At 44.1% G+C, this 285,020-nt stretch overlaps 8 protein-coding genes and 3 long non-coding RNA genes across 29 annotated transcripts; 4 read left to right on the forward strand and 7 right to left on the reverse strand.

Annotated features, from left to right (window-relative positions):
• Positions 1 to 3,352: 3,352 nt before the first annotated feature.
• Positions 3,353 to 56,477, reverse strand: TRIP4 (thyroid hormone receptor interactor 4). The gene is made up of 13 exons (XM_084782377.1): positions 56,279 to 56,477; positions 54,371 to 54,540; positions 51,687 to 51,820; positions 50,515 to 50,727; positions 46,274 to 46,352; positions 43,494 to 43,623; positions 39,462 to 39,677; positions 32,746 to 32,863; positions 30,305 to 30,492; positions 26,146 to 26,270; positions 23,398 to 23,489; positions 9,600 to 9,702; positions 3,353 to 3,872 (listed from the first exon to the last, which is right to left on the reverse strand). The coding sequence occupies exons 1-13, from the start codon at positions 56,377 to 56,379 to the stop codon at positions 3,805 to 3,807; spliced, it is 1,737 nt and encodes a 578-aa protein (XP_084638503.1). The 5' UTR covers positions 56,380 to 56,477; the 3' UTR covers positions 3,353 to 3,804.
• A 3,873-nt stretch (positions 56,478 to 60,350) lies between these two features.
• On the forward strand, positions 60,351 to 72,105 carry PCLAF (PCNA clamp associated factor). 3 transcript variants are annotated; one of them, XM_084782412.1, is made up of 5 exons: positions 60,351 to 60,870; positions 61,115 to 61,195; positions 64,231 to 64,393; positions 66,954 to 67,025; positions 67,239 to 68,481. In XM_084782412.1, the coding sequence occupies exons 1-4, from the start codon at positions 60,825 to 60,827 to the stop codon at positions 67,000 to 67,002; spliced, it is 339 nt and encodes a 112-aa protein (XP_084638538.1). In that variant the 5' UTR covers positions 60,351 to 60,824; the 3' UTR covers positions 67,003 to 67,025; positions 67,239 to 68,481. The 3 variants fall into 3 exon arrangements, with proteins under 3 accessions (XP_084638538.1, XP_084638540.1, XP_084638539.1); XM_084782414.1 differs by lacking the exons at positions 66,954 to 67,025; positions 67,239 to 68,481 and adding an exon at positions 71,395 to 72,105 and having other exon boundaries at positions 60,353 to 60,870; XM_084782413.1 differs by lacking the exons at positions 66,954 to 67,025; positions 67,239 to 68,481 and adding an exon at positions 71,460 to 72,105 and having other exon boundaries at positions 60,362 to 60,870.
• Positions 64,193 to 78,605, reverse strand: LOC311597880. Its single transcript, XR_014779384.1, has 4 exons — positions 78,459 to 78,605; positions 77,770 to 77,991; positions 67,216 to 67,431; positions 64,193 to 64,329 (listed from the first exon to the last, which is right to left on the reverse strand). It is a non-coding gene; the product is annotated as an uncharacterized lncRNA (long non-coding RNA).
• A 113-nt stretch (positions 78,606 to 78,718) lies between these two features.
• Positions 78,719 to 195,213, forward strand: CSNK1G1 (casein kinase 1 gamma 1). Of its 15 annotated transcripts, none has more exons than XR_014779379.1 (15): positions 78,721 to 78,868; positions 110,456 to 110,504; positions 118,152 to 118,546; positions 128,988 to 129,028; positions 136,967 to 137,036; positions 152,132 to 152,283; positions 154,664 to 154,898; positions 158,754 to 158,839; positions 160,852 to 160,936; positions 161,197 to 161,345; positions 162,627 to 162,734; positions 170,024 to 170,134; positions 181,164 to 181,270; positions 189,814 to 191,222; positions 193,953 to 195,213. XR_014779379.1 is itself a non-coding variant. In XM_084782387.1 (14 exons), the coding sequence occupies exons 3-14, from the start codon at positions 118,366 to 118,368 to the stop codon at positions 179,764 to 179,766; spliced, it is 1,452 nt and encodes a 483-aa protein (XP_084638513.1). In that variant the 5' UTR covers positions 78,719 to 78,868; positions 110,456 to 110,504; positions 118,152 to 118,365; the 3' UTR covers positions 179,767 to 179,856. The 15 variants fall into 15 exon arrangements, 12 of the variants coding, with proteins under 12 accessions (XP_084638513.1, XP_084638524.1, XP_084638523.1 ...); XR_014779380.1 differs by having other exon boundaries at positions 189,814 to 190,334; XR_014779381.1 differs by lacking the exon at positions 193,953 to 195,213 and adding an exon at positions 172,965 to 173,052 and having other exon boundaries at positions 189,814 to 189,833.
• Positions 78,783 to 83,173, reverse strand: LOC311598462 (uncharacterized protein; the record flags this gene model as incomplete). Its single annotated transcript, XM_084783501.1, has 2 exons — positions 81,876 to 83,173; positions 78,783 to 79,415 (listed from the first exon to the last, which is right to left on the reverse strand). The coding sequence occupies exons 1-2, from the start codon at positions 81,894 to 81,896 to the stop codon at positions 78,783 to 78,785; spliced, it is 654 nt and encodes a 217-aa protein (XP_084639627.1). The 5' UTR covers positions 81,897 to 83,173.
• LOC311597882 lies at positions 110,503 to 114,907 on the reverse strand. Its single transcript, XR_014779386.1, has 3 exons — positions 114,670 to 114,907; positions 113,948 to 114,000; positions 110,503 to 110,631 (listed from the first exon to the last, which is right to left on the reverse strand). It is a non-coding gene; the product is annotated as an uncharacterized lncRNA (long non-coding RNA).
• Positions 195,214 to 197,023: 1,810 nt separating the features above from the next.
• PPIB (peptidylprolyl isomerase B) lies at positions 197,024 to 202,866 on the forward strand. 2 transcript variants are annotated; one of them, XM_084782405.1, is made up of 5 exons: positions 197,024 to 197,256; positions 198,396 to 198,509; positions 199,946 to 200,069; positions 201,664 to 201,848; positions 202,534 to 202,866. In XM_084782405.1, the coding sequence occupies exons 1-5, from the start codon at positions 197,122 to 197,124 to the stop codon at positions 202,654 to 202,656; spliced, it is 681 nt and encodes a 226-aa protein (XP_084638531.1). In that variant the 5' UTR covers positions 197,024 to 197,121; the 3' UTR covers positions 202,657 to 202,866. The 2 variants fall into 2 exon arrangements, with proteins under 2 accessions (XP_084638531.1, XP_084638532.1); XM_084782406.1 differs by having other exon boundaries at positions 197,033 to 197,256; positions 199,946 to 200,039.
• Positions 202,867 to 202,877: 11 nt separating this feature from the next.
• SNX22 (sorting nexin 22) lies at positions 202,878 to 206,104 on the reverse strand. 2 transcript variants are annotated; one of them, XM_084782410.1, is made up of 6 exons: positions 205,950 to 206,104; positions 205,514 to 205,597; positions 205,086 to 205,190; positions 204,453 to 204,547; positions 203,705 to 203,772; positions 202,878 to 203,427 (listed from the first exon to the last, which is right to left on the reverse strand). In XM_084782410.1, the coding sequence occupies exons 1-6, from the start codon at positions 206,022 to 206,024 to the stop codon at positions 203,309 to 203,311; spliced, it is 546 nt and encodes a 181-aa protein (XP_084638536.1). In that variant the 5' UTR covers positions 206,025 to 206,104; the 3' UTR covers positions 202,878 to 203,308. The 2 variants fall into 2 exon arrangements, with proteins under 2 accessions (XP_084638536.1, XP_084638537.1); XM_084782411.1 differs by having other exon boundaries at positions 203,705 to 203,799.
• A 14,188-nt stretch (positions 206,105 to 220,292) lies between these two features.
• On the reverse strand, positions 220,293 to 256,763 carry SNX1 (sorting nexin 1). The gene is made up of 15 exons (XM_084781699.1): positions 256,494 to 256,763; positions 243,196 to 243,307; positions 239,221 to 239,348; positions 238,663 to 238,729; positions 235,348 to 235,391; positions 232,209 to 232,350; positions 230,657 to 230,735; positions 229,840 to 229,915; positions 228,257 to 228,370; positions 227,998 to 228,091; positions 226,926 to 227,131; positions 222,617 to 222,760; positions 221,785 to 221,865; positions 221,370 to 221,441; positions 220,293 to 220,722 (listed from the first exon to the last, which is right to left on the reverse strand). Exons 1-15 carry the CDS (start codon positions 256,650 to 256,652, stop codon positions 220,672 to 220,674), a joined length of 1,569 nt encoding a protein of 522 aa, XP_084637825.1. The 5' UTR covers positions 256,653 to 256,763; the 3' UTR covers positions 220,293 to 220,671.
• Positions 256,764 to 258,544: 1,781 nt separating this feature from the next.
• On the forward strand, positions 258,545 to 272,841 carry CIAO2A (cytosolic iron-sulfur assembly component 2A). The gene is made up of 5 exons (XM_084781184.1): positions 258,545 to 258,871; positions 264,319 to 264,483; positions 266,525 to 266,574; positions 269,610 to 269,655; positions 272,222 to 272,841. Exons 1-5 carry the CDS (start codon positions 258,748 to 258,750, stop codon positions 272,317 to 272,319), a joined length of 483 nt encoding a protein of 160 aa, XP_084637310.1. The 5' UTR covers positions 258,545 to 258,747; the 3' UTR covers positions 272,320 to 272,841.
• On the reverse strand, positions 266,945 to 269,603 carry LOC311597106. Its single transcript, XR_014779093.1, has 2 exons — positions 269,252 to 269,603; positions 266,945 to 268,281 (listed from the first exon to the last, which is right to left on the reverse strand). It is a non-coding gene; the product is annotated as an uncharacterized lncRNA (long non-coding RNA).
• Positions 272,842 to 285,020: the final 12,179 nt, after the last annotated feature.

The raw sequence follows: 285,020 nt of genomic DNA on the forward strand, positions 1-285,020 counted from the left end.
TTCCCAACCAAAAAGTAAAAATAATTTTACTGGCTTTAGCCAAGCTCACTTAGTCACATTATCTAAGGGTGTGTTTGCAGTACAACAGCACAGCTGAATGGTTTATAAAACCAAGTCATTTGCTATCTGACCCTTTATGGAATGACTTTGCTAACCCCTGCCCCCTGCTGTTCAGTTCAGGAGTCACTAGCCACACACCCACACGTGGTCTTATTTGGGCACTTAAGGTACAGTGACTGAAGAACTGAGTCTTTACTTAAAATTTCATTCAAATTTAAACAGCATGTGGCCCATGGCGACATAGTAGACAACACATCTCAAGAGATCCACCTGCTTCTGCCTCCCAAATGCTGAGATTAAAGGCGTGCACCACCTTGCTTGACTAGAGGACTCTTAAGTCTTATGCATTGATGTACTTTTCTCCTCATGCCAAGATCTTTCCTGACACATCTGAGTTTAGGCAACCACTCCTACCCCCTTCCCTCTCTCGCTCTTTATTTTTCTGACTCCAATCTAGGATAGTTTTTACTGGGATTTCTTTCTGGGCTATCCCATCTTCACAAATGAAATTCAACATCTGACCAGCTTACATTCCATCTCCGGAAGGGAGCCATGTTTATTCATACACATAAATGGACATGTACACAAGTTCTCTGTGACAGAGGATGGCACTGTGGCTATGCTCTTCCTTCTCTGCAGAAGGAAAGTAGAAAAGCTCTCCCTTGGTGCTGTTGGAGGCTTCGATGTGATTCGCCTCCTCCCAGACACACTCACAGAAACTGAGAACAGCAGATGCGTGCTTGCTATCTGAATCTCAAGGAAAAAAATATCCTCTATCACTGGACTGTCTTCCCTCCTGCGGGCCTAACAAACTGAAGCTAGCTGATTTCTCCAGTTTAGGAGATGGGCTGGCCAAGTGAACGGCCTCATGCCTTCTAATCTGGGCAAGGCTCTCCCAGGCATTAAACAAATTTATTAACTAAATGACCACCACATGAATGGATTCTAGGACAGACAGTAATTAAAATGGAAAGAGATTAAGTGTCATAACTCATAGAAGCCCATAACTATAATTATTTGTAAAAGTAATCCTTGACGTGTCTTACATTTATGCTAGGGGCAAAAAATGGGTTGCCAATAAAATTTGTTTAAAAAAGTAAAGACAGGACACTCAGTTCTTTCTCTATATTAACTAAAGAAGCAGAAAATAAAAAACTCAAATTATTTTTCTTTTTTTCCCCTATGTGACAGGAGCTTACTATGAAACCCTGCCTGTCCTGAAACTCACAGAGATCCACCTGCCTCAGCCTCCTGAGTGCTGGGAGTAAAGGTGTACACCAGCACACCTGGCCAATATTATTTATTTATTTGTGGTTTTCTGAGACAGGGTTTCTCTGTGTAACAGCCCTGGCTGTCTTGAACTCACTTTGTAGACCAGGCCAGCCTCAAACTCACAGAGATCCGGGATTAAAGGCATGAGCCCTCAGATGGTAGCTCACACCTGGCTTCTGGTCAAATTCTTAATCTATTCTAAATTCCTCACTAAAGATAAGGGCTAATCAGCTCTGACCAAGTTCCCAGTTTTAGACATACCCTATTGTAAGCTCATGTAGAGGAAACTGAGTCCTGTCTGGAAAAACAGAAAGAAAAAAGTCAATTCCTTTACTCTGTGAATTAATGGCAATTGAACTCAATCATTCAACAGGGAACACAGAAGCCACAACAGAAAACCAACTCAGAAACTCAAGACTTCCTTAGGCCAAACTGCCCCAAAGTTACAGGGCCAGAGTGAAGTGTCATAGAGCAGCAACAGGCTATTCTTGACTAGTTTGCACTCAGGCTACTAAGAGTTTCCATCCGACTTTAAGTTACACTTCATCAGTGAGCAACTGAGGCCATCCACCCGCAAGCTTCTCCCACACTTCCTCCCTGCTCTATCAGCAAATAGAAGAGAGACCTTATAGTATCACTACCGTGCGAGACAAAGACAGACCTAACCAGCCTAACCATGAGAAGGAGAAGTTTCCAAATAGCTCTGTCATTTATTTATGTGGTTCCGGCTGCATATTTTAGAAGCTGAGGTGGCCTCTTGTAAACTTGCAGAGTCCGCGCTGATGACCTGATCTGTTGAAGCTCCTGAGTTTTTTTCTTTTAAGGTGTGCACACAAACTAGCCACACAGAAAAGCAACCTAGGACCTTCTGTATGAAGGCGGTCTGTAGGTAAAAAGAGCAGAGACGCCCCTCCCTCCCTTGTCTCTCCCAGCCTACCCTTAAGCTTCATTTTGATATTAAGAGAGCCAGACATCTTCAGGACAGAATTCAAGGTGCAACTGCTTGGCAAACTATTATAGGGGCCAAGAGACCAAAAAGGCACCTCCCACCTTAATAAACACCATTAACTGTCCTCTTCCACTTTTTACATAGAGGTCTAACAGACAAGAGAAAGCATCCTGCATGTGTCTATCACTGGAACATGAATCTGTCAGTTTCCCCTAGGAATCCAGAGTGATCAAGCTCCACGGACCCAATGCTATGCTACAAGAGGAGCTCACAGTTGAGTGAACATGAATGTGTAATGAGTGGAGGCATTTCAATGAATATGAAGGATAAAAGGGAGGGAAATTAATCTTTTTCATAACACAAGGTATGTTCCCCCCCCCCCCATATGTTCTTTCTTTTTTAAGTCAAGCACACAATCTGCTGGAGGAAGTCCAACACCCCTAGTGCGGTGGTGGTGGTTTACAAAAAGCAGAACGTACACATTTAAGACCATGAATTTCCTAGGATCCATCAACTGAGACTCCACAGCACCTCAGAAGAGCTTCAGAGCCACGAGCTTCCCGAGAAGGACTAAAGGGACCAGGGAAATCTCACTTAGACCAGCCCTTCCTTTTCCAGTTGTAGCTCTTTAGGATATTGATAAGTTTAAAAGGCGTACTTTCCACATCAAAGAGTTTCTGATCTATTTCCGGAGAGGACTGTCTTTTCTCGTTGCCCCGTCTATGTGCTACTTTTGCCACACCAACAACACAGACAGGGCAGCGCCAGGCTCCCTGGCAGCGGCCCCCTCACTTCTGAGGCTAATCCATTTTCCCACATAAACAACAAATGGAGGTATGCCTTCATGCTATCTTTTCCAATAGTAATAACAACAACAATAACAATCTGCTAATAATAGTAATCCTGGCTTTTTACTCTGAGAGATACTGGGTAGATGGGTTAGAAGCTGGGTGAGGTGGTCTAGGTTTGTGAACAGGCACTCGAGAGGCTTAGGCAGGAGGACTGTTGTAATTTCCAGGCAAGCCTGGGTCACAGTATGAGAACGGGCCACAAAATGTCAAAAGCAGAACATCTGGTAAGAACATTTTCACTTTATCACAGGCTTATATTAAACACAAATTCCTCAAATATCCTAACATTCTCTTTTCTATAATTTTGAGAAAAAATTGTAAAAAGTCTCATAAAATTGTTAATCTATATTAAGATTTTCCTAATTTCAAATACAAATCTCACAGAGGAAAATAATTTCCAGCTATTTTAGATTTGGTTCTGAGAAAAATGTCATAGACCTAGGATTTTTAAAATGAGTTTTTATAAATAATGTATTCAAAGATTTTTGATCCACTACATAAAGAATCCCACCCTTTAAGAAAAATATACAGATTCTGTAAGAGTTTAAATTCTCAGAGACTGAAGCCTGGTGCCAAGCCTTTAGCTTTCTGCTGCTTCAGTCCCAAAGGACCAGTGGATAGCGATTTAGTACACAAGACTCCACTATGCTGTATAGTTCCTTTTTTCCTGGGTCAGACAGCTTTATTCTGCTTCATTAACCCCTTCTTTGCTCCTTGATGGATCTTGGAATCCAGTTTCCCTGTAAGAGAAAAAAGAAATCTCACTCATTATTTATTTTTCTATTTGCATTGCAAATCTTTCCTGGCCTCCTAGGTCTTCTGGTTACTGTGTTCCTGGCACATTTGGTTATCTTGCTTCAGGATTCTGGACATTTCCAAACTTCAGAGTCTTATATTCTAAGAAAAAATCAGTGTAAATACTGTACACACACACACACACACACACACACACACACACAGAGAAATATTTATCTAAAAAATTTAAGTAGCTAGTATTTCTAATTTTGTAGTTTAGGGAGTTTGATACTAGGATAAGTCTTTCTAAAGAATACAGAGATGTAGCTAAACAGAGAAGCAAACAAGAGGAGAAAGAATGGGGGCACTGTTAAGACAGGCACGTCACACAGTAGGACCCTTCCACTGACCTGCTAACTAGCTGAGTACAAAGCATGGCCCTCCCTCACAGTGAGAGGAGCAGTCCAACTCACCCTTTTGCTGCCTCACGCTTAATAGGGGGAAGGAGGGAGTGACTGCAACAGTGGAGCAGAACCCATATAAATCCTTCCCTGACAAAAGGTCCCTATCACCAGCTAAAAGGGGTAAAGGTCATAGGTTATATGGCTCTTCTAAGTGTTAAACTTAGAAAACAAGCAGCCTCAGCTCACTGTCTGGCTTATGCTGTCAGCTGTACTGAGGCAGAGGCAGGAGGATCCTGTATTCTTTGAGAGCAGGTTCGTCTACATAGCAAGGTCTTAGCCAGTCAGACCTGTACATACTTTAAAAAACAAACGAAACAATGATGTGATCTTTAAACTGACTCCTTGAGCTACCACTATGCAGCTTAGTTCTGTCTAACAGCCTTTGAAAGCATCTATTTCATGAAGAAAATTTTTAGAATTCCTGTTTGTTTGGTCTGAGGAAAAAGCTCGCAAATTTCTCCTCTCCCACAAAAAGCCTCATTTAAGCCAACACTGCTGCTGCTGCTGCTAACTAAAAACAGAAAATACTTCACTTTAGTTTTAGCACAAAAAATATAAAAGTTCCTGGGTACAGGGCAGCCTGGTATACTGTGAGCACACACCCAGAAGCACTGCCACTCAGATGTTTTTCCTTTCACTTGTTGAGCAATCCCATGTGACAGAGAGAACACTCACTAGAAGCCAGTTAATACCTGTGTGAACTGGACAAGTCATTCGGCCTCTCTGGATTTCAACAGCCTCATTTGTCCAATTAAGATAAGAATGCACATTCTGCACTGTGCAAGGAGACTGGGAGGAAACAGCCTCAGCGCTCAGTTTCCTTTAGGCCTCTTTCTCTGGCTTCTCAGGGCTGCACCTGCTTCTCAAACAGCAGCATACCTCGTTCTGTGCTACGCAAATGCTGTCTATCATGGTCACAACACTGGTGATTTTAATCTGAGTTTTAGACTACGGGCATTCCCAGTGATTCAGGAGTTCTTCCATCCCATAGGCTGCCTAGCTCGGAATGTGAACGTGACAGCAAGCTGGCGGAGAGCCCGATCTCAAGACAAATTTTCTATTGTCTCCCTCACTGCACTGAAGCGACTCAATTGGTAGGTGGTCAATAAACACTTTCATCAAATAAATTAAACAGGAGGTGGAAACACACGGGCCAGTTCCAGGACGGACTCAGCTCTATGTGAATTAAAGGCCAACCTGGATTATATGAGACCTTGTTTCAAAAACAACACAAACAAGCACACACACAAAAAGCAAATAATACAAAATTTAAATCCTTAATGTTACAGAGACTACTAAGTGACACAAACCAGCAGATAAAAGGTGGTAGTACTGAGGTACGAGTAAGTATCAAGTCTTTGTCTAGCTTTTGGGATCTTCTGAAGGCTGCAGATACCCACTTCTCAGCATGGAGACTCCTGGCTTAGGCTTGGTCCTCAGACCTCCTCTAGCCGGAAACATGAGGATGGTACCTGTCGTTCCTTTCTTTTTGTTTGGTTTTTCTAGACAGGGTTTCTCTGTGTAGCCTTGGCTGTCCTGGACTATCTTTGTGACCAAGCTGGCCTCGAACTCACAGAGATCCTCCTGCCTCTGCCTCCCAAGGGCTGGGATTAAAGGCGTGTGCCAGCACCTAGTCATTTCTATCCTCACTTTTTTTTTCAACTAAAATAAGAAAATGGACTACACACTAATAAAGACCTTTTCAGTGCCATGATTTTGTGAGTTGAGTGTGGTGTCTCACACCCATAATCCTAACTGTCTGGAGTGAGGCAGAGGAGCAGTTCAAGGTCAGTCTAGGTTACACAAAAGCACCCTGAGGTCAGCCTAGACTGCACAGAAAGACGCCAGAGACCCTATCTCAAAAAGCACAAACCCAAAGAGCCATATCACCCTGAACTCGCTCAATCTAGTCTGATCTTGGAAGCTCTGCAGGGTCAGGCCTGGTTAGTACTTGGATGGGAGGCTGCCTGGGAATACCGGGTGCTATAGACTTAAAGCAAACAAATAAATAAATAAATAGATTTTGAAAATCTAAATCTTCACAATGTCCTTAACCCTAATTATGCAACTGCAAAATCAAAAGGAGGGAAATCTATTAACTCACAGAGCTGCTGCAATCATAGCTAACTGCTTTCTCTAGGCCAGGTACCAAGTCAAACATTTTATATGCACTTGGTCATTTAATCAATTGATTGAAACAAAGTATCTCTATTTGCAGCGGTTTAGCTCTAAGATCCTCACAAATATCAGACTCCATAGATGTTATGTGAGTCCCTTATATGAAATAGTATGAAGCTGGCAAACATTCTACATCCACCTGTGTAAAGTAAATTCTCTATAGATTGTAATACTTAATACAATGTAAATGCTTTATGAATTATCTTTGTTACTGTTTTTTAAAGATTACTTCTATTTTTGTAAGATTTGTTTATTTACTATGTACACAGTGTTCTGCCTGCATGTACATCTGCAGGCCAGAAGAGACTTCAGATCACATTACAGATGATTGTGAGCCACCATGTGGATGCTGGGAATTGAACTCAGGACCTCTGGAAGAGCAGTCAGTGCTCTTAACCTCTGAGCCATCTCTCCAGCCCAGATTACCTTTATTTTATGTGAATGCTTTTGCTGGTGTGTACATATGTGCACCACGTGTATGCCTAGTGACTACAGAGTCCAAAAAGGAAGTGTCAGATTGCCTGGAACTACAGTTAGAGACAGCTTTGAGATGGAGTGCTGGGGACAAAATCTCTGTCCTCTGTAAACGCTCTTAACTCAGCCGGGTGTGCTGTGACAAGCCTTTCTTCACAGCTCTTGGAGGGATTAAAGAAAGCCAGACTAGTGTCAGCAATCTGTGAACTCCTAACAATCTAGGACCTGAGCCAGGCATGGTGGTGCACACCTGTAATCCTAGCACTCTAGAGGCAGAGGCAAGTGGATCTCTCTGAGTCCAAGGACAGCATGGTCTACAAAGCCAGTCCAGGACAGCCGAGACTACACAGAGAAACCCTGTCTTTAAAAACCAAACCAAACAAAAACCACCACCACCACCACCAACAACAACAAAACCCAACAAAAGCTGGGTGTGGTGGTATATGCCTTTAACCCTAGCACCCTGGAGGCAGAGGCAGGCAAATCTTGTGAGTTTGAGGCCAGCCTGGTCTACAAAGTGAGTCCAGTACAGCCAAGGTTACACAGAACCCTGTCTTGAAAATCCAAAAATAAATAAATAAATAAAATAAAAACATCAACAAACAAGCAAAAACAAAAACCCAACAAAATAATCCAAGACCTTTTCATATCTGTGACATCTAGTCAAATGACTGTTAGGAGCAGCAACTCTTAAGCCAACAGGGTTGATAAAGCAAGAAACTTTTTCTTGAAGATACAGCCAATACAGCTACTTTAAGCCTTATCTTTTATTTTACATTGTATGTATGTATATATGATGTGTGCAGGCCCATGTAACACTATGCACAAGTAGTCATGTACATCTTACAAGCCTCAAGTCTTTCCTTCTACCAAATGTAGACTGACTGAACTTGTGGCTTTTTTTTTTTTTTTTTTTTTTTTTTTTGGTTTTTCGAGACAGGGTTTCTCTGTGGAGCCTTGGCCATCTTGGACTCACTTTGTAGACCAGGCTGGCCTCGAACTCATAGCGATCCGCCTGCCTCTCCTCCCGAGTGCTGGGATTAAAGGCGTGCGCCACCACACCCGGCCTGAATTTGTGGCTTTTAGGCTTGTGAGCCAGCACCCTTACCAGCTGAGCCACCTCTATGGCCTGGAGCCTACTCCTTTTGAGATGTGGATTCTAACCTGGGCATTATGGTATATGCCTATAATCTTAGCAGTTTGGAGGTAGAAGCAGGAGGGCTAAAGTTCAAGGTCATCCTGAGCTAAGTAGTGAGTTTAACACCATACTGGGCTACCTGAGTATCACAAAGATTTGGGGCTAATACAGTGAACATGTAATAATACATTCTTTCCACAGAGTAGTACTAATGTTTACTTCTCTGTGCTGCAATGATATTTTTTCTTTCTTTCTTTCTTTCTTTTTTTTTTTTTTTGTTTTTTTGTTTTCAAGACAGGGTTTCTCTGTAGAGCCTTGGCTGTCCTACACTCACTTTGTAGACCAACCTGGCCTCAAACTTACGGAGATCCACCTGGCTCTGCTTCCCTGCTGGGATTAAAGGTGTACGCCACCACACCTGGCCCTTCTCCGAATCCCCACCCACAGACAGGGTTTCTCTGTGTAGCCTTGGTTATCCTGGACTCCCTTTGTAGACCAGGCTGGCCTAGAACTCACAGAACTCCTCCTGCCTCTGCCTCCCGAGTGATGGGATTAAAGTTGTGTGTCACCACTGCCTGCTTGTGTTTTGGGTTTTTTGTTTGTTTGGTTGGTTGGTTTTGGTTTTTCAAGACAAGGTTTCTCTGTGTAACCTTGGCTGTCCTGGAATCACTTTGTAGACCAGGCTGGCCTAAAACTCACAGAGATCCATCCCAAGTGCTGGGATTAAAGGTATGTGCCACCACGCCTGGCTTGTGTTTTGTTTTTTTAAAGATTTATTTATTTATTACGTATATATTGTTCTGCCTGAATATACACCTGCATGACAGAACAGGGCACCAGATCTCATTATAGAGAGCTATGAGCCACCATGTGGTTGCTGGGAATTGAACTCAGGACCTTTAGAAGAACAGCTAGTCCTCTTGACCTCTGAGTCATCTCTATAGCCTGTAGTGGTTTGTTTTGAGATGGAGTTTCATTATATAGTACAGGCTATCTTCAAACTTATAATCTTCCTGTCTCTGTCTTCCATGAGATTTTTAGACTTGCAGCATCATGCCTAGTTGACTGACAAATTACATTTAATGTGATAAGAACCTGCATGGAGCCGGGCATGGTGGCGCACACCTTTAATCCCAGCACTCGGGAGGCAGAGGCAGGCGGATTGCTGTGAGTTCGAAGCCAGCCTGGTCTACAACGTGGGTCCAGGATGGCCAAGGCTCCACAGAGAAACCCTGTCTAGAAAAACCAAAAAAAAAAAAAAAAGAACCTGCATGGAAAGTTCAGAGCAATTTGCTGTCATGCCAAGGTACACTTTGGAAAAGTCAAACTATAATAAATATGAGATTAATATTATTGATAAACATAATTATCTTCCAACACTAAGGATGACCCTGAACACAGAAGAATGGTGGCTTTTTTGTTTTTCAAATTTAGACAAGTAAGATGCAAGAGAAACTGAGATTAAGATGGTGACTTACAGATTTTAGGATTCCCTTTAATAGGAAACTTGACAACCATTTCCTGGGGATTTTTGCAGATGAAAACAAATGGAGAATCAGACTCTTGACTGATATCCGGGAACTGAAAGATAAAAAATTCAGTATAGTTGGGACAAATCTGTCATTTTATTTTCATTCATTCATATTACATCTCAATAGTTATCCCATCCCTTGTATCCTCCCATTCCTCCCTCCCTTCTGCTTTCCCCCCTACTCCTCTTCCCTATGACTCTGACTGAGGGGGACTTCCTTCCCCTGTATATGCTCATAGGGTATCAAGTCTCTTCTTGGTAGCCTGCTATATCCTTCCTCTGAGTGCTCCCAGGTCTCCCCATCAAGAGGACGTGGTCAAATTTGGGGCACCAGAGTTCATGTGAAAGTCAGTCTCCACTCTCCACTCAACTGTGGAGAATGTCCTGTCCATTGGCTAGATCTGGGTAGGGGTTCAATGTTTACTACACATATAGTTCTTGGCTGGTGCCATAGTTTGAGCAGGACCGCTGGGCCCAGATCTGCCCATCATAATGTTCTTCTTATAGGTTTCTAGGCCCCTCTAGGTCCTTCTATTTCCCCGTTTTCCCATGCTTCTCTCACCTAAAGTCCCAATAGGAATGCAAACTAGTACAACCACTTTGGAAATCTATCTGGCACTATCTCAGAAAACTGGGAATAGGGTTTCCTCAAGACCCAGCCATTCCACTCCTTGGAATATACCCAGAAGAAGCTCCAGCACACAACAGGCATATATGCTCAACCATGTTCATAGTGGCCTTTTTCATAATAGCCAGATCATGGAAACAGCCTAAGTGTCCCTCAGTAGAATATTGGATAAAGAAACTGTAGTACATTTACACTATGAAATACTATGCAGCTATTAAAAACCAGTAATTTGTAGACAAATTGGTTGAACTAGAAATGATCATAGTTAACCCAGAAGCAGAAAGACTCAAATGGTATATACTCACTTCTACCCAGACACTAGCCCAAGGGGCATGTCCCATGAAAGTCTTTGCTTATTAGGAAATGTGTCATTTTAAAAAGATCAAGGAACAGCCCAGACTTTCCCTCAAGTCTGATGACAATGCTCTCCAGCTCAAAGGACTCAACAAGCAACAACAGAACTGCATGATTCTATGTAAATAAGGTACTTAGAATAGGCAAATTCACACAGATTGAAAGAACAGAAGACAGTTCCCTGGCTAAGAGGGTAAAGGCACTGACAAGCAAACTCACAAAGGCAGAGAAGCTGGGTGTGGCGGTGCAGGCCTTTATTCCCAGCACTTAGAGGCAGAGCCAGGTGAATCTTCAGGAGTTCTAGGCCTACTTAATTTACATAGAGAATTCTAGGATAAGGGCTGCCTAAAAACAAAGACAACAAAAAGTAGCAAAGATACTAGATGCTATCTGATCTCTAAAAGATACCTTCTAAAACTTCCACCCTTATACCATGACCTGCTTGCCTGTGCATGTGGGAGGACACAGAGAAAGGGAGGGAGGGGCAAGGAAGGGAGAGGAAAGGGGAAGCAAAGAGATGGGAAGCAAAGGGAAGGGGAGGCCAGGGGAGGGGAAGGGTAAAGAAAGGGAAGGGAACCGGGCGTGGTGGTGCACGCCATTAATCCCAGCACTCGTGAGGCAGAGGCAGGTGGATCGCTGTGAGTTCGAGGCCAGCCTGGTCTACAAAGTGAGTCCAGGACAGCCAAGGCTACACAGAGAGACCCTGTCTCAAAAAAAAAAGGGGGGGGGGGAAGGGAAGGGGGAAGGGAAGGGGAGGGGAAGGGAAGTGTAAGAAAAGGACAGGGGAGGCTGGGTAGTGATGGTGTACGCCTTTAATCCTGGAACTCGGGATGCAGAGGCAGGTGGATCTCTGTGAGTTCGAGGCCAGCCTGGTCTACAAAGTGAGTCCAGGACAGCCAAGGCTACACAGAGAAACCCTGTCTCAAAAAACCAAAAAAAAAAAAAAAAAAAAAGTCTTACCCCTTCGCATTAAAGGGAATCTTGATCAGAAATTTCCTGACTTGATTCATTATTTCTTGTGCCTCTGTATCCTACTTTCAATGCCCACTCCCTCTTTCATGTGAACCCTGATTCACTTTTTCCCGCGGGCTGGGACCCGAGACGGAGGCCTATTCACTAGGGAGAGATCACTGTACCTCATCCCATACTCTAAAGAGAAGTCCATTGGATGAGCCTTGTATCTCCCCTAGAATATAAGCCTTGCCCTTGCGATCTGGACACTAAGAACCACATTACACAGTAATGGGTCTAGTTGGCCCTGGTCATGCGGGCCTCTGATCCCACCTACTGGGAAGGTTGGAGCAGAAAAATCACAAGCCTGGGCAACTTACTGAGACTGTGTCAAAATAAAAAGAATAAACAGTTCTGGGGATACAGCTCAGAGGTGACTCCTTGGCATGCACAAGACCCTTGGTTCAATGCCCAGCACTGTAGAGGAAAAAAAAAGAGGGATTTGTATCTTTGGTCAGAGATTTACAAAGATAAAAAGGCAGCAGGCTCAGCAGGAATAAATTAACTAGGGAAATGAAGGACACAAATAAGCTGTGATGTCACATCCAGCTTAGTGAAGATGCTAAGGGTCACTGATAGAGCATAATAAATGGAAATATGAACTTTATAATCAAGGAACGATCCAAGTTTGGCCAAAGTCTCTGGCAGGCGCTTTGTTTCAGTCTATAGAGATTTCCATCGTGAGTTCAGCCTGAGGAGCCGTGGCGGTGGGCCTACCTCTCTTTCATGCCTCATAACGTTCATAGCTTCTAACATAACAGGTAATTAACTGCCAACAGCTATTTCTTCTCCTCTCAAGGGAAACTGTTCACCAGTCATTTAGAAAACAATTCTTTTGTCATTTTCATAACAGGGAGGAAAAAGGTTGGTACTTCTTGGCAACTACTACTGATTTAGAGCCAAATAAAAATTTCTGCCCAACTCTGAAAGCCCTCACTTAGTCCTGTAATAAAATGATCAAAACTTAACTATGTCACTCTTCCCAACAGATCCCCAGGTGAGTTATATATATACACATAGCAGTGTGTGTGTGTGTGTGTGTGTGTGTGTGTGTGTGTGTCCACGCCTGTGTGTATGTGTGTGTGAGTATGTGTGTCCACGCTTGTGTGTATGTGTGTGTGTGTGAGTGTGTGTGTGTGTGTCCACGCCTCTGTGTGTGTGTCCACGCCTGTGTGTGTGTGTGTGTGTGTGTGAGTGTGTGTGTGTGTCCACGCCTGTGTGTATGTGTGTGTGTGTGTGTGTGTGTGTGTGTGTGTCCACGCCTGTGTGTATGTGAGTGTGTGTGTCCACGCCTGTGTGTACGGTGTGGTGGTACCTGAAGAAAGGCACTGTGCATGTGGGCCAAGCACTATCACTGAACTATACAGCTCTAGCCCATGACTTATTAATATTTTCCTTTTTGGGATTTATTAATTTATTTATTAATTTATTATATATGAATGCCCTATCTGCATGTACACCTGCAGGCCAGAAGAGGGCATCAGAACTCTTTATAGATGGTCATGAGGCACCATGTGGTTGCTGGGAATCGAACTCAGGACCTCTGAAAGAGCAGTCAGTGCTTTTAACCTCTGAGCCATCTCTCCAGCCCCCAGACTTACAAATCTCTTACATGTCTCTTGAGGACAAACAGCAAAAGCAAACAGTTAAGAAACAATTCGCTAAGCCAGGCATGGTGGCGCACGCCTTTAATCCCAGCACTCGGGAGGCAGAGGCAGGTGGATCGCTGGGGGTTCGAGGCTAGCCTGGTCTACAGGGGGAGTCCAGGACAGCCAAGACTACACAGAGAAACCCTGTCTCAAAAAAACAAAAAAACAAAACAAAACAAAAAAAGAAACAATTCGCTGACAAGAACATATATTTGCTGCAGGTTTTCTGGGTTTAAACTTCACTAGGTGGGGCACAGACATGACTAGATAATACATGAAATCAGGCCCTGAAATCCTGTTAACTGAAAACTGACTCCAAGACTGAGGTGAGGATGTACAGAGAGATGAGTGTCTGATAAAGACGGCAGCCAAGCACAGGAGGTGTAAGAAAGATGGCATGCTGACAGCAGCTGTGCACTCTGATAAGTACCACAGGGTTAGGAGTAGCTACAATCAAGATCTTTTTTTTTTTTCCTGAGACAGCATTTCTCTGTGTAGACCTGGTTGTCCTGGAACTTGCTCTGTAGACCAGCATGGCCTCGAACTCAGAGATCCACCTCCCTCTGCCTCCTGAATGCTGGGATTAAAGGTATGGGCCACCACCACCTGGCAAGATGCATTTCATATGTGTATGAAAGTATTAAGAATAAATAAAAGATAGTTTTAAAAGTAGTTCTCAATTACATTTTCCTTCAAAGCAACTCAAGGAGCCAGGGATGGTAGCATGGGCACATAATCCCAAAACTCTAGAAGCTAACCCAGAGACAGCCTGAGCGACACAGCAAGGCCAGGCATGGAGGTAAATGCCTACAATCCCAACATTTGAAAGTGGAGGCGCGAGGATAAGAAACTGATGGTCCGCACTAAAGAGCAAGTGGTTACCATGCGTAAGGGGGAAAAATCCAACCAACCAACTAGTCTAACATCCTGAAGGAATAAAACATTATCTCTTTTTTTCAAGACAGAGTTTCTCTTTGTAACCTTGGCTGGCCTTGAACTCACAAGGATCCCCCTGCCTCTGCCTCCCAAGTGCTAAAACATTATCTTAAAACTGATCCTTAGCCTTCATCCCAGTGCCTGTCATATGATGATTAATACTTAATTCTTTTCTCTTTTTGCTTCATTAGTATTTATACACCATATGCTTACATAATATCCTCATAATAAAATATGAAAAAAAAATTGTCACTTGGATAACACAAAAGACTATATAGACAAACCAAGATGTCTTGAATAGATTGCAAGAAAGTGAGTGAGGCCACAAATCCCTCGAGGTCCAGCAGCTCATGGTCCCTGAGCCTTGGCTTGCTGCTGGTCTCTCAGGACAAGGTTTCTCTGTGTAGCCTTGGCTGTCCTGGAGCTCTCTCTGGAGCTCCATCCTCCCTTGTCCAATCTGCTGGTGTTATCATGAAACAAACCGTTATCCGTCCTTACCCTAGACTACAACGGTCTCCCCACCTTCAGAATCTCTCCAGTTCATCTTTCACATTGCGTTCGGTGAGTTTTGCTCAGGCAGGGTTCTTATCATCTATTGCTTCATAAAAACTTTGGAAACACCCCTGCACACTTCCCAGCTCGCCAGAGAAACAGGCCTTCAGTCTGCGTGCTCTCGTGCTGCACTACCTACCGTTTGACCATCACCTACTCCCACCCTTGTTTGCTGCTCTTCACTCACATGCTTTGCCCAATAGCTGTGGTTGCCACATGAGCCACACAGACCCCACCTTCCCACCGGGGCCTTTGATTCCTTTATCTCCTTATTTTGGAATATGCTTTTTGACCAACCAGGAAGATTTCAACAGCAAAATCTCAATTTTATCATCTTTTGTCCTACATTTTATGTTACTCTAAGTTTCAGGTTCCCTCATATTTGAAAGTAGGGTAATGATACTCTGGAATGTTTTGTTGTTTACTTTTATGCATATGGCTGTTTTGTCTGCATGTATGTCAGTGCACCACTGCATACAGAGGCTACCGAAGGAGGAGACATTAGACCCGCCTTGCCCAGGAGGCTCTGTGCACCACCATGTGATAGTGCTGGGAGCTAAACCCAAGTCCTCGGGAAGAGCCAGTGCTCTTCACCACTGAGCCACTGCTCCAGTATCTTGTCTTGTGTTTGACACAGGATCTCAATGTGTATAGCTGGATGGCATAGAGCTTGCTTTGCAAACCAGTATGGTCCATGGCCTTGAACCTATTTTTGCTTCGCAAATGCTGGGATTAAAAGTATGTGCACGCCTTTAATCCCAGCACTTGGGAGGCAGAGGTAGGCAGATCTCTGAGGGTAAGAGACTAGCCTGGTCTACAAAGCAAGTCTAAGTCAATTAGGGCTACACAGAGAATCCCTGTGTTAAAAAAAAAAAAAAGTATGTGCCAATGCCAGGTGTGCTAGTGCATGCCTTTAATCCCAGCACCTGGGAGGCAGAGGCAGGTGGGTCTCTGTGAGTTCAAGGCCATCCTGATCTACAAAGTGAGTCCAGGACAGCCAAGGCTACACAGAGAAATCCTGTCTTGAAAAACCTAAAAAAAACAAAACCAAACAAAACAAAAACCCCAAAAGTTATCTTGGGCAGAGGATGTGTTCAGTGGTACAGCACTTGTACAACATGCTTACACTTTGGGTTTAATCCTAGCATCACAGGATTAAAACAGAAAACACACCTATCTTCACTTTTTGATGGTTAACACACCTATCTACTGGCCTCTCAGATACCCAAGGGCAGAACCTAGGGCTGGTTTATCTTGTTTCCATTAGTCTCTACATTGGTGTCTGGCTTATACTAGACAACCAAATATTTACTGATGGGTGGACAACTACATAAGGAAATCTTTTTTCTTTTTCTTTCTTTCTTTCTTTTTTTTTTTAAATCCCATTCCCAGTACCCACATGGTGGCTCACAACCCTCTGTAACTCTAGTACCAGGGGACTTGATGGCCTCTTTTAGCCTTCACAGGTACCAAGCAGTGCATACATATGCAGAGAATTTATTACACAGAACATTTAAAAAAGTAGCTGGAGAGATAGCTCAGCAGTTAAGAGCACTCACCAGCTATTCTTCCAAAGGACTCTGGTTCCATTCCCAGCAGCCACAGAGTAACTCATAACCATCTGTAACTCCAGTTCCAATTGTGACACATTCACACAGACATAAAATGCACACAAAACACCAATGTACATAAAATAAAAATAAACACTTTACAAAAGTAGCACTGCTGGTTATGAGGTACATGTCTTTAATACCAGCACTTGGAAGTTAGTTAGAGGCAGGCAGATCTTTTGGGGTGCAAGGCCAACCTGGTTTACATAGTGAGTTCCAGGCCAGCTAGCGCTACATAGTGAGACCCTTTCTCAAAGAACAAAAACAACTTCCCCGAAAGAGGTATTGTTCCTTATTTCACTGCAGAACATTAAGTAGAATGTTTTCTCACTTTAAAGCATAAACAACACACACACACACACACACACACACACACACACACACACACACTTTAGACCATTTTCAAGTGGGTGCTTGATACACAAACGGCAAGTAGCACTAACAGTGCGTTCTGACCACTATAAACTCTGATGAATGTTCTAGTCTTCTTAAACATTTGGATTATACATTCTCTGTCTCATTCAAGTAAATTATGATTTTCAAGAAGTGCTAGGAGGTCAGCTGGTTGTTAAAATCACAGTTTCCTTTTTCTGTTGGGTCTTAGATAACAGCCTTCAAAGACTTAAGAATATTCTGAGAGTGGTGGCGCACGGCTCCTAGCACTTGGGGGAGTCCAGCCTGGTCTACAAAGTGACTCCAGGACAGCCAGGGCTACATAGAGAAACCCTGTCTCAAAATACAACCAACAAAATATTCTGACATAAACCAGGTGTGGTGGCGCACGCCTTTAATCCCAGCACTCAGGAGGCAGAGGCAGGTGGATCGCTGTGAGTTTGAGGCCAGCCTGGTCTACAAAGCGAGTCCAGGACAGCCAGGGCTACACAGAGAAACCCTGTCTCGAAAAACAAAACAACAACAACAACAACAAATCTGACATATATGTACAGGCAGATTTTGTCACTGGAACTACAGACTGACAGGACAGGCTGATTTCTTATTTTCCAAGGCTAAGATTCAAATCAAAGGCTTCACATGTACCAAACAAGTAGTCTGCCACTGAGTCATACCCTTATCCCCTCACACTTTATTACACACACACACACACACACACACACACACACACACACACACGTACGTTATTATGAGGCTATGTGGCCCACATTGACCTGAGCTCATTCTGTAGCTCAGGCAATTGTAACATTCAATGTTCTTCCTGCCCCAGACTCCTGAGCACTAGCAGGCAGCACCAGTCCCTGCTTCCCTCACAGACTTAAAAACAGAATTGAGGGACTTGACATCTTCAAGGCTAAGGCCCGGTTTGAATGTTGAGCATTATTTCCTTCATGTTCGAGTGCCTTCCCTTCAGATCCAGAAGACCCACCAGTGACAGAAGCTGAAACTTCCACACAAGTGACAGCTGCAGTCTTCCTGACATCTGTGCTGCTTAGATGGTCTTTTTGTTGTTGGGGCTTTTGTTTGGTTTGTTTGTTTGGTTGGTTGGTTGGTTGGTTTGGCTTTTCAGAACAGGGCTTCTCCTGGCTGTCCTGGAATTAGCTCTGTAGACCAGGCTGCCTTCTCTGAGTGCTGAGTGCTGGGATTAAAGGCGTGCGCCACCATGCCCAGCTTGCTCAGATACTCTTAAAGAAGAAGTCGTATTCTTCTCTCTAAGAGGGCTACACGTCTACTATTGGTGCCCATTGCTAGATGAAGGGACCCATCAGAACTGTTTCAGCATAAGGAAGATAGAATCTGGTCTGTTACAAAAGCCTTCACATCAACTAGACGGCCAGAAAGCTGGCACAAGAGGAATGGATTCCACCGGGAAAAAACAGAATAGTCAATAACCTTGGAGATTTCAGACAAATCTGAATTTCTTCTGAAGGCAGAGCTATAAATAGCACAAACAACAGAGACCTGTACAAACAAAGGCCACCAACTCAACTCCATGGCTGAAACCTTGTTAGGTCTGGAGAACTGCTCCCAACCACAGCTGCTAATGGTTATGGATTTGGCAATCAAAATGTCTTTGTTAAAAAAAAAAAAAGTTTTTAACTGCCTGACTATTGAGGCTACAAACCACAGCCTTGGTGCATTGTTGCAGTCAACATCCTCCCTGCTGTTTTCGAGAGCTTACATCTGCTGCTGGCAGATAAAGCGCTGGCAGACAGCAGAGGCTCCTTCCAGGGGAACAGAGGGGGTGCTCTGAGGAGATGGCTCTCATCTACCTTTCTCCCTGAGAGCCCGCAGCCCTTTCCATACATTCCTCCCTGTTTGGGTTCATCCCCTGCCATTACTGAGAGGAAGGTTGATTCTTTTTTTTTTCCAGGCACAAATTAGCCATGCTGGCTAAACTGGCTTTAAAAGATAAAAGGAAGACAAGTTCTTAAGCTTGTACAGCATATACTTTTTAAAAGGCCACTTAGAGTGTAGTGTACTTGATTTTAAAAGTACTATGAAGCAAATTATTTTTATTCTTACTCTTTTTAGAGAACTAAATGATCACACTATGCCAAAGACAGGCGAACAATGTGAGGTCAGACATAAATTACCAAGTTTCTTTGGGGAAGGAAAATGTTAGCAACAGAATGCTGAAGACTCTGTCCAAGTCACGTGGAAGTTAGTTTCAGCTGACATAAAGGTTATTAACTCCACAGTTTTTCAAGGAAAATGTGCCTCAGCTGGTTGATAGGAATATTGGTTGAAGCTGGGGGTGGGGGTGGTGCATGGCCTTTAATCCCAGCACTCAGGGAGGCAGAGCCAGGTGGATCTCCATGAGGTCCAGGCCAGACTGGTCTACAAAGCAAGTCCAGGACAGCCAGGGCCACACAGAGAAACCCTGTCTTGGAAAACAAAAAGAATACAGGTTGAGATGCTGAAGACACAGGGTAGAAGCTGTTTCCTGGATGGTTGTTGCTCCAGAAGCTGAACTTAGAAGGTAAAGGAAATCCTAACTCTTACACCTTAAATTGTGCATGCTAGGACTACAGCTCTGTAGTATGTACACAGCAAAAGCTGTGTATGTGGGGACAGGGAGGTAACTGAGTGGTGGAGCACTTGCCTTGTATGGCCAAGGCCCTGGGTTTGATTACTAACACTGCTCCAGTAGGAGCACTGTCTTCTATTGTCTGCCTCTTGGAGCCTTAACTCACACTTCACTTTAAAGGCTCTGAGAAGCTATCATAAACAAATTTGTCTATTCCAAACATGTTTCCCAGATGTGCACTAATTTCAGGAACATCTACATGAAGTACTTTGTGAAATCCTGGGAGAAGGCTACTTCCCAAAAATACCAACTCATTTATTATTTTTTTTCCAACTCATTTATATAGAAACAAAGATTAGGTTAAGAGTGGTAGAGCACTTGCCTAGAATGAGCAAGGCCCTGGGTTTAATCCACAGTGCCATGAATCTAACAAACACTGAGATGACTCAATGGTAAAGTGCTTGCTGCTAAAGCATGGGGACCTGAGTTTAAAGCCCCAGAATTCATGTGAAGCCAAACACAGATGCACCTGCCATCCCGGATCTTCTACTGGGGGCTGAGATGGGTGGGGGCAAAAGACAGGTACCATTATTTTTTTTTAATATTTATTCATTTATTATGTATATAGTGCTTGCCTGCATGTATACCTGCAGACCACAAGAGGGATCAGATCCCCTTACAGATGGTCATGAGCCAACATGTCATTGCTGGGAATTGAACTCAGGACCTTTGGAAGAACAGCCAGTGCTCTTAACCTCTGAGCCATCTCTCCAGCCCCAAGTACCATTTTTTAAAATGACAAGATCCACTGGAGTGGAGAGATGGCTCAGTGGTTAAAAGAGCTTCATGCTCTTCCAGAGGGCTTAAGTTTGACTCCTAGCTCGCAAGTTAGGTGGCTCACAACTGCCTATAACTTCAACTCCTGGGAACTCTAATACATCTGGCCGCATAACTCACATTTACATGCACCCATGCGTGCGCACACATATAATTTAAAAAACAAGTGCCAACCAAGGATAATGCATGCAGTAAACCTAGACCCCCTATTCAGATCTAGCCAATGGGTAGCGCATTCTCCACAGTTGTGTGGAGAATGGAGACTGACTCTGCCATGAACTCTGGTGCCCCCTATTCGACCACTTCCCCTTGGTGGGGAGGCCTGATGGCACTCAGAGGAAGGGGAAGCAGGCAATCCGAATAGACCTGGATAGGCTATGATCATATGGTGGGGGAGGAGGTTCCCTTCTGTCACAGGTATAAGGAAGGGGAATAGAGTGAAAGAGGGAGGGGAGAGTGGGAAGATACAAATGAGAGGATAACAATTGGGATATAATCTGAATAATAAAATTTAATAAATTAATAAATTTAAAATTTGTTTAAAAAACAAACAAACAAGGCAGGGAATGATGGTACAGCCAAGTCCTTGGGGAGAGTGGGGGAAGGCAGAGGAAACAGGCAGATTCTATCAGTTCAAGGCTACAGAGTATTCCAGGGCAGCCAGAGATACATAGTGAGGGCCTGTCTCAAATAAAAACATACAAGATTAGGTATCGACTCTGAACGTACTCATGTGATACTCTCAAACACACCCACACTCAAATAATGAAAAAAAGGCACACAAAAGCTGATGACCATGAGAAACGGGCATGAGATGTCACCAGTCCCTGGCATACTCAAGGGCAATGCACAAGGAGAGTTGCCAGGACCTCCATGACGGAACATGTGGGAGGATTCTGGTATTTCTACACACTGATCTTAGCAATCCTCAGCATATAACACACAGCAAAATCCAGCTCAAGGAGACCTAAAGGAAGAGCATCCTTGAGAAAACAAGAGTTGTTAATTAGCTAGCTTTCTTTCTTTCTTTCTTCCTGGTTTTTCGAGACAGGGTTTCTCTGTATAGCCTTGGCTGTATCCTGGACTCCCTTTGTAGACCAGGATGGCCTCGAACTCACAGCGATCCACCTGCCTCTGCCTCCTAAGTTTTCAATGTTATGGTTTGCATTTAAAATTGTCCCTTCTCCAGGCTCATGTGTTTGGTCACATGGTCCCCAGCTGCTCTCTAGGGAGGTTGTGGAGGCCTGGATGGCGAAGATGGGTCCCTGAAGGTGGGCCTCTGAGGGCTATGGGCCTAACTGTGGTTCTTCTCTCTCTGCTTCTTAATCGGCTGTGAGAAGCAGCAGGTGCAGGCTCCCACCACCAAGAACTAGACACTACCTGCCATGTCTTCCCACAGAGTCCTCTGAAAGTGTAAAGTTTCAACACCACCCTGGGCTATATGGTAATACCCTGTCTCAAATTCAAACCCAAAGACAAAACCAAACCAAAATAAAAACAAACTGACAAAAAAATTAAAAAAGAAAAAATAAATAAATCTAGGAGGTTAAGAACTGCCTAAACCGAGCGTGGTAGTGCACACCTTTAATCCCAGCACTCTGGGAGGCAAAGGCAGGTGGATAGCTGTGAGTTTGAGGCCAGCCTGGTCTACAAAGTAAGTCCAGGATAGCCAAGACTATACAGAGAAACCCTGAAAAACTTAAAAAAAAAAGTTGCAAGGGAAACATTGATGGGGTTAGGCAGCTAGAAACAGCAAATTAAAGCAAAAACCACTTGGGACCCAGGTGTAATGGCATATGGCTTTAATCCCAGCATTCAGAAGGCAGAGGTAGGTGGATCTCTGTGAGTTCAAGGCCAGCTGGGTCTACATAACAAGTTTCAGGATAGCCAGAGCTACACAGTAAGACCCTGTCTTGGAAAAAAGAAAGAGGAGGAGGAGGAGGAGGAAGAAGAAGAGAAGGAGAAGGAGAAGGCCTCAAGATGCTGGGATATAGCTCAGTGTTGGAGAATCTGACTAGTGCATGAAGCCCTGGATTCATCCAACTTAACAAGAAAAAAAAAGTCACATCTGGAAAAATGAATTGAGTGAGCAAAATTAAGTTGAGGTACATTTTCATGCACAGTAGTAGAAGCCCTATTGCTTAAATTAACTGCTCAAAGAACAGTAAAACAATACTGTCTGTGGGACTTTTTCTGCTTCAAGGATGAACTTAGCTATTTTGGAGTAATGTCAGTCCCAAACATAATCTACATTTGAGGCATTTGCTAATGAAGATAAAGCTCTTTGCCTCCCCCTACTGTTTAAAAGCATGCTTGGGTCATGTCAATTTAATGCTTAGAAATTTTTAAAAAATTTAATACATATATATGTTCACTTGTTGACACATAACCCCTAAGATGGCACAAATCAAACCAAACACACTTGCTTATCTTGAGTTTATAGTCTGGAAGTAATGCTTCAGAACAAGCCAAAACATGTTATGTACACCCACCATCCAATCAAAACAAAAAGCAGTTATTTTAGGGTTTCTTCACTTAAAAAAAAAAAAGCAAACATTTTTCTTCTGCTTTGTTTTTGTTTTTGAGATAGAGCCTTACCTCCTAGCCCTGATAGGTCAGAAACTTGCTACGTGAGACCAAGGTGGCCTACAGCTAACGAAGAGGTGTGCACCATCAAGCCCAACCTAAAAAGCCAGTTTGATGAAGACCTTACACTTCCTTCCCTGGACTTCAATGACAACTCCCCTGCCCCAGAAATGTACTGCTTCCCCATATACCAGAAGCCAAGCCATCTCCAACTGCTTCCATTTCTGACCTATTTCTATTCTTCCTCCAATGAACATTTATTAAAGTATTCTCCTGGAGCTGGAGGAAAGCGTTACACGCCTGTGACTTAGGCACGCAAGAGACAGAGGCCGGAGGACAATCAGAGGCTGGGACTTGGCTCAAAACACAACATAGGAGTACACAACACAAAAGACTCTCCTTGGAGGCAGAGGAGGCCGGACTGTGAGTTTGAAGCCAGGCTGAGTCCTTCTTTCTCGCATCTAATTTACTAGCACCTTACTGAGTCCTTTTTTCTCATGTCTAATTATTTACTAGCACCTTACTGCCTTTAGTGTGTTATGAGGCTCTAGAACCTATTACAACAGCCAGCAAGCGGCTGCTGGGATCTCAATACTCACCTGCTCCTGAAATTGTTTCTGGGACAAGCAATCAACTAGGTCCACACAGCCCAGAAGACAACCTGATGGATAGTCATTTGGAAACTCCACATCTGAAAAGAAAACAACAAAAAGACTGGATAAATGTCTTTGTGACCCTGGAACTGGGGAATCTGCTTTCAATTTTGAACACATAACATTTTCCATCATCTATTTGTAGAAGCAAAGGGAAACAGTGAAGTTTTTAATATGGCACAACTGCTTGTACTGTAGCAAAAACCCAGCCAGTGACTAGCTTAGTTTACTACCCACATACAAACATGGGAGATTTTACTGTGGAAAACCTTCCATTTACCATCAAGGTTCAAGGAATCTATAAGTTAATTCCAAACAAATTAATTCTAACGTACTCACAGCTGGGTCAGATTAGAGTTTGGTGGTGTAATGCTTTAACTCTGAGAACAACATACAATCACGCAGAAAAGTGTCAACGAGAGACGGTCAGCAGCAGCTTGGCCCGTGGAAATGTGTGCGGTGGTGGGCGGTGTCAGGATAAACTGACTAACGAGGAAGACCCAGCGCACGGCAGCAGCAGCAGTGTCCTCTAAGAGGAGTCCTGAATGTGTGAGGGTAGGGAAACTGAGGGGAGCCCGCTGAGCCCGGCTGCGGGTGTGAGGGGAGGACTTGCTTCAGGCTCCTGCCACAGCGACTCCTCTAAAATAATGGACTGAAACCTGGAATTTTGAGATAAAAGAAACCCTTTCTCTTCTAAGTTGGTTTGGGTTGGGAAACTTGATCACAGCCAGAGAAATAAAACTAGAACAAGAGGTACAGCATTTTAAGGGGAAGAAAGAAAAAAGGAAAAAATAAAAATAAAAAGGAAGAAAAGTAGCTACAGGTGTTAAGAAAAAGACAAAACATGATAAAACAAATAGAAGAATAAATGTTATGACACAACTTTAACTGAAGCCAGTCATATCAAACAAAAAGAAATAGAAACGTGGGGGTTTTGTTTTGTTTTTTGAGACATGGTGTCCCTGTGTAAGCCTGTCTGTCCTGGAGCTAGCTTTATAGACCACCCTGGCCCTAACTCAGAGGTCTGCCTGCCTCTGCCTCCCCAAGCCTTGGATTAAAGGTGTGCGTGACCCATGCCAACTCAGAAATGGCTCCTAGTGATTGCATCAGTTTGGTTTCTAAGATACTTTCTAAAATGGTTATATATCTTTCCCTTTGTCTTGACAATTGTATGGGCCAGACTAAGAAGAAACCAAGGGTTAATTTTTTAAAAATATATTTATTTTATGTATGAGTGCCCTAAATGCATTAGGGCTGCAGGCCTGAAGAGGGCATTAGAGCTCATTAGAGATGGTTGGGAGCCACCATGTGGTTGCTGGGACCTCTTAACCTCTGAGCCTTCTCTCCCTAAAAATTATTTTTATTACTTTTAATTATACGTATGTATGTATCTAGGTATGTGTCCATGACTGCTGGTGCCTATCTCAGCCAGAGGATTCAGATCCCACAAGAACTAGAGCTCCAGGCCCTTGTGAGCCGCCCAGCGCGCGGACTGAGGCTGGGTCCTCTCCAGGAACAAGCACTTGTAACCCCTGAGCCACAGCTCTAATAATCCCTACGTATGGGCATTTTTCTTACTTTTCCCCATTTAGAGATCCCAGAATTTAGGAGTCATTTACCGCCACAATAATTAGATGATGATTTTTTTCATGTTACCCAATTAAGATTAGTTGGTTGGCTGGATGTGGTGGCACAAGCCTTTAATCCCACTTGAAATGCAGAAGCAGGTGGGTCTATGTGTGTTCCAGGCCTGTACTACATATCAAGTTCCAGGCCAACACGGGTACACAGAAGACCCTGTCATAAATAAAATAATAAAATGACAATCTCCCCTTAAAGGCTGAAGAGATGGTACAGCAGTTAAGAGCACTGGTTGCTTTTACTAAGATCCTGATTTATTTCCTACCACCCACATGGTAGCTCACAACCATCTGTAATGCTTAGCTCCAGGGAATCCAACAGCCCTTTCTGGCTTCCACGGGTACTGCACACACACAGTGCCCACACAGCAAGCAGACGAAACTCATAATTTAAAAAAAAAAAAAAGATATATGTACACAGCATTCTGCCTGCAAGTACGGCTGCACACCAGAAGAGGGCACCAGATCTCATTACAGAAGGTTATGAACTACCATATGGCTTCTGGGAATTGAACTCACAACCTTTGAAAGAACAGATAGTGCTTTTAACCTCTGAGCTATCTCTTCAGACCCAAAACTCATAATTTTTGACACAGGGTCTCACTATGTAGTTCTGGCTAGCCTAGAACTCATTCTGAGGACCAGGAGAGCCTCAAACTTAGAGAAATCTACCTGCTTCTACATCCCAAGTGCTGGGATTAAAGGTAGGTCTCAACATACTCAATCTTGCATTTTTAGAGAAATTAATGCTTATTCAACACACTAATAAGCTGAGTGCAGAGGCTCATACCTCTTATCCTATCATTTGGGGCCAGGGCTGAGGAAAAAAAAAAATTGCCTTGAGTTTGAGGTTAGCCTCAACTCCATAATGAGTTCCAAGGCAGCTGGGCTATCCTGAGAGATCTTGTCTCAAAATCAAACTAATAAACAAATGTACAATTTTGAAGTCTTGTTAATACAAGAAAAAGCCAAAGGAAGAAGGAAATAGAAGATGAGCACTTAGGACTTCTCTCCACAAAAACGACTGAAAACCAAGGATGTATGCGCGTGTTACCTTTCCCACGAAGAAGCTGATAGGTAGCCTGGAGTTCTGAGACTTCTTGAGGGGAAGGTTTTTTGCCTGTGGCTGCTATCCAAAGTCTTCCTCTGTGAGGAGTATACCAGGATCTGCCCTCCACCCTTAAACAAATACAAATCCAACAGGAGAAATCTAAAATCTAGTTTCTTTGAAGATCTCACAATATACAACAAATCATCTAATTGGTCCAAGAAACCTACCTAAAAGAGATACCTCATCAAGAAGGATTTGCTGTTGCTGTTGTTAGCATTACTTCTCCCACAATGCCTTTCCCCTAAAGTTGACTTGAACCCTGGCTGCTAACCTTTCCTGTCATCACCATCATTAGTCATTTCTCTCAACACCTACTTGCCACCTGATCGCTGTAATGCAGACTTGGAACTGTCATTTGTTTTTGGACTTCTATAGCTCTTTGCTTATAACTAAGTTATTACATTTACTTATTTGCAGAGAGGGTACATATGAAGCATGGCATTTGTATGGAGGTTAGAGGGCAACTTGCAAGAGTTGGTTATGCTGTCAGGGGCCAGGTGTGGTGGCATAAACCTTTAACTCCAGCACCTGAGATGCAGAAGCAGGTGGATATCTGTGAGTTCAAGGCCAGCCTAGTCTACATAGTGAGTTCCAAGTTAGGCAGGGCTATTTGATGAGACCCTAGACACTATGCGTATGCCTGTATGCATATGCCACATATGTACTCAGGGCCCAAAAGAATGTGTCAGATCCAACAGACGGTTCTGAGCCATATGAACTTTGTTCTGGGATCCTATCTTGGGTCATCTAGAAGTACAGCAAGGGCTCTTAACCACTGACCCACATCTACAACCCTTTTTTTGTACACACATTTATTTATTTACTTAAGTACATATGTATATATGTACATGCAAATGGAGGTCAGAGAAAAGCTTTTGGGAGCTGGTTCTCTTCTTTTACCCAGTGGCTCTGGGGATCAAACTCAGTTTGTTAGGCTTGGTAACAGCGCCTTAGACCCAATCCCAATCTCTCTCTCTTCCTTCCTTCCTTCCGTTCTTTCTTTGAGACAGGGTTTCCCTGTGTAGCTCTGGCTGTCTTGAACTCACTCTGTAGACCACGCTGGCCTTGAACTCAGAGATCCACCTGTCTCTGCCTCCGAATGCTGGGATTAAAGATGTGCGCCACCAACACCTGGCTTCTAAACTCATTCTTTTGTTGTTGTTGTTGTTGTTGTTGTTGTTTTGCTTTTTGGGTTTTTGTTTTGTTTTGTTTTTTGAGACAGGGTTTCTCTGAGTAGCCTTGGCTGTCCTGCAGTCACTTTGTAGACCTGGCTGGCCTCGAACTCACAGCAATCCGCCTGCCTCTGCCTCCTGAGTGCTGGGATTAAAGGCGTGTGCCACCACGCCCACTTTCAAACTCATTCTTATAAGAAAAAATAGGGCTATGAATTTTTCATATTCTTACTTTTCTAATACAAATGAATTAAAAGAGCATTAGATACACTGTCAGTAATCATTATGGGGAATAAGTAAATATATGTTTTTCCCTCTGGCCAAATAACCTGAAGAGTTGCCTGGAAAATGGTCCCACAAGTGTGAGCAGCACTGCACCAACTGCTTCCTGAGGGCTAATGCTATGAGACAGATGCTGCTCATCCTGTTCTTCTCGGTGAGAAAAGATGAATAAATAACACTGAGGAGGAGGAGGAGTAAGGCTCCCCTAGAAGAGAAGGGGATCGTGTTTCTCTGCACTACCAGCACTGCACACGTGGACATGAAGCAGCAGAGCCAAGGCAAGAGAAAGCCCAGCCTTGAGTGGGTAATGCCTGGTGGGCCTCAGCAGATAAAGGAGGAAATGGCAGGTAACAGCAAGACCCGTGCAGTCAAATGGCCAGCTCTAAAGGTTGATATGTCCCCTTTCCACAAAGTAAAGAAATAACTGAAGCCTAAACAGTAGAGTACATGAACACTTTGCAAACCTCAAATCTCGTTTTGTAATTCAGCGCCATCTAGGTTACCTTTGCCTGCCATCTGTAAAGTATGAGCCTTGGGCTACACAGCTATTCCTTTAAAAACTAAAATTCTATTTTTAAAAAACTATATAATATGTATACATATATACATATCCGAAAGAATATATACACATCAGTTAAAATGTATGCATATTTGTTAGGACCTTGCCGGGCATATAAAATTCTAGAAGACAAGAGGACAGGGATAACGAGCATGTGCTGTAAAGATAAGTGAGACAAAAAACCCAAGCAAAAAAGTATAAAACAGCCTCACAGTTAATAATTCACACAGGAGAAGCAATAGAAACAAACATGTCAGGCCAGGCCTAGTGGTGCATATCTTTAACCCCAGACCTCAGGAGGCAGAGGCAGCTGGATTTCTGTCAATTGGAGTTTGAGGCCAGCCTGGTCTACAAAGTAAGGCCAGGACAGCCAGGGCTGTTACAGAGACACCCTGCCTGAAGGGGGAGGGGGAGGAGGAGGCATTGGGGGAGAAAAAAAATCACAAATAAATAAATAAATAAAAAAATACAAAAAATTCCACAACAACAAATGATACTGAGGCAAGACAACAGTGGAGATTTTCCTAGAGTGTATATGGCTCTGGGTTAGCCGAGCAAAGCTTCAAATTACAAATAAATCAAAATATGAAGATTGCTAAACAATATATTCAAAATAAACAAAACCAAGAGTCTTTGCAATAAACTTTCTTCCAAAGATGAAAACCCTGGTACCCTGGCTTCACTGTGAGCATGTCAGGTCCCCTTCTTCCCTTCTGCAGTACTACGGGTTAATCCAGGGCCTTCTGACATTAGGCAAGCATCCCATCACTAAGCTAAACTCTAGCCCTTGATCTTATTAATCATTCTGAGACAGATCTCACTGAGCTGTCCTCAGATTCACCAGCCTTTTGCCACAGACTCCCGAATACCTGAGATTATAGAGAGATGTGTCACTGTGTTTCCTTTTTTGCTTGTTTGTTAGTTTGTTTCTGTTTTTTGTTTTTGGAGACAGGCTTTCTGTGTGGAGCCTGGCTGTCCTAATACTCACAGAGATCTGCCTGCCTCTGCCTCCCCAAATGCTGGGATTGAATGAAGTTTTTAAAAAAAATTAGTACCATGTGTATTGGTGTGTCGCCTGCATGTGTTGTCTCTGTGAGGGTGTCAGATCCCCTGGAACCAGAGCTACAGACAGTTGCAAGCTGCCATGTGGGTGCTGGGCAGCCTGTGCTCTCAGCCACTGAGCCATCTATCCAGCCCCTGTTGACTGAACTTTTAAAATTTAATTAAAACAACAAAGCAAGTCTTTTTTGAGACAGGGTTTCTCTGTGTAGCCTTGGCTGTCCTGGACTCACTTTGTAGACCAGGCTGGCCTCGAACTCACAGCAATCCACCTGCCTCTGCCTCCCGAGTGCTGGGATTAAAGGCGTGCGCCACCACGCCTGGCTCAACAAAGCAAGTCTTAAAAACCAAAACTGAACAAAACCTAAAACAAAACAAACAAAACCAACCAACCAGCCAACAAAAAACATATCAGCAATTTTTTTAAAAATTTATTTTACTGACATGTGTGAGTGTGAGTGTTTGACTGTATTATATATGTGTGCTAATGTGCCTGGTGTCTGCAAAGCCACCGGAAGACATTGGATCCCTGATAACTGGAGTCATGGACAGCTGTGAGGTACCATGTGGGTGCTGGGACCAAACCTGAGTGCTACTCTAGAACTGCTGACTCATCTTGTTAGCCCCAAGTAGGTTTTTTTACACATTTAAATTGTATGTTCTTGTTGTAGGGTGTGTGTACCCGGGAGTGAGGGTGTGAAGATTAGCAGACAGCTCAGGGATTGGTTCGCTGTACTGAACACAGGCCATCATGCTTCCACAGCAAGGGCCTTTGCTAGCTGATCAACCCTTCCTGTTCTCTTCTTTGTTGACATGATTTTGCTAATATACGCTAGGCTGGACTGTACCCACAGTCCTCCTGCCTCTGTCTCGTAAGTGCTTTGATTACAGGTCTGCATCAGCATACTTGGCCCTATTTAAAGTTACATCCACTGAACAATAAGTCATCCGTAGACTGGTACGAATGGGCATCGATCACAATTCTAAATCAAATGTGTCACACTCTAAGACTTTGACTTCCAATTCTTACCTTTTAATCCCCCTGACAAGCAGTGAAGCCCAGGGCTGATGCATAGAGAGACACCAGCCACCATCAAAGCCTTCCTGGAACTCCTGATCCTGGATCCGTAGCTGGTGCTGATGCAGGCCGAGCTCTAGTCTTGCTCCTGCGGAGAGTGAAGCCTTCTTCTGCGGGGCTGAGCCAGTGTTGTCTACCCACTGCATAGGACAGAATACAACACAGCAGAGTTTTGCTGACATGGGAGGAACTTAGGGAGGGTGAACCGCAGCAACTAATGCTGGTAAATAGAAATCATACAAGCATTTTTTTTTGAGAAAAGATTTCACGTAACCCAGGCTTGCCTTGAACTTGATATGGCACAGAAAAAGATCTTGTATTTCTGATTCTCTTGCTGAAACCTCCCAAGTGCTGGGGTTACAGATCTGTGCCATGGCTCAGGCAACTTTTGTTTGTTTTTTTCAAGACAGTTTCTCTGTGTAGCCTTGAGTATGCTGGAACTCGCTCTATTGACCAGGCAGTCTTCAAACCTACCCTGCCGCCTCTGCCTCCCAGTGCGGGAAGTAAAGGCGTGCGCCATCACCATCCCACTTCTTTTCTTTTCTTTTCTTTTTTTTAAAGGTTATCCTTGGCTAGGTAAATTTTATTTTATTTTATTTTATTTTTTAAAGGTTTATTTATTTATTATGTATACAGATTTTGTTATAGATGGTTGTGAGCCAACATGTGGTTGCTGGGAATTGAACTCATGACCTTTGGAAGAGCAGTCAGTGCTCTTACCCTCTGAGCCATCTCTCCAGCCCCCCAATTCTTTTCAAAATTCGTCTCATCTTTGAAATGAGACCAAGAAATATTGAAATGTTATAAGTTCTTTAAAAAAAAAAAGATTTATTTATTATGTATACAGTGCTCTGCCTGCATGTAACACCTGCAGGACAGAAGAAGACACCAGATCTCATTGTAGATGGGTGTGGGCCACCACTTGGTAGTTGGGAATTGAACTCAGGACCTTTGGAAGAACAGACAGTGCTCTTAACTTCTAAACCCATCTCTCCAGCCCAAAAGAATATAAACTCTTAAAAGGCCCAAACATGGCAACAATATTGCATCATTTTTGTTTGCTTTTTTGTTTTTAGTTTGGTTTATTCAAGATAGGGTTTCTCTGGGTAGCCTTGACTGTACTATACTTGCTTTTGTAGACCAGGCTGACCTCAAACTCACAGAAATATGCCTACCTCTGCCTCCCTGAGAGCTGCAATTACAGGTGTACACCACTTTACCCAGCTTCATTTTGTTTGTTTTCTAAGATAGAATCTCACTATGTAACTCCAACTGACCTGGAAAATACTATGTAGTCTTTGAACTCAGAGATCTGCTAACCCAAGCCATAAGACTGAATGCAGAACCACCACATCCAGTTCGCTGTTTTTGTTTTGTTTTTTTCTTTTTTGGTTTTTTGAGACAGGGTTTCTCTGTGTAGCCCTGGCTGTCCTGGACTCACTTTGTAGACCAGGCTGGCCTCGAACTCATAGAGATCCACCTGCCCCTGCCTCTCGAGTGCTGGGACTAAAGGCGTGCGCCACCACTGCTTTGTTGTTGTTTTTTAATTCCATTTCATTCATGGGTTTTGTGACTGGAGTGGGACATGCATGCCACAGCACACATGCGGAAGTCACAGGACGGCCTATGGAAACAAGTAATCCTAGGTCATCAGGCTTGGAGTCATGCACCTTTATTTCCTGCACAAAAACACAATGCTGCCTTCTAGAAAAAGCATAATGACCAAAAGAGCTGCGATTAGTTCCCCCTTGTACTTCTTAATGATCTATGCTTGATTCTGGATAATTTTCCAAGATGGGTTCAGCATTTCAGTCCATAATTCCTCATGTGATACTTCAGAGACTCATATTAGTATCACAGAAAGCTAAACAGGCCAGGCAGTGGTGGCGCACGCCTTTAATCCCGGCACTTGGGAGACAGGCAGGTGGCAGGTAGATTCTTGAGTTCAAGGTCAGCCTGGTCTACAGAGTTCCAGGACAGCCAAACATACACAGAGAAACCTTGTCTCAAAAAAGACACACACACACACACACACACACAAACACACACACACACACACACACACACACACACACACACACACAAAGACAAACAAATGCTGTCAAAGTAGCAGGTCTGACTACTGATTGAACAAAATATCCTATTACTCTCTTTTTTTGGTTTTGTTTTTTCCAAGACTGGGTTTCTCTGTGTAGCCCTGGCTGTCCTGGAACTCTCTTTGTAGACCGGGCTGGCCTCCAACTCAGAGATCCCCCTGCCTCTGTGGGCAAGAATAATCAGTGACTGGTATATTGAGAGGACACTGGTATTTAAATCCTATGAAAGAGACATACTTGAAAGAAGACTATTTGGGGTCAAAACTGACTCATTAATTAGAGGAAACATTTACTAACCTGGGGAGGGGTCTGGTACAGGTTGGGGTTTACCAGAACCCCCAAAGGCTCTTCAGAAGATCTGTCCAGTGGCTGGTTCAGAGTTCCATTGGCAATGGCTTGTATCGTCTCATCTAGTCTGTAGTAACAAACCAAAAGCAGGCAATAGCTGGTAATTTTCTATTCTAGAGTGTTCAAATTTACCACATGCAACCTTTTACTTATATGGGACTAGAGAAACGGACTGCTCTTGCAGAGGGCCCAGGCTCCTTTTCCTGGTGTAAGCCACACGACTGCCTTTTACTCCAGTTCTCGAGGATCCGACACCCTCTTCTGACCTCCACAAGCACATGCTACACAGACACGCATGTTGGCACTATGCCCATGCACATAAAATAAAAATAGATAAAATACCAGTGAAGAAGAAAAGGAAGAAAGAAACCCATTATATGCTCTGCAGTTTACAAAGTGGGTTAGATTAGACTGGAGGGACGAGTGCTTGCTGCTCCTGAAGAGAGCAGTGTGGGTTCCATTCTAAGGAATCTGATGTCCTAGTCTGGCCTCTTCATCTACATACATACATATGTGTGCATGCACACACACACTTTTTAAAAAATTCATTCAGTATCCATCCATATATATTTCTTGTTTTGTTTTTTGAGGCAGTCTCTCTATGTGGTCCTGGCTGTCTTGGAACTTGTTACATAGAACAGGCTGACCTCTAACTCAGAGATGTGCCTGCCTCTGCCTCCTGACTACTGTGATTAAATGTGTGTGACACTGCACCTGGCCCAGACACAGTTTTCTAAGTGGAGAAGACAGAGCTCTTTCTGTTCAGAAGCTCTGAAGTTAGGCACGGTGTGAGTGTCTGTAACTGCATCACTTAGAAGACTAAAGCAGTATAATTATGACTTTGAGGTCAGCTTGAAATACACAGCAAAGCTGGCATGACAGTGGACACCTGTAATCCCAGCACTTGGGAGGCAGAGGCAGGTGGATCACTGTGAGTTCGAGGCCAGCCTGGTCTACAAAGTGAGTCCAGGATAACCAAGGCTACACAGAGAAACCCTCTCTTTGCTGAGCGTGGTGATACATGCTTATAATCCCCGTACTTGGTACGCAGAGTCACCTTGAATCAAAAAATTAAAATTAATAAAATAAAAATAAATAAATAGAAAATGCAGTCTTGAAAAACAAATGAAGCCGGGTGTGGTGGCGCACACCTTTAATCCCAGGCCTCGGGAGGCAGAGGCAGGTGGATCGCTGTGAGTTCGAGGCCAGCCTGGTCTACAAAGCAAGCCTAGGACAGCCAAGGCTACACAGAAAAACCTTGTCTCGAAAAACCAATAAATAAATAAATAAATAAAAGAAAACAAGTGAAAAACAAACAAAAAAGAAAGAAGGAAGGAAAGAAAGAAAGGAAGAAAGACATACTCAACAAGGCCCTGTCTCTACAAGCAAACTGAACAATACAGCAGATTTGAATCTAATTGGCAGGTGTAAGACCACTGTACCATACATATGCTGTACCATACACGAAAAGATCCCGTAGTTATTATGGGATAGATACAATCCACCTCACAGTTATTATTGAATCATTTCATGTGTTACACCATGTAGGTTCAAGGGAAAGATAAGTATTTGAAACATACAGATTTTCAAATAGAAAGGAAAATAAAAATAAAGGCAGAAGAAAAAAAAAAGGAAGAAAGAAAGAAACGCAGTTGCAAATGAGCTTGTGCATGTACAGGCCAGAGGTCAGTGTGAGGTGTGAGTGTACAGGCTAGAGGTCAGTGTGAGGTGTGCATGTACAAGCTAGAGGTCAGTGTGAGGTGTGTGTGTAGAGGCTAGAGGTCAGTGTGAGGTGTGTGTGTAGAGGCTAGAGGTCAGTGTGAGGTGTGTGTGTAGAGGCTAGAGGTCAGTGTGAGGTGTGTGTGTACAGGCTAGAGGTCAGTGTGAGGTGTGCATGTACAAGCTAGAGGTCAGTGTGAGGTGTGAGTGTACAGGCTAGAGGTCAGTGTGAGGTGTGCATGTACAAGCTAGAGGTCAGTGTGAGGTGTGCATGTACAAGCTAGAGGTCAGTGTGAGGTGTGTGTGTAGAGGCTAGAGGTCAGTGTGAGGTGTGTGTGTACAGGCTAGAGGTCAGTGTGAGGTATGTGTGTACAGGCTAGAGGTCAGTGTGAGGTGTGTGTGTAGAGGCTAGAGGTCAGTGTGAGGTGTGTGTGTAGAGGCTAGAGGTCAGTGTGAGGTGTGTGTGTAGAGGCTAGAGGTCAGTGTGAGGTGTGTGTAGAGGCTAGAGGTCAGTGTGAGGTGTGTGTGTACAGGCTAGAGGTCAGTGTGAGGTGTGCGTGTACAGGCTAGAGGTCAGTGTGAGGTGTGTGTGTAGAGGCTAGAGGTCAGTGTGAGGTGTGTGTAGAGGCTAGAGGTCAGTGTGAGGTGTGTGTGTAGAGGCCAGAGGTCAGTGTGAGGTGTGTGTAGAGGCTAGAGGTCAGTGTGAGGTGTGTGTGTACAGGCTAGAGGTCAGTGTGAGGTGTGCATGTACAAGCTAGAGGTCAGTGTGAGGTGTGTGTGTAGAGGCTAGAGGTCAGTGTGAGGTGTGCATGTACAAGCTAGAGGTCAGTGTGAGGTGTGCATGTACAGGCTAGAGGTCAGTGTGAGGTGTGTGTGTACAGGCTAGAGGTCAGTGTGAGGTGTGTGTAGAGGCTAGAGGTCAGTGTGAGGTGTGTGTGTACAGGCTAGAGGTCAGTGTGAGGTATGTGTGTACAGGCTAGAGGTCAGTGTGAGGTGTGTGTGTAGAGGCTAGAGGTCAGTGTGAGGTGTGTGTGTAGAGGCTAGAGGTCAGTGTGAGGTGTGTGTGTAGAGGCTAGAGGTCAGTGTGAGGTGTGTGTAGAGGCTAGAGGTCAGTGTGAGGTGTGTGTGTACAGGCTAGAGGTCAGTGTGAGGTGTGCGTGTACAGGCTAGAGGTCAGTGTGAGGTGTGTGTGTAGAGGCTAGAGGTCAGTGTGAGGTGTGTGTAGAGGCTAGAGGTCAGTGTGAGGTGTGTGTGTAGAGGCCAGAGGTCAGTGTGAGGTGTGTGTAGAGGCTAGAGGTCAGTGTGAGGTGTGTGTGTACAGGCTAGAGGTCAGTGTGAGGTGTGCATGTACAAGCTAGAGGTCAGTGTGAGGTGTGTGTGTAGAGGCTAGAGGTCAGTGTGAGGTGTGTGTGTAGAGGCTAGAGGTCAGTGTGAGGTGTGTGTGTACAGGCTAGAGGTCAGTGTGAGGTGTGTGTGTACAGGCTAGAGGTCAGTGTGAGGTGTGTGTGTACAGGCTAGAGGTCAGTGTGAGGTATGTGTGTACAGGCTAGAGGTCAGTGTGAGGTGTGTGTGTAGAGGCTAGAGGTCAGTGTGAGGTGTGTGTGTACAGGCTAGAGGTCAGTGTGAGGTGTGTGTGTAGAGGCTAGAGGTCAGTGTGAGGTGTGTGTGTACAGGCTAGAGGTCAGTGTGAGGTGTGTGTGTAGAGGCTAGAGGTCAGTGTGAAGTGTGTGTGTACAGGCTAGAGGTCAGTGTGAGGTGTGTGTGTACAGGCTAGAGGTCAGTGTGAGGTGTGTGTGTACAGGCTAGAGGTCAGTGTGAGGTGTGTGTGTACAGGCTAGAGGTCAGTGTGAGGTGTGCGTGTACAGGCTAGAGGTCAGTGTGAGGTGTGTGTGTACAGGCTAGAGGTCAGTGTGAGGTGTGCATGTACAAGCTAGAGGTCAGTGTGAGGTGTGTGTGTAGAGGCTAGAGGTCAGTGTGAGGTGTGTGTGTACAGGCTAGAGGTCAGTGTGAGGTGTGTGTGTAGAGGCTAGAGGTCAGTGTGAGGTGTGTGTGTACAGGCTAGAGGTCAGTGTGAGGTGTGTGTGTAGAGGCTAGAGGTCAGTGTGAGGTGTGTGTGTAGAGGCTAGAGGTCAGTGTGAGGTGTGTGTGTAGAGGCTAGAGGTCAGTGTGAGGTGTGTGTGTAGAGGCTAGAGGTCAGTGTGAGGTGTGTGTGTAGAGGCTAGAGGTCAGTGTGAGGTGTGTGTGTAGAGGCTAGAGGTCAGTGTGAGGTGTGTGTGTACAGGCTAGAGGTCAGTGTGAGGTGTGTGTGTAGAGGCTAGAGGTCAGTGTGAGGTGTGTGTGTACAGGCTAGAGGTCAGTGTGAGGTGTGTGTGTAGAGGCTAGAGGTCAGTGTGAGGTGTGTGTACAGGCTAGAGGTCAGTGTGAGGTGTGTGTGTAGAGGCTAGAGGTCAGTGTGAGGTGTGTGTGTACAGGCTAGAGGTCAGTGTGAGGTGTGTGTGTAGAGGCTAGAGGTCAGTGTGAGGTGTGTGTGTAGAGGCTAGAGGTCAGTGTGAGGTGTGTGTGTAGAGGCTAGAGGTCAGTGTGAGGTGTGTGTGTAGAGGCTAGAGGTCAGTGTGAGGTGTGTGTGTACAGGCTAGAGGTCAGTGTGAGGTGTGTGTGTAGAGGCTAGAGGTCAGTGTGAGGTGTGTGTGTACAGGCTAGAGGTCAGTGTGAGGTGTGTGTGTAGAGGCTAGAGGTCAGTGTGAGGTGTGTGTGTAGAGGCTAGAGGTCAGTGTGAGGTGTGTGTGTAGAGGCTAGAGGTCAGTGTGAGGTGTGTGTGTAGAGGCTAGAGGTCAGTGTGAGGTGTGTGTGTACAGGCTAGAGGTCAGTGTGAGGTGTGTGTGTAGAGGCTAGAGGTCAGTGTGAGGTGTGTGTGTACAGGCTAGAGGTCAGTGTGAGGTGTGTGTGTAGAGGCTAGAGGTCAGTGTGAGGTGTGCATGTACAAGCTAGAGGTCAGTGTGAGGTGTGTGTGTAGAGGCTAGAGGTCAGTGTGAGGTGTGTGTGTACAGGCTAGAGGTCAGTGTGAGGTGTGTGTGTAGAGGCTAGAGGTCAGTGTGAGGTGTGTGTGTACAGGCTAGAGGTCAGTGTGAGGTGTGTGTGTAGAGGCTAGAGGTCAGTGTGAGGTGTGTGTGTACAGGCTAGAGGTCGGTGTGTGGTGTTGTCCTCCATTACCTTCTACCTTACTTTTTGTTTTGGTTTTGAGACAGGGTTTCTCTGTGTAGCTCTGGCTGTCCTGGACTCACTTTGTAGACTGGGCTGGCCTCAAACTCACAGTGATCCGCCTGCCTCTGCCTCCTGAGTGCTGGGATTAAAGGTGTGCGCCACCACACCCAGCACTCTCCTCTTTACTTTTGGAGACAGGCTCCCCCACTGAACCTGGAACCTGCCCTTTTGACTAGACTGGCTAGCTAGGAAGCTCGAGTTGTCTCCTATTTCTTCCTGCATAGCTCTGGGATTACAGGACGGCCACCATGCCTAGGTTTTGTTTTTCTTGATTCAGGTTCTGGGAAATAAATTCAGATCCTTTTCTTTGCATATCAAGCACTTTACCACCTAAACTGTCATTTCTCGTGCCTCACTGACCTCCTCTACTAGCTAAACTGTACCCTTTTGGCGGGTGTAGTTGGTTTAGGCCTTTGTTTTATTAAAGAGAGTAACATTGGGCTGGAGAGATGGCTCAGTGGTTAAGAGTGCCACCTGCTCATCCAAAGGTCCTGAGTTCAATTCCCAGCAACCACATCTCGGTTCACGACAGTCTGTAAACATGTGATGTGATTCCCTCTTCTGGCCTGCGGGTGTGCAAGCATGCAGAACACTGTACACATAATAATAAATAAATCTTTAAAGAGAGTAACATAGTCCAGGGTAGCCTTAAACTTACTATTTCACCTTGAAAACTCTTGATCTTTTCTCATTGTCTCAAAATGCTAGGATTACACACGTGCAGCACTGTGCCTAGTTTCATGGTTCATTTTGAAAATCCTCAGCTACTCATATATTTTCTGTTCTAAATCAACAATTATTATTTTATATTTTGTTTATATTATTTGAGATGCTAGGGATCAAACCGAGCTGAAGGATACTAGGCAAGTGCCAAATCACTTTGCTATAATCCCAACCTTAAATATTTTTTTATTTGCTTTTTTTGTGGTGCTAGGAATTATTTTTGTTTTTACTTTTTCTTTTTTCCTGTGAAACAGGGTCTTGCTATATAACCTAGCACAGATTGACCTCAAATTCATTTTGCAGCCCAGGCTACCCTCATACTATGTATCCTGTGCCTTAAGTGTCTTAAGTGCCATGATTACAAGCATATACAGAACTCCATCATTATAAAATTATTTGTGTGTGTGTGAGGTATCTGAGGTGAGTCTGTGGCCTTGTACATGCTAGACAAATGCTCTACCACTGAGCTATACTTCTAGCCCTTCATTGTTATTAGCATTATTTTTTTAAATTTTGTGTGTGAGAATGTGCATGCATGCATGTGCCCCAACATGTGTGTTGAGATCAGAGGATAATTTATGGAGCTGGCACCCTTCCTCTACCATACAGAAGCCTCAAGTTGTCAGGCTTAGCAAGCAGACACCTTCACCTGCTGAGCCATCCATTGTCTTTAGCTTTGTATGTATGGTATGTATACATGTATGTGTGTGTGACAGTGAGAGCAGATAGTGTCACAGTAGTGTATGGAGTCAGAGTACAACCCCAGGTGTTGGTCTACCCTGACTGAAGCAAGTTCCCCTTGCTGTTTGCATTGCACACACCAGGCTGTGAACCCGGGGGCTGAGGTTTGCGCAGCAGGAGCTTCACACACTGGGCCGGCACTGTTCTTTGAACAGCCGCGCACCAGGCCCGTTGGAGGGGAGGCAGCTGCTGCTCCCAGGCCGCTCCAGCCCCCCACTGACCTGCTGTGATACTCTGCCAGGGGGTGTTCATCTTCTAGGACCTTCCGCCCTGCGAAGTCAATGGTGATTTTCTTAGAAAGCCGGGAGGCGTGTCGCAGTTCTCTCAGCTCCTCCTCTCGTTTCCGCAGGGCTTCCCGCTCGACTTTGGACAGCCACTGGTTAGACTCGCTGGCAAAGTAGTCTGACTCGTCGTCAATGACTTGGGTCCTTCGGATACTGAGCAGGAAAAATGAAAAAAGGAACACACAGCAACTAGGTCACTTGTTGACAAATATGGACTATACATTGCTTAACTTTTGCTGTTGTGGAGGTTCCTGTCACAACTATGAAAGGCAGAGAATATTCTAAGATCAGGCTGAACTCTTCCTGACTTAAAGCTGTGTCTTCTGTCTACTGCAAGGTTTAGTTCTGTTCCTAGAACCAACCTCAGCCTCAGGCAGTGCAAGACATAACACCATACTGCACTGTCCTCCTTTCCTGACACACACCTTCCACCCAGCCCGCTCGGCTGTGCGTCACAGCTTGCACCCGATACCTGGGATGTACCCTACTTTTGTCATATCCTGGCTGTTACTCTAGTGAACTTACTCAGTTCCCTACTCCTACAGGTCACTGGGGTCTGATTTGTTACTGAAAGGTTCATAGGGCCGTTGGTGTTTGCCTTGAAATCTCAGGCCTTTGGCTTAATTATTAATAGTTAGATGTTGTGGGTTTTTTTTCTTTCTCGGTTTTTGTTTTTTTCCAGACAGTGTTTCTCTGTGTACAGCCCTGGCTGTCCTGGAACTCACTCTGTATATCAGCCTGGTCTCGAACTCACTGAGACCTGCTTCTGCCTCCCAAGTGCTGGGATTAAAGGTGTGAACCATCACCACCCAGCTGGACTTTTTTAAAAAAAACCTTTTATTTACTCTCCGTGAATTTTACATCATGCACTACAATCCCACTCATTTCCCCATTTTTTCATACTTGCCCTCGGCCCTTGTAGCCTCCCTCCTAAAAGAATAATAAAAATAAAACCTAAAATAAATAAAAAATTAATTAATAAAAATGTTTTCACCATGGAAGCTGCGGTGTGTCACACGGTATTTTTCTCAGATTTACTTGCAGTGAGTCACTGCTTCTGTAGGACCAGCCCCTTCATATGCCCCAGCTATTCATAAATGGGGTACTTGCTGGGGTAGGACCAGCCCCTTCATATGCCCCAGCTATTCATAAATGGGGTACATGCTGGGGTAGGACAACTCAAAGCCTGGGCCTGGGTGGTAGCTGAGTTGTTCAACCCATCAGCTCTCCTATGCCAGTGCTTTGCCCAGGTGAGGCGCAGGGCCAGCTCTCCCACTCCACACCCTCAGGGCCAGCTCTCTAGTGCACATGCCACCAGGGCTGGCTCGACTGTGCTGCCCAGGTGAGGCGCAGGGCCAGCTCTCCCACTCCACACCCTCAGGGCCAGCTCTCTAGTGCACATGCCACCAGGGCTGGCTCAACTGTGCTGCCCAGGTGAGGTGCAGGACACTCTCCCGAGTGCCGCAGCCAGCAAGGACAGGGCCAGCTGATGTTTTATTAATCTACTACTGTAACAGTTTCTACATCCCTCCTCCTGGCTCTCCAGCTCTTCATTAATACATCCTGCCAAGATCATATGACAAAAAATTTGAAGGCTGGAATCCAGACAATTTCACCCAGTCATTCTACAGGGTTAAACCTGGGGCTTACAGAAACTGATTACACCAAAGCCATAAACTTAAGTTAAGACTGTGCTATTCCATAATTACAAATTGGTGATACCCATAAGCATAAGAAAAACAATTCATATTCAGGGTACAATGATTTTGTATTAGAAGATTTGACAGGGGCCTTGACATACACGGCCTGATATGTACCCACTTCCACTACCCCTCCCCCAATAATAAAGTGTGAGTAGCTCCTGTGCTCTCACAGAGGAAATCAGTGTCTCAGCAGCTCGCATAGAATGGAGTTGAGGCTCACAGTCTCAGGTCTTATCTCTTTGAGGCAAGCGCTCTGTCTGTCAGGTTTTTCTCTGAGCTGAAAATAAGTATTTCAATGAGTTTCAATAAATATTTGCTGAATTCATAAATATACCTTCAGGGCCAATTTTCTTCTTTTTCATTTGGGTTTTTCGGGACAAGATTTCTGTTGTTGCCCTGGCTGTCCTAAAGCTCCATACACCAGGCTGGTCTCAAACTCAGAGATCTACCTGCCTCTGCCTCCCCAAATGCTGGGATTAAAGACGTGTGCTACCAGCACCCAACCTTGAATGTTTCATGCCTTTCCTAGGATAGGATCTTGCTTCTCTGGGCACCCAACCTTGAGTGTTTCATGCCTTTCCTAAGACAGGACCTTGCTTCTCTGAGTGTGCAACAGTCAGCGCCTGGAGAGTTGTATTAGTAGCTCAAGAAACTGTCTTTATTCACAGACTTGCTTACTGCACTCAAGGGCTCTGAATTAAGTAAAGTATATGGCTCATGTCTGCAAGAAGATGGTATTCCTTATAAAATTAAGGCCCTGTTTAAAAAAAAAAATTTTTTTTTTGAGACAGTGTTTTTCTATGTAGCCCTTGCTGTGTTGGACTCACTTTGTAGACCAGGCTGGCCTTGAACTCAAATAAATCCACCTGTCTCTGCCTCCCCAAATGCTGGGATTAGAGGCATGTACCAGCATGCCCAGCTTTAACTAGAAATTTTAAAACACTATTGCCTAATGTTTTTGATTAATTTTTTTTCTCAAGACAGGATCTATTTAGCCCTGGATGTCCTAGAATTCACTATGTAGACCAGGCTGGCTGTGAACTCATAGAGATCCTTCTGCCTCCCAAGTGCTGTGATTAGAGCATGTGCCATTATGCCAGGCTTGGTTTTTGCTTAATTTAAATTTTCTTTCATTCTGTCTTTAACATAAAAATTTGTATATTGTCTGTGTAATATTTATACTGTTCGACAGTATAAAGCAGTTCACTTAACACAGCTGCTCTTCAATTTGAAAATATAATCTTGAAAATATTTACCCAACACCTAGATAATCCATTATTAAATAAAAAGTTCTTTGTACAGAATTTTTTTTTTAATAGATGGGTCAGGTGTGATGGTCCATGCTTTTAATCCCAGCACTCAGGAGGCAGAGACAGGCAGATCTTAACAAGTCTGATGCCAGGCTGGTCTACAAATTGAGTTCCAGCCCAGCCAAGACCACATAGTGAAACTCTGTCCAACAAAAACAAAACCAAGAGGCAAAATGCAATAAAAACACCCAACATGAGCCAGGCAGTGGTGGCGCACACCTTTAATCCCAGCAGTTGGAGGCAGAGGCAGAGGCAGGAGGATCTCTGTGAGTTCAAGTCCAGCCTGGTCTACAGAGTGAGTTCCAGGACAGTTAGAGCTGTTACACAGAGAAACCCTGTCTCGAAGAAAAAAAAATACACACACAAAAAAATCCCTAATATAGAGCATCCAGCTCTTCTTTGTCATAAGCCCTTTCACACTCCACCCTAGGAAGGTAGCAAATGTCAAATAATATTTATTTTATTATTATTTTTAATTGTATATGAGTGCTTATCTGCAGAAGAGGGCATCAGATCACATCATAGGTGCTTGTGAGCCACCATGTGGTTGCTGGGACTTGAACTCAGGACCTCTGGAAGAGCAGGTGGCGCTCTTAACCACTGAGCCATCTCTCCAGCCCCTTATTTTATTATTTTATGTGTGAGTGCTTTGCCTACACGTACATGTGTGCCCTCTGTGTGAGTGAGCAGCTCCAGTCCGCTGAGGTCAGAAAAGCGCACCCCTCTGGAACTGGAGCTGCAGATGGCTGTGAGCTGCCATGACGGCGCTGGGAATCAAACCTGGGTCTCTGCAAGAGGAACAAGTGCTCTTAATCTCTACACCAACTCTCTAATGTGTGCCCCCCTGCCCCCCCAACCACCACCACCCCCCACCCCCACCCCCCGCCGCAATAATTTTTTAATGCCCAGGATCTATGGATGAGTTTCTGTCTTAGCACATGTTAGTCTGACTATACCTAGTTCTGTCGAACTCTAACAGTTTTTCTTTATGCTTGATAGCCTTCTCCAAACCAGACTTCATTCGAGATTCTTGATGAGGAAGGAGGTCCTTCGTGGAGACATCCACCTTTCCAGGATTCTCTGCCCCTGAAATTCAATAAGGAAAGCAAACGATATAAACTCAAAGAACACATTTATTGTATTGCTGTGCAGCAATGAATAACACATTTGCAGACCTGGTTATAGCCTGATAGCCTGAAGCATTCACTTAAATGGAAACATTTGAGGTCAGGATCAACAACATCAAGTGGTGTTTGACACTAGCAGTCCCTCAAAAAGGGGCAGGTGGGCAGTGGTAGCACACACCTTTAATCCCAGCACTCTGGAGGTAGAGGCAGGCAGATTTATGAATTTGAAGCCAGCCTGGTCTATAGAGGGAGTTCCAAGACAGCCAGAGCTACACAAAGATACCCTGTCTCAAAAAAACAAAACAAAACAAAAGAAAAAAAGAAAAGAAAAGAAAGAAATCTAGACTACTAAGGATACAAAATGTATCTCAGATCTCTGAGTCTGAGGCCAGCTTGGTCTACAAAGAGGGTCCAGGAGAGCCAAGGTTATACAAAGATAGCCTGTCTAAAACAAATATCCAATAATTAGGAGGTAAACAAATTAGAATAAGCAGTCAATTGACTATTTCAAAAGACTTATTTACTTGTGTGAATATGTGTATATGTAGGTACATGTGCCTGAAGGCCAGAAGATGTTATGTGGGTGTCAGGATCTGAATTTCAGTTCTTGTGAAGGAGCAGCAAATGCTCTTCAGCACTGAGTCATCTCTCCAGCCCAATAGATTGTTTCTTGACCAAAACAAGTATGTGGAATAAAAAATCTGGGGATGGTGCTAATCATCTGTAATCCCAGCTAATGAGGCAAGATGGCGGCACAGCAATCAGTCTAGCAACTTGGTGAGACTCTGCTTCAAAATACAACTTTAAAAAAGCTGGAGGTATAGCTTAACGTGCTTCCCTAGTGTGTATACTCCTCTAGGTTCACTTAGCACTGAAAGGTAAAAAGCGTAGCACAGAAACCACTTATAGAAAATTAGTTTAAAAAAGCAGACTGGAGAGATGGCTCAGAGGTTAAGAGCACTGACTGCTCCTCTAGACATCCTGAGTTCAATTCCCAGCAACCACATGGTGGCTCACAGCCATCTATAATGTCATCTGGTGCCCTCTTCTGACCTGCAGGTGTACATGCAGAGCACTGTATACATAATAATAAGTAAATAAATCTTTTTTTTTTATATTTATTTCTTATGTATATAGTATGCATCAGGTCACATTATAGATGGTTGTGAGCCACCATGCGGTTGCTGGGAATTGAACTCAGGACCTCTGGAAGAGCAGTCAGTGCTCTTAACCTCTGAGCCATCTCTCCAGCCCAATAAATCTTTTTTAAAAAACTGGAAAAGCGTAGCATTTACTTTTTACAATTGCAAATTTTTGAGGTTTTTTGGTTTTTCGAGACAGAGTTTCTCTGTGTAGCCTTGACTATCCTGGACTCCTTTTGTAGACCAGGCTGTCCTCAAATTCACAGGGATCCATCTGCCTCTGCCTCCCAAGTGCTGGGATTAAAGGCGTGCCCCACCACTGCCCAGCTAACAACCTATACTTTTATATAAAATAAAAACTATAGCTGGGTGTGGTAGCGCATGCATTTAATCCCAGTACTTGGGAGGCAGAGGCAGGCGGATCATGAGTTCGAGGCCAGCCTGGACTACAGAATGAGTTCCAGGACAGCCAAGACTACATCAAGAAACAAAAACAAAACAAAACAAACAAAAAAACCTATAAACTAAGGTAGAAGCAAAATATTGTTTTGACAAAAGTTAACAAGCATGTTGTGCTACCTCTTAAAAATGGTTTTAGCCAGACATGGTGGTATATGCCTTTAATTCCAATACTTTGGAAATAAAGAAAGAGGATCCAAAGTTCAAAGTTTTCCTCATCTACAGAGGAAGTTTAAGAGTAGCCTGGGTTGGGCTGGAGAGATGGCTCAGAGGCTAAGAGCACTGTCTTCTCTCGGAGAGGTCCTGAGTTCAATTCCCAGCAACCACGTGGTGGCTCACAGCCATCTATAATGTGATCTGATGCCATGTTCTGGCCTTCAGACAAACACTGTATATGTAATAACTAAAAAAATAAAGAGTAGCCTGGGCTACATGAGATCTTATTCTAAAAAGAAAACAAGTGGGGAGGCTCTCAAAAAGGCAAAAACAGGCAGCAACGGTGGTGCACGCCTTTAATCCCAGCACGTGGGAGGCACAGGAAGGTGGATCTCTGTGAGTTCGAGGCCAGCCTGGTCTACAAAGTGAGTCTAGGACAGCCAGGGCTACACAGAGATACCCTGTCACGAAAATTTTAAAAGAACAACAACAAAAACATATACATACATACATACATATATATAGAGAGAGAGAGAAAGAGAGACACATACACACACAGAGACACACGGGGGAAGGAGGGGGTGGGAGGGAGGAGGTGGACCTGAGACATAGCTTAGGATGTGTGAGCACCCACATTCGATCAACAGCACCAAAAGAAAATGGTTGAATAAGTGAGACAAAATATATAGACAGATCTGCATCTTAGACAGGCAATAAATCACACCTTTAATCCTGGTATCTGGGAGGTAGTGGTAGGTTTAAGACAAGCCTGGCTTACATAGTGAGTTCCAGGCCATCCAAAACCCCATCTCAAAGAATGAAAAGAAAGCAAGAAAGAAATCTAGGTTTTACCTGACATGAGTTTCTTTAATAGTTTCTGGCTTTTGTTTGAGTCACGTTGTAAAATGTCCTGTTCTTCATTAGTACATACCTATAAGGTAAAAGAATGATTTGTCATTCAGAAATTGAACAGTATTGCTTGTTTGGCATGGTATAAAATGTAGTCTCAACTGGCAGAACTCTGAACTCAAGGTCAGCTTGACCTTCAGAGCGAGTTCCAAGACATCCAGAATTACACAGAGAAATCTTGTCTCAACCCCCCCCCCAAATAAAATAAAATGTTCCCTGTTGTAACTATTCCTGACTAACCATGTGATTTAACATATATATTTATATAAAATAACATACACATATACATGTAGATATGTATACCTACATTCAAATGATAAATACTTGCTTTTGTTAAGAATATTGAAAAACTCGGGCCCAGGGGTCCCGCTCAAACTAAGGCACCAGCCAAAGACAATACAGGTCGTAAAACTTTAAACCCCTACCCAGATCTAGCCAATGGTCAGAACATTCTCCACAGTAGAGTGGAGAGTGGGATATTACTTTCTCACATACTCTGGTGCCTCACCTTTGACCATGTCCCCTGGAGGGGGAGACCAGGTGGCACTCAGAGGAAGGACAGCAGGTTACCAAGAAGAGACTTGATACCCTATGAGCATATACAGGGGGAGGTAATCCCCCTCAGGAACAGTCATAGGGGAGGGGAATAAGGGGAAAATGGGAGGGAGGGAAGAATGGGAGGATACAAGGGATGGGATAACCATTGAGATGTAACAAGAATAAATTAATAAAAAAAGGAAAAAAAAAGAAAAAAAAGAATATTGAAAAACTCATGGCACTTTTCAAAAGCCTTTGGTTCTAACAATAAATTCTAACTCTGACAATAGAAATTATAAGGAAGCCAGGAGTTATGGCATATGCTTTAGTCCCAGCACTCAGGCGGCAGAGGAGGTGGATCCCTGTGAGTTCGAGGCCAGCCTGGTCAACAAAGTGAGTCCAAGACAGCCAAGGCCACACAGAGGCCCTGTCTCGAAAAACAAAAAACAAACACACCCTTACTTTTCTGCCTTGGCCTCCAGAGTGCTGGGCTTTCACTACAGATTGCAGGAAAGCTGCAGAGGATTTGAATGGCCATGGTTGTTAACTCAAATCAGTGTCTTAGCTAGGGCTTCTGCTGCTGTGATAAAGCACATGACTGAAGCTGCGTGGCAGGAGGAAAGGGTTTATTATGTATAAATCCTTACCTGGTTTTGTTTGTTTTGGGGTTTTTTGGACAGGGTTTCTCTATGTAACAGTTCTGGCTATCCTGGACGTGCTTTTGTAGACCAGGCTGGCCTTGAACTCACAGTGATCTGCCTCCCCAGTGCTGGGATTAAAGGAGTGTGCCACCAAGCCCAGTGTCCTTATTTGTTTTTACTGTATGACTATTTGAATGTTTTGCCTACATGTATATCTTTCTACCATGTGTATACTTGGTCTTGCAGAAGTCAGAAAGCATCAGATCTGCTCGTACTGGAGTTATAAACAGTTATGAGCCAACATGTGGCTGCTGAAAATCAAATCCAGGTTCTCTGCAAAAGCAGCCAGTACTCTTAACCTCCAAGCTGTCTCTTTAACCCCAAAAAGGATTTATCTCATCTTGTACTTCCAGGTTCATCACTGAGGGAAGTCAAGGCAAGAACTGAGAAGTGATGTAAGACATGTTACTTACTGACTTGCTTCTTGTCTTTTGTTTTGTTTTGTTTTTATTTTTGTAAGTAAAAAAATTTTATGTGCATTGGTGTTTTGCCTGCATACATGTTTGTGTGAGGATGTGGAGTCTGGAGTTAGGGACAGTTGTGGGCTTCCATGTGGGTGCTAGGATTTGAACCTGGGTCCTCTGGAAGAATAGCCAGTGTTCTTAACCACTGAGCTGATCTCTCCAGCCCTTACTTTTTGTTTTAATGACAAGGTCTTTCTTCAGCTCTGGGTGGTCAGGAACTCACTATATAAACTAGGCTGGGCTCTAGCTCACAGATCCTCCTACCTCTGCCCTTCAGGTGCTGGGATTATAGGTGTGTACTATCAGCCTAATCTTAGCCCATTTTCTTAGATATTCTAAGACACCTTCCCAGGGGTGGCACCATACACAATTGCACAGCCACCTTTCCAGGGGTGGCATCATACACAATTGCAGGGCCACCTTCCCAGGGGTGGCATCATACACAATTGCAGGGCCACCTTCCCAGGGGTGGCAACATACACAACTGCACGGCCACCTTCCCAGGGGTGGCACCATACACAATTGCAGGGCCACCTTCCCAGGGGTGGCACCATACACAACTGCACGGCCACCTTCCCAGGGGTGGCATCATACACAACTGCACGGCCACCTTCCCAGGGGTGGCATCATACACAATTGCAGGGCCACCTTCCCAGGGGTGGCATCATACACAATTGCAGGACCACCTTCCCAGGGGTGGCACCATACACAATTGCAGGGCCACCTTCCCAGGGGTGGCACCATACACAATTGCAGGGCCACCTTCCCAGGGGTGGCACCATACACAATTGCAGGGCCACCTTCCCAGGGGTGGCACCATACACAACTGCACGGCCACCTTCCCAGGGGTGGCACCATACACAACTGCAGGGCCACCTTCCCAGGGGTGGCACCATACACAACTGCACGGCCACCTTCCCAGGGGTGGCACCATACACAACTGCAGGGCCACCTTCCCAGGGGTGGCACCATACACAATTGCACAGCCACCTTCCCAGGGGTGGCACCATACACAATTGCAGGGCCACCTTCCCAGGGGTGGCACCATACACAACTGCAGGGCCACCTTCCCAGGGGTGGCACCATACACAACTGCAGGGCCACCTTCCCAGGGGTGGCACCATACACAACTGCAGGGCCACCTTCCCAGGGGTGGCACCATACACAATTGCAGGGCCACCTTCCCAGGGGTGGCACCATACACAATTGCACAGCCACCTTCCCAGGGGTGGCACCATACACAATTGCACAGCCACCTTCCCAGGGGTGGCACCATACACAATTGCAGGGCCACCTTCCCAGGGGTGGCACCATACACAATTGCACAGCCACCTTCCCAGGGGTGGCACCATACACAATTGCAGGGCCACCTTCCCAGGGGTGGCACCATACACAATTGCAGGGCCACCTTCCCAGGGGTGGCACCATACACAATTGCACGGCCACCTTCCCAGGGGTGGCACCATACACAATTGCACGGCCACCTTCCCAGGGGTGGCACCATACACAATTGCACGGCCACCTTCCCAGGGGTGGCACCATACACAATTGCAGGGCCACCTTCCCAGGGGTGGCACCATACACAATTGCAGGGCCACCTTCCCAGGGGTGGCACCATACACAATTGCACGGCCACCTTCCCAGGGGTGGCACCATACACAATTGCAGGGCCACCTTCCCAGGGGTGGCACCATACACAATTGCACGGCCACCTTCCCAGGGGTGGCATCATACACAACTGCAGGGCCACCTTCCCAGGGGTGGCATCATACACAACTGCAGGGCCACCTTCCCAGGGGTGGCACCATACACAACTGCACGGCCACCTTCCCAGGGGTGGCACCATACACAATTGCAGGGCCACCTTCCCAGGGGTGGCACCATACACAATTGCACAGCCACCTTCCCAGGGGTGGCACCATACACAATTGCAGGGCCACCTTCCCAGGGGTGGCACCATACACAATTGCACGGCCACCTTCCCAGGGGTGGCACCATACACAATTGCAGGGCCACCTTCCCAGGGGTGGCACCATACACAACTGCAGGGCCACCTTCCCAGGGGTGGCATCATACACAACTGCAGGGCCACCTTCCCAGGGGTGGCACCATACACAATTGCAGGGCCACCTTCCCAGGGGTGACACCATACACAATTGCAGGGCCACCTTCCCAGGGGTGGCACCATACACAACTGCAGGGCCACCTTCCCAGGGGTGGCACCATACACAATTGCAGGGCCACCTTTCCAGGGGTGGCACCATACACAATTGCAGGGCCACCTTCCCAGGGGTGGCACCATACACAATTGCAGGGCCTTCCCACATTAATCAAGAATTAAGAAAATATTCTGCAGAATTACCTACAGGCCAATCTTCTGGAACCATTTTCTCCACTGATGTTCACTCTTCTCTGATACTCAAGTTGGCAAAAAATTGAACAGGGCACATAGTGAAAACAAAGCATGAAAGAAGAACCTTACCAAAGAGCCACAGAACAAGCAGGGGCCGGAACCCTCCTGCTCACAGACGATCCGCCCACACACCAGGCAGTTGTTGATGAGCTTGTGCTTCTGGCCCAGGCAATCACACGGGTGACGCCCAGGAAGCAGGACTGCAAGTTTGTCCTGTCCCTCTCTTGTATATAAACTAACAAATTTTGTCTTCTTCTTTACTGAGCTGTTGCTTTCTTGTGCCTAATAATACAAAGACATCACAGGAACACAGATCAACAGAGAATCCTAAGCCAGCTTGGTTTAAAAAAAAATTTAAAAAAAGACTGAATATTGATAATGGTAGAAGAGAAGACTTTCAAAACAAGAATAGTATTCATCTAGCTTTTTATTGCTTTTTTTTCTTTCTTTCTTTTTTTTTTAGATAGAGTTTCACTATGTATTCCAGAGTGGCCTGAAACTCTCCATCTTCCTGCCTAGGTCCCTCGATTGCCTGGCAGTTTTGTTTTTTTGTTTGTATGGATGTGTAGGTTTTTTTTGGTGGGGGCGGGGTGTTTGTATGGATGTAGGGTAAAGTGTGAACACCATCTCCCACTGCTGCAAATTATGCAGTCAAGCTTCCCATAGCTGGGGAACGCATAGGCCAGCACATCCAAGTGCAATGGACAAGCCTCAGCCTGGAAAACCACAATCACAGTCATGGCATCTCCTCTGTCAGGTTAAGTATGCCTGGCAGCTTCAATTACAGTGAGAACTATTTAATCATTTAGGTTTTACTGCCCTCTCAAATGCTGAAGTTGAAAGTAGGGGGCTTCATTAACTACTTATTATCCACCCAGGACTAGGACTGTAGAGCAGGGCGGAGTGCCTGTCTCAGCTGCATGCACAGAGTCCTAAGTCTGAGTCTCAGCATGAAGTAAGTCCTAGAGAGAGTGGGGCGCACACTTGTAATCTCAGAGCGGCGACAGGCGGCCAGGAGTTCAAGGCCAGCCTGAGCGGCACGATGCCTTACCTCAGAAGGAAAGCAGGTCTACCGCACCACACAGAGAGAAGCATACCAGCATTATCAGCTTCTGCCCTAAAATTCATCCGTTTGTTAAGTCTGCCATTGTAGACCAACTTCTGCACATTGTCTCTGAGACATATTAGTCATTTCCTCTGCTCCACACAGTCCAGAAATGCTTAATTTTGTAAGCACTTACCTTGGCCAAATCTAAAGGTGTTTTGACCTCTACAGTTGTGTCAGGTTCAGGAAATGCAGGAACTTCCTGCTTGTTTCTTCCTTTCCTCCTATTACGCTTTAGGTGGTCCACTGATCTCTGTCCATCTAAAATTTCTTTAAGAAATACAATAAAATACAAACAGATATAAAAAAATGATAGCAAGATTTATTATTTAGTTTCTGTAGCTAAAACCTAAAGGTCGTTCTTTTTTTTTTTTTTTTTTTAAGGTTTATTTATTACATAAACACTGCTCTGCTTGCATGTACACCTACAGGCCAGAAGAGGGCACCAGATCACATTATAGATGGTTGTGAGCCACCATATGGTTGCTGGAAATTGAACTCAGGTCCTCTGGAAGGGCAGACGGTGCTCTTAACCACTGAGCCATCTCTCCAGCCCCCTGAAAGTCATTCTTAATATTTATAGTCAAGACAAGAAGTCAGGCAGAACGTCTCTCAATTCAAAATTAAACCACCGCCGGGTGGTGGTGGTGCGCACCTTTAATCCCAGCACTCGGGAGGCAGAGGCAGGTGGATTGCTGTGAGTTCGAGGCCAGCCTGGTCTACAAAGCGAGTCCAGGACAGCCAGGGCTACACAGAGAAACCCTGTCTCGAAAAAAAAAAAAAATTAAACTACCATCTCCATGACTGTGCTCCATGATAAATAATTCTAAACAGGGTTGGTGATAAGAGAGTGCTTGCCTGCAGCTGGTCTTTGCTACTTTGGGGGTTCTTCGTTTTCCCACTCGCTATTCCCAGGCTTCCCCCCATCACAAGATAAGAGAGAAAGAATGACAAAGGGGAGAGTGAGAGAGAGAGAGAGATCTGTGAATCTAAGTTCTTTCCTTTTGTGTCTTCTTTGAATACAACTACTAACAAACTGCATACAACCTCCCTGAAGGACAAACAACCACCTACCCTCTGAAAAGTTCCCAGAATTCCAAACATTACATAACTGCAGAAACCATTTCACAGCTGGCAAAACCATGCCTCTGCTAGAGCACGAGGCAATCATGGTGAAGAAGCCTGGGGTTAAAATGATAACACATTCTGATAATATTTTTGTAGGTTTTTAAAAATAGTTTATCTAATTTATGTGCATTAGTGTGAAGGTGTCAGATCCCTTGAAACTGGAGTTACAGAGAAGTGTGAGCTGCCATGTGGGTACTGGGAGTTGAACCCAGGTCCTTTGCAAAAGCAAGCAGTGCTCTTACTCACTGAGCCATCTCTCTAGCCCATATTTTTGTGTTTTTACAGAATCCAAAATTCCACCTTTTATCTCAGCACTTGGGAGGCAGAGGCAGGCGGATCTCTGAGTTTGACACCACTCTGGTCTACATGGCGAGTTCAGGACAGCCAGGGCTACATAGAGAAAACCTGTCTCGAAAACCACCCCCCCCAAAAAAAAAATCCAAAATTCTAAATTTGTCACTGTACTTGCCTAGCATGCAAGCAGCCCTGGCCTGAATCTCAGTGCTGGAGGAAGAAAATGAATACTGAGTGGAAGTTAATAGTGAAAATTCAAGTCTGATATTTTACACTGTATAATAATAGTGTATTATTTAGCTTGGTGTTCATCTTTTGTACTATATAAATGAATACCTCTAAATATTGTTAATACTAAAAGCAGCCAATACTTTCATTCAGGTCTTCCCATCATTAAAAATATTTATAAAAATAGGACTGGAGCTAACTTTAATCCCAACAGTTGGAAAAAAAGGTAGGCAGATCTCTGAGTTTGAGGCCAGCTTGGTTTACAAAGTGGGTTCCAAAACAGCTAGGGCTATACAAAAAAACCCTGCCTTGGAAAAAGAAAACAAACAAAACAAAACAAAAATAGGGCTGGAAAGATGGCTCAGCAGCTAAAAGCACTGGCTAGGCATGGTTCAATTCCCACTATACACACATGGCAGCTCACACCATCCAAAACTCCAGTTCCAGGACCCCAACTCCCTCAAGGGCTCCAGGCATGCACATGACAAAACACTCATAAACATTAAGTAAGTAATTTTAGAGAGAAAAAATATTTTAAATTATATTTGTAAAAATAACTTTTGATAGTGTTGGGGACTGAACACAGGCTCTCACACATGATAAGCAAGTGTGTTACCGCTGAGTTAGGACACAGCCCTTGAAAGGTATTTCTTTAATCCGTTTGTAACTTTTTGAAATTATTCTAAAGCCACAACTGTGCCTGAAAATTTTTGCAATTTTTGTAAATTTAAAAATTGTAGCTGGTCCCAGAATGGTGGAACATGCCTTCAGTCCTAATACTTCAGAGGCAGAGGCAGGCAGAAAAGCTTGACAGGTTAAAGATATAGTTCTCAACTTGTGGGTTGTGACCCTTTTGGGGGTGTCACATATCAAATATCCTGCACATCAGATATTTACATTATGATTCTTAACAGTAGCCAAATTACAGTTATGAAGTAATTTTATGGCTGGGGTCACCACAACATGAGGGACTGCATTAAAGGCTTGCAGCATTAGGAGGGTGGGGAACCACTGGGTTAGTGCAATATTCATACTAACTAATAGACCTAAGCTGAAAATATGCACACATAAGATTCGTTAAAGTTAGCTGTGAATAAGTAATACTTAGTGGCAGAAAACACCAAGCATTACCGGTAAAAGTTCAATTAGTACTTTAGCACACTAACTTACCATCTTTTTTCCAGCACTGCTGAAAAGAATCAGAAACCAACTCTTGATCATTCTTTTGCCATTTGGTTATCAGGTCTTCTATGAATTGACCTTTCTTGCCCTCATTTCCCTGGAGAAGGTCTGTCACGTATTCTCTTATCTCTTCAGCACTCTCAATTGACAAAACATACCTCAGGAGGTAAAGATATAGATTGTTGGAACAAGGACAGCTTACCATATGACTTTCAGAAATCCTAACAGGGACAAAGGTACTAAACAGTATTCGTCAGGGCTGAGGGTAGCTAAAGGAAACAGCACTTGCTAGCATGCATGAGATTCGGGGTTTGACGCTAGCACTATTTCAAAAAGGAAAAATCATCAGAGCGTGGTGGCGCATGACTTTAATCCCAGCACTCGGGAGGCAATGGCAGGCAGATCTCTGAGTTCGAGGCCAGCCTGGTCTACAAAGCGAGTCCAGGACATCCAGGTCTGTTACACAGAGAAACCCTGTCTTGAAAACAACCCCTTCCCGCCCCCCCCAAAAAAAAGAAAAGAAAAAAATCTATTTTCTTCCAAACTCAGAAAACTGACCTTAATTCTTATAATTCTAGAACAGCAATTTTGTTTTCAGCAACAAAGAAATAAATTAAGGAAAACTGTTTTGGGTTTTCTTTCTTTTTTTTTTTTTTGGTTTTTCGAGACAGGGTCTCTCTGTGTAGCGTTGGCCATCCTGGACTCACTTTGTAGACCAGGCTGGCCTCGAACACACAGTGATCCGCCTACCTCTGCCTCCCGAGTGCTGGGATTAAAGGCGTGCGCCACCACGCCCGGCCTGTTTTGGGTTTTCAATCCACTCTCTTTTTGTAATCTCCCTCTCCATTTGAATACTTTGACCCTGAGCTTTTGCCTAGCCTTCAGTTCTCAGGTGAAACCATCTTTTCCAGTAATCTTAAGAGTCTCAAGTCATAATGCATATCCTTTACTGAATATTTTATTCGATGCTGAAAAGTGTATTCTGTGCTCCCACGAGACCTTCAACTTCCTCCTGCCGCAGAACAGAACTTGTTTGCGCAGCATACTCTAAGTGTCTAGGTCTTCTTGGCTGCCCCAGAGACTGGCATACCGTAACAGTGTAACACATTAAGTTACTTACTCCAAACAAATGTTAAATAACCGTCATTGGGTTTGTAAGAATTTTAAAAGACAGGCTGGTGACGGCTCAGCGGTTAAGAGCACTTCCGGCTCTCCCAGGGGACCTGGGTTCAATTCCCAGCACATGTTAGCTCACAACTGTCTGTAACTCCAGTTTCAGGGGATCTGATCCCCTCACACAGACATGTATACAAGCAAAACACTAATGAGCTTGAAATAAAGATAAATGAATTTTAAAACACTAAAGGCAAGCTCTAGCAATGATTAATTTTCTAAATAAAGGGGAGAGTACAAAGGGGGAAATTAATTTGCCGAAGGCTCCAAAAAGCAACAGAAAACTGAAGCTTTGACTCTGGAAGCAGGCACTAGTTGTAATGAACCATGTCGCCCTCCTGTAAATTCTGGGTTTGCTCGACACAAATTACAACGTTCAGAGTAAGGAATTTCTAGAAAGCCAATCTGACTTGTTCATTCTCCACAATCTGTAAGCAAACCGATTCCCGGGACAACCTTACAAGTCTTAAATACTACGATTTCGCCACTTTCCTAGAAAAGTGCGTGGGATCTGGCATATTCATCTAGAGGCTAAACTGAAAAAGCGAAAGCCAAATTCAAACTCTAAAGACCACAAGCAGCCGTCCTTCCCCCACCCCCCGCCTTTTTTTTTTTTAACCATATTTCTTCACATCAACTTTTTAATCCTGCCGGCTTTCCTTTTCGCCCTACTGGGACATATCACAGAGCTGCTTCCGGCCTCGGACCCGGAACCCATCTTACTGAATGATCTCCTCGCTGACATCCAGGGCGAAAGTTTTCCGCAACTGCTGGGTGCACCAGTGTACCAGCGACTCCCGGGACGCCGCCCCAGCCACCGCCATCTTCCCTAACCGGAACCAGCTGGGCTGCAAAAGCCTCGCGTCCTGCGCCGGACTAGTTCCCTTCGCAACGTCAACCTCGTTGACTAGGGTTCCGCAACATGCACCGCCCCGCTCCGTCGCGCCTCCTTCCTGGTAGATCCGCCCACTGGAGCCGCCTCTGGCTTCTCTTAACTTCCGGGTCTGTGTGTGGGAGAAAAGTGCTCTAGCGATTCTTTGATAGCGAGGGAGAATTCCAGGAAGGCCGTTGGCAATTGCTAAAAAGACTATACACGCACCTACAAAAGAGCTGTAGTAGGAATAAAAGAAAGTAGGATCCCGAAAGATGGGTACAGCCTTCAAATGGTGTCTGGTTCTGATTATAGGACATTTAAAACACCTCTTGTCAGGAGGCTATCAAACCCAAGCCCTGCATGTGGTACGAAGTGAATTCAAATCCAGGCTTTTTAACTTAGTGAGGCTCTGTCTCAAAATAAGAAGGAGGTGGAGTGAAAGGAGATTAGGGCAGTACCCTGACTCCTGAGCGTATAAGAATCTCGAGGTCAACTCCCCATCAGGTTCGATTCCAAGGAAAACAAAGCCGCCAGCCCTTGCAAGCGTTTGTAGGGACTGTACTAGTTTTTGCTCCGGTGATAGTGGCGGTTATTTTTAGTGCTGTCTGTAACTGCAACTAGAGTCCTCCCGCTACACCACATGAAGGTGTTTGCAAAAACACCTGCTGCGTCAGTTCCAGGGACTCCTTACGCTCGCTCTCTTCTGTACTCCATAGGCACGGGTTGTGCATATGGTGCACATACATACATGCAGGCATTAACACATTTTAAATCTTGGGAAAATAAATCACATTCGCTGATCATGGTAGCACATGCTTTTAACCCCAGCACTCTAGGAGGCAAAGGTAGGTGACCCTTTGTTCAAAGCCAGCCTGGTTTATGTAGAAAGTTCCAGGCCAGCCAGGGTTACTAGTGAGACTCTGTCGTTAGAACATTGTTACAGTATCTGTGTGTTTGTGCATGTGTATGTGTGTGGGCTGCCACAGATGCACAGTGCATATGTGGACAATTTGTGGGAGTCCACCTTCCACCACGTGGGTCCTGGGAATCAGACTCAGGTGGTCAAGTTTGGCAGCAAGGGCTTTTACCTTTCACTGGCCCACCAGCTTTCTTTAAAAAGGAAAATAAAGTACTGTTCATGAATTGGCGTTCATTATCTTATCACAATAATATCTGATTATTAACTCTAGTGTATTAAAATAATCTAACCTTTTCTATATTTACTCATTCTCATGGCTTAGTAGCTCAGTGGTAGAGGCTGTACTAAAGATGTGCAAGGCTTTGAGTCACATCCCCAGTAGCGAGTTATAAATTTAGGCAGAAATTCCATTAATAAATGCATACGATTGTTCTTTAAGATATGAGTTTTGTATGCGGGTGGGTGGGTTTCAGTGCTATGGCATTGATGTAGGGTCAGAAAAGGACAACGTGCACAAGCCAGTTCTTCTCCCATGTGGCTTCTGGGAATGGAACTCAAGTGATCAGATTTGGTGGGAAAGTCCTCACCTGCTGAGTCATCTTGTTATCCCTACTACAGGTTTTCTTAATGTGTTAGGACTCGAGTCTTCAAGATTTTCATGTTTAATTCTCTGTGTTTTACTTAATTATAGAGAAGGACTTCTCTAAAGCAATCTTCCCATTTTGGTTTGGTTTGCCTTTTCACAACAGGGTCTTTCTGTAGTCCTGGCTGTCCTGGAACTCCATATGTAGACCAGGCTGGCCTGAACCCTCCTGCCTCTCTGCCTTGGTCACAATCTTCATCTTCCTTCTCCTCCTTTCTGTCTAGGCAGAGTTTATATATCCCAGGCTGGCCATGAACTCACCGTGCAGCTGAGGAGAGCACTGTCCTGGGTCTGCTTGCCAAGTGCTGCAGTGAGACTTATGCACCACCATGCCTAGCTTTACGTGGTGCTGAGAAGCAAACCAAGACTTTCATGCATATTAGGCAAGTGCTGTACCAAGTGTGTCACATTCCCAGCCCCCTGAGTAGCCATTTTAATTAAAAACTTTGGGTTAAGCCTGGTGTGGTGGCACAGCCCTGTAATCTCAGCACTCAGATCTCTGGTGAGTTCCAGGCCAGCCTGATCTACAATGTGAGTCCAGGACAGCTACACAGAGCAACTCTGTCTCGAAAAACAAAACAAAACAACAAAATAGTATCATCCTTTTCTGTGTGTTTTTCTCCAATTTGCATTCCTCATCAACATCAATGGTGTTAAAAGACAAAAAACAAACAAAAAACAGGAAATGCAGTGGTGCACACCTTTAACCCCAGCAGAGGCAGGCAGCTCTCTGAGTTTGGGGCTACACTGGTCTGCAGAACTAGTTCTAAGACAGCTAAGGGTACACAAACAAACCGTTTCAACACACACACACCCAAATCAAACAAAAACCAAAGACAACTACAATACGTAGATTTTCCCTGTGTAAAAAAAGTATATCTGAAACTTCTCTAACCATTTGCTTGAAATGCAAAAGAAAAGACATATTCTCCAGGTCCTTTCTTATTCTTTTTCCCCTGAGACAGGGTTTCTCTGTATAGCCTTGGCTGTTCTGGACTTGCTTTGTAGACCGGGCTGGCCTTGAATTCACATTCATCTGACTGCCTCTGCCTCCGGAGGGCTGGGATTAAAGGCACACACCACCTCCCCTGGCTACTGGGTCCTTTTCTTTGCAGGACTCTGGAATGTGAGTTCAGCTAGGCAATTCAGACCTGAGTAGAAGGCCTTTAACTAAAAAGGAAACAATATCATTTAAATACCAATGTGCATTTTATGAGGGTAAAAGATAACAAAGGGTGAATGTTTATTGGCTTATTTATTTTTCTGGTGGGAATCTGGCTGTAATTTAACACTCCAGGAAATTGCTAGCATTATAATGTTAATTTAATGATTGCCCACACTCATTATTTTCTGGTTTTTCTTTCCTTTTCTTTTCTTCTTTGTTTTGTTTTTCAAGTCAGGCTTTCTCTGTGCAGAAATTGTCATCTTGGAACCTTGTAGACCAGGCTGGTTTAGAGCTCATAGGCAGCCTCCCTCTGCCTCCTGAGTGCTGGAATTAAAGGTGTGCACCACTGCCCAGCTCCCCCCCTTAATGATTTATTTTTATTTCATGAGCATTGATTGGCATTTTCTTGCAAGTGTGTCTGTGTGAGGGCATCAGAACGCCTGGAACTGGAGTTACAATTGTGAGGTGCTAGGTGGGTGCTGGGAATTGAACCTGTGTATCCCAGGTTCCCTTAACTACTGAGGTATCTCTTCAGCTCCTATTTTTCGGGTCTTTCTTTCCCTGCCTCCCCACTGCCCCCACCCCCCTTTTAAAGTCTTGTGGTCTAGCCCAGACTAGCAAGCAACTCCTTGTCTACCAGTCTCTACCTCCTCAGGGCTGAGATTTCAAGGCACACTAGGCCTGGCTTCACAAACTTGAAACTGTGTAACACAATGAATTGTTGACGGAGGTCAGGCCCTGAGTTGACTTTGTTGCTGTTCCAGCATAATTTACTGGAGATAAATAGCTCTATAGTTACACTTTGAAGGATTTTCTTTCAAATAAGCATTAATGGAAAGGGAAAGCACCCTGCAGCAAGTACACACGGGGTCTTGTTCCATGGACGGCATTCAGAACAAACACAAATCCTCAGGCATATTGTAATTTGAAGCATGGGCCAAAAATATTTATGATCTCTTTATTGTAGTGTTATCCTCCTGTGGGTTGGAGCTGTGGCCTTTTTACATGTGGCAAGGTTTTAGCTCTTTGGCCATGTTTATTCTTATTTATTTTTATATATGTATGAACAGTTTTTTAGTCTTATGCGATCTAGAAAAAAACAAATCTTTTAAACACTGTAAACTAAGTTGCATTTCCCTTTCTCCCACCTCAGAAAGTTGTTTTAGAACACGGCAGAGTTCATCCTTAGTATATTAAACTTTAGTTTTGATTTGCATCGAAAAATCCACTTTAATCTTAATTTACACTTCCAGGGTTTAATCAACACGGATTTAACTCTGGTAACTTCTGAAGAAATATTGAAATTCCTATCTTTACTAGGCTTTAGTTTACAAGCCGACACACTTAGCTAGTTCACGGTCTACCTAGTCGCCCACACTTGGCGCACTCCTGGAGTGCACCGGTACCGCCCACTAGGAGGTGGTTACAAATCACCACCACTGGGGCTGATGGACTGGCCAGCAAAGCCTGAAGTCTTCCGCTGTCATTCGCTGGACGCTGTCAATTGGTTCAGGGTGAAGGCGCGGAACCAATAAGAGCCCCGATTCTAGAGCTTGGAGCGCGCGGGAAAGAGACCCATTTAAGCTTTGGCGGGACCGTCGTTTTTCGTGTCTTTGTCCAGTTGAGACATCTGGGGAGTCGGTGGGAGTTGTGTATTCCGGTGTGAGCATGGTGCGGACCAAAGCAAACTGCGTCCCGGGAGCCTACAGAAAAGGTGAAGGGATGCAGCGCGGTGGGGGTAGGGGCTTCCCCAGGCAGCTTGTCCCTGAGGAGGAGAAGCCCGTGGCTGCTCCCCACTGCGCTCAGCTAAGCGGCATCTTCCAGGCCCTGACTTCCAGGAAGCCGCAGAAACCCGGCAAGCTCGTTTTGGTGCTGGGCATCTCCCTACTCTGCTAGGCTGGGTCTACGCTAAAACTAACCTGCCTCTTCTCAATGTCCCCCTTTACCTCTCATTGCAGTGGTGGCATCTCGAGCCCCCAGGAAGGTGCTTGGCTCCTCCACCTTTGTCACCAATTCTTCCTCGTCTTCATCAAGGAAAGGTAGGAAGGGCCCTGGAAGCTTCTGAAGTAAGAGAAACACACCCCTGAAAGGCCTGGACAGCCGGCCTGACCCGTGAGGCCCTGACTCGCGGTGGACTGACTTTTATTTGGTTTCCTTCCTCTATTTGTTTTCCTTGGCGTCGTCACTCTTAAATTTCTTCCTTGATCTTTAAGGGGGCCTTGGTACTTCAGCGGGGTTGGATAGGGGCACCAGGGTCTCATGGAAAACTCTCAGGCCTTGAGGTGAGGGACAGTTTATTTTTAAACCTAATTTTCTGTGTTGAGTGGTGTTTGTTTTTTCTTATTATTAACAGTTACTATTTTCTTGAAGGCAATTCAAGTGCCTCATTAGATTTAGGGTGATAGTTGACAGCAAGCACTACCACAATTTTTGTAGGGTGTCTGTCTTTCTGTCGGCCCATGCATGCAGTCTTTGGGAACTGAACCCTGGGCCTTGCCCACGTTGGGCAAGTTCTCTACCACTGAGCTACATCTTCATCACGCTCTCCCAGCACACATACCTTTTTGTTTTTGTTTCTGCTTCTCCCTCCCTCCCCCTTGGTTCCCCCTTCCCTTCCCGACATTCCTCTCCCTCCTCTTTTTCCTCCTCCCTCCTTCCCTCTTCCGTCTTCCAAGATCTCATGAAGTCCAGGCTGGCCTCAGAATTTCTATGTACAGAGAATACCTTTGAAGTCCAGATCCTCTGCCTCTGCCTCCCCAGTGCTGGGATTACATGCATGTGCCATGGATGCCAGGTTCACGCTGTGCTGGGATCTAACGCAGGGCTTTGTGCAAGCTAGGCAACTAAGCCACACCCACAGCTTGCCCCACCATTTTCTCTTCTCCCTCTCTTGACTGCTGGGGTCACAAGTGTGCACTCCCACACCCCGCTTTACTTGAGATGGGATTCTTGCTATGTTGCCCTGCTATAAAGTTCTCCTCCTTTAGCCTTCTGAGTAGGAAGGGTCACAAGACTTAGCCACCACACCCACAACTTCAGTGGGTTTTATGGCAATCAACCCCCCCCCCACAGACTATTATTTATTTGTGACAGGATCTCTATGTGCACTTAGCCCCATTGGCTCTGATTCTCTCCTGCCTCAGTCTCTGGAGTGCAAAGATTACAGGCATGGACTACACCATACTCTGCTCTAAATTTTAACCAAATTTCATTTAAAAATACTTACTTTACTGTTTCTACCTCTTCAGATAAGAGGGTAGTAGGCAAAATTTTTCAAAGTAGACACATTTATTCAGAATGTCTTATTTTGAGCAACTAGACTAAATTCTATCACGACCACATCCCATTATCTGGCCTATTGCTGAATCACTAGAGATAAATGACTAGGTCCTTAATAGGTGTTAAACAGCCTTGCAAAAGAGATGCATGGCTCTAATCCCAAATGCTCTGGAGGCCGAGGCAGGAGGACTACTGTATATTCAAAGCCAACCTAAGCTACCAAATGAGTACCAGGCGTGCCGGGGGGGGGGGGGGGGGAGAGTGGGGGGAGGTCCTAGCAATATGCTGTCTCTCAAAAGCAATGTCTGTAGCCTCACACTTGAGAAGGGGCAGGAGAATCAGGAATTCAAGGCTACATAGTGAATGTGAAACCAGCCTGGACTATATGAAATACTGATTCCCCCCCCCCTCTGCCAATAAAATTTAAATATTCATAGATTTGTTTTGGTTTTTGGTTTTTCAAGACAAGGTTTCTCTGTGTAGCCCTGGCTCACCTGAAATTTACTCTGTAAACCCGGCTGGCCTTAACTCAGAGATCCGCCTTCCTCTGCTGGGAGTAAAGGCCACTACTCCTGACTTCTTAGCTCTATTTTTATTTGGGGGGCGGGGTTGGGGCTGGGATTTCAATAAGTTGCCTGGGTTGGCTTTGTGCTCACTTGGTAATGCATACAAGTTTTGAACTTTGTATCCTCTGCTTTGGACTCCAAAGTAGTTGAGATTACATGTCTCTGTCACTAGCCTGGCTCCCAGTGTATGTGCTCTTTAACTAAATAACCTACCTGCTAGGAATGAACCTCCGTGTGGTAGAGTACCTGCCTAGTACATGTGAGGCCCTGTGTTCAGTCTTTGGTACCATTATCAGCACACACAAATCCTCATAAACAAATAAAGACCCTTACTAAATAAAATTTGGGCAGTTTATCCTATATGACACTAATTTAGATTAAGGAAAACAACATTTAAAAATAGTACTGTTACTGTGGGGAAGATGTGTTACGGTACAAATATGAAGGTCAAAGGACAATTTTGGGAGCTGGTTTTCTACTTCTACCTTTATGTGGGACCTTGAGATTGAACTCAGGTTGTCAGGCTTCTGCATCAAGTGTTTTACCAACTCAGCCATCTCACTAGCCTGTTTTATTAACATATATATATAATATAAATTGTGTATAATTATACTATATATCTATTATACATACACTTAACATTATATATAACATAGTTATATATACCTGAACATGCAAAGTTACACAGAGAAACCCTGTCTTGAGGAAAAAGAAACAAATATTTATTTTAATGTGTATGAGTGTTTTGGTCACATGTATGTCCGTGCACATGCTGCCCTCAGAGGCCAGAAGCAGGCATTAGATCTCCTGTATTGGAGTCGTGACAGGGTTAGAGCCACCACGTGGCAATGGAACCTTGGCCAAGGTTCCAGGTGTTCTTGGCAGCTGAGCTCTTTCTCCAGCCCAAACTCTAGTTCTCTGAAAGAGCAACAAGTATTCTTTACCACCGAGCAGCTCTCCAGCCTTCATATTCTAATGTAAGATCAATATAATAGCACTTAATCCTTCTGGGCGTCTGATATTAGAGAACAGCAATGCCAGGCGGCGGTGGCACCTGCCTTTAATTCCAGCAGTTAGGAGGCAGGGGCACGCAGATCTCTGAGTTTGTGGTCAGGTTGGTCTGCAGAGCAAGTGCTACGACAGCCAGGGCTATACAGAAATCCTGTCTTGGGAAGAAAAAAAGAATAGCAATTACATTTGTTTTATTTAGTTCTGTTTCTATTTTACAGCTGAAAATAAGTATGCAGGAGGGAATCCAGTTTGTGTGCGCCCAACTCCCAAGTGGCAAAAAGGCATTGGCGAATTCTTCAGGCTGTCCCCTAAGGAGTCTGAAAAAGAGAACAAGGTTCCTGAAGAAGCAGGAAGCAGTGGCTTAGGAAAAGCAAAGAGAAAGTAAGTGTTTATGTTCTGGAAGAAAAAGAATATTCTCCTAAAAATAAAAGACAAATGGGATAGTAATTTTAAAGTTTCTCTTTAAGCCAGTAAGAAAATGAAGACTGTGCTTTAACTTCTAATATTTTCTTATGTCACTCTAAACTTTCAAATATCTTTTAGAAATTTTTACTTGCTCTAAAGAGATTTGATATCTATTAATTTATTAGTCCTCTAATTTTCTTATTTTTTTAAATTTTATTTATTTATGCATGAGCGTTCTGTGTGCATATATGGTGCAGACCAGAAGAGGGCATCAGATCACAACCATAGATGGTTGTGAGCCACCATGTGGTTGCTGGGAATTGAACTCAGAACTTCTGGAAAAACAGTGCTCTTAACCACTGAGCCATCTCTCCAGCCTATTCCTCTCATTTTCACAGGGGTGTGTGTGTGTGTGTGGAGACAGTCGCTGTATGTAACCCAGGGTTGTCCTGAACGTCTTGTAATCCGTCTGCCTTAGCCTGCTAAGTGCTGTGATGAGATTTGCCTGCTTTCCTTGTTCCCTCTCTCCCCTTCTTTTGCTTGCTTTCTTTTTCTCCTTTTTTTTTTTCTCAAAAAAATTTGTCAGTTCTTCTAGTTTGAATTTCATTAAGCCCCTTGTATGCCACAAAACTCCTAGTTAGGAGCTTAGGGTGCAGCTCAGTGTAAGTCCATTACTAAGCATGAACATGGTGCTACGTTTAGTCTCCAGCTCCAAACCAAGTACTAATACTATGTGTTGAACTTTCACAAGAAATATACAGTTAAAGCAGAGAAATTAAACAGGAATTATTCCCAATAGTAAGTATTCACAGTTATCCCCCCCTTTTTAAATTTTATTATTATTATTATTATTATTATTATTATTATTATTTTGGTTTTTTGAGACAGGGTTTCTCTGTGTAGCCTTGGCTGTCCTGGAACTCGCTCTGTAGTCCAGGCTGGCCTCGAATTTACAGAGATCCACCTGCCTCTGCCTCCTGAGTGCTGGGATTAAAGGCGTGCGCCACCACCACCTAGCCCGTATTTTTTTTTTTTAAATATCTTCTCTATAAATCCTTAAGAATTCTTCACACGGGGCTAGAGTTTCTATCATTATCATTATTATTAGATTCTTTTTTTTCGAGACAGGGTTTCTCTGAGTAGCCCTGGCTGTCCTGAGCTTATTATTTAAATTTTTGAGGCAGGGCCTCTATAATGTAGTTCTGGTCATCCTGGAATTCCCTATGTAGACAAGGCTGGCCTCAGAGATCCATCTGCCTTGCCAGTGCCGGGATTAAAGGTGCCATCATACATGCTTGTTTTTAAGCTTTTAATGAAATGAGAATGCTAGTTACAAATACTGAGCTACAGTTCTGAGTATAAAGTGTAATTGGGGCTAGAGAGACGACTTGGCACGTAAGCGCATGCACTGCTCTTGCAGAGGATTCAAGTTTGGTTCCCAGCACCCACATGGCAGCCCACAGATGTCTGCAATTCCAGTTCCAGCAGATCTGACCTACTTGGGTTACAGCAGATTGTGATGTACACAAATGCAGTTGGGCACAACCACACACGTACCCATGAAAATAAATATACATAAAAATCCTTTTTAAAAACTAAAAAGTAAGCTCAGCGTAGTGGCGCACGCCTTTAATCCCAGCACTTGGGAGGCAGAGGCAGGCGGATCGCTGTGAGTTCGAGGCCAGCCTGGTCTACAAAATGAGTCCAGGACAGCCAAGGCTACACAGAGAAACCCTGTCTCAAAAAACCAAAAAACAAAACAAAAAAACCCAAAAAACCTAAAAAGTATAATCTGTCTTGCAACACACACAATCTTAAAATATAACAAGTACCAATAACTATTTATCTGGGTAAAAACCTTATCTCATATTACATACTATCAACTTCTAACAATCAACATTTATTACTTCAGTAAAAATCACAGAAAACAAAAAAACAGGCATGGAGTGCAATGCCTCGGTAGACAGAAGCAGGTGAGTTCTAAGCCAGCCTGGTCTACAGAGCGAGTTCCAGGACAGCCAGGGCTCGGTGGAAGAGCATTTAGCATGTTTGAAGCCTTAGCTTCATTTCTCTACCCCTTAAAATAAAAAAGATAAGGAAGAAAACATCTGAATTCTTTTAGATATCTAAGTATCAAAGCAAAGGCACATGCTATAGAGGGTTTACGGAGGTCAGAGGGTAACTTTCAGGAGTCAGTTCTCTTTCCACCTCTGCGTGGCTTTCAGGGATGGAACTCAGGTGTTCGGATCCAAATGGCAAGCAAACACTTTTACCAGACGAGCTTCTTCACTGTTTCCCACATCGGAAGAGCAGCCGGTGCTCTTCACCTCTCTAGCCCACTATTCCCTTTTAAAAATGTTTTAATTCTAAAAGAAAGTATTTGTGAGATGGAGGCCAGCCTCAACTACCTGAGATCCTGCTTTAGAAACTAAAACAAAAAAAGTACTTGGGTGTAGAAAGAGAGGGTGTGGCACCATGACACTGTCATTGTGATGTCTTCATGAAAGTAAGTCCTGGTTTGTAATCTCTACTCCAGCCAAAAGCTTAGAGACCTGCCAGCTCGACGAGCAGCCAGCTGTACTTGACACTCAGTACCCGAGGCCAAGGGGTAAGAGGATGGTGGTCAGACTCTGTCTGGGGCTGCTGCTCCTTGCCCTGGTCCTCCCCATGCAAGTTGAGTCACATGTTCCTTTAACCAGCACAGCGGGTCCTACCTACTATGAAACCGATGCCCCAACCACCGTGAGTTCCAGCAGCTCCCTTAAAGCTATAACCAATCTCCTTGGGGTCTTGCTTACCTTTCTGTGTCTTATCCATTAAGAGACTCAGACAAGATCACATCTGTATTGGACTGAGCGGCACCTGTCAGTCCAGTGTTGCAAGGAAAACAAAGCCAAGTCTTCGCAGCTCTTCGTCCCCTGACTTAGTAACTCAGGAAATCTTAAGCTCAAACTGGACTGCACTGAAGATCATCTTAAGAGTTCATTAGATGGTGAATTTTAATCTTCAATCTCCTGCAATTTTACATACAACAACAAAGAGAAAACAGCGAACATTGGTTAATGATTTCATTAAACGTGGCTTATGAAATATAGATCATTAAAAGTCAATCTTGAAAGTAATTTCACTTTGATCTAGAGAAAAAGAGTGCAGTGTTCTAGCTGGGCAGTGGTGGCGCACGCCTTTAATCCCAGCACTCAGAAGGCAGAGGCAGGCGGATCACTGTGAGTTCGAGGCCAGCCTGGTCTACAAAGCGAGTCCAGGACAGCCAAGGCTACACAGAGAAACCCTGTCTCCAAAAACAAATAAACAAACAAAAAATCAAAAAGGAGAGAGGGGGTGGGGGGGAGAGATTTCATGTTCTTTATGGCTCATTAAGCCAAAAGCCCTTAAAGCAGTTGGGAGATATGGAGATTTCAGGTTTCCCATGTGCTTAGGAAGGACGTACAAGGTACTACTGTAAATTCTCTTCTCTGCCATTCTGTGCTAGGGATTGAACTCGGACTTGTAAGCATTAGGCAAGCTCTACCACTGTGCTAATCCTTTAACTCTGTTTCTTCCTTTTTCTGTTTCCTGGAACTTGCTCTGTAGACCAGGCTAGACTCGAACTCAGAAATCCTTCTGCCTCTGCCTCCCAAGTACTTGGACTAAAGACATGAGCCACCACTGCCTGGCCTGGGTTCAATATCTTAACACTGAAAAATGATAATGCATTTGATGAGCATTTTACACCATGCTAAACTGATTTATTTTTATCTATGCATATGTGTGTGTGCCTGCATGAGTTTATGTGTACTACACATGTGCAGGTACTTGCAGAGACCAGAGGGCACACAGCTCACGGAACGGGAATTACCTGCTGTAGGAACTAATAACTGACCTGTGTCTTCTTGGCCTCTAACCCATCTCTCCAGCCAATAACCTGTCCTTCTTACATATATACTGAAAAGCTACACAGATCGGTCTGGGCTACCTGAGACCCTGCCTACAAACAGACAAACAAACAAACAGATAGATAGATAGATTGATAGGTAGGTAGATAGATAGATAGATAGATAGATAGATAGATAGATAGAAAGAAACAAAAATGATGAGATTGGTCTGGGTTACCTGAGACCCTGTAGATAGATAGGTAGAAAGAAAACAAAAAAATGTTCCATCATATGGAGATCAATTACATAGCCCCATAAAGAATTTTAACCCATAGTATAATAAATCAATAATAGCCAGACATAGGGACATGTGCCTTTAATTACAGAGATTGAGAAAGGGAGCTCATGAATTCGAAGCCAGCCTGGAGTACACAGTGAGACCGTCTCAAGAAACCAAATCCAAGGAAAGGGGTGTAGCTCTGTGGTGGAGCACCTGTCTAGCTATGTCCCTGGGTCAGTTCCATAGGAAGAAAACTACACACCACAGAGCAACCAAACAAGAAAATTGAAAACAACAAAAACCAGATTCTAAAGGTTTACACAATTCTTAGGCCACTTTCTTAGATTTGCCATTATTTAGGAAAACTGTGTTATCCCTTTATTGAAATATGAACTTCTGAATTCATATTCTTTCATATTTATTCCTTAAAGTCTTATTTTGGCCCCAAAGAAGGACAAGCTCCTTTTGCAAGTAAAATTATTTGCATATAGCTGGCCGTGGTGTGCACGCCTTTAATCCCAGCATTTGGGAGACAAAGGCAGGTGATTTGCTGTGAGTTCGAGGCCAGCCTGGTCTACAAAGCAAGTCCAGGACAGCCAAGGCTACACAGAGAAACCCTGACTCGGAAAAAAAAAAAAAAAGTGAGTCCAAGACAGCCAGGAACACAAGAGAAACCCTGTTTTGAAAAACCAAAACCAACCAAACAAAAAGGAAATAGCAATTTTTCTTAAAGATTTTATTAAAATATAATTTTAGATATTAAAATTTTTAAATTTCTTTTTTTTAAAGATTTATTTATTTATGTATACAGTGTTATGCCTACATGCACACCTGCAGGCCAGAATAGGGCATCAGATCACATTATAGATGGTTGTGAGCCACCATGTGGTTGCTGAGAATTGAACTCAGGACCTTTGGAAGAGCAGCCGGTGCTCTTAACCTCTGAGCTATCTCTCCAGCCCAAATTTTTTTTAATTTCTTAATTTTTATTTATGTTTGTGCATGTGTGTGGGAATACTCCATGGGGCTACAGTTCCAGGTGGCTGAACTGTTCTGTGTGTGCTGAATATGAATGCCTGTCCTTTGTGAGAGCAGTAAGCTCTCTTAACCACAGGACCATCTCTCTGGCCTCTCAATGTTTTTTCATTCTTTTTTAAAGCTAAATAAAATTCCATTGTATATATGTGTCAACTTTTCTTCCTGTATCTATTGATGCAGCTGTAGGCTAGTTCATATCTTGGCTGTTGTGATCAGTACAGCAAGCATCTGCTTGAATTTGCGTGTGTGTGCTTGTGCACACAGATGTGCACATACACTCTGTATGTGTAGAAGCTAGGTATCTTCATTTTCTTTTTGTTTTTTGTTATTCCCAAGACAGGGTTTCTCTGTGTGGCTTTGGCTGTCCTGGAGTCACTAGGTACATAACACTGGCTTAGAACTCAGAGATCCACCTGCCTCTGTCGCCCGAGTGCTGGAATTAAAGGCGTGCACTACCATCACTGGCTATGCTTAAGTTTTTAATTTTTTTTTTTTACCATAAAAAAGATGGTAAGTACAGAATGGCTTTGTATTAATATAAATGTGCCTTTATTCAAATACTATGGTTATCATAGCCTACCAAATTATTTTGGGGTTATTTTTAAAGAATACATATGTGTAGTCCAAGGGCCATGGCAATTTGCTTACTTCTCTACTCAAATGGACTTTTACTTTGTACATCATGCAAGTTATATTCTACTTATCAATCCACTTAACATTAAAATTAATATTGTGGGAATGAGATATTTTTAACAAACTTTGACATTTTCATACGTATATTTGATGATATTTCTATTAGTACAGAGCTGCCTGCCTCTGCCTCCTTGAGCGCTGGGATCACAGGCATGTACCACCATGCCGGCTACTTTCCCTTCTTTCTTTTTGTTAATGACAAGTTTGTTGTTGTTGTTTTTTGTTTTGTTTTGTTTTGTTGTTTTTGTTTTGTTTTTAACCACTGCGCCATCTCTCTAGCTCTCATGTATGTATGTATGTATGTATGTATGTATGTATGTATGTATTTATGTGTGTATGTATTTGTAGAATCTTTCTATGTAGCCCAAGCTGTTCCAGAATTTAGCACGCAATCCATGTAAGACTTGGGGTTTACAGCGATCTTTGTGCGTCAGCCTCCCAGTTCTGGAGTTACAGGTTGAGATATGCATTTTCATCTTTGATTATTTTCTAATACTTATTTCATTTTCATTTGTGTGTGTGTGTACTGGAAACTGTGGAGGCTCAAAAAAGGTACTGAATCCTCTGGAGCTGGAGTTATAGTAAGTTGTGAGCTGCCTGATGTGTGTGCTGGGGACTAAACTGTTAAGAATGGATGCGCCACCCAGGCGGTGGTGTAAGTTCGAGGCCCGCCTGGTCTACAAAACAGGACAGCCAAGGCAACACAGAGAAACTCTGTCTCAAAAAACAAAACAAAACAAAGAACGGATGAGTCATCTCTCCAGTTTGTTTCTGGTTTTGTTGAGACAGGGTCTTATTACATAGTCCTTACAGGCCTGCTACTTGGTATGTAGACCAGAGTAGCCTCAAACTTACATTATTTATTTATTTGGCAATCCTATGGCCTCATCTTCCCTAGGTGCTGGGATTATAGGCATACACTGCCATGTCTGGCTGAGATACTTTTTAAAAATAAAACTCACAACATGCCTTAAATGAGAAATGATCATGACATGAAACAACAGGGAATAGTGTTAAGAGTTTTGTTGCACTAGTTCTTGGAATTTGTTTACACTTGGTCACTAGTGGAGTTTTAACGTTTCTCTCATTTCTAGTTACTTGAACAGATTTTACAGCAGCTGAGACCTGAGAGTGATTTCAAGTTCTCTTCTTTTCACAGAGCGCGTCCTTTGCAACCTGATACAGATGATGGAAACGAATAGAACTTACTCATCTGAATAATGTCTTCAGTTTACTTATATATTCTAGGATGTAAATTTGGGTAGATGTGTTTGTTTAATTGGCTTGTTGAATAGGCATTTAATTAAAGAATGAGGCTAAAAATCTAGCCATTCAAAAGCAACTGGGTATAAAAATGGACAATTTTTATAATTTGTAAATTCTAATTGTATACTTGCATCTATAATGTCATATTCTGCTTCTTTCACCAATTAAGCTTCTTGCAAAAATCAATATTACATGATGCTCTAATTACTAATTTACTGTCTTTGAGATTTGCTTAGATCTTTGTACTGATGCCATTTTATGGGCACTGATTATGGAAATAGTGCCATACTGTTATGGTTTGCTTAAAAATGTTGACTTAGTCCTTTTCACATTAAAAAAATTCAGTATTGATTAAATCTAGTATCTTGGGCTGGAGAGATGGCTCAGAGATTAGGAGCACTGGCTGCTCTTCCAAAGGTCCTGAGTTCAATTCCCAGCAACCACATGGTGGCTCACAGCCATCTATAATGAGATCTGGTACTCTCCTCTGGTGTGCAGGCAGAACACCGTATACAAAATAAATAAATCTTTAAATCTAATCTCTTGTCATTTATTAGAATGGGGGAGGCATAGATAAGATGCTGAAAAAGTTAGTTATGTATCTTTTTAAAGAAAAAGTTAGCTGAGAGTGGTGGTGCACATCTTTGGTCCTAGCACTCAGGAGGCAGAGGTGGGCAGATCCCCAGTCCCAGGCTACAGAGTGAGCTCCAGGACAGCCAGGGCTAGACAGAAAAGCCCTGTCTCTAAAAACAAATAACAACAAGAACAAAAAACCTAAGTAAAGAAAAACTAAGATCATTTTGTCTTAAGGATGTAAGTGGTTGATAACCAAAGAAATAAAACACTAACAGACTCAGGAAGAAAAAATCCACAGATACATTAGAACAGGATCTTTTTCTTAGATATACATTCAGTTCAGTATCATTCCTTTTTTGAATATATATTTTGTTTTTGTTTGTTTGGTTTGGTTTGGTTTGGTTTTGGGTTTTGGTTTTTTGCGACAGGGTCTCTCTGTGTTAGCCTTGGCTGTCCTGGACTCGCTTTGTAGACCAGGCTGGCCTTGAACTCACAGCGATCCACCCGCCTGCCTCTGCCTCCTGAGTGCTGGGATTAAAGGCGTGCGCCACCACGCCCAGCCCATATATTATGTTTTTTCTATTATTTTTTCCCCCATGAGACAGATTTTTTTGTGTGTGTATCCTTGAGCTCACTCTGTAGACCAGGCTGACTATGAACTCAGATCCGCCTGCCTCAGTCTCCTGAGTGCTGGATTTAAAGTGTGCTGCACCATCCCCGTTTTTGCCTATAATTTTAAAGTTGGGGAAAAAAATTAGACAAATCATGCTGTAAATCAGGTTTTGTCTTAAGTCCTTATAATTTTCCCTTCATTTCTCAAGGTGACTTGAGATCATTGAGGATATAGGTATAGTAGCAATTGTTTTGAGACAGAATCTCATTATGTAGCCTCTAAGTGGCCTGAACTCAATATATAGAGCAAGTCCGCCTTGACCTCATAGATATCTGTCTCTGCTTCCCAAGTGCTGGGATTAAAGGTGTGTGTCACTACGTCAATTGATACGCTTGGCTTTTTCTTTTTTTAAAAAATTATTTATTTATTTTTATTGTATGTGCATTGGTGTTTTGCCTGCATGTATGTCTGTGTGAGGGTGTCAGATCTTGGAGTTACAGACAGTTGTGAGCTGTCATGTGGGTGCTGGGAATTGAACCCGGGTCCTTTGGAAGAGCAGTCAGTGCTCTTAACTGCTGAGCCATCTCTCCAGCCCCCATGCTTGGCTTTTTCATCATGTTTTGTTTATTGATAGGCTACCAATTTTTCAAAATTAACCACGTTATAAACAGCCTGTTTTTGTAAAACTGTCTTAGTTTCACAATACAATCCATTTGTGTTTCCTACCACCTATACTATTTTATTTCCAAGTGCAAATAAGTATATTGCTTTGTTTTTTTTTAAATCAATTTGTCTATCACTTGAGGCCTGCTAATTTTTTATGTATGTATATATATTGTTTGTTTATCTTTTACACTTAGACATTAAGCAGCACTTCTTTTAAACTCAAGTACTTTGAAAATCATGGGGTTTTGTTTTTGTTTTTTGTTTTGTTTTGTTTCAAGACAGGGTTTCTCTGTGTATTCTTGGCTGTCTGGACTCGCTCTGTGGACGAGGCTGGCCTGGAACTCACAGCAATCTGCCTGCCTCTGCCCCCCGGAGTGCTGGTGTGCCACAGTGCCCACTGGACCTGGAGTTAGAGTGGTAAATTGTCATGTGGGTGCTGGTAACTGAGCCTGGGTCTTCTGCAGGAGCAATAGCTGGCTCTTAACCACTGACCATTCCTCCAGCCCCAAGCTTTGGCTTTCTTAGAGAGGGTCTCACCAAAGCTCAGGTTGAACAGTAGTCCAGGCTGTCCTTGACCTTAAGGTGATCACCCTGTCTCAGCCTTCCAAGTGCTGGGATTACTGGTATTTGCTAACACAAAGCAGTAGGTTTGTATTTAAAGAAGTATGTTAAACCAAATCTTGTAAAGTCAGATTTTAGTGGCTCTGAAATCTGATTTGGTATTTTTCACTAGCAGAGCTACTTTATGGTACTGAGCCTAATGAGTTCTAATTTTGATGTGTATAATAGTTTTTCAAATGTAAATTTTATTGTGTGTGTGTGTGTGTGTGTGTGTGTGTGTGTGTGTTGAGGAACATGTGTTGAGGAACATGTTTAAGGTCAGAAGACAACTTGAGAGTGTCAATGCTCCCTCATGATCAAAGTTTCAGACCCCCAGGCCTGGCAGGAAGTACCTTTACTTACTGAGCCATCTTTCTGTGCCACCTCCCCACTTTTGAGAGAGGGTCTCTATAAATTCTACTATATTCAGAATCTTTAAGATTAAGCCCCCTGTCCCCCTTTTTTTTTCTCTTGGTTTTTCAAGACAGGGTTTCAAAACTGTATAGCCTTGGCTGTCCTGGACTTGCTTTATAGACCAGGCTGGCCTTGAACTGACAAGAGATCCACCTGCCTCTGCCTCTGCCTCCCTGAGTGCTGGGATTACAGTCATGCACCACCATGCCCAGCTCTCTTTCTTTTAATCTTTAAGAATAACATAGAAATGGAAGAGACTGTAGATCAAATCCAATGTGGAGGATTATTAAAAACCATCTTGTTCAACTCAAGCCAACCAGTAACTTCAATAAATGGACTGTCCTGTTAACAACTATAATGGTGAAAAATGTAGAGTGTGAGTTGTTTTAACTTCGGTCTGTTTTTGGTTCCATTCATGAAACAATGAGCTACTCCAGATGTCAATGTCAACTTTCAGTTATTTAAAGATAAGTGTTATATCTTTAGCCCCCTCTTCAAATTTAACTTTGTTGTTCTTTGTTTTTAAAGACAGGATTCCTCTGTATAGCTCTGGATGTCCTGGGACTCTGTAGACCAGGCTGACCTTGAACTCACAGAGATTGACCTGCCTCTGCCTCTTGAGTGCTGGGATCAAAGGTGTGCGCCACCAGTGCAAGGCTGAGGTTTAACATTTTATTGCTTGCCACATATCCTGAGCTTTTCTGACTCACTTGTATAAAGGGGCTATTCGCTTCCCAATTGTTTATTAGTCACAAAAATGGTTAATTTGGCTACATTTCTTCTTAGAGGCTGGAGTACTCATCAATGAACTATTCATCTCTAGTGTTTTTTTCTGCTTAGAGAAAGCAGATGAACCTTAGTAGTATGTATTTCATTTTATTGTTTGTAACTCAAATTGGCCCTGAACGTGATCCCCTGATCTTCTGAATGCTGCTGAGATTGCAGATGTGTGCTGCCATACTCAACAATGTTTCAGTACTAATTACTCTAGAGTATTGAGTTTCCAAAAAAAGCATCAAACATGCTTTTTGTTGTCCAGGCTGAGTCAGAGTTCCTGTCAAGTCTCCTAACTCAGTTTCTGAAGTTCTGAATTACAAGCACAATGCGCAGCTTAATTTTTTAAAGTCATTAGAAAGAAAATAAATCTAGGGGCTGGAGAGATGGCTCAGAGGTTGAGAGCACTGACTGCTCCTCGAGAGATCCTGAGTTCAATTCCCAGCAACCACATGGTGGCTCACAACCATCTATAATGTGATCTGATGCCCTCTTCTGACATGTAGTGTACGTGCAGGCGGAGCACCGTATACATAATAATAATTAAACAATTCTTTAAAAAAAAGAAAAGAAAAGAAAACTAGAAAAGGAATTAAAGAAGACACTGTTAGGATCCTGGAAGTCCCATATTAATCATATATGACGAAGGCACTGTCTTAGCTTATGAAGACTATTTGAGATCTAGCCTATGTATATTGTACTATTTTACAGTTCCTAATAAGCATGTAGATTCCTGGGGCAGCAAAGTCACAAGGAAGAGCAACTGCTACCCATGCCACGCCTGACAACTTGAGCTCAGTGTATGGGATGAGCATGGTTGAAGGAGACACACCCTCTGACGTCCACATTATGCCGGCACCAACGCACTTACACACAAATAAATATGATAATAAAAACATACAGTCTGTAGTATTATTTACAAAATTCTAAAAATGTTAAGCTCACACATGTAGTTTTTTAGGACTTTTTTGTTTGTTTTTTGTTTTTACGAGATGGGGTTTCTCTGTGTCACACTGGCTGCCTTGACTCTCTTTGTAGGCCAGGCCTGCCTCTGCCTCCCTAGTGCTGGGATTAAAGGTGTGTGTACCACACCTGCCCCCCTCCTTTATTTTTTAGGACTTTTAAACTCATTTTTCTTTTCTTTTTTTTTATAGATTTATTATGTATACCATGTTCTGCCTGCATGTACACCTATAGGCCAGTAGAGGGCATTAGATCACTTTATAGATGGTTGTGAGCCACAATGTGGTTGCTGGGAATTGAACTCAGGACCTCTGGAAGAGCAGCCAGTGCTCTTAACCTCTGAGCCATCTCTCCAGCCCCTCAACTTATTTTTCTAAGTCTCCAAGCAACGAGTATGTTGAAAACGAGTTTCAAAAGCTCATGTGATCATTTAGTATTGAATCCAGTTTTTCATATACTAATAGGAACATGAATTTTAAAAAAGCTTTCTCTCTTTATTTTTATTTTTATTTTTTATTTTTTTGAGATGGGGTTTCTCTTGTCCTGGCTGTCCTGGATTCGCTTTGTAGACCAGGCTGGCCTCGAACTCACAGAGATCTGCCTGCCTTCGCCTCCCGAGTGCTGGGATTAAAGGCGTGCGCCACCACGACCGGCTGATGTTACAGTTCTTTAGATACAACATAAGCGGCTGCTCACTGGACTCATACTTGTATCTACTTTATAACTTAAGGGTTGGTATTTAGACGTGTTGGCAGTTGAAACACTAAACTATGATAACACATTAATTACTCGTCACTAAGCCAGGTGTGTGTGTATGTATTTCCATATATATACATGATGATGGCAGGATGGAAATATTTTAGACTTACTAAACCTACTGCTGGCTCATTTGAGCAGAAAATGGTTTCCTAAAAGTTTTGCTGAATTGACTACCTAGGATGAATCAATTTAATGCCATATGAGTTCAGGAAATGAATAGGCCTGGTGTGTCTTTTAAATTACCAAAATCAGTTTTCTGTCTTAGCTGAAGTGAACAACAGTCTGCAAATAATTTTGTGACCAATAAAAATGGAGCCTGCGGTTGCAAATGTTTTCACTGGTACAGTGGAGAAAAATTCCGGTTAGTTAAAGATAGGAAAGCCAGTCCATCTCAGTGGTGCAAGCTTTAAATCCCAGCACTCAGGAGGCAGAGGCAGGTAGATCTCCTGTTCAAGGCCAGCCTGGTCTACTTAGTTCCGTATCAGCCAGGGCTCCATAGTGAGATTCTGACTCAAAAAATAAAGCCGCATGATTTTTTTTTTGAGGGGGGAGGAGCTTATGTTTCTTTCAATATGTAATTACTGTAATTATAGGGGTTATTTTATAAAGAGGATTATTTTGTTGGCTTTGGTCTCCACCATAATTTTCCAGTTTTTTCAAACGTAAGATTGAATCTAGTGGCCAGCCTGGTCTACAGAGCGAGTATAGGACAGCCAGGGTTACATTGAGGAACCCTGTCTTGAAAAACAACAAAAATTGAACATAGTGTCTGGGGCATGTTAGGTAAAATGTTTTAAAACTGAGACTCACTATGTAGCCTAGGCCTATCCTTGCTTACCAAGTCTGGTTTACATGGGGTTGGCTTTTCAGGGCCCACTTCCTTTCTTCAGTGCATGCCAGGCAAGTGCTTTACCATAGAGATACATCCCCAACCTAAATGAGGCTTTTTATGGACGCTTTCTTCTTCATTGTGTGATGGTTTATTCTGGATGAGGGACTAGTTGTCTTCCGGCATTGAATACCGACATTCTTTGATCTTTTGTTTCGTTGTTTAAAGGAACTGAAAAAAAAATTACTTTGGTCAATTTACACGGACCCCACCCACCTCGATATAGCCAGGTTATTTCCAGGTCACACATTAACACGCTAAATCCTTTAAAAAATAATAATAATAAATAAAAGACAAGCTAGGACAAAACTTTTCTTACCCACTTAACTATTTGACTTCTGGAGCCGATTCAGATCGAAATGCATGCAAAAGTCTGGTTGTAACGACAGGAAATCCACCAGAGGGAGATGCTTGCTAGACAGCAAGAAACTCCCGCAGGGGACCGGAGAGAGGAGCTTTGGGAGGAGCCGCCGGGTTGGCCTAGGATTCGAGGAGGTGTGTGTAGTTTGGCGCTGGTGCCGGAGAATGGCTGAGGGAAGCGGCTACATGGGCCGGCAGCGAAGCGTTTACTTGGCCTAACACTATAAACTAAAGGTCTCAGGATATTTCCAAAGAAGAACGCGAAGCTTCCAACCTACCTTCCCAATAGTCCCCCCGAAGAAATGGGGGTGGGTATCTAAAGGCACTTCCGCCTAGCAACCCCACGCTGTTGCTAAGGAGGAGCCGCAGCATGGACGACCCGGAAGTGGTGATCAGAATTTCTCCGTGACTGATGGCGGTTTGTTCTATCCGGAGAGCCAGAATGCTCTGCAGCTCCAGTCGGTGGGTGGGGCCATCATTAGTACTTCCGGTTCGGCTCCGGCCGCCCCTCAACTCCTCTTCTTTACCGCCGCCCCCCTCCCCGCCCCATTCCCTCCGCCTCCTCGTCTCCCTCCCGCTCCTGGGAAATCGAAGCCACCGCTTTAAGGGGTGGCTGAGAGAAGCACTCGCCGTCTCGGGGAGGGGACCGCGCCCGCCCCCTGGAAATCCCGGAGCACGGCGGATACAGGTAGGTGCCCTGGCTTCGACTGGGTCTGGGAAGACTGGAGTCTGAGGAGATGCGTGTGTAAGTGTGTGTGCGTGTGTGAGAAAGGAGAAAGAGGGGCTTTGGGGTGGGGTAGGGGGGGAGCCCTTCGCTGGGGCGGGGCAGTGGACGCCGGGATCCCGGGTAGGGCGCGGGCCTGTGTGCGGAGGGCTGCGGGGGCGGGACGGGGGCGGCAGGGTCCCTGCGAACCAGGAGTTGCGGGTGGCGGCGGCGGCGGCGGCGGCTCAGACCCGGGCGTAGGAGGCGCCCTTTCTGAGGCACAGACTTCGGCCAATGCAGACCGGGAGTTTCCCACCTGGAGTGCCCGCTCTGAAAACGGGGGGTGGTGGGGTGGGGCGGAGAGCATCATCCAGCGCCGAAATAAGGGTATGGATTTGGCGAGATGGCTGTAGTCCTCCTGCGCGTCCCACTGTCCGTGTGTCAGACCCTCTCCGCTGGGACGGAGCCGGGCTTCGCGAGCTTGTAGGGGGCTTCGTGTCTGCTGGGCATCGTGGAGCCGCCCTTGGCAGAGCTAGGGCAGAAGAGTGGGTAATGAGACCTCCCTCCACCCAACTTCCGTGCGCGTCCCCCGCTTCTTCCTTTATTGCTGCTCAGCCCTCGCCGGGGCGCCCTAGAGGAGCGGCGTCCCCCAAGTGGGCACGCGTCACATCGTAAAAGAAGAGTGTGGAACTGGGTTTGTTGCCCCTGGATAGTATTCCGGATATTTGCAAAGTGCCAGAATGGAATATTCTAACAGTCTTCCAGACCGATTTGTATCTGGTATAAATTTTCTTAGAAAAGTGAAATACTGGAAAGCATCTGACTATATTCAAACGTTGCCTTATAAATGTACATGCCTTAAAAAAAAAACACTAGGAAATCCATATATAGAGGTCTAGATGAGACATGTTGAGGCAAGCCTTTTTTTAACCTCTCTCACCTGCTATTAAACCTGCTGTGCTCTAAACGAATATTCATTTTATGTTTGTGACAGAATTGTCGGTAGTATAGTGATGTATCTCAGCATAACTAGTGAACATTTGGAGAGATAAGAGACTCTTCCGTTGTTGACCTGTCTCTTAATCTTTTAAGGAGATAATTGTGCTCAAGTGAAAGTATTGGCTTTCAGAAAGATAATTCTGGGAGTGAACCTAGCCTATGCCCCTTGGCTAGTTGTTGACCTTGGTCAAGTCATAGACTATAACAGTTTCAGTCTCTTCACAAGTAGGAATTAAATTCTAATCTGTGTCATAAGAGAGGTGATCATTTATATAACTCCTTAAAGCAAGCACCTTTGAATTTAAAGATTGCCATTAATCATACATAGTTGGAGGGCCCAAGTTACTGGAAGGGGATTTTTGAAAAGGAAACTGTTTATAGTATACAACAGGAACTCGAGGGGTTTCTATACATTTTATTATTATTATTATTATTGTTATTATTATTATTATTATTATTATTATTATTATTATTATTATTATTACTACTACTACTACTACTACTACTACTACTATTACTATTATTTTGACGCAGGTTTCTCTGTGTAGCGTTATTTGTCCTGAAACTCATTCGGTAGACCAGGCTAGCCTTGAAATCATAGAGAGCCACCTGCCTCTGCCTCCCACGTGCTGGGATTTAAGGCGTGCACCACCCCTTCCCAGCTAGCTTTCTTTCATTCTTCCTTTGCATTATTTTTTATTATTATTATTATTATTATTATTATTATTATTATTATTATTATTTTTGAGACAAGCCCCCACTGAGTACCTCTGGCTGGCCTGGAACTCACACTGTGTAGATCAGGCTTGCCTTGAAATCACAGAGATATACCTGCTACTGCCTCCCCAGAGTTGAGATTAAAGGCGTGCATCACCATGTCCATATTTATTATTACTTCTTTTGTAGTGCTGGGCATTCAACCCAGAATGGTCACATACATACTATGATTCTCAACTATTGAGCTACAACTTTAGCCTGTAGAAATTGATCTTAAGTAGCACAAAATATAGTTATCAAGTTTCTTTAAAATTTTTAAAAATAATTTTATATTTTAATCTGCATTGGTGTTTTGCTTGCATGTCTGTGTGGGGGTGTTAGATCCTCTGGAACTGGATTTACAGTTTGTGAGCTGCCGTGTGGGTGCTGGGAATTGAACCTGGGTCCTCTGGAAGAGCAGCAAGTGTTCTTTACCTCGAAGCCACCTATCCAGCTCTATTGATAGCTTTTTTTTCTCTCTCTCTCCCTTGGTTTTTTGAGACAGGGTTTCTCTGTGTAGCTTTGGCTGTCTTGGAACTCACTATGTACATAGATCAGGCTGGTCTCAAACTAAGAGATCCGCCTGCCCCTGCCTCCCAAGTGCTGGGATTAAAGACATACATTCCCCCGCCACCACCCGGCCTATCAATGTTTAAGTACAATATGTTTGCTTCTTGAAATGATCAAAGTACATTTTATAGATTTTTTTCTCAGATAAACTACTCTGTTATATATAGCATGGATTGAAATAAACATTTATAAGTAACTTATTTAAATGTTAACATCACGTGTCTTCTTAGAGGTAATTAGACTTGACTTAAGATTAAGGTCAGCATCACTTGCGTGAGTCATCTTAGTTAGATTTAGAGTATAATATTAGCAAATTTTAATTTTGTTTTGTTTTGAGACAATCTCAGCATGTAACTCAGGCTGGCATTGGTCTTGACATACTCTCTCCCCTGAGTGCCTGCCTCTGCCTCCCAAATGCTGTCGAAATTCTTACATATAAACTGTAAAATAAATGAAAATACGATTAATTTCTCCTTTTAAATCATTAGTCATCAGACTGTAGAAATTATTTTAGAAAACAAAATCTTGATATATACTTATTTTCTCTGTGGACTTAAAATAATAGTTCTATGTAGCCTGTTATGGTGGGCTTTTCTTTTCTTTTTGAGAAAGGGTCTCACTGTGTAGCTCTGGCTGGTTTGGAGCTTGGTTTATAGACCAGGCTTACCTGGAACTCACAAAGATCCATCTGCCTCTGCCCCCTGAGTGCTGGGACTAAAAGCAGGCACCATCACACCCAGCTTATGTTGGATTTTCAACTAACAGGTTTTCTTTGTGGTTAGTAATTTAAAACATTTCAAATGTACTTTATACTCAAAAGAGGCTGAATATAAATAACTCCTTTTAATATTTTTTGCATGAAAAACAAATTTTGCAGTTCAGTGTGACCTTTCAGAGAGGTTTACACATTTTTTTTTAAATTGAGAGAAATTTCAGTATCTCTGTTTTAAGCCGAGTTGAAACTGTGTTTTGCAAAAGTTGAGGATTTTTAGTATAGTGATTCAAATTTCTAAATGGTTCTTCTAAGGGCACAGTCTTAAATATGTATCTAGGGTTTTTGCTATGTTTCTGTGTGTAGCCTTGGCTGTCCTGGGCTCCCTTTGTAGACCAAGCTGGCCTCGAACTCATGGAGATCCACCTGCCTCTACCGATTAAAGGCATGTGCCACCACGCCGAGCCGTTTGCTATATTTCTTGAATTGTTATTTTTTATCCCTTTTGGAGTTAAAGTTGATGTCACATTGTCTTTGTCAGCTCTCAGCACTGCCTATTTTTTTTACCTGTCTTTTTGCAAAATGTTAATAATCCATTCGTTTTCATGTAAGGAATAGGTAATAGCTGTTATCGTGAAAAATTCTGCCTAAATTATATGCCATAAATACAAAACTGCTGGAGATACTTTCCCTGGTGATCTCTTCCATAACAAGCATGCGACCAATTTGAAGATCTTTGCAGTTGTCAGCTGTGGAATTTGCTTGTGAGGGAATCTAGAAACCACTGACTCTTCCTTGAGCAACTCTTTGGTGATCTTTAAAGTTTAGACATAATAGAGAAATTGTGTGTACTGAAACATACACATGTACATTTGTACATACCCACAATAAAGTAGAATCGTAGAATTAGTTAATTATGTTGTGGTGCTGTTAAATCAGGAATAAAAGAGTTACTGTTGGAAATGTTAAGAAGTAAAAAAAAAAGAAAAAAAAGAAACAAGCTCAGGAGAGAAAAGTCACTTGGTTTGAGTAAAATCAAAAGATCAAAAGTACTTCCTGGAGGTTTTTTTGTTGTTGTTGTTGTTTTTTCCCCTAGACAGGGTTTCTCTGTGTAGCCTTGGCTGTCCTGGACTCATTTTGGAGACCAGGCTGGCCTCGAACTCACAGAGATCCACCTTCCTCTGCCTCCCGAGTGCTGGGATTACAGGCGTGTACCACCACGCCCGGCCCTTGTTTCTGTCTTACAGCATATTTTACAGAGATAATTATTTAGCTTCTAATCAAGTTAAATAATCTTTTTTTTTTTTTTTTTTTTTTTTTTTTGGTTTTTCGAGACAGGGTTTCTCTATGTAGCCTTGGCCATCCTGGACTCACTTTGTAGACCAGGCTGGCCTCGAACTCACAGCGATCCGCCTGCCTCTGCCTCCCGAGTGCTGGGATTAAAGGCATGCGCCACCACGCCCGGCAAGTTAAATAATCTTTATTTTAAGAAAAACATAAAGGGCTGGAGAGATGGCTCGGCGGTTAAGAGCACTGACTGCTCTTCCAGAGGTTCTGAGTTCAATTCCCAGCAACCACATGGTGGCTCACAACCATCTGTAATGTGATCTGATGTGCATGGTATATATAAAAAAAATTTTAAAAAACCAAAAAACAATGAGGCTGGAGAGATGGCTCAGCAGATAAAGGCTAGGCTCACAACCAAAAATATGAGTTTGGTTCCTAGCACCCACAGTTGTCTCTTCAGCCACCTAAAAACAAATAATAAAAATTTAAAAAATGAAAAAAAGATATAGCTAGATTTTAGTACTGCCAATTTTGATAGTAACTGCACAGTAACATGCGTAGTAAACTTTCCTGGAAGAGCTTTGAATTTGTAGAATGATTTTTTTTTTTTTAACAGTAACTCTATCCATTGGTGTTTACTATAGGGTCTCTGAAAAGCTGGGAAGAGGAAAAGAGTGAATTTACTTGAGAACTGCCATTTTAGGTTTTATGGATTACTTATTTAGAAAGCTAAATTGGATTTTGACATTATTGGGATTGTGTTCAAGATGGACTAAGGGAAAAAAATTAGATGCCATCTGTTTCACATTTCTTCTCTCCTCATCCCTCCCATATTTTGTGGCTTTGAATTCATCAGATTATTTTCAAATATACAAACCTTCAGTAGATTTAGATTATATAATATCAACTATCAGTGAATGTAGCTAAATAACTTGGATTGTTAATGTTGAATTACATAGGATGATAACAGGCATTGCTTAAAGGTAATTGTTTAATTAACATTCCCTGGGAATGAGTTAGCTTCTTGCATCTTATTATCCTTTTGGTAAATGTTTCTTTTCTTTTTCCTTTTGGTTTTGGTGTTTTGAGACAGGGTCTTATATAGCCCAACCTGGCTTCAAACTTACTCTAAGGGCAAGGCTGGCCTTAGGCTTTTGATTGTGCTCCTTATCTCACAGGTGCTAAGATACAGGCCTGTGCCACCAGACCCAGTGTTGATGGTCATTTTGACATTTCTGCTTAATTACAGCTTAATTACTGAAGAAAGCTGTGGGTTGTTTCTTTTTTTGAGTATTAGAATAAATGATGGTATTAGAATAAATCTTTATTCATTTGATAGAACAACCAGAAAAAAAAAATCTGAGATTTTAAATTTTAATAATAAATCCTCTTCAATTTATCCTTGTAGCAATAGTTTTTCCTTACCTATGTACCTATGGCTTAGTTTTCATCTAAAGTGTGTGCCCAGTTCAATTTGGATCAATTTGGCACGCAGGCACCGGGCACATTTGAATCTAAATAAAGCTCAGGAAGGGGCTATTGGATTTCCAGAGCTGAGAAAAAGTATACCTTGCTGAGGTTGTGGTAGTTCATACTTAGCATGGCCTGAGGGACGCAGGCATCTTGGATAGGCTGTAAAGGAGAAGTCATGTGGTATCTCAGAAATGGCCTGAAGAGAGAGCCATCTGGACGGAAGAGACGCGCGCTTTGTCTCCAGCAGGAGTGTGGTGGTGAGGTAGGAAGACAGATGGACTACCCTGCACCGCTGTTGTCTGTCCCTCTCTTAAGCTTCAAGTGGGCAGCATAGTTATGTGGGGGCTGGGATGCCAGGGATAGGAATTGTTCTTTATTTGCCTGTCACAATGGAGGTATGGACATTCTGGGAAAGGATTTTTTTTTTCTCTTGGCTTTTATTTACAGCATGGCCAGAGAAGGTGGGTGGACAAAATAGCTATTGCCCTTTTCACCAAAGAGGTTTGAGCAGTGCTCAGTGCTTAGTGCTGCCACAGCACATCAAAATGCTGCATAACTTTTCTAGGAGATACAGAATTGGATCTATGTTCATTTCTGTCACACACAACTCCTTAGTTTAGTAAGAGGACTTCTGGGCCTCTGAATGAAAGTATCATAGATGTACATCCTTCTTAATAAAGTTTGAAATACTTATGATTGCCATTGAGGAAGGGATGTGTGCACGCACGCAGTGTACACTTGAATGTCTATGATAATCAGATTTCAGATTCCTAAATCACTAGCCTTTAGTTTCTTCCAGCTTCCCCCAATTTTTTTTTCTTCCCCAAATTTTTGTCTATTTCCTAGACATCATTCCAATGTAGATGCCAGTGAACAGAGGCAGGGAAATGGAGGGAGAATTAAAAATTTCTTTTTACTGTTTTAGAATTTCTTTAGTCTACAGTGATACCATGCACCCTGTATGGCTGTGTATGCCTTACTGTGTTTTTCATGTTTTTTTGGTTTGTTTGTTTGGTTTGGTTTTTTGAGACCGGGTCTCTCTCTATGTATCCTTGGCTTTCCAGGACTCGCTTTATAGACCAGGCTGGCCTCGAACTCACAGCGATCCACCTGCCTCTGCTTCTGTAGTGCTGGGATTAAAGGCGTGCACCACCATGCCCGGCCCTACTGTGCTTTTCTTATATGTTGCCAGCTTCTGTTTTTTAAAAATAATTTTTAATAGTTTAGGCTTACAGAATAGTTAAGCAGATAGTAAGAGTTCCATATATATCTCCTTTTAAAATAGTTTTACCTATTATTTCACCTTGTATTTTACGTAAATGCTATGTGTTTGTTACAATTAATGACATGTGGGTGCATTGTTAGTTACAGTTCATAATTATCTTTAGGATATGTTTTTGCCTTGTTTGGTTTTGAAGGCTTGTAGAAATACCTACCATTTTATGTAGAAGGATTTTAATTCAGAATTGACTGTTTTGGCAAAAGATCACATCCAAAGACCTTCTAGGTCTGTGTGATCTAGCTGGAATACAGACACGCCTTTAATCCAGGAGACAGAGGCAAACAGATCTGAGTTCGAGGCCAGTATAGAGCAAGTATCTGGTAAAGAAAAGTGTAGATCCTGGCGTGGTGGTGCATTCCTTCGATCCCAAACAATGAGGGTAAAGTTAGTGTGTAGAAGGAAGCGTTCATGTTTCAAAGTGATGTCGAATTGAGTGGTAGAGAAAGTGACAAATCGGAATAGGATATACTCAACTCTCAGGAGAACAGAGAGGAAAGGGAAGCTACTTAAGGGGGCAACACAGAGATAAGAGGGAGAGGAGACAGTTTTACCAGGACAGTAGAAGAGCGGGGCTGCAAAGAGAGAACGAGCTAGGTTTAGGTGAAGACCAAACGAATGAGCCGGGAGATTAGAACAGATTGCTGGAGTTAGTTTGAGGCCAACCAGAGTAATTTAGATGCTGAAAGAAAAGCCAGATTGAGGCCATGCAGAGCAATTTTGGGGCTGAAAGAAAAGCCAGATTGAATAAATCAGCTGGGAAAGGAGTTTGAGCCAGAACAGCTGAGTTGAACCAGCCAGCCCAGAGCTCAGTAAGAACAAGAAAGGGTGAGCTTGTTCAGTATTAAGTGTCAGAGCTGAAAGCATTCTATGCCTGGGTTAGATTGTGCGGAGGCTAGAAGCTTCCAGGACTAGGCCTAGGTTAGCAAAGGCAGTAAGCCTCCGAGGTGACAGTTACTTCAGACAAATATAAGTTCTTTTTACAATTTTAATTTCTTCCCGCTGCCCACCACTCGCCTTGTGAGAAAAGATCTTACTCTGTAGCCCTGGCTGGCCTGAATGACCAGGCTGGCCTTGAACTCACAGGTTTGCCTGCCTCTGCCTCCTGAGTGCCGTGATTGATGGGCAGCATCATACTATTTGTTTTTGTCTTGTTTGTTTTGTTTTTGGTTTTTTGAGACAGGGTCTCTCTGTGTGAGCCTTAGCTGTTCTGGACTTGCTTTGAAGACCAGGCTGGCCTGGAACTCACAGAGATCCACCTGCTTCTGCCTCCCGAGTGCTGGGATTAAAAATATGCGCCACCACGCCTGGCTGAGAAAGACTTTCATATGGTATAGTCTGGTTTTGAACGCCTGATCTTCCTCCCTCCACCTCAAGTGCTGGGTATAGGTGTGTGCGCACATGTGTATGTATGTATGTATAGAGGTCAGAGTTCAATGTTGGTTGTTTTCAGTTCTTTTCTATTTATTGCAATTACTTAATTAGTTTTATGTGTATGGGTGTTTTGCTTTCATGTATGTTTGTACATCATGTGTGTACCTGGTGCTCTTTGGAGGCCAGGAGAGGCTATCAGACTCCTTAGGATTATATCCTGTTATGAATTACCATAGGGGCCCTAGGAATCAAACCAGGCCCTCTGGAAAATCAGCCAGTATTCTTAACTGCTAAGCCATCTCTCCAACCTTTCCATTTTACTTTTTGAGATGGGACTTCTCACCTGTTGGGCTAGGCTGGCTCTCTAGAGAGCTCCAGAGATCTTCTTGTTTTTCCTTCACTGTGTTGGCATTATAGATGTGAGCTTTGGTGCCTGGCTATTTTGTGTTGTTTATTTGAGGCGGTTGTATTCTGTAGACCCAGCTGCCTGGAACTCAGAGTCCACCTGCCTCTGCTTCTCTAGTGCTGGGATTAAAGGCGTATGCCAGGGCCTGATTGGCCTTTTAAAAAACCAGATCCTCATATACTTTACCAATGAACCATCTCCCCAGTTTCTTCTCATGCTTTATTCTATAATACATATTTTGATGCAAATCCTTTATTATATTTTTGCAACTTTTTTTTGGGTTTTCTTGTTTATCTCTTAAAAAATATTTGTGTAGTGTGTCTCTGTGAGAGAGAGGGGCTGTATTTGTGTGTGTGTGTGTTTGGTGTGTGTGTGTGTGAGGGGGCGGCGCGTGTGTGTAGTTGGTTCTCTTATCCCATTTCTGCCTGTGTCCCCAAAATAGAACTCATGTTATCTGGCTTGTGTGATAAGTGCCTTCATCCAGTGAGCCATCTTGCTGGCCTATTTTTAATTTTTATTTATTTATTTTTTTGTTTTTGTTTTTTGAGACAGGGTTTCTCTGTTAGCCTTGGTTGTCCTGGACTCAATTTGTAGACCAGGCTGGCCTTGAACTCACAGTGATCTGCCTGCCTCTGCTTCCTGAGTGTTGGGATTAAAGGCGTACGCCACCACGCCCGGCTCCTATTTTTAATTTTTAAAAAGTTTATTTATTTTTGTGTGAATGTTTTGCCTGAATGTATTGTGTATGCACCATGTTCCTGCAGCGCCTGTTGAGTCTAGAAGAAAGCATCCCCTGAACTTGGAGTTTTAGATGATTATGTTCCAGCAGTGCTATATGGTGCTGGAGACTGAACTGAGGGCCTTTGGAAGAGCAGCACAGAGATCCTTCTCCTCACCCTCCCTCCATTTGTAATGTTTTTTTTTTTTTTTTTTTTAAGTCTAATTAGTCATTTTCTCTCCCTGGGTTGTACTGTTGGTGTTAAATCTATGAAGTTACTGCTAAGCCTAAGAGTTTCTCCTGTACTAACTTTGACATTTTGTTGTTTATATTTAGGTCTATGATCAGTTTAAGAACTGTGCCTTGAGCTGGGTACGATTGTGCACGCCTCTAATCCCTGCACTTGGGAGGCAGAGGCAGGAGGATTTCTGTGAGTTTTAGGCCAGCCTACTCCACAAATCAAGTCCAAGACAGCCAAGTCTACACAGTGAAACCCTGTCTCGGGGTGGGGTGGGCTGTGAGGGTGGGGTGTGGGAGGGGGCCCAGGAGAGAACGATGCCTTATTCTTATTTTGTGAATACTGAGTCTTTTCTTTGGTCTTCGTTTGTTGTTAATGTTAGGCCCTGAACCCTGGGCCTTGGGCTTGATAGATCACACGTATTCTTGCTCTGAGCCAGATCACTAAGGTTGAGACTCTAGACACTGAAAGCAATAGAAAGATGCCCTAAGAGAGTTCTCTCGCAGCTGGCTTTCCCCTTGCAACACCTTGTTTCCCAAAACAGCTTAACCTCAGTTGGTATCATAGTAGCTAAATATTTTGATCATTTATGATACAATGCAATAATAGTTTACTAGCCATATTTAGTGGTTCTTTTGTCCCTAACTAGCCCCCCTCCTTTTTTTTTGAGACAGGGTTTCTCTATGTAGCCCAGGCTGTCCTGGAACTCACAAAGACTCACCTGCCTCTGCCTCTCAGAGTGCTGGGATGAAAGATGCGCATGACTGCCTGGCAACTGCCACCTCCCTTTTTGAGACAGAGTTTCATGTTGGACTCCAGCTTGCTAGAGGAGGAAGACCTTGCACCTGTGGTCCTCCTGCCTTTATCTCTGGAGTGCTGGGTCTACAGGTGTTTTCCACCATGTCCGGTTTTATGCAGATCTGGGAGTGGAGCCAGGGCTTTGTACGTCTAGGCACACACTTCACCAACTACATGATGTCCCTGTCTTAGTCAATAAGACTAAAGGAGCTATCTGTGTGAAAGCCCCTAGGTTCTCCATAGATGCTCTCCAGATCAATCCATGTGTAAGCTCACACTGTGTTTAATGAATCCATCTGGTTAATGCTTCTATTTCTTAAGTTTCAAACATTATGGAACTGGGCCAGTGAGGTGTTGCTGCCCAGGCCTAAAGCCTTGAGCTTGGTGATGTGAATTTGATCCCGTGATCCCACATAAAGGTAGAAGGAGAGAACTCCATGAAGCTGTCCTCTCACCTCTGTGCACACGCCATGAAATATGCCAGCTCCATACTCATCATACACACATTATAAACAAAATTAAAAACAAGAAAAGATGATGAAGTCATAAGGCTGAAAGAAAGCATGAAGAAAGTCAAGCTAGACACATTTACTCTCTAGCTGTGACACGTGGAGAAGAGCTGAAGGCCTTGCCTAGGGTTGTGTAGCTGGCTAATGAATCGGACAGAAGTTCAGGCCTCCTCACTTCCACTGTAGTCCTATTGCTCATATAACTACATTTTGAAGGGAAAAAAACCTGAAGATATAAAAGACAAATTTTTTCAATAAATTTAAGTAGGCTGTTTACGACTGGTGTGGGGTGAGAGAGCTTGCTCAGTTCAGACCACGCTCAACTCTTGGTTAGTTCCACTGCTCACAGAGCAGCTCCTCACTGCCTGTAACTGTGTTGAGGGCTCTCACACCCTTTTATGGCTTCTCAGGGTACAAGAAGTGCATGGTTCACACATACACATATTTTTTTTAAATGTCTTAAACTATTATAGTATTTTTCCGTTTTGTAGACCAGGCTGATCTTGAATTCACAAAAGGTCCGCCTACCTCTGCCTCCCTAGTGCTGGAATTATAGGCCTGTGACATTAGCTTTAGTTTCTAGCAAATTCATTTCATATTATAGATAAAAATCAGCAAGTGCAAAAATAATGGTGAGGTTATCATATCCTGTACTTGGTGAGCAGGCATTTGGCTGGATTAAAATGAATCTTACTGTATTTTTTTGAGTTTTGTATAGTGAGGATAACCTGTTAATATTTAATGCCATAAAGCAACAGCTGGATTTTGCTTTCATGTGATAGTGTATTTATAAAACTAGAGTGGGGTGTTATGTAAAAATTTAAAGTACAGATTAATATGCATCTGGTGAATTCAGGGCTTGCAGCACGCACATCTGTTGAGAAAACAAATCATACAACTATTCAGAGCTTTAGTATGTTTAGTTGTGTATGCTTTGATTCTTTGTTTTGAAACAGTCTTTAATGGCTTTGGAAAAGCAATTTGCTCTAAGGAAGCAACTTGTGAAGCCATTTGGAAACCTATTAATTATTTTATTAATATCATTTTGGTACATTAATGTTTTTCTCTCCGGTTTATCTACTAGGGAAAGAAGGAGTTAACTGGCTCAAAGAAAATGTTTGTTGTGTAACTGTATTTTAAACGGTGGAATGTAGTTTCCTGGGTTGAATATGCTAGAAATATTTTAAGGCTCTGAATTCTAAATTGAATCAATGCTCAGGGCAGAATTGTGTCCATCACAACCATGTTCTATAGCGGTACAAAGGTGCGGCTAGAATCTCGGAGTACTGCAGGGCTATAACGGGACGGGAATCCAGGGGCCATGATCCTGATGGGAAGGAGAGTCAGCGAGAGAACAGGCCAGCTGTCATTACACGTACCTGGGGAGGCCAGGGGTGGTGGCGCACGCCTGTAAATCCAGGACTCCGGGAGGCAGAGCTCTGTGAGATTGGGATCAGCCTGGTCTGCAAAGTGACAGGACAGTCAAGGCTACACAGAGAAACTGTTTCAGAAATCCAACCCCCCCACCCCCAAAAATTTTCACCTGGGAATACATACTCCTCTAGAAGGAAAATATATTCATTCATTCATTCATTGGAGACAGAATCCTTAGGGTTTTTGTTTTTGTTTTTTGTTTTCCAAGACAGGGTTTCTCTATGTAGACTTGATGGTCCTGGACTCGCTTTGCAGACCAGGCTGGCCTTGAACTCGCAGTGATCCACCTGCCTCTGCCCCCCAAGTGGTGGGATTAAAGGTGTGCGCTACCACCATCTGGCGAGACAGAATCTTTGTATTTCTTCATCTTTGTGTGTGGTTTGTGTTGACCTCGAACTTAGATTTTTTCTGCTTGCAGTATCCTGAGTATGGGAATCACAGATGTGCACCACTGGCCTGGGCGTTATCTACAGATGTTAGAAGCCTACTCAGGATTTGGTGAGATGGCTTTGAGGCTAAAACTGCTTACTGTACAAGCTCCAGAACCTCTATAAGATGGAAGGAGAGACCCAGCTTCACAGAGTTGCCCTCTGATGTCCACATGTGCTCTGAGGCATGTGTACCTACACATGCACTTCACACACACACACCAATAAGCAAATGTTTAAAAAACAAACAAACAAACAAGCTTTTCAAGTGTTTGCAGTGGGCATGCAGTATTGAGAGCCATAGGCTTAGATGATAGATTGATCCATCATCCATCTATCTATCTATCTATCTATCTATCTATCTATCTACCTACCTATCTACCTATCTGTTGTTTTTTTGAGACAAGGTTTCTCTGTGTAGCCATGCCTGTCCTGGAACTCGCTCTGTAGACCAGGCTGTTGTCAAATACAGCCTAGCCAGGGTCTGGCTTTTTGTTTTTGTTTTGGGGGATTTTATTTTGTTTTCTTTAAGTAGGTCTGGTGGCCTGGTGAACTTTTTTCTCTTTATCCCAGCCTCCTAAGTGATAAACTGTCCAGATTTCTGCTCTCTGGTTTCTTCTGGGAATTACAGGCTTTTATATATTTGCCTTCTTTTTGTTGTTGTTCACTAATTGTCTAATTTCATCCCATTGTGATTATAAAAGATATCTGTCTCAAAAAAAAAAAAGTCTGTCTCTTAAAATGTATTGACCCCAAGGTTCTTGTTCATGGTAGACAAGCACTATATCACTGACTGTAGCTGAATTCTTTGTTTGATTTTTGTTTTGTGTGTTTGTTTTGTTTTGTGTGAGACTGAATCTTACCTTGTGGTCTTGCTGGCCTGGAACATTTTGTGTAGACCAGGCTGGCCTCAAGTTCATAAGAGACCCACTGTTTTTACCTCCCTGGTTGCTGGCATTAAAGGTGTGCTCCACATCCTCTGTGGGTATCCTTTGATCAGCAGCATCAGCATCAATTGGAAATTTATTACAAACACAAATTCTTTTGGTGTGCAAATACTTAAAATTGGTTGTTTTTTTAAAAATCACATTTATGTAGTGTGTTTGTGTGTGTGTGTGTGTGTGTGTGTGTCTGTGCGTGCGCGCACATGCACAGGTGCGGTTGTGTGTGTGCCCACATTTGCACTGTGTGTGTCATGGAGTATGTATGGCAGTCAGAGGACAACTTGTGGGAGTTGTCTCGAGCCATTCTCCTGCCCCAGCCTTCTGAGTAGCAGATAGGAGCTCTAGTTTTTAAACCATAGGTTATGTTGGTTGAAATGTATTTGTGAAGCCAGGTGGTCCTGTTTTTTGTTTTGTTTTGTTTTTCTTTTTCCTTGTTTTTGAGACAAGGTCTTAGAAATCACCATGTTATATATTGAGGAGTTTAGGATGATTTTGAACTTACAGATCTTGTGATTTTTTTCCCCCCTCAAGACAGTAGGCAGACCCTAGTGGCCTTGAACTTTTCCTCCTACCTCAGTCTCTTGAGTGGTAATGCTCTCATTTCTTCCTTGTGGTTTCTTCTTGGAATTGTTGGTCATGAATGTGCCCTTTAGCTTTTACATATTTATGAATTATCTGTTTATTGTTTGATAATTGTTATCTAATTTCATTCCATTGTGATTGTAAAGGATTTTTTAAAAAAGATTTATTTATTATTGTTTATACAGTGCTCTGCCTGCATGTGTGCCAGAAGAAGCCAGAAGAGGGCACCAGATCTCATTACAGATGGTTGTGAGCCACCATGTGGTTGCTGGGAATTGAACTCAGGACCTATGGAAGAGTAGCCAGTGCTCTTAATCTCTGAGCCATTTCTCCAGCCCCCGTAAAGGATATTTTGTCTGATTTATTTCTTAAAATACATCGTGCTTCATGACCTAACATCTCTTGAGGACACCATGCATATACTATTAAAAAACATTGGTGGTAGAGAGAGATCTGGGAGGTTAAGAACATTAGCTGTGCTCCCATTCGATCCAAGTTTAATTCCCAGCACTGACATGACACCTCAGAACTGTCTGTAACTCCTGCTCCAGGCTCTAACACCCTTACACACAGAGATACACAAACATGTACAGGCAAAACATCAATGTACATTTTTTAAAAAATGTAACTGGAAGCCAGTGAGGTATTTTCCAGGTAAAGGTGCTTGCCTCCAAGCCTAGCAACCTGAATTCAATCTCTGGGTCCCACATGGTGGAAGAAGAGAGCCAATTCTTACAAGCTGTCCTCTGACCTCTACATGTGTGCTATGGCATGTGTGCTCCTACATAAACATACACAAATAGGTACAGTTTATAAAATTATAACATTAAGCATTTTGTGAGGAAGGACTTCTGTTTAGCTTTCATTTTGCCTTTTTATCTTTTGTAGTTTCTCTTTTTGCAATTTTTTCCCTTTATTTTGCTTCTGTACACTCCCTCCTCTCCCTGATAGTTATTATGTAACACACACACACACACACACACACACAGTGTGCTTCTGAAGCATATTTTAAAGTTGTTTATTGTATGTGATGGTTGAAACCTTTTCTGTTAGTTAGCAAATGGTTAGTATTTTGAAATTTTCTAGGTTTGGGTGTTTTGCGTTGGGACATTCCCATAGTGCTTAGTGTGGCTATTAGCAGCTCTGGTTAGTTTTATTGGCTAAAGTAGGAGCTGAATATCTACTCTAGAAATGTGCGATTCATTAAATACAGATAGCATTTAGGTCTCCTTTTGGTCTTGAAGTTTTAGCCTTCTCACAGACAAGGCTGTGCCATGCCTTGGAAGTCAGCCTCTTGTTAGGACAGTACTGACAGCATAAATGTCTTTGTGCACTCAGCTGTGATTACACTAGGCTTAGCCCTTGAAATGCTGCCTTGCACTTACTGAGCTTACTTTCAATCTAAGTTGCCACACTTACCAGTACTGATTTCAGGGCCACTGGGATTTATCTGTGTGTGGAACAGGTTGGACAATGAATTTTTTCTCTTTAGTTAAAAAAAATTAACGCTTTAAAAGCATTTTTAACTTATATTTGAATATTCACACCAATTTATGATTGAGAAGTGTTGGTGGGTCAGGGGCTTACCTGTGTTAAGAATTCAGAATTTTCAGTCCTTAGTTCTGCAGCATTCCATTCCTCTGCATGAAACATTCTATGTTTTATTCAACTTTGGATTTCTTGAATTGATTTATCTTTTTTTAATTTATCTTTTCATACTTAAGTATATTAGAATAGACTAGATTATTCAGGTTCGTCAATATGTTTTTATTTGGGTAGAGCCAAACATGAACTCTGCTTAGTCCTTGATACTCGAGGTGTATTCTGTACAGTATTAGAAGGTCCCATCTGTAGGATTCCTAGTCAGAAGTGTGAGTCACTGGGGTGACCAAAACAGAGTGCACGCTCTAGTAGACATTATTCTCTAGTGTGTTAAGTAAACAGTGATGCCACACATGGACGATTGAGTCGTGAAAGGGTAAAGTCCCAGGCTGGGACACAGGGCACCAGTGGAACTTTGAAGTGGTCAGTAACTACCGCGTGTATATCATACATGATTGTTTTTATAACATTCTGAATTTAATATAACTTAATTGTAATGTCATGCTATGTCCCAGAACTAGCTCTGTAGATACAATAGTATTACTTTTGACATAATGTAATGTGTTTTTCTTCTTATTTTATTATGTGTATGTAAAAGCAGTAACTACATGTGAATGGGGTGGGAGGGCTGCCTGCCCGAGTGTGTGGGTGTGGGTGTGCCCATGCATGTGGAAACCACAGGAGGACATTAAGTATCTTTTGTCACTCTTCCTCTTACTGCCTTCAGGCAGGCTCTCTCACTAAACTGACTGCTTGGTCTTTTGCCAAGGCTGTCTGATCAGTGAGTTCCCAGGATTCACCTCTCTCTGCTGCCCAATGCTGGGTTGCAGCCAAGCACAGCCATGCCTGGCTCCTTTTAGGTGGGTACTTAGGATTTGGACTCAGGTCCTCATGTTTTCATAGTAAGCATTCTGCATTAACTGATCTCTCTGCCCTCCCTACTTTTGTTTGTTTTGTTTTGTTTTTTGAGATAGGGTTTCTTTGTGTAGCCCTGGCTGTCCTGCACTCACATTGTAGACCAGGCTAGCCTTTTTTTTTTTTTGAGACAGGGTTTCTCTGTGTAGCCTTGGCTGTCCTGGACTCACTTTGTAGACCAGGCTGGCCTTGAACTCACAGCAAGCCGCCTGCCTCTGCCTCCCGGGTGCTGGGATTAAAGGTGTGCGCCACCGTGCCCCACTTAGGATTTGTTATTGTTGCTGTTGTTATTTTTGAGACAGAGTTTCAGATAGCCTAGACTACTATAGAATCTGTGCAATTTTTGTTGTTGCTGCTGATTTTCAGAGTTTTGCATAGACTGGCCTGTCATTGAGCTCACCATCCATGCATTCTCCTGCCTCCATCACACAGATGCATGTGTCTTTTCTCAGTAGCCTCCTGTGTTGTTTTGTTTTAATTAATATAATTATGTGTAGGTGTGTGTGTAGGGTGTGTGTGTGTGTGTGTGTGTGTGTGTGTGTGTGTGTGTGTACACATATATGTCCTCAGAGGCCATAAGAGGGTGTCAGATTCTCTGAAGCAGGTGGTACAGGTGGTTGTAGTAATGGTATTGCAGGTTCCTGGCAGTTTTTCCTTTTGCATCTTCTCAAACTAGTTTTTTATCCTATTTTTAGTTGGGGGCCATTTCTTTTCTTTTCTTTCCTTTTTTTTCTGAGACAGAGTTTCTCTCTGTAGCCTTGGCTGTCCTGGACTCTGCTTAATAGACCAGGCTGGCCTCGAACTCACAGCTACACTGAGTAATTTTTGATAGGCCACAAAGAGTGAGATGTATGTGACTTTAAAATAAAAACTGTCATGTGATACACTTTACAATGATTGTCCCTTTTCTTTTTAATTAAAAATTTTTTTCCAGACAGGGTTTCTCTGTGTGTAGCCTTGCCTGTTGTGGACTCCCTTTGTTTGTTTGGTTATGTTTGAGATGGGATTTCTCTGTGTAGCCCTGGCTGTCCTGGAACTCACTCTGTAGAACCAGGCTGGCCTCAAACTCAGAGATCTACCTGCCTCTGTTCCCGAGCAGGGATTAAAAGCATACACCACCACTGCCTGCCTACCATGATTCTTTCTTTCTTTCTTTCCCCTTTTCTAAAAAAATAAGATTTATTTATTATTTATATAGTGTACTGCCTGCATGTATGCCTGTAGGCCAGAAGAGGGCATCAGATCTCAGTGTAGGTGGTTGTGAGCCACCATGTGGATGCTGGGAATTGAGCTCAGGACCTTTGGAAGAGTAGTCAGTGCTCTTAACCTCTGCGCCATCTCTCCAGCCCCTACAATGATTATTTCTTAAGATTTCTATATCAATAGAAATTGATCCACCGCCTGAAATAGTAACAAAAGACATGTATTAAAGATGAAGTTAAGTAAGCCAGGCATGGTGGCACATGCTTTTAATCCCAGCACTGGGGAGGCAGAGGCAGGTGGATCTCTGTGAGTTCGAGGCCAGCCTGATCTACAAAGTGAGTCCAAGAGAGCCAAGGCTACACAAAGAAACCCTGTCTTGAAAAAAAAAAAAAGATGGAGTTAAGTTGCATATTTGTATGAAAAATTTTAACCAAGTGTAGAAAAGGAAGCTAGCTAGTTTAACATTGTGTTGTTACTTATTTTGTTGCATAAATAATAAAAATAATGAAAAAATTAAAGGAAAAAGAGAAATTTACTACTCTAATATAAGTTGCTTTTTCTGTTCTTCAATTTTATTTGTCTATATATACCAGAATTTATTAAAAGCCTGATTTTCTTTTCTTTTCTTTTTTTCCTGGTTTTTCGAGACAGGGTCTCTCTGTGTAACCTTGACTGCCTGGACTCACTTTGTAGACCAGGCTGACCTCAAACTTGCAGCGATCCGCCTGCCTCTGCCTCCCGAGTGCTGGGATTAAAGGTGTGCACCACTGTGCCCGGCTAAAAGTCTGATTTACAAAAATGGCATATTGAAAAAGTTTAGGGATCATAGAAAGGAATGGTAAATACCACAAATTAATACTTCCTGGTAGTTATTTGGTAAGTTAGAAAACATCTTAGAAATGAACTTTGCAAGTAATGAAAAAAGGAAAGAGTTTGAAATGGGAGTATAGATAGGGCATCATAATTTCCAAATTTCTACCATAATCTAGTGTAACATTTATTTTGTTAAGGATAGGTACAATTGCACAGGGCTTCTTTTGGTATAGTTCTGTAATCTAAGCATCTTGGAGGTGAAGGCAGGATGGTTGAATCTGAGGCCAAAGTTTGTTTTTTTAAAGGGGGCTGGAGCAATGAATGGTTCAGTGGTTAAGAGCACTTTCTGTTCTTGCAGAGGACTCAGGTTCAGCTCTCAGTATCACAATCATCTGTAACTCCAGTTTGGGGAGATCTGACACCCTTGGTACCTTAGTAGGTACCAGACACACTCATGGCTCACATCCATACAGGTAGACACAACACAAATGAGATTTAAAAAAAAACACTTTAAAACCAGGTGTGGTGGCGCACGCCTGTAATCCCAGCGCTCGGGAGGCAGAGGCAGGTGGATCGCTGTGAGTTTGAGGCCAGCCTGGTCTACGAAGTGAGTCCAGGACAATCAAGGCTATACAGAGAAACCCTGTCTCGAAACAACAACAAACATTTTTAAAAAGGGAGCTGGACGTGGTGGCAGCTGCCTTTAATCCCAGCACTTGGAGGCAGAGGCAGGCAGATATCTGAGTTCCAGGCCAGCCTGGTCTACAAAGTGAGTCCAGGATAGTCACAGTTACACAGAGAAACCCTGTCTAGAAAAAAAGAAAAAAAAAAAAGAGACAAAAGAATACTCAAACAAAGGGAGTCCAGGAGGGCAAGGCTACGCACAGAGAAACACGCACCTTCTGCCTTAGGGCATCTTCTGGTTCCAAATGACTTTTTTTTTTTTTAAGATATGTGAGTGGGATACAAGTGTGGAGGTGAATGCTTAGCAGTAGGGAGACTGAACCAGTATAAATTGAGGATCAGAGAACAACAGCCTGTGCAATCTAGTGAGTTTGAAGCCAGCTGACTATCAAGATTATGTCTGGAGGACTTAGAAGTCAACAAAAAGGAGCCTTGTATACATAATATAAAGAGAAATGCCAGAGGTAGACCTGCCTACTCTGTGCTTGCTGCAAAAAAAAAAACAAAAAAACAAAAAACAAAAACAAAAACAACAGGAAAAAATTAGCCTAACGAAGGGAAATGCCTTTTTCCTTTCAACCTTAGCTATGACTAGAGGGAGAAAGACATTTGCCCGGAGCTTTTATAGGACATTATTTGTGTTTTTTAAAAATCCTAGGCTGTCTCATGATTGTCACATGGTTCTCTCTGCTGTATGTAGTTTGTTTTATACATGTATAATAAAATAAAAGTATAAAAAAAGAGAAAGATTTGCTTAGAAGTGGTTTCAGGAGTAGGTACTTTATGTTGTTTATTGAATAAAAATAAAAAAATAAAAATGATTTACTTTGGGGAAAAAAAATCCTAGGCTAAGACTTGTTTCAAGTGAGTGGCCTTGGTGTTGTTTCTAGGGAAAGAGAAGTAAATCCCAGCCTTTGCTGGAATAGTCCCTGAAAGGTCTCAAAGAATTACCAGTCACTCCAGAGAATATTCCAGGGAACCTGTGCTTTTGTTTAAGTGACTTTAAAATGTTTGTAATTTTAAGAACACTTAATAACTCTTAGGCTAGAAAACAAGATGGAAGTTTAATAATGCTTAAACTGAATGATAATGACAATGGAACATCAAAATTTGTGGTGGTAAAGAATGTACTTTTAATCCTGAGTTCAAGGCCATCCTGGTCTACAGAGTGAGTTCCAAGACAACCAGGGCTGCACAGAGAAATTCTGTCTTGAAAAAACCAAAAGGATGTGCTTAGTATATTCAAGGCCCTGGCTTTTGTACCCATCACCAAAAGCCAAGCAAGCAAACAAATCAAAATATTGGAGCTACAGGTCAGTGGTTCTTGGCCATGGCACATAGTTGTGTTTTGTCAGTATTCTTTAGAAGCTTAAAAGAATATATTTTTCAGTACCCGAGAGCAGGGATAATTAAAAGGAACAGGGCCTCAGAAGTTCTGTTCTTGCTACTAATTTAATATTAGCACACATGGTCCTTGCACTTGGAAGCTTCCTCTAATTAGATGTCATTCTAGTTCTCTGATGGGACTAGCCCAGTGACTTTTAAGTTTGTTGTGTGCATCAGAATCCCTTGGGGAGTTTATTAAAGTTCCACTGTCAAGACTTTTCAGCTGAACTCTTCTTACACATGATCAAAAAATGTTCATTTTAAACAAAGTACCAGAAAGATGTTCATGCTTGTCCCCAGGGCCATGGTTTGAGAGCCTCCTTACTTAAGACCAGACACTCTTGACTACATTCTTTGTAATTGCTAATTATTTTTCCTGCAGTCTTCCTCCACCCTTTTTTGAGACAGAGTCTCAATGTGTAGCCCCGGTTTGTCCAGAACTTGCTCTATAGACCAGGCTGGCCTCAAAATTTACAGAGATCTGCCTGCCTTTGCCTTCTGAGTGCCAGGATTATGAGTGTATGTCATCACACCTTTAATTTTTGAAATGGGATCCGCTATGTAGCACTGGATGGGTTGGAACTCACTATATAGATCAAATTGGCCTCAAATCTGTGGGCTGTTTTCCTGCCTCTGGCTCTGAAGGGCTAGGGTTACAAGTCCAGCTTCTTTTCTTTCTTTCTTTTTTTCCCGTTTTCCTTTCTCTTGCTCCTCCTTTGTCTTTTCCTCCTCCTCCTCCTCTTCTTCCTCCTCCTCCTCTTCTTCTTCTTCTTTTTGATTTCATGTAGTTTTTGAGACAAGACCTTACTATGTAGTCTAGGCTGACCTTAACTCAGAGTTCCACTTGCCTCTACCTCCCAAGTACAGGGATTAAACCAGCCTCCTTCCTTATTTAACTTCTTTTTCCAGCTTTCTTCTTGGCACTGTTCTTAATCATCATGTTGTTAAATATCTCTTATCTGTGGCTCCTTACTATGTTCCCAAATACTTTGTGTTCTAATTATACCAAGTATTACTTATAAACCTTTAGGATGTCTACTATATAAAAGCATACACAGAAGAGAAAGTAGTACGCATGGTGAAAATATGAAGAATTTAGAAGTCTTTTTGATTTATTTGGTTAGCATATAAAGAAGTGGGTGTCACTGTTAACGTTTTACACATACATGTCATTGTACTTGTTTTTCTAACTGCCCTCCCCTGTCTTTCCCCTTTTCCTCTTACTGCTTCCACCCTAGTAGTGCTTCCTTCTCCGTTTCCTTTCATTGACTGTAGTGTATTAACCCCCTCTTCCCCTTCCCACTCTACCTGCAGATTTTTTTCTTTCATAGTCTCTTCTCCTTTACATGTCCAGCACTCAGGAGGCAGAGGCAGGCAGATCGCTGTGAGTTCGAGGCCAGCCTGGTCTACAAAGTGAATCTAGGACAGCCAAGATAACACAGAGAAACCCTGTCTCAAACAAACAAACAAACCCCCAAAAAGGTAGTGCTTGTTAAGTAAATTTCAATTAATTGAAAGTAGTCAGCCAGGCGCTGTAATGCACGCCTGTAATCCCAGCGCTGGAGAGGCAGAGGCAGGTGGATCTCTGCAAGTTTGAGGGCAGCCTGGTCGACAGAGCAAATCCAGGACAGCCAAGGCTACACAGAGAAACCCTGTTGATTAAACAAAACAAAGAAAGAAAGTAGTCAATTCAACCAAACATTGATTTTACTTGTTTGGACACAGTATTTGGCAGCGTACATACATAAGGCAGGCAGCAGCCTTCTATAGAGTTGAAGAAATCTGATTTGGTAGCTGGATAGGCCACAGTTGTGTGTAGTAGTAGATGCTATGTGAAGTAAGAATAATAATATTTATTCAGGCATCAGAAATCTAATCAGTGGTTGCTGTGTATTAAGGCCTTGTGTTGGTACTGGAGCCATAGCAACAAAACAAGCAAAATATGAGCCTACATGGAAGTTTATAAGTGTGTGGTGCATACATTTTATTTTCTCCTTAAGCTTCTCAAGTCAAATAGGTAGTGTAAGATAAGAAACATGAGAAGTAAGCTGTCTCTCCAAGTCCAGGGAGCTCACACTGTGGTCTAGGTTTCTCTGTAACCTTGGCTGTCCTGGACCAGGCTGGCTTTGAACTCACAGCGATACACCTGCCTCTGCCTCCCTGATTGCTGGGGTCAAAGATGTGAGCCACCACACCTGGCTCTAATTTGTCCCTGTCCTCAACTGTCCTTCCTGTGTCCTTCCTGTCCTCTAGTGGCTCCCTTCCCGTTTCCCAGGCAGTCCTCCCTCCTCTCTTCATCAATATTAAGATTATGAGACAAGGGGTTGCTTATCAAAGCTTACATTTTAAATCCTCAGTCATAAAGGAAGTACTAATGGAAAAAACATCTGGCCTTTGGGAGCTAGTTAATGATAAAGAAGTTTTTAAAAGCAAGCAATTAGCCGGGCATAGTGGTACATACCTTTAATCCTAGCGCTCAGGAGGCAGAGGCAGGCAGATCGCTGTGAGTTTGAGGCCAGCCTGGTCTACAAAGTGAGTTCAGGACAGCCAAGGCTACAAAGAGAAACCCTGTCTCGAAAAACAAAAACAAAACCAAAAAATAATAATAAAATAAAAATAAAAAGCAAGCAATTAAGTGCAGTGGCGCACGCCTTTAGCCTTTAATCGTAGGGGAGACAGAGGCAGTCGGATTTCTGTTAGTTTAAGGCCAGCCTGGTCTACAAGTCTAAGATAGCCAGGACTCTGTTACACGGAGAAGCCCTGTCTTGAAAAACAAAACAAACAAAAGCCAGCAATTATTTGGGAAAGTTGGTGTTTTTGGCTCCTTTGGGATTTTTTGTTATTGTTTTTTAAGACAGGATCTTACTTTGTACCCTAGCTGTCTTAGAATCTACTTTGTAGCTCAAGCTGGCCACAAACCTGTGAGGAATCTTTATTTTCCTTGAGTAGGTAAGGAGTGGTGGAAGGAAACCATCACTCAGAGAAAGTTATAGGGGTTTGATTTTGTTTTGTTTAAGACTTTTGGATCCCCTGGAGCTGGAGCTACAGGCTGTTGTGAGCTGCTCAGTGTGGATGCTGGGAACGGAATGCAGGCCCTTTCCAAGAACTGCATGTGCTCTTAATTGCTGAGCAGCCTGGAAAGTTAGTTTTTGTTATTTAGCATAACTTGGCTTGAAGAAAATGTTTAGGAAACAAAACAAAACAAACAAAAAAGAAAATGTTTAGGAACATAGACAATGAAAACTGTTATATCAGAATAGAAGTGACATTTCCTCTACAAGCCATTGTTGGTCTGCCCTTCTCACACAGAGTTTATCCTGAAGTGGCACATGGAAGTATTTGGAACAGAATTTCGTTTTCTTTGTAGGTTGTCTTAACTAAACAGTACTTACAAAAATAATCCACTGACCCGAATCTTTGTACTGATTCTTCATTGTGTATCATTAAAGAATTAAAAATAGGAACATTTTGGTGGCGGGCATGATGGACCTGTGATAACATGATCTTGGTGAGGTTTAACTATCACTCATAAATGGTTTCAGTAGTTCAGACCTGGCCAGTCTCATAACTTTGGGTTTAAATTAAAAGCACTTCTTTGGAGACTGGAGAGAACTTAGCAGTTAAGTGTTTACTGTTCTTGCAGAGAACCCAGGTTTGGTTCCCAGCACCCACATGCTGGCTCATAACTGCCTGTAACTCCTAGGGACTGCAGTGTTGGTTTTTTCTGGACTCAAGGGCTTTAGCATGGTACACATTAATTCTGGCAGGCAAAGATATACACATACATAAAACATATATATACACCACTTTCAAGTCTACTGAATATGATGCTCTTAGAAAATAGCATTCTTTTTGTTTTTTTTTTTGTTTTTTTTGTTTTTTTTTTGGTTTTTCAAGACAGGGTTTCTCTGTGTAGCTTTGACTGTCCTGGACTCGCTTTGTAGACCAGGCTGGCCTCGAACTCACAGCGATCCGCCTGCCTCTGCCTCCCGAGTGCTGGGATTAAAGGCGTGCGCCACCACGCCCGGCTTTCTTTCTTTCTTTCTTTCTTTTTTTTTTTAATAGTATTCTTGTTTGGCCTGATGACACATATTTGTGATCCCACTTGAGAAGTGGGAGGAAGAGGATCAGGAATTAAAGGTCATCCTTAGCTAGAGGCCAGCCTGCACTACATGAGAGACTCAGCTTTAAAAGAACAAAAACAATGGGGCTGCAGAGACAGCTCAGAGGTTAAGAGTACTGGCTGCTCTTGCAAAGGTCCTGAGTTCAATTCCGAGCAACCACATAGTGGCTCACAACCATCTATAAAATCTGCTGCCCTCTTTTGGCAGGTGGATTGTAAGTTCAAGGATACTTAATGAGAGGCCCTGAATTTGATCCCCAGTGCTAAACAAAAACAACAAAGCATTAAAATAAGCCTTAGAAAATCTTTTTCATCACTTGTAAGCAATCTTAAAGTATTTATTGGAAAATAATGAGCATTAAACAGATCATACAACATTCTCCTACGCAGAGATTGTAATTAAAACATCAGCATATTGGCTATAATGTCATAAGCATAATTAACACACACACACACACACACATACATGTTTTGGGTTTTTTGTTTGTTGGTTGGTTGGTTGGTTGGTTGGTTTTGGCTTTTCGAGACAGGGTCTCTCTGTGTAGCTCTGACTGTCCTTGAACCTACTCTGTAGACCAGGCTGTCCTCGAACTCACAGAGATCCACCTGCCTCTGCCTCCCGAGTGCTGGAATTGAAGGCGTGCGCCACCAAGCTCAGGAAGATCCCAGGATTCTAAACATCACCCGATTGCAGAAACTATTCGTAGCTGGCAAAACCACACTTTTGCAAGAGCTTGGGGCAAGTCATAGTCAGCTGCTTCGGACAGTCCAAAGCTGCCTCCATATGCCCACATTTGGGATTAAAACAAAAACATATTCTTATAATATTTCTGTTTTTGTTTTGTTTTGTTTAAAGAAACCAAACTTCCAGAATTGTCAGTACAACACAACTTTTAAAGTAGTTGTGACTCTAATTCTCCACAATTTTAATTTGTTATAGAAACTAAATTTGCCTCTTTTGATGTTGAGGCTGTACAATTTTTCTTGGTAAGCCATTAAGTATGAGAATAGTGCAGTTAATTTCCTGAAAGAACTTTCATGGAATAACCTATGTATTGCAAAGTCAGCAAATGGATCTTAAGGATCAACTGAAGAAACTGAGTGAGGTTCATTTATAGTCCTAGACCACAAGAGTATGTGGTGTCTTAGGGCAGTGATACACTTGTCTTCTTGCAGGGTTTTATGATCAGTAATGTGTTTTTAAGGCATAGCTGTGTAAGCCAGACTGTTGAGACAGGCTGTCAGATGCCCTTTCCCAATGCTGTTCAGCTTAAGCATCATGTTTTCCTTATCTGTGACATGAGAAAGATGGTGGGTTGTGGAAGGATTTAATTACTGTCCTTAAAGCATTTAAGTCTAATGGCATAGAAGGACCAATATGTATGCCTCTTTGTATAAAAATACATATTTTACTTTTATTTTGAGTCAAGGTCTTATGTAACTCCACCCTCACTATGTAGCTAAGGACGACTGACTTTTAACTCCTATCTCTCTTGCTCCCACTTTTCCAAGTGCTAGGATTACAGGTTTGTACTAAAGCTAGCCTTGGTTTTGAGTTTTTGAAATAGGATCGCGTTATGTAGCCCACACTAGCCTCAGACTCCTGATCCTCCTGGTTCCTGCAGAGACTATAGTCATGTGCCACCATGCCTAGCTTTGACCTGAGAGATTTTAGATACTGCTGTTCTACAGTGTGACACGTATCTATGTCTTTATCTCTATGGAGGCCAGAAATAGACAGACTTGATGTACAGCCCTGCTGCCTTTGCTTCAGCATTCAGAGTGTTGGGGTTACAGGTGTGTGCAGCCACCTCAGCAAATGTCTATAGATTCTAAGCTGCTCAACTAGTTTTGCAGAAGAAAAGAAATATGGTATATTTATTTTAAATGTTCTTAATTTTTTTTCATTTTATTAGTTCAAAAGTATGTATAATTTGATACAATCAAATGTGACAAATTTGCTGGGTGTGCTGGGGAGGCAGAGGCAGGTGGATCGCTTTGAGTTTGAGGCCAGCCTGGTCTACAAAGGGAGTCCAGGACAGCCAGGGCTACACAGAAAAACCCTGTCTCAAAAACAAACAAACAAAAAATAAAACCAAAAAACCAAGCCAAACCAAAACCAAACCATACAAACAAAAAATATGACAAAATTGATAAAGTTTATATAATTTAACAGAGCAATTGAACCTGGATGCATCTGTATTTATGCAAAGTAAATTGTTCTCCAGAAAAGATGATGTTAAAAATACAGTTATGCCTGTTGGCCCTCTAGCTACCACCCTTCCTTCCTTCCTTCCTTCCTTCCTTCCTTTCTTGTTTAATTTTCTTGAGACAGTATCTGACTGTCCTAGAATTCGTTATGTAGACCAGGCTAGCCTCAACCACCCCAGCTCGTAACTCTTTCCTAAAATAATGGATTAACAAATAATAATTCTAAAGCTAGCAAAGAAAATTTCATTGGAGAATGAAAATCAAATTACAGCTCCAACTTTATGTCACAAGTTTCAGCACATCTTTATGTTACAGTGGCACTTGGAATTATTCTTTTTTTTTTTTCTTAAAGATTTCTTTATGCATGATGTATACAACATTTTACCTGCATGGATCCCTGTGTTGGCCATAAGAGGGCACCAGATCTCATTATAGATGGTTGTGAGTCACCATGTGGTTAATGGGAATTGAACTCAGGACCTCTGGAAAGGCTGTCAGTGCTCCCAAACTCTAAGCCATCTCTCCAGCCCAGAACTATTCTTTCGAAGAGTGTCATACACTGTTGTTGGGACCTTATGCAATCTGACAATCCCTACTAATGTATTGCAGGGAAAATATTTTGGTAGCGGATTCATCAAGGAAACTATTATTGTTGTTGTTGTTACTAGTTTTTAGTTTTAGTTTTTCAAGACAGGGTTTTTCTTGTAGTCCTGGCTGTCCTGGACTCACTTGATAGACCAGGCTGGCCTCCAACTCACAGAGACCTGACTGCCCCTGCCTCCCACATAGCTGGGATTACAGATGTCTACCACCACACCTCGATGTTGAATGATTATTAATATTTAATATTGATTCATATTATTAGTAATGCAGCAGTTATTATAGACCAGCTGTTTTCCTGGTTTTATTATTTTTTTAAAGATTTATTTATTTATTGTTACGTATACAGTGCTCTGTCTGCATGTACACCTGCAGGCCAGAAGAGGGTATAAAATCTTATTATAGATGGTTGTGAGCCACCATGTAGTTTCTGGAATTGAACTCAGGACGTTTGGAAGAGCAAGCAGTGCTCTTAACCTCTGAGCCATCTCTCCAGCCCTCTACTTGCCTTTTAATCATCTCCTATGTCCGATTCATTTCTCCTGATGTTTCCTGGTCCTTTCCTCGTTATAAAAGTAACTTTTATTCTCCTGGCTCAGTTGTTGTCTGAGAGGTTTACTGCCTCCTTCTGCTAACCTAGGCCTAGTCCTGGAAGCTTCTAGCCTCTGTACAATCTAACCTAAGCCTAGAATGTTTTCAGCCTCTGCTTAATAAGTTCACTCTTTTTTAAATATTTTATTTAATTTTAATCTATGTGCATTGGTGTGAGGGTGTCAGATTTTGGAGTTACAGACAGTTGTGAGCTGCCATGTAGGTGCTGGGAATTGAACCTGGGTCTTTTGGAAGAGCAGGCAGTGCTCTTAACCACTGAGCCATCTCCCTAGCCCCAATAAGTTCACTCTTGTTCTTTCTGTGCTCTGGGCTGGCTGGTTCAACTCAGTTCTTCTGGCTTAAACTCTTCTCCCAGATGACTAATTTAATCTGGCTTCTCTCTTGGCCTGAAATTGCTCTGCTTGGCCTCAAACTAACTCAGCAATCTGCTCTAATCTTCTGGCCTTTTCTCATTTTTCTGGCCTGTTCTGTCTTCACCTGTTTTCTCTCTCTCTGCAACCCTCTTTTATTGTCCCGTGAAAACTGCCTCCTCTCTCTGTGAAACTACCTCTTAAGTAGCTTCCCTTTCCTCTTCTCGTGAGAGTTGGACATATCTTATTTTGTCATATCTTCTCTGATTTGTCACCTTTTCTGCCACTTGAGTAGACATGACTTTCAGACATGGGTGCTTCCTCTACAGATGTTCTTTACCTTCACTTGGGATTTAAGCTTTTCTTTACCTGGTACTTGCTCTATTCTAGGCTGGTTTTTAACTCCGATCTGTTTGCCTCTGTCTCCTGGATTAAAAGCCTGTTTGTGTTCCAGCCAGATCACATAGACCTAGAAGGCCTTTGGATGTGATCTCTTGCCAGAACAGTCAAGCTCTAAGTCAACATTCCTCTGCACCGTGTGTCTCCATCTCCTACTTCCTCTCTTTCTCTTCTCCTTGCTGGACCTGGGCATACCACCCTATTTCTGTGCTGCCCAGCATTTTATTGGCACAACAGAGAACAAATGGTGGACGTGTTTACACAGACTTGAGACAGGAGACACTTGGTACAAACATCACAATGCAATGTCTGGATTGAAACCAAGCGATGGGGTAGAGAAATCAGCATTTGAATGAACAAAGGTAGACTGTACACAGCCCACAAAAACATCATGCCAACACTAATATTTATTAATATTAACTTGTTTTTTTTGGGGGGGTGGGGGGCACAGCATCTCACTATGTACCTAGCTGGCCTGAAGCTTGTTATGTGTACCAGGTTGACCTCAAACTGCCAAGTGCCTACCTTCTTTGCAAACACTGGGATCAAATGCACATGCTACCATGTCCAACTGTAAAAGTACATATTTTCCTCATCTTTGTTAAAAATCTCCCAATATTACAGGGATCATACTTTACATTGACAAGTCATCACCAACTTATGCTGACAAGATTTACAAGATTTAAAGGTGAGGTCCAAAGGCAGGACGCTGGCAGGTGTTCAGTGCTGAAGAGCACTTGCTACTCTTCTAGAGGATGCCTGAGTTGGCTTCCCAGCACCTCCACGGTGCTTCTCCACTGTCTCTAGCTCTGATTCTAGGAGATCAGACACCTTCCTCTGGCCGCTGCAGGCACCAGGCACAATACTCACTCAAATAAAGTAAAGATACTTTTTAAAGCCAGGAGAAAGAAGAGCACTGACATCAAATCTTTCAGCTCAGGATGAGCAAACCAACTAGAAAAGCTGGTAAAGGTATTTATCCAGTGAAATAAATTCAAGAGCTGGGTGTGGAGGTGCACACCTGTATTCTCAGGACTCGGGAGACTGAAGCACGAGGATTTCTGTGAGATTGAGGCCAGCTTGCACTGCATAGTAAGTCTTGGTCTAAAAAAGGATAAAAGAGCAATGTATGGTGACCCACATCTTTAATCTTAGCACTTGGGAAGCAGAGGCAGATCTGTGAGTTTGAGGGCAGCCTGGTCTACAGAATGAGTTCCAGAACAGCCAAGGATACATAGAGAATACTCTGTCTCAAAAAGAAAAGGGAAAAAAAAAAAAGAAAAGAAAAGAAAAGAAAGAAAGAAAGAAAGAAAAAAGAAAAGTTTCAAGTGCTGTGGATGTAGCTCAGTAAGTAGTACAGTGCTTGAATAGCACAAGCGAAAGTTCTTGGTTCAGTGTTCACTTCCGGGGTCTTTACAAATAATTCCTAAGTCTGATGAAATGGCTCAGCAGGTAAAGGCCCTTGGCCATTTGAGTTCAATATCCAGAAACACTGTAAAGGTAAATGAAGAGAACCAAATCCATGAAGTTGTCCTGCGACCTCCGCACATGCATCATGTACAAACATGCAATGATAATAAATTACAAAAGCTTCAGCAGAAGCCATTTGCTCTAATTGTGAACCAAGTATAGGGCACTTAAGAGCTCTGCGTTTGAAAGTTATCTCTATGCTAGGGATGCCATTTGTTACCTGTTACGTGGGGGAGGCGTATTTTGAAACCTAGGCTAGATTCCCAACTCACTGTCTCACTTAGGATAACTGAACTTCCTACCCCTATGTACCAAGTACTGGGATTACAGATGTATACCGCCATAGCCATTTTAAATTCAGTTTATGGGGTTCAACCCAGTGTCTCATGTGTGCTAGAAAAACACTGCACTTACTGAGTGACTGCACCCTCTACCCTTGTCCTGTATATAGGTGGATCATGTAGTAGGTGAAATGTTTCTCAACAAATCAAATTTTAAGGATAGAAATATAATCTCATAAAGAAATTTTGCCATAAAGGAGTATATTTTAAGTACACTATTCAAATAATGGGGCGTTTTTAGTATGGGAAACAGGAAAAACTAAGTTCCTCAAGGGAGGGAGGATTAGTGTCCTACCAAGCACTTTGTGAATATGTTTTAAAGACACTCCACATGTATTTGTTTTTTGTTGTTTCAGGAGGACAGATGTGAGACCAGTGCACTTTTGACTCAATGGGGCTTAATGGGTAAGTGAGTGGGAAGAATCCTTTGTTGTTGTAGCAGCAGGAAGAGAAAGCTGAAGCTTTGCGTTCTTTTGCAAGATTGGCGTGTCTGATTCAGTAGTGACTGTATCTTCTCTGTTCCCAGTGTCCTCTATGAAAAGAAATAATTTCTCTTTTAGAAAATCAGGCACATTAAGGTTGAACCTACTGAAGAGGTAATATAGTACCTGGAGCCACAATTATTTAAAAAACAATGTAAATGCCTCTTATAAGTTGATATCCCTTTAAGTATAAATGCCATTTTATGCTTAAATAGCCTCTTACTGCTTTCAATGATTTTTAAAATATTGCATAATAGGGGCTGGAGAGATGGCTCAGTGGCTAAGAGCACTGTCTGCTTGAGTTCAATTTCCAGCAACCACATGGTGGCTCAAAACCATCTATAATGTGATCTGATGCCCTCTTCTGTCATACATACAAATAGAACACTCACATAAATAAATAAATAAATAAATAAGAAAATATTGAATAATAGACTCCTGCTAACTCTTCACCCTGTTGATTATGATGCCCTACTTTATTGGTCTTTTTTTTTTTTTAAACCAAAGCCTTTCATTTATAGGCAGGTATTGCCTGTATCTGGATGCTCTGTCTCTAGTTCTTGACAAAGCTACTGTTATTCAGGACATTATTAAAAGTGGTAACTTAGCAGGGCTCACTAGAGGCCTTAGCATCCTCAATCTGAGCTTGTGCTGTGTGTGGGTCAGACCCAGAGCTTTGTGACTTGCTAGGCATGCTGTTGAGTGGTAGTAACTGTAGCATCTCTTAACCTTCTTTAGACTTAAGTGCCTTATTTCACCAACTCTTATTCAATATATACCATGACCCCAATGTTTGTTGTTCTTTCATTTGTGCATTCATTTGTGGTTCCCCTTCTATATTCTAAGCTCTAAGAACAGAACAGCTGTAAATGTGAGTTCACTGTTACACATTCTTACACATACTTTAAAATTAATTATTTTTTTTTAACAAAAACAGAATGCTTTGTGTAAATGTAGGTACTTGTCATTTTCTTTTTGGCATCTAAAACATGTCAAATGCCCCAAGTAAGTGCTGCTATTCTGTAGAAGCCGCACGAGAAAATGCAGTGCATGTGTATGCATTGTTTTCTTCTAGAAGCAGTTCTTCAGCTGGGTATGGTATCTTCTTACACCTGGAATCCCAGCCCTTAGATCCAGCCAAGGCATGAAGATTGCTGTGTGTGTGTCTGAGGGCAGCCTGAGCTACAAGGCATGAAGATTGCTGTGTGTGTGTCTGAGGGCAGCCTGAGCTACAAGGCATGAAGATTGCTGTGTGTGTGTCTGAGGGCAGCCTGAGCTACAAGGCATGAAGATTGCTGTGTGTGTGTCTGAGGGCAGCCTGAGCTACAAGGCATGAAGATTGCTGTGTGTGTGTCTGAGGGCAGCCTGAGCTACATAGTTTTAGGTCAGCTTGGGTTACACTGAGAGATTGTCACAAAAATCAGAACAAAACAAACAAACAAGGAGAGCTTGCACGATGGTTTTAAGTTGTGAGAGCCAGAAGAAAACATCTCTAAGACAGAGTAAAGGACGTGTTTATGTGGGGCTTGTGGGAGAGACGATGGTAGGTAGGAAACGGCGACCAGGAGATGGGGATGTCGCGGCATGTCTTGGTAATTGGAAGAAGGTGGTCACAGGTGGGAGGGGGCTCAGCGAGGCTTATTAAATAATTTGCCTTAGGCTCCTCATTGAGATGAGAAGAAGGTAAATAGTTTTATAGACCTGTTTTGTTAGTTTGGTAGTAGAAAATTGGGGAATTTTCACAATTTAAAAAAGTTGTAGGCTGGAGAGATGGCTCAGCAGTTAAGAGCACTGGCTGCTCTTCCAGAGGATCTGAGTTCAATTCCCAGCACCCACATGGCCGCTCACAACCGTCTGTAATTCCTGTTTCAGGGGATTCAGTACCCTCATACAAACATACATGCAGATGAAACACCAATGTCATAAAAATAAAAATAAATAATTTCTTTTAAGTTGTGTATATGGCTCGGGAGGCAGAGGCAGGCAGATTGATGTGAGTTCGAGGCCAGCCTGGTCTACAAAGCAAATTCAGGACAGCCAAGGCTAACACAGAGAAACTCTGTCTCAAAAAAAAGTTGCATACATCTCTGTGCGTGGTGTATGTTTGTGTGGGACGCATGTATATGTTTGCACATGTTCCCGTGTGTTTGGAGGCCTGAGTCTGACATCACAAGTCTCTCTTGATGGCTGTTACCCGTATTCATTGAGGCAGGATCTCGCAATTGAGCTTACAGCTTTCCTTGCTGGCTAGTCTCTAGCTATCCAACCTACACTTAGGACCTCTGTCTTCAGGCCTGCCGAGCGCTGGAGTTCAGGCTGTATGCACACCTGCCACTTACACGGGTGCTGTGAATTGGAACTCGTGGCTCCATTCTTTGGGACAAGCACTTTATCTACTTTATCTTCCCAGTCTCTTCATCTCAGAATTTGTTCTCTGTTTGCTGACAAAATTTTAAAAAATCGTGTGTGTGTTCTTGCATACACGCATATGCACACACATGCACACACATGGGCATATGAGGCCAAAATAGCATATTGAATTACCTAGAGCTGGAGTTACAGGTAGTTATGAGTTACTCAGTGTGAGTGCTGGAACAAAACTCAGGTCTTCTGCATCAGTAGCAAAAGCTCTCAACACAGATCTATCTTTCTAGCCCAAGACAACCATTTTCATTGCTGAAGTGGTTCCTCTTGCTTAAGATTGTTTATAATGAGGCCAGGGCACGATGACTCATACTTGCAATCCTAGTACTTGGGAGGCTGAGGGCAGGGGAGTTGCTGTGGGTCCCAGGCCAGCCTGTGCTGCATAATGAGTTCTAGGCAGGCTGGAATACTAACAAGACCCTGTGTCAAAAAATAAAATTTTAAATGTTTAATTTTTTAAACATTATTTTATGTGTATGAGTGTTTTGGGCGCATGTGTGCCTAGAGGCCAGAAGAGGGAGGCAGCTTGCCAAGAATTGGAGTTACAAATGGTTGTGAGCAGCCTTGTGGGTACTGAGAAGTGAACCTGAGTCCTCTGGAAGAACAGTCAGTGATCTGTTTGTTTGTTTGCTTGTTTTTCTAGGCAGGGTTTCTTCGTGTATCCCTGGCTGTTCTGGACCTTACTTTGTAGACCAGGCTGGCCTCGAACTCACAGAGATCCGCCTGCCGCTGCCTCTTGAGTGCTGGGATGTTGGATGTCCTGGGGCTGGAGTTATAGGTGGTTGTAAGCCAACTGCCATGGGCACTGGGAGCCAAACTTGGCCTCAGAATAACGATGTATCATGCTCTTAACTGCTGAGTCATCTCTCTAGTCCATTTTCCTTGCTTTAAAGACAGCTCTTTTATAAATATATTTTGGCACTAGACAGTGGTGGCACATACCTTTAATCTCAGCATAGCTAGGACAGCCAGGGTTACACAGAAAAATCCTGCCTCTAAAAACAAAACAAACAAACAAATATTAGCGCTTATCAAGCTTGATAAGTTCTTAGGTTTATTATATTTTTACTATTTTTGTTTTAGCCTTTTGTTTGTAGTTAAATTGTTGTATAATATTTGTGTTTAGTTCTTGAGACAGCATCTTATTGCCCAAACTGGCTTCAAACTTTCTACGTATCAAGACTGGCTTTACTGATCCTTCTACCTGTACCTCCCAAGTAGAGGGGTTACGTGTGTCCTGCCTTGCTTTCTTTTTTTTATTTTATTTTTTTTCCCCTGAGACAGCATTTCTCTGTGTAGCCTTGGCTATCCTGGAACTCATTAGGTAGACCAGGCTGGCCTCAAACTCACAGCGATCCACCTGACTATGCCTCCCAAGTGCTGGATTAAAGGTATGTGCCACCACACCCGGCTAAAACTAACTTTCTGATGTGACTGTAAAGGTTTAAATAAATGTGTTCAATATAATGTGTGTCATATTTATTAAATAATAAATGACTGATGATTTATTCAGTAGGAAAATAGAAGCCTGTTTCCTGCACTTATATAATTTCTCTTCTCTCCCTTTTCTGGTAAGAATAAAAGACATGTCACCTGAAAAGGTGTAGAGATTCTCTCACCAACACTAAGCAATTAATTCTGCAGAGGTAAACTTGGTGTCCTACCTCGGGTCTGATACTGTCAACCTTGAAAGGCATCAGATCCTATGAAGAAAAGTCCTTAAAATTGTCCTTCCCCAGAGTTGAGGTTCCCCTTCTAAGTCTGGGTGTTTTGCTTGTGGTTCTGACCAGCTGGCCATTAATAGCTCCCTTCTCCTCACTTCTGGATTCATTTGTTTTGAGTGGCTCACAGAATTCAGGGAAACATAACTGATTATCAAGGATGTCACGAAGGGTTCAGGCGAAGAGGTGCTTGCGGTTGGGAGTATAGGTTCCCATGCCTTTTCTGAGGATCGTCAGTGACTACAGGGACCTGTCCTTGTGGGTTGTTATGGAGACTTTATTGCATAGTCATGATTGAGGCATGGGGAAATATGACTGGACAAAAAGGAGCATGATCTCGTCCCAATAGTGGGAAAACCCAGTGAGGCTTCCTGTTCCTATTCCTCTGGAACTCTCTATAGCACTCACCCTCCTCTGGGTAGGAGACCACTCTCGTGGATTGTGGTTCGAAGGGTGGTGATCTTAGCATCTACGGTCTGACAAGTTAGAGCCGAGAGTTTTCTTATGGTCATTTTCAAAGCAGGGAAAATGAGAGTATATTTTGGTTTGCGTGACTTGCCTTGTGGGAGGAAAATTTGTCATTTCTGTGGTCTGCTTTGGGGAGAAGAGGGGGGCGATAAAGGTGAGGGAACTATGACGGTGTGAGTAGACGTGGGCAGATCCAAAGTGTGCCACAGTTCACAACGACATACGTGTGTTATAAAATGATCTTACTGTCAACTTCTGTGTTGGGCTCAGTTGTTTTGTTTTCGTTTTGTTGTTGTTGCTGTTATTTGTTTTTGGTTTTTTGAGACAGGGTTTCTCTGTGTAGCCTTGGCTGTCCTGAAGTCACTTTGTAGACCAGGCTGGCTTCAAACTGACAGCTATCTGCCTGCCTCTAAGTGCTGGGATTAGAGTCATGCACCCCCGGCTGGGACTCAGTTTTTATGTGAGGCACTTGGAGAATTCTAATAGGGATGAAGTTTAAGATGTTTGTTTGTTTTTAAAGACAAAAGCCGGATGTGGTGGCGCACACCTGTAGCACTCCTTTTAAACTCTTCTTTACTTGGGGTGTTTGAGCCTCAGCCTCTCTTCCAACCTCCCAAGCCTACGTAGGAGAAAGGTTAGTGGGGAGAGAGGGCCCCTTACTTTTCTGGGCTGTTTAGGGTCAATTGTGTTCTTTTGGGCTATACCCAGTCTCTGTCAACAGCAGGCACAGCCAGCATCTCCTCCAAGCTGCTGTGCCCCAAAGTGTTTCTCTCCATCTGTCTGCTCCAAACTGTCCATTTCTGGTCTCTTCAAACTGCTACACACCACATGCCACCCACACTCTCTCTGTGCTCTTATTTATATCCTCAGAGCCCTAGACCACGCCCCTCTCCCTGCTGCAGAAGGAAGGCCATTACCAGCTGGCAAAAGTCACACCTCTCACAAGACAATTAACAGGTATTGACCAGCTAAAACTCAAACTGAAAGCCCACACTTGGGATTAGAACAAAAACATATTTTATTTAAATAACACAACTGAGTTTACAAAGAACCCAAAACTTCCCTTATACACACCTTTAATCCCAGCACTTTGGAGACAGAGACAGGTGGATCTCTGTGAGTTAGAGCCCAGCCTGGTCTACAAAGCAAGTCTAGGACAGGCAGGACCAGAAAAGAAACCCTGTCTTGAAAAACCAAAAAAAATAAATAAATAAATAAATAAATTTTTTTTTTTAGTTGTATGGCTTTCTTTTCTTTTCTTCTTTGGTTTTTCTCTGGATAGCCTTGGCTATGCTGGATCTAGATTTGTAGACCAGGCTAGTCTCAAACTCACAGAGATCTCCCTTCCTCTGCCTCCCAAGTGCTAGGATTAAAGGTAGGCAACACAATGCTCAGTTTATGGCTTTCTTTTCTTTTTGGGGGAGGGGGTTTGAGACAGGTTTTCTCTGTGTAGCCTTGGCCGTCCTGGCTGGCCTCGAACTCACAGCGATCTGCCTGCCTCTGCCTCCTGAGTGCTGGGATTAAAGGCATGCGCCACCAAGCCCAGCACTATGGTTTTATTTTCAATTTGGGTTTCTACTCATAATAAAAATAAATAATTCAGGCTGGAGAGATGGCTCAGTGGTTAAGGGCACCCACTGCTTTTCCTAAGGTCCTGAGTTCAATTCTCAGCATCCACATGGTAGCTCACGCTGTCTGATGCAGTCTTCTGGTATGCAGCTGTACATGCAGACAAGTACATAAAATAAGTAAATAACTCTTTAAAAATTCAAAAGATTATAATAAATAATTTATATTTTGGTTTGTTTGATTTTTGAGACAGGGTTTCTCTGTAGCCTTAGCTGCCCTGGACTAACTTTGTAGACCAGGCTGGCCTCGAACTCACAGTGATCCTCCTGCCTCTGCCTCCTGAGTGCTGGCATTAAAGGTGTGCACCACCATGTCCAACCTAATACTTTTTCTAAGTGCAGGAAATCTTTGCCTCCTTCTGTCCTTTTCTCTTCTCTTTTCTCCCCTCTGCTCCCTTTCTTTCTGTCAACAGGATCTCTGTCCTGGGAATCACTCTGTAGACCAGGTGGCACTCAGGACCAGAGAGATTTGCCTGCTTCTGTCCTCCCAAGTGTTGGGATTAGACTTGAGCCACCATTTCTGAGTCATTTTCCTCATTTATTTAGTTTTTGTTGTTTGTTTATTTGTTTTTGAGACAGGGTTTCTCTATGTAGCCTTGGCTGTCCTGGACTCACTTTGTAGACCAGGCTGGCCTTGAACTCACGGCTATCCACCTGCCTCTGCCTCCCCGGGTTCTGGGATTACAGGCGTGTGCCACCGCGCCCGCCTCATTTCTCTCTTTTAAAGCAGTGTTGGGGTCTTATGAACTATAATATCTGCATAAACATAATGGTTCGGAGAGACACTTGGTGAGAAACACCACCAGAAAGGATAAATGTGGGCTTCTGAGTGACAGTTTGTATGTTTTGAATTGTATGATTGCTGCCAGTGCTTGGTAAATGTGAGTAGAGAGAAGAAAAACACTAAATAGCCTCATTTCTAGTAAGTTATAGAGAAAATTTATGAGCTATGCTTTGAATTGAAGTGTCTACAGTTTAACTTAGCATTAACCCTTTCTGCTGAATACCCTGTTACAGTGATTTAAGAAAACAGCTTAGCAAATATTTTTCTTTTTGGCTACATAGACATCACTAAGAGAAATGTTTCATGTTAAATACTTAATGTGTGCTCCCTTAGCTTCCTAGTTTGCAGCTTACTTAGCTTGTCTTAACTTACAGGTATCTAAACTAGATGGCTAACATGTTGAAAAATATAAAGCCAAAACCTGTTTCAGGGAGCTCTGAGGATCACTGCGCTCATCAGTGGATAGGATCCATTCTAGTTAGTAACTTCCTTAGTTTGCTTTAAGGCTTTATTTTTTAACTGTATTTTTCTTGATTTTTATCCAGGTTACGCAATGTCCTCCTCTGCTTGAGACCTGCAGACTACAAGTTCTTCAAGAACTGATGGGTGGCTTTTCATCTTCTGGAAGTACATTAGAAGCATGAATATGGTGCCAAAACTCCTCCTCCTCCTCTGACTGTGGTTGATTTGGACATACCTCTGTGTTACAGAGAAGTGTGCGCACTGAGGTCACTCGTTCAGAGACTGCCGTGTAGGATCATGGACCATTCTAACAGGGAAAAGGATGACAGACAACGGACAACTAAAACCATGGCCCAGAGGAACACACACTGTTCCCGACCGTCTGGCACATCAGCGTCCTCTGGGGTCCTCATGGTGGGGCCCAACTTCAGGGTCGGCAAGAAGATAGGGTGTGGGAACTTCGGAGAGCTCAGATTAGGTAAGAGCGTGGTTATGCCTGTGGCTTCTTCTAACAACGGTGGCAGCTGCTGTGCTCCTTGGTGTGTTTCAAGATAAGCAAGTGGCGCTTTATTGGGCTTTTAAGTAGGACTTACTGGCCTAAGAAATAAGAATTTTGCAAAGAGGCTATTGTTATTATCAATCATGATGCTATTATCCAAGACATCCCTTTTCTTTCTTTAAAAAATATTTTAAAATAATTTATTTCTTTTTTATGTGCATTGGTGTTTTGCCTTCGTGTACATATGTGTGAGGGTGCCGATCCCCTGGAACTGGAGTTACAGACAGTTGTAAGCTGTAGGTGCTGGAACTTGGATCCGGATCCTCTAAAAGAGCAGTCAGTTCTCTTAACCACTGAGCCATCTTCCAGCCCCTGCTTCCCTTTCTTTATGTTGACAAGATTATCTATTTATTTATTATTTTTGTTTTGCTTTGTTTTTTGAGACAGGGTTTCTCTGTATAATAGCCTTGACTGTCCTGGACTCACTTTGTAGACCAGGCTGGCCTCAAACTCACAGCAATTCACCTGCCTCTGCCTTCCAAGGATGCACCACCATACCCGGCTTAAGATTTTTAATTTTTCACCAATTTAGAGTATGTCTTGATTAATGCTTTAAATTATTATTATTATTATTATTATTATTATTATTATTATTATTATTATTACTATTGATCTTTCTTTTTTTTTTTTTTGGTTTTTTGAGACAGGGTCTCTCTGTGTAACACTGGCCGTCCTGGACTCACTTTGTAGACCAGGCTGGCCTCGAACTCACAGCAATCCGCCTGCCTCTGCCTCCCGAGTGCTGGGGTTAAAGGTGTGCGCCTCCACGCCTGGTTCCTTCCTTCCTTCCTTCCTTCCTTCCTTCCTTCCTTCCTTTCTTTCTTTTTTGGTTTTTCGAGACAGGGTTTCTCTGTGTAACACTGGCTGTCCTGAACTCACTGTGTAGTTTAAGCTGGCCTCGAACTCACAGAGATCCACCTGCCTCTGCCTCCCAAGTGCTGGGATTAAAGGCGTGCACCACCACCGCCCAGCTTATTGTTGATTTTTTAAGACAGGGTTTCCCTGTGTAGCTCTAGCTGTCCTAGAGTTTGCTTTATAGTCCAGGCTGGCCTCGAACTCACAGATCCTCCTGCCTCTGCCTCCTGAGATTAAAAGAGTTCATCGCCATACTCTGCTATAAAAATTTTTTATGGTTAATTTTGAGACAGATCTTGTTCTGTAACCCAGGTTGACCTTGGACTCGTTATAAAGCTCATACAGGCTTCGAACTTGTAACTCTCCTACCCCAGCTTCCTGAGTGCTGGGGTTGTAAGCAAACACCATCATATCCAGCTCAAATATGAATTTGTAAATAGATGATGAGTAATGACAGAATTAGCCAGCTGAAACATATCAAGCTTGAGGAGAAGGTATACTGGGAATTTATATGCTTTTTAATATGCTATGCTATATTAATGGAGAAGTGAAATTTGCTTGCTAATTTGTTTTTGAGCAGGATCTGACCATTCTGCCCTGGCTGGCCTAGAACTCACTATGTAGACCAGGAAACCTTAACCTTGACCTTCTAGATATCTTCCTGCCTCTGTAAGCCTACTCGCCCCCCCCAGCCCCCCAGCGCTGGAATTACAGGCATGCTACCACCACCCCACACAGAAAATAAGGACCTTATAAATGGAGAGTGTGAAAAGCTATCCTTCTAGATGAATTTTTTTTAATCTTTATTTTTATTTATGTGCATTTGCCTGTGTGTGACTATTCTGTGTATGTGCAGGTACCCGAAGGAGGCCAGAAGAGGGCATTAGGTCCCACGGAGCTAGAGTTACAGGCAGTTGTGAGCCACCTTATGTGGGTGCTGGCAACTAAATTAGAGCCCTCTAGTAGAACGGCAAGTACTCTTAACTGTTGACCTATTTCTCCAGCCCCCAAATAGTTGCTGAAGGTATGGATTATTAGGAAAATTAATCATAAGAAACTTTGACCTTTGGAGCACTGTGAGGTTAGCAATATGGATGATTGGTTTTTTGTTTGTTTTGATTTTGTTTTTAAACCTCTGCTACTTTTGATGATTCTAGGGGGAAAAAATGGAAAAAAAGTATATACCTATCATTACCTTTTTTAGTTCTTTTTGTTTTTTAATATATACTTTTATTTTATTACACATGTGTAAAACAAACTACATACAGCAGGGAGAACCATGTGACAACCATGAGAATAATGAGTTCTATACATGTTACATTCATAGTAACTTGGCCATCTGCGTTCATCTCCTTTGAAGTAAGTGTTTTTCCTGTCTTGTTGGGTCTAGATCTCCGAATGAGACTCAATATCTATCTTATTTCAACTCTAATAGCTTAACTTCTTTATCTTGATCTAAAACGATCTTGTCCCCTAACCAGCTAACCTTGGTTATAGAACTATACTATCTTGTCTTCAATGCCCCTCAGAGGCTTGAGAAGGAATAAAACTTAAATTCCTGAGTGAACCAGCGGTGTGGGTTAGCAGCTTCCAAAATGTACAAATTAACTTAAGACAGTTTACCTCCTTTTTTAGTTCTTAATGAAACATCACTATACTAAGTGCATGTCTCCAGGTACAGAATTGAATTGGAAGATGTTAAGAATAAAATTTGCTTATTTGGTTTTTAAGACAGGGTTTATCTGTGTAGCCTTGGCTGTCCTGGACTTCTGCCTCTGCCTCTGCCTCCCCAAGTGCTGGTATTATAGGTGTGCGCCACTGCACCTGGCTAATGTTTTTTTATTATTATTATTATTATTATTATTATTATTATTATTATTATTATTGAAGGCTAGTAACCTAGAATTAAACCTAACTAGGGCAATAAAAAGGCCTTCATATTTAGAGATGTGTTCACGTTCCAATAGGCCAGATGCTACTGAGAATAGAAGATGTGTAATTTCACACTACATGTCTTCCTAGCAACTATTCAGTTGCTTAAACATTAGTTTTGCAGATACTCATTCATTTAGTGATTGACTTTGTTTTACCATCATCATACTGCTTGCATTAGTTATGTTATGGAATAAACACAAAATTATGACAGAGAGGCAGTTTCTAATGCATAAGCTTAAGAATTCTCAGAGCCCAAAATGCCTTAATTTCTATGAAGACCAAGAAATACCTTCTGGAAATTTGTTTTCTTGAAGTCCAAGATTTATATTAGAAATTTACATGGAAATGAAAAAAATCATTCAGTTAAAAAGATAAATATATAGCCTTTCTCTTCTTTCAGAGTACTAGATTTTTGTTTTGTTTTCTCTGGTGAATGTAGGATAATTTTGGTATTTCATTTGATTATTGTTATTGTTATTTTTGTAAAGGCTGTCTCTCTGAGCCTGGTGTAGAAGCGCACACCTTTTATTTAATCACTCAGGAGACAGAGGCAGGTGGATTTTTGAGTTCAAGGCCAGTCTGGTCTACAGATCTAATTCCAGGACAGCCAGGGCTACACAGAGAAACTTTGTCTAGAAAAACCTGGTAGGAGAGTGGGGAGACTGACACACACACACACACACACACACACACACACTCACTCACTCACTCACTCACTCACTCACTCTCTCCTCTCTCTCTCTCTCTCTCTCTCTCTCTCTCTCTCTCTCTCTCTCTCTCTCTCTCTGTGAAGCCCAGTCTTTTCTCATACTAAATACTCTCTCTTCAGCTGAGATCATAGGCTAACACACCTTATTTTGACTTCCTTTGTAGTTAGAAGAAAGAACTTAACTTTCTCTTCAGCTGACTGTGTCTTAGTATTAACCATAGGGAAGGTACCTCATCCTTCACTCTTTCTGTTGTGTGAGTAGATTGTGCAGAAAACAGATTTAAAGTAGGAAAGGTCACATACATACAGCAAGTACATTTCTGCTTTAGTTCTTCTGTATGGGGTGTGTGAACACACACATACACACACACATACACACACACACACACACACACACACACACACACACACACACACACTTGTTTTTTCACTTTGTACCTATGGAGCTAAGAGGACAGCTTTGTTGAATTAGTTCTCTTTCCACCTTTGTGTGGGTTCCAGGGATCAAACTTGTGCTGCCATCTTGCATGGCAAGAATTTTACCTACTGAACATTTTCACTGGGCCCCAAATTCCTTTTTAAGAATTCATTACATAGATCACTATCTAAAGTAAACATGCTCATTTGTTTCCTGTTAGTGAATTCTCCTTGTTTGATCTTTCTCTCTTCTCTCTTTCCTCCTCCTCCTCTTCATCTCCTCACTGCCCTCCTTCTCTCTCCCCCCCTCCCTACCTCCCACCCTTAGTGTGATGTCTTATTTGATCAGGCTTCTGTCAGAATTGCTGTCTAGCCTAGTCTGGCCTTCAACTTCTGATTCTTGCCTTTATCTCCCAGATGTTGGCATTGCAGGTGTGTGTCATGGTCCCTCACTTTTCAAGTGCAGAGATTTTTCTGAGTATTTTTAGTTATTTAAGTAGATTGTCAGATAGACAGAGAGGGTAAAGTATGCTTCCTTTGTTCTTTCCTTGTGGCATTTGTAGTAAGCAGTGGCCTTAATGTTTAAGCCTACAGAACCCAAACGAAACCAAACAAAACCCAAATCTTGCAGCATTAGTCCATTTTCCCCTCCCTATTCTCAACTTCTTGTTTTCGCCTTCACCTTTTTGAAACATTGTTTGTAGCTTGCCTCAGACATCTGCTTCAGGCTCTTAGGATCTTTTGGCTTCCTCTTCGGTGATGATCTTTTAGCCTTGACGGATGGTGTAGTATAAATGTCTTGTATTGAATTGCGCACTCTGACCTGTTGTGGGTGTCTACATTAATTGCCAAATATTAAAAAAGAAGCTCCACTGTGATGTTTGAAGAACTGCACTGCTCTGTAGATATGTAGACAAGAACTTAGGAAGCAGTTTATTGCTATGTCTGTTTAGCAGAATAATAAATAGTATTAGGTTCTTTCCTGGAGCCTGTTAGCTAGCCAGCCATCTGTTTTGGCCCTAGTTAACAGTACCAGGCAGGCATGAGTCTCATCCTGTGGAGCCGACTTTAAATCCAGTCAGAAAGGTGCTGGTTACAACATAGTGTCTAAGCCACTGTTCGCACTATAGACTTATCTCTTGAAGCCTGTCGTCACTACAGCGTCAGAGCTCACAGCTGGGTAAGCTGGCGATTTCTCTTCTTGTCCAGCAGTGTACACAGGTGGGAGGGCAGCATAGAGGCCATAGGAAAGGGATAGATAACTGATACTAAAGACCTTTATAAGGCCACATGGAAACTCACTTCAACATAGGCTATCAACTTTTAATTAAAACGTTCAGGCCCAGGTATGGGTTACCTCTTTTTGAGTTGTTGGTCAGTGGACTCCATATACCAGATCCCCTCATCCCCTGTTCCCAGGTATTGCCGTTGTTCTTGGCTACCGTCTAAAACTTGATGGTTAGACCCTATTGTTGGGGACTGGAGAGATGGCCCAGCAGTTAAGAATATTTACTCTTCTTGCAGAGGCTCACAACCATCCATAACTCCATTTTCAGGGGATCTGATCCCTTGTTCAGCCCTTCTAGGGCATCTAGACATGCATGTGGTACATAAACATGAGGAAAACACTCATACATAAATTTTAAAAAAGAAAGACAGACTGACCAACTGAGACCCTATTGCTGAAGACACTTTACTCAGTCCTGGGACCCGGATTTAGTCATAGGACATGGAGAAATCAAGCTGTGACCAACCTGGAAGTTTCATCACTGCTGGTTAACTTTCCTAGTGCTGGAAAGATTATTTATTTCCCTCTTCTTCCTCCTCCTCCTCTTCGTTTTGTTTGTTTTGAGACAGGGTTTCTCTTTATGTAGCCCTGGCTACCCTGGAACTCACTCTGTAGACCAGGCTGCCCTCAAACTTAAAGAGATCCACCTGCCCCTGCCTCATGAGTGCTGGGATTAAAGGTGTGTGCCACCACTACCCTGCCAAAAGATTATGCCAAAGAATCTTTTGTTTTGTTTTGATTTGATTTTTGTTTTTTGTTTTGTTTTTATTGTTGTTGTTGTTGTTGTTTTGAGACAGGGTTTCTTTGTGTAGCCTTGGCTATCCTGGACTTGCTTTGTAGACCAGACTGGCCTCGAACTAACAGTGATCTGCCTGCCTCTGCCTCCAAGTGCTGGGATTAAAGGCGTGCACCACCAAGCCTGGCTAGAATCTTATTTGTATATATTGTTTCATTAGATTGGGTACATTTGAAGATTTAGGAGAGAAAGTATCAACTGTGATGGCTGGTGTTAAATTATTAGCTTGACAGCAGGAGAAATAACATTCATGCATTCAAGACCAGTCAGGAACAAGCATGCAGTGGACATGTATATCTTAAATTAGCTTTTGTTAATCCAAATAGACCTTTAAAACCTTGATATTTTAACAGTATATAGAGAGTATTTTAAACCAGAATATTTTAAATACAGTGTGTTGTAGTAAATATAACTTTGAATTTCTATCATAATACAAAAATCCATACCAATATAAAATATGAAACTTATTGTTCATTTTACTGTGAAAATGTACTGTTTTTCTTCTAGTTATTTTCTTTTATTTTATACAATAAAGCCAGGATAATATTTTTTAAATACCATTTGATTTTCTCTTATCATAAGACTGTTGGTGATGCTCAGCATACTGAGGAATGAAGCAAAAACATATTTATATGTTAGCTGCTCATAAAGAGCATACAGGAGGAGAGGTTTGTCTAGTTCATGGCTCCAGATACTCAGTCCATGACCCACTGGGTTTGTTGTTATGGGCCGATGGGAAGCAGAACACGTAGCTAAACTGTATAGTGCAGCAGAACTGTACGCCTTATCGTATCTGCAAGGAAGAAAGTCAGGAAGAGAGGAAAGATTCCGGAAGCTACATATAGATAGACCATTTAAAACATGTCCTGGTGACCGACTTCCTCTCATTAGGCCCTGTGTGCTAGTTCTTATTGCCTGCAGTAGTGCTGTCAAATCATGAATTCACTGTGACTTAACCCACCAATAAGTCAGCCTCTCTCTCCTGACCCAGTTATGTCCTCGGAACTGGACCCATTTGGTCCACTTCAGCAAGCATCAGTTACTATACGTCAGTGCTGTATTTGTTGCTGGGGAGATAAGAAGTATTGATGGAGGGGCTGGAGCGATGGCTCAGAGGCTAAGAGCATGGGCTGCTCTTCCAGAAGTCTTGAGTTTAATTCTCAGCAACCACATGGTGGCTCATGACCATCTGTAATGAGATCTGGTGCCCTCTTCTGGCGTGCAGGTGTACATGTAGGCAGAAGGCTGTATATGTTATAAATAAATCTTTAAAAAAATATTGATGGTTAGGGGTGTAGCTTTATGGTAGGCCATTTACGTATTCTAATAGACAAGGCTCTGATTTTAATCCTCAGTGAGTGCGCTCTCTCTCTCTCTCTCTCTCTCTCTCTCTCTCTCTCTCTCTCTCTCTCTCTCTCACACACACACACACACACACACACACACACACACACAAAAATGTTCTTGTCCTCAGGAAACACACTGCCTCCCTAAGGTAACAAGATATATATGTAACATGCCTGACATGTAACTGTCATCCTGCTCTTGAGAGGCTGAGGCAAGAAGGTTTTATGAGTGCAAGACTACCGGGGCTATATTTTGAGACTCTATCTCCAAACATAAATGGATGGATGGATGGATAGATGTGGTTTATATCCCAGCACCAAGGGGGCTAAGGCATGTGGCTCTCTTGAGTTCAAGGCCCACCCTGGCCTATATAGCCAGGCCATACTGGCTATGCAGTCAGATCCTGTCTTCAGTGGGGGGGGGGGGAAAGACATGACAGTATTATTTTCTAGAAATTAGATTTTTTTGTGTTATTAAGCTTCTTGACCCTTGTATAAAAAGCCAATTCCAGCCCAATCAGAGTTACCTAGTGAGACCCTATGACCCCTTAAAATTTTTTAAAGGAAAAAATTTTTTCAGACTGGGGATATAGTTCAGTAGTACCACGCACACGCGCGCGCGCACACACACACACACACACACACACACACACACACACACACACACACACACACCCCTGAAATACCCCTAAACACAAGCTGATCATGTGATGTGCTAGAAAATGTAGACTGGACTCAAAACAATTAGAGGGCCGGGCGTGGTGGCACACGCCTTTAATCCCAGCACTCGGGAGGCAGAGGCAGGTGGATCGATGTGAGTTCGAGGCCAGCCTGGTCTACAGATGGAGTCCAGGACAGCCAAGGCTACACAGAGAAACCCTGTCTCGAAATACAAAACAAAACAAAGCAAAAACCAGTTAGAGGATGTGGTACCTGAGAAGAAATGGTATGAAGCCAGAAAGGACCATTGAGGGCAGCCTGTGGATGGCCTTGGATAGCTTTACTCTGCAATATGCACGTCTAAGAGCATATGGTGATAGAGCAGGGCCTCTGTGTACTAAGCTATAGAACAAATAAGACACATTATTCTAGGAAACTTTTTTTTTACTTGTAGATTTAAGGAAAAGTATTTATACTAAAATGAATTTACAGTGTCATAAAATTCAGACCTCTTTTTAAAAAAAAATGCTAGTGTCCAAAGAAAACAAAGGTTTCTTTCTTTTGTTTTGTTTTGTTGTTGTTGTTGTTGTTTTCCTAAGACAGGGTTTCTCTGTGTAGCCTTGGCTGACGTAGACTTACTTTGTAAGACCAGGCTGGCCTCTAACGCACATGGAGCCACCTGTCTCTGCCTTATGAGTGCTGGGATTAAAGGTGTACGCGACCATACCTAGCTGCTGCTTTTTCTTTTCTTTTTTTTTTTTTTTTAGGTAGAGTAGAGCCTTACTATATAGCTCTGGTTAGCCTGGAACTTCGGATGTAGTCCAAACTGGCCTTGAACTCAGAGAGATCCACCTATTCTCTGACTCCCCACTGCTAGAGCTAAAGGTGTTGTATCACCATCTTCAACATGGATTCTTTTTTCCCCCAGTATAAGAACTGACCTTTTCTTCAGGTTATTTTCTGACTTGAAATGTTGTTTGTACACAAATATGCTTTTCTCTTTTTTCCAGACTCTTCTATGTACTTGTTCATATTTTTGTGTTAACATCACATTATATAATTTCTTGGCTGAGTTTTTTTTTTTTTTTTTGAGACAGGGTTTCTCTGTGTAGCCTGGGCTGTCCTGGACTCGCATTGTAGACCAGGCTGGCCTCGAACTCACAGCGATCGGCCTGCCTCTGCCTCCCAAGTGCTGGGATTAAAGGCGTGCGCCACCACACCCGGCTTGGCTGAATTTTTAATCACATACACTGGACTGTGTAGAGCTAGGATATGTTCTCTAAAGGTGGAGAACTGAGTGTGGCTTTTCTTGCATGGATGGTGTTTATATGTGATAGACATTAAGCCATTCAGATGGATTCCTTTACTTCTGCTCTCCTACTTTTTTAGTTAATTTTTATGCTGCCTCATACATAATCATTCTGAGTCAGAGATCTGATTATGTGAGTGCTCTACCTCCAGATCTTTTGTTTTAACCTTGAATGGTATTAAGGTTTCCCTAATACCGCCACCGCCTCTTTCAGTTTTTGCTTTAACCACTCCTTGTCGATCTTCAGTCTTCCCTGATATTCATTAAACTTACAGACTGCACCACACTCAGTCTGTAGCATCTCCTGCTATATTTTTGTTTGCTTTTCCAGTTTTCTCTTCCTGAAATGATCTTACCCATTCTTCAGCTGTTAAAATACTGTTTTTTCATACTTTATGGAGGAGAGAGGTCACAGTGGGGAAATTCAGCTCCTGAGACTACCCTGGTTCTTCTGTCATCACAGTAATTATTTTCTCTTTCTGTTCATAGTGCTCTCCAGGGTGATTCCTTTGCTGAACCTGACTGCCCCTTCAGTTCTCCTTAAATACTAAATCTCTTCTTCCATGCTACCTCTTAACTACATCCTTGATATGAGTTTAATTTTTTTCTAGAGGTAGGAGGAGATTTGAGACAAGAGCTCATGAAGCCCAGGCTGGTCTTAAACTCAGTGTGTGGCCAAGGGTGACCTTGAATTCCTGGTTCTTCTGCTTCTACCTTTTCCAATTTAAAATTTCTAGCTTTGAAATTGGGGCGTTTCTTCTCAGTTTGCTTAATGCCATAATAACTGAGAGATAATAAGGTTGCATGTATGTGGGGGCATAAAGAAGAGAAGTGGGGTGGACTTGGTTGGTTTTCTCCTTTTTAAACAAAGCAGCGTCTCTGTGTGGCTTACAGTTCCGGTTCTCAGGCTGTTTGTGTCCTAGGCCTGATGGTTCTCATTATCTGGGCTCCGGCTTCACATATGGGAGCCCAGTTGGAAAATCCACCTTTCTCATGACCTTGTAAGCTAGTGTCACTAAATATACACATTCTCTTTTTCCCTTAGGAAAAAATCTCTACACCAATGAATATGTAGCCATTAAACTGGTGAGTAGAATGTGTGTTTGTGGTCTTTGTGTTTTGATGTTTTCATTGCTAATGTCTTCTTACAGGAAGTCATTGTGGGCACTCACAATAATACTGCTATTTTTACTGTGCATATGATGCCAGATAGTCATTTTCCTCCATCAGGATGTTATAATGATAAATCACTATATGCTGTGTACTGTTGTATAAATGGTGTACTAACCATAGTGCTAGCAAAGATGAGTCAAAAGTTAGTTGATTTAAAAAATAGCTGAAAGAACAAGTAATTCTCTAGACTGTCTTTCATGGTCCCAGCTTGATATCTAATTTTGCTGTTAATGCTTTTAGATTTATTTTGTGTATAAGTGGTGTGTGTGTGTGTGTGTGTGTGTGTGTGTGTGTGTGTGTGTCTGGTGCCCATGGAGGTCTGAAGAAGGTGTTTTAGTCCCCTGGAACTGGAGGTAATGGATGGTTGTGAACTGTGTTGTTAGTACTAGGAATTGAATGTGGGTCATCTGCACGAGCAACAAGTACTCTAACCCACTGAGCATTTCTCTGCAGCCTTTTGACATCCATTTTTTAAATGTAGGGTATTTATTTACTAATACATTTAACAGAAAAAAATCTGACCATTTCATTGATGCTTTAAAGCAGTGGTTCTCCACCTTGCTAATGCTGTGACCCTTTAATACCATTCCTCATGTTGTGGTGACCTACCCCCACCATAAACTTTTCATTGCTACTTATAACTGTATTTTATTACTGTTTTGAGTTGTAATGTAAATATTTTTGGAGATAAATGTTTGCCAAAGGGGTCGCAACCCACAGATTAAGAACAACTACTTTAAGAAGCTGTCCAGCCAGGTATGGCTGCCTATGTTTTTTAGTACCTGCTTTCAATTTCCATGCTTGAAAGGAGGAGGCAGGAGGATCAGGAGTTCAGTGTCATTCGTGGGTGTAGATTGAGTTTGAGTTTAAGAAGCAGGTGGATCTCTGTGAGTTAGGGGCCAGCCCCATCTTCTTAGTGAATTGCAGGCCAGCTAGGGCTACGAAGTGAGACCCTGTCTCAAAACAAAACATAGAGCTGTCAAACTGGTTATGGTGTGCATGCTGTAACTCCAAGGACTAGGGGACAGAGGCAAGAGATCAGGAACTCAGCATCATTCTGAGATGCATAGCTAGTTAGAGGCTAGCCAATGCATTGAGATCCTATCTATCTATCTATCTATCTATCTATCTATCTATCTATCTATCTAATCTATCTATTTATTTAGACAGGGTTTCTCTATGTAGCCTTGGCTGTATAAGAACGCACTCTGAACACCAGGTTAGGTTTGAACTCACAGAGATCTGCTTGCCTCCGCCTCCTTGAGTGCTGGGATTCAAGAAACAAACAAAAATGTCACAAAAACATTCTCTCCTGTTCTGCTTAGTCTTTTTTTCTTCTTTAGCTTGTCAGTTTGTGGGGTTGTTAGGATTCTGTTGTTGCAGTTGCCAGGTTAGTTTTTCTACGAAGGACAGAACAGTTAGCAGGATTCAAAGCAGGCAACTTCTCTGAAACTCTCCTCGTTCTGTTCCCCTCTTTGAGGTGTTTCATGTCATTCAGGCTGGCCTTAAACTCAAACTCCACGTATACCTGAGGATCACAGTGAACTCTGATCCGCTTGCTTTCTTTCAAGTGCTGGGCCTGCAAGTTTCTGCCATCATGCTCAGGTTTGGGTTTGTTTGTTTGGTTGTTTGGTTGTTTGGTTAGTTGGTTGGTTTTTGGTTTTTCGAGACTGAGTCTCTCTGTGTAGCCTTGGCTGTCCTAGACTCGATTTGTAGACCAGGCTGGCCTCGAACTCACAGTGATCTGCCTGCCTCTGCCTCTCAAGTGCTAGAATTAAAGGTGTGCGCCACCACCGCCTGGCCTTGGGTTTGTTTCTGTTGTTCTTTGTTGTTGTAATAGAGCTAGGCAAGTACTCTGCCACCAACCTATGTCACCAGCACACACCCACACACTCTTCTTTTTTGCTTGTTTTTCCTGTTGAGACAGGATCTCACTTGGTAGCCCTGGTCTGACCCAGTATCCCTGGCTGGCCCAGTTCACAGTGAGTAGCCAGCTGATGGCAAGTTTATGGCAGCCCTTGTGCTGAAGCAGCAGCGGTGCTGGGATTATAGCTCCACTTGCTTTGTTTTTGTCTTTGACTTGGAGTTCTTGGTAGAGAAATGAGCAAGAACAGAGGCAGAACGTGCAGTGATGCAGCCGAATATCTTCTAAGATGAGTGAATAAGGGATTATCTACCTGTTCTGTAGAAAAATGTAGTTCTGGGGACGCATGCCCTAGAGCATTTGTCCTGTGACTTTTTCTGTTTCAGACAGAATAATCTGAGGCTACTTAACAGGAAGAAGCAGCCCTTACAACACTGAAAGCCACACTTGTTAGGGTCCACTTACAGTCCCAGCACAGTGGAGGCAGTGTTTCAATATACTAAAAACAAAACAAAACATTTGCCAAAAAAACCCTAAAACAGCTGGGCGTGGTGGCGCATGCCTTTAATCCCAGCAGGCAGGTGGATCGCTGTGAGTTCGAGGCCAGCCTGGTCTACAAAGTGAGTCCAGGACAGCCAAGGCTACACAGAGAGACCCTGTCTCGCAAAACCAAAACCAAACAAACAAACAAACAAAACAAAACCCTAAAACAATATAAAAACTTGTCTCTTTAATGTTACAAATAAATATGTACGTACATACATACATACATACATACATACATACATACATACATACATACAAGGACTGGAGAGATGGCTCAGTTTTTAAAAGCACTGGCTGCTCTTTCTGAGGTCCTGAGTTCAATTCCCAGCATCCACATGGTGACTCACATGCCCTCTTCTGGCCTGCAGGTGTACATGCAGTCAGAGCACTGTATACACATACATACATACATACATACATACATACATACATACACACACATACAATTTTGTGTTACTGCTATGTATTTGACATTGTCCATATTTTTTTCTTTTTTGGTTTTTCGAGACAGGGTTTCTCTGTGTAACCTCGGCTGTCCTGGACTCGCTTTGTAGACAAGGCTGGCCTCGAACTCACAACGATCCGACTGCCTCTGCTTCCCGAGTGCTGGGATTAAAGGCGTGCACCACCACGTCCAGCATCCATATTTTTTCAAGGCTTCTTTTGAGGCTTTCTGTCTAGATATCTTTTATCAAGTTCATACACCACTTTAATCTATATAGGTAATTTCTATAACATGTTCATATCGTTGACAAACATTTTACTTTACTTTTATTGAGCTTTGTTCTGCTTTGTACATTCAGTAGAGAAAGTAGAATTAGGGCGTGGGGTTATGGCTCAGTGGTAGAGTGCATATTTAATATGGGTGGGGTCCTGGGTTCAAAAGAAGATGAAAGAAGGTGGGAGAGACTAAATTGAGAATTCCTGTTTTGAATATACCAATTCCATCTGTGCATCTCATCCCTTCCTGTTGAACTTACTCAGGGAACTTAGAGCGATAGAAATTGATCTCTTTTTATCGTAAGCTACATTTTTGTGAAGTATCAAGATCCTATAATACATACATTTGTTATTGGTCAAGGATTTCAGGCAGGCTTGTGTGTTCTAGAAAAGCCATGATTCTGGCCAGCCCTCTGTTCATAGGCAGTCACATCTGCCACACAATTCCAAGAAACTTGGTGCTGCTTTTTCTTTTTTGTTGTTGTTGTTTTGGGGGGGGTTGTTTTATTTTGTTTTTGTTGTTGTTGTTTGTTTTTTGTTTGTTTTTCGAGACAGGGTTTCTCTGTTAGCCCTGGCTGTCCGGGACTCAATTTGTAGACCAGGCTGGCCTCGAACTCACAGCCATCCGCCTGCCTCTGCATCCCGAGGAAAGAGCACTGCTGTTCTTGCAGAGAGCTGGAGTTCTGTTCCCAGCACCCATGTCAGATGATTTACAGCTGCTTTAAACACCAGCCCTAGGGGATCTAGCTCCCTCTTCTGACCTTCATGGGCAACCCTACATACATGCACAAACATACACAGACATATAAACATATGCACACAAATAAAAACAAGTAAATCTTAAACACATATACAAAGTAACTAGGCATGGTGGCTCCCATCTGCAGATTGAGCGCTCAGGAGGTAAAGCAGAAGGAACGTTCTGGGTTATAGAATGAGGGATCTTACCAAAACAGACAGAGCAGTGGGGGTGTCAGCTGCATGGCTGCAGGCCCAGTTCTCAGGAGGGAGAGGAATATCTGGGTTTCAAGGTCATCCTCCGCTCCTTAGCAAGTTCAAGGCTAGCCTAAGCTATATGAGACCCTGTCTCAAAAAGAAAAAAGGTATAAGTATGTGTACATATACATACAAAGTAAAAGCAGAATAGTGGGGTGGGTTCCTTTTATTAATTAATGCAATCTAGAAAAAGTTAGAAATAAGAGTCTGTGTGTTGCTCATCTTGCTGCTTTTCTCTAAAATGCTGTTGGTATGTCTAGAAGGCTTTATATTCTGAATGTTTCCAGAACAGCTTCTGAAGCCGTATTTGTTTGAGTAGGCTTCAGCCGTTTACTCAAGAGACTGACTGAAGGGTGCACATTTCTGTGATTAACAAAATAAAATTGTCTTGTGTGAATATGTGTGAGGTATAAGCTCCTTTCAACACCAGAATTCTATGAAAAGTGGTTGTTTGGTTTCTTTATTAATTAAGTTATTGAAGACTTGATTGAATATTTTCTTAAGATTTCTAGTTTGACATTCAAGTAAAGATTCTATGGCTTTTAAATTCATTTCCCTGTGCTTTACCATTCTCTAAAGATTACCTCTTTGGAGGCAGGCAGTAGTTTTCCTACTCTAGTTCCATCTGTTTTGTCCTTTCTGTTTCTCATGAAATTATTGCTGGTGATTTTGCTATTAGACATATTCTGTAATTGGCTACTTTGTTGGTGACAGAGTAGATGACCTGTAAGCAAATGAAGAGTGGCCTGTTTTTTTTTTTTTTCTTTTTTTTGGTTTTTTGAGACAGGGTTTCTCTGTGTAGCCTTGACTGCCCTGGACTCACTCTGTAGACCAGGCTGGCCTCGAACTCAAAGTGATCCGCCTGCCTCTGCCTCCAGAGTGCTGGGATTAAAGGAGTGCGCCACCACACCCGGCCCAAGAGTGGCCCTTTTACTGAAGACCGAGATAACATGACTGCCATGCTATTAGTATTATGGGCTTCTCTCTAGCTACGATGATCTCGGGAAACACGAAGTTCAACTCTAGTGATGGCTTAATGCTGTGAATTCTTTAATGGAGTTCCTCGTGGGTATAAATTACCTAGTATGTGAATTTATTTAACTTAAACTTAAGTAAAATCAACAGGTGACTGAATTAGTTAATTTGGAAGAAGATGTTGGGTTCTGTGATTCCATGTCCTAACAAAATGTAGACTTTTTAAAAGATAGCATTAACTTATTGTCTATTTTGAAATAGAAGATAAATTTTAAATGCTGTATTACAAAAATATGATAAGAACTGTTTGAGGAGATGAGCTGTAGCTCAGTTGGTAGAATGCTTGCTTTGCATGAATAAAGCCCTGACTTTGATTACTCTGCATCACATAAAACCAATTGTGGTGGCACATGCTTATGATCTATACCCAGAAGTAGAATTGATTGACTACGGCATTTTAAATTGCACCTTCTATCTATCTGTCTGTCTGTCTGTCTATTTATCTATCTATCCACCATCCATCCATCCATCCATCCATCCATTTATCTTGTTTCCTGAGGTGGGCTCTCTTGTCGTTTTTAAGCTTGCTTCAAACTTGATATGTAGGCAAGGTTAACCTTGAACTTCTGGTTTTCCTGACTCCATTTCCCAAGTGTTAGGAAAGTGGATGTGCTGGCAGCTGCACCATTTTAAGTTAAGGCTAGCAACATGGAAAGGTTCTAGTCTCTGCATACACTCACTCATCAGCACTACTCTTCTGCTTTGATAGTATGGATCCTAATTGAGTGCACATGTTCAAGAAGTTTTGGTTGTTGTGGTTATTTTAGTTTAGTGTTTGTTTTTTAGAAGGGTCTTATCCTGTAGCCTAGGCTGCCTTCCATATACTCCACCATATCCTCAAACCAAGGCCTTCCTGTCTTATCATCTTAAATATTAAGATTATAGAGATTATAAACATGCCTGGGTTGATGATGAGTTTTTGTTGGTTGGTTGATTGGAGTTTTTCGGGGGGGTGGGGTGGGGGGGGCACAGGGGGGTGGTTTGGTTTGGTTTTGAGACAGAGTCTTAAACGTGGAATTTTGGCAGGCCTGGCATTTGCCATGTAGACCAAGCTGACCTCTAACTTGGAGATCTGCTTGCCTCTTTTTAAAAATCTGTTTGCCTCTTAAAAGCAGGGAACCCCACACCTGCCTAATAATGAGTTTTTTAAAAAAGAGATGACAATCTTGTGGTGGTTTTTGCCTATCATTTATGTACCAGTTCTTAGGTGTGGCATAGAGCAATGTTTTGGGTGTTTGCCTGCTGTATAAAACTTTAGAAACTCCCTTCTTTGTTCTTATCGTTTCTCTTTGGTTTGGGTCTTGTTGTTTTTAGTCAGGTTCTCCTCTGTAGACTAAGGTGGCCTGTAACTCATTATACAGCTCAAGCTGGGCTCAGAGTTGTAGATGGTCTTCCTGCCTCAGCCTTCCAAGCACTGGAATTGAAGGCATGACCCGCTATGCTTGAGAAAAAGAGTCCAGTTTTTGTTAAAAAAGACTGATGCCAACCAAATAGATTATTTTTAGTTTTTTTGTTGTTGTTTGGTTTACATCCATGAATTCTAGATTAAAAAAAGAAAAACAAGCCAGGCATGGTGGCACATGCCTTTAATCTTAGCACTTGGGAGGCAGAGGCAGGAGGATTGTTGTGAGTTCGAGGCCAGCCTGGTCTACAAACCAAGACCAGGACAGCCAGGGATACACAAGAGAAACCTAGTCTTCAAAAACCAAATAAATAAATAAATTTATTTCATTCTTAGCATCTTCCAATTCAACTCTAAGCCTGGAGATATGTAGCTAGTACAGTGATATCTCACTAACTTTTGAAAAAGGTAATCATATATATATACTTCACTAAGGATACCTCACACACAGTGAACAGAAAATATAATCAGATCTCCTTCATATAAGATGATCTATAGTATATTGATACAGATAAGCACTTGGAGCCAGGCATGATGGTACACACCTCTGATCCCAGCACTTAGGATACTAAACAGGAGATTTGCAAGTTAGAGGCCAGCCTGGGCTATGTAGAGAATTGACAGTACATAGAATAATAATAATAATAATTAATAACAATAACAACAACAATAATAATAATAATTTGCCCCCAAGAAATTTTCTAAAGCTTTAATGGCTATCTAAAACAAAAGATCCTTAGATTACTTTTAATTTCATCTGAATATTTGTGTTTTTGAAAGTGTATTTTAGCATGTACTAATTTTTCTTGCTTACCACCAAGAATTCATAATAACCCAAGCAAGAAATATCCACTGTGTTTATAAAGATTTGACATCTGAGCCAGGCACAACAGCACATAACCTGTGATCCTAGCACTCAGGAGTCAGGGAGACAGGATGGCTGAGACTTCAAAGTCACCTGGGGCCACATAGTCATTTACTGGCAAGGAGGGAAAAAAGGAAAGAAGGTAGACCTGGTGCTTGAGCACATTGAGAAGAGCATTTCACACTCAGAGAGAGCGATAGCTCATGGAGAATTTATCTTTACTTTGACTGCCTATGACAGAGGTTGCATATAATCCAACTTTTAACTGTGCTTCTAAAGACAACTATGGTAAAAACATACTGTCATATGGAAGATCATCTCTACAACATGAGAGGATCTTTGTCCTGTTCATTCTGAAAATTCAAGATTGGGAAAAAGCCCATTTGTTGAAATTTGATCACAGTTTTTCTTCTTGGGTTTCAGGAACCAATAAAATCACGTGCTCCACAGCTTCACTTAGAATACAGATTTTATAAACAGCTTGGCAGTGCAGGTAAGTCCTTTAATTTTTCTCCCGTTATTTGACACAGAGACGATTTGGACACCCTAAAGTAAGTTTAGCTGGCTTGCCTCCTTTACTAGCCCACTTATCTCCCCTGTTTATTGGACAGGTGGCAAACATGTCCCCCCCCCCCAAAAAGCTATTTGCTCTCTGGTTCCAGAGGTCCAGTTAAGGGGATTGCTAATGACCCTGCCACAGGTCAACCCTTAGATGCTACGGGGATTTGGGAATTATCTCTTTCCTGACTTTACACATGCCAGGGAAAAAAGGGAGAAAAGTTTGGTCATTTGCATGCTGTGCTTTAGAACTTTGATTGAGATAAATTCTAAACTACAGCACTGGTTTTACTCATTGTTTTCATGTGTAACAGCCACTCATGGGCTGGAAAGGTGGCTCAGCAGTTGAGAGCGCTGACTGCTCTTCCAGAGGACCTACCCAGTTGGTGGTTGTTTTCTTTTCTTTTTTTTTTTTTTTTTTTTTTTGAGACAGGGTTTCTCTGTGTAGCCTTGACTGTCCTGGCACTCTCTGTGTAGACTAGACTGGCACCAAATTTATGGAGATCCACCTGTTTCTGCCTCCCAAGTGCTAGGATTAAAGGTGTGTGCTACCACCACCATCATCCAGCTGACCTATGCAGTTTTGATTTCCAGTACACACATGGTGGCTCACAACCATCTGTAACTCCAGTCCAGGGTTTCCAACATCCTCTTCTGATTTCCTCAGGCACCAGGCACACATTTGGTGCACAGATATATATGTAGGCAAAATACCCATACATATAACAATAATAATAATGATGATGATGACGACGACGATGTTTTTAAAATTGCAACTGGAAACTAAATTCTCAGGACATGTGTATAACTTGAGGCTTATTTCTCTACCCTGAGAATAAAATTGATGGAATAAGTAGCTATACATATTTATTTCTATATATAACTAGACCATATATATTGAGAAACACTGTGAGTAATTCAGGGCTTCCATATCATTTCTAGTTACTCTGTTGTTTTTGTCCATGTGAGAAAGTTAGTTCTTCCACGTGATGACTTATTTGCCAAACTTGTTCATCTTTAGCCTTTCTCCCTAACTTGCCACCACTTCTTCTGTCCTTGGTTCTTCTCTAACATTTTTGCATTATTTTATTATAACATATTGTAGCATCACAACTGTATGATTTATATATGCAATGTAGAATTTGATTCAATTTTAAATAATGGATTATTTTGAAACCCCTTATAGATTCTCAAAGGCCACTAAGACCATGTTTGTTGGGTTGTTTTGAGATGCGATTTCATAGCCCAAGGTAGCCAAGATTCCTGATGCTGCAGTTTTCACCTCCTACATTTTGGGGTTATAGGTATGCGCCACCACACCTGCTTCTCAATTCTTGCTTCTGGTGTTTTTCCTAGTTTGATAATGTTGGCTTGGTCTAGTTTGATTTGGCTTGGTTGAGATAGCGTTTTTTACATTGTCACCACAGCTGGTTTGGAACTGACTGTGTGAGCCAGTCTGGACTTGAACTCGTGGTGGTCCTTCTGCCTCAGCCTCCTAAGAGCTAGGATTATAGGTGAGCACCATAATATCTGGCTCATAATGTTGTGAGTTTCAATTTTTCAGGGTGTTAACTGTCTTATCCTAATTATGAAAAACACATCTCATGTCTCACAAATCTGAGACGTAGGTTAAGACATACCTAATCCAACTCAGCAGTTGCTTGAGTGGGCCTGGGGAAGTGACCAGGCCAATTTCCAATATATCTTCTATAAGTCCTTCCAAATAAAGCCACCAGAACAGGCCATTCCTTTCTTTTCTAATATGCATCCACACATCTGTAATCTAGCAATATGGGAGACTGAGGCAGAAGGGTCACTTGAGCCCAACAGCTTCCCATGCATATTTTAAACTAATACAAGTTAACCTTTGTGAGAGAAATAAGTCATTGGGCTTGTACACCAAATGCTTTATTTGCCCTCTGACCTCTTGCTGGTCCCCGTAAGTAATGCTTTTAAACAGTAATTTTGATATTTAGTAAAAGTACTAGATGACTTATGGTAAATCCCCCCACTTGACCAGGCATTTGGTTCAGTGGCTGAGCTCTCAGCATGTCAGCGCTCGGAGCCACAGCTCACGCAGGGAGCTGCACGTGTGTCTGTGCAGCCCCCGTCTCCTCTCACACTCATCCTGCTACTGCTTGTGCCAGTTGTTGGAGATTATTTATCTGAAGGAAGCAGAATAGAGATAGGAATGGCAAATTCGGGATATTTGGGTGAAGTATCCTAATTACTTCTACAAGGATTAAGTAAATAAGAGACACATCTTTTTGTTACTTATTATAGCTGCCAAAAACTCCATTGAAAAAGTTTGGAACCTAAGCCTGTTCCAGTAGGAATTTTGTGCAATTCTTATTAAAATAGTTACATTATAGTATCATTTTTCAGATCGTTTGTTTGTTTGTTTGTTTTAAGACAGGTTCTCTGTGTAGCCCTGGCTGTCCTCTGAGCTCGCTTTGTAGACCCAGCTAGCCTCGAACTCACAGAGATCCACCTGCCTCTGCCTCCCCTGAGTACTGGGATAAAGGTGTGCCACCACATCCAGCTACTTTTCAGATCTTGAGGCATAAGTGACCTAAAATAGCCAAAGAATTTTTGGACTCTCTAATATCAAATGAGTATACAAACAGTATCTTATCAACAATTACAGCTCAGTTAATACAGCTGTCTAAACCTACTACTTTGCCACCTAAAGCGAGATGGAAGGGTGTGTGTCTGTGTGTGTGTGCTCTATATAAACTCCCTGAGTTAAAAAACTAACATTAACATTTCAGAAACAAATCTTAAGAAAAATTTTAATATCTTAACTAACTGCTGGGCTCAAGGGAACCTCCTGCTCTAGCCTCCAGAACACCTGGGACTACAGGTGCGCATGACTGTACCTGTCACCTTAGTCTTTACATGCATGTGTTTTCATTAAAATTTTTCTGATTTAAAGACGAAGATTTGTTTTATCAGGTTAAACTTCAACAAGTTGATAGTCTTTTGGGGGGTTGTTTTTTTTTGTTGTTGTTTTGTTTTGTTTTTCGAGACAGGGTCTTTCTTTGTAGCCTTGGCTGTCCTGGACTAGCTTTGAAAACCAGGCTGGCCTTGAACTCACAGCGATCCGCCTGCCTCTGCCTCCCAAGTGCTGGGATTAAAGGAAGTTGATAGTCTTTAAACTGTATTATTTTGTATGGATTTGAGAGTAAAATACAAATGGAATAAACATGTGTCCTAGCTTTTTTGGGGGGGCGGGTTCGAGACAGGGTTTCTCTGTGTATCCTTCGCTGTCCTGGACTCCCTTTGTAGACCAGGCTGGCCTGGAACTCACAGCAATCTACCTGCCTCTGCATCCCTAGTGCTGGGATTAAAGGCGTGCGCCACCAAGCCTGGCCATCCTAGCTAATTTTATATCAACTTGACACAAGCATCTGAGAGTAGAGAACTCGAATTGAGAAAATGATTCTATAAGATATGGTTGTAGGCATGCCTTAGAGCATTTTTGTACTTAGTGATTGATGTGGGAAAGCCCAGTCCATTGTGGGCGGTGCCATCCTTAGGTAGGTGGTCCTGGGTTCTATAAGAAAGGCTGAAACAAGCCGAGTGGTGGTGCACACCTTTAATCCCAGCACTCGGGAGGCAGAGGCAGGTGGATTGCTATGAGTTCCAGGCCAGCCTGGTCTACAAAGGGAGTCCAGGACAGCCAGGGCAACACAGAGAAACCCTGACTTGGCTTCCTTCAGTGGACTGTGATTCAGGATCCTAAGCCAAATAAACCCTTTCCTCCCCAAGTTACTTTTGGTTGGGGTGTTTCATCACAGCAATAGTTCAGTAAGTTGACTGTTGTCATTTAAAACAATTAAAATTCTGAAAAACTGAAAGCAAGGTTAATAATCCTAGACCATAAGCTTCCCATCTGTGTGCTGCTTCGTCAAGTTCCCTGTTCTAAGGATCTGCTGCAGTGACGCATTGGTAGCAGCAGTGCAGCCACTGGGCCACTGGTTCTAAGCCCCACTCCCTCTCCCTCTCTCAAAACTTCTGGTACTTCCACAGTACTGTATTTCAGAGCATTTAGCTGTTGGGATAGCATCATTATCATCAGATAACTAAGCCAACCAACAGTTGTCATAGATCACATCGGTTTATAAGTTTTTTTGTTTTGTTTTTGTTTTAGAATTTAGGGTTTTAAGGGTGACAGTTCTTTATAAAGAAAACTATTAAGAAAGAGTGGAGTCATGTGTGAGATTAGGATCTAAAGTTAGCATAAAGGGTGAAAAGTACAGACAATGAAAATTAGTCTTGGAAACCTTTTTTAGTTTTTCAAGATAGGGTTTCTATAGCCTTTGCTGACCTGGACCTGCTTTTAGACCAGGCTGGCCTTGAACTCCCAGAGATCTGCCTGCCTCTGCTTCACGGAGTGCTGGGATTACAGGCATGCACTCCCACACCCAGAGGTCCTGGAAGTCTTAAATCTCCATTAGAGTATATTCTGACTGAGTTTGTGTTTGTGATCATGCTCTGTGGATGTATAATACATCAATACACAGTTATATTCGCTGTATACTCTGCAGTAGTACAAAGTTTATATAACAACAGCCACATTTGCAAAATAAGTTGTAGTAGTAGTGTTTTATCTTTGTAAACTTCCCCCCAAGCATGTGTGATTAAGTTTGTTCTTATCCTTTTCCATATCACACATGTCCTTTATTTTACAAACTCTTTCTGTCTTTCTATCTTTCTTCTTTCTATCTTTCTTTTTTAAGGCAGGGTCTCAGTGTATTATTCTTCTCAGAATGTTCCATGCTGGCAGAGCATGGTGTGTCTTTCCTTCATTTTTATCTCCCTTGCTCTGAGGAAGATCTAACGTAGTGCCTGTCATCTAGCGAGCTCTTCAGAAAACTTGGGGAAAGAGGAGGCAGATGAGCAGCATAGATGGGGTGTAGTCATCATTGTTTTGGCTGCAAGTAATTTAACTATTTAGGTTATATTAGACTTACTAGAGGACTGAAGGGACATGCCAGAAAGCTAAAAAAGGGAAATAACCCATCTCATGACAGATTGGAGCAGAGATCTTGGGAAACCTCTGTCTGTCTGTCTGACTCTTCTTGTTTCTCACACTCTTTATCTGATTTTTCCTCCACCTTTCACTTCAGTTTCTGCTTACCTTACTTTATCCTACACCCCGCCACACATACACACATTATCAGCCTTTTCTATTTCTTCTAACATTTGGTGTAAGATGCCATCTTGGCAGCCAGAACTCCTTGTAAATTTAAGACCATCAGGGGTTGGCTAGAGTCGTTTGTCCCAGCTTCAACTGATTGGCTGATCCAGTTTGGGTTAGTTATCTGATAGCTTTTTCAGGGCTTGTGGAATCCTGTAGTCCTCACCACTCAGCAAAGAACAAATTTTCTAAGATTAGAATTTAAGAACTGGGTTATAGAGAGATGGCTCAGAGGTTAAAAGCACTGGCTGCTCTTCCAGAGGTCCTGAGTTCAATTCCCAGCAACCACATGGTGGCTCACAACCATCTATAATGTGATCTGATAACCTCTTCTGGCTTGCAGGTGTACATGCAGACAGGGCACTGTATACATAATTAAAAAAAAAAAAAGAATTTAAGAACTGGCAGAAAGCCAGGCAGGGTGGCACACGCCTATAATCCCAGCACTCGGGAGGCAGAGGCAGGTAGACCTCTGTGAGTTTGAGGCCAGCCTGGTTTACACAGTGAGTCCAGGACAGCCAAGGCTACACAGAGAAAGAGTCGAAGCATTAGAAAGGTTGAAAAGCACTGCTCTAAGAGTACTCATGATGCCCTATGCAATGCCCAAAGGGTGGCTTTGAGAACAAGGAAGAAAACACAGACTAGCTTAAGAAAGAGGTTAAGACAAAACAATACCAGCATGTATAACTTAGTGTTAAAGAACAGAAAATGGCACTAGAATCTTAACTACTGTGCTAATTTGAAAAATGAGCCCCCACTAGCAAGCTCACTCTTCTAAAGCTTTGCCTGTGTAAGCACAGTAACAGTTTTCTGGAACTAACCACAACCCTCCAGTATAGTCACCTTACACATAAGTTAGCTGGGCTCATTTCCAGAACTTTACCTTCTGTTTTGAATGTAAAAGATAAATTCCAAGTAACAAATCTGCCTTCACACTGAACAGATGCCTCCAGTCTGGTCTGCACTTTGCAAAACAACACACTCTAAGGGTGTCAGTACATTGTGTCACTGTGAGATATGCACGGGTCAAACAAATTCACAACACTCTACTGTAACTGAAAAAACTAACAATGAAATGTGTAAAATATAAATAGCTTTTTTTCTTGAAAGAGAAAATTTTCCAAACTTTTACAAGTAAAGGAAATTATAAAACTGAGTGGTTTCTTAAATTTCTCTTTTTTTTTTATCTTTTATAAACAATTTTAAAACATTTAAATTTGATTCTCTTTTTACTTCTTAATTTATATGTGTGTGCCATGATGCTTGTCTGGAGGACAGAGGACAGCTTTAGAGAACTGGTTCTGTCCATTCATTATGGGTTATGGAGACTGAACTCAGGAGTCAGGCTTGTACAGGAAGCGCTTTCAACTGCTGAGTCCTCTCTGTTCCTTAACACCCCCCCCCCTCTCTTTTTTTTTTTTTTTTTTTTTTTTTGACACAAGGATGTACCCTTGGCTGTCCTGGACTCCCTTTGTAGACCAGGCTGGCCTCGAACTCACAGAGATCTGCCTGCCTCTGCCTCCCGAGTGCTGGGACTAAAGGCGTGCACAACCACACCTGGCCTTAACCTCTCTTTTTTAAAATCCCCTTTGAGACCGAATTTCAATATGTAGCCCCCTGAGTCCTGCTATTTTAGGCATGTGCCACCAAGCCTGACTGAGTACTAAAGTGAAGAGAAGGGCCAACTGGGGCTGGCTCCAGAAGAGGAGCAAGTCTCTTACAGCATTGTACATAATTGTATAATAGAGTTAATGAGTAAGATCTCGGTGTAAAAATAATCTCTCAGCGTGTTCAATATTTGTAATGTCGTGACATGATGTAGTTACCTACAGTTCCCTACACAGCTCATACCTGACAGTTGCTCAATATAATTACACATCTCCAAACCCTCAAGATGTTTTAAGTTTATGATTTTTACACTGGTCACAATCACAGCTATCCTGGGCCTCCAGACTGACAACCCATATGTCATATACAATCGCAGAATTCATCCTGTTCCCACAGTTAGGTCTCAGATATCAGTTATTTATTTTGATCAACTTACAGTTAATTAAGGGTAATGCCATGTTGTTTATTACTGGAATTACAGATGGAAATTTGTACTAGCACTGATTTTTTAAATTCAGATTATTTCACATATACAGCTGTTTTGTTGGCATGTACACCATCATGTGTATGCAGTGCCTCTGGAGTCAGGAAGAGGGCAATGGACCCCCTACGATTTGAGTCACAGTTTTGGAGCCATCTGACATAGATGTTGGGAACTGAACTGGGGTCCTCGAAAGTATGACACCGTCAGAGAGAGACAGACACACATAGACACACACACACACACACTTAAAAGAAAGAAAACATTTTTAAAAAATTGTCTGGGCATAGTGGTGTACACCTTTAATCCCAGTACTAGGGAGGTAGAGGCTGGTAGATTTCTGTGAGTTCAAAGCTGGCCTGATCTACATAGCAAGTTCCAGAATGTCTCAAAAGACCAAAACAAATAACCAAACAAACAAAAATAACAAATAAAACCTTAGGAGAGAGAGAGAGAGAGAGAGAGAGAGAGAGAGAGAGAGAGAATGAGAGAGAATATATATATATATATATGTATGTATGTATGTATATATATATATATATATATATATATATATATATATATATATATATATATATATATATATACATACATACATACATACATACACACCAGGTCTTCACCTTATCCCTTGAGGAGGGCATTTTACTGAACCCTGAGTGGATGGCAGCCCCCCAGAAATCCTCTCTCTTTCCTTCACATGGCTGTGGTTACTGTGAGTTTGAGGTCAGCCTGGGCTTCAAAGTGAATTTCCCATTAGTATAGGTTACAGTGAAACCACCACCACCTACCAAAAAGAAGAAAATTTAAAACTACATTATCTCTTATGTTTCATAAACACCAAGCTGGGCATACGAACTCATTCTTAGGCTTTTATATTATTGTAGATAGAATTCGCTTCACAGTTAGACAGTTTAGTTTTGGGTCCTTTTGTTTGTTTCTTTATTTTTAAGAATTGGAGGCTAAATATTAGGTAATAATATGAGCAAATTACCAAAAGTTTCAGGTGCTTCTGTTTCAGTTCTCAGCCTGATGTACATTTAAAATATCTCTGCTTAGAGTAGTTACTGTTCATAGTGCATTACAGAATCTTTTAGGTAACAGCAGCTTGGATGACAAATGAACAATGTTGGTACGGTAGTTTTCACCCAAATTAAGTTTATGATAATTAGCTGTGGTATTATAACCTTACTTCCTGTGGTATACAACTTGATATATGTGTGAGACATATGGCTTACAAGATTTACAAGCAAATGCTATTGCTAAGTAGAAAGGCTATTTCTGGAAACATACTCAGAGTGATGTGATATGTAATCTTGCACTTTGGGTTTGTTGAGGATTTATCCTATGATTAAACTGTTGTATTCCTTTGGCTGATTTAATGAGGGACCTCACTTTTGAGTGCATTATTTCCAGAGCAGATAAAAGATTAGAAAGCTAGCCTGATGTGATGGTTTTAAGCCTGGCATCCCAGTACTAGAGATAGAAATAGGATTATTTCAAGTTCACAGTCGCCCTGAACCAGAGTGTTTTCTTTAGCCTAGATGTCAGTGAAACCCTGCACCCCTCAGAGAGAGATTAGAAACTACCTTAGTTTCTGATGTACCATAATCAAAGAGTCCAGTACACATTTACTTTGCTCAGCTTTGCCATCCTTTTAACAATTATTAACAAGAAGTGCCTTGTACCTTGTGTTACCCCGGGGTTTATTAAAGAATTCCACATGGGAGGCAGAGCCAGGCAGATCACTGTGAGTTCAAGGCCAGCCTGGTCTACAAAGTGAGTGTAGGACAGCAAAGGTTACACAGAGAAACTCTGTCTCAAAAAACCAAAAGAAAAGAAGAAGGAGCAGGAGGAGGAGGAAGAGGAAGAAAGAAAGAAAGAAAGAAAGAAAGAAAGAAAGCTGTTCTCATCCCTAGAAAGCCTTTAAAATAACCCTAAAATTATTTCCTTTAAAAGGTATTGTGTCCAAAATGGATATGGTCACACACCTGCAATACCAGCAGTCAGGAGGCTAAGGCAGGAAGATAGCAAGTTTGAGGCCAGTCTGAACTTTGTATAGTGAAACTCAGTCTCAAATGAATAGACAAATAAAGTTGTTGTGATCTGAAAGAACTGTGGAGAAACCTGTTTGTTCCCTGAGTCCTGGTAATGTATTAGTCATAAAGCAAAGCAATGCCTTATATTTCTTGTATCCAGGTGCAGTTTCTAGTTGGGGCTGCCCAGCACTTAAAGAGAAGCACTGTTTGCTTCTCCTCCACTCCTAGAAATTTTAATCCAAAACCTGTTTACGTTTTGAGTTTGTTGGGTTTTTTGTTTGTTTGTTTGTTTGGTTGGTTGGTTGGTTTGGTTTGTTTTTTTGTTTTTTTGTTTTTATTTTTTTGGTTGGTTGGTTGGTTTTTTGAGACGGTTTTCTCTGTGTAGCTTTGGCTGTCCTGGGCTCACTTTGTAGACCACGCTGGCCTCGGATTTACAGAGATCCACCTGCCTCTGCCTCCCAAGTGCTGGGATTAACTGCACGCACCACCATGACCAGCCTGTATTGAGTTTTAAGGATGTTTCAGCTGATCATTGCTCTAATTGCATGCCGCTGGTAGCTTACTTTTTTTTTTCATTAGTTTATTTATTCGCTTTACATCCTGATTGCAGCCCCTGCTCCCTCTTCTCCTCCCAGTGCTCCCCTTCTTTGAGGAACCCATGGCTACCAACCTGCCCTGGCATATAAAGTGCAGCAGACCTAAGTAGCTTACATTTTAATTGTTGCTCCACATGGAATCTAAGTTTAATTCATATTAATTTAGGGGTTTTACAAAGATGAATTTAGAAGATAGCTAGAAGGAAATTATAATCATAATTTAGATTTAAAGAGGAACTAATTTATATACTTTCGTGTTGCAAAGATATTTTAAAAAGCCAATTTACAGATACTAAATACAAATACTACACTCAAGACTCTTGACTTGAGCTCTTTGTGCACGATCTTGGAACTAGTACTTTCCTGGAAACACTATGAAACTATGCAGTGGTCTAGAGATGGTCCCCAGCAGCCCCAAATTCACCAAGGCCTTCTGAAGTCTTCCATGCAGCAACCAGGGACTCCTCATTCTGTGAACTTCCTAGGCAGAGTTTATTATTGACGTTATGATTATAAATTATAATCGTGACCCAAGAGTGTTTTTGTGTGTTGTTAGTAAGTATGAAAACTTGTGTGAATTTACACAATGAGAAAAGAAACTATTTCAAGTCTATGCTTAAAAGACAAACCAAAGAAAAGTATAGTTTTTTCTTTTTTTCCAGAGTTTGATTAACAAACCAGAGCTCCATTGATTAATATTAAAGCTCAGAACAGTCTTAAGACCAGAGTAGCATAGCAGCAGGAAGAAATCGTAAGAATCTTTTATTTATTTTGTGTATGCTTAAATCACCCTCTTAGACCAAAAAAATACCTTTTTAGGTCCTCATAACTTAAGCTTCTGTATCTTTAGGCTTTTTCCCCCTATTTACCTTAAGACACAGGTGAGAGTGCTGGGAGCAGTCACTGTGCTTTAGCTAAAGGAGTAGTACAAAGTTACATCTGAGGCCTGCTTATCTTTAACATGAGGTCTCTGAATAAGGCAAACAGGTTTGCCTTTTTAAAATAAGAGATCTTGCAGTTAATTTTCACTAGCTAATGAACTGACTAATGAGCTTACTTTGGGGTAAGGAGCCAATTGCCTGTTCTCTAGCTGTCAAGCCACCATTATCTTAGCCGTCAATGTGATCAGAGACCTGAGATAGATACAACTTAATCTAAACGAATCTATGTATCAATAAAACTGACAAGGATGACTAGTCAGTCCATAGTCCTCCACATTGACAGTGGTCCCAGGCTCCTGTGATTTTGTTGGCAACAGGAAGGAGACCATCTGGCCATCAGGCACAGAAGAGGAGAGGCTTTTGCTGTGGAAGGAGAAAATGGGAGAGACTGACCTCACTTTATTTTCAGCAACATAAGATAACTCTCAGAGTGCCCAGTTTGTACATAGTTCAGGCTTGGCCTTAGCAGTGGGCAAAGCGTCGAGGGCAGTCTCGCCCAGTGGTTAGAGTACCACAATAGGGTGAAGTCATCTGTCATTATTCACAAATCTTCTCGGAGACCTTGGGGAGTTACTGATAGAGGTTGGGAGTCTCTGTCTCTCATAATAAGCTTAAATATATTTAATGCCATATTCAGCAGGTCTCTGAGAAGCTTGAAGGGCTTGTATATTGGAGTTAATCTTTGTCTGTCTTTAGAGTTACCTGCTCTAAACTACAGCTTGTAAACATAAAACAATTTTATGTTGTTATTTTCTATTTACCTTTGAACACATGTATAGGAGTCTAAATAAAGCTTAATCCTGAAATAAAAAAGAAAGAAACAAAGAAAGAAAGAAAACTTGTGTGACAAGGAAATGCCTACATTTTATATTAAAAGTTGTTTGAAAACAAGCAACATGGCCTGGAGAGATGGCTCAGTGGTTAAGAGCACTGACTGCTCTTCCAGAGGTCCTGAGTTCAATTCCCAGCAACCACATGGTGGCTCACAACCATCTATAATGTGTTCTGATGCTTTCTTCTGGCCTGCAAGTATAATGCAGGCAGGGTGTTGTACATATAATAAATAAATCTTTAAAAAAAAGAAAAAAGAAAACAACTTACTACGTTTTGGTTTCTCTGTGTAGCCTTGGCTGTCCTGGACTCACTTTGTCACTTTGTAGACCAGGCTGGCCTTGAACTCACAGAGATCTGCCTGCCTTTGCCTCCCCAAGTGCTGGGATTAAAGGTGTGCCTGCTCAGTTTATTACTCTTATTTTTAACTAAGTAGACCTGATTTGGAGCCTGTGTTAAAAAAAGATAGTGCACCTACGCCAGGTAAAGGAACAATATATTTATTAACTATGGTTAACTCCTTTTTTTTTTTTAAATAAAGCATGTAGCTGTACATCTAGAGATGTCGTTTAGTGGTAGACCACTTACCTAAGGGTCAGCCCTCAGCACTTAAAAAAAAAAAGTGTTAGAAGGATGGAAAGTCCAGCTTCAGTGTGATATTCCACAGGCATCAGACATCATGTTCTTTTGGTTGCTGCATTTCTTCTGTTGGCATATTCTATCCTCAGGTGCTCAGTGTTTCTTGTTGGCTTCTGGAGTACAGTAAGGAGTACCTTCCACTTGAGTCAACTCTCTGAACGAGCTTTTCTAGATAGAACCACCCCACCCAAAACACTTCTGCTTCCGTCTCATTGACCATTCCTATAATCAGTTGTAACTGTGGGTTGCTTTTTGCAATGGTCAGGAGTTCTAGGGACTGGAGAGGTAGCTCAGTTGGTGAATTAAGACCAAAAGTTCAACACTCCACCCAATACTCATGAAAACCAGGCACAGTGGGGCACTCTTGTAATCTCAGTGCTGGCTGGGAAGTCAAAAACAGGAACAACACCCGAGATTGACTCTGGCCTACACACAAATGTACATGCACAGATACACATTTGCACTGCACACATACACATACACATCAAAAACATTATTTAGCAAATAGGGAGAAAGAAACAGTGAGTGTTGGCCAGACAACTAATAGACCCTGCTATGACTAGCTTTGAGGAATATAATACTGATGTTAGGAAAATAAAATTTTAGAGACATTTAAAAATATTAAATTGAGCATAAATTTAAAATATCCTACATGCTATTATGTATTTGAAAGATAAAAGCAATTAACCTCTTGGATAGAATGTTCTATGTTGAATTTCTCAGCAAGACTTCTTGAAAACAATTGTTACACTTTTGTATGTTTAAAATTAACTGAAAAATGACTTCGGAACAACAGGGGCAGGGGAGACAATTCAGTGTAAATCCTGTTTCTGTTTGGAGACAGAATAAAAACTAACTCCAGAATCAAGAGCCTAGTACTTTATTAGATGACACAGACCAACCATGAACATAATTGAAACATTCAACTTGGTTAGGGTCTAAAAGGAGCAAGGTTGATTGATGCAGTACATGAAATAGCTAAGCACATGTACTTCGTGGAGGTGAATCACATGACTCCATATATGTAAGGCCTTCCCTGGGGAAAAGGATGGCTTGATGTGCATTGCTTCTGCCTTTGTTTCATCCATGTGCATTAGAAAAGAAGTGGCTGAACAAACCAGACAGCTCCTGCTTTTCCCCAGGACCAGAGTTCAGTTCCCAGCACCCCAATCTCCTAAGCACCTGTTACTGCAGCTCCAAAGGATCTGTGTCCTCTTCTAGCTTCCGTCGGCTGCATGTATGGCATATATATATATATATATATATAATTGGTTCTGAGCATAGTCTTTAACAGTTGAGCCATCCCTCCAGCCCCAAAAATAATTCTTTGTTTTGTTTTGTTTTGTTTTGTTTTGTTTTTTGAGACAGGGTTTCTCTGTGTAGCCTTGGCTCTCCTAGACTCGCTTTGTAAACCAGGCTGGCCTTGAACTCACAGCGATCCACTTGCCTCTGCCTCAAGCGCTGGGATTAAAGACGTGTGCCACCATGCCAGGCTCCCAAAATAATAATTAAAAGAAAAAAAAAAAAAGATGGATGCCAGGCATTGTGGCACACGCCTGTAGTTCCAGCACCCAAAGGCAGAGGGAGGCTAGACTCAGGACAGCCTAGTCTTCAGAATGATTTCCAGGACAGCCAGGACAACACAGATAAACCCTTTCTTACAAAAACCTAAATAAATAAATAGATGGATAAAATTGCATTTTCTTACACTTGGTAGAAGACGCAGTAGTGATCGGCAGCATGCGTGACTGTAGGCTGATATCCACGTGTATGACTGTAGGCTAATATCCACGTGTGTGAGGTGGAAAGGTTGCTTCTAGATAAGGCGAGATCATTTTTTAAAATGTTTTACAGGTTTCTAAGTACCTCCTGCTCTCATGGTATCATTTTATAAGCATTTACTGAATACCTTGTTTTTGCGATTCACTGTAAAGAGGAATTAATTCACAAGTAGCTATTTAGGTGAGAAAACCCAACTTTTTAGTTTCACATATGTATGAATTTCAAATTTGGGAAAACTGCACTTCTGAGATTTTGGTTTCCCCCTTTTCTTTCATAATTACCTAACAGCAACCAAATGCTAAGTGTCTACTGACTCCTAGCTGGAAATAAATAAATAAATAAAGCTGTGCAGAGATTCTGTACAAAAAGAAAGCCAGTTGTGCTGGCCTAGGGCCAGACTGCACTTCTTTGACCTAGCCTCTTCAGTCTGAATTCTCCAGGGGGCGGCTGTTGCAAGCAACTGCGTTTGGCTGTAGCAGTAAGCCCTGGGAATGCTAATGAAACCAGCTAATGTAACAAGGTTTGTTAGCATGGGTTTGAGCTCAGTGAGGCTTCCTTTGAGCCTTTTATGATACTGCACTTTCAGGCGTCCTTTGGGAAGAATAGTTTACACTCTGAACCAATAATGGATCAGAGGCCATTTTCTTTTATGTAGTAGTGGAAATGCCTTTGGCACTCCAGTATTAAATAACTGCTTATTTGAACATACTGTGCAATGACTTAGCCTTTTCCATCATAATGGCGCCCATTGAAGCTATTGTACTCAGTTTAACTTTTCCAGGAGGGACTGTGAAAGGAAATTGAAATCTTACAGATTACACTTTATATTACATTCATTGCTAATGCAGTTGTCTTATGTTTTGGCTTTTATGTCTCCCACTTTGTACCCCGTTTCCCCCTCTCCTTTCAGGTGAAGGCCTCCCACAGGTGTATTACTTTGGACCATGTGGCAAGTACAATGCCATGGTGCTGGAGCTCCTTGGCCCTAGCTTGGAGGACTTGTTTGACCTCTGTGACCGAACGTTTACTTTGAAGACGGTGTTAATGATAGCCATCCAGTTGGTAAGTTGGTGAGCTGTTCCAGAATATAAATAGATCCCTTGCCCACCTCCTTGCAGGCCTTTGGTGATCTGTTAGCTATACTGACATCTGGTGAGGTAGTCTTTACAGGCTTAATGGTATTCTAGAAGGAGCTAGCCGGCTTCTGAAAGGAACTGGTGGAACTGCTGCTTTAGCTCATTCCTATGGATAATTTGGCCACAAAGCGTCTTCACCAGTATAATAATAAACCAGACAGCTAAGGTAAGTTCTTAGTCACACAGCATAGAGGGCTACCGAAGAGTTAACTGAGAGAAGCCAATGTATCTGCAGTTTGCTCTATTTTAAGTATTTGCACCTTGAATTCCTGTAACTGAAGTGGAAGAAGATAATTTACATTAAGGAAAAAGAGGACGAATAGGTGGAGTTGTGCAAATTCAAGAAATTGCTTCAACATTTTATTTATAGTCTTAGGCACATAGCTATAAGCTTTTTTAAAATTTTATTAATTTATTCAGATTACAACTCAGTTGTTATCCCATCACTTGTATCCTCCCTCCCTCCCGCTTTCGCCTTATTCCCCTCCCCTAGGACTAAGACCAAGGGGGACCTCCTCCCCCACTATATGGTCATAGGCTATCAAGTCTCATCTTGGTCATAGCTATAAGCTTTTATCATGTCCTCCTTCTCTCACTGTTGAAAACTAGAAAAAAATTAGATGTGCTATCCACTGTACTAACTTTTATTCAAAGTCATGTGACTGAGATGTGTAATTCTCTGGCATATTATATACTTTTGGGATGGCCAAAAAGCTTTGCAGCCAAATTACATACTAGTTCCAGCTTAAGCAGTTAGAACAGTCTCTTTGAGAAGTATTTTAGACCCTCAAGCAAAGTATTCAAATATCGGGGAGATTGTTTTGAGGTATTATCTCACCAGCTAGGAGGGTTGTGTACCACCCCCCTCCCACAGCCTTCAGGTACATCTAAATTCATTTGAAGTAGTGATGGTCTCACCGTCATTCCATAACAATTAGGAAATACTCCAAGTATTAAGCCTTCCTTCCTATGCTAAGTAGAAATGCCTTATAGATAGAATTATTTAATTAAATTTGACACAATGTTACAATTACTTATTTTAAGCTGCAGTCACTAGACTGCACCCTTGTTCTGCTGCTAGCCAGCTGTCTGATACCAGGCTAGCAGTAATTTCACATTTCTGCAATGCCAAGATTGGGGTTTGAGAGTCCTGAGCAACTGACATAAAATGTGGGCAGGAGGTGAGGTGGTAGTGGTGTCTGTCTCAGAGGCATGTTTGCAAGTTACAGTATATAAGGTAAAAATATTACCATCTTTGCCAAATTGGACTGTCTCATTTTTTTCTCCTAATTTTAACAGTTTTTATATATTTATAACAAAAGTATTTTGGGGCAGGGAAGTGCTGAAGATAGACTCAGCAGTTAAGAACAGTTACTGCTCTTGCAAAACCTGAATTTGGTTCCTAACACCTATATCAAACAGCTAACAGTGCCTGTAACTCCAGCTCCAGGGACTCTGATAGCCTCTGGCCTTGTGGGCACATGTACACATTGGTACACGTATATATGCATAAATAAAATTATAAAGCAAACCTTAAAATGTAGTTTTAGTTTATAAGTCAGTAAGGTGGGAGATGAATAAGCCTGGGGTTTTTTGTTGTTACTTTATTTTTTGGAGACAAGGTCTTACTCTGTACCCCTGACTAGCCTGGAACTTTCTCATATAGAACTGGGTGGCATTGAACCATCTGGGATTAAAGGCCTGCACCACCACACCCAGGGTGCAAACCAACCAAGAGATGAGTTTTAATCTTAGTTTCTGAAGCCTTAAGATGCTGAGCCAGGAACAGCAGCGTATCTGTAGTGGCAGCTACTTAGGAGATCCAAGTAAGAAGATTGTTTGAGTTCAAGAGCTCAAGGCTCAGCCTAAATAGCAGTGTAATACAGAACAATGGGAAGGGAAAACTGGAAGGGGTGGGTGGCAGTGAGATGACTCAGCAGGTAAAGATGCTTGTCACCAAGTCTGACAACCTAAGTTTAGCCCTCAGGTCCACATGGTAGAAAGAACTGACTCCTACAGATTATCTTCTGACTACCATGCACACATCAGTGAATGTACTTGCATACACCCGCACAAATAAATAAGCAAACAATTTTAAAATGAAATATTGTAGGCCAGGCATAATGGCCCATGTCTTTGATCCTAGCACTTAGGAGAGAGAGGCAGGCAGATCTCTGTGAGTTCTAGGAGAGTCAAGCTACATAGTGAAAACTTATCTTAATAAAAGAGAAGTATTTTGGATTCCCCCCCTCCAACATGCTTATTTTCAAAGTATTTCTGTTATTTTCTTTCTTTCTTTCTTTTAGCTTTCTCGAATGGAGTATGTACATTCAAAGAATCTCATTTACCGAGACGTCAAGCCAGAGAACTTCTTGATTGGCCGACAAGGCAACAAGAAAGAGCATGTAATACACATTATAGATTTTGGTCTGGCCAAGGAATACATTGATCCTGAAACCAAAAAACACATACCTTACAGAGAGCACAAAAGCTTAACTGGAACTGCACGATACATGTCTATCAACACACATCTGGGCAAAGGTGTGTTTAATGGGGCAGGTTATGTGAACAGCTTTCTTTTCCAATAACACTTTATTTGCATTACAAACTTGTGCCATTTGTTACATCATAAGGTAAGTGATTTTTTTGTATTTGAGAGATTGAAATGGTAAGTTAGTGATGTTCCAAAATACCTTAATACTGTGTTTTCTGATGCTTCATTCTTCAGCAGTTTAAGAACTTGAGTTAGGGACTAGAGAGATGGCTCAGAGGTTAAGAGCACTGTCTGCTCTTCCAGAGGTCCTGAGTTCAATTCTCAGCAACCACATGGTATAATGTGACTGATACACTTTTCTGGCCTGCAGGTGTACATGAACACAAAACATTCATATACATAAAATAAATCTTTAAAAAAAAAAAGAACTTGAGTTATTGCAGTGTGATAGTAGTATCTGAGTGGGTTTAGTAATGAGACTTGTATTTACATGTGTGTGATGCTAATTATGAGCAGACAAAAGGAGAGCATTAGGCTAGTGCCTGTGTTAGTGAAGAGGTTGAGAGATGGCTCAGCAGTTAAGAGCACTCACTGGCTGTCCTTCCAGAGGACCAGGCTCGCTTCCCAGCACCCATATGGCAGCTCACAACCATTTGTAACTCTAATTCCAGAGGATCTGATCTGTTCTGAACTCTTTGGGACCAGGAACACATGTGGTACACAGACATACATACAGGCAAAACATAATGTGGATAGTGTTTAGCCCACTGGGTCATCCACATGGTGGTGGTCTTTATTACTCCATAACGTCTGTTTTGAGCATCTACCCTGTGTGATAGCACAATACTTCATAATCTTGGTGCTCTGCCATTACCACTAGAATTACTCCAGAGTTAGGTTTCATGAGCTTCTTCAGGTCAAATCTAATGACTCTCTCCATATTGTAAAGAGTTTATTCTTTTTGTTTGTTTGTTTGTTTGTTTTGGTTTTGGTTTTTTCAAGACAGGATTTCTCTGTGTAGCCTTGGCTGTCCTGGACTTGCTTTGTAGACCAGCTGGCCTTGAACTCACAGAGATACGCCTGCCTCTGCCTTGAGTGCTGAGATTACAGGTGTGTGCTACCATGCCCAGCTGTAAAAAATTAATTCCTTAGCCGGGCGTGGTGGCGCACGCCTGTAATCCCAGCACTCGGGAGGCAGAGGCAGGTGGATCGCTGTGAGTTCGAGGCCAGCCTGGTCTACAAAGTGGTTCCAGGACAGCCAAGGCTACACAGAGAAACCCTGTATCAAAAAACCAAAAAAAAAAAAAAAAAAAAAAAAAAAAAAAAAATTAATTCCTTGCTTCCTTCCTTTTTTTTTTTTCTTTTCTTTCTTTCCCTTTCTTCCTCTCCCAGCTCCTTTCTCTCCCTCTCTTCGTGTTTTTCAAGACAGAGTTTCTCTATGTAGCCCTGACCAGGCTGGCCTTGATCTTAGAGATCTGCCTCCTAAATTCCAGCACTCAGTTTGAGTTTGAGTCTTGAAGCCAGCGTGATCTACAGAGTGAATTCCAGAACAGCCTGCAGAGAAAACCCTGCCTCAAATAAGCAAACACATTTAAGACATTGATAACATTGATTATTTTTAAATTTTAGAGCTCAAAAATGATTTTTCAAATGATCTAAAATGACTACTTTATTTTCATATTCACTGAACTGAAATAATAGAAATGGTGAGCCCAGACCTTGGTCTCACACCTGACTTAGGTACCATGTTTTTTCTGTTCTGTGTTCCACAGCTATGTTTTTATCCTTCTCAGGACTTAAAAAGCTACTTTTTTTTTTTTAAGTGTTTGAAATTTCTTAAATCTGTGGAGAGCTTGCCCTCTAGTGCTCACTGAACCACACATCAAGCATTTGCCTAGGGAATATACTTTATTATATATAGAGGCCTCCTTTTACATACAGGAAGCAGATATAAAAACGGAGGGGTGTGAAATGTGTGAGAAAGTCTCCTGCTGTTTTTTTTTCTTTCTGCTTTGCTCACCTCACATACTCTGTTTTTGTCCTTGTTTCTTATGTTCTATTAACAAACCGTCTACTTGTTCTCAATCATGTATAATATTTTATTGCAAATTTCAGACAGCTCATGTAGACCAAAGTGTCTGGAGAACTTGCTCTTTTATTTCATTCTTTTAAAGACTTTTTTTTCCTTCTTTTAATCCTAGGGATTTTCAATCCATGGTCTATTCATTCATGGCAGACCCTTCACCACAGAATTATGCTCCAGTCATGAGTGTCTCCTTTTTCTATTAGAAACTGCCCTTTCAAAACCTTTCTTGGCAGGTGTAGTGGCCTATTCCTATAGTCCCAATATTTTATAAACAGGAGCCAGAAGGATCACTAAAAGTTCAAGGCTTGCCTGAGCTTCATAATGAGTTCCAGGCCTGCCTGGGCTATCAAGTAAGACATCTTCCACAAAATGAAACAAAACAAAACACAAGGAAAATTACCTTCCATTTTAGTACTATCTTAAAAGTTGCCTTTTCAGAAGGGTGTGCCCTGAGATGAAGAGCATGGCCTGGAAGGGGGGGGCAGAAAGGGTGTTTGGAAGTTGAGTATGAAGAAGCAGCAGGGTACAGTGATATGTGGATGGGAGAGTGGTAGAATCAAAGTGTGTGTGTGTGTGTGTGTGTGTGTGTGTGTGTGTGTGTGTGTGTGTGTGTGTGTTTGAGACAGGGTTTCTCTATGTAGCCCGGGCTAACCTGTACTCACTATGTAGACAAGGCTGGCCTCAAACTCATAGAGATCCACCTGCCTCTGCCTCCCAGAGTCCTGGGATTACAGACGTGTGCCCAGCTAGAATAAAAGCTTTTAAGTTGAAATGTTTCATCTACCCTGTAGAATACTGTTCATTTTTTTGTTAAAAATCTTTCATGTTTATTCAATTCTGTGTGTGTGTGTGTGTGTGTGTGTGTGTGTGTGTGTGTGTGTGTGTACTTGAATTTTTAAGGTGGTTATGGGATACATGGCACAAATGGGATATTAACCAAGAAATGATACATTGTTCTCTGCTGACTTGAAACGAAAGTCTTAGTTTTTGTGATGAATTGAAATTGCTAAACAATTGGAGAGATGGCCCAGAGGCTAAGAGCACTTTTTGTTCTTCCAAAGGTCCTGAGTTCAAATACCAGCAACCACATCGTGGCTCACAACCACCTATAATGAGATCTAGTGCCCTCTTCTGGCTTGCAGCATACATGTGGGCAGAATACTGTATAAATAATAAATAAATACATCTTTTTAAAAAATTGGTAAACATGCCAGAGGAGGTGATGGTTGTATGTCTTTAATACCAGGGCTTAGGAGGCAGAAGCAGGCAGATCTCTATGAGTTCAAGGCCAGTCTGGTCTACAGATGTACAGACAGAGCTACACAGAGAAACCATGCCTTGTTTTATGAAAAAAAAAAAAAAGCTAAACATGTGTCTAAGCATTCTGCAGCTTGTGTCTTTGCAGGCCTAGCCAAATTGGACTGTTTTAAAGTAGCTTCAGCTGCTCAGTTCCCTTCTAGTAACCAAAGGGTAACTGCAGCTCATACACTGTAAGTCCTGCTTTGTTTATGTATTAGCTCACTTTTAGACAGGTGACAGTGTTGAGAATGGAGTAGTTTGCCCACCACCTAGCATTGGACCTTGGTTTTAATTTAGAATGTACTTTTCATTTGCTATTTATTTGCTAGCAACAAAGGAAGGCCACCTACTGTTTTTCAGTTTTGATCTAAAATACTATTTCTGGTTTAGATATACAAAGATTAGTAAGCAAAGCCTTTCCAGAGCAGAAGGGCTTCAGCAGGGATTGCTTGATTTTAAAGCTTGTTCTGCTTTAATAACGGCAAACATGATGTGTGTGTTCTGTCTTCCCTCTTAGAGCAAAGCCGGCGAGATGATCTGGAAGCCCTAGGCCATATGTTCATGTACTTCCTTCGCGGCAGCCTACCCTGGCAAGGACTCAAGGTATCCTTGCAAGTGCTTTGTCTCTGCTCAGCTGGTAATGAAAGGGCTGCTGCTGTGGTGTCTCTAAGGAGCACAAAGGGAAAGGGTGACTTGAGAGATTAGAAGGAAGGATTAGTTCACACTGTAAATGCTCCCAGGCTTTGGGAGCTCCACTTTGTTCACATTTGGCTTCCTGCCTTCTTATCGTAATCCTTGCCTCTGTGTGTTTGGGTCTTCCTAATCCTTCCCTCCTTCTCTCCCAGCTTTGCAGTGCAGCGTCTCTCTGCAGCTGGGTGTCCCGTCTCCATTACCATTATGTGGCAGGAGTCAGCTCCCCAGGTATCAGGGAAACTTTACAACAGAGTGATGACAGCAGCTGCAACCAAAAAAAGCCAGACCCCTAAGGAGAACTGGAAAATATTTGTTCGTCCTACATAGGCAAAGGGCTCACCTTAACTAAAATAGCAGAAAAACAATTCAGGCTTTTTCAAATACATTATTAAATAAGTAACTTTTCAAATAATAGCCATTTCATAGTTATAAGCATTATAATTACTCTATGGCTATTAGTAGGAAACTTATGCTTCTGATCCTTCCCAGGGCTCTTTACATAGTCAGATATAAGGTATATTTTTAGTTGTAATTTATTTCAACATATTAGTATGAAAAGAATCTTATTCTGTAATTTGAGGTATTCCTACACCTCCTTCCTCAAGGAATAAAGAATTCATTTTCCTATGCTCTCTAGGACATGGCGTCTACACCCATACATTCTCTCTGATTGAGCCCAGGACCTTGTACATGCTAGGCAAATGCTCCTTCTCTCAGCTACAGCCAGAGCCCCCCATCCAGCCATGTATGTCTTCTTATTGATAGTGAGTGACATGTGACAATAGCTACACATCCTGCTTGCTGGTCATGTAGCCAAACAGTTGATTAGTACATAGCACTGTTACTTGCTTGGAACTCTTATGGTCTGTGAGAGCTCATTTTAGTGGTAGTAATGAATTTAGAATCTCCCCAACTTACTTTTCTTCACTGTTACTGAATTCTGGGTGAAGCAGGTTAGCTAGAGACTATTAGAGTCCAAGGTCGAGAAGCTTCCCTCGTTCAGTCCCGTATGCTGTATTTGGACTGCTTTTACCCACTGGCACACACTTAATTGTTAGCAATGCCTATTCTGCAGGTAACTTATAATATATGGAAAGGTTTTGTTTGTTGGTTGTTTTCCCTTGTCACTAAGCTGTATCCTCAACCCTGGAAACATTATTTAAAGAATTATTCTCACTTCTTGTCCTTCTCTTCTTTTCCACTTGACAGTATATATGAATATGTAGTTTTTCTCTTCTTTGAAATAGGAAGATGAATTACTAGCTGCAGAAAAGTTCACAGAAATATATGACTTCATCTGAGAAAATATATTGTTTGGATATCAATACAATACTAACCTAGCATATGCATCTATTTTAAACTTATCCAAAACTGGAACTGACCTTAGAGGGAGAACGGCTGAGTCACTGTCAAACTCCTAAGTGGCAATTGGAGTCTCTGCTACAGTTGTTAAAGTACTGCTGCATAATGTTTTCTTTTTTTTCTTTTTTTCTTTTTTCTTTTTATTTGGTCTGTCCATTTCTAAATATATATGCAACTTTCTAGAGCTCAGCAAGGTTTGTATATATCTAAACACAGCATGTCTATACATTCTTATTTGTTACAGAGAAAAAAATGAGATCCACTAACAAATCCCACCAATTTGAATGAAAATAACTGTAGTGGTGGCTAGAGAGATAGCTCAGCGGTTAAAGAGCATGTGCTGCTCTGGCAGGGCACCCAGGCTCCTTTCCTAGCACTCACATGAGTCATCTCCCAGCCACGTGTAACTCCAGCTGCAGGGAACTGGTGTCCTCTTCTGGCCTCCTTGGGCACATATGCCACATACAGATACATATGTATACACATAATTAGAAGTAAAATCTTAAAAAAGACTCTAACCCCAGTGACTGAAACATATTTTCTGTTTTTACTTTCTACAGGCTGATACATTAAAAGAGAGATATCAAAAAATTGGTGATACCAAAAGGAACACTCCCATTGAAGCTCTCTGTGAGAACGTTCCAGGTAGGAGCTGGAAGTACAGTAGACAGTCTGTGTGACTGAATGCCATAGTATCTGTTAGATAGCAGTAGCTGTGGCCAGACCATTCAAATTTCTTTTTATTATTAGTCAGCCCAAAGAAGGCATTACTTTTATTTGGTTTGTAAAAAACAAAAAACACTAGTATCAAGTAATTTGTACAGATATCTGTTATGTAGCTCAGAGCTTAAATGCTGCAAAGGCATTCAGTTAACAGGCAAGGCTTTGTAATTCTTTCTTAACAGAGGAGATGGCGACCTACCTTCGATATGTCAGGCGATTAGACTTCTTTGAAAAACCTGATTATGAGTATTTACGGACCCTCTTCACGGATCTGTTTGAACGGAAAGGCTACACCTTTGACTATGCCTATGATTGGGTTGGAAGGCCTATTGTAAGTATCCTTTAAAAGGAAAAATCCTCAGGCCAGTACTGCCCCATCTTTTTCCCCCCAAAACAAGGTTTCTCTGTGGCCTCGAACTCACAGCGATCCACCTGCATCTGCCTCCAGAGTGCTAGGATTAAAGGCATGCGCTACCGTGCCTGGCTGCCCCATCTTTTTACTTGCCAGTCCTTAAGCTTAAATCTTTTGAGGGGAAATTGCTTGCGTTTGCCAACCATTTCCAAGTGATACTATAGATGCTGCCCTTAGACCAATGAGCTCTATGACTTTTGGACTATGACTTATGAGGGCTGAAGGGATGGCTCAGCAGGGAAGAGCACTTGCTGTTCTTACAGAGGACCCATGTTCACGTCCCAAAATCCACACGGCATCTGACAGCCATCCATAAAACTCCAGTTCAAAGGGATACAGTGTCCTCTTCTACTCTGTGGGCATCAAGTACACACATGCTGTTCACACACCTAGTTAGGCAAACAGTTATATACATAAATAAATATTCAGATTATAATATAATGTATATCCTGAGATACTAAAATTTAAGCCAGTTTTTAACACATTTCTTTTGAATGATCCACAGTGTAGCACTATCTGTGCTGTGGAGGAACTTGACTTCTATAGGTAGAACCTATCCAGTGCCATAAGAAACTTGGATTTATTGTTCTACCCAAGAGTCTATAGCATTAGAGACTGTGCTAACAGCTCATGCTGTAGAATAGGGCTTTTTTGGGTTTGTTTTGTTTTTTTCTTTTTACTTTCTAAGGTACTCTCAAATGGACCAGACTACCTTCTCCTCTGCAAATGACCAGAACACACAATGACTTGAAAGAAAAACAGCAGGGACTGGAAAAATAGCTTATTAGTTAAAAGCACTGGTTGCTCCTCTAGATGACTTTGGTTCAATTCTCAGCACCCACCTGGCAGCTCTAGAGAATCCAACACTGTCTTCTAGGCTCCTCAAGCACTGCAAGCCTGGAGTGCACAGACATATTACAAGCCTAACACCCTTAAACAGAAACATTAACTTAAAGGAAAAAAACTTATTCCCAAGCAGCAGAGCTATTACATTAAATTTATTTTCCCCAGTTGACATTTTTGGGGACATTTTTTGAGACAGTGTCTCAATCTTTAGCTTTGATTGTCCTGGAACTCACTATGTAGATCAGGCTGACCCCCAACTCACAGAGATCCACCTGCCTCCGCCTCCTGAGTGCTGAGATTAAAGGTGTGCACCACTCCAGGCTACCCATCTGGCTTTTACTTTCATTTTTCTAGCCTACTCCAGTAGGATCAGTTCATGTAGATTCTGGTGCATCTGCAGTAACTCGAGAAAGCCATGCACACAGGGAACGGCCATCGCAACAACAGCCTCTTCGAAATCAGGTATGTGTTCCTTTTATAGCTAGCGTTAAAACCCAGGTTCTCCTTACTCTTAGTGGTAGTGTTTATATGGAGTAAAGAGAAATAAATGATTTAGTATGACACTGAAACAACTGTCACAGCATATGTAAATGCATTGAGATGAGGCATATAGGCTAAAGAATCTGGGCTTGAGCTGGGTGGTGGCGGCGGTGGCAGTGGTGCCGCACGCCTTTAATCCCAGCACTGAGGGAGGCAGAGGCAGGCTGATTTCTGTGAGTTCCTGGTCTACAAAGTGAGTCCAGGACAGCCAGGTCTACACAGAGAAATCCTGTCTCAAAAAAACAGACAATAATATAACAAATCTGGGCCTGACCCAGCAGGTATATATCATGGGCCTTTAATCTCAGCATTAGATAGAAGCAGACAGATCTGTGTGCGTTTGAGAGCAGCATGGTCTACATAGGGAGCTCCAGGCCTGCCAGAGATGGATAGTGAGACTAAGATGCCTTAAAGATATAGTTCATGTACAAGATATAGGCATGTATAAGGCCATAGATTCAGGGTCTGGCGCAGCTATAGAAAAAGGAAGAAAGATGCATTTATAGTTAGAGCCCAGTGTGATGAGGCATGTTTTTTCCCAGTACTTTTTTTTTTTTTTTGGTTTTTTGAAACAGGGTCTCTCTGTAACCTTGGCTGTCCTGGACTTGCTTTGTAGACCAGGCTGGCCTCGAACTCACAGCGATCTGCCTGCCTCTGCCTCTGCCTCCTGAGTGCTGGGATTAAAGGCGTGTGCCACCACATCCGGTTTTCTCAGTACTTTTAAATTGGAGACAGTATGATTGCCACAAGAAGAGGCCAGTGTTTCTGTGTAGTATAGTCTTGTCTCAAAAGCCAAAATAAGTACATAAATAAATCTTCAAAATTTTCTCTCAGAGGGAGGGAATGTAAAAATCAATGAGAAGCAATATTATAAAATATTAACAGAGCTGCTGTGTTGGCACACACTTTTAATCCCAGCACTCAGGGAAGCAGAGGCAGGCTGAACTCTGAGTTCCTGGTCTATAAAGTAAGTCCAGGACAGCCAAGGCTACACAGAGAAACCCTATCGTGAAAAACAAAACAAAACAAAATTTTAATAAATAAAAATAAAATATTAACAGAGTAATGTTGGAAATAGAGTTCTAGGTGATATTTTTCTAACACGGTTTCTACTGAGGTTTCAGTTTTATGATGAAAAGAATGTCCAGGGCCAGGTGTTGGTAATGTATGTCTTTACTGCCAGCATTCCAGAGGCAGGCGGACAGCCTGAGGGTTGGAAGACAACCCAGTCTACAGAGTGAGTTACAGGATAGCCAAGGCTGCACAGAGAAACCTTGTCTGGAAAAACAAAGCACAAAACAAAGCAAAAATAATTTATAGGATGAGGAAAGAGATAAAAGTCAAACCATAATCACTGATTGTATCTCTGCCCATTTTTTAGTAATGGTTTTTAATTAGTGTACAACACAATGAGTGTCATTAAGACAATTTTGTACATGTATTTTGTTATAGTTTCTTCAGCTGCCCTACATCGCCCTCTTTTCTCCTCTCTCACTGATCCCCTCTTCTAGTAGTCCAGTTTCTGCTTTCGCACAAATACACAGTTTTGTCTAGATTGTCCATATGAGAGAAAACGAGACAATTTTGTCTCCTGCTCCCATTGCCCTATCTTGCTCCTCTCTTCAATAGTCTCACTACTCATTCCCACCTTCATGTTCTATAGGGCCTGCCGTGTGCCTTGTCAGGTATAGGTACTTGGTGACAAACTAGTGACCTCAATTCAGTGTCCAGGACCCACATGGTGGGAGGAGAGGGGGAAAGTAGAGAGCTCTTATTTTGAAATATCTGGCAAATAGATAAGGCATGTAACCAGGTAATTATAACACAAGGCAGAACAAATAAGCATTTTAAAGTGTTACCACTTGGAATTGCTTTGTTTGAGACAAGGTTTCTGTAGACCAGAGTGGCCTCAAACACACAGAGATCTGCTGAGTACTGGGGTTAAAGACAGGGGCCACCAAGCCCAGTCTCATTTGGAATTGGAAGGAAGCATTTCTCCTAGTCGGAGCATGATATTATTTCACAGGGGGAAAAGCTGCATTTGTGCTCTTGGAAGAAGTAGAAATGAACAAGACAGTCCAAGCAGAAAGAGCATGAGCAACAACAATTATGTATCTATTAAGGGAGCCCTGGGAACCAGCCCAGAGTGCTGGGCTGGAGAATAGGTCCTTCATTTCAGTAGGTGTGTGGGTTAGAAAGCAGAAGACGACTGATGGTGAGGAAACTTGCTTTTAACTTTTTTAAAACTTAACAGCTAGTCTTGCGACCAATATGAAAAGCAGTAGAGGGCTGCAGAGATGGTGCAGAGGTTAAGCGTACTAGAGGTCCTGAGTTCAATTCCCAGCAACTACATGGTGGCTCACAACCATCTATAGTAAGATCTGTTACCCTCTTCTGACATGCAGGTGTACATGCAGACAGAACACTGAATACCTAATTTAAAACAAAAATAAAAGCGCAGCAGTGGATTCTAGGCTGGAGAGATAGCTCAAACAGTAAAGTACTTGTTGTACAAATATGAGGACATATTTTTTAATCCTGAGCTATTCTGGGTGACATGAGCTTTCCCAGGCAGGGAAAGTAGAGACAGGAGGATCCCTAGTGCACACTGACCAGCCAGCTGGTCGAAATCATCAAGCTCCAAGTCCCAGGGAGACATCATGTACCATGTCTCAAAAAGCAAGCTAACTGACTCCTGAGGAACATGACCTCAAAGGTCTGGCATCACATGTACACATACATGTACTGGACCAGTCATAGAGCACCTGCTCAGCTTGCACACAAGGTTGGGTTCAATCCTCCACACACATATGAGTGAAATAAATGTACATTAGATCCCTTTTCTTTCTCTTTGATTTTAAATAATTTTTCATTTTTGTTCTGGAGATCAAACTGAGGACCTTAGACAAGTGTGCTTCTGGTGAGCTACATTCCTAGTACAACCCCCTTTTTATGTGACTTAAATGCAAAAACAGATCTTACGGAATGGGGTGACAGTTCAGTTGGTAAAGTGCTTGCCTTGTAAGCATAAGGACCTGAGTAGTATCTCCAGTATGCATGTGAAAAACAGCTGGGGTCTGGAGAGGTAACTCAGTGGTTAGGCACACTTGCTGCTCTTCTAGAGGACCAAGTTAGGTTCCTTAAAAACAACAACAGCAACAAAAAGCTGAGCATGGTGGCAGGCACATACCTATAATCCCAGAAGTGTGGAGACTGAGACAGGCAGTTCCTTGGAACCCTCTTGCCAGCCGGCCTATCTTACTTGGTGATTCCCAGGCCAGTGAGAGACTTCTCTCATTAAAAAAAAAAAAGGTGGGTGGGTGTGGGGGGGACTGGAGAGATGGCTCAGAGGTTAAGAGCACCTCTGCTCTTCCAGAGGTCCTGAGTTCAATTCCCAGCAACCATATGGTGGCTCACAGCCATCTATAATGAGATCTGGTGTCCTCTTCTGGCCTGCATGTGTACATGCAGGCAGAGTGCTGTATATAAAATAATAAGTAAATAAATTTTTTTTTTTAATGTGGAGCCAGATGTGGTAGTGTATGCCTTTAATCCCAGCACTTGGGAGGCAGAGGCAGGAAGATCTCTGTGGGTTCAAGGCCAGCCTGTCTCAAACCCCCCCCCCAATAAATAAACAAATTAAATAAATAAATAAATAAAATGTGGATGGCCATTGGGGAACAGCACCAAGGTTGACCTCCGGCCACATATTCATGTGTACATAAATGTTTACGCACGCACACATGAAAACAAGTAGAACAAAAGCAGCATTTATGGGAGAAGTAATTGTTTTGTATATGTATCATAAAATCCTAAGGAATGCTAACTGGCCAATAGATGCACTCTTTAATGTTTTTGTTGGCATACATGATGATGGATTTCATTGTGACCTTTTCCTGCGTTAATATAATGTGTTTTGTTCATATTTCATCATTCATCACCCTGTCCTTCCCTTCTCACTCTGACTGATCATTTCTTCTTCCCAACTAGTTTTCCTCTGCTTCCATACCATTTCTTTTTTCAAAGATTTACTTACTTTATGTGGATGTATATGTGTATGCGTGTGTGTGTGTGTGTGTGTGTGTGTGTGTGTGTGTGTGTCCATCCCTAATGTGAGCTCTAGGGACTAAATCTTTGGGTCTTCTGGAAGAGCAGGAGGGCTCTTAACCTCTGAGCCATCTCTCCAACTACCATATCTTCTTTATTTTGGTGAGCATTGAGTTTAATTGGGGTTGCTTACAGGGGAATGAGCAATTTACCAATGGCTACAGGGCTGAAGAAAATGTTTCTTCTCCCAGCAACTCATAACTACCTCTAGGTCCTCAAATAGGGGTTAGGTCTTTGTAAGCCCCTCCTCCTACCTTTTCTTTTATGTGTATGAGTGTTTTTGTAGGCATGTATGTCTTTGTGCCTTGTATGTGCCTGGTGCCCACAGAGGTCAGAAGGGGCTTGGATCCCCTGGAACTCGAGTCACAGACAATTGTAAGTCACCATGTGGATTTTGGGAACAGATCTCAGGTCCTCTGTAAGAGCAGCAAGTGCTGTAACTGCTGAGCCATCTCTCCAATCCTATTTGGATATTTTTAAGCATTTAAGTCTTGGGAAGCTGGGCACTGTTGTGGCACATGCCTGAAGCAGGGGATAATGAGTTTGAGGCCAACCTGGGCTACAGAATGAGACTCTGTCTCAAGAAGTAAACAAAGTCAGCCGGGAGTGGTGGCACATGCCTTTAATCCCAGCACTCAGAAGGCAGAGGCAGGTGGATCTCTGAGTTCGAGGCCAGCCTGGTCTACACAGCAAGTTGCAGGACAACCAAGGCTACACAGAGAAACCCTGTCTTGAAAAAACAAAAACCAAACAATAAACAAAAATGTAAAAAAAAAAAAAAAACTTGTAGAACTAACGCCATATAATAGTGTAAGAATTTAAATATTCTACTTAAACCTTACTAAATTAGTTGTCTATATTCTAATGTGAGAAAAACAGATTTATTAAATTATCTAGACATCAGACAATGTCACTGGGTTCATAACATGGCATAATTATGCTGTACATCATAGATTCTACTTTGGAAAACATCCGAATATCTATCAACAGCAATAATTGGAAGGGAAACATCAGGGTAGTGTATACTCTAATCCCAGCTACACAGGTCACTGGTAGGATGTTAGTTTGCCAGTTTAAGGCCAGCCTGAGCAACTTAGCAAAACTCTATGGGGCTGGGAAGGAAGGAATATTTATAATAGTTTGAAATCTCTTGTGGTGCTTTCAGCATAAAACCCAACCCCCCTTTGTAGAAATTACATAGTAAGCAAATTAATACAGCTGCTTCTTTATTAAGCCTCTTCATCCCCTGCAGGAAATAATAGCAAATATGACCAGGATCTTTTACAGTCCTATTATTATCCATGTGATCTCATAGTCTGTTAATAATGATGCTTAAACTATAGCTTTATAGGAAATGTCTTTTAGATGACTTAGCAGTGAGCTTTAAGCAGTTCCTATCAATGAAACCCTTAGAGGGAGATAGTCAATATGTAGCCTTAAGCTTTAGAATATACATTTATAGTTACCAGCATTTCTGGGACATATATGTTCCTTACCTAGTGTTCATGCAGAGCGGCAATATTGTATTCCAACCCCTGCTGCTATTGATATCAGCAGCAGTTAAAATTTGATTTACTAATCCCACATTACTGTCTCTCAAACTACTTATTTTTCATATGTTTAGAGCTTTAGGGCTGTTAACCGCTGTGAGGCATGATGGTACTATCTCCCTAGCCATTTGACAAAGGGCAAGAGGCACTGTACAGATTCTTCAGAACAAAACGTCACACGTGAGCAAGATCAGATAGTATGAGATCTTAAACAGCAAACAGGTAAATAAGGCATGAAGACAGCCTGAATGGCAGCAGAAATAGAAACAGTCGGAAAAGGTTTTTAATTGAAGGCCCTATTTTTGCTAAGTAAATATCTGCCTTTTGCTTTCTAAAAGAAAGTAATTCACATTCAGTCAAATCATTAGTAAAATGTTTGTAATTCCAAATTAGATACTATTGGCTAAAGAAATCAGAAGCTTTATTTTTGTCTTTCTGTGCCTACTTATTCTTGGTATGTGAATCTCCTTTAAAAAGATATTTTGGGGGCTGGAGAGATGGCGCAGTGGTCGCCGTCACTGGCTGCTCTTCCAGATTCAGTCTCAGCGCCCACACAGTGCCTCACAGCCATTTGTAGCCCTAGTTCCAGGGGACTTGACGCCTCTTCTGACCTCCATAGGCATGGGGTGCACAACCACTCATACATACAAAACAAGGCTAAAAATTGTTTTTAATAAAATAATTTTTAAAACTTTAGCCTGACAGTGGTGGTACACGCCTTTAATCCTAGCACTCAAGAAGCAGAGGCGGGTGGACCTCTCAGTTCAAGGCCAGCCTGGTCTACAAAGTGAGTCCAGAACAGCCAGGGCTACACAGAGAAACCCTGTCTCAAAAAACAAACCAAAAAAAAAAAAAAGAAATAAAGAAAAATACTTTGTTAATTTATTTAGATATGAAAGCATATTCCAGCCACTGTTCACTTAAGTAAATGTCTTGTGGCCAGATACGGTGTTTTATGCCTGCAAGTGCAGTACCCAGCACTTGGTAAGCTGAAGTAGAAGAGTTGCCATGAATTCTATACCAATCAAGGTTACCAAAGTGACACCCTGTCTCAAAAGTGGAGGAAGAGAAAGAGTAAGAGGGAAAGAAGAAAAAGCAAGTCTCATGGTATCGGTCTTGAGAGTACGGGGTTACCTACTTACGGAAATGACATCATCTTGGTTCCTCATGTGAAGACATTAATCTGGCCAGCCATTTAGTCAGTGAAATTATTTATAAGTTTGACTGTTTGCTCAACATCTTTTAACTTTCTGAATTTGATCTGCTTAGCAGCTGCTGAAGTTACACTAATGTGCAAGCTGAAGGGTGATTCCCAGCTTTTGGTTGGCTCCCTCCCGACTCGTGGTCAGTAGAGGCTTTCTTTTGACTGATGTGTTGGTTGTCAGTGGTAATGAATGCAGTCAGTCTCTTTCTCAGTTCTTTGCAGCAGTTGTTAATGTCCAGACCCAAGCAGAAGCCCTGCAGGAGCACTAATGTACTGGATTTTGTTGTTGCTTTCTGTTGCTTTACCTTTCCTTCCGTATCTTGCTGTCATGCTCCCTACTGCCTAAGCAGACTACGTCATCAGACCGCCGAGGAGAGTGGGAAATCCAGCCCAGCCGGCAGACCAATACCTCATACCTGACGTCTCACTTGGCCGCAGACCGCCATGGGGGTTCAGTGCAGGTACCTATTGTCTCCCTGGCCGCCTCAGCCTGGCTATTAGAGTGTTGGCTTGCTCTTGCAGTTTGGGTTCCTTTCAGGTGGACACTTACAGCAGGGGTGAGTTGCTTCTGCTTAACTGGTTATCTCTGTGCTGATTTTCTACGTGGGCTTCGGTAAAAGTTACTTTTTGAGATAATTGCTGCATTTTGTCATTGACTTAGAAACATCTGTGTGGTTTATGTATTGAGTTAACCTGCCCTACAATCTTGAGCTACTGGTGATCTGCAAAATACGATCAAGGTAGAAGTGTTTTACTGTATGAATTATGAAGTCCTGAAACTGAAAATTGGAGCCTTCTAGCACTAGAGCTATGCATGGTTGACTCACCTCAGGATGGTAAATGATTTAGCACCTAATAGCCTGGGAGTATTGGTTGCAGGGATTTATTGAGTGGATACCCAAGAAGTTGAACTGTTTCTTCTTTTTCACTCCTCCCCCTGGAATAAATTTGGTCTTGAAGATTATTTCTGCTTTTATTTGGGCTAGCCTGAGCTTTTCTTCTCTGTGTAGTACTAGTCTCTTCATTTTTCTTGTTTATAACTTCTAAAATAATAATTAGGGAAAAAATTCAACCAAATATTTTTCTCATACTGATGACCCACTAGCTGAGGCATAGAAATGAACTACCTGCATGTAAATAATTAATAGGCCTGACTTTCTAGACTATGCTTTTAATAAGAAATGACTCACTGAAAGATCTTTTTATATAATCATAGGAAGTTAAGACATCTTCAGCCCTATAAAGTACTTCATAGGAACATGAAGGTAAAATGATGAATTGATACATAGATTTGCTTTTATCCCCCCTGAGGCAGTGGTAAAGAAATCTTTTTAAGCTGGGCTTGGTGCTGTACACTTTTAGTTCCAGCATTCAAGGGGCAGAGGTAGGTGAATCTCTGAGTTCAAGGCCAGCCTGATCTATGTAGTGTGTTCCAAGCCAGCCAAGGCTACATAGATAGACCTTGTCTCAAAAAAACAAAAGATAGCTGCGCATGGTGGTGCACACCTTTAATCCCAGCACTCTGAAGGCAGAAGCAAGTGGATCGCTGTGAGTTCAAGGCCAGCCTGGTCTACAAAGTGAGTCTAGGACAGCCAAGGCTGCACAGAGAAACCCTGTCTTGAAAAAGCAAAAAAGAAAACAAAAACAAAAGATAGAAACAACAAGAAAAAAAAATAAAAGAATTGTTTAGAGGTATAGGTCCATAGAAAGGTGGAGAAAACAGTAACGGCAACAAAATATAGGAAGTTGAAAGGCAGATTAAGTAACAGGAGTCCGAAAATTTGAATCTTACGTCTATTCACTCTGGGATTTCCCAAAAGGCTCAAGAATTGGCCTTTAAGTTGAGGAGTTGAAGCAGGACATATGCTAAAAAAGATTGGTTGAAGGGCTGGAGAGATGGCTCAGTGGTTAAAAAAGTACTGGCTGTTCTTCCAGAGGACCCAGGTTCAATTCCCAGCATCAACATGGTAGCTCACAGCTGTCTGTAACTTCGGGCCCAAGAAATGTGATGCCCTTACACAGATATACATGTGCACATGTGCAACAATGCACATAAAAACAAACAAAAACAGTAGTTAAAAGTCTAAGAAGGCAAAGATCCTACATGTTCTCCTTTCTTCACCAGAGACCAAATCTTTATTTAGAGGGAGTAAGTGGGAGTTAGTACATCCCGTTTGGTTCTCTATCACCCCCACACCCACCTCCCACCCTCTAGTGCAGGCCCTACCTTGTTTCAGGGCAGCACCAGCCAGGACCTGAGGCAGTTCTGGATGACTGAAGACAGGACAGTTGTGACATACAGGTGGCTGATTTCCTGTTCAACTATGAGCTTCACAATAGAAATGCTGAGTAGCTAATACTGAAGTGAAAAGCTCAGTGGCAGATCTGGAGAGGTGGCTCAGCAGTAAGAGCACGTGTTGCTCTTGCAAAGGCCCCGGGTTTGGTTCCCAGCACCCACATGGCACTGTAACTCTAATTTTAGGGGGTCTAACACCTTCCATGGGCACCAGGCTCACATGGGGTGCACAGACACACATGCGAGCAAGATGCCAATACACAGAAAGAAGCGCAAAGGAAAGATGGTAGTTTTGTTTGAGACCAAGGTTAATTTTGCTGACAGAAAAGCATGACAAGGGCTGGACACAGTGGCGCACACCTTTAATCCCAGCACTGGGGAGGCAGAGGCAGACGAGTCTCTTATGAGTTCAAGGCCAGCCTGGTCTACAAAGCGATGCCAGGACAGCCAGGGCTACACAACGAAAATCTGTCTTGAAAAAGAAAGAAGGAGAGAAGAAAAAGCATGACAAGGTAACATCAAATCAAAGAGAAAGCTCTGAAATAGTAACAGATTATTAAAATAAACTATTTAATGTATAAAAGTAGATGTACTTCCCTTGTCAGCACTACCCAGTGAACAGTGTGCTACCAGGTTATGTGTAAATTCCTTGGGGAGTACAAAGTGAGTCCAGGACAGCTAAAGTTACACAGAGAAACCCTATCTCCAAAAACCAAAAAAAATTCTTGGGGAGTTATATGATTTTATTCCTGAAAGTTCAAGGTATTTCACATATCATATTTTAAAAATAATTTACATGTCTGCTATTAAAAAAAACAAATTAAGGAAGAAAGTAAGGTTTTTGTTTGTTTTTACTTTAAAGTGGGTCTCTAGATTAAGCAGTTTGAGGTACCCTTGGAGGCAGGGTGCAGTGCTTAAAAGGGGAGAGTAGGTATAGGTGGATTGTATCCTTACTGACTGACTGACTGACTGCTTTCCCATGTGTAATGCTTTAGAAAGCCAATGGCTACGTCTGGACATTGTGGGCAAGAAGTAAAAGAACATGCCCTAGGAAATATAACCAGCCAGAAAGAAAACTGAAAGGTACTAACAGAGTTATTCTCTCCAATGAAATGGCACAGAGTTGTCAAGGCCTGTCTATTCTCAGAGTGCCAATTGATATGCACCCTCTTATCCTAAACAGTGTTTATTAGGCCCTTGGAGAAATGGCTCAGCAGTTAAAAGCATACACTGCTCCTGCAGAGAGGACCTCAGGTCATTCCATTTCCAGTTCATCAGGCAGCTAGCTCCAGCTCCAGGGGACCTCAGACCTCCTTCTGTTCTCCCTGGGCACCTGCTTTCTTTGATCAGCACCATGACCTAACACTTGAGTAGGAAAGGGTTTATTTCTTCTTTCGTCTTACAGTCACTGAGGGAGGCAGGAAATAAAGCAGAGACCATGAAGAAACACTGTACGCTGACTGGCTTGCTCAGCTTGCTTTCTTGTACAACCAGGATGACCTGCCCACTGTGCTCTGGACCTTCCCACAGCAATCAATAATCAAGTCGAAGCTCTTTCCAGATAACCCTTGCTTCTGTCAACTTGAAAAAATAAAAATAAAAACTAACTGGCACACATATACTGGACATACACACATATTTTTAAAAATAAAAATAAATCTCTGTAAGAAGTTTTTATTGCCAGGGATGGTGGCATACACCTTTAATCCCAGCACTTGGGAGGCAGAGGCAGGCAGATTGCTGTGAGTTCGAGGCCAACTTGGCCTCTAGTCTAGGATAGCCAAGGCTATTACACAGAGACACCCTGTCTCGGGGGGGGGGGGGGGCGGCGGCGGGGGCAGTTTTTATTAGCATAAATTATATAGAATGCTTGTGATATTTTCATGCATTATATAATGTATTCACCACCTATAACTCTCTTTTTCCCTCTGACTCTGCAGACTCTTTCTTTTTTTTTTCTTTTTTATGAGGAGGGTGGGTTCAAGACAGGGTTTTTCTGTATAGCCATGACTGTCCTGGACTTTGCTTTGTAAACCAGGCTGCCCTTGAACGCACAAAGATTCACCTGCCTCTGCCTCCCAGAGTGCTGGGATTACGGGCATGCTCCACTATGCTTGGCTACAGACCCCTTCTTTACAACTACTCTAGTGTTCCATTGAGGTGGGGGGAGGAGAGGGGAGAGAGGGGAGAGAGAGAACACGTGTGTCCACATATGCATGCCAGTGGATTTAATTACAATTTACAGGAGCATGGACAACTTACTGGTACCTACGACACTGAAAGAAATGTACCACCATGCCTGACTCACAGCGATCCACCAGCTTCTGCCTCCCGAGTGCTGGGATTAAAGGCATGCGCCACCATCGCCTAGCCTTTTGGTTGGTTTTTCAGGACAGGGTTTCTTTGTGTAGTCCTGGCTGTCCTGGACTCGCTTTGTAGACCAAGCTCGCCTCAAACCCACAGTGATCTGCCTACCTCTGTCTCCCCAGGTGCTGGGATTAGAGGCGTGTGCCACCACTGCCTATCCTGTCGTAATATTTTTAAATAAGCTATTTCAGTAAATGGCAGACCTAGAGGTATAGCTCTGTATATTCTGCTCGTCTAGTTTGTACATAGTGTCAAATTCAATCCCTAGTGCTGCAGTAAAAAATAGATAAATAGATAGACAGACAAATGAATCAACATAGGTAAATAGATAAAACAAATAAATAAATAGCTTTTGAGTAGAATTAATGATTTGCCACAAACATATGAAAAATAAGAGCTGGGAGGTGGTGGCGCACGCCTTTAATCCCAGCACTCAGGAGGTAGAGGCAAGTGGATCTACAAAGTGAGTCTAGGACAGGCAAAGCTACACAGAGAAACCCTGTCTTGAAAAACCCAAAAAGGGGTGGGGGGAGAGAAAAGTAAGTTATTATATAAAACACATTTTTTAACTTTAACTTTTGAAAAGTGTGTGTGCCTGAATATATACCACATGTTCAGATGCCCAAAAAGGACAGAAAAAAGCCACAAGATCGGCTGGAAATAGAATTAAGTGCAGCTATGAACTACTTGGTGTGTGGGTGCTGGGAACTGAAACCAGGTCCTTAGGAGCAGCAGCAAGTGTTCTCCAGACAAACTTTTGGGTTTTTGAGACAGAAGCTCATATAGTCCTGGCTGGCCTTGAATTTACTATGCAGCCAAGGCTAGCTTTGAACTCCTGATCTTCTTGCCGCCACGTCTTGAATTACAAGTATGTGTTACCACACTTGGCCGAGATTATGCTTTTTGCAAATCAGTACTGTTTCTAGCACAACAGATGTCCCTGTATTTTGTTTGTTTTGTTTTTTGGAGACAGGACTTAACTATGTAGCTCTGCATGTCCTGCAACTCGCTGTGTAGACAAGGCTTTCCTAGAACTCATAGAGATCTGCCTATACACTACCTCTTCCTCCTGAGTGCTACGATTAGAGGCATTCACCACTATGCCTGGCTTGGTTTTCCTGCCCTCCCCACCCCCCCAAAAAAACGAGGCTCTCTCTGTATCCCACACTAGCCTTCAAGTTGCAGTCATCCAGCCTCAGCCTTCTGAGCACTGGGATTACAGAGGTGCACTGCCGTGTCTAGATATGCGTCTTCATTGTCTCGCTCTGCAGCGGTACCTGGTGGACTCATGCTGAGCTTAATGTGGATAACCTACAACAGCATCTCACTGGGATTGACTGCACATTGCCAAGATGAAGAACATTTGTCTTAATAAAAATGTCCACATTCTGGTTCTAACCAACTTAATGCTACCCTGGTTCCCGTCTTTCTAGTATTTCCACAGATCTTCTGCCTGTAAAGGCCTAAGATCCAGAAGTCAGAACACTTTTCTTCTTCCAAAATATTACTTTGAAGTTGTTCAAATTAAATTATATTGGGAATTTTTAAAAATGTCTACAACCAAGTAACGGCAGTGAGACTTAACAGTTGAAGCATTAATCATGTTGATACTTGCTATCATTTTTCCTCAGTCACATTTTGAAAAATAGGAATTGTTATTTAAATTTGTGAGATTCCTACAAAGGATATTACCAATACTAAGCAGTAGGTCCTGTATAGTACATTTTCTTGGTCCCCCTCACAGATAATCTTACATGGTTTTGTGTAACCAGAAAAATGATAGGATTAAAACTAATATGATTACAGCAAAATAAATGTACATATACCTAGTGTGCAAGTCTTATTTTTCAGTGACGATATACTAAAATTTTAGCAGAAAAATTGTAATAGTGATATTGTTTAAAATATTAGTAAACTGAGACCAGGCATAGGGATACATGCTTTTAATCCCAGCACTCAGGAGGCAGAGGCTGGTGGATCTGTATGTGTGTGTACCTGACTTGTTTGAAATCATGTGCTTTCTGATACAGATAAAACTGTTGACTATAACTGAGATAACCTCTTCTTTAGATTGCCCAAGGACATAGTTTGTAGGCCAAGTAGCAATTCATAGGAAGGAGAAATCATAAAGCATAAGATTTATGAAGTGCTGTTAGCACGTGTTAGGACCCAGAGTCACAGGTAATTCTCAGCAGGGACTCTTACTAGTAATTCTTTCATGCTGGTAGAACTGAAGAGATAGATATGCCAGGGGAACCTTGAGTTCCTCCACTGCCCATGCTGCCTTCAGACTGCCAGTTCTCCTCCCTCAGGCACCTGAATGCTGGCATTATCGGTGTGTACCACTCCACCTGACTTTTAGCCAAGACATCTTACATGACATTTTATTTAGTTCCTTAACTCTTTGTTAAGAATCAGTGATTTGGGGTTATAGAGATAGCTCAGCAATTAAGCTCTGCTCTTTCAAAGGTCCTGAGTTCAATTCCCAGCAACCATGTTGTAGCTCACCACCATCTGTAATGAGATCTGATTTCCTCTGGGTATATATGAAGACAGATCACTCATATGCATAAAATAAATATATGTATTTATTTATTTATTAAAGAATCCATAATTCCAGGCTGGGAATGTGATTCAGTTACTGTGACTCCTAGAACACACACAACCTTTGATTTACTCCCCAGTACTGCGGAAATTAGTTAGTTAATTATTTTAAGGTGCCTTATTTCATGTGTGACATAGGATGAGCCAGTGTTAACAGTAATGTATGCTAGAAAATATGTCCATAGGAATCAGTGGAACTGAGGAAGTCAGCAGGACGTGGTTCTCGGTCAGTTAGCCATCTCTGCCTTTTTATATTTGCTGGGCTTCTCTCATCTTCTATTTTGAAACTTTCTCTCTCTCTCTTTCTTTCTTTCTCTTTCTTTCTTTCTTTCTCTTTCTTTCTTTCTTTCTTTCTTTCTTTCTTTCTTTCTTTCTTTCTTTCTTTCTTTCTTTCTTTCTTAAGACAGGGTTTCCCTGTGTAGCCTTGGTTGTCCTGGACTTGTTTTGTAGACCAGGCTGGCCTCTAACTCACAGAGATCCACCTGCCTCTACCTCCCAGAGTGTTGGCACTATAGGCATGCACCAACATGCCCAGCTTTATTTTGAAATTTTCTACAGAAAAGTTGAGAATATCTTTAACCTAATTAGCAAATTGTTAAGATTTTGTCACATTTATGTGTTTGTATGCATGTGTGCATGCCTATATGTGCGTGTGTATTTGCTTTCCAGACCGTTGGACAGTTAAGACAGTACATATTAGCTCCATACACTCCCACCTACATCTCCTGAGAGCAGAGACATTCTTCCATATAAGCAATGGCACATTGCCTTCTTCTCCAAGAAAATAAAGAATCTCATAATAATCTAACTGCCCAAATTCCAATTGTCCTTAAAATTTTTATCGTGTTCAGAATCTAACCAAGATTCCTGCATTCCATTGATTGTCCTCTTCCATCTCTTACAGTTCTTTACTTTCTCTCTGTTTTGTTTATTTTGATTGTCTTGAGACAGTCTTACTCTGTAACCTAAGCTAACCCACATTTCACTGTATAACCCAGACTAGCCTCCAACTCATGGTTATCCTCTTGTTTCTGCCTCCTGAGTCCTAGAATATTAGGTGTATATCACCATGCCTAATTCCTTAGTCTCTTTTAGTCCACCCCCTTTCTTTTTCTTTTTTTCTGCATGAATACTGTAAGAGCACCACATGTGGCCAGGAGTGGTGGCACATGCCGTTAGTCCCAGGACTTGGGAGGCAGAGTCAGGCAGATCACTGTGAGTTGGAGACCAGCCTGCTCTACAAAGTGAGTCCAGGACAGCCAAGACTATCAAAAAAGCAAACAAACAAACAAAAACAAAAAATAGATTTTTGCCGGACATGGTGGCACACGCCTTTAATCCCAGCACTCAGGAGGCAGAGGCAAGTGGATCACTGTGAGTTCGAGGCCAGCCTGGTCTACAAAGTAAGTCTAGGACAGCCAAGGCTACACAGAGAGACCCTGTCTTGAAAAACCAAATAAATAAATAAATAAATAAATAAATAAGCAAGCCCCACATGTGTGCCTGGTGCTCTCAGAAGTTGAAAGAGGGCACCCAGATCCCCTAGTTGAGTTACGGATAATTGGGAGTCACAGTCTAGGAACTGAACCCAGGTCCTCTGCAAGAACAACAAATGCTCTTCACTGCCGAGTCTTCTCTCCATCCCTTCTTTAAAGCTTTTCTGGAGACTCTCTTTTCTGGAGAGTCCAAGTCAGCTGTCTTATATAATATCTCACATCCTGGATTTGTGTAATTTTTGAAATTGTGATTAGATTCAGAAGAAAGATGTTTGCAGAGAGGGGAAAATACTGTGTTGTATAATATGCATAACATTAGGCTGATGTTTGATCACTAGCAGAAACTTGAGTCTTACTCAGGTAAATCTAAATTTAATGTTGATCAGTCATGTTTTACTAACAAGAAAAAAAGCCGGACATGATATTCTAGACCTGTTATAATCCTATGTCTATAGAGACTGAGACAGGGGCAGTATCATGAATTTGCATAGTACCATGAGTTTACGTAGCCTCGGCAATATAGTGAGTACCAGCCAGGGCTACAGCATGAGACCCGTGTCTCGAAGGAAAGAAGGAGGGAGGAAAAGCCCAGTGGCTATTGTTATGCAGAAGTAATGGTGGTTATGCATTACTCATAGGCAGCACTCACTCTGTCTGCCCCAAAGTGGGAACTGTTGCCTTCCACTTTCCTCTTTATGATCATTTAGGGAATCTTGGCAGATTGCCTGCTAGTAAAGACCCCATAGCTTGAAGCAAATAAGAGTATCAGTAAGATGAACATTTTGAGCCATTAGTATGTCTCATGGCTCTGGGCTGAATGCTTACTGTTACTTATCTGTATCGGGACCCCATTAGGATAAGCCTTGCTGTTGCCCCATTTTACAAACTAGGAAACTGGAGTACAGAAAGATTGAGGATCTAGCCCAGGCATCCACATCCAGGAGGGCTAGAGTTCAAACCCATGCCTCCCTGATTTTACAACACCCTTCTTACTTCCTTTTTTTTTTTTTTAAACTTCCTCCAGTGTTATATACAGGGTATCATACCCAGTTCTGCCCCATCCATTCCTTTAGAAGCCTCATATCAGTCTATAAGAACAGTCTCAAATAGACGCCGTTACTTACCCATTAGCATAAGCTGTCTGAACCATTTATCCTATTCTGTGGTTCTCTCCCATGTTTCAGCCAAGACCTTTAACAGCAGAGTGGTTTGTGCTGGGTCCCTTTCCCCACTCCCCAGCACCCACATAAGCAGGAATCATGTGCTGGAAATGAAACCAGGTGGCAGAAGCAGCTGCACAAGCAAGACAAGCATGACCGGGTCACACTAACCAGATGACAGGAGTGAGAGCCTTCAGTGACCATCAGTGAGAAGTGGGGTGACAGTGAACCTGAAATAAAGGCCATTGAAATAAGACTTGTTTTCCAAGGGAAGTTTGTCCTTGCCGTCTTCCCTCTCACCAGAGAGGGTGTAAGCAGTCGTCTTGTTTGAGTAATTCCAAACCATTGGTCAAAGCCATGAAGAAATTTCTGAAAGAAAGTATGATTATGGTTTCTGGTGCCCACTCTTGGTTTCTTTTTGAGAAACTTGTTTAAGTCATTGTTACGTAAACTATATAGTTATACAGTATAATAAACTGAGAGCAGTAGACGTTCCCCTCTGTGACCAAGGGAACAGAATGGATTAACCTTTAGAAGTCAAACAATTATTTTTTAATACAGAACTGTACCTATTTTTGAGAAATTAAAGCATCTGTGGACAACCACAGATGGGAGCCATAGAAACCCTAACTTAACCCTTGGTTAAGTCATTTTGTAGCGTTCCCATCCATTAAAAGAGAATAATTGGGGTTGGGGGGCAGCAAGATGGAAGTGGGAAAATGCACTTGACACCGAACTTGATGGTCTGCGCAAGAGAGAGCCACCTCCCTGGAGTTGTCCTCCAACCTCCACGTGCACACCATGGCTCTTGAGGCTTCCCTCTCCACACACACATGCACATGAGTGTGATTTGCTTTGCTTTGCTTTAAGTAATTGAGCCAGGGAGATGGGTCAGTTGGTGAAGTACTCTCTGCAGCATGGGGACCTGAGCTGGAGCCTTAGAACCCATGGTTTGTTTGATTTTGGTTTTGGTGGTGGTGGGTTTTGGTTTTGGTTTTGGTTTTCTGTTTTGTTTTGTTTTTCCCATTGCAGCTAGTGGTAGCTTGTCCCTTTTAATCCCAGCACTGGGGAAGCGGAGACTTGGGAGTCTCTGGGTTTCATGGGCCAGCCTAGCCTAATCAGCAAGCTGCATGTCCCAGTGAGACACCCTGACCCAACATGAGGTGGAAAGCTACTGATATCAGTGTTCACCTTTGGCCTGAGTGGGCATATGCATACACATACACCCGCACTCACACATGAGCACACACAAGTAATTGCCACATATTAAGTAAGGATTAAGCTTATACATACAGTTTAACGAAGTGCTAAGCACAAAGTAGGCACTCAATATGAAAGTAATTGTCATCGTTATATGGTCATATCATCAAGTTGAGTGTTCTGACATGACATACATCTAGGAACCCTCTCTAAATCACAGCAGTGTTCCCTTAACCCAAGTAAACACACGTTCTACACCCTGCCTGGCTAGTACCTAAGTTTGAGGCCTAATCTCTGTGTATCTACTCTGGTGGTGACAGGTGCTTCATATAACCATGGTGCTTACTGAAGTCTGTCTCTGTTTCAGGTGGTTAGCTCAACCAACGGAGAGCTGAATGTTGACGACCCCACCGGAGCTCACTCAAATGCACCAATCACAGCTCATGCTGAGGTGGAGGTAGTGGAGGAAGCTAAGTACGTTCATCTTTCAAAGGGGCTGTGTTGTCTCACTATGGCTTGGAAACTCCTCTGTCTGCTCTGTGTGTTGCCCATCACAGACTGAATCCTTCACGCTTGCGTCCACAGCTTCCTTCTGACCAGTTTGATGTTTGCATGATGCATTAAGGTTGCGGCCACCCTTCTTTTTAGCTCTGATTTCTGGGCAGATAGTTACTTTTTTTTTTTTTAGCTTGCCTGGTGCAAAAGGGGTAGTGAACTAAAAGAACAGTGCAGTAAAAGCTACAATAGGTAGCAGCCATGAGTTCCTTCGAGGCTCTGGAGCCCCCTGCTCCCTATGGGCTAAAGCAGGGGCCCTGGTGTACAGTGTCACATTTCTAGTTCTTGCCTGACTGCTTCCGACGGGTGTGGTCCTGGGCATAAAAGGCAGACATTTGGCTGTCATCTAGATAGTCCGGGATTAGAAAAACCAAGTAAATCAGTCCTGGGACAGCAAGGAAGTGATCTAATCCCAAGAGAGCAAGGCAGCTCCTCACTTGCTTCTGCCTCCCTTGCATGTGTGTGTTGTGCTGCGCTAGCCCCTCGGTGCCTTCTGCATGGTCTGTGTTTAAACTCTGCGGTTCTGGGCTGGAAAATGATGCTGATTCAGCTGCACAAACAGCATTTCTGCCACTTCTTTCTCTTTTTTCCCTATCCCAAACTCAGATCCAGGTTTAAACTCCAAGAAGACACCAGGTAGGAAAGGCTAGAGAAACATGAGCCAGGAACGACTGCCCTGATGTGAACGGCCTTTCTCTTAAGCTCTTTGAGAACATTCAGTGTCCAAATGTGTTCTCAGCAAGTAAAATATTTCTAGTACAGACCAGGACGTGCTTACACCTCTGGGCATCAGTCAGGGTCACCAAGCACTGGGGTCTTTCTTCCAGACATACTTTGTGTGGTTGTACTCCTGCCCATCTATTTGGTGAGCTCACTTGGCTCACCAGACCTTTAAAAGGTCTTTTCCTACTTAACAGATAAAAAGGCGAGTGAGTGTGACTCCAGCTGTATCCTGTTAATGCCTTTAGACAGGGCTGGGGTGCAAAGGTGATGCCAGCAGGACACTATTTTTAGTAGTTAACCACAATCCTTCTCAGGGGTTTAGGAGACTTTAATGGTGGGTTTTTTTTTTTTTTTCTCAATAAATTATATAGCATTATTCTTACTTTCTCACCTTTGGCTGCACTTTGGAATCACCTAAAATATGTTAGAAAATACAGATACTTCTGCATGGCCCCAGAGATTTGAGGTTGATTTATTAATGTCTAGCCTGATAATGAAAAGATTTAAAAGTTGGGGAATTCTAGTGTGTGGCAGGATTGGGAACTACCACGCACTGCATGCTCTGATCCTGAAAGAGAACCATACCTTTTCCTACCCCAACCCCCTTCTACTCCCCATTTCACATTTGTACCTATTCTTTTTATAAGTTCAGATTTGATTCTAATACAATACTTTGAACACCAAGTTCATTTGAATTTTAGTTTTAGACTCTAAGTAGATTTATATTTTGGACCTATTCATTTCATTTCATTTTGGTAAATGTGTACACTGTGTATGTGAGTGTGGTATGTGTGTCCAATGTGAAAGACGGAGGTCCTCCATACAGAAAGAGCTCAATCTGTTGTGTTCTGTTCTGTCATAGTCCTAACATTAGACTATTAAGAGAGGTTAAAGTCTTTCCATTTAGCAGAAAGGGCCACTGTTCTTCTTGTCCCCAACTCCAGAGTTAGGCCTTCTGAAAAGGCCTAAAAGGGAGCAGCTATCTTTAACCAAATGTCATGCAAAGCCTGTGTTTGGGGCATTTTGTGTACTGGTTCTGGTAGAAACGTCAGGAGCTACCAATCCATCTTGCCTAGGGAACTGTCAGGGCTCAGCTGTGGTCTCTGGTCTATGTATGTTGGTATGTATGGAGTAAGGACAGGTAGCCATATATCCACCAGATCATTTTGATGGAAAAGTCAAAGCTAGAGAGACATGAGGTGTCCCATCAACCCCTCAGTGTACATGGCTATGATGCCGTTTGTTCATGTAGCTTGTTGATAGGATAAGGAGGGCTGTTGTCTATATTGGAGTTAAACTCAAGTACAGACAAAGTGTGAAATCTTTACCTCCAGGCTTTTGATTTTAGGTTCCCTTCCCCGGCTTGTTTTGTTTAAAGGCAGAACAAAATCATAGGATGGTGGTTTTTCTTCAGTGGACACTTGATTTTCTTCTCTTCTAGCTACAAGATACTTTTTTTGAGGTGTGTTTGAAGAGTAGTGAGGGCAGACAATTTTTAGATTCATTTTTGTCATTACCAATACTTGGACTATATCTTGAAAATTACAGGCCTGATTTCTCCTGAGAATTAGTGTGGTTATTAGAATTTAGGTCATTCTCTGGTGGTTATACCCAAGCAGTGGCCTCCCTTCATTTCATCTGAAACTTCCTCACCTCTACGAAGAGCTGTGTGCTAACTCCTGCTTCTCCAACTGCAGTGCAGAAGGTAGCATGCATTGTACAAGGCCTGCTGTGGGGACCAGCTGGTTCAGCCTTGATGCCAGGTCATCTGCTCCTTTCCCTGCTGCCTTCCTGGAAGTTGCCCTGAAAAGCCCACCCTGAGGCTTCCACCAGCTCTTTCTGTTTTGCATTCCCCTGAGATCCAGCTCCCCCACTGATGCTTCTGTCAGGCTTCTACCACTCCTCTTTAATGTGAAAACCAAGTGGCCTGCTCAGCCTCCCTCCGCTGGGGGAAACTAAACTCGGACACATACTGCATGTTTGCATGGCTCACAGGGAGTGACTTCATCTCACCTGTGGACTAATACCTCTCTCTCTCTCTCTCTCCCTCTTTCCCCCTCCCTCCCTCCCTTCCTTCCCCCTTTTCTCTCTTTACTGTGTTTTTTTCTTTATATACTCTGTAGCTGCCTGAAAATGCTCAACCTGTGGTGAGTCCCTCTCTCCTCCAGTCCCCATGCAAGGGGAGCGGCCCACACTAGACTGGGATTGGCAAAGCCTTAGAACTACTGAATGGGTCCATATGCCTTCTCATGCCTTAGCCACCCAGACTGGGGAAGTTAGGTCCACAAGGTGGGATGGGACAGGCCTATACCCAAAATTCAATCTTTTCCTTCTTTTCTTTCAAACCCACCTCATTTATCACTGTGCCCTCCTTCCAAAAACAATGACACCTCACAATATCCAAACTTAACTTTCTCTCTCTCTCTCTCTCTCTTTTTTTTTTTAAAGCTGAATGAGCTTCTTTCCAAATTTTTCTCCCCAAGTTATGACTAGAACTGTCAGGAGGAACCAAGGTTAGAAAGAAAATTTTAGGTGTTTTAATAACCACAACATAATATTATCACTAGATAATGAACTCAGCCTTTGGCAGTTTGGCCTGTAATGTGGCAATAGACTGTTTGGAGGAACCCACAAGCTCCCTATTGAGTTCCTTGTCGATTTCAGTTAGTTTTTCATCTATGGTAGGAGTTTCTAAAACAGGAAAACTCTTTGAGGGAAAGATGCACATTTTGTTGTTGATTGGACGTTGTTGGGATTTTTGTTGTTGCTGCTGCTGCTGCTGCCTTCCATAATGAGAGGATAGTGGGTCAGGGGCTGACAGAGGTATGGGAGCCTGTCTTTTTTCTTTAATACAGATGTAGGACAGGCTGTGGAGGAAAACCCCTGAAGGATTGATGTTGGTGACTTTTTGTAACCTTTCACACTGTCCACACACATATTCTATTCTGTTTTGTGATGATAACTTGCTGAATTCTGGCTACTTCGTTTTGAACAATTCTCTTCAGTAACTGCCTTGGGCCCTGGTCTCTGAGCTGCAGCTGTCTTAAGCCAGGTGGTCCAGGAGCTGATTCTGCCTAAGAACAGATGTGCACTGAGGATAAGAGCTGGGTTCTCAGGCCAGTAGGGTTGGTAGGGTTAGGGTTTCAGAGAGGATATTCGGCCTAGTCATGTGTCTGTGTAATCTAATGTTGTCGTGGTCTTTTTTTTTTTTCTCCCTGTGAGGTGTCAGTCATATGACCCCAGTTGCAAGTACTTTAGGTCCTCCTATGCTCATCCAACCTTGTTCATAGCAGGACTTGAACCAGTTTTAGAGCAGGAGAGCAGGAAAAAAGTATGGTAAAGAGAAACCTCAAGGGGGTAGCCTAGGGGAGTACAGGAGTGACAGGAGGGAGGAATGGGTCAGGTCAGAGGCCTATGGAAAGACTGTTGGATGGCTTGTGAGTAGAGTCCAGGATCTGTTTTGGCTCTAACTTGTTAAGAATTTCTGGTCACTCAAAGGATCAACTGGAAGGAAACCTAAGACACAAAGGGTGTTTGGTCATTTGTCCTTATTCTGTTCTGAGAGAAACAGATCTATCCGTGTGGAGTTACCCAGTAGACTTGGCCTCCAGTCTACATCCTTTTGCTGGTGGTCACCACAGAAACCAAAACCTTTGGGAACAGACTATGGAGTTTCCTTCCTTACTGTGGACTTAAAAGCTTCAGCTCCTCCTGAAGCTATACAGGGCTCTAATGCAAACCACGGCTGTTCCTCTGACTGACAGTCTCTGCTCATGTGCGCTCCAGGCATTCAGCAGAGCACATGCTGGCTCCTCTGGATTGCCCTAGAGGAAGTAAAAGAATTCATTGGACATTTGGAAATAAGCCCAGTATTTCGAATCCCAGCACTTGGGAGGCAGAGGCAAGTGGATCTCTGTGAGTTCAAGGCCAGCCTGATCTACAAGTGAGTCCAGGACAGCCAAGGCTACACAGAGAAAACCCTGTCTCAAAAAACCAAGGAAACAAGAAAAGAAAAGAAAAAAAAAATCCTTTTAGGATACTCTACACAAAAAATAAGAACAGAAATTAATTTTAGAGTTAGTAAACCCACTGAAAATCATAGTTATAAAAACTAGTTCCTATGTACTGGACGTTCAGGTCAGCAAATGTCTGGGGATGGGGCTGGAGAGATGGCTTGGTGGTTAAGGTTACTTCCAGAGCAAGCAGTCTCATGTCTCAGCAGCCATATGATACTCACAACTATCAATAACTGTAGTCCCAGAGGTCAAATGCATTATTCTGCCCAGGCATACACATGGTACATAGATGTACATTCAGACAAAATGCCCATACACATAAAATGAATAAAAAAATTTAAAAACAGGACTGGAAAGATGGCTAAGGGATTAAGAGCACTGGCTGCTCTTCCAGAGGTCCTGAGTTCAATTCCCAGCAACCACATGGTGGCTCATGACCATCTATAATGTGATCTGAAGCCCTCTTCTGGCCCACAGGTATACATGCAGGCAGAACATTATACATATTAACAAAAAAATAAATCTTTTAAAAAAATTTTTTTCAAATAAATGTCCAGCCATGCATGGTGGCTCATGCCTTTAATCCCAGCACTCGGGAGGCAGAGGCAGGCGGATCACTGTGAGTTCGAGGCCAGCCTGGTCTTAAGAGTGAGTCTAGGACAGCCAAGGCCACACAGAGAGACCCTATCTCGAAAAACCAAAACAAGGTTAAGAGCACTGACTATTCTTCCAGAGGTCCTGAGTTCAAATCCCAGTAACCACATGGTGGCTCACAACTATCTAGTGCCCTCTTCTGGCCTGCAGGTGAACATGCAGGCAGAGCACTGTATACTTAATAAATTTTTTTAAAAATCTTAACTAACTAACTAACTAAATAAGATAAAAATAAATGTCCATTTCTAATGCATGTTCTTGAATTCTTCCTCAGTGTTTCCATTAAGGCCTATTTTTAGCAATCAAAAACGTTAAACCTTTTTATTTAAAATAATTTATTCAATTTCCAGATATATATGATATTTTGGTTCACACCTATAATTGGTACTTACAGATATCATTGGTGCACAGGGCTGGTTGGGACGGACAGATACATGCACATTATTTTTGGGTTTTGGGGGGTTTTTGTTGTTGTTGTTGTTGTTTGTTTTTTCAAGACAGGGTTTCTCTGTGTAGCCTTAGCGTCCTGGACTCATTTTGTAGAACAGGCTGGCCTCGAACTCACAGTGATCTGCCTGCCTCTGTCTCCCGAGTGCTAGGATTAAAGGTGTGCGCCACCATGCCCGGACATGCACGTTATTTACCTATCTGTCTGTCTGTCTATTGAGACAAAGTCTACTATAGCCCAGATTGGCATCAAACTTGATATGTAGCCAAGAATGACTCTCCTTTCCTGACCTTTCTTCCAGTTCTCAAGCACTGGAACTGCAGGCATACATCACCATGGCCAGCTTTTGAGGAAAATGTTTTGAGACGGCTTAGTGGTTAAGAGGCAGTTTCTTCCAAAGGACCTGGGTTCAAATCTCAGCACCCATGTGGCAGTTCACAACTGTCTGTAATTCCAGTTCCAGGGTATTTGACACCCTCACACGGACATATATGGAGGCAGAACACCAATGTAAAGAAAGAAAGAGCCAGGTGGTCGTGGCGCATGCCTTTAATTCCAGCACTCGGGAAGCAGAGGCAGGTGGATCGCTGTGAGTTCGAGGACAGCCTGGGCTACAGAACAAGTGCAGGACAGCCAAGGCTACACAGAGAAACCTTGTCTCAAAAAACCAAAAAGAAGGAAAGAAAGAAACTCCTGTCTTAAAATCCCACATTTCATTCATGAAATTGCACTGTGTCACATCACTATCTGTGTAAATGCTTCTTTCTGCATTCTTTTTTATTTTATTTTATTTTATTTATTACGTATAATGTATACAGTGTTGTGCCTGCATGCCAGAAGAGGGCACCAGATTCATTATAGATGGTTATGAGCCACCATGTGGTTGCTGGGAATTGAACTCAGGACCTTTGGAAGAACAGCCAGTGCTCTTAACCTGTGAGCCATCTCTCCAGCCCCCTCTTTCTACATTCTAAGAAACTGTCTCACTGTAGGTATTGATGACGCACACGAATAAGTCCTAGCACCCTGAAAAGCTGAGGCCAGAGGACTGCACTTTGAATTTGAAGCCAGCCTTGGCTACATAATGAGTTTTGTCTCAAAAGAGAATTTCAAGAAAGAAACTTTATCCAAATTGCTAATGATGAAAATATTAGAAACACCATTAGAAAGTATAGTAACACAAGGGGTCTGAAGGGAACAGAATCAGCTACAGGGGAGAACATGGGCGTGTGGGCAGTCTCTGTATGAACACCCCTTACACTAAAGCCTAAGACGTGGGGCTGGAGACATGGCTCAGCCATGAAGAGCATCTGTGCTCTTCCAGAGCATGCACTTTCATTTCCCAGCATCCCCAGCTCATAACTCTTCCTCTGTAAGTCCAGTCCTATGAATCTGATGCCCTCTTCAGGCTTCTGTGGGCACTCACGTGATACAGACAGACATACATGCAGGCAAAACATTCATACACATAAAATAATAAATACTTTTAAAGAGCCCTAAAAGATTACTAAGAGACTTAAAGATATTTTTCTCAGAAAAGTTTTCTTTCAGGGACCAAGCACCTGTGCATTACTTACCGCTTTATTCTCCTCCATCTTTAACTCATACACTGCCTTTTGCCCACCCTTCTCATTTTCCATTTGTCATTTCTGGAAAGAACTAAACTTCTGCATCAACCTTGCTATAGCCCTCAACACTTCCTCCTCCAGTGCCTGTATGACAGCCACATTTCCTAATCCAAAGGCTGGAGTGAAGAGGACACCCTCGGGTTTAGGGTATGCCAGCACTGCCACTCTTCCACAGGCTCTCTCCTCACCCCCATACCTCCACCCCGTGTGCACATGTGCACTCACTTGCAAGAGATGGCACTTGGAGGGCCTCAGCCTCTACCTTAAAACAGTTGCTAACCCTGTGTGGAGCAGTGGCAGTCTTGGAGAACTAACTGGGAGATTCCCTGTGACTAGTTTCCAAAGGATTAGCTCCTGGGCTTTGGGCATCGGTTCCCTTGCAATAATTGGCACCTGTGCTGGTGTCAGGAGATCTAAGGTTCACCCCTTTATGAGCTAGAGTTTCTGCTTACTCCAGGCATCATGTCAGGGATAAGAACAAGGTAGAAAGGATCTTGATCTTTTGTTGGCACTGTGTGACTGCCAGAGTTCTAGATTTCATACTTTGTCTGAGATTTATTTGCCTCAATTTAGCCTCCTTGCCTGCTGCTTTGAGCTGCTCCCAGTATGAAGGGGCATACAGTGCAGGCTATTTTTATGTTACCCTGAGTACCCTCCATCTTAGTTCTTGACAAAGATGGAGTATCTGGGTTGGATGTTAAGAACAAAGCCTTCTTCATCCTTCTACCAGAAATACCTATGGCAACCAAGCCTAGTGGGCAGCATTTTGATATTCAGGTAGAGTAGCTGAAACTCAAATCAGCTGTTGCCTTTAGCTTTTCTGACAGACACTTCCTGCTACTTGCAGTGTTTGTGTACTGTAGGTGGTGGGCGGCCACATGGGTGGGAACAAGGAGAAAACAGTTCTACCCCCTGCAGTAAGCAGAAGCAGGCAGAGAAGTAAGCTGAGAGCTCCAGGCTCCTAGGTTAACTTAAAATGTTCTTGTGCTCCAGGTGCTGCTGTTTCTTTAAGAGGAAAAGGAAGAAGACTGCTCAGCGACACAAGTGACCAGTGCCTCCCAGGAGTCCTCAAGTCCTGGGGATTCTGGCTCCAATTGCACCTGCAGCTCCTGCCATTTCTCACTGGAAGGGACTCCTCTTTGGGGGAGGGTGGAGATCCAAACCAAAAAGAAGAAAACAGATGCCCCCAGAAGGAGCCAGTGCAGGCAGCCAGGGCCCAGTGGGCCAGTGGCAATCCCCTCTGTTTGAGCTCTGAGCGGGTCTAGAGCTGCTGCTTCTCCACTGCTTGCCCTTGGGCTCTCTGGCTGACTCTCTTCCCATTGTTTACAGTGAAGGTGTCATTCACAAAAACTCAAGGACTACTATTCTCTTCCCTCCTCTTTCTTTACACCACCCTCAACCCTCTCCAGCATAAAAACTACTAAGCTAAAGGCTCTGTCAAGAAGCTGGTGGTGTAGCCGAGAAGATAGGAGGAAGATGCCAGCCCTGGGCTGCAGAGCTTCTCCATTTCCCAGGTGTGTCTGTTAGTATGGCTTCCTCTCCCTCTGTGCCTGGGTAACTCCAACCCAGCTGGCCACAGGATTCAGGCCCCTCCTTCCACCTTCCATTCCTCCTTCCCCCCTCCTGTGAAGTTACACTGTAGGACACAAGCTGTGAGCATCTGCAGTCTACTGTCCCTGTGTGTTGGCGTTCTTAGCTTTTTTGACAAGCAAATCCCTTGCTCTGGGCTGTAGCAAAACGTGCCTGTGGTTCTGAGCAAAGGAAAGGAAACTGACTTTATTGCACTTTTAGTTTTTTGGGGTTTGTTTTTATTTTATAAACAACATGGCAGATGCATATTGTGTCTGGTTATATTGGGGGGATGTTTTTTTCTGTTTCAAGGGGGATGGGCCAGCCAAGCCATTCAGAGAAAATGTGGGTACAGAGGACATTCGTGATGGAGAGTCTGACTTGCAGCGCTTGGAAGAGAAGAAGCCAAACTTTGTGTCACCCTGAGTGAATACTCAGGTTGGCAAGGAAACATACTTGAATTTTCATTCATCTTCTCTGCTGCAGAAAAAAAGTCCCCTTCAGAGCTCCTTGACCTAATCAGCCTAGAGTTTGAAAGCCCAGCTCCTGAGCACTTGGAATGAGCACCAAGCCAGACTGACCAACCAGAAGGCACCTGTCTCAGAGAGAAGATACTTAACAACGGCAAAGCAAAATTTGTTTCCTCCACTGCCAGGGACTTCCTTCTAGATAGCCATGTGACTTTTTGTTGACTTGGGGGACAAAATTAATTACTAAACAGCCACCATCATATTGCCAGGAGTGGAAAAAAGAGGGCAACAAGTCTGCTTCCTAACTGCCAGAGGAACCTCAGGATGCATCATCCTAGGATCAGTACGCCCTGTCTGCCTCAAGTGAGTTAGGACATTTGGGCTGGTCTGCCTTAGAAACCAAACCTGTGATAATCTTGGAGCAGGTCCATAGCAATAGGCTTAGAACTTGGTACATGGGGCTGCAGTAAGCAGGAAAGGTAAGATTGGTTGGTTCTCGGAAATTCCAGCGAAAAAGAAACTGTAATGAAAGGTTTAAAAGCTTAACAGATGAACAGACTCTTTCCAGCTACTGTGTGTGACCCCACAGTTTAGCATGTTTTCCCTGGTACACTCTGCCTGCCACCATGGCATCTTCACTGTACATAACACCATGAGGCATCACTGGTTAACAGTGTGTGGGGTTACTCTCTGCGTGCTCTGTTTTCATTTGAGATTAATGGCATTTCCAAACAGTGACTTTGTATCCTAGTTATGGAAAAAAGGATTAGTCACGTGGGGAAAGAGGTTTTGTGTCTGGGTATAAAAAGCTAACCATAGGACAGTGGCTGGTGACTTAGTGCAGCACAGAACTCTTTGCTTGTACATGTAGAGGGCTGGAAGATGTCAGGATACTTTGTAGTATCAAATGAAGCAAAGTTCGTGCACCTTCCCTGTTCTACTAGGCCTTGGCTAGGGAATCTCTCTTCACTGGCTTTGAACCTGCTCAGGTTTGTAAAGATTGCTGTCCAGCCATTTCTTTACAAGAGATGTTTTTGTCTGTGAAACAGAGTGGCAGGGAGAAGTAAGGTCGACCCCTTCCCCATAAGGGATTGGAGTGTTAGGGTTCTCTTCCTTTTTATTAGGTGGTCGCTAAGGCTCATCACTGAAACTTATATAGTCCCTTGTTTGGCATGTGAGCAACTCTTAACTTCCCCTACAGAAACTTTAAAATCCTCATCCTAGGAAACGGTGGCAAGGCCTAGAGCATCCTGGCACAGTTCCCCACTAAGTGCCTCCCCCACCCTGCTTCCACAATAAAGCAAAAGCAGTGACCAGCTTGGCTGCAGGGTGGGGTGCCCTGCAGCTGGGTTTAAGACTTCTTTTTTGTCTTAAAATATTTTTATAGGCTAGCTCTTGAGGAATTGAACCTGGTTGGTTGTGGGTGCCGGGGGGTCTTTCCTAATGCACTCTTGGTGTCCTCCAGCCCCCATAAATCTTGTTAGATATTTGAGCTCTGTAGCAAAGGTCCCTTTGCCATTCAGGGTGGTGATCCTTTCAAGGCCACTGACACTCCAAGGTGGTCCCAAACCTGAGTGGTCCTCTTTAATATCTTAGGATTAGAACATAACTGGATTCCCCAGAAACAATCTGCTTGTCGTTTCCAGTCCCTTCAGCACACCAGGCTCCCGTTTCTGTCAGCTGCCTGACTACAAGCTCAGCCAGGTCCTCAGGCACAGGCACTCCATCTCCTGATCTAAAGTCCACTTGCTCCAGCTCAGTTATGGCACCTGAGTACAATTTTCTTTAGGATTGATGTATTTACTTCCCCTTAAAACCTACTCATCTGTTGCTGAGACAGGGGCCATTTGATACAGTACTATTTGGAGTTTCCTCAGGCTTTGCTGTCCTTTGAGACAGTACAGCCTGAGCAGACTACGGTGCAGCCAGGCTAGGCTTATACCAGTGTGTAAAGTGTGCATTCGAGTGGATTTTCAGAGTTCTCAACTCCAGACTGCCCACAAGGCTGTACAGAATGTGCCAGCAGCTAGTGAGCACTCATGACTGCCTTAATTAACAGTCTTCTATTTTGGGTCTGTCTAGGAACAAACAGGGTCTGTGAAGGTGTGTGTAAATCAGGTAACTAGCTAAGTCTCCAGCTAAAATTCCCATTTCAATCAGAACAATCTATGGGAGACCCCCAAGGATCCTAAAGTTTCTGAAAGTGTTAGTTTCCTGCCATGTTTAGCGAACGACAAGAACTCAGAAACAGACCATGTCCAATAGCCAGATGGTGTCCATTTTCTGTAAAGTCACTTCCAGTGTAGTTCGGTGGAAAATATGCTGTTGTGCTTAGTTAGTGTTGATATTCAGTGTTAGCAACCGGAAGCATACAGCAATGGTAATGTTACATTAAAATGGTTGCTAAGGATCACAGCCTTAATTTTAAAAATAATGTAAAAGATAATCCATTCCCCTCCATGGTGAGCAAGAGTAACTTCCACAGAAGCCTAGGAAGCATTTCCTCAAAGGAACTTGGTCTTTCTTTTGATGCATCCCTCCCAAGCCCATATGACTTCTGTGCCCCAGCCACCTCTTCTATGTTCATACTGAAACCAGTTTTTCATTCCTGTTTAGTTGCCCTGATAATGTTTCATCCACTGCCAGCCATGTGAAGGCTGGAATTTTTGAGAGCAGGAGTTTGCGTGGTCATACAACCAACATTGCCTTTGCCGGGCCACTGCTACCCTCCCTTTCATTGCCTCAAGTGGGCAGGTTGATTCCAGAGACCTCAGGGAGCCAGGGTAACCAGGTACCCATCCAGATTGGCCATGTGGGTGACAAGCAGCTATCTCTGGGTTCCTTGATTTTGCAGACTTCAAGGAAATCCCAGGTAGAGGTAGATGGCCAATGACTCCAGCTTTCCCCAGGATGGGTTGGTAGAAATCCAATTAGAATTACTTTGTTTTAAGGGGGTTAGTTTTTAATTATGAAAAAGAAGAGGCCACCATGGCTCTTCTGCGAGTTTGTAAAGTTTTGAGCAGTGTTTTCATCACCAGTCTTGGGAGTCTCTGATCCAATAACCAATCTTAAGGTGTTTTCCTACTTTTGCAGGTAACTAAGTGCAGAAGAATAGAGTTCTTACTGTATTCAAAATAGTAAGTAGACCCCTGGAATATAGGCAATTGTAGTTGTCATATTTTCTCAAAAAACAAACCAGGAAACCTACTCCAGTATTTACAGATAAGCTTTCAAGGGTAAAAAAAATAAGTCAACATGCACTCCATATATCTCTAGTTCAACTACCAAACTTGATGTTATAAAGAAACCTCAGTCACGTGGACAGGATATTCCCCCTACCCCCAATCACTTTTCTGATGCCGTCACCACCCTTAAGGTCTCAGAGCCAAGGATTATCTGTGGTAGTAAGCCAGAGTGCACTGTCCTCATCCCAGCAGCGCACGAACGACTGCCGTCCTGACTACCCCAAACTCACCTTTCAGGGTAGGTGAGAGCTTTTGGTGCCCCTCCTCAGGAGCTCTGACCAAATCCCAGGCCATTCTGTGCACCAAAAGCCCTTTGGAGGGCTTACCAACCTGTTGAGAATGTCTCAGGAAACACGAGCCATTTCTTGGGGACACATGTATTTACAGATGGACGTGTGCTGCACTCATCTGTGTGTGCTTTACTCTCAGACGCAGTGTGACAAGTGAGAAAGCTGGCTCTCGGAAGGAGCCCCGCTTATCAAGCAGAGAACAGCAGAAAAGATGAAACCAAAAATCTATAACCCTCCAATGGAAAGTCATGTCGATGCAGCAATTCCCATTGGATACATTACACTCTAATTTATTATTTATCTCTTTTTACGTTTTACCCATTGTACTCTTTAAAAGATGTTGGGATGTTGGTTGCAATTTTTTTTAAGTAGATTATGTATAAATCAGCTGTGGGAATCAATTTTAATTCATGTGTGGATGTGTCTAGTTATTGTTAAATGCCTTTTTTCTACTTTTTTTTTTTTTAAGATACATAATGTTTCATAATCCCTGGCACTGGTCAAACAACCACAGCTGTGAAAAATGAAACTTGTAGTATTTTTTAAATGAATGTCAATTTTGAGTGTATTTGAAATGTTTCCTCCAGTAGAGATATGTGAACACCACTGGGGAAGCCTCCTCTGCAGAGGAAGCAGTCTTTGGTGAACATGGCACGTGGGTCTGGATGTGTTACCTAGAGTAGCCCGTTTCATAGGGCACCATGCACAACACAATGTCATCTTTAAGTATACCTCCTCCCCAGTTTGCGGAGGAAAAGACTCAGTTTGCACCCTTTTTGTATGTAAAATAAAATGTCCTACCTTTCTTGGCTACTTTTACTTACTTGGTTCATAAGTTGGCTTTTAGTCTTCCTGGTTCGTTTATTTCTAAGAGTATGGTGTTGCTGTTAGTTTAATGGTAAGGCAAAAATAAGTGTTTATTATTAGACTTATAATTATTACAGCAGTAATATCTAACCCACTGTCATAATAAAAAAGACACAGACACCTGTTGTATTTTAAAACAAACCTTATTTTACCTGGGGCTGGCCTGATATTAACCCCCTAAACTACCTTCCAATATTTTTCAGTCTCCATCCCATGCCATCTGCTTCTAATAATTTCTGTTTGTGCTACCTCCCATCCATGTTCCCAAAACACTGGCTAAGGTTGTTCATATGGGCCATTTTTTAATGTGGAACTTAAGAGGCCCCATGTGGCTCTTTTCTATCCCATGGCAAATCTCCTTCCTCTTCCAGCCATGTCTGCTTCTCCTTCCCAAGATCCTCTCTGTCCCAAACACACACGAACCTTTGCCACGTCTACCTTCCTCCAGCCCTGCCCAGGTATTGGCTTTATTAGCCAAACAAGGAGGCAGGGTTAGGCAATACTTGGGGTAGTGTGACAGTCTGCAGTAAGAATTTTGGGGAGCAAGTGGTTAACAAATACAAAGCACCAGACCATACTCCAACAATATGGCTAGGAGCAACTGATGGGAATCAGTATGTCTTTAAGCAAAAACAGTGTCTGGTACCTTGGCATTTTGCCTTCATTCCCTGGGCTGAATATTGCCCTGTCCTTTTAGTCTCTTTAAAAAAGTAAATATTCCAGGAGCGTCAAAATGTCCCAAAAGGTACAGGTACATCCTGGACAGGTCTGATAGGCTGAGTTTAGTCTTCAGCACCCATGTGAAAAAGGTAGAAGGAGAAAATGTAATCTGCAGTTGTCCTCTTAAGATCAGTGTGTGTGTCATGGCGTGCACCATCACCCATACAACTTGGTTTTGCTTTTTGTTTGGTTTTGGTTTGGGGTTTTTTTGAGACAGGGTTTCTCTGTGTGGCCTTCGCTGTCCTGGACTCACTTTGTAGACCAGGGTGGCCTCGAACTCATAGTGATCCACCTGCCTCTGCCTCCCGAGTGCTAGGATTACAGGCGTGTGTGTGCGCCACCACACCCGGCCACAACTTTTATTTTTAATATTTTGGGACTGGGAAGATGGTCCAGGTTGGTAAAGTACATGCCACTTTGTTTTTGCTCTTTTTTTTTTTTTTTTTTTTTTTTTTTGGCGGGGGGTGGTGGTGGTCGAGACAGGGTTTCTCTGTGTAGCCTTGGCTGTCCTGGACTCACTTTGTTTTGTAGACCAGGCTGGCCTCGAACTCACAGCGATCCCCCCGCCTCTGCCTCCGAGTGCTGGGATTAAAGGCCGGAATCACAAGTGTGAACCACAACTCCCGGACCCCAAACAAGATCAATATTATAGAAGGAGCTATAGAAGGCTATGTTGTAAAACTCAGCCGCCAAGTTCAACCCCTGGCACTTGGGTTAAATGTGTTGAGTTTGTTGTTGTTGTTGTTTAAAGACCTCCCCCAAATTTGGTAGTGACCGGCCTTTACACACGGTAACAAAGTCTGGTAGTCAGGGCTGGTCGCAAGGCATGCTGGGTTTCGTAGTCTTTTCTTCTCAGACCAATCTCAGCGGCGCCTTCCGCGCATCGACTCGACATAGGCGGAGGGGCAAGATGCACATCCAGTTAGAGGACTGTAACGTGGCGGCCGCCCGCAGCCCCGCCCGCGGCGGCGCCTACCACTCGGCGTTGCGGCGCAGGGGGAAACGCGGCACGCTCCCCGCGCTGCGAGACTGACGGAGGCTCCGGGTCCACCCCGCGCCCGGGCAGCAGCGCGCGCACGCCGCGCCTCCACACCCTTTTCCGGTCCGGGCTGCCGCGACCGCTCTTGCTGCTGCCGGTGGATGCTGCGCCTCTCGGAGCGCAATATGAAGGTGCTCTTCGCCGCCGCCCTCATCGTGGGCTCCATCGTCTTCCTTTTGCTGCCGGGACCCTCCGTGGCCAACGATAAGAAGAAGGGACCCAAAGTCACAGTCAAGGTCTGGGCTCCCCTCACCCGGCGAGGCCTGCCTTCCGCTGCCTGCGGTCCGGTCCCGGCCCGAGCAGGTCCGGCCCAGTAGTTCCGACCTAAGCATCGGTGCCTTGGTTCAGCCCCTCTCGGAGCTAGGCTCGCCCTACCCACTCAGACTAGAGAATGGGCCGGACTCCTCGAGCCCCAGCCCTGACCTGGGATGCCCAGTTATGGACAGTCTCAGAGCCGCCCCATAGCACATACCCTGCAGTCCCGGGAAATGGTGAAGGATCACGATTGCCGAACCTTTTACTATGGCCACTTCCAGTTTGCTGTGTTTTGTAGCATCCACAGTAAATATAGTTAAACTTGCAAGCATAGTCATCTCCGTGTGTATACCCCCTTTTAATGTCTGTTTCTATAATCTGGAGTCATTGCAAGAGCACATATTGCTGTTGTCTGAGAACGTAAACTTTAAAAAAAAAAGTTAGATTATTTATTTCCTGGGGAGAGAGATTCAGGTCCCACAGTGCAACCGTGGAGGCCAGATGACAATTGACAGGAGTGAATTCTCTACTTCGGTCATGTGGGCCTCAGGTCTTCAGGCTTGGCTGCAACCAAATTTCACTAAGCCATCTGGCCAGCCTGTAATCATTCCTTATGGGGCAGGGTGGGAGATAAAGCAGCAAGGCAAGTGCTGTGGCATGTACGTACTCCCAGCCCCTCTGGAGATTTACAGTTTAGCAAAACCCTGTCTCAGAAAATTCAAGGGATGGGATAACCATTGAGATGTAATATGAATAAATTAATTTAAAAAGGGGTTATCTGTGGAAAGAGTGGTGACCTGCCTACCGTGGGCAAGACCATTTCATTAGTATTGGGGTTGGGACCGTCCAGAGCTTTCGTTAGTGTGCAGATGTTGGTGAGCCACCATCTAGGTGCTGAGAACAGAAGCTGTGTCCTCTGGGAAAACAGCAGATGCTCTTAGCAGCTGAGCCATTTCTCTAGCCTGTTCACTTAGTTTGTACAAGGGTTTTGCTGCCGCCAAAATCGGACTCAGCCACAGTTTTAGGCTTTGTTCCCTCTGTCCCTAGGATAACTTCTGGCTCTTCCTTCTCTACCGAGGCCCCTCTAAACGGCTGAGCTTGGATTGTTTGTTCTCCTTAGGTATTCTTTGACCTCCAAATTGGAGATGAACCTGTGGGCCGAGTGACCTTTGGATTGTTTGGAAAGACGGTTCCAAAAACAGTGGATAATTTTGTAGCCTTAGCTACAGGAGAGGTAAGTGGCTGGTACCCAGGTAGGCAACACCACACAGTAGGGAAGGAAGCAGGTGGCTTCCATAGCTGGCTTCTCTGAGGACCAAGTATGTTTGTGTGTTAAGGATAAACAGGTTCAGTCTGTAACGAGTCACACAGCCATGGAGCTGCTATGGCTGACTCAAACGCTCAGTTGCCCACATTTTAGCACCACACAAAGATGGAGCTGGTTCCCCCAACCCTGCTGTTTCCTGCAGCTATTCATAGCAGGCGGAAAAAATAGTTCAAGATGCTAAAGCTGGTAGCTTCACAGTTAGGGAAGCTGTGCCAAACGGTTCAGTGGCTGCTGAGGTGCTGATGTGGTTTTATGTTATAGAGAACATAGGCAGATACGGCACTGTTTGGCTTTGATGTTTGAAGAGTAATCTTTGACGTCTGGTTTTATTTGAGTTCTTAATTGAATGTTCTTAGAACGTAAGATGTGACTGCTATTGGAACTAAATAAGAGCTGTCCAATATTGTTTAGCTTATTTCTTTTCGCGTTGTGTGCATTGGTGTTTTGACTGCATGTGTGTCCATATAAGGGAGTCAGATCCCCTGGAACTGGAGTTACAGACAGTTGTGAGCTGCCACGTGGGTGCTAGGAATTGAACCCTGGTCCTCTGGAAGAGCACTCAGTAACTCTTAACCAGCCCGTCTCCCCAGCCCAGCTATCAAATTTTTAAAAAGAAGAGAAAGGGCCGGGTGTGATGGTACACGTTTTTTTAATCTCGGCACTCAGAAAGGCAGAGGTAGGTAGATTGCTCTGAGTCTGAGGACAGCCAAGACAGCCAGGGCTACACCGAGAAATCCTGTCTAGAAACAGACTAATAAACAAAAAAAAAAAAACAGAAAAAGAAGAAAAGGGGCCCAAGGGAGCTCATCCTATAATACGGGACAGACCTGTAAGGAAACATAAGTTCTATTTAATGAAGCTTGTATTCTAACTTTGTCCATTTTGTTTGATTTTTCCTGAGACCGTCTTACGTAGCCCCTGACTGACCTAGAACCTGATAGTAGCCAGAGGTGATCTTGAGCAGCTGATACGCTGGCTCCTCCCTCCTGAGTGCTGAGTTCACAGGCGAGCGCCGCCGCCATGCTCAGCTTACACAGTACTGTGTACCCAGGACTGTGTTCATGCCAGGACAAACACTGCGGCTGAGATACATCCCTAGGTCTCACGTTTGTCCTTAAGATGAGAAGAGCAGAGAAGGGAAAGCCATTTCGTGGCCTTGGGTTACATCATTCAGGAATTGTATGAGGGCAGAGGCTAGAGATCTGGTTTTTTCCACATGTATGCGCTTTGTATTTGTCACTCAGTACATGACGTGCTTGAGCCTATACCAAAGGGTGAGTTTCTCTAAAGACATCTGCTTGCTGCCTCACTCTACCTTCTGGTCTTCTCATCTCTCTTTCCAGAAAGGATTTGGCTACAAAAACAGCAAGTTCCATCGTGTCATCAAGGACTTCATGATCCAGGGTGGGGACTTCACCCGGGGAGATGGCACAGGAGGTAACTTCACCTGGGGAGATGGCACAGGAGGTGACTTCTGGTGCCCAGGGTGGGGTGGTCTGGTTAGACAAGGCATCTTCTTTCTCCAGCTCTGCAGGCCGAGCAGGTCCGCTCCTCTCCTGCACTGAGATTAGCTGCATCCTTTGTTGAAAAGGGAGCCCAGTGCAAAGGAGGTGGGGATCAGGTAGACTTGTGCTCTCTCCCAGGCATCCACTGTTGATACAGACCTGTGGTTTGTACCACACATTCTAATGCCTGAATTACACACAAACACATAAGTAAATTAAAAGGGCCTAGCCGGCTATGGTGGTGTATGCCTTTAATCCCAGCGCTCGGGAGGCAGAGGCAGACAGATCACTGTGAGTTCGAGGCCAGCCTGGTCTACAAAGCAAGTCCAGGACAGCCAAGATAACATAGAGAAACCCTGACTCTAAAAAACAAAAACAAAAACAAATTTAAAAGGCCAGCACAGTGGGTACAGGTCCTTGCTTCTAAGGCTGATAATCTGACTCTGATTTATAAGTCTCAAACACTAGAAGAAAACTGACTTCTGCAAGGTTATCTTCTGACTGCTGTGCACACACTGTGGCGTGAGCGTGTGCACCTATTCTCATCCTCCCCCAGACACACACACACACGCGCGCGCGCACACACACACGAACTAAAAGTAGAGAACTCAGGGCAAGTGTGTTGTCATGTGCCTATAACCCCACACTTAGGAGATTACGGCAGGAGCTTCCAGAGTAGCTTCAAGGCCAGCCCGATCAGTGTGAGAGCTTGTCTCAAAAATCAGACACCAGTGGCCAAGAGCTCAGAGCACTGGCAGCTCTTGCAGAAGGCCCAGGTTCAATTCCCACATGATGACTTACAACTATTTGTAATTTCTGAGGAATCTGACACACTCTTCTGGTCTCCTCAGACATACATGTATGCAAAATACCCATTTAAACTCTTTTTGTGTGTTTCAAGACAGGGTTTCTCTGTGTGTATCCCTAGCTGTCCTGGACTCACTTTGTAGACCAGGCTGGCCTCGAACTCACAGCGATCCGCCCGCCTCTGCCTCCCGAGTGCTGGGATTAAAGGCGTACGCCACCACCCCCGGCCTACTAAGGGCTTTTTTAATAGGAGCAATTGAAATCCCATGGTTGACTAAGATTTCCAAGGAAGTTTCTCAGATAGGAAGTCTTAGCAGTCAGTGTCCAGCCAGGAGTCATTGCAGGAAACAGCCCTCTCGCTGCAGCCTGCCGCCTCCTCAGCTGCAGCAGTCAACCACATCTTCCTGGTCAGTCTCAGGCCAGGGTAGTCCCTGACCCGAGGCATCCTGAGGAGCCGTGGCATGAGCACACGTGTGCTGAGAGCAAAGGTTTGCATGCAAGTGAATAGAAAGGCATTGGGGCCCGTACCTCACACAGACAGTGACACACGTTCATAAGCATCTTTTATTTTGTGTTCCTCCATAAGAGACTCTCGGTGGTCTTAGTCTCAGTAGCTTGGGTAGAAGGTAGGAAGGCTGCTTTTATGTCCTTGTTTGCCACTTAAGCCCAGCCCAGCAAGAACAGCCTGAGCCCTGTAGATCCTCACCCAACCATCGGCCCACTTGACTGACCTGCTCTGACTCTCCCAGGAAAGAGCATCTATGGCGAACGCTTCCCGGATGAGAACTTCAAGCTGAAGCACTACGGGCCCGGGTGGGTGAGCATGGCCAACGCGGGCAAAGACACCAACGGCTCCCAGTTCTTCATAACTACAGTCAAGACGTCCTGGCTAGACGGCAAGCATGTGGTTTTTGGCAAAGTTCTAGAAGGCATGGTAAGTTTCGAAGTGGGGGCCTAACCCTTGATGATCCTCACCAAAGATCCAACTGGAACAGGCCAAGGCTTCAAGTAGGAAATCTTTTCCCCAAAGGCACCTAAGCCACAGGTCAGACCAGCACCTGCTCTTCCTAACCTGTGGCCTAGCACAGTGGAGGTGAAGTGTCAGGAATAAACAGCCTGACCCAGTGTCTTGCTTATGCCTATGGCCCTAGCTGTTGGGGAAGCTGAGTCAAGAGGATCACTTGAACTCAGGAGACCAGAGGCCAGGCTGGACCACATTTCAAAGTGTCCATGTGGCTGGCTGCATGAGAGTGCTTAATGCCCCAGCCCCACAGTCAGGATGCCTAGCCTACATATCTCCATGCGCCCGAGGTCCTAGGTCCTTCCAGGCCCCAAACAACCCATCCAGAAGACCTTGTAGACTCTGTCAACTGCAGGGTCCTCTTTCAGCCTCTCACTGAGTCAGGGATGTTCAGACTCTGACACCTGAGCAGTGCTGGGTCAGCTACCCAACATCCGTGTCCTGCTTTCATGCCACCGCCATCAGTCCCTGGGCTTTCGGCTTCTTGGGTTTCAGTGTTCATCCCACATGGGCTTTCATCCTCCTCAGCCATCCACGGGGCTGTCGGGCGCCTTTTGATCCCCAACCCACCCCTCCTTTCCTGCTGTTCTCGTCTAAGGATGTGGTGCGGAAGGTGGAGAGCACCAAGACAGACAGTCGGGACAAGCCCCTGAAGGACGTGATCATCGCAGACTGTGGCAAGATCGAAGTGGACAAACCCTTTGCCATCGCCAAGGAGTAGAGAGTAGAGAGTGCCTCGGGGACTCATCGCTCCAAGCAGCTGTCAGTGCCCTCACGGGGGTGAAGGTAGCCAGTCACAGGGTTCCATGCCGCCCTGGCCCTAGTGCTTCCATCCGATGGGGTGCAGCCACACCCCCTCGCATTCCACAGGCCTGATTTTTATATCAAACTCCTACCAATGCCGATCAATAAAAAAGTGGTTTTTTTTTTTAATAACTTGGGTGTGGCTGTGTTTGGGAGTGTATATAGCACCTGTCCTGTGTGGTGATGGATGCATGCCTCTTCCTTGGGTTCCTGCCTAAGCCTGCCCCTGGGTGCTACCCTCTGTCATTAGGCAGAGGCTTTCTAGCTTCTGTCAGCTGCCAGGCTGGGCCAACAAAATCCACCTGAGTCTCCTAGGCCTACCTCTGAAATGACTTTGCACCTCTTTCTTTCTCTTGACTTTGCCTTGACCCCTAGACTTTTAAGAATTTTGAGTTCTACCAGGGGCCGCCGGCAGTGCAAGCCAAGTTCAGAGCCTTGAGTGGGGAAGGGTACGCTGCAGCCTCAGTTGGACCTGAGTCTAGTCCAAGGGGAAGACTCGGTTTCTTACATGTAACTCCTAGGACTGAGACACAGAACTGTCCTGACAGGTGGCCCAAAGCCTGGGCTAGTCAGGCCGTTGGTGACGGAGCAGGTTGATGGTTAGCCTTTGGCTGGGCTGGTGCTGGGCCGGTGCTGAAGCCATAGAGACCCTGGAGTGCACCGTCCACCACCACTTCTGGGAGAGGTTCTGTAGGAGAGAAAATGAAGGAGAGGGAGCTAATATACACCTGGCCTTGGGCCGGCAGCCCTCAAAGCTGTCTACCCAAAATGTTGCCATTTCCTGGTCCACATTCTGTTCGTATTAGCTTTTGAAGACAGGCCTGAGGGCGACAGACACCAGGTGAACCCGTGGGATTGCACTAGGTCCTAGGAAGTAAATTAGAAAGCGGGCTGCAGGAGCAGCAGGTGGTAGACCCCAGAGGACAGTAGGTGGGAGGTGCCCAGAGAAACTTAGGATGTCTCACCTGGGGCAGGAGTGTAAACGTAGGGATCCCTACAGAAGCCAACGACCGGCCGGTGGTGCAGCTGTGAGCTGTGAGGAAGAAAAGAGCTGTGAACCCTGAGTGTGGAGAGGTGGCAGGCAAAAAGACACACGGGATGGATACTGAGGACCAAATGGGCAGGGACCCACAAAGGAAAAGGGGCTAGACACAGGCGGCTGGCCTGCTTCCTAGCATGTAACCACCAGGGGGCAGCAGGCTTCAGAGCAGGACTGTAACTTGCCTGGTATCACTAGGCAGGAGTTCCCCTGGGGTGCTGTAAAGAAGAGAAACACTGTGAGCTGCTTGAGGGTACCCAGGGGAGGTGAGGAGCGGTGGAGACAGACTAGCCCAGGGGACTGTTCTATTTTGTAGCAAGCTCAGTTCCGGAGGTGGAGGCCCGTGGAGCAACCAAAGTGGTCGAAAAACAAACAAAAACCCCAACACCCAGCCCCTCCGGGTGGATCACTATGAGTTCAAGCCAGCCTGGTCTACAAAAAAGCTAGTCCAGGACAGCCAAGGCTACACAGAAAAACCCTGTCTTGAAAAGCAAAACAAAACAAACCAGCCCTGCCACAAGGGTCAAGAAAGTTGAGGGAAGCCATGTGTCAGAGAGAACCAGGCTAGGCCCACCACGTTTGAAAGTGAGAAAAGGTGACCCTTCAGGGTCTCTTTGCAACTTCGTGCTGCTGACATGAGAGCCTGTGCTACACCGCAGAACCGCTGTCCTTACCTCCAGCTACTGGCCTTGGAGTCTGTGGGGAAGTGGCGAAGTCTCAGGAATTCCAGTAACTCCTTGGGCACATCCTGATTCAGGTACAGGATGCCCTAGAAAAGACAGGAAGCCCGCGATCAGATCCAGCTACTAACTGCACAACCCGTTGCAAACAAAAATGTAAGGACTATCGTTCCAAAATAATTAATTTCAAAGCAGTGGAAGCAAGTACTAGACCAGGCTCAGGGTCCTTCTGAGGAATGGCCCAATATGGACCGCAAAGACTGTAGCCCCCCCACCCCCATGAAATGGACAGGCTAGTCTAGTATTAGCTATTGTCTGCGTTGGTGGCATCAGTGCGCACACAGCTCATGAAGATCACACAGAATCTTACCCCAGGGGTGAGTCTACTTGTTGGAGTATTCAAAACTTTAAATAACCCAATAGAAAAGTTTATTTAAAAAAAAGAGAAAGAAACAAAGAAAAGAAAAGAAAAAAGTTTATAATCATTGTTTGAAAACATGGAGCCTGGGGTGGTGAATAACAACTCTTAAGTTATGGGGCCCCCCACCCCCCCGCAGCCCCCACATCTCTAACTGGGTCATCCCTGGTCCTGCAGGCTAGGGGCAACCAAGTGTGCCCTGTGCACACCTGGATATAGGTCTCCAAGCCCTGCCGGCGCTGTTCCAATCCTCTGGTCCTCCAGTTGGGCAGACGTTTTGAGGGAAAGTCGGGCACTTTGTAGCGTTTCTTGATCTGTCCATCAGTTAGCGAGGTGAGATCCCAGCAAGCCCCTCAAGCCCCTTCCGTCTATCAGAGGGCTCTCTCCAGTGCTCCCTATATGCCTTTAAGAAGCTTTAACCTGGGACAGCTGGTAAGAGGTGGTTGGGACTGCAGTGACAAGCCGAGCTGGGATATAGCCACTGCGTCCTCCCCGCGAGGGGCCCTGCAGCCCTGGGGTAGTTGCCCATGACCTGCATCCTCCCGGGGCCAACCGAAAGCTAGGACCAGAGCTCTTTCGCCTGCCACCCAGGGGCCTGGCCTGGAGCCTGATCGATGGGTAGTCTGAGCCGCCTCACCCGCTTGTGTAGAGCGTGGAACTCGCTGTAGCGCCTTGGCACAGTGTGTCTGCGTCCACTGTACAGCACCTCCACTTGGAACACCTAGCGGGCGAAGGAGCGCGGGCGGCGGGTCCAAAGGATGCACCAGGACCCGTGCCGCCGCGAGACGCGCCCACTTTCTGGTGTTTGAAAGGCACAAAGCCGACTTGGCGTGTCGCCGCTCAGGGAAACCCCTCCCACACCCCACACACACCTGAAAGAAAAGGAAGGCTGACCAGCCCTCCCCTCTACTCTACGCGACCCAAGAGCCTGGACCATCGTCTGAGGGACTGGCAAAGCCAAGTAACCCCAAACCTTTGCGACAAATGTCCTAGCCTGGAATTCTGGATCCCTTTTGCGCTCGTCGTGAGGGTATTCGGCGGATCCCTGCACGTACTCTCCATCCACTGCTCACCATGTGGCCTTTCTCTGGACTCTGCCTGGGCTCTTCGGCCTCGGGCCCCACCGAGGGGATATGAACTTCCAGCATCCGCGCCCAGACCCCGCCGCAGCCTCTCCCGGATTCAACGCTAAGTCACCCGAACTCCCTGGAGAAGCCAGGCAGTCCAGTGAGACCGTCCCGCCCTCGAGCTACAGGCCCTGCCTCCGGACCCCAGGCCCCGCCCCATTCTCCGGACCTTCTTCGCCCCCATCAGTCTCCACCCTCTGGTCCAGGACCCCGCCCTCGCCCCGCCCTGGAGCTCCTGACTCGCCCCGCTCGGGGCGTTTCCTGGTCCTGAGGAGAGAAGATAGCACCCTGGGTCTGGTGAGGTCTCCATGCGGGGGTGGGGGGGACCCTCGGCAGGGTCACTCGTTTGTCGAACATTTCCGTAGGGTCCACTCCAGACAGGTACGCAGCGGAGGTAAAATTTCACCTGTTTTTTTGCTGAGTGCCCTGGATTCTGTGGTGCCAGATGGCAAGTCTGGGCGTCCTCCTAGGGCCACCTTTGCTCACAGGGAACTTTGGCCACCCCATCCTGACCCTCTCTCAGGTAGAGTCACCACCTGGGGACTCTAACAAAGGCAGTGCCTGGGTGAGGCTGGGATCCATTCTAGCTTTGATGGGCACCTACAGACCCTCCATTAATTTATTCCATCCATCCATCCACTTACCCCTCCATCCTACCTTAGCATTCTTAAATTCCTTCAAGCCAGTGTGTGGGGAAGCGGCAATTTAAAAACTCGGGCTGCTCAGCTTTGAGAGTCACACAGCCTGGATATCAAGTACTGTGTGGATTTTTTTTTTTTTATCTGCAAATAACAGTAGCAGTTAAGTGTGAAAACTGAGTGAAGCTGGAAGGATGGCATGCATGGGCCTGGGGTTCTTGGTAGTTGTGAGGCTGAGGCAGGAAGATCGTGTGAGACTTAGAGTTCAAAGGCAGCTTGAGCAACACAGATGACTTTTTATGGGGACAGGAGGATGGTGGCTTCCCTATGGGCTTGTCCTGCGGTGGTGGATGCTGTGATGGGTAGATAATAAAAGATAAGTACAGGGCCACCGTGTATAGGGAAGGGAACTGTAGGAGTTTACAGAGGTGGCACCTGGCTGCTCTTACCTACCCTGCTGTTCTTTCTTGGAGTGTAGTAGGATTGTGAGTAGGCCGATTAATTTGGGTTTGTTTTTTTTTCTAGATAAGTTTTCTCTGTGTAGCCTTGGCTGTCCTAGAACTCAAGCTCCACACCAGGCTGGCCTCGAACTCAGAGATCTGCCTGACTCTGCCTCCCAAGTGCTGGGATCAAAGGCGTGCGCCACCACTGCCCAGCTCTGGTAGGATTTTCACTATACAGACAGCTCACTCTCTCAGCCCCACACCCTCACGCAGCTTAGGTGAGTTGTAGCATTCAGGAGCACTCTTAAACTGGGTTGCCTGTGACGGCTGTTCTTAATTGTCAACATGCTTACAGCTAGAATTAACTCAAAACCGAAGCAGCTGGGCACACCTGCGAGGGCGTCTTAGTGACCTGGCTGATTGAGGTGGGAAGACCCACCTAACGCCTATGTGAAGGACTTGGAAGAAAGAAGCTTTTACTTTTTGCCTGCTCGGGTCCTGCTGTTCAGGCACCCCCTCACTTTGAAATCCAAACATCCACTGCAGACCAGCTGAGATATCTGCCTCGTAGACTGGATTCTTGGATTTTGTTAGTAGGCAGCCACTGTTAGACTAGCTGAGCCTCTCTCTCTCTCTTTCTCTCTCTCTCTCTCTCTCTCTCTCTCTCTCTCTCTCTCTCTCTCTCTCTCTCTCTCTCTCACACACACACACACACACACACACAGTGGAGAGACAGATACACAGAAAGGAGAGCCATTCGTTTAGAGAGCACTGACTATACATTTGTATAGGATGTGGTTGTCTTGAAAATTCGGCAACAATAGAAAGTTTCTAAATATGCAACACCTAAAAATTAATTTAAACTCTAGCATGTGATGAGTCTAAGGTGTGTCTGGCAGCCCTTGACCATGTGCCTTCAGCCCATGGTACCCAGCCTCAGCTGTGAGCACACAACACACACACTTTGTACTGTACGTGCAGGTACCCCATGCACTGCCAGTGAGCACTACCTGAAATTCTTCAGCTGTAACTTATTTACTTATTTATTTATTTTGGCTTTTCAAGACAGGGTTTCTCTGTGTAGCCCTGGCTGTCCTGAAACTTACTTTGTAGACCAGGCTGACCTCAAACTCAAGAGATCTGCCTGCCTCTGCCCCCTGAGTGCTAGCTAGGATTAAAGGCGTGTGCGTCACCTAGCCCGCCTCCATTGAAGATTTAAAACTCTATTAAACATTATTGATACCCCACATCCTGCAGCAGCAAGTATCCAGCGCGATTTCATTCTTTCTGTAGAAATAAATAGGCACATTTGTTCCATTGCTGTTCAAACTAAGTAGTAGATGTCTTGTGTATAGCAAGGAATGCTGCACCGACTTCACACGTGGAAGGCCCCGTGGCGTGAGGTAAGAAGCCTTGCCTTTCTAGGCTCATACCTGGGAGGAGCTGCTGGGGTAGGGCCAAGAGCAGAGCACCTACCTTAAGGGCTGAGGTCAGGAGACACGTCTCTCCTGCTCTAACAGAGGTGTTACGCAGCAGGGGATGGCCTCACCAACCCTCACTGCTACGTTCTCTTTCACCAAATGCAATGTACCAAGGCCCCGGAATCAGGAAGCTGAACCGTCCCAGATAGAGGTGGAGGTGTGGTCCCTGGGAGGGAAATGAGCCACACCAAGGAGAAGTGCTGGGTTTCATTTCCTCTCTGGGATGCTGGTTCTGAACCGGAGCAAAGGGGCATTAAGTCTCCCTTACCCACAGGGCCACCCCGGGGGTTCAGAGCATCTTCCTAATGGCCTGTCTCTTGGCCTCCGTTTCCTTGTGTTTCTCCTGCATATAAGGCCTGGTTTTTTTTTTACCTCTCAATACAAACTGCCATTAGAGCACCTCCTTCTCCACAGCATTCCACTTGGAACTGAGACCCCCTGTCCCTGGCTCAGCTTAAGATGGCTTCAGCCCACCTCATCACCCATCCCATTGTCACCCCTCCCATCGTGGACCAGGCTCTGGCCACGGCCATCTTCCAGTTCTTCAAACCTTCTACAGTCTCTCTCTCTCTCTGTCTGTCTGTCTGTCTGTCTGTCTCTCTCTCTCTCTCTCTCTCTTGGTTTTTCAAGACAGGGTTTCTCTGTGTAGCCTTGACTGTCCTGGACTCACTTTGTAGACCAGGCTGGCCTCGAACTCACAGCAATCCACCTGCCTCTGCCTCCCAAGTGCTGGGATTAAAGGCGTGCGCCACCACTGCCCGGCTCTACAGTCTTTCTTACCTGGAACACTCCTCCACTGGTGAGCTTACTGGTCCCTCCTCTAGGCAGCTTCCTTCCACATCACTGTACGTGCTTAGTCCAGTCTGTAACTGCTGTGTGTCTCCAGCACAGGAGAGGGAGAAGGATGAGAGATTTTCCTCACTCAGTCTTGCCTAGTTTTTATGTCAACTGGACACAAGCTAGAGTCATAGGAGAGGAGTGAGCCTAAGTTAAGAAAACGCTTCCATAAGATCCGGCTGTAAGGCAGGAGGCTGGTGGATCTCAGGTCTACAAAATGAGTTACAGGACAGCCAGGGCTACACAGAGAAACTCTGTCTCAAAACAAAACGAAACAAAGAAGTTCGGGCTGCAGGCAAACCTGTAGGACATCTTCCTAATTAGTGGCTGGTGTGGGAGGGGCCACCCATAGTCAGGTGATTCTGGGTTCTCTAAGAAAGTAGGCCTTGGGAGGAAGCCCAGAAGCAGCCCCTCTCTGTGCCTCTGCATCAGCTCCCGCCTCGGGCTTCCTGCCCTGCCCTCCTCAGATGATGAGCAATGCCGCGTAAGTGCTCATGGATCAGATGCCTCATTACGGAAATAGGAGCCCTGTGAGAGCGTTGTTGATATTCCTGTAACAAAAGACAGCTTAGAGCTAGAAAGAGGGCTTAGTGATTAATAACACTGGCTGATTTTCCAGAGGACCCAGGTTCGATTCCCAGCACCCACATGACAGCTCACACCTACCTACAACTCGAGCTCCAAAGTATTTGATGACCTCTTTTGGCCTCTTCAGGCACCCAGAGGTGCACAGGTAGACACTATACACCGAAGAAAAGCTTTTTCTTTTTCTTTTTGAGAATACTGCCCATGGCCTAATCAAAGGTTTATGTGACAGAATACTGTGGGAATGAAGGCCCAGAGGCCCTGGAGAAGCTGATTGAGCGTGGGAAGGCCAGGACTGTAGCTCGGGGCACAGCATGAATGAGAAGCCTGGATTCACTCTTGAGCATCACAAGGCAAAGAAAAGCCACTTGTTTTTATGCTTGGTTTCATGAGGAATGGATAACGCCGTGGAAATGAGATTTGACCAAAGGGTGTGATGTAACTCTAGTAGGGAAAGGGAAGACCCAGGGAGGCCTGTCTGCTCAGCCTTTCTCCGGTAGGAACGGCAATCCTCCTCCTGTCCTGGGGGTGGGGCGGGGCTCTCTGGAATGAGTGTCTTCCAGGGAGTGGGGAGAGAATTATAAGCGAGAGTGCAGTAAAGAAAGCACCAAAGTGGCTACTCCATGGTTAGGGAAAGGATTTTACTGTACATAGGAGAGAGAATTTTGGGCGTGGTGGCGCATGCCTTTAATCCCAGCACTTGGGAGGCAGAGGCAGGCAGATCCCTGTGAGTTCGAGGCCAGCCTGTCCGGGACAGCCAGGACTACAAGAGAAGCCCTGGACAGAGAGACAGAGAGACAGAGAGACAGAGAGAGACAGAGACACAGAAGAGAGAATCGGGGGCTGGGAAGACCATGCTGTCACGCAGGGACTGGACGGGTGTGTGAGAGGAGGGACCCAGGCACTGCAGTGAGCATAGTGGTAGGCAAAGGTGGTGAAGGCCCGAGGCTAGCATGGACTTTGAATGCAGGACAAGCGCCTGTGGAAGGGTCTGAGGGAGTGTGGGTGCCAGCATGGGCTTCGCCACCTAACTGCAGGTAGATGCCGAGGGAAGTGGCCCTTCTGGCAAACAGAAAGCAGTGTTCTCAGGTTCCTGAGAAGTGCTGACCTAGGCTTCTCTATGGATTCCTTCCCTAGTCCGGCTTGAGCTGAGCCAAGGCCGTCCTTGCTGGACATATGCACTGCCTGATAGCTGGCGTTGGGGTGAGGAGCCTGGGCTGGCGTGAGTGCCCTAACACTGCAGCTGGAGACGCCCATCACCATGCATTGCTTGGGTTGTTTGTGGTGGTGTTTAATTTCTGTGTGCGTGTGTGTAGCTATTTTTGGCTTCTTTTTTTGTTTGTTTGTTTGTTTTGTTTTGTTTTTCGAGACAGGGTTTCTCTGTGTAGCCTTGGCTGTCCTGGACTTGCTTTGTAGACCAGGCTGGCCTCGAACTCACAGTGATCTGCCTGCCTCTGCCTTTCAAGTGCTGGAGTTAAAGGTGTGTGCCATCACCACTCAGCTTGTTTTTTGCTTCTTTGTGGGTTCTTTTTTCTCACTCTTTATCTTCCTGATCAGTTTTTTGTTTTGTTTTGTTTTTTTTTTTGAGACAGGGTTTCTCTGTGTAGCCTTGGCTGTCCTGGACTTGCTTTTAGACCAGGCTGGCCTCTAACTCACAGCAATCCACCTGCCTCTGCCTCCCGAGTGCTGGGATTAAAGGCGTGCGCCACCACCGCCTGGCTTTCCTGACCAGTTTTACTAGGAGAGAAAGGATAGAGTGGGGAGAGAGAGCTAGAGATCGTTGAATCTAATTTCTTCTTTGAGCATAACTACTAACAAACCACAGCGAACCCCCTCTCCCACCTCTCCCCCAGCGACAAACAAAAACCTACTCCAGCTCCCATGTTCTAGATCCTCTGAAAAGTTCCCAGAATTCCAAACGATTCACAATCTCAGAAACTGTCTGCAGCTGGTAAAAACTCGCCTCTGCTAGAGCAGGAGACAAATCATCGTCAGCTGCTTCAGAACCTCCAAAGCAGCCCCACGTCCCACATCAGGAGAATGAAAATTTCTGTGTGGGTTTGGTTGGTTGTTTGGCTTGGTTTTTCGAGACAAGGTTTCTCTGTGTAGCCCTAGCTGTCCTGGATTCTCTTTGTAGACCAGGCTGGCCTCAAATTTACAGAGATCCACCTGCCTCTGCTTCCCAAGTGCTGGGATTAAAGGTGTGTGCCACCACGCCTAGCTTTATTTCTGTGTTTTTATTTTTATTTTTATTTTTATTTTTTCGAGACAGGGTCTCTCTGTGTTAGCCTTGGCCATCCTGGACTCTATTTGTAGACCAGGATGGCCTCAAACTCACAGCGATTCACTTGCCTCTGCCTCCCGAGTGCTGGGATTAAAGGCGTGTGCCACCACGCCTGGCTATTTCTATGTTTTTACAGAAACCCACATTCCTGAGCTGTCACTATACGTGTGCATGATGCTAACCGAGCGCGTCTGAGGGTCAGAAGACCCTCTCCTTTTTCTTAGGTTCAGGGGCTGAGCTCAAGTTACCAGGTTTGTGTGGCATCTGAGCCATGTCGCTGGCCCTGGGTTCTGATGTCATGTTTATAAACCACTTAGGGAAAAGGCTAGGCTCTTAGGCTCTCTGTAGGGGAGTAAAGAGGGCAGGACCAGGGGAACCTTCCTCCTGAGGTCCTCCTAGCAGTCCCCACCCAGTTGAGGACCGTGCTACACACAGCACACATGTGACCACTGAGTTCCATGCTCTAGTCCATGCTCCCTAACTGTGCTAAGGCATCGTGGTTTGCTGTGTTCTGTTCTGAAAGGATCCCTAACACACAGAGGAAACATCTGTTCACTGAAAGACTCTGTGGATGGGATATTGAATGACGGCCATTGGGCGTGCTGGTGGGGGGGGTTGTGGGGGGAAACACGCACACAGACCTTCAGCTGAAGGCTGAGGAGCCCAGTGCAGGCAGATGGAGAATACGTTGTGTCTTCTACCTTATTTTCAGTTTCTCTCTCTAGAAAGGTCTGTCTTGACTGGAGGGATGGCTTAGTGGTACAAAGCACCGGCTGCTCTTCCAGAGGACCTGAGTTCAATTCCCAGCAACCACATGGCAGCTCACAACTGTCTATAACTTGAAGACCTCCACACAGACATATATGCAGGCAGAATACAAATGCATATAAAATAAAGAGACAGGAGTTTGATTCAAGTGAGAAAAGAGTTAAACTTTTTTTTTCCTTTTTTTTTTTTTGACATGGGCTGCAAAACTGTATTGATCAACCTTCAGTTCTACTAAGAGAAGATGAATAATGGAAAAATAAAATGGTTTTTTGCATGTGAAAAAATAAAAAGAAAGAAAAAAAAGAAAGGGCTGTTTTAAGGGCACATCTTGTCTTTTTTCTATCACTGTCTAGCATGTGAATTTCATTTCCAAGTTGTGGAGTGACAGTTGCTTAAAAGAACTAGGCTACTTTTGAAAGTTTTTGTGACTTTTACTCACATATGCACATGCAAGCTCACGGGACAGCTTGTCTTAGTCCTGTGCTCTTCCATTGGGTGTCTGGGAATCAAACTCAGGTCATCAGGCTTAGTGGCAAGTTCCTCTTTTTTTCTTTGTCACACTAAAATCTTATCCTCCGTTATTGGGTTACAGAGCAGTACTTCACCCTCGATTTTCTGACTGCACAGAGCTTGAAGTAAGTTACAGATCGTGTTCTGATCCTTGACATACTAAAAAAAAAAAAAACCCAAAAACCTGTCATTTAGAACCCAAATGGCAGGCAGGCACCTGTCTGTCTCTGGTCTCCTACGCCACCTTCCTGGGACCACTTCCGCACTGGTTACAGCATGCACATGTGGAGCCCATTACAGCTCATCCCCAGGGTCATGGACAAGAAGCAAGCAACAAGCAACGGGCCGGGGGAGAGGCTGATGGGGATGATGTCTCCCTAACCTAACCCTGCTCCCGCAGTGGCCCTGGTCGCTGCAGGGAGCGCCCCATGGTGGTGCTTGACTTGGCTCTGCTCCCACCTTGGCTGGGGACCTTGCCCTTCACTGCCATCACACAAAGCCCCTTTTCACCAGCAGGGCTTCTGCAGCTGAGAGGCGCTCAGGAGGTTTGGATAACCCCGTTAAGAAAACAAACAGCTCCTGGGTTGCAGCCGGCGGGCGCCACTGGGCACAGAGGCTGGATTCTTCTCTGGGGTGGGCAGGCACGCTGGCCCAGAGGGCTTCAATAGGATTGCCCGGAGCAAGGGTGGGTCTAGCCTGCTCCAGCAGATCCCAGCTTTGTGTGTGTGTGTGTGTGTGTGTGTGTGTTGTGGTGTGTGTGCCTGTGCAGGAGATCTGCAGGTGCTTTAAATTGTATCATGCTTCTACAGTGTTTAGCATGGGCTTGGCACACAGTGAATAAATGTTTACTTTTTTTTTTTTAATACAAAATTACTACTGTGGCCAGGCTTGGTGGCATACGCCTTTAATCTCAACACTCAGAGGCAGGGAATCCCTGTGAGTTTGAGGCCAGCTTGGTCAACAAGTGAGTCCAGGACAGCCAAGGCTCTACAGAGAAACCGTGTCTCCAGAAAACAAAAAACAAAAACCAAAACAAAATTACTACTGTGTACTCCATAAACTGGTGGGACAGTAGTAACTACATATGGTTCAACCTAATATGTTATTATTGACTTGATTTATTTTATTCCTTTCAGTACATTGAGATTCAATGGATGGAGATACAACTATTTTAAGTGCTGAATGCTGCGATGGGCAGTCTGTCATTTTCTCCATAGTGCACAGAAGTGTTGGAAGCACAGGCTGGTGTGACCCGGCATCTCCTAGTCACCAGGTGAGTTAGGTTCCTACTGACTGCCTAAAAAAAAATACACACACACACACACACACACACGTTATTTTTACTATATAATGTCTATGTAGTTCTGGTTATCTTAGAATTCACTCTGTAGACCAGGTTGGCTTCCACCTGCCTCTGCTTCCCATGTCCTGGGATTAAGGCATGCAACATCACGCCTAGCTAAAAGACATCTTATAATTTTTAGCTTAATTACTTAATTAAAAAAAAATAGGCTCTCCTGTCTGGCCTCCAACTCAGGCGTATGCCACCGTGCCCAGCTCCTTTTAAGAAAGTTTTGCAGCCAGATGTGGTAGCACACACCTGTAATCCCAGCACTCGGGAGGCAGAGGCAGGCAAATCGCTGAGTTTGAGGCCAGCCTAGTTCACAAAGGGAGTCCAGGACAGCCAAGGATTTTCTGGGAAGTTTTAAACTACCAAGTTAGTCTAAACTCGGTTTTGATAAAGTGAGAACAGGACTTGAGGAAGGAAGAGAGTGGGTTTTAGAAAGGGCCGTGGTAAGAAGGCACCTTTGGTGAGCGTGTCCTGTGTGAGCAAAGCCTAGGACATGAGCCAAGAATGTCACTCCTAAGGGCCACTTATTCCCTGGCCAGGTTTGACACGAGGGGCCGCAAGTGCTTGAGACATGACTCAGGGATGCTTGCAGCACTTTCCATGGCATGGACTTTCCAGGTAAAACAATTCCAGGCAAATCTCACTACAGCCTGTGCATGGTGCCTGGCCTGTTAGTGTTCAGACAGCAGTTCTTACTGCACGGAATAACTAGGCTCCACAATTGGCAGTGGCTGCTGGGGACATTCTGCTTCCTGTCCTGCACAGGTTGCTGGCCGCCTTGTGCCTCACCGTGTTTTTCTGGTGATGTTCCCAGTAGACAGACAGACAGACAGGCTGATGGCCCCTGTGGTCTTCACTTCAGTCACTCAGAACGCAAGGGGAAGCTGAGGGCTTTCAAGCCCAGGGGGAAACAGTCATCTGGAAACAGCCGTCAAATCTCACTAGGGAAAGGTTCTGTCTCAGAATGAACAGGGTTTTCCTGTAGGTTTCTTTCTGGACCCAATGAACATCTTTTGGGCAGAGCTTCCTGTCCAGGAGGTCTGGTCATCACAGCAATGCGGGCATTGCCAAAGCAAACCAGGGTTAGAGGCATGAGGCTTGTAGAAGGCAAATCTCATGCGCAGGCTACCTTGAGGTAGCCTGCAGCTCAACCGCAGTTGCCAAACAAGTCTTACCACCATGGAAAGGCCTATTAAACCTTATTTTTTCCTTGTGTGTAGCCCTGGCTGTCCTGAAACTCACTCTGTAGACCAGGTTGGCCTCGAACTCAGAGATCCGCCTGCCTCTGCCTCCTTAGTGCGCTACCACGCCCAGCAAGACTTCTAGTGGTCTTCTAGTGACACTCAGAAAGTTGATGAAGTCAGCTCAAGGTAACAGGCAGAAAGGACCAATGCCCAAGAAGACACATGTGGGCTGGAGAGATGGCTCAGAGGTTAAGAGCACTGGCTGCTCTTCTGGAGCTCCTGAGTTCAATTCCCAGCAACCACATGGTGGTTTCTAACCATCTATAGTGTGATCTGGTGCCCTCTTCTGGCCTGCACGTGTACATGCAGGCAGAGCACCATATACTAAAAAAAAATAATAATAATTCTTTAAAAAAAAGACACATGTACACCATGTCAAGAGATGTGCAGGAAGTGAGATTCCATTCCCATCAGGAAGTTTACATATGCTGAAGGATGTGTGGAACTCTTCTTCTATAGTGAAAATAGTTTATTTTTCTGATTATAAATACAGAAATTTAAATAGAAAATGACACTAAAAAGCAAAAGTAATGAAAATACCCATATCTGGAGGGAACTGCATTTAACAATTCAATCAGTGCCCTTCCCAATTATAGTTTTATTAAGTGTGGAACATGTCATTCACATACTTCCGTCGCCTGCTTCTTTCCGTCCAAACATGTTTTCCTTGCCAATGAATACAAGTAGCCATCACTTTTAATGTCTATGTAATATCTAATTGCATGACTGTGCCGGGGCTCATGTAAACCTTCCTGATGAGCACTTAGGTTGATTTCAGTCTGTGCAGCTGTCTACAACGCCAGGAACGACATCTTTGAGCAGTTGTCTTTAGTACCTGGTTTCTAGACGTGTCCATGAGGACCTTCAGTGAACCTCTCTCACACACCCGCCCCCAGTGTTGGAAATGACTGTTTCAGGAAGGTGGAATTCTGAGTCTGGAGACAAGAATGGGAGCAGAGGGGCTGGAGAGAGGGCTCGGCGGGTAAGAGCACTTACTGCTCTCGCAGAAGACCTGGGTTCAACTCCTAGTGCCCACACGGTAGCTCACAACCACCTGTACCTCCATTTCCAGGGGCCCAACTCTGTCTTGTGACCTCCATGGGTTTCAACACACACTTAGCACATATATGTACACTTAGGAACACATACACACACATTAAAAAAAAAAAAAGAAAGCATGTTACAGGCACAAAGTCCAGGCAGAAATGAGGACGGGAAAGGCAGATTTGGAATCACCTTCCAAGGTGTTAGCACCACCGTGCAGGACTGGGAGATAAACAAGGCAGGGTGAGCTCAGGGCCGCACGGTCAGGGATGGGTACCAGGTGGCACAGCCTGCCTGCATGCTTAGCAGCTGTTTTGAGCCTGAGCTTTTGCCAGGGAGCTTGGAGTTTATAGTTTGGTGGACAGTGCCAACATAAAGCCACACAACTCACAGGACAGGATGTTGACAGGTGACACAGACTAAGGTTCAGAATATAGGCCAACTTGTTCTCATGTGTAGCTAGCACTCAGCTCTGGCCTGGCCTTCTCAAACATGGAGAGGCTTCTCCAGTGTCTCCAGAGACCAAATAAGAGTTTCATATGAGTGTAAAAGACTGTTTCCGGAAGGTGTAATTCTGAGATTGAAGACAAAAATAGGAGTGGTGGGGATGAAGAGAGGGCTCAGCAAACTGAGCAAAGACATGCCCTTCTCTGCTCCAGAGGATTCGCTCCCCTCCCCGCCCCTCCCCTCTTCCCTTCCAAACGCTGGTGGCTTTGGGGCTAGATGTCCCACGAAGCGCAGAAGCTTCAACCTGCTGCGCACCCTGCGCTGGCTTGGCAGGGGACACTCACTGCTCTGCTTGCTCGGTCAGACCTTGGCTGCACCCTGAGCACATCTTCATTAAGAACGTCCTTTCTAAACGGCCTTTATTTATTTTAGGCTTCCCAGGTACAGAATGAAATTCTAAGAGCCCAAAGTTGCCAGGCATGGTGACACACACCGTTAATCTCGGCACTCAGGAGAGAGACGGAAGCAATCTCTGTGAGTTCAAGGCCAGCCTGGTCTACTGAACAAGTTCTAGGTCAACTAGAGATACACAGAGAAATCCTGTCTTGAAAAACTAAAGCCCACAGCCAGGCGTGGTGGCACACAACTTTAATCCCAGCATTCGGGAGGCAGAGGCAGGTGGATCACTGTGAGTTCAAGGCCAGCCTGTCTACAAAGAGTCTAGGACAGCCAAGGCTACACAGAGAAACCCTGTCTTGAAAAAAACCACAACCACCACCACCAAAACCAAAATCCAAAAACATTTAATTGTGCGTACATTGCGTGTGTGCGTGTGTGTGTGTGTGTGTGTGTGTGTGTGTGTGTGTGTGTGTGTGTAGGTATGGTATGTGAGGTGAGAGCAGGTAGCTGGAGGTCACAGAAGCACTGGATCCCGAGAGCTGGACTTACTGGCAGTTGCAAGCTGCTCAACACGGGTGCTGAGAACTGAACTTTCTGCGAGAGCAGTGATCTTAACCACGGAGTCACTTCTCCAGCCCAACTCTTTGGTTTGATAACTTTATTTAAATTGTAATGGGACATTCTTGTACTTATGGAAATGTATGTTGAAATTTTGAGTTAACTCATAATGTCTGAAATTTACTCTCAAGTGACTCAGAAAATACATGTAAATACTACACTGCGTAGGTATGCTGGTGCACCCTGTATCCTGGCCTGGGAGGGTAGCAGGAGGGTGAGGAGTTCAAAGCCAGGCTTGGCTACATAGCAAATTCAAAGCCAGTGTGGGCTGCATGAGACTCTGACTCAAAAACAAACAAATAAACCAGCAATTGGGGTAAAATGTCAACACTAGAATTTTTCTTAAAGGGTACAAGTTCTTTTTGAAATTATAATAGTTATCCAACACTCCTTCCTCAGCCAAGAGTCCACCAGCGAATGATGACTTTGAAGTTGGTACCCTGGGGAAACCTGCTTGTTTGTTACTAGGTAGAGTGGGCTGGCTCTGAACACACAGAGCGCTAGGATTAAATGTGTTCTTCACCACACCTAGTCATAGAAGCCTGAAAAACGACATATTACAAATCAAGTTTGTGAAGATATATAAAGACGTGGAAGGAAAAAGCTTGGGACATATGTAATGTTGAGTGACAAAAGCAGGACACGGACTACGTTGTGTAATTTTAACTACATAAAAGCCAGCGTGCAGAGGACAGGGAGAAAATCAAGGGCGGTAACAGGGCCTGGGGACGCAGCTGGGGACGGACTACCTTTTCTACAGCTAGCCTGCTGACATCGCAGTCACAGCACTAGCACCTCCCCTGGTGCCAGTGTGAGAAGCAGCAATCAGCACTGTTCCCAAGCAACAGCCTGTGTGGGGGAATCTTTGGAGGTTGTGGGGCTAGAAAGCAGGATCCCCACAACAGGGCTTTCCGTTCTTTTCTCTCCCCAGGAGCCTCCTCTCAAGCTCGCACCACTGAGGCAGCTGTAGGCGTTGCTGAGGGGAAGCTGGGTAGTGGTCTGAGACTCCAACCTCCCTGACCAGACCCAGGCTGGTTTAAACACCCCTGGTTGTGCTCACTCACTTCAGGCTCTAGGGGGCGTGCTCGCTTCCAGGCACATCAGGAAAGCTTCTTAGAACCTTGAATGGCTCAGGCACTCCGTGATTACCCTGTCTGGAGGGACAACGCAGCCAGTCCTTAACACTTCCTCCACAGGAACAGGGACACCTCTGAAGATGAGCTGGCTGGCTTCCCACCTGTGGTACTGGGGACTGGGCCCACTCCCTTCACATGCTAAGCAAGCAGGAGCCCAGCTGCTGCTGCATACAGCCCTCCCTCCAGCCTGAGGACCTGTTTTGACAGGAAGTAAAAAGGATTAGAACAAAAGATAGGGCAGGGAGCTCTTCAGGCCTAGGGAGGCAGGGTTGGAAGACCAAGTGAGCCTCCTTTACAGAACAGGCGTTAGTGTTAGCTTCTTACTCTAGAGAAGTTTCTCACTCTCTGAGCAGGGAGAGGAAGCAGGCGGAGAAGGAACTGGTCCCCAGAAGGGCAGCCGAGTGCCTAAGGGGGGAACCTACTAGACCAGCCCTTCTCAGTCATGCGTGCTCTACGCCTGCTTCCCAGAAAGCACAACGTGCTACCATGCCGAGTCCTGTGACCTGAGTTTCAAATATTTTATTACATAATCTTTCATGGCACCATCAGGAGTAACAGAAAACGTTATTCCCAGTTCCTAAGCCACATCCTGAAAAATATACATTTGTATTTATATATTTATATCAACACTCCACCCCTAACCTATAATTCCACCACCTATTGTAGGTCTTTTGCTTAAAGCAGGAAACTATTCTCTTAGGTAAGAAAATATATGTGGAGCTAGAGGAAGTACTGGCTAGAGGACGCGGCGACAGTTTTTGTGGGGGGCAGGGTGGAAGGGCTAAGTCCAGCAAGGCAGGGGCGTCGGTGGGGTCCATGAGGGGAGGAGGACAGTGTATAAAAAGGCAGCGTCACGCAGGTAGGCTCTGGTGTTCTTGGTCCCTCAGGAGATGGCCTTTGCCTCAGGAAGGAAGGCTTCCCAGTATTTTGCCAGCTGCAAAAAAGTAGGGAGACAGTAAGCAAGTACCCCCACCTAGTGGCAGAGGCTGAGCTAGCTTGGGAGGGATGCAGGTTCAGTGCCGCAGCGTACCCATGCAGCACAGCCACTCAAGAGGAAGGTGTGCGTGTGTGTGTGTGCGCGTGCGTGCGTGCGGGGCAGATGCAAAGGTGGACTCTTCCTCCTCCCTCTAGACTTAAGGAGGCATCAGTGCCTGTCCCAAGTTCAAAGACAGTCTCTGAAGACCACAGCTCTGTGGCACCTCACAATGGTACCATTGTTTCACAGATTGACTGGAGCCTCAGGAACCAGAGGGGTAGACAGTACCACAGGGTGGGCACCCAGGGGATAAGGAGCTCATTAGCAGTGCAAGGTGAGATGAAGGTCCCTCAACATGGACTGTAACCCGATGGCAGCAGTGGGAGGCGAGGCGGCTCAGTGGGTAAAGCGAGCAACAGAGCTCCTTCTTGCCTAGCAGAGGGCCCGGACTGAAGTGGAGCACTGAAGGCCCCTTTCCAATTATCAGCTACAGCAAAGCCTCCTCCCTCAGAAGCGGGACCCCGAGTGTACTCACCAGAGCCCCAAGCAGACAGCTGTCATGTGGGGTAGGAATTGGGGGACCAGAGCTGCGCATAACTACATACCTGCTGCTGGGAATGTAGGAGTGTCTCCAGGTACTTGATCACGTGGGTTTTGAAGTCCTTGGATTTCTCTTTCTATAGGAGACAGGATTCTACACTGACCTCCCAGACAGGTGTTCCTTCCCATTTTGGTGGGACGGTGGTGTTTACTGCTGACCAAGGTCAAGCACAGCCTTGGAAAGTAGAGCCAGCAGCTTAAACAGCTGCGGGTTCCAGCCGAAGGGCCCCTGCCGAAGCTCTGCAAGCCTTCTGAGAGGGCAGGGTGGGGCGGAAGAGAGTGGACACACGGCAGCTACTGGCTTAGCTTGGTGTCTAATTGCTTTGGTCCAGCAGCAAATGTTAAGGCAGCTACGCTTCAGGAACTAGCACAGAGTGCAGACACACATGGACACACAAGGTCACACATGTTCTATCTCACCTCAAACCGTGTCACTTCTTTTCGGACAACTGTTGAAATCCTTTCAAAGTCCCTTTCGTACTGAGTCACCCGAGACTCCCACTGGGAAGAGGAAAGAAAGGCTGCCTGAGGTCTGGGTCCGCTCAGTAGCACAGTGCTTGGCCAGTGTGTGGGAGACTGGGCTTAAGCTCTAGCATCGCTGACAAACACGGTGCTGGGCAGTGTCATTTAACATCATGGTGTAATCAATGGGTCCTTTGGGAGGCATGAGATACCTAAGGGATTCAGCATCGTAGACCACAGGCCTGCAGGCCACTGGGAGGCTGGGTGGAGGCAAGCCTGGCTTTTGAGCACACTCTGGCACCATAACAACTCCTGGTTCAGGGACTCATAAGCAGGGCTCAAGGCCCAGAAAACTTGGGTTAACTCTTTCCTTAGTCTGAATCACCTAGGTAGCTTTTCAAAGATTCATACAAGGAGCTAGATACCCCAGGGTTAAGAGCCCTGGCTGCTCCTTCAGATGACGCAGGCTCAAATCCCAGCATCCACACGGTGGCTCACCGAGTGTCTAGGTAATTAACACCCTCCTCTGGCCTTTTCAGGTACTAGGCATGTACATAGCGCACAGACATACATGCAGGCAAAACACCCATAAATATGAAAAAATAATTAAAAAATAAAGCAGTCTGGTGGAGAGCCAGGCCTCAAGGCTACCCTGAAGTCATTCTCAGCTGCCGGCCCATCAATGCTGGCACTTCAGTTAGCTCTCTTGTCTGTTGGTCAGGATGGGAACAGTGTTTGCAGAGGAAGCAGCAGTGTACTCACGCCGGGCTAACTCGGGCAGGGAGCTCACCTCTGTGATCTCATCCTTAGCCTGCTGCAGTTTGTCAGGCTTGTTGGCCCACAGCAGCCGAGCCTCGGACTCCCGCTTCTTCTGCAGCGTGGCTTGAGCATCCTGCCAGCGCTGCCATGTCTTCATGCGCTGGTCGAAGGCGGCCTGTGGGGGAGGGCAGTTGGGAGGAGCACAGCTAGCTTCTCAGGAACCCTGGCTGACTCTGCCTTAGGAGGAGGATCTCCCAGCAGCTGTGCCAGAGGAGCACTGAGCAAGGGCAGGTTCGCAGCCACCGTTGTGCCCAGTGGGGCATTTAATGTCTAAAAGCATAAGCTTGCGTCAGGTCCTCCTCAAGCTTCCAGTGGGCCAGCGCCATGCTACCCCCAGGGCTGGTGACCGGAGCACAGAGGGTGGCCTGATGCCAATATCTGACTTGAATAAGTTCTAAACTGCCTAGCTCAGCCAAGTGAGACCAAGAGTTTACATGTGTTCCCTGAGTGTGCCACGTGTAAGGAGCTAAGAATACAGTAGAAGTGAACCATATCGTCCAACTCTTAAGGAACATAGCCTGGAAAAGCCAGCATGGTGTTAGCGATTACAGGCCATGTTCACACATATCCAGCGTACTGGGGAAATAGGCAGGCACCAAACTTCACAGGCCTTGCCCAACCCTGGAGCTCTACGTCTGCAGCAAGGACGCAGCCTTTCAAACTGACACAAACAACAGGCTTGGTAAGAGAATGTTGGTTTTGTTTCTTTTAAGACAAGGTCTCAGGTAAGCCAGGCAGGCCGGCTCTCATTACGAGGTCATCTGAGGATGACCTTGAACTCCGGTGCTCGTCCCTCAGTCTCTCAAGTGCTGGCATTCCTGGCATGAGGCACCACGCTGGCAGCTTAAGGAGTCTTTATATCAGCTCTTAAAATGGTTACACGACCTATTTACTGCCTTCACCTCACTCACTCACTCACCTGCTCTAGGCTAGCAAGGCCTGAAGCAGCTCTCCAAAGGTCGTTATTTGCTTCCTGTTTCTAGTCTTCTGAACAGAGTTAGCAGTTTCAAAGAAGGGCAGCTGCCTCCCCACCTCTCCTCCCGCTCACTCTGCAGGCATCAAAGGCCGCGCACATCAGAGCACAGTACTGGGCTAGCCTCCCACATCAGAGCACAGTACTGGGCTAGCCTCCCACATCAGAGCACAGTACTGGGCTAGCCTCCCACATCAGAGCACAGTACTGGGCTAGCCTCCCACATCAGAGCACAGTACTGGGCTAGCCTCCCACATCAGAGCACAGTACTGGGCTAGCCTCCCACATCAGAGCACAGTACTGGGCTAGCCTCCCACATCAGAGCACAGTACTGGGCTAGCCTCCCACATCAGAGCACAGTACTGGGCTAGCCTCCCACATCAGAGCACAGTACTGGGGCTAGCCTCCCACATCAGAGCACAGTACTGGGGCTAGCCTCCCACATCAGAGCACAGTACTGGGGCTAGCCTCCCACATCAGAGCACAGTACTGGGCTAGCCTCCCACATCAGAGCACAGTACTGGGCTAGCCTCCCACATCAGAGCACAGTACTGGGCTAGCCTCCCACATCAGAGCACAGTACTGGGCTAGCCTCCCACATCAGAGCACAGTACTGGGGCTAGCCTCCCACATCAGAGCACAGTACTGGGGCTAGCCTCCCACATCAGAGCACAGTACTGGGCTAGCCTCCCACATCAGAGCACAGTACTGGGCTAGCCTCCCACATCAGAGCACAGTACTGGGCTAGCCTCCCACATCAGAGCACAGTACTGGGCTAGCCTCCCACATCAGAGCACAGTACTGGGCTAGCCTCCCACATCAGAGCACAGTACTGGGCTAGCCTCCCACATCAGAGCACAGTACTGGGCTAGCCTCCCACATCAGAGCACAGTACTGGGCTAGCCTCCCACATCAGAGCACAGTACTGGGCTAGCCTCCCACATCAGAGCACAGTACTGGGGCTAGCCTCCCACATCAGAGCACAGTACTGGGGCTAGCCTCCCACATCAGAGCACAGTACTGGGGCTAGCCTCCCACATCAGAGCACAGTACTGGGCTAGCCTCCCACATCAGAGCACAGTACTGGGCTAGCCTCCCACATCAGAGCACAGTACTGGGCTAGCCTCCCACATCAGAGCACAGTACTGGGCTAGCCTCCCACATCAGAGCACAGTACTGGGGCTAGCCTCCCACATCAGAGCACAGTACTGGGGCTAGCCTCCCACATCAGAGCACAGTACTGGGCTAGCCTCCCACATCAGAGCACAGTACTGGGCTAGCCTCCCACATCAGAGCACAGTACTGGGCTAGCCTCCCACATCAGAGCACAGTACTGGGCTAGCCTCCCACATCAGAGCACAGTACTGGGCTAGCCTCCCACATCAGAGCACAGTACTGGGCTAGCCTCCCACATCATGCACAGTACTGGGCTAGCCTCCCACATCAGAGCACAGTACTGGGGCTAGCCTCCCACATCAGAGCACAGTACTGGGGCTAGCCTCCCACATCAGAGCACAGTACTGGGCTAGCCTCCCACATCAGAGCACAGTACTGGGCTAGCCTCCCACATCAGAGCACAGTACTGGGCTAGCCTCCCACATCAGAGCACAGTACTGGGGCTAGCCTCCCACATCAGAGCACAGTACTGGGCTAGCCTCCTTGCCTTGTGTATTTGCTCCTCATTCCCTACTCAGGGCCCCAGGATATCTCCTAGGCGTCCTCAGGACAGCTTGGGGCAAAAACATAACCCTGGTGAATGCAGAGTGCAGTGCCCTGGATTCACTTTCCTAGCCCTGCTGCTGTTCTCAAAACAGGTTTCACTATGCATCTAGTGAACTCACTATGTAGCACAGCCTGGCCTAGAATTTACCATGATCCTCTTGCCTCAGCCTCCCAGCTGCTGGGATTAGAGGCAAGTGTTTCCATACCTGGCTCCTGAAATTTCTTAGCACCTCACTGTCAAAAGTTCAAGTACAGGGCAGCTCTTTATCCAGGAAAGGCTTAAGCCTATCCCTTTGGGTTAGCAGGGCTTCAGGGAAGGACACAAAAAAAGCCTTTGCTCATCTCTCCATTCTACGTGATGGGGCGGCACAGGCTTCCTGAGAAAAGAGCCGCTCATAGCTCTGTGCTCTCAGGTTGCTGCTCCAGCCCATGGAGAGCCAGGCTCAGCTTCTCTTTGTCCTGTTCACACAGGCTCACCTTGTGTGGAGTCACATCCAAAAGCCGTGCTCTCTCGGGAACCTCAGCCCCAACCCAAAACAATGCTCCTCACAGAAAGTTTCCCCCAGACAGCCCTTCCCTAGTAGCTCTCCAGCCTGAGTGGTCTACTTGGCTCTAAGAATCCCCACAGCAAAGCCGGGCGTGGTGGCGCACGCCTTTAATCCCAGCACTCGGGAGGCAGAGGCGGGCAGATCACTGTGAGTTCGAGGACGGCCTGGTCTACAAAGTGAGTCCAGGACAGCCAAGGCTACACAGAGAAACCCTGTCTCGAAAAACAAAAAAAAGAATCCCCACAGCAGCTCTTTTTCTCATTTCTCTGGAGTTAGCCGAAGGCCAGGATCAGCTCCCAGCTACATTCAGCATCTGTGACTGCACGGAAGTGAGAACCCAGGGGCAGCTCAGCCCTTGACACAGCACAGAAGCTCCCCAGTGGGCGGAGAGGAGTAGGGCTCATGCAGCCTGATATGGTGCAGAATCATTCCTTACGGTGCAGGTGCCAGCTTCCTCTTGGTTTCTTCCTTTATCAAGGAGGCCATGCAAGAGCTAATACTGCCCAGTCAAGCTGCCTTAACTGATATGAGAGCTCTGGAAACAGACCACCCTAGTCACCAAGAGGAGTGAGGTGTCTGACCAGAGGAGCAGCGTGCAGTGTTGCTACCAGTGTAGTTAGCACAGCACAAGGAGGGCCCTGGTGACAAGCTCTCTCGGCACACTCCTCCATGCAACACCAAGCCAGTTCTGTGTCATTACCTGACTACTCACACTGGAAAGACAAGTGGAAGCCAGCAAGAGCTCTTATCAGGGCAAAGACCAAAGGACTCGAAGAGTCACTGCTCCAGGGGGCCAAGCAGCAGTCTGTAATAAGCCTTGCTTGGAGAAAGGCGCACACAGAGCACTGTACTCAACAGCAAGGGGCCAACTTGGAAATCCAAGCGTGGGCTGCTGTGGGCCTCAGGGTAGCTAGAGGTCCCTGGCTCCTTTGGGCGGGTGCGGGGTCTAGAGGGTCTTTCTGAAGCTGAAGTGGGATAACCTTTTCTTAGGAAGTGAACAGCAGAGGACGCTGCAGGGGAAAGGAAGTGAGGCTTACTCGGACGATGGCCAGGAGGCGGATGTAGTCACTCAGGAGTTCAGCGAGGAGGAAGAAGTCATTGCTGGCCTGTTCCTGATGGAGCTGCTCAATCTTTTCCTCTACCTCAGCCAGTTGGGAGAGTGCTCGAGACAGCGCTGTGTTGTCCTCAGAGCTCCCAAGCATGGCTAGACTCTTGGCAAACTGGGCTGTGTTCAGCGCTAGCTCTAGAAGGAGGCAAAGACAGCGAGGCTTCTGACCTCTCGGGAAAGGTTGACCCCCCATAGTATACCTGACACCTGAGGCCTCTGGAACCCACTCTCCAAACTCAAACTGAAGGGAAAGTAGCCTCAGCTGGTCCCAAGATTGGGAGGCAAAAGCTCTTGTTGTCTACATGTGACCAGTCTGGCCACCTGCGGGACGCAGCTCCAGTGCTTCACTAGCTCATGTCACCAGGCCAAGGGATTATGTTGAAGCTCATGAACTGTCGCCTATATGCATCGAATCTCTCACACACACACACACACACACACACACACACACACACACACACACACACACACTCCCACTTTCTAGAGTAGCAAACTTTCTGTACGGGGCCAGTCAGTACCTTAGGCTCTGCAGGCCACACACTGTCTGCAGCGTACTCTTCTCCTAGCAACAGGGTCCAAGGCCAAGTCTGTCCTCTCGGCCATGCCATAGCTTGCCAGCCCTTACACTGGCACTAATGTCTTTTAGATTTCTGCTAGCAGTATGTTTAAGACACAGAAGGAAAGCTTTCAAATTTGGAAACTTTCACCAGTTCCCAATTAAGCAAGCTCACTAAAGGGGAGGGAAGAAGACACAGACGGCTTCTCTGTGTTTATACTGTGCTCGTTTGACCATGAACATAAGCCTCGACTTCCATCACCAGAAGCAGAGTGTACCCAGGCAGCCTCCTCCACCCCCTGCCCACAGCGGTTTGAGCCATGTTTCTTGCCAGGAGACCAGGGCATGTCTTGCTAATCAGAACATCATGCGACAGGTGGGCTGAGGACAGCGTGCCTCTCACCTCCAGCCCACCACAGGCCGCTGTGTCCGGGCGAGCAGTTACCTTTCCTATGGTTGACTAGAGTCTCCACCACAGCGTGCAGCTTCCGGAGGCGCTGTTCCTCACACTCCACCTCCTGGAGCTTTTCCTCGAACCACTGGAAACACACGGCCCACAGCTGGCTTGAAAATGTTCAACAGCGTGCAGGCAGCAGCTTTCTTTAGAATCTTTTTTATCCCCAAGGGTTGTTTTTGTTTGTTTTGTTTTTTAAATTAAAAAGAAAGTGATCTCAGAAATGTCAGGACTTCTCAGGGCTACTCACAATGTCTGATTCATTCATCTTGATGGTCATTTTGCTGACTGCGTCTGTAGCCTTGTTGAACATCTTAAGGAGACCAGCACTGCTCAAAGCCTGCGTACCCACAGCGCGCGGTAGCTACAAGACCAAGAAGGCGGGGATGGCAGTTATCTGCTGCTCCTATTTCAGGTTCAGAAGAATTGGTACCCACCAGATGGCAAGCCCAAAACCTGTTAACAAGTTACTTGACTCTAAACTGCTTTGTTCTAAGGCAGTTACAGTAATCTAAAACTAATATGTACACAAGCAAAACCAAAGCACGTGTCAGTAAGAATCAACCAAAAGTTCATCTTTTATATTATTCAGAGAAAGTAGACTGAGTGTTGTGCGGTCAGGCGACCTCACACCAAGACTGTCTGCCCACCCAGGTGTGAACTACTTAAAACCCAGGCCATCCTTTAAAAAAAAATTATTTTTTAACATTTTAAAAATTATTTTGTGGGCTAGAAAGATGGCTTAGAGGTTAAGAGCACTGACTGCTCTTCCAGAGGTCCTGAGTTCAAATCCTAGCACCCACATGGTGGCTCTCAACCATCTATAGTGTGATCTAATGCCTTCTTCTGTCATGGAGGCAGAACACTGTATACATAATAAATAAATCTTTAAAAAAATTATTTTGTGTGTATGCATGCACCGCAGCACACATACAGAGGTCAGAGGGAAGCGCTGTGTGTGAGTCAGCTTTCTCCTTTCTAACTCAGGTCAGCAGGAATCTAGGGCAAGTACTTTCCCCTGCAGAGCACTGAATTCCTTTGTTAGCGTCAGAGGCGCCTGCAGGGCATGAAATCCCAGCACCGGCAGGGCTATGTAGGGAGTCAAAGGACCCTGTACTCTGCACAGGAGGGGACTCACAGCTTCAGTTTCCCCAGTGAAGGAATGTCTAAGGACAGGAGTGGATTCTAACACAGTAAAACTGTTACAGTGTCTCGGGTGCTGAGGAGTTCATGCAGCACTTCTCAGGTTGAGAGCATTCTGCTCCAGAGGGACATGTGACAGCACTGGGGAAGATGGTCGGTCCAGCTGGGAGGGAACGCTGCTGGCATCTAGTGGGCAGAGGTTACTCATGTGCCAAGCATTTTACAGCACAGGACAGACCCCAAAGACAGACCCCACTCTAGGGTTAGAGTGAGGAAAATAGATTAGAAACATCCAGAGGTAGAAGTAAAGGACTTAAGGACAGGCAAGGCTACACAGAGAAACCCTGTCTTGAAATCTAAAACCAAAAACCAAAAACCAAAAACATTTTGGAAGAAAAAAAAAAATCTCATTACAATAATCTCATTTTCATTACAGCAACAAAATTTTTTTTTAATTAAAAACAAAAACATAGCAGCAGTTCGAGGCCAGCCTGGTCTACAAAGTGAGTGCAGGACAGCCAAGGCTACACAGAGAAACCTTGTCTCAAAAAACAAAACAAAAAGAAAACCAACAAAAACCTGTGCACTTCAGTCAGCCCTTTTGCTATATGGCTGTGTTTACCAAATAAACCAGTTTGTTTCATTTAGGGAAGACAAAGATGATGAAGTTGAGCTTTGTGTAACACTAACCTCTTCTTTTTCCAAAAACTCCCTGACATCTGGGTCTTGTAACATGGTAGGGTGGTTCACAATTCTTTGAAGATACCTAAAAGATGAAAATCACCAACTGGTTAGGACTCTATTTTCTTGTTTTGTTTCAAGACAGAGTTTCTCTGTGTAGCTCTGGCTGTCCTGGAACTAGCTCTGTAGACCAGGCTGGCCTTGAACTGAAAGATCAGCTAGCTTCTGTCTCCCCAGTGCTGGGACTAAAGGAGTGTACCACCACCTCCCAGTTCTGGTTAGGAGTCTAAAGGTTTGGGGTGTTGCACAATGCTGTCAGGTACTTGTGTCTTTTACTATTTAAAATGTCCTCAAGCCAGGCAGGATGGCGCATGCCTTTAATCCCAGCACTCGGGAGGCAGGTGCAGGCGGGTCACTTTGAGTTCGAGGCCAGCCTGGTCTACAAAGTGAGTCCAGGACAGCCAAGGCTACACAGAGAAACCCTGTCTTGAAAAACCAAAATAAATAAATAAAATAAAATAAAATATCCTTGAATAAGGCACTTAAGCAAATCTCTGCTTGTAAGTATTCAAAACTTCATGTTTTTCACATTTCTAAAATATAGAAAACTGACTCATCAGAAAGACCCCAGAACATTCACTAGGTTATGCAAGAAGGAGATGTGATGGGTCAGTGGGGACGGAGCAGAAAGCGATGGTGTATGACTCAGGTGGGAAGGTAAGACCTTAGGGAAAGTCAGCAGGAAGAGGGAGATGTGGCTGTCACTCACTTCAGTTCATGTCCTCTACCACAGCAAAGTGACTGAAAACAGGTCGTCAGCACCCACCTTTCCAAAGCAGCCCTCCGTTTTTCAAGAAATTCTGCAGAAGAAGAATCTTCCTTCCCAACTTTCACTTTTGTCATTCCTAGAGTGGAGTTTAAGAAACAAAATAACCAGAAACAGTAAAAAGGAAAAAATCTACATTTTATAAAGTCATCCAAATGAAAGGCCACAGGACAGCTCTACACAGCCCCATCTAATTAAGTCTGCATGAGTTCTGTACATGCTGGGGGCAGTGAAATGGGACTTAGAATGTATATTGTTATTTAAAAAAAAAATCATAAGCCGGGTGGTGGTGGCACGCCTTTAATCCCAGTACTCGGGAGGCAGAGGCAGGCAGATCCCCGTGAGTTCGAGGCCAGCCTGGTCTAAAAAGCGAGTCCAGGACAGCCAAGACTACACAGAGAAACCCTGTCTCGAAAAACCAAAAAATTAAAAAAAAAAATTAATACTGGGTGTGGGGGCACATACAAGGAATCCATCTCTGTTAGTTCGAGGCCAGCCTGTTGTACACAGTGAGTCCCAGGGGTGGGGGGTCTGGAGTGCTGCCTCAGTGGTTATGAGTACTGGCTGCTCTTCTAGCACCCACATGGTAGCTCACAGCTCTAGTTCCAAGGGATTCGACAGCCTCTTCTCTATTCCTTAGGCACCCAGCACACACGTGGTTCACATACATGTAGGCAGGCAAAACCCCAGACACATAAAGTTAAAAATAAAATAAGCCGGGTGTGGTGACGCACGCCTTTAATCCCAGCACTCGGGAGGCAGAAGCAGGCGGATCGCTGTGAGTTCGAGGCCAGCCTGGTCTACAAAGTGAGTCCAGGACAGTCAAGGCTACACAGAGAGACTCTGTCTCGAAAAACCAAAAAAAAAAAAAAAAAAAAAACCAAAAAAAAAAAAAGATAAATAAATAATAAAAAAAATAAAAATAAAAAATAAAATAAAATAATAATGGAAGAAATGCTCTGAGATTCTAAGTATAGACTAACAATGACTTGATGGCAATAAGAAGGCTCCTCCCCTAGTCCCCAGTGCAATTCCAATCTGGCAGGAAGAGCAATCATTAAGAGTCCTGAGATTGGGCCGGGTGTGGTGGCCAAGTCCGAGGCCAGCCTGGTCTACAGACTCCAGGACAGCCGGGGCTATTATACAGAGAAACCTTGTCTCGAAAATTAAAACAAAACAAAACAAAACCAACCAACCAACAAACATAAAGAGTCCTGAGACTGAGGGTGTAGCTTAGTGGTAGAGTGTATGCTGAGGCAGGCCTTGTATTTAAAGGCATGGGAAGGACACCCAGGACACTTCCTTCTTCCCTGGTTGTGGTGGTGGATGCCTGTGAGTCTAGCACTCATTTGGAGGCCAGCCCAGGCTATCCAGTGAGTCTGAGGTCACCTGGGGGATAGTAAGACTTGCCAAAAGGAAACAAACACTACCAAACTGAAGGCTAACACCAGAGCCACCTCTAGCACCCAAGGAAAAAGGATATAAAAGTAGGCTGGCTGGCTCTCCAGTCCCCATGCGTGAGAACCGTGGTGAACTGCGGAGCACGGCTTACCTATCAGGCTCTTCTCGGGTGGAGGAGGGACGATGAAGCCGTGCTGAGCGTGCTTCTCCGAAAGCTTCTCATAAAGACCCAGGAAGTCACTGAATCTTCTTTTCACAGCAAACTGCTGACTTCTGAACATCGGTAAGCTCGTCTTGGGCATGGAAGAAACATAAGGCAACGTCACTCCAAACCCAGGTGAGTATTTATCCTGCCAGATAAAGGATTCCCCAGATCCTTGCCCTCTAGACACTGGCAAGTAACTCTGTCCAAAACAGAAGCTGTTCTTTTTTGGCAGCCTGAGATCTAAGAAACCTTACTTAGAGTAATAATTTTTTGTTTGTTTTTTTGTTTTTGTTTTTTGAGACAGGGTTTCTCTGTGTTATCCTGGCTGTCCTGAACTTTGTAGACCAGGCTGGCCTGTGGATCACAGGGATCCACTTGCCTCTGCCTCACAAGTGCTGGGATTAAAGGCGTGTGCCACCACTAGAGTAATAATTTTAAGGGCATAAAATTTTAAAAAAATAATAGGATTATGGGACTTGGGGGATGGCTCAGTGGGTACAAACACTTGCTCTGTAAACATAAGGACCAGTTTGAATCCTCAGTGTCCACCAAAAGGCTGGGTGTGATTGGTGGTGGCACACGCTTTTAATCCCAGCACTTGGGAAGAAGAGGCAGGCAAATCTCTGAGTTTGAGCAGCCTGGTCTACAGAGTGAGTTCAGGGACAGTCAGGGTTACCCAGAGTCACCCTGTCCTGAAAAACCAAAACCAGTCAACCAAACAACAAACAAAAACTCAAACCGAAACCAAACCAACCAACAACAACAACAACAAAAAAAGAGCTGTGCAAGGCTGCGCATGCCTGTCTTTCCCTCAGCACTGGGGAGGAGGGATGGAGTCAGGCAGATGCCTAGTGCCTTCTAGCCAACTAGCTCTGCCAAAAGACAAGCTCCAGGTGCAGCGAGGGACCATGTCTCAGGCAGTAAGACAGAGCCACAGATGAAGACAACCAACATCTTTTGTACTTCCACTTGGACATACACCTGCACGCTCACTCATGTATAGATCAAATTCAAATATAGTTTCATTCCTACGATAGAATACTTGCTCTAACTAAACTAATATTGAATTCTAGTTAGAAGATAGACTTATGGTCATCTGTAACCAATATGCCATTTATTGACTTATTTAAGGGTATCAGCTACTAGCATCAAAGCAGACAGACCAAACAAGACACACGAGGAAGGACTCAGATGACATGTCTGTGGACAACAACCTTTAAAGTGTCCTGGGTTTTAGCGCTCACAGGAAGGCCCAGAAGTAGTAGAAAGAAACATAAAGACGTCTTCTAGTAAAAGTTAAAAAAAAAAAAAAAAGGCTGAGGTAATGGCTCAGTAGTAAAGAGCCCTGGCTGCTCTTCCAGAGGACCAGGACTCAATTCCCAGTTCCTACATGGCTGATCACAACCATCTGTAACTCCAGTCCCAGGAGATCCAACATACATATAAACATATAATCACTATATATACAAACTTTTCTAATTAAGAAAAAAAAAGGAGGAAAGCTAGGCAATACACATAACTTTATATTCACCAGATTGGCAAAATTTAGAGAGGTTGGCTCTGCCAGTTATTGTCAAGGAAATGAATCAATGAGAAATTTTGGAAAACTTTTGTATAAATTGGTACAAAGACATTAAATTTTATAGTCCTTGCACTCAGCATCTCCTAGTTACTCATGTATCTTGAGAAACATGTTCACGGGGCACCAGAGACATTAGAGGAAGCACATAGAGTGCAGTTATGAAAACTGGAAATGTTTAGGGAAACAGGTTTGTATACTATGGTCTATTATGTAGCAGACTAACTATTGCTATTCCCAACAAGGACATGTCTGGGAAACCATGCTACATAAAGGAATCACTATCTTCAGCAGATTATTTTTATGAAACTCAGTGCAAAGCATCACATTACTTAAAGATACACATTTCCTTTTTATAAAGGAAGTAAGGTTACACAGGGAACAACTGCTTCTGAGGTCATAGTAGTGGCTCCAACAGAGACAGGCAGGAAGGCAGAGCGGATGGACACAATGGGGCTCTACCTTAGAACTGCTGGTAGCTTCATTGCTCTGTTTCACTAGCGTAACAAAATAATATTTAACAAAGAAAGGGCCAAGCTGGGTGTAGTGACACACGCCTTTAATCCAGCACTTGGGTGGCAGAGGCAGATGGATTGCTGTGAGTTCGAGGCCAGCCTGGTTTACAAAGCGAGTCTATGACAGCCAAGGCTCACAGAGAAATCCTGCCTGGAAAAACTGAAAAAAAGGGGGGGGGGCCAGATTTGAGGAGCAAAAGTTACAAAAAGTATTAAAAGAAGGCCAGGTACAGTGGCAGATGCCTATGATTCCAGTACTTGGGAGACTGAGGCAGGAGGATCCTAAATTCAAGGACAGTCTGGCTTTGTGTCAGGTGTGGTGGTGTACACTTGTAATTCCAATGCTAAAGAGGCTCAGGCGAGTGTATCTCAAGCTTGAGGCCAGTGTGGGCTACAAAGAGAGGTCTCGTCCCCAAGAGCGACCATCCCCAGATTCCTCACTTCTGCTGGTGCGCACCTCGCTAAGTACCCCAGGCCCTTCTCAAACTCCTGATCCTCCTGTTTCACCTCCCTAGTCTAGGATTACAGACGTAGGCCACCGTGTCTGGCCGAAGAACGGAAAACCTGCAAACAGATAATTACTCTTCACTTGAGGCAATCTAATTAGCTCCAGTCATGTACTTCCTAAGAGGGAGGGGGTAAAAATCAGATATACTGCACAGCCCTTTTTTTCTTTCCTTCTTTTTCTTTTCTTTTCTGGTTTTTGTTGTTGTTTTTTTTTTAAGACAGGACTTCTCTGGCCGTCCTAGAACTCATTCTATAGACCGGGCTGGCCTCGAACTCACAGAGATCCACCTGCCTCTGCCTCCCAAGTACGGCGATTAAAGGCGTGCGCCACCACAACTGGCTTATGTTGCACATCTTAAACCTTGCAAAGTTTACCACTAAAGACTTGCTATAGCTTGAGTAGATAGGAGGTTACTGGGAAGGAAACAAAAAGGCACCCAGAAATAATCTGTTAACCTTGGTGCAAGCAGTGGCTGGCACTCACCTGTGTTGTAACTTTGTAGGCTACATAGGCGTTCATACCGTCTCCTGTGGGAGAACAAGGAAGAGCAGGGGATTAGTCTCTTAACAAAGAAAGGAAAGTGACCCTCATAACATTTGACCACAGACCATGGCTACAGAAGCCCTATATTAGAAGGGCTTGTTTCATTTCCAGGCTTTATACGCAATCCTAAAGTCCAGTTTTTCCTGTGCCTTGGGGGCTGTGTGGCACATATGCCCCTACGGATGCTGGCTGAGGCCCAGTTTGAGTGAGACAAGAGAGTCAGTCCCCTGTTCCAAAGCCAGGCTCCATTTATACCCTCGACAAAGCAGCACTGGATACTGACAAGTCATCAGTTGTTACCGTGCCAATATTTGGGCTGGTTACACACATCTGTCCAAAACCAAACAATTCTCTTGCTGTATAAAGCAGGAGAAAGAAGCGACTGATGTAAAAGGAAACAAACCGTTCTAGCCAAGGCTAGCTCCAGGCTTGGTCTGCTCTTTCAGAGGTCCTAGCACTGGTGCTGGCACACACTGACCTCTCTGATCCAGCATGCTCACCCAGAGCAAAGGGCTTGGCAGGAAGACACTTGGGCTGCCTGATATCACAGAAACTTCCCTTTCCTGGAGGAATTATTTTTATGAAAAGCCATTGATTGTTAAATAATTTGGGATTCAAGCAACTGTTTCTCTCTGTGGTAGGGTCCTGACCTAGACCACTTAGGGAGATAAAGGCACCATTGACTCCCTCAGCCTTGAACAGACATATATTGGAGCACAGACAAAGCCCCAGTGCTGGACGTGGGTGTAGGGCTGGTTTGTTCACCCTTCTTCCTTGCCCCTGGTTCCTCCCCTCACAAAACAGGAAAGCCTAGGTCAACAATTCCCAGTGTCCTTTGCTTCTGATCTGATTCTGGAGTGAGAGGCCAAGGACAAGGGGCAGAACTGGACCAGCAGGGTCATACTCTGCAGCATCATTTCACTGCCATGGGTGGAAATGCTTGCTTTTTTTTTTTAATATTTAAAATTTTTTTTTTACCTTTACTTTATGTGCATTGGTGTTTTGCTTGCATGTATGTATATATGAGACTATCAGATCTTGGAGTTACAGACAGTTGTGAGCTGCCATGTGGGTACTGGGATTTGAACCTGGGTCCTCTGGGCCACTGAGCCACCTCTCCAGCCCCAAGGAAATGCTTGCTGTTATTTGTAAGTACACACACGCACGCATGCGCACACGAAAGTATACAGAAACAGGAGGCATACACTTACTATTTCACCAACTTCTACCAAAAAGGGTGTTGCCCTTATACTAACTACCACCTTTATAACACACTCACTCACAACACACTACCCAGTGCTAAGGCTCTTTACCACCTTTATAACACACTCACAACACACCACCCAGTGCTAAGGCTCTTTACCACCTTTTTAAAAATTTAATAAAAACTTTCCCACCATGTCCACTCCCATAATTTAGTAGCCACAGGAGAGGAATGTAAGTGCCCATGCCTACTGAGCACAAAGGCCAGGCGCGGCCTCCAGACCCTGCCCCAGCTAAGGCAGCATGTGCGGGGAGGCAGCTGGCTAACAGTACCGAAGCCCTGAAATCTGGCTAGTCACACAACAGTCTGAAAAATGTACGCAGTTCAATTCCTAAACAACTTCCAAGTTGGAGATGGCATATGTAAACTGCTGAGTTTCTAAAAACAATACCCTGGTAAATGTGCAATTTTAATTTATTTAGACATGTGCTACAATGCGAATCGCATGTTGATTAAACAGCCCACATAGACAACATGCTGTTACAAAGACGGGGTCCTCGTTAGGACAATGTTTTAATTAGCTGGTTTCTTGGAATCAACACAACTAAGAATATAGAATAAGCGGATGAAAGCTTAGCACTGAAAGCAAATTGTTGAAATCTGGTCTGGGAGCTGGTTTACCTAGAGGTATGCCCCTCTAGATAGACTGTGCAGACTTCACAATATGACTTTATTTGAAAACACTGTCTTCACAGATGAAATGTCACTAGGGTGAGTCACGCACAGCTCAGACAGGTATCCCTAGAGGGCTTTGATGTGCAGACACTTAGAATGACATGGGACAGTGATGACAATGTACTGAGGCATCTTCAGACCAAGGAAGGCACACTGAGACGGCAGGCCAGGGCCTTCCTTCCCTTCCATTTCAGAGGCCCATGGCTTCCTGACTCACAGCTGTGAGGAAGTCTGGCTTTTGTTTTTGAGATAGGCTTCATCCTGTGCCTTCGGTTAGCCTCAGCGCCATGGCACTCCTCCTGCTTCAGCATTCAAGTGTGAGCAGTACTTACTTCTATTTATATATTATTCAATATTGTGCCTAAATAGGTGCCTGCCCGCCAGAAGAGGGCACCAGATCTCATTGTATATGGTTGGGAGCCACCATGTGGCTGCTGGGAATTGAACTCATGACCTTTGGAAGAATAGATAGTGCTCTTAACCTCTGAGCCATCTCTCCAGCCCCTGTAGCTTATTGGTTCTTTGCTGCAGCAGCTCTGGGTAACTAACACATTCCCTCTTCTGGTTCAAAATTACAACAGTAAATGTTCAAACAATTAGTACCATTTGTAATTTGTATCATTCTACAAAGGATTGAGGCAGCTAAGCTTAGAATTAAGGTGTTAAGGAACATTCATAGGCAAGAGATTCCTAGATGTGGAATCCATAGCCCTGGTCCTGCTTCTACACTACCCCACACCCTGCCCTGGCAGGAGTGATGCTCTCCTTGGTCCTCACTTCCTCATCTGATAGGTGAGGGAACTGAACAAGATGCCTAGAAACCCCCTGCCAGTGTAGCCGGCACTGGTGTAGGCCCTGGGTCTTCTGCAAGAGTAGTGGGTGCTTTTAACTGCAGAGCCATCTCTCCAGGCTGCTTTTTATTAATTAATTTTGCATTTGTATGTTTGCATGTGGGCATGGCCATGCCATGCTACACAAGTGGAGTCAGAAAACAACTTTCGGAGTTAGCGCTATCCCTCTACATGTGGGCTCTGGGGAAACTCAAGTTGTGAGGCTGCAAGTGCCCTCGGTAACCTACATGCACCCATTTGAGATTTTTTAAAGATTATAATGATATTTCACATTTTTGGCTTTTCTTCCTAAAAATAAGGAAGAATCTGAGTAACATGCTTGAGGACTCTGGCCTCAGCTGCATTGTTAGGAAAGATGCTGATGAAGCACCTCTCATTTGATCACGTTCAGCTCTGTTGAGAGCTGTTCCCTAACTAGCTAGTCAGGGCCCACGGTAACAGCGCAGGAGTCCCAAGGACACGTACCGATCTTCTCAGGGTCAGTGATGCCAACCGTCAAGTCAAAGTGGTCCTCCTGTTCTTCCTCCTCCAGCTTTTAAAAGAAAAAGCGAGAGAGTTGATATAAGGAAGTGTAGGCATTGCCACATATTCTCCACCTGTCAACAGCACAGAATCAAGGTGGTCTTCCCAGTGCTCTTTCCTGTCCACTCCCAGTGACACCTGTGAGCCAGGCCCACAGCTTAAGTGTGGACCAGTTCACAGGTCCTGTTCACAGGGAGCCCCATGATAGGTGATTACAGGATTTTGGTAGACTTGGCCTCCTGTGGGTTGCAGGAGTAGGGCTGTATTCCTGCATATGGGAGCTGCAGACAGCATCTGTGGCCAGGGAACCTTTATGCTGCCCTCGGGGGCAGACACTGTGGAAGGAAGAGTCCGTGTTTGGGTTCTGGCTGTGCACTAACCATAGGTCTTTTTCAAGAGCTGTGAATGTTCTCTCAGGACTCACATCCAGCGGAACTCCAGACAGCCAGCACACAGTCCCAAAGACACACAAGCAAGAAGACCAAGAGTACACATTCTCACCTCCTCATAGCTTGCCTGTGGCTTAGGAGAATTTGTGGCTTCTTGCGGAGAATGAGAAATAAGGGTTTTGGCTGGCATCATCTTCTGGTTATTTTGTGTGCTGTCCAGGGATAGCTCCACTGTGGCGTCTAAAACAGTTGATATTTTAAAATGAGTGTCAATATGGGGCTCTGAACGCCTAGAGGGTGAGGCCCACAGGAAAACCAGCACCAATACAACAAACCCAAGAGGCAGGCAGCTTACACCTGGATCAAAGGAGAGGACACAGGCAGTGCTCCTCTAGCACAGGGCTGGTACAGCACCTTCTCCCTTTCTTTTCCAGACACAATTGTTTGGCTACCTTAGGCCAAAGAACCAGGAATTTAACAAAACAAAACAAAACTTCATAGCCAAAATAAAGTGTCAAATAATATTACTCTTGGCAGTAATCACTCAAAACTTACATGAAACTTATTTGCTCTTGTTTTTAGTTGTTTGTACAAGCGAGCTCCTTTGGTTGTCTGCTTTATGAACAGCATGACGGAAAAGGCAAGTACACATCAGAGGAAGCCTCAGGGGGAAAGAAAACAACTAGAAAATACACAGTGACCCTGAGGACAGGGCAGCTATATGCTTGAAGAGGAAGCTCCAGTTTCTAAGGCCATCAAGATGGGGAGAGAGCCAGGCGTGGTGGCACATGCCTTTAATCCCAGCACTCGGGAGGCAGAGGCAGGCGGATCGCTGTGAGTTTGAGGCCAGCCTGGTCTACAAAGTGAGTCCAGGATGGCCAAGGCTACACAGAGAAACCCTGTCTCGAAAAACAAAACAAAACAAAAAAAAGATGGGGAGAGAGTGCAGCAGACTGAGAGGACTTCCGGCCAGAGCAGCTTCTGGAGTGAAGGCCCGGCTCTAAGAGCCGCTCTATCTGGAGAAGATGCAGTTGAGCAGGACAGTTTGTTCTCTGCATGTTCCAGAGAAATGACTTCTAAAATAGCATTTTGTATCATTTTTAGACATTAAAATTTCTTATGCAAATGCACTTCCAATGTGGAGCAGTGAAGCTAGACGTTCTAACCCTAACTAGTTTGTTGGCTTTTTTTCTACTAAAGAAAAGCATACATACTCACTTGTGGGGTTTGGTCTGACTATTGTGTTTTTTTTTTTTCCTGAGACAGGGTTTTCTCTGTGTAGCCTTGGCTGTCCTGGCCTCACTTTGTAGACCAGGCTGGCCTTGAACTCACAGCGATCCGCCTGCCTCTGCCTCCCGAGTGCTGGGATTAAAGGTGTGCGCCACCATGCCCGGCAGGTTGTGGTGTTTCATCGCAGTAACAGAAACCTAAGCCTACACCACTGGAGACCTAATTCTGTGAAAGGGTACTTGCCTAATTATGTGAGGGGACAGCATCAAGCCCCAGGACCATAAAAAAGAAATACCTAAAGAAGCTGCAGAATGATAGGGGCTTTGAAGCCGCCCTGGCGACACAAGAGGACCCTGTCTTGTCTTGCCATGGTATAATCCAAGGTGCGTGCTTAAAACCTCAGACTTGGGAGGCTGAGGCAGAAAGACTGCCATGAGTTTAAAGCTAGCCTGGGCCACAGAGTGATGAGGGAAAGGGAGAAGGGGAAGAGAGAGAGAGATTTCAAGAGAGCCAAAGACACTTTGTCTCAAAACAGAAAACAAATAAACAAAAGACCCAAAAAACAAAACCACAAAACACGGGGAAGCTAGCACTAGGCCAGGCTGGGCTACACAGTAGAATCTTGTCTCAAACCAAAGCTAGGGGGAAGATGCAGCTCAGTGCAGAGTGCTGACATGCTCAAAGGTCCTGGACACAGTCTTCAGAATGAAAAATAGAATGAAACTATCTATGGTTTGCTAGAGAATAATAGTAAAAGCCCTTTGAAAAACAGAGCATTTAGGCCAGGCGTGGTGGTGCACGCCTTTAATCCCAGCACTTGGGAGACAAAGGCAGGCAAATCACTGTGAGTTTGAGGCCAGCCTGGTCTACAAATCGAATCCAGGGCAGCACAGCTACACAGAGAAACCCTGTCTCGAAAATCAACAAACAAACAAACATATAAACAAAACCTGAGCATTTCCTATTAAAATTACTATGCATTAACAAAACTGTAAGCCTGCTACACATGAAGCTATAGCTTTATCCTTTGCCTTCCTAGCAAGAATATGTTTGCCATCTAGACGGTCCACTGCACACTATGGTAATCTTGCAGAAAATAAACCTGAGCTTTAAATTTTCAGTCAATTATTAATTTACTATAAACACCTAAGAACAACTAAAGTCTTGAAAATAGCATGTCTCACGGCAGAGTCCTTTCCTACAGGCATCTGCTCCCTTCTCATAGTGAGGCAGCAACTGGCTGCCCAGGACGCTGGCCACGGATGGCATAAACCAAATGACTGTGCAGAGAAAACCTGTAAGATCTATACACTCACAGAGAAAGCCAACCGCAGACGGGACTGTGGCACAAAGATTTCAGGTTGTGTAAGGAAAGATTATAAATGTCAAAGGCTCATACACACACAGTTTACCTTTTCAATGTGCTACAGTAAAGACAATCCATTATTTGTATTTTATTATTTTTCTTTTATCTAAAACATGCTCCCCAGAAAGCATAGTGTGCATGTTAAGGTTTCAGAGGCCAGATGAAGTGGAAAATCCTCTAAATCGCTATATTCTTCAAGCCTCTTTGTCCCCACAGTGGTCTTTAGGTCTCCTACCTGGGAGAGGCCCCTCGGGATCCTATCCTCCAGAACTCTCTCTTTCCTCACTATTTTCTGCTCTGAAAACCTCACTCACACGGCAGCTTCCATTCCCACCTCTAGGAACAGGACCCATCCAGCTATCCACAGCTCTCTCTCTTTAGTTTTGTTCTTACTTAATGGAACTTGTAGAGATCCTCCTGCCTCAGCCTCCTGAGTACTGGAATCACAGGTGTGAGTTATAACACGTGGTTGTATAATTCTTTCTTTCTCCAGACAGTTCATACCATCTCTGTGTTTTTCTTTATACTCAAGTTTAAAATATTAAGATGTTAATATTTCCCTCTAAAGTCAGATTCACATGAGACTCATATATGCCCCACCCCCTCGAGCCTCTCTCTCTGTTTCCATGGTTCTAAGGGCTGGGCACAGGGGCCACGGCTATAATTCAAGCTCTTGGGAAGCAGAGACATGGTCACAAGTTTGAGGCCAGCCGAGCCCACACAGCAAATTCCAGGTTGGCAAAGACCACATAGTAAGATAGTGTTTCAAATTAATTAAATAAGGCCAAAAGTGATATCATGTTCCTACAACCCAACTATTTGAGAAGCTGATGCAGGGGGATTATGAGTTCTAGGCCAATTTACACAGAGGGACTGCATATGTCAAATAAAAGTCTAGTGCTACTGCAGCAGCGGTCAGCAACGTCACACTCCTGTGCGTCCCTGTGAGAGAGCACCTCTGCAGTCCCCGCCCCCCAGACTACACTTCTATATTTAACTCATGGTCTTAAAAACTGGATTTTTTTTTTAAAAATAATTTATTTATTTTTATTGTATGTGCATTGGTGTTTTGCCTGCATGTATGTCTGTGTGAGGGTGTCAGATCTTGGAGTTATAGACAGTTGTGAGCTGCCATGTGGGTGCTGGGAATTGAACCAGGGTCCTTTGGAAGAGCAGTCAGTGCTCTTAACCGCTGAGCCATCTCTCCAGCCCCAAAAAAACTGGATTTTTTGTTTGTTTGTTTATGGGTTTTTGTTTTTGGTTTTTTTGAGGTCTCATTTAGGCCACGCTGGCCTTTAACTTGCTAGGTAGCCAAGAACAACCCTGGATTCTCCAGCTTCCTGCCTCCCCCTCCCCAGTGCTGAGACCATAGACATAGACGCTACTGTGCTGTGCTTAAACTTTCAAACCTATGCGTATGTCTGGTGGTTCTGACCTTAACAACTCCTAACTCCCTAAGGATGACGAGAAGGGCCTACATTCTCTACTTGCCTGCAAAGAGATCCCGCGGCTCGTGGTCTTGCTCCTCGGGGATCCCATTCTCTTTGGACCCGTTTTTGACAGGAGAAGGGGCTGTGGTTTTCTTTGGAGAGTGGGGCTTACTCTGAAAACAAAAGGATAATTCGAATAAAACAGAGCCTTTGGAAACAAAATAAGCCTATCTAGGAAGTGACTGTGTGCCCCTTTGCTCCCACAGGTGTTTACAGGAAGACAGGCCTGCTAGTTAGCCAGCTCAGAAAGTGGCAAATCATTGCTAGAGTTGAGAAGGCTGATGCTCAGGTGACCACTGGGCTAAGTTCACACGACTCAGGGTTAATTTTTATAAGTGGTATCTTGTTGGAATACGATTACTCCAAACCACATGATGCCAACATGGGTTTCTCAGCTGATGACCTTTTTTATTTCAAGTGCTGACAGCATATTCTAGTGACAAGGACACCACACTGGAGTTCAAATTCAAGCTCCGATCCTAGGCTCCCTTTGTAGTGTTGGCTAATTGTTAACTGAAACGTAGACATTCTTAACCCACCCGACAGACACAAGGAGACATGACTTTCTATCTAATGCTGCTTATAAATTTGGTTTGGTTTTTCATCTGGAGCATACATGGACAAAAATTTTAGCCACACTCTATGGTAGGCTGAAGAATAAGCCCCAGTCATGCTTGGCCTAATAGGCACATGGCAAAAACACACTTGGTCCTTGGCCTTTACTAAAAGCTCAATGCAAGCTCTTGGAGGCAGAGACAGGCAGATCTCTATGAGTTTGAGCCCAGCCTGGTCTACAAAGTGAGTTCAAGACAGTAAAGGCTACACAGAGAAACTCTGGAAAAACCAAAAAAGAAAGAAAGGAAGAAGAAAAAAAAAAAAAGCTCAGTGCAGGGTCACAAACAAAGGTAGGGAGGCTCCCCAGGCCAGTACCAGAGTGAACAAAGGGGGATTGTGCGGCACATCTACAGAGAGCCGGCTTATGCTACTGCAGGGTTTTGAAGTCAGATCCTAAGGCCAAGTCAGTTAAAAGGCCTGACTTAAGGAACCTTTCATAAAACATTCCCGTAGCAAATCTGAGGGCGTTGGTCTCTTGGACCAAGAGAACAAAGTGAAGTGGCAGCTCTTTTGGGATACCCTGAGTTTGCCATGCAAACAGCGTCCTCCCGTCTTGCTCCTTCCCTTTCCAGTAAAGACAATTTCAGCTGCATCTGGTCTGTACCAGCAGCCACGCGTTTCCTGGGCTGTTCAGTGGGGATACTCAGACACTATACTAGTAAGTCAGGGACAGTGGCCCCTCCTCCAGCAGCTTCCAATTGTGAAGAACAAAACAGAGTCACTACTGAGAAGACAAAGAAACAGAAGGAAAACAAATCTAGCACTTCCTGCCCCACACCCTGCTGGCCACCTTCCTCCACACCACTTCCTCCCTCCACTCTCTCTCAGGCTGGTCTCAGAAGCCACCAGATCGCTATTAACTTCTTTCCCACTAGCACCAGCCCTCTGCAGATGGAAAACCCGGAGATTAAAACTCAGTAGGCACCCAGGACAAGGTACACCAAAAGGCAAACTAATGTAAGATAAAAGGCCCTGCTGGCATTTCCTTTTTAAACACACTTAAAAGAATCTCCCACTGTGATTTGTGGATGAATAACTCCACCTCTGATCTTGGAAGGTCTGCGATTAAGACTGTGCCGTGAAGCAGCATTAGGACAGCAGTTTGTTCTCTCTGCTAAGCAAGCCACAGAGCATACGTTTGATGGAATCTGAGACTGAAACAAGATGTGTGCTCTTAGTGAGCCAGGTGAGCTGTGAGAATAGAAGGCTGCTCTCACAGACCCACACACCCATGGCTGAGCACTAAGACAGCTGAAGACAGTTGCCACACTGTTACTCTAATGGTTAGCTGTACTCCTTTTATATGGACATTTATCTATAAAGGTATAAGCCTCTTTTCTCAGGGCTGGGGAGATGGCTCAGTGGGCAAAGTGCTGACCACACAGGCCTGAGGGCCCAGTTGCAGATTCTCAACACTTAAAAAACTAAGGGCCGGTAGGAGCAGGCAGAGACCGGAGCGCGGGGGCTGGGTGGCCGGCGGCCTAGTCAACTGGCGAGCTCCAGAGCCTTCATTTAAATGGTGGAGAGGAGGGCTGTTGTGGAGCACACCTTTAGCCCATGCACTCTGGAGGCAGAGGCAGGTGGATCTTTGTGAGTTCGAGGCCAGTCTGTTCTACAAAGTGAGTTCAGGACAGCCAGGGCTGTTACACAGAGAAACCCTGTCTCAAAGAAACAAAAGAAAGAAAGAAAGAAAGAAAGAAAGAAAGAAAGCAAGCTTTGAACAGGTAAAATTCCAGGATGAACTTATTTTTGGAGAAGGAAGAGACACACATTACACTGAATGGCAGAACTGATACTAATGCTTTATAAGTCATACTTTCAAGACTTTAGTAAGCAGGCATGGTTCTCAATCTTCCTAATGCTGGGACCCTTCAGTACAGCTCATCTTGTGGTGAGCCCAACCATAACATTATTGTTGTTGCTACTCCATACTGTGATTTTGCTACTGTTATGACTCATGATGTAAATATTTGATGTGCGGGTATCTGATATGCGACCCCTCCTAAAGGGTCATGACCCACAAGCTGAAAGCCACTGCTGTAATCCCAGCACTCTGAGAGCCCAAGGCAGGAGGACAGCAAGTTCAAACCCAGACTGAACTACTTGGAAAGACGCTGTTTCAAAAACATTCCCGCTCCTTGGTGGTCAGTAAGTTACAGTGTGAAAGAGGAAGAAGCATTTCTAGGCAACAGAGGAAAACAGTAGTTGCAGTAAATCAAGCTGGGGAACCATCCTGCCGATCTCCCCTTGCACTTTTCACATGAAAGCAACGTCCTCCTCTGTCAGCAGATAGGGTTCTAGCTAGGACACCCAACACCTGCGCACTCCTCTGGCTGTTAATTCTAGCAGGTGGTTCCACTGCTATGCCTGCCTAAAAGCTCCTGCTTATTACATTAAGAACAGAGAAATGGGTCAATACTAATTGTAGAGAGGTAGTAGAGAGATCTTGCAGGAAAAAGGCACTTTTGTTTAGAACAAGTGGTTATTTTTCTTTTCTTTTCTTTTCCTTTTGTTTTGTTTTTCTGAGACAGGGTCTCTCTGTGTAGCCTTGGCTGTCCTAGACTCACTCTGTAGACCAGGTTGGCCTTGAACTCACAGCGATCCACCTGCCTCTGCCTCCTGAGTGCTGAGATTAAAGGTGTGCGCCACGACACCTGGCTCAGATGGTTATTTCTTATCAAGTATCAGCCTCAAACTCTAAGGCACAGGCAGTAACCATGGTTTTTTAGTTTAGGAAGCCAAGTGTGGGCTCCTTGGACCTCATGCAACTAGTCTGGACTGAAAACCTCTGCTGGGATTCTGGGAACCGTCTTGTGAGGTTAGCAGCTGTGCTTTTTTCCTCTTGTTGCTTAACTGCTCTTTGCTCCACACAGAATTTATAAATTACATTTAAGGTACCTCAAAAGCATCTGTGGAAACTCTCAACCAGGGCTAGAAAGATGGCTCAGCATATAAAGGTGTCTGCCAGTAAGCCTGATGACCTGAGTTCAATCCTTGAGATTTACGTGGTGGAAAGAAACCTGACCTCCACATGTGGGCAGTGGTATGCACACACATGTGAAAGTTGACCTCTGGGGGGCTGGAGAGATGGCTCAGCAGTTAAGAGCACTGTCTGTTCTTCCAGAGGTCCTGAGTTCAATTCCCAGCAACCACATGGTGGCTCACGACCATCTATAATGTGATCTAATGTGCACTGTATACATAATAAATAAATAAATTTTTAAAAAAAAAAAGAAAATTGACCTCTGACCTCCACATGTGGGCAGTGGTATGCACACACATGTGAGCACCCACACATAAAATAAATGTGATAAATTTAGGTAACTGCATTTTAAAATCCCCCATTTGTTTTTATTTGTTTGTTTTGTGTTTTGTTTTGGTTTTTGAGACAGGGTTTCTCTGTGTAGCATTGGCTGTACTAGACTCACTTTGTAGACCAGGCTGGCCTCGAACTTACAGCAATCCACCTGCCTCTGCCTCCAGAGGTGTGCACCACCACACTCGGCCAAAATCTACATTTGTACTTACAGGCCCAACACAAATTAAATGCTGCGGTGATACAGCTTTTGGAGGGCTAAAGTACTTTTTTTTTTCTTTAGAGACAAGGTTTCTCTGTGTAGCCCTGTCTGTCCTAGCATCACTTTGTAGACCAGGCTGGTCTTGAACACACAGAGATCCCCCTGTCTCTGCCTCCCGAGTGCTTGCTGCAATTAAAGGCATGCGCCACCAGGCCTAGTTCTAAAGTCCTTTTTTTTTGTAATGGTGGGAAAAGTATGTATTTAGAATTAGCCAACTGGACTCAGTCTAGATGATCCCAGGCTTGTTGGCAACACCCAGAGCATCATGATCAGGAGGCAGCGGAATGGAACACATGCCTTCTTCTCTCGTCAGGCCTTATCAGGGTATTGACTTTGGCCACATCAATGTCATAGAGTTTCTTTGTTGTTGTTTTTTTGTTTTTTTGTTTTTGAGACAGGGTTTCTCTGTGCAGCCATGGCTGTCCTGGACTCACTCTGTAGAATAGGCTGGCCTCGAACTGGCAGCGATCTGCCTGCCTCTTCCTCCCAAGTGCTGGGATTAAAGGCGTGTGCCACTATGCCTAGCCTCCAGAATCATGTTTAGCAGTGACTACATCTGTACTTGAGAAAATGAACATTTTGTCAGTTGGAATCTGGGTGCATCTTAGTCTACAAACTGGGTAAATAAATGGTTAATTTAAGTATTTCAGAGTATTACCTTCTCTCTTAGCTTCAGCAACTCCCTGTCCCCACGTGTCTTTGGCTTCATAAAGCATAGAATTTCGAGGGCTGGTCTCTGAACTTGGATGGGAACACAATTACAATTTTATTTTCTCTAACCTCTGGCCCAAACGCACTGCTTTCTTTGCTCATAAAGGAAGGTATAATCGCAACAATAACACTTGAGACACTGACTAACGGATGTGAGGTAGTTTTGTTCTGTGTTGAAGGACTAGAACTCAGAATCCTAACTGTGCAGGGCGAGCACTTCACCTGTGAGCCACACCCTGCAGCCCAACAGGAGATCTTGTTCTATGATGTACTTGCTACAAATACCAACGCGTGATCTGTGCTTATCTTTATTTTAAAGTTGTGGCAGTTATATGTATTTCTGGGTTTTATTTCAGTCATCAGAAAGGCTGAGCCAAGGTGGATGTGGGACTTCATGCTTACAAGCTCAGCGTTGAGGGGCAGAGGCAGGAGGACTGTGTGGCGCTCATGCCGGCGGGAGCTGTATAGTGAGACCCTTTTCAAAAACAGACAAAGCACTACATGTTACTAATTAGATGGTTTCCTTTGTAAGCCTACATATTTTATGTATTAAAATATTTTGTTTTGAGAACGGGTCTACACAGTGAGTCCACAACACACACAAAGGTAGATTCCTGAACTAGAGAGAAGCAGGGCAAAGGAAAAGGAAAAGGAGTTCTGGAAGGGTGCAGACAATGAGCCTGAAGTTGACCATTTTGCTAGTTAAGGAAGATTACAAACAAGGCCACTGTGATCTCGGTGTGAAAAGGCTGCTGTCGGGGCAGAGAGATGGCTCAGTGGTTAAGAGCGCTGCCTACTCTTCCAGAGGTCCTGAGTTCAGTTCCCAGCAACCACATAGTGACTCACAACCATCTATAATGTAATCTGATACCCTCTTCTGCAGATAAAGCACTCATATGCGATAAATAAAAATAAATAAATCTTTTAAAAAAAGAAAGAAAAAGAAAAGGCTGCTGTCATCAGCCGAAACAGACCTGCAGACTTTCGGCTTCACTCCCTGCTGTAATCCCCTTCCTCACTTCAAACCGGCCACCTGTGGGTGGGGAACACTACAGGAGGCAACACTGTGGATTGGCTCCTCTGTGGAAAAGGCAAAGGCGGATCCAATCTGTCCTGAGGGAGGGAAGAAGCCGCAGCTGGCCATGTGACTAAGCAGAGCAGAGCCAGAAGGAGTTGAGCAACAGGCTTTTTCAGGAGATGAGGTACTTGTGCTGTCCTCTGCAGCTGCTACCCATGACTTAGTCATGCCAAAAGTAACCTCAGAGAGACAAGAAGCTCTGAGGACCAGTGGAGGGAAATCACAATGCTCTTTTTCCTCTCCCTGCTCCCAACCATACCAGCTGCCAACAGCCAAGTCATGAGAGCTGACCTGACACCGAATAAACAGAAAGGCAGAAGCTCTCTCTGAGACCAGAAGTCTGGCCGCAGCCTTTGTTATTTCTCAGATGCTCCATATGACAATTCTAAATAAAATTTATGTTGGGTTCTAATAGCCATCTTGAGAAGTCTTCTCTCCTCCCTGACAAGTGTTTTCTAACTACTTCCTGTATAATGCTGGGAACTAAGTAAACTGCCACAACAATTTAATGGCTTTGGGGGTGTGTGTGTGTGACAGAGTTTCTTTGTGTAGCCTTGGCTGTCCTGGAACTCACTCTGTAGATCAGACTAGCCTCGAACTCATAGAGATCCACCTGCCTCTGCCTCTGCCTCCTGAGTGCTAGGACTAAAAGTGTGTGCCACCACACCCAGCAACATATAAATCTTTTTTCAGATTTTTATTTATTATGTATACAATCTTCTGCCTGAATATATGCCTACAGTTCAGAAGAGGGCACCAGATCTCACTATAGATGGTTATGAGCCACCATGTGGTTGCTGGAAACTGAGCTCAGGATCTTTGGAAGAGCACCCAGTGCTCCTAACCTCTGAGCCATCTCTCTAGCCTGGCATATAACATTTTAAAGTCTGTGTACTTCAGAAAAATATGACTGTTTATTATTTGTACTGAAAAAAAATGAGGCTTTGATATTAGCGTCCTTCACTAACCTCAAGTAAATTTGTATCAGAATGTGTAATTTCAACCTTTGAACTTTATTACTATTATTATTATTATTGTTTTGAGACAAGGGTCTCTTTATGTAGCCTTGACTTTCATGGAACTACACTGTAGACCAGCAGCTCTCAACCTGTGGGTCACGACCCCATGGAAATCCAATGACCCCTTTACAGGGTCACATTATTGGGTATACTGCATATCAAATATATATATTACATTACAGTAGCAGAATTACAATTATGAAGTAGCAATGAGATTAATTTTATGGTTGGGAGTGACCACAACATGTTGTTGTTTTGTTTTGTTTTTTGAGACAGGGTTTCTCTGTGTAGCCCTGGCTGTCCTAAATTCGCTTCATAGACCAGGCCGGCCTCAAACTCACAGAGATCTGCCTGCCTCTACCTCCCTTAGATTAAGAGTATGCACCACCACATCTGGCCCTCACAAATTTATTAAAGACAGGCTAAACATTTGGGAACAACCATTATGCATGCTTCACAGGCTACAGAATTAAAATATTGGCCAGGGAAACTGTCACTCTTCTCATGTTTTGTTTTTTTAAAGAACATTACCAAATTATGTCCAGACTGAAAGAACTTATTCTATATGTACTCACGGTTGAAAAAGAGCTGAGTTGAGATTGTAAATGGTATAAATACAGAGGTTCTTAAAAAAAAATTTTTTTTTGTATTTTTAAAGTCACAATATGGTCTAGCAATACCACTACTAGGAATAGATTTAGAAGAAGTGAAAGAGGAACTTTATGTTTGCACACTCTTGCTCAGAAGCACATTTCAGAATAGCCAAAATGTACTTAACCCATGTCTAGTGGCATATGAATGATTAAAAAAGAAAAGATATAGGATGGTATATTATCTATCCTAAATAAAGTACCGAAACAGGCCACAACATGGATGAACCTTGAGAATATTATACTTTGCAAAATAAACCTCCACAAAAAGACCCAGACTGAGCCGGGTGTGGAGGCACAAACCTTTGATCCCAGCACTCAGGAAGCAGAGACAGGGGGAACTCTGTGAGTTTGAGGCCAGCCTGGTCTACAAATCAAGTCCAGGACAGCCAAGGCTAAGTGAATGTACTTAATTTACAAATTAAAAATGATAAACTTTATTAGCTCTGACCACAGTCTCTTTTAAAGCTTCGTATTCCCACCCCAGCATCATGCTGTACTAATCACAGGGTCAGGCCCAAGAAGTCCATGCCCTTTCCTGATGAAATGCTAGTTCTGTTCATCAGGAGGCATGGCTATCCAAGAGTTGGTGTTCTTTTTTAATTAAAATTTACATTACATTAGTTTGTGTGTATATGTAAGAGCAGATACGCACAAGCATGCACTGCAACACATATGTGGAGGTCAGAGGGCAACTTTCAAGAATTAGTTCTCTCCTGGGAGCCAAGGACCAAACTCAGTTTGGCAGGGTTGGCAGCAAGCAACTTTATCTTGATGGTCTACTAAGATTTTTAAATTTTTATATTTATAAAAGTAAATTATCCAAGGGTGGTGGTGCACGCCTTTAATCCCAGCACTAGGGAGGCAGAGGCAGGTGGATCGCTGTGAGTTCGAGGCCAGCCTGGTCCACAAAGCAAATCTAGGACAGCCAAGACTATAGAGAAACCCTGTCTCGAAAAACAAACAAACAAACAAAAAACATAAACAAAAAAGAAAAAGGAACGCTGGGCATGGTGGTGCACGCCTTTAATCCCAGCATTTGGGAGGCAGAGGCAGGTGGATCGCTGTGAGTTTGAGGCCAGCCTGGTCTACAAAGTGAATCCAGGACAGCCAAAGCTACACAGAGAAACCCTGTCTTGAAAAAAAAAACAACCCCCCCCCAAAAAAAAAAGAAAAAGAAAAAAAAAAAAAGGAAAAACTGGGCGGTGGTGGCACTAGCCTTTAATCTCAGCACTTGGGAGGCAGAGGCAGGAGGATCTCTGTGAGTTCAGGCCAGCCTGGTCTACAGAGAGAGTTCCAGGACAGCTAGAGCTGTTACAGAGAAACCTTGTCTCGGAAAAAAAAAAAAATCAAAACAACAAAAACAGAAAAAAAAGGAAATTATGCTCCCTAATTAATCTTAAATACCAGAAGGCATATATAACTTTTTGTTGTTTTTGTTTTAAGACAGGGTCTACTACGTAACATAATCTGGCCTTGAACTTGTGACCTTCTTGCCTCAGCCTCCCAAGGGCTGGGACTACCGCATGCAGCATTTGCCCGTGGCTCTGCAAGTAGTATTAGGCTGATCAAAGACAAATTGTCCAGCTTATGACTGTTCTACTCCCTTGCCAGTCCCTTCTTTATCCCATTTTAATTTCCTATACCTTTCTTTGGTCATAGGTTTAGTTCACAAATGAGAGTAATGAGAGAAAAAAATCCTAATTGGCTTAACATATCACCAAATGAAGACATTGCCAGCTTTGGCCAAAATCTGAGCCAATGACGTCATTTTTTTCTGTGTTCTTCCTTTCTCTCAGCATAAGAAAGCCACCATAGTTCTCCCTTTTTATCTGGAAGAGAAGTCTCTGTGGTTCTGGCGTGCTGCTGAAGAGATGAGCAGATAAGACTTGGGAGGGACAAAGTGATCTGCTTCTGTTTTAACCTTTTACTTACAGCAAGCAGACCAGTCACGTGGTGTGTAAAATCCCACATGCCTTTGGAACATAACATGAAGAACCTAGAAATGCCAGTGGCTCCAATTCAGCCCTTTGGTTTATGGAGAGAGAAACCCTACCTTAGAAGAAAATTCCAACTAAGTAATTATTCAGATTCAAGTCCACACCAAAGATCTGGATACAGTTCCAAACTTTTTATTAATGACTTTGGACTTGTTTTCATGATTCTTTCAATCTCAGGATCTCCTACTCAAATGAATGGCTTATGTCTTTTGTATTTTGAGATGTACCTTATGGGACTATCTTTTGATTACACGTCACATTTTTATTACTGTAGTGACATGGCTTCTTGGCTGTAGAAGAGAGCAGATGGATGATTAACAGCAGCAGCTGTCCAGAAAATTGCATGCATACCATGAATTAGTTTTAAATGTTACATGCCTCAGCTTTCCAATTCTTTAATGCCGAGTTCTTTGTCTCTAAAATATTAGTAAATCACAACTGGAAGGTTAACTTGGGCTGGGATGTAGCTCAATGGCAGAATACCTGAGACCCCAGGTTAAATCTCTCCTCTTCCCCCCTTCCCCCCCACGAGATTAATTCAAAACAGTAAGAAGCCACTGAAGTCATCAATTGCCTATTCTGATGACTTTTAGTTGATCAAATCAATCTTATTAGTTAGCTTTGATTCTGATAAACTATTAACCACTCTAAGATTAATTTTTATAATTCATAATAATGAATTATAAGTTTTGTTAGATTTTGACTCAGAAAAGCTCATCAACAGATACAGCCCAAGCTCTCTAAAAACAGTTAAGGTTCTTTAAATATTTATTGTGTGGAAACAATTGTTGCCAGTATTTCACATCCTAACTTAACCCTCATAAAAACAATAGTAAATATAGCTTCCCTCTGCTGTTTGTGTGTGTGTGTGTGTGTGTGTGTGTGTGTGTGTGTGTCTAATACAGCCCTCTCACCCTGCCCATTCCTCAAGATGCTCGATTCCCTATTTATTTATTTAGTGTCCTGAGACAATGTCTCATTAAGTCCAAGGTGGCCTCTTGATCCTTTGGCTTCAGTCTCCAAAGAGTTGGGATTTTACCACACTCAGATACTTACTTTGGGGGGGGGGGTGTCAGTAAGTGAAGAAATGTAGTTTACGGGATACTTTACCCAAAGTTAGGTTAACAAAACTAAGCTTCGTGAAGCATGCCTAACCTCCCATTCAGAGGTGGAGGCAGGAAGATTGATTGGGAGTTCAAGCCACCTGTCTCTGCTTCCCAAGCGCTGGGCATTAAAGGTGTGCATGACTATGCCTGGCTGCCCTGCAGTGTGTGACAGAACACCTCCCCTAACCACTGCACAGTAGCTGAGAGTATAGGCTTCCACCAGTAAGTCCAACTTAACTTCTTGGCTTTTCAGTGTTTTTCCTTAACCATAACTGTGCAGAAGTGCTGCAACCACCTCTATTCTTTGTCTCACAACTAAACCATTATTAGAATATAATTTAAAATTAATGGCTGCTTAATGAAATCGTTTAGTGAAGCCTTGGCTTCTTTTTCTTTCTTTTCTTGGTTTTGTTTGTTTGTTTGTTTTTTGTTTTTCAAGACAGGGTTTCTCTGTGTATCCTTGGCTGTCCTAGACTCACTCTGTAGACCAGGCTGGCCTCAAACTCACAGCAATCCGCCTGCCTCTGCTTCCCAAGGGCTGGAATTAAAGGCGTGCACCACCACACCTGGCCTGTTTTTTTTTTTTTTTTTTTAGAGACAGGGTTTCCTGGAATTCACTTTGTAGACCAGGCTGGCCTCCAATTCACAGAGATCCCCAGTGCTGAGATTAAAAGTGCCACCATGCTTGGCTAAGCCTTGGTTTCTTGAAGACTAGTATTCTGGGTCAAATCTAAAGATAATTAGCTACTGATAATGGAGTTCAGTGGTAGAATGTTTGTCTAGCATTCGCTAGGTCTAGGCTTGACCCAGCACCTGCTTTCTGTGGCAGACCAAAGTAGTGTGGACCTTCCCTCCCTCATTTCTTTGTGAAGGAGGCAAAGACACACTTGGGAGGCAGAGGCAGGTGGATCTCTGAGTTGGAGGCTAGCCTAGTCTGCAAAGACAGTTCCGGAACAGCCAGGACTATTACACAGAGGGACCCTGTCTTGGGGGTCGGGGTCGGGGGGTGGGGGGTGGGGAGGAAGTATCATGCCTCTATCAACTAACTAGATGAAGTCAAGACAGTCACAGCTCCGACGAGCGCTCCTCAGTGCCAGCCTCAATCCTCAGGTGTTTCGCCCAGCACCCCAGCAGTTGCTAATAGTGTCTGCTCTCCATGATTTGTGAGAGAATATGAAAATACTTACAGCAGAACTAAAGGCTACATTAGCATCAAGTTATTCATTTTCAGAGCAGCAGACGTCATTAGACAATTTGCTGTTATTAGCCACCACTTTATGAGCTGCGATTATGGCCTTTGATTTCTCAACACAGTAAAAGTCTATGGTCTCTTCGAATCACCATGATAGGAAAGATATTTTCTACAAGGCTGCCAAATACAATTAGCCAAAACGCCATAAATGTAACATTCATATAATCCCTGACAGTTTTGGGGTTCTTCTTGCTGTATGTAATTTTTTTAAATTTACATGTAATGATATAAATGTATATGCCAAAAAAATTAAATAAAATCTTTAAAAAAAAAAAAAAGTCCATAGTCATGGAAGAAATGCCTCCAGAGTCTAAACTTTTTCTGACATAAGGACTGCCTCAAAGTTTTCTGACACATGCTGTATACAGAATTTCAAGTTGTTTAACTCAGTCAGATACTGACTGATGAGCTTCTCTGAGAGAAACAACGGCCAAGATAGACCGATAAATCCATCGACTCAGTACTGGAGACGTTTATAAGCTGGGACTAACTGTACCAAGTGGTGTGAGTCAGTGTTCTCATAAAACGGCCCAAAACATCTCTCCTGCTACTGTTAACTCATGGTGTTCCACATATAAAGACGAGGGGGTTTTGACTGTTTTGCCAGCAGCTAGCTCTCATTTGAAACCTGGATATTTAGTGTGAGAGACATCTTTCCTCTTCATATGTACAGATCTGTTTCCAAGCACTTTAATGTGTTCTTTTAACAGAAACAAAGCTTTCTGGTCCGTGTAATTTATCTGGCAGCGCTTTCTCTCAACTGGCTTTTGGCCAGATTCTTCGAGAGATCAAAGGAGTCACAACCTAACTTTCATAAACTAGGATCCAGAATAGGCTTTTGGTAATGACCAGGAAGTGCTGGGTGTAACAAGCTGGCGAGTGGGCGGGTCACGATCCTAGACTACCCTAGGTCACTTTCGATGGACCGCGCCTCGCTCTGTATCTGTCACAGTAAGTCAGTCCGCCCAGGACACAGCCAGCAGAACTGCCCGGTGCATCTCGGAGGCAGCCAGCCCCATCACAGGGCCAGAGGGCGGCCTGGGCTGCTCTCGGCTCTTAAGGCTCCACAGTGAAGCCGCCACACCCCTCACGCCCTCTTCCCGCCCGAGCTTGGACAGCCAGGTCCTAGGCTCGTTTCCCACCCAGGCCCCCGGAGTCCTGACTGCTGACGCCGGGCGACGACTTCCCACAAGGCCCACTATCCTCTGAGCCCTCGAACCCTCGGTAGGCTGCTCTTCTCTTTCGGGGGGGGCGCTCTCCAGTCGGCTGCCCCAAAGGGTGGAAACTCACGGCTGCGGCGGCGCCAGTGAAAATATCCTCCCCCTCGGTGTCGCTGTCCCCAGCCTCGGGTTCTGAGCCCCCGGCAGCCCCTTCGGACTCCGGATCCATGCCAGGGAAGGGCGGAGGGAGTCGCTCCGAAGCGCTACAGCCACCACCTCCGGACGCCATCTTCCTCTACCCGTGGCGGAAGCAGCAACAACAACTTTATAGACAGTGCCGCGAGCAAAGCGCTCCGGCGGTGTGGGGTGCTGGAGGGCCGTTACGGACCCGGAGGGACCAGCGGGGCGGGGCCTGGGGGAGGTGCTTGGGGCGGGGCCTGGGCTACCGTCCAGCCAATCGGAGCCCCGGACCGCAACGCTGCGGGCCACACAGGCAAGGGAGGAGCCAGAGGCTGCCCACTTCCTCCGGGTCTTTGTGCCCTGCAGATCGTTACCTGTCACGCTTCTAAGGTTTTGTTTGAATAATAATAATAAATAAAAAAGTGTGTGACTAAAATGTTTGAAAACCTTTACATGCCACCTGCTCATGCTAAGCACAGTGCGCTCACAGAGATTCAATAAATATTTTTGATTGCGGTCTGAGAATACTGAGGGAAGTTTTGCCATTTAGTCTTTGGACAACATTAATTCATTCAATATACACAGAGAATCCACTGGGAGTTTGGCACCTTACTGTGCGCTTCAAATACAAATGTAAAAGCGCCTGGCGGCGGTGGCGCGCGCCTTCAATCCCAGCACTTGGGAGGCAGAGGCAGGTGGTTCGCTGTGAGTTCAAGGCCAGCCTGGTCTACAAAGCCAGTCCAGGGCAGTCAACGCTACACAGAAAAACCCTGTCTCGAAAAACAAAAAAACAAACAAATACAAAAGCTCCTGGCTCACAGGTTAATGAGCGCTTACAGTCTTGTAAGTCAACAATTTAAACACAGTGTTACAGTTCGCAACAATAAAAGTCGTCATGGGTTCTTTTGGGGAAAGACAGGCTTCACACAAAGGAGAGATCTCAATGTATTTAATTCGTCAAGAATTTGCTGTGATCCTTTCAATGGCTATGAAGTGAAATGGCAGGGATATTGTTGAGACTGGATCAAAATTTCCTGGGACCTAGTCACAGGTTGGTGAGTCGAAGTCAACTAGACTTTAAAGATAACGTAGGTTATGTGATCACTGGGCTAATTCTGCAAGCTGACCCTTTCTTTTCAAGGAGATGAAATTTGCCACTCACACCAACAGAAGAGGTTTGCTTTTCTGGTTGAAGCAAGGTCTCAGGGACCACGAGCTTGTGGCCATGCCCCGCCCTTTGCCTCCCAAGTGCCGGAATTAACCTAGCAAGTTCGTTCTTTGCGACTGCAAACTCAACATCGGGGATGACCTCCTTCACAGACTGAAAGCTTCTTGAGGGTCGGGAGAGTGTCTTAGTAGCTTGCGATTTTTATTCCTGCATACACATCGTGTATGGCAAATTAAGTGTCTAATAAATATCTGAGCCTTAAAACACAATTAACCCTGTAACTGGCACCCATCACAGCCATGAACACAAGAAAGCTTAAATGCTTTTTTAGCACAGTGATAACCATTATAATCACTACACATAGTGAAACACAAAGTTCTTTGGCTGTAAATTAGGCGGTGTTTGGTAGAAATACTCCCCATGGAGAGGAGTTGAGCTGAACTAAGTTTCTAGGAGAGGAAAAAAAAAAAAAGACAACTATCAACACTGTAACACTGGTCTCCCAAAATATCCCCTTTAACCGCAAAGGAAACCCACTTCCGGCTTGGTCAGGAAGTAAGAAAGATTTGACTGGAAAGCGGCTTCCTCTAGAATTTCCTCCAACATTAGTAAGCTTGATCTCCTTTCCCCTACTTCTCCAGCATTCACCTTTAATTCTTCCTAGGAGCACTTGGTGACGCCTAACCGTCCGTTAAATGATCTTTTCACTGAGACTACAAGTCCCAGAACGCATTTCGCCGCCACTCAACTACCTTTCCTTCAGACATCCCAGCATGCAATGCACCTAACGGGCCAGGAGGGTGGTTTTTTTCTGTCCCATCGAAACCGAGCAAAGCATGCTGGGACATGTAGTCTCTGCAGTTAATTTCCCTAGGTCCTTCGCGTTACTGTTTTGAGTCCCGCCTAGTCTCTGCTCCCTAACCCTTCACACATGTCTTGGTTTATTTGAAGACCAGGAAGTTGATAGCTCCTGAGGCCGGCTGCGGAGAGACGGTGGCTCGATTGGGACAGTCGCCAGGGATGGCGGAACGTGAGGATGGAGCAAGTGTCTGGGCTGCTCTCCTGGACGCTGAGCAGGGTCTTATGGCTCTCAGGCTTTTCTGAACAGGGAGCTGCCCGGCAGCCCCGAATCATGGAAGAGAAAGCGCTAGAAGTTTATGGTAATTAACTTTACCCAAAGCAGCTTTTGGCGTTATCTACAGAGGCGGCTTTGGAGAGGGGGTGGCGGAGGGCCTCACTTTTGGGCTGGAGTGGACACTTGGGGGATTTTGCTAGACCTAGAAGGAAGCGTGTTCTTCCGGGTCTTAAATTACACAGCAATGTCGGTCATTCTAGGACTCAGGCAATTCCTAAACCTGGTGAGAATTGAGCCTGGAACTAAAAAAAAAAACCCGCTTCATTCCCCTGGACTGCCCACTGCCCTAGGGACTATGTCAAGACGTGTAGGCAGATGAACCTACAGTGGTGAACGAGCGAAACTGGCCTCAGATTGCACTACTCCAGAGTTTTTCCTTCTTTAACTACTGGACACGCGCTCCTCCCGCCATAACTGAGGCCACTGTTGGGTAATGACGGAGTTGGGAACTGGCCCAAGGTTACAGCCACTCTCTTCTCTGACAGTGTCAATAGGAAGTGAAGAGGTGGGGATAGACGAATTTACAATTCTCTTACACAGTCAAGCTCTGTGTGTGTGTGTGTGTGTGTGTGTGTGTGTGTGTGTGTGTGTGTGTTTTCGCTCAGATACTTTAAACTTTGAGGGACGGTCTTCATTGTACGGATGGGGGTGGGGCAGGGGAGTGTGTTAACAAGTACCCGGAGGTCACATTGTCAGTAAGGAACAGAGAAAACCAAACGTGTGATTCCAAATGTACTGTCTGTTCTCCCTCTGCACCTCTTTCCTCCTCCACCCTTGATCCCCCCACGCCAGCCCCTCCCTAACCCTCCACCGACAGTTTGTATTGGGGAGAAAACCCAGGGTCTCACGCAAGCTCGGTGTGCTCCACTTCTAGCCCTATTTTTCAAAACAGAAAGGCCTAGATATAGCACTAAAGGATATAGTCACACAAGTACACTTTGGGTAGGTCTTTAGGCCGGGGAAGGATGGAAAAGCCTGGGGGAGCTGAGCAGGTTTCCTTTATCTCTTGGGAGAGGCAAGACTGACTTAAGCCCAGGCAGAAGATAATTGCTATCTCCACAAAACATTGCTGTCCTCCCAGTACCTGTATGTAATCTGGGGACTTCTGGGCACTGGAGATACAGCTCTGCAAGAGAGATGATTCCAGTTCACAAGTTTATATTGAATGACATTCATATATGCAAATATATAGTCGACAGTAGGAGGTCATAAGCTTAAGTAGGAGATGAAACAGTAAACTGACTAGAAACATCTGGAAAGATGTTAGGGAGTTACTTGAGTTGGGCCTTGAAGATATGGGCCTGGATATGTCAGAGGTTATATAAGGTGAAGAAATGAGTAAAATATGGAGCTGAGTGGACACAGGGACTTAGCTGTTTAGAAAGAAGTACCTGCTGGGCGTGGTGGCGCACGCCTTTAGTCCCAGCATTACGGAGGTAGAGGCAGTCAGATCTCTGTGAGTTGGAGGCCAGCCTGGTCTACAAAGAGAGTTCCAGGAAAGAAAGAAAGAAAGAAAGATGCCTAATACAGTCAGTGATTGCAGGTGGAGGTGTGGTTGGCTGCTTTTTTAAAAGATGTATTTATTATGTATACAGTGCCCTGCCTGCAAGTACAAATGCACACCAGAAGAGGGCATCAAATCACATTATAGATGGTTGTGAGCCATCATGTAGTTGCTGGGAATTGAACTCAGCAATGTTTCTGCATTGGAATACTAAAGTTTTTTGTTTTTGTTTTTGTTTTGTTTTGTTTTGAGACAGGGTTTCTCTGTGTAGCCCTGACTGTCCTGGACTTGCTTTGTAGACCACAGTGGCCTTGAACCCACAGAGATCCACCTGCTTCTGTCTCCCAAGTGCTGGGATTAAAGGCGTGTGCACCACCGCCTCCCTGAATACTAAAGGTTTATGTGAGTTTTATTATGTTTATTACTTAGTGTGTGTTTGTACATTCATATGCATGTCACAGTGCAAATATAGAAGTCAGAGGACAACTTGCTGCAGTCAATTTTCTTCTTCCACCAAGTGGATCCTGGGGATGGAACCCAAGAGATTAGGCTTATTTGGTGGCAGGCCCCTTTAAACCCTGAGTGTGCATGTACACACACACACACACACCTGCCTTGAAAATTTTAAATATAAATGAATCTTCTTTTTAAATATTAAACTTTTTTTCTTTTTCCTTTTTTTTTTTTTTTTTTTGTTTTGTTTTGTTTTTCCGAGACAGGCTTTCTCTGTGTAGCCTTGGCTGTTCTGGACTCACTTTGTAGACCAGGCTGGCCTCGAACTCACAGCAACACGCCTGCCTCTGCCTCCCGAGTGCTGGGATTAAAGGTGTGCGCCACCACTGCCCGGCTAAACTTTTTTTTCTAAAGTTTGTGAGTGGGTGTGTCCATGGAGGCCAGCAGCATCTGCTCTCCCTGAAGCTGGCGTTACAGGAACTGATGTCCCGCCAGCTGTGGACGCTGAGACCTGGACTTAGATCCTCTGGAAGAGCAGACCTTAGTGTCAGTACAGAGCCACAAAAATTTGTAGCTGGGGGTGAGTAGAGTATGGGAGAGTAATGTGAGAACAAGCTTGGTATCCTTATAAAGAAATCAAACTTCTCACATCACGAGGAAGCTGGAGATGTTTAATAAGGGCTAAGGTTTAATTTCAGGATTTAGTAGTAGTCAAATAACATAATACAGCCTTTACAAATTAAGCTTAGAGGGAAAAGCCTGGGATAGGGGAAGGAAAACCGTGCTTTCCCAAATCCCATAATAGCATGATAAGTGAAAAGAAATTTTATCCTCTTTCCTGCCTGTATTTCCAAAATCATTTTCTATTTCATTGGTAAGACCAGAAGTTTGCTTATATGTTGGGGGCGGGGGCGGGGCGGGGAGGAGTGTAAAGTGGGGAGTAAGGTATGTGTAATAAAGCAGACCTCAGGCTCCTGAGAGCGCCACGCCATCTCATCCTAAATTCTGCTTCTCTCTTCTGTCCTCGCTTTGTCAAAAATCTCCTTTTCCCCTGTAGGTTCAAGATAGGATGAACTCTCGTCCACGCCAGCCCCAGTGCAAGATGAGGCATTCTTAACTCCCTTCTCTTCTGCTTCGCTTTACCAGTCTCCTTCCATAGTTTTGATCTCTCTTCTTTCACCCTCTCTTTGAGCTAAGAAACAAACCCAAATGTCCCTAATCTCTGCCGAGGTTCTAGCTTGCGTATAAAGCCTCCACCCTCACCACCAAGGCCTGAGGAATGCACTGTCTTCCCCTTGGCTCCCCTCTTTGTACCTCACTCTCTCCCAGATGGCAAGTGACTTGCTGAGTAACAAATCGAAGAGCACTTTAGCCTGAGGTTCTGGTGTGGTTTAGTGCTAATCACCTCTGTCTTCCTCTTCTGGTTCTTTTTTTTTTTTTTTTTCTATTTGAGAGTCTCACTATGTAGCCCGGGATGGCCTTGAATTTCAGTCCCCCCTCCTCAGTTTTTCCTGTAGCATTTCATGTTGTTAAACACTTCTCTCTTCCTGTCTCTATTTTCTTTTCCTTTGGGGCCTTTTCTATTGAGGCAGGGTCTTAGTGTGTCGGCTAGGTGGCCTAGACACCACCAGCCTCATGCCCAAGCCTCCAGAGCGCCAGGACTATAGGCATGCACCACCACAGCCAGCTTCTCAAGGATCTATTTGCGGGTTTCCTTCCCTTTACACCAGGGAGTCTCAAACTAGGCTTCATAAAAGACTAACCTGAGAAGGCTGGATGCTTCAGTAGTTAGGGCCAGCGTTCCGTTCCCAGCATCCTCTTGGTGCCTCACGACTCTCCTAACTTCCGGTTCCAGGGGATCTGAAGCAGTCTTCAGACAGCTCCTGTGCACACAGGTACAGGTAGGCAAACATCCATACACATAGAAGCAACAACAACAACGGTTTAGGAAAATAGTTAGAATGTGTAAAACTCCAGCTGTTCAGGCTGTGCTTTAAGCCTGTGAAGTTGGAATGCCTAGGGTAGAGCCCAGACAGCGTTTTTTGTTTCAAAGCAATATCCAGCCAAGTGCTTCTCTCTCCCTCTTTCTTTGTTTCTTCCATTACTTATTTATTTTGGTTTTTTAGGACAGGGTTTCTCTGTGTAGTTGGCTGTCCTGGACTCACTCTATAGACCAGGGTGGCCCCGAACTCACCTGGATCTGCCTGCCTCTGCGTTCCTGAGCCCATGACTAAAGGCGTGCGCCACCACGCCCAGCTGTGCTTCTCTTTCTTGATGGATTTCATGAGTTCCACAACTAGTCTAGACTTGGTGTGCACTCAGCACTTACAACAGCTCAGCATTTGCTGGACCGTCTTTGTGACATTGAGCTAGTTGCTGTTAGTCTTCCCACCGTGTGGGGAAACTCAGGTCTTGAGGCTGGGCTACAACACTCTGTCTTCCCCAGCCAGCCCTCGTGACCTGGTTTTTATCCTAACACTATTCTCCCAAACGCTGAACTTCAAATCTGAGTCATCGGCCTTTGCTCTCTGTTCTTGTCTTCCAGAAGCAAAGAGGTGCCACAGGGCAGTTGCTTTGAACCAACTTAGTCCTGTTTTTCATGCGCTGATTTTAGGCCTAGCTTTTCCGTGGCGGCCTTTAGCTCTGCTCTTTGGCTTTGGGTCCTGCAGCTGCTGGGAGTAAATTAGCCTCTGACAGTACAGCACTGTTCTTTCCATTTCCTTGTTCTAAATCTCTTGAGGAATCCCTGTTGCCTGTGGCTAGTTGTGAAAGACCCTGGTGGTTGGGCCCCACCCTTCTTTCTGCTCTTTCCTTCACTGGAGACAAACCAAGGAAATGCCCAGTGGGTCTTTCCTTCAGTTTAAATGATCCAAGAACATTGTTGTCTCAAAGGAAACTGGTAGTGGAAATTTCTGTCAGAAACTTGGGAGTTGCTGAAATTATTATTATTATTATTATTATTATTATTATTATTATTATTATTATTATTTTGGGGGCTGAAATATTTGTTTAAAAGATAGTTAGGAGCCGGGCGTGGTGGCGCACACCTTTAATCCCAGCACTCGAGAGGCAGAGGCAGGTGGATTGCTGTGAGTTCGAGGCCAGCCTGGTCTACAAAGTGAGTCCAGGACAGCCAAGGCTACACAGAGAAACCCCGTCTCAAAAAACCAAAACTAAAAAAAAAAAAAAAAAAAAAAGATAGTTAGGGTCCGGTGGTCGGGGCTGGAGAGATGGCTAACACTGGCTGTTCTTGTAGAGGACCTGGGTTCAGTTCCCAGCACCACGTGACAACTCAGAGCTGTCCATAACTCTCATTCCAGGGGACCTGAGGCCCGCTTCTGGCTTCTGGGGGGCACTGCACACACATAAGGCACAGACATAGATGGAGGCAAAAGATACACGTAAGATCAAAATAACTCTTTGAACATAGTCAGGCCTTCATTTGAGCGGAGAAGACTCAGCCTCACTTAGGATCTTTACAGTTTAGCTTAATCCTTTGTCTCTGATGCCTCTAGATTTGATTCGAACTATCCGGGATCCAGAAAAACCCAACACTTTAGAAGAACTTGAAGTGGTAACGGAGAGCTGTGTGGAGGTTCAAGAAATAAATGAAGATGACTATTTGGTTATTATCAAGTTCACACCAACGGTACCTCATTGCTCTTTGGCAACTCTCATTGGTAAGGGCGCGGTGTGTGTGTGTGTGTGTCTGTGTGTGTGTGTGTGTGTGTGTGTGTGTGTGTGTGTGTGTGTAAAACAAGGTCTTACTATGTATCCCTAGCTGTCCAAGAACTCACTATGTACTATTGACCAGGCTGGCCTCAAACTTAGGGATCTGCCTGCCCCTGCCTTCCAAGTGCTGGGATTAAAGGTGTGCATCAGCCATGCCCAGCATGTATGAATTCTTTTATTTATGTATTTATGTATTTATGTATTTATTTATTTATTTATTTATTTATTTTTGAGGCAGGGTTTCTCTGTGTAGCCTTGGCTGTCCTGGAATTGCTTTGTAGACCAGGCTGGCCTTGAACTCACAGCGATCCACCTGCCTTTGCCTCCCTACGGCTGGGATTAAAGGTGTGCACCACCATGCCCAGCTTTGATTATGTCTTTGTAACTGCACTCATAGGAGCTTTTCTTGTTTCATCCAATAAGTAAGAGTGTGTGTGTGTGTGTGTGTGTGTGTAAGAGAGAAGGAGAGAGGGAGAGATTGAGATTGTAGGCCTCTTTTTAAAAAAAATATATTTTATTAATTTATTCATATTACATCTCAATTGTTATCCCATCCCTTGTATCCTCCCCTTCCTCCCTCCCTCCTATTTTCCCCCTATTCCCCTCCTCTATGACTGTGACTGAGGGGGACCTCCTCCCCCTGTATATGCTCATAGGGTACCAAGTCTCTTCTTGGTAGCCTGCTACCCTTCCTCTGAGTGCCACCAGGCCTCCCCATCCAGGGGACATTGTCAAATATGTGGCACCAGAGTTTGTGTGAAAGTCAGTCCCCACTTTCCACTCAACTGTGGAGAATGTCCTGTCCATTGGGTAGATCTGGGTAGGGGTGGGCCTCTTTTTTTAATGTCCTTATTATTATATTTTTTTAGAAACTTTATTTTTTAGTTTCTTTTATGTCTGTGAGTGTCTTGCCTGCATGTATGTATGAGCACAGGGGCATACCTGGTGCCTGAAAAGGTCAGAAGAGGGCGTCTGATTCCCTAAAACTGGGGTTAGAGATAGCTGTGCCATCCTGTGAGTGCCGGGAACTGCCTGGGTCCTCTGAAATAGCAACAAGTGACCACTGAGCCCCCTCTCTTAACCTCACCCCTAATTTACTAGTTATCTATGTGTGTATATGTGTGGGTGTGCTTAGGCCATGGCACATGTGTGGCCGTCAAATGACAATTTTCAGGAGTCAGTGTGGTTTTTTTTGTTTTGTTTTTTTGAGACAGGGTCTCTCTGTGTAGCCTTGGCTGTCCTAGACTTGCTTTGTAGACTAGGCTGGCCTCGAACTCAAAGCCTCAAAGCGATCCATCTGCCTCTGCCTCCCGAGTGCTGGGATTAAAGGTGTGTGCCACCGTGCCTGACCTTTTTTTGGTTTTTCGAGACAGGATTTCTGTGTAGCCCTGGCTGTCCTGGAATTCACTTTGTAGACCAGGCTGGCCTCGAACTTACAGAGATTCTCCTGCCTCTGCCTCCCGAGTGCTGGGATTAAAGGCGTGCGCCACCACGCCCGGCTCAGGAGTCCAGTTCTTTATTCACCTTTATGTGGGTTCTGGGCATAGAACTCAAGTCTCACTTTGCTAGCAATTGCTTTTACCTGCTAAGCCATCTTGATGGCTGTGAATGGCCTTATAATTATAATTAATTCATTTTGCTTGGGTGCCAGTTGCATAGCAGAAAAGGCCTGGCCTTTGTGCTGCTCCTTTGTCCCCATCAGTTCCTACTCTGCTGTGTTACCCCAACGCAGTCTTGGGCAGGTTCCACTGTGACCTTGGTTTACCATGTGTAGAATCCACCCAGCTCCCTGGATTTCTAAGGGGAACTGTGAAACTCCATTTAACATTTCCTCATGGTACGAAGCGCACAGGAGACCCACACTGGGATGAGCAGGACTGTTCTCAGATGTCATATAGTGTGTGGACACAGTCTTGAGCTTTATTCCTTTTCTAGAACCAGTAAGAAGAGATAAAAAGATAACAAGAATTTTTTCCCCTTCTGTCATAGGACTGTGCTTAAGAGTAAAACTTCAGCGGTGTCTGCCATTCAAACACAAGGTAAGAAAGCTCCTTACTACCTTAAACCCAGAGCCTCATGTGAGCTAGGCCAGTGCCCTGCCGCTGAGCCGCATCCCTAGGCCAGGGCCCTGCCGCTGAGCCGCATCCCTAGGCCAGGCTGCCTTTTTTGTTTGTTTGTTTATATATATATTTTTTTAAAGGGGAGGGAGGGAGGGGAGGGGAAAGGCAGGAGGCCAGCCTACACTTATTAGGAGTCTTCCACTCTTACTCCGCTCCCCTCTCTGTACGGAACAACCATCTATTTCCTGTCTCCATGATATGCCTTTGGACAGTTCATTTTAATGAAGTTACCCAGTGGGTGGATTCTTTGACTTGGTGTATTTTGGTGTTTATATTTTAAATGTGTAAATGTTTCATTCTTTATATTGTCATATAATACTCCATTATATGAAGAGACCATGCTTTATTTTACTTTCTTAACAGTTTTTAGATAATTGAGTTGTTCCCACGTTTTGTTAAAAGTATTGTTTTGGGGCTCAGGAGATGGCCCACTGGTTAAGAGCACTGGTTGCTCTTGCAGAGAACCGAAGTTCAGTTCCCAGCATCCATGTGGTGGCCCACAACCATCTATAACTGCATTTCTTTTTTTGACTTCCGTTGGCACATGGTATACATACATACATGCAGGTAAAACATTCATATACAAAAAATAAGATAAATAAATCTTCAAAAGTATGTCCTTGTTTCCCTCTCACCCAGTTACGTCTTTGTGGGAGTGTGCCTCTCATTACTGCCCCTCCCCTCTCACCACCGGATCTCAATGGTTCCTGCCGTTCACTTAGGCAGGAGTAGTTCTTACTCTCTCTCCTTCATGATTTTGATTTGTTGTTGTTGAGACAGGATCTCATTATGTAGCCCAGGCTGGCCTTGAACTCATGGCCGTCCTCCTGCCTCAGCTTCCCAAGTGCTGGGATTTATAAGTACCCATTGGCACAACTGGTGAGTCTGACACTTCTGAAGAGTGTAGACATTTTTGCTGTTCTTGTTTCGTTTTGTTTATTTACTTATTTTTTGTTTTTGTTTTTCGAGACAGGGTTTCTTTGTGTAGCCTTAGCTGTTCTGGTCTCTCTTGTAGACCAGGCTGGCCTTAAACTCACAGTGACCCCGCCTGCCTCCCAGTGCACATGCTGGGATTAAAGGCCTGCACCACCATGCCCGGCTGAAGAGTGTAGACATTTTATAGGTTCGCAAATTGGGTTTTCAGATGTTTCATGGTTAGATTGTTACTCATTTTTGGCAAGAAAAGAGAATAAATATCTTTTCATTACCTGACATGAAGAGGCTATAGTTTTACTTTCTTTGTCTGATTGATGACAGTTGCCCCACTAACTGTTTTGTTATACTGAACTGAGATATTAATAAATCACATAGGAATAGGGGAAATGCTTGACTCTATCAGCCTGCCCCCTCCCCCCCCCTTACCCCCACCAGACAGGGACTCACTATACAGCTCTAGTTGGCTTAGAACTCACCATGTTGACAGGGTTGGCCTTGAGCTCACAGAGACCCCCCTGTGCCTCTCAAATGCTGGGATTAAAAGGCATCTGCCACTATGCCCAACCTATGGCTATTTCAGCATAATTAGTTATATGTAATTTTTAACCAAAGTTAAAATTTTTTGTTTGTTTTTTGTTTTTGTTTTTTGAGACAGGGCTTCTCTGTGTAGCCTTGGCTGTCCTGGACTTGCTATGTAGACCAGGCTGGCCTCGAACTCACAGTGATCCGCCTGCCTCTGCCTCCCCAGTGCTGGGATTAAAGGAGTGCGTCACCACGCCCGGCTCTTTATTTATTTTTATTTTTTATTTTTATTCCTGGGTTCAGTAAGAGTGTTGTGCCACTGGGGGATCTGGATGGTGGTCTTTTCAGTTGTGTGTGAGAGTGAGGATGGGTGTGCGCCATGGCACAGGGCTGGAGGTCAGAGGACAACTTTCAGGAGTCTGTTCTCTCCGTCCATGTGAGTTGTGAGTGTTGTGTTCAGGTCATCAGGCTTGTGTGAAAAACACTTCCACATACTGAGCCCTCTCACCAGCCCAAGGTACATGCTTTTAAAAGAAACTGAATTAAGCTGGGTGTGGTGGTGCACACCTTTAATCCCAGCACTTGGATCTCTGAGTTCGAGACCATCCTGGTCTATAAAGTGGATTCTAGGACAGCCAGGGCTGTTAGAGAAACCCTGTCTCAAAAAAGCAAGCAAACAAACAACAACAAAAACCAGAGGTGGGGGGAGTAGATGGTCTCTAAGGTCCCTATTAGCTATAACAACAGGTTCTAATGCTTCCACTTGAAAGCACTGATCTCTGTGGCGGTTCTATGCTGCCCTCTGCACAGGCTTGCCTCAGCCACAGGATTTGCAGAAGTCTTGTGGTTGTATCAAAAGTTCATGTGCTTAGGGGTTGACTAATTTGTAGGGCTAGCAAGGCTAGAGGAGACGGCTTTACTGGTATTAACACTTGGAAATAAATTTAGCAAGATAACAGAGGAAAAGGAGGATGCAAAAAACAACATATTTGTAACACAGTAACTTTGTATGCATGTATACAAAATATGCATAAAAGAAAAAAAAGTAAGCCGGGCGTGGTGGCACATGCCTAGAATCCCAGCACTCGGGAGGCAGAGGCTGGCAGATCGCTGTGAGTTCGAGGCCAGCCTGGTCTACAAAGTGGGTCCAGGACAGGCAAGGCTGTCTCGAAAAACTAAAAAAAAAAAAAAGTAAGGGCGCATGTGTGTAGAGAAGAGGAAGAAGAAAGTACACTAGGACGCTGGTGTGGTGCCGTGGGTGATGGGACAGAGGGCAGGTTAGATACAGATTTGGAAATAGGGTGAGTGTAGGGCAAAGATCAGGAGAAATCTCTGTGCGTCATACAGCAATCCAGGGGGACGCCTCCTGCAGGCCAGTGGGTGGAAATGCTACTGTCCGTTCCATCCAGGGTTTGGGCTTCGCCCTCCATCCTAGGCTGGCTCTGCACACCCGCACCTGAGCTCTGATGCGTGGCTTCTGTCTCTCTTCTCTCCAGTTGGAAATCTACATTTCTGAAGGAACTCACTCAACTGAAGAAGACAGTAAGTGAAAACACTACAACTGATACTTTTGTCCTGGGTACTAGGTTATTTATCAACCATCTATCTGTTTGGGTGCCCTGCAAAAAAGAGGGGACACCATCAGTTACGTTCTTCCTCACAGGCTGTGAAGCCCAGACATTCAGAGGAAGTCAGTTTTCACTGTGGCTTTGTTAACTGGCTCTGGCCTGAGGCTACACACAGATCTGTAAACATTTCCACTCTAGAGACCCTGAGCTCTGAGGGCGTGGTTCTGCTCTGGCCCCTTAGCTACGTGGGAAGCTGAAAATGGGAGTCTGACAAGTCACCCTTAGGGAATATTGTGGGGGGGGGCTGCCTGAGTTACTATGCTAGGATGGGAGTTGGGGGTAACTTTACACTTAGGATCCCCCAGTCCGCAGAGAGAAGGCGACCAATAGTCATTTGAAAATTGTAGAGGTGGGATTTGAGAACAGCAAAAGACAGAAGGTTCCTAATTAGTCATGTGTTACATGGAAAACAGAATTTTATACAAATGATGGAAAACAACTAAATAGAAGAACATTGGAAGTGCTTGTTTCCCGCCAGGCCGGACTGCACAGGCCTTCGGTATCCGCACCCAGGAGACGGCAGGCAGGTCTGAGTGTGAAGCTAGCCTGGTCTACATAGTGAGTTCCAGGCCAGTCATAGTGAAACTCTGTCTTAAGTAAATAAGCAAATGATAAAAGTGCTTGTTTGTATCAGGTAGTGGTAGCACACACCGTTAGTCCCAGCACTTGGAAGGCAGAGGCAGGTGGATCTCTGTGAGTTTGAGGCCTGCCTGGTCTACAAAGCAACTCCAGGACAGCCAAGGCTAACACAGAGAGACCCTGTCTCGAGAAAGCAAAAAATAAACAAAGGTGCTTATTTGCTTAGTTTTGATCACTAGATAGGTTGAAAAGGTAGAGAAGCGCAGATGGGGACAGTGAGGTAATGATGGCTAAGGTGAGATGGGAGATGCTGAGCCTAAAACTGCAAAACAATAGAAGAGAGATGGGGAGAGAACGCTTGCTGTCTCCGAGGGGCAGCCCACCAGCCTGCCCTGGAAACCTGTTAGGTACTGTAGGAGAACAACGAAAACCATGTCCCGGGCTGGAGAGCTGGCTCAGAGGTTAAGAACACCGCCTGCTCCTCCAGAGGTCCTGAGTTCAACTCCCAGCACTCACATGGTGGCTCACAACCATCTATAATGAGATCTGGTGTCTTTTGGCATGCAGGCAGAACACTGTATACATTTAAAAAAGAAAAGAAAATGATGTCTTGACTGGGCGGTAGTGGCACATGTCTTTAATCCCAGAACTTGGGAGGCAGAGGCAGGTGGATCACTGTGAGTTTGAGGCCAGCCTGGTCTACAGGACAGCCAAGGCTACACAGAGAAACCCTGTCTCAAAAAAAAAGAAAAGAAAAGAAAAGAATAAAAAAAGAAAACTATGTCCCAGTTTTACAGTTCCCTGGGGGACAAATGCAACAAACCCCGTAAGTTGAAAGGTTTTCTTTCTCACTTTGTTTATTTACTTACTTATTTTTATTTCATGTGTATGGATGTTTTACCTGCATGCATGTCTGTACTGCTTGCATGCCTCCAATGCCTGCAGAGGCCAGGACATCAGACCCTGGACCTGGAGTTACAATTATTAGCCGCCATGTGGGTTCTCTTAATCTCTGATCTCTTCAACTCTCACTTTATTTTATTTACTTTTTGTAGTACTGGGAATTGAACCCAAGGCCTCATATATGGAAGGCTAGAGCTATACCATTGAGCTACAACCCCAGTCCATTTTATTTGTTTGTTTGTTTGTTTGTTTGTTTATGAGATTTGGCCTTACTATGTAGACCAAGCTGGCTTTGAACTCAAAGAGTTGCTTCTGCTCCTGAGTCCTGGATAGAGGTAGGCACCACCATGCCTAGCCAGACACATAGAATTTTTGCCATGTAAGCAGCACTATAGTTTAAAAAATAAAGCTGGGCATGGTGGCACATGCCTTTAATCCCAGCATTGAGCAGGCAGAGTCTGGCGGATCTCTGTGACTTCTAGGCTAGCCTGGTCTACAAAGTGAATCCAGGATAGCCAAGGCTACACAGAGAAACCTTGTCTTGAAAAACTAAACCAAACCAAACAAGATTAAGTGGGGCAAGCAGCATTTTTTAATTTCACTCTGAATGCAGCTGTATAGAAATATGTGTACTGATGATGCCAAGAAAGACATTAGCGTTGCAGTTGGTGGCCGAGTAGTAGAGCAGTGGCATTGCGTGCAGATGGGCTGGGTAAGAGCGCGCGCTGCCCTTCCAGAGACTGCGGTCCAGTTTCTCGCACCCATATCCGGCAGCTCGAAGTCACTTAGAGCTTCAGCCCCAGGGGATCCAGCGCCCTGTCCTTACCTCCATAAGCACTTGTGAGCAGTGCACATACCTGTGCGTACACACACAAGAGAAAAACATCTTACAAGAAACTGCCTGATGTGTAATTAGCTGAAGTTCTCAAGGAGTTAAATTCTTTGGCTGAGGTCTCTGTTGACACAGCTCTGTTAACCTTTGTCCACCTGTTTTGCAGTCAACAGGCAGATAAATGACAAAGAGCGCGTGGCGGCTGCAATGGAGAACCCCAACCTGCGGGAAATCGTGGAGCAGTGCGTCCTCGAGCCTGACTGATTCGGCTTCAGAGCCAGAGGCCTACACGCGTTTGACCTATTTGTTTAAACCTTTTGTAAAATGTAGAGGGTTCATGTTGAATATGTAGGTGATTTGTACATCAGACCTTTTTTTGTTTTGTTTGTTTGTTGAGACAGGGTTTCTCTGTGTAGCCTTGGCTGTCCTAGACTCACTCTGTAGCCCAGGCTGGCCTCAGCGATCTGCCCGCCTCTGCCTCCTGAGTGCTGGGATTAAAGGCCTGTGCCACCACTGCCCAGGCCTCAGCATTTTTTTTTTAAAAAGGATTCTTTCTGAGTAGATTTCAGTTATGAGGCAAAACTTAACTGTTCGGTGAGTGACATTCTCAGGATTTTTAACTCAAGTGATCAGACAGAAAAATATTTTCTAGTTATTATGTGTAAAATGTTACTATTTTTCTGATGACCATTCTGATACAACTGCTTTTCATGTCAAATATTTACTGTGCCCAAATGTATTTGATTTTAATCGTCATTCTAAAATAAATATAACAGATGATTCTTATAGTGGCTCACCTTAGGTTCCTAATGAACTATAAATTCTAATGTGATTGTGAACTTTTTTTTTTTTTGAGACAGGGTTTCTCTGTGTAGCCCTGGCTGTCCTGGACTCACTTTGTAGACCAGGCTGGCCTCGAACTCACAGAGATCCACCTGCCTCTACTCCCCAATGCTAGGATTAAAGGCGTGCGTCACCAAGCCCAGCCTTTTTTTTTTCTCTCCCTCCTTTCTTGTCTCGCTCCTTTGTTGTGTTTTTTTTTTATTAAAGGTTTATTTATTTATTATTATATAAACAGTGCTCTGTCTGTAGATGTACCTGCATGCCAGAAGAGGGCATCAGATCTCCTTATAGATGGTTGTGAGCCACCATGTGGTTGCTGGGAATTGAACTCAGGACCTCTGGAAGAGCAGGCAGTGCTCTTAACCGCTGAGCCATCTCTCCAGCCCCCCTTCGTTGCTTTTTCACGTTGAGCTTAGAGCATCCCTCTGTCTCCCCAGTGGTGAGACTAAAGGTGTGCACCACTGTGCCAACTGTCCCTCACACTGTAGCCCAGGCTGCCCTGGAACTCACCGTCCAGTCCAGGCTTCCCTAACCGCATGCCAGTTTTTCTGCCGTAGCTTTCTGTGTGCTGGAATAGCGGGCAGCACCGTCCACTATTTATTGGTCAGGGCCTCGCTCCGTAGCCCTACCTGGCTTTCATCCATGTAGCTGAGTTTGGCCTTGAACTGTGAACTTCTAACAGACATCTCTGAAGCTGTGGTCACTGGTTATTATGTAGAGTGAAGTTTAAAAAATGAAAAAACAAAAACCAAGAAAACAAAAATGAAAAGGCATGCTTCAGGTGAGACTCTGCCTTCTGTTTTGGAGAACCCTGGACCCATTTAGAGCTGAGGGATGTATGTGGAGAGGGTAAGATGACTTCTACAATTTTAAATAATTTATTTTATTTTATGTGTATGATTGTTTTACCTACATGCATGTATATATTTTCACTACATGCTTGCCTGCTGTCTGAGGAGATCAAAGGGATTCAATCCCCTGGGACTGCAATAACACACCATGTGGGGCCAGGGTAGAACAGTGCGGGTGGGTGCCCTTAATTGCTGAGCCTTCTCTCCAGCTTTGTACTGAGACAATTTTCAAGAAGTCTCCCAAAGAAGAGCCAAGGATACAGCACAGTGAAAGTGTTGTGCTTGGCAAGGTCAAGTACCTGACTTCAAACTACCCCTCCCCCCCAAAAAAGTACAATGAAGTAATTGAACCAAAGGTTTCTTTTTGTTTGTTTTGTTTTTAATGAATCAATTTAGATGGTCTGTTCTTTTTTTTAACACTTGGCTCAGCTGAATAAGGGGGAAAAAATCCTCATTTGAAGTATAAAAGGGTGTGGCAGACAGCTTGCAACAGACCCTAGTGTTCCTCATTACCTGGCATCTGAGTCACAGCTGGTGGGCAGACCCAGTTAGAAATGGCAGAAGGACAGTGTGTGACTTCTGGGTGTAGAGTAGATTGAGTCTCGGTGCTTTTGCCTTGGTTTTAGAACTGCTCTCCCCGCCGGAATCTGGCTGGCATAGCCTGAGAGCACTCAAGCAAACTGGGGAGATTTTCAGAGGTAGAGGAGACCCCAAGGCCTTCTACAGTCACCATGCACCAATTTTCTTCCCCCCAACCCCCACCCCAGACAGGACCTTGGCTATCCTGGACTCACTCTGTAGACCAGGCTGGCCTTGAACTCACGAAGATCCACCTGCCTCTGCCTCCCGAGTGCTGGGATTAAAGGCGTGCGCCACCACGCCCGGCGCAGTCATAATTGATGCTGTCAGCAGGGCCAAGGAAACCTCAGCAGAAAAGGGCCGGACATGTGCTGCCTGGTGCCCAGGAATCTATGGAAGGGGCAGCAGAAAAAGAAAAGGAAGAGAGAGGGTCCTTTTCTCACTAGAGGTTCAAGTCTGAAGAAAGAGACTTAATGCCAGGTTTGTAGCTCCAAGTATGAGATGTGACTGGATACTTTGAAATGACATTGTAGGGTAAAGTGACAGGTGGGCAGGCTGGGTACCTCAGCTGGTAAGGCCTTCTGCTGCCAAGGCTGACAGCCCGAGGTCAATGCCAGGGACCCACATAGTAGAAGGAGAAAACCAATTCCCCCAAGTTGTCCTCTGACCTCCACACACCTGCACAGAGGATCAATAAAGTGTAATAAAAAACAAAAATGAGCTGGGCGTGGTGGCACACGCCTTTAATTCCAGCACTTGGGAGGCAGAGGCAGGTGGATTGCTGTGAGTTCGAGGCCAGCCTGGTCTACAAAGCGAGTCCAGGACAGCCAAGGCTACACTATAAAAAAAAAAAAAAGCAGGAAGCAGCTGAGGCAGTGGCTCGAGGATAAAGAGTGTGGCCAGCAGGTGTAACCACGCACCGCTACCATGTACAAATGAACAAATCAGTCAAAAAAACGTGTGTTTGAAATCATCACCCATGGACATAGAAAAACCAGTGCTCTCCCCAAAGAGCTTCAGTGGGGCACGGGAAGGGTCAAAATCACAGCTAGTTCCTGAGGGGCTGTAGAAGTTTCTGCCGAGACGCTGTCAGCACAGCTCTGCCACACCCTCCCTTCCTCCCACTGAAACGCTAGCTTTGTGGGACTCGGTGGGTAAGTTCCCATTGGCTTCTCTTTCTCTTCCAGCTCTTGCAAAACGTATTACCAGAACCAGGAGTGACCTGCCTGTCTATAACCCCGCTCTCAGGAGGTGGAGACAGGAGGATCAGGAGTTCAGTGTCAGCCTTAGCTACAGAGGGAGCTTAAGACTGGCCCCAAGAGCTGGGCGTGGTGGCGCACACCTATAATCCCAGCACTCGGGAGGCAGAGGCAGGTGGATCGCTGTGAGTTCGAGGCCAGCCTGGTCTACAAAGCGGGTCCAGGACAGCCAAGGCTACACAGAGAAACCCTGTCTCGAAAAACCAAAAACAAAAAAAAAACCAAAAAAACAAAGGACTGGCCCCAAGAACCACCCAAACAAAAGTCTGTTACCTGGCATATGTAAATAGTGAAATATTCCTGATTTTTTGGCAGTAAACTTTTTCAAAAGATTTACTTTTTGTATTTCTTGCATTTATATATGTATATATACTGTATATTATACATAGTTCTTGCTTACATATAATACATATGTATATATTTATTGCACGCGCTGTGTATGTGTACTGTGTGCATTTCTGGTGTACACAGATGCCAGAAGCCTAACCCCTTGGCTCTCTCTCTCTTTTTTTCCTTTTCTTAAGAAATGTTCATAATGTTTTGTTAGGCTATAGCTTCTTTCATTATATACTTATTTACTCTGGGATGAGGTCTCACTATATTGCCCAGATTGTCCTCAAACTAGACTCAAGACATCCCCCTGCCCCAGCCTCTTACAAAGTTTGGGACTCCTGGCATGTGCCGCTGTACCTAGCTCGTGTCCCTGTTCTTCAGTCATCACTGCAAACATCTCTTTCTAAGTTACAATTTACTACAAAACAGTGCTTGGCACTAGCAGTACGTTTCTTCTTGGCAGTCTGTGAAGCAAAGCCAGGGCAAACGTACCTGATACCTTCCCTGGTCTGTGTTGCCCAGCCTAATGCATAGGCCTCTATACACCTGCCAGTTTAACTGGTGCTTGCTTCTAGAACGGTCATACTCAATCTATGGGTGATGACCCCCTTGAAGGTCAAACAACCCCTTCACAGAGATGTCGTATCAGATATTTACATTAGGATTTATAACAGCAAAATTACAGTTACAGAGTAGCAGTGGAAGTAGTTTTATGGCTGGGCTCACCACGACATGCGGAAGGAGGAGAGCCACTGTTCTAGAAGGTAGAACAGCCATTGTCTGAAGGGGTCTTTGAGACTTGTGGTGTTGGGGCTTGTGGCGCCTGGGCCACCGAGGTACTGAGTCAAGAGCGAGGGACTGCGGATTTAACACACAATAAAACAGCAGGGCCTTCGTGCTAAGAGGGCAGCAGCGGCTTTTATTCAGTGTCCAAAGAGCCTTTTTATAGGCAGCAAAGCAGGAATGCCACTCGCAGGTGAAATCCCTCAAGAGGTGATAGCGCACACGAGGGAAAGTCCCCAAGGAGAGGAGGGGTGCGTTCTCAGAGCAGTAACCATGACTAGCTGACCAACATAAGCACAGACACGGAAGCTGCTAGAAACAGGACATGCAACAGCAAGACAGGCAGGCAGCCCAGTCAGGCCTGGTTCCCACAGGGGCTCAGGAAACAATACTCAAAATGTGTTTCAGCCAGCTGGGTGTGGTGGCACGCGCCTTTAATCCCAGCACTCAGGAGGAAGAGACAGGCAAATCTCTGTGAGTTCAAGGCCAGCCTGGTCTACAAGGTGAGTCCAGGACAGCCAAGGCTACACAGAGAAACCCTGTCTTGAACCCCTCACCCCACCCCACCCCTCAAAAATGTGTTTTGACTGAGTACTGTAAACTAAGGAAACCAAAGTCAGACATGATGACTCATTCCAGGGCCCTGGAACTAAGGCAGGGGGATTGCCATGAGTTTAAGGCCAGTCTGGACTAAGGAGTGAGACCTTTTCTTGGCTCCAAAAGTAATTAATTAAGAGAGTGCCTTAAAAGCCAAGCTTCTCCCTTCATCCTGTGTCCTGTAGCTCTGTTGCTCTCTCTTCTGAAGTCAAAGAAACCAGGATTTTTTGTCCACAGGGCGGCAGGTCCTGGAACGGCCCCTCTCACTGCTTAGGAGCTGAGCATAAAGCTGCTCCACCTCATCCGACGATAAGAGCCTTGCTTCAGAGTGTCCTGTCCCATTCCCTGAAGGAAGGACCGCTACAGAGAATCCAAGAAGAGCCTGGACAGACAGACAGACAGACTGGCCCTGCATCTCTGGCAGAGACATTTCTTTGAGACAGATGAGATAGGAAACATTTTAGGGCAGCTGAGGCTCCAGCTCTGTGGAAGAGCACTTGCCTCATACACACGGCTTGGGTTCCGTCCCCAGCACTGTGGGAAAAGTGCCAGTGGTGGAAGCCAGTGGTGGTGGAAACCGTATGTACTTGAGAAACAGACAGGAGGATCCAGACTTTAAGACCAGCCTGTGCTACATGTAAAGACCCTGTCTTGTTGTTCTGTTGCTGTGAAGAGACACCATGACTGAGGGATTCTCATCGAAGAAAGCACTTAACTGAGGGCCCGGCTCACAGTTTCAGAGGGCTGGTCCATTAACATCATAGTGGGGAGCATGGAGGCAGCCAGCCAGGCATGGGATAAAAGCTACATCCTGGTCCACAGGCAGAGAAAGAGACACACTGGGTCTCAGGATAACACCTTTCTTTCTTTCTTTCTTTCTTTTTTTAATTTTTATTTATTTTATTATTATTATTATTATTATTATTATTATTATTATTATTATTTTTTTTTTTTTTTTTTTTTTTTTTTTTTTTTTGGTTTTTTGAGACAGGGTTTCTGTATGTATCCTAGGCTGTCCTGGACTCACTTTTGTAGACCAGGCTGGCCTCGAACTCACAGCGATCCACCTGCCTCTGCCTCCCGAGTGCTGGGATTAAAAGCGTGCGCCACCACGCCCGGCAACACCTCTTTCTTTTTAATTAATTAATTAATTAATTTTTTTTTGGAGACAGGGTTTCCAAAAAGAAAGAAAATATCCTATAGGCTTGAGTACAGCTTGACCTTATGGAAGCATTTTCTTTCTTTCTTTCTGTTGTTTTTTTTGTTTTGTTTTTGGTTTTTGGAGACAGGGTTTCTCTCTTGGCTGTCCCGACCTCACTTTGTAGACCAGGCTGGCCTTGAATTCACAGAGATTCGCCTGCCTCTGCCTCCCAAGTGCTGGGATTAAAGGCATGCGCCATGGTGCCGGGCTGAGGCATTTTCTTAATTGAGGTTCTTTCCCTTTAGATGACTTTAGCTTGTGTGAAATTGACATAGAACAATCCAGCACAGACCCCATCAAAGCAAAAGCGAATGAGAGAGAGAGAGAGAGAGAGAATAAGAAGGCGTGATTGAGACTTCGAACTGTTTGCTCTAGGAGAACTGCTTGACTCCACCCCGTCTGAATAACAGCAGCCAGGATAACAGGTAAACAGTGTCAGAGCTCCAATAACGTCCCTATGTGGGGCTGGAGATGTGGCTCAGCTGGCAGAGTGCTTGCCCAGTCAGTGCAGGTGAAGCATGGGGTCCATCCCCAGCATCACAAAACCCAGGAGTGGTGGGCCACACCTCTAATCCCAGTGTTCAGGGGGGCAGAAGCATGGGGATCAGAGGGTAAGTCATTTTAGGCTACGTAGTAAGTTTGAGATCTTGTTTCAAACACACACACACATACACACAGTTTATTCATGAACATAACCTAAACCATCATTATTATTAAAATTATTATTTCATTTTATTTCTTTATTTTTTGTTTTTTGAGACAGGGTTTCTCTGTGTTATCTTGGCTGTCCTGGACTCGCTTTGTAGATCAGGTTGGTCTCAAACTCACAGTGATCCACCTGCCTCTGCCTCCCAAGTCCTGGAGTTAAAGGCATGTGCTGCCACACCTGACTTAAAATTATTATTTTAGACAGGGTCACATTATATATCCCTGGCTGAACTCAAATTTAGAGCAATTTGCCTATTTTTGCCTTCTAACCTCAGAAATAACAAGCACTTGTCATGGCAACTGGTGGAAATTTTAATTTCGTGTGATTTTTATGTGTCCTGAACTCTCTCCTCCCCTCAATCTCAATCACTTGAAAACATTAAACCTGTCTTAGCTTGAGGATTATATAAAAGCAAGCACTGGGCCAGGTGTGGTAGCGCACACCTTTAATTCCAGCACCCAGGAGGCAGAGGTATGAGATCGAGGCCAGCCTGGTCTACAAAGAGAGTCCAGACCAACCAAGGCTACACAGAGAAACCCTGCCTGGGGAGTTGGGGGAAACACACACTGAAGTACATTTGACCCCTTTGGATGGCCTCAAACCAGTTTGAGATCAGTCAAAATGTACAAAATTGACCTTCTCCCTAAGGGATAAAGAAAAGGGAATTTACAGAAATGACTCTGACTCCAAGATACCTGAAGCCAGTGGGCCCCGAGTTAACAGCCCTGGGCTACAAATAACAGTGCTGAAACTGAGAGTGGAGGCTCATAGCTGTGACACAAGCACTTAAGAGGCCGAGGCAGGAAGAATCCCCTGAGTTTGAGGCCAGCCTGGGTTACATTGTAAGTTCGCCCAGCTTGGACTAGAGTGAACCACAGGCTCCCAAAGCCAAAACAACAACGAAACCAAACAAATGATGGGTTTGCTGTTCCCCTAATGACAAGGTGGACACCTTGTTAGAGACCTTCTCAATGCATGTGAGGAAAGTGCTATGTTACCCAAACTGTGGCTGTTTCCAGCAGGATACAGTGCAGTGTCACGAGGAGCGGAAGGATTGCTACAGAAGTCACAGGGTTTCCACAGCCAGCTGCTGTCCCTGCGGTATTAATGAGACAGCACAAAACAAGCCAGGGCTTCAGATGCACCACTGCTGGGTCCCTGCTGTCAGCACTGGGGCTTCCAGGCCCTGGAGACTTGTCATTCCTTGCACATTTTTGTGCAGGTCAGATTGTCCATAGGACAGAGGTGAACTTGGTCCTGGTGCTATCTTATTTGGGACAGTTGTCCTGAGGGCGTTGCCCTTGCAGTGTAAGGCTCGCTCTGTGTGCCACATAGACTCTTGACCCTCACGGGGCAAGTGACCAAGATCACAGACCTCAGGGTAAAACTGTACCTTGTGCTAATCCTAGACTCTGAGCAAGGTGTCTGACCAGCAGTGAGCTACCTAACATCTATTTTCCATCCCGTCGTCTATGCATGTCAACAACACTACCTATGTTTTCAGGACAGTGTGAGGATTAAAAGAAAATGCAGGGCACTGTGCTGGAAAACCTAGTTTACGCTGTGTTAAAAAATAGAAGAGCCAGGTATGGTGGCTCAGGCCTTTTTAATCCTAGCACTTGGAAGGCAGAGGCAGGTGAATCTCTTGAGTTTGAGGGTCTTCAGAGCAAGTTCTAGGACTGTCAAGAGAAACCCTGTCTTGAAGAACTAAATTACAAAACAAAAACAGAGAGAGAGAGAGAGAGAGAGAGAGAGAGAGAGAGAGAGAGAGGAGAGGGAGAGGGAGAGGGAGAGGGAGGGAGAGGTGGGGAGAGAGGGAGGGAGAGGGAGAGAGACAAGAGGGAGGGAGGAAGGGAAGGAAAGGAAGGAAGAAGGAAGGAAAGATGTTTGGCACAAAGGCCTGCAGAGGCAACTGGGTTCTCTTGGCTAGTCGCGATTACTTGAGAAGAACACTAGATGGCAGCAAAGCATGACTCTGAAAGCATTGAGCTTTGAGGCCAGGGCACTGTGTACACAGGCAGTAACATCAGATTAATCCCACAGCTATGTATGGGCTCTGTGTTTTGCTCCTTTGTTCTGATTGGGGTGTATAACTGGAGACTTTCTTAGTCATAGAATTTTGTTTTGTTTTTTGTTTTTGTTTTTTCAAGACAAGATTTCTCGGTGTAACCTTGGCTGTCCTGGACTCACTTTGTAGACCAGGCTGGCCTTGAACTCACATCAATCCACCTGCCACGCCCGGCTAGGCATAGAATTTTTTTCGTCAAAGATTTGCGATTCTTTTAATATCTTTATTTTATGCATATGGATGTTTTGCTGGCCTGTATGTCTGTACAGCAATGGCTTTCACTGTGTGGATGCTGGGATTTGAACCCAAGACCTCCAGAGGAGCAGCCACTGCCTTTAACTGTTGGGCATCTCTCCAGCCAGATCATGACTCTTTCTGAGGCACTGATACGTGTTGCCATCACTCTGCAGATGTGCAGATAGAGACCAAGACTGTGTGTCCCAGCCGTGTGTTAACATTGCAGTTTATTACTTTAGAAAATTGCCCAAGGTGAGGGATGAAAAAAAAAAATTCTGTTTGTGTTTGTTTGCTAAGATTAAATATCTTAAAATCCCACCAGGGGAACATACGTAGCTCAAAGGATATGTGCTATTACTTTTTCTACTTTCATACGGAGATTTTCAGCTTTTGGACCTAACCATAGGGATTGGAGAGATGACTCAGTGGATACAGTGCTTGCTATGTCAGCTGGAGAACTTGAGTTCAGGTCCTCATCAAAAGCTGCCGTGGTGGCCTGCGCTTGTCATCTCAGTCCTGGGCGCTAGAGACTGGAGGATGCCTGGGTTTGCTGGGCAGCCAGCTTAGCCAAGATAGCGAGTTTCAGGTTCACTAAAGGTGCACAGAACAAGAGGTCACGCAGGGCCCAGTCCCAAGGAACACATCTACAGCACTCAGGGCTGCTGCACCCTTGGCTCATTACAGGAGAGGGAACAGGAAGATGTAAGAGCCAGAGGAACGGGAGATTTGTTGTGAGATTGTGTGTCCAAGAACTATCAGAGAAGCTACACACATGAATAGTCGTCTACACAGATGCCTCAACAAGACCTGAAAAATGATGACACCAGCCGGGCGGTGGTGGCGCACACCTTTAGTCCCAGCACTTGGGAGGCAGAGGCAGGTGGATCTCTGTGAGTTCAAAGCGAGCCTGGTCTACAAAATGAGTCCAAGACAGCCAAAGCTACACAGAGAAACCCTGTCTGGGGGGTGGAGGGGGGGGCGGGAAAGTGATGACACCAATGGACGCAGGAAAGCTCCAGGAGCCTCAGCCCTAGACAAAGAACTTCCTGCAAGTGGAGCATTGCTGAGAGTGGGAGAACTGGGCTTCCCCAGGGAAGAGCCACACACCCCCTTCAGTGGGTTATCCCTGAGGTCACTTACACACGGGTAACATTGTATGGACTGAGCAGGTTGCATGTGTGTGTGAGAGATAGACAGAGACAGACAGACAGACAGACAGACAGACACACACACACACACACACATACACACACACACACACACACACACACACACACACACACACACACACAGATCAAATGTAGCCTGACACGGTGCATTCTGGAGGCAGAGGCACAGATCTTTGCGAAATTGAGGGCATATTGGCCTACAAAAGTGAGTTTCAAGTTAGCCATGGTGAGACCTTGACTTACATGGACATTTGCAGGGTTGTTTTCCTTCTGCTAGAAATGGGTGTTTTTAGTACCCGGGTGACCAGTACTGTCTGCAGGGCAGGCCACACCTGAATTCCCTGGACTGTTATGTTTGTTTATCCCAAAGTCTTCCTCATTAGACCTTTATCTTGTTTTTGGTTTTTCGAGACAGGGTTTCTCTGTGTAGCCTTAGCTGCCTAGTCTCACTTTGTAGACTATGCTGGCCTCAGACTCACAAAGATCTGCCTGCCTCTGCTTCCAGAGTGCTGGGACTAAAGGCGTGCGCCACCACGCCCAGTTTAGACCTTTGTCTTGAATGCCCTTAAGGGAGAGGTCACTTGAACTTTACAATAGCCTTAGGTAACTTCTGTGCTGTCTGTAGGGTCAGGCTGCTCCTGACTCATAGACTGAGCCCGGCGTGGTGGCGCATGCCTTTAGTCCCAGCACTCTGGAGGCAGAGGCAGGCAGATCTCTGTGAGTTCAAGGCCAGCCTGGTCTACATAGAGAAACCCTGTCTGGAAAGATAAAAAACAAACAAAGGAAACATAGTTTCCATTTAAAATCTAGCTTAAAATCTGTCTTAAAATCTTTGCAGTACACAAGGCAGGAGTGAATTAGTTGTCACCAGGAAACTTTTCCCCCCCAAAACTATGCTGTGTTTCAATATGTCTAAAATAAACTCCCCAGCTACTGAGTCAACACATGTGGATCATTACTCTGCAGCCCTAGTGCTTGCAGAGACCCCCGCAGTCACTTACATTTGCTTTCCTATACTGTAGATTTGCTTTTCAATTTTTTGCTTACCTAAATGATGGCTCAGTGGTTAAGAAATCTCCTATAGGGCTGGAGAGATGGCTCACAGATTAAGAGCACTAACTGTTCTTCCAAAGGTCCTGGGTTCAATTCCCAGCATCCACAGGGTGGCTCACAGCCATCTATAATGAGATCTGGTGCCCTCTTCTGGCCTTCAGGTGTATGTGCAGGCAGAGCACTGTATACATAATAAATAAATATTAAAAAAAAAAAAAAAAAGAAATCTCCTGTAACTCTAGCCTCAGGGGATCTGATGCCCTCTTCTGCCCTCTGTGGTGACCTGCACGCATGTGGCACAGACTCATGAAGGCACACATGCATACAGTTAGATAATGAAGAAATCTTGAAAAAAAAGAAAAACCAACAAGTAAATATGTTTACCATGACTTATTCCCCGTTTGAATAAGCAACGCCATAGCACGATTCAACAGCACTAAGCACAGAAGCGTATAGGGTGAAAAGCCTCCTTCCCAAACCAGTTCCTTCCCTCTCTGCTTGGTCACTTCTTACTCACTCTAGAGGGTGTTTACTTTGGTAAACATCACAGTACACATGCCCCTTTAGCATACATCATGCAGGGCCGCTCTGCTCTGGGTTTCCTTTATTCTTTTAAACTAACAATGTATCTTTTGTACACCCCCATATCAGTTTACAAAGAGCTTGCTCATTTGATAGCCTCCGAGAGTTTCATTGTATGTATCATACTGCTGGACCTTTAGGTTATTTCCAGCACATTACAGCTATAAACTGTACCCCAGTAGGCGACTCTAGGCACACCTCACATTTGTTACGTACAAGTGATCTCTAAGGTAAATTTCTGGAAATGGGGTAGTGGGCAAAGAGTATATGGCTACTATTTAGGCAGATAGTAGCAGACTGTCCCCTACAGAAACCGCACCAATCCATGCTGCTGCGTCCGTGTTTGAATGTGCTCACATAGGAGGGCATTATCAGACTTAGATTTTGCCCAAGTGACAGGCAAAAAAGCCCTACACCCATAAAGTTCTGGTATTTTTCTAATGGGTGAAGTTGAGCATCTTTTATATTCGAACTAGAGGCATTTGTGTTTCCTTTCCTGTAAACTATCTGGGTTTCTGTTTGTTTGTTTGTTTGTTTTTTGCATTTTTGTTTTTCAAGACAAGGTTTCTCTGTGTAGCCGTGGTGGTCCTAGACTAGCTTTGTAGACCAGACTGGGCTGGAACTCACAGCAGTTTGCCTGCCTCTGCCTCCCAAGTGCTGGGATTGAAGGCGTGGCCCACCACGTGTCCCTCATGCCCCGC

The sequence above is a fragment of the Acomys minous genome, assembly GCF_964271855.1.
Source record: "Acomys minous genome assembly, chromosome: 5".
In the NCBI taxonomy this organism is placed as follows: domain Eukaryota; kingdom Metazoa; phylum Chordata; class Mammalia; order Rodentia; family Muridae; genus Acomys; species Acomys minous.

Coding starts and splice junctions, on each gene's coding strand:
- SNX22 (XM_084782411.1), bottom strand. CDS start 206,024: ATGCTGGAAGTTCATATCCCCTCGGTGGGGCCCGAGGCCGAAGAGCCC. Junction 204,548..205,085: donor GCTTGGAGACCTATATCCAG/GTGTGCACAGGG, acceptor TGTCTTTTCTAG/GGCATCCTGTACCTGAATCA. Junction 203,428..203,704: donor CGTTTACACTCCTGCCCCAG/GTGAGACATCCT, acceptor TCTCTCCTACAG/AACCTCTCCCAGAAGTGGTG.
- PPIB (XM_084782405.1), top strand. CDS start 197,122: ATGCTGCGCCTCTCGGAGCGCAATATGAAGGTGCTCTTCGCCGCCGCC. Junction 198,510..199,945: donor TAGCCTTAGCTACAGGAGAG/GTAAGTGGCTGG, acceptor CTCTCTTTCCAG/AAAGGATTTGGCTACAAAAA. Junction 200,070..201,663: donor CTGGGGAGATGGCACAGGAG/GTGACTTCTGGT, acceptor TGACTCTCCCAG/GAAAGAGCATCTATGGCGAA.
- PCLAF (XM_084782412.1), top strand. CDS start 60,825: ATGGTGCGGACCAAAGCAAACTGCGTCCCGGGAGCCTACAGAAAAG. Junction 60,871..61,114: donor CCCGGGAGCCTACAGAAAAG/GTGAAGGGATGC, acceptor CTCTCATTGCAG/TGGTGGCATCTCGAGCCCCC. Junction 61,196..64,230: donor CTCGTCTTCATCAAGGAAAG/GTAGGAAGGGCC, acceptor TCTATTTTACAG/CTGAAAATAAGTATGCAGGA.
- CIAO2A (XM_084781184.1), top strand. CDS start 258,748: ATGGAGCAAGTGTCTGGGCTGCTCTCCTGGACGCTGAGCAGGGTCTTA. Junction 258,872..264,318: donor GAAAGCGCTAGAAGTTTATG/GTAATTAACTTT, acceptor TGATGCCTCTAG/ATTTGATTCGAACTATCCGG. Junction 264,484..266,524: donor CTCTTTGGCAACTCTCATTG/GTAAGGGCGCGG, acceptor CTTCTGTCATAG/GACTGTGCTTAAGAGTAAAA.
- CSNK1G1 (XM_084782387.1), top strand. CDS start 118,366: ATGGACCATTCTAACAGGGAAAAGGATGACAGACAACGGACAACTAAA. Junction 160,937..161,196: donor TCTCTGTGAGAACGTTCCAG/GTAGGAGCTGGA, acceptor CTTTCTTAACAG/AGGAGATGGCGACCTACCTT. Junction 170,135..172,964: donor GCCATGGGGGTTCAGTGCAG/GTACCTATTGTC, acceptor GTAATGCTTTAG/AAAGCCAATGGCTACGTCTG.
- SNX1 (XM_084781699.1), bottom strand. CDS start 256,652: ATGGCGTCCGGAGGTGGTGGCTGTAGCGCTTCGGAGCGACTCCCTCCG. Junction 221,866..222,616: donor CTAAGGATGAGATCACAGAG/GTGAGCTCCCTG, acceptor TCCTCTTCCCAG/TGGGAGTCTCGGGTGACTCA. Junction 220,723..221,369: donor TCCTACATTCCCAGCAGCAG/GTATGTAGTTAT, acceptor ACTTTTTTGCAG/CTGGCAAAATACTGGGAAGC.
- TRIP4 (XM_084782377.1), bottom strand. CDS start 56,379: ATGGCGGTGGCTGGGGCGGCGTCCCGGGAGTCGCTGGTACACTGGTGC. Junction 46,353..50,514: donor GCTTGTTCTGTGGCTCTTTG/GTAAGGTTCTTC, acceptor TTTACCTTATAG/GTATGTACTAATGAAGAACA. Junction 43,624..46,273: donor ATTAAAGAAACTCATGTCAG/GTAAAACCTAGA, acceptor ATTGAATTTCAG/GGGCAGAGAATCCTGGAAAG.